General features: G+C 40.6%; 11 protein-coding genes across 14 annotated transcripts in view; 6 read left to right on the forward strand and 5 right to left on the reverse strand.

Moving 5' to 3' along the window:
* ublcp1 (ubiquitin-like domain containing CTD phosphatase 1) overlaps positions 1 to 1,730 on the forward strand; it is a 4,480-nt gene extending 2,750 nt beyond the window's left edge. Inside the window, exons 9-11 of the mRNA XM_030747293.1 lie at positions 965 to 1,081; positions 1,193 to 1,320; positions 1,471 to 1,730. Of these exons, the coding sequence (XP_030603153.1) occupies positions 965 to 1,081; positions 1,193 to 1,320; positions 1,471 to 1,498 (273 nt within the window). The 3' untranslated portion in view covers positions 1,499 to 1,730. The remainder of the gene's footprint in view (positions 1 to 964; positions 1,082 to 1,192; positions 1,321 to 1,470) is intronic.
* A 2,016-nt stretch (positions 1,731 to 3,746) lies between these two features.
* Positions 3,747 to 7,082, reverse strand: il12bb (interleukin 12B, b). Its single transcript, XM_030747294.1, has 9 exons — positions 7,031 to 7,082; positions 6,495 to 6,588; positions 6,280 to 6,381; positions 5,918 to 6,094; positions 4,976 to 5,081; positions 4,615 to 4,784; positions 4,244 to 4,404; positions 4,022 to 4,140; positions 3,747 to 3,887 (listed from the first exon to the last, which is right to left on the reverse strand). Exons 2-9 carry the CDS (start codon positions 6,586 to 6,588, stop codon positions 3,836 to 3,838), a joined length of 981 nt encoding a protein of 326 aa, XP_030603154.1. The 5' UTR covers positions 7,031 to 7,082; the 3' UTR covers positions 3,747 to 3,835.
* A 3,513-nt stretch (positions 7,083 to 10,595) lies between these two features.
* On the reverse strand, positions 10,596 to 22,636 carry ubtd2 (ubiquitin domain containing 2). The gene is given in 7 exon segments (XM_030746594.1): positions 10,596 to 10,791; positions 10,794 to 10,848; positions 10,851 to 10,922; positions 10,925 to 10,957; positions 10,959 to 11,152; positions 16,957 to 17,193; positions 22,492 to 22,636. Coding segments are annotated over 7 exon segments (723 nt in total). The 5' UTR covers positions 22,562 to 22,636; the 3' UTR covers positions 10,596 to 10,729.
* Positions 22,637 to 48,595: 25,959 nt separating this feature from the next.
* adrb2b (adrenoceptor beta 2, surface b) lies at positions 48,596 to 58,982 on the reverse strand. 2 transcript variants are annotated; one of them, XM_030746424.1, is made up of 4 exons: positions 58,767 to 58,982; positions 55,580 to 55,733; positions 55,207 to 55,498; positions 48,596 to 52,113 (listed from the first exon to the last, which is right to left on the reverse strand). In XM_030746424.1, the coding sequence occupies exons 2-4, from the start codon at positions 55,728 to 55,730 to the stop codon at positions 51,072 to 51,074; spliced, it is 1,485 nt and encodes a 494-aa protein (XP_030602284.1). In that variant the 5' UTR covers positions 55,731 to 55,733; positions 58,767 to 58,982; the 3' UTR covers positions 48,596 to 51,071. The 2 variants fall into 2 exon arrangements, with proteins under 2 accessions (XP_030602284.1, XP_030602283.1); XM_030746423.1 differs by having other exon boundaries at positions 55,207 to 55,733.
* Positions 58,983 to 77,514: 18,532 nt separating this feature from the next.
* On the forward strand, positions 77,515 to 139,797 carry LOC115791967 (actin-binding LIM protein 3-like). The gene is made up of 23 exons (XM_030746275.1): positions 77,515 to 77,533; positions 83,388 to 83,555; positions 101,881 to 102,064; positions 102,801 to 102,913; positions 104,346 to 104,472; positions 104,797 to 104,890; positions 105,327 to 105,414; positions 114,956 to 115,014; positions 117,049 to 117,129; positions 117,772 to 117,933; positions 118,072 to 118,101; positions 118,921 to 119,032; positions 119,345 to 119,446; positions 125,345 to 125,395; positions 128,453 to 128,590; positions 128,743 to 128,807; positions 129,132 to 129,273; positions 132,536 to 132,565; positions 134,285 to 134,343; positions 134,817 to 134,883; positions 135,026 to 135,033; positions 137,104 to 137,184; positions 138,602 to 139,797. Exons 1-23 carry the CDS (start codon positions 77,515 to 77,517, stop codon positions 138,713 to 138,715), a joined length of 2,094 nt encoding a protein of 697 aa, XP_030602135.1. The 3' UTR covers positions 138,716 to 139,797.
* A 1,038-nt stretch (positions 139,798 to 140,835) lies between these two features.
* On the forward strand, positions 140,836 to 158,162 carry afap1l1b (actin filament associated protein 1-like 1b). The gene is made up of 19 exons (XM_030745690.1): positions 140,836 to 140,992; positions 148,336 to 148,464; positions 149,699 to 149,779; positions 149,924 to 150,009; positions 150,123 to 150,231; positions 150,314 to 150,403; positions 150,519 to 150,730; positions 151,027 to 151,206; positions 151,297 to 151,389; positions 151,959 to 152,061; positions 153,709 to 153,864; positions 154,303 to 154,517; positions 154,724 to 154,869; positions 155,002 to 155,083; positions 155,572 to 155,680; positions 155,869 to 156,036; positions 156,127 to 156,293; positions 157,093 to 157,218; positions 157,352 to 158,162. Exons 1-19 carry the CDS (start codon positions 140,971 to 140,973, stop codon positions 157,376 to 157,378), a joined length of 2,301 nt encoding a protein of 766 aa, XP_030601550.1. The 5' UTR covers positions 140,836 to 140,970; the 3' UTR covers positions 157,379 to 158,162.
* Positions 158,163 to 161,036: 2,874 nt separating this feature from the next.
* fgf13b (fibroblast growth factor 13b) lies at positions 161,037 to 177,716 on the reverse strand. 2 transcript variants are annotated; one of them, XM_030745692.1, is made up of 5 exons: positions 177,515 to 177,716; positions 167,570 to 167,680; positions 165,600 to 165,703; positions 164,136 to 164,334; positions 161,037 to 161,929 (listed from the first exon to the last, which is right to left on the reverse strand). In XM_030745692.1, exons 1-5 carry the CDS (start codon positions 177,561 to 177,563, stop codon positions 161,790 to 161,792), a joined length of 603 nt encoding a protein of 200 aa, XP_030601552.1. In that variant the 5' UTR covers positions 177,564 to 177,716; the 3' UTR covers positions 161,037 to 161,789. The 2 variants fall into 2 exon arrangements, with proteins under 2 accessions (XP_030601552.1, XP_030601551.1); XM_030745691.1 differs by lacking the exon at positions 177,515 to 177,716 and adding an exon at positions 168,173 to 168,975.
* Positions 177,717 to 185,169: 7,453 nt separating this feature from the next.
* On the forward strand, positions 185,170 to 201,084 carry f9b (coagulation factor IXb). Of its 2 annotated transcripts, none has more exons than XM_030746514.1 (8): positions 185,170 to 185,297; positions 186,253 to 186,419; positions 187,089 to 187,113; positions 187,210 to 187,323; positions 187,432 to 187,560; positions 198,019 to 198,383; positions 199,782 to 199,926; positions 200,211 to 201,084. In XM_030746514.1, exons 1-8 carry the CDS (start codon positions 185,210 to 185,212, stop codon positions 200,768 to 200,770), a joined length of 1,593 nt encoding a protein of 530 aa, XP_030602374.1. In that variant the 5' UTR covers positions 185,170 to 185,209; the 3' UTR covers positions 200,771 to 201,084. The 2 variants fall into 2 exon arrangements, with proteins under 2 accessions (XP_030602374.1, XP_030602373.1); XM_030746513.1 differs by having other exon boundaries at positions 187,429 to 187,560; positions 200,211 to 201,081.
* A 435-nt stretch (positions 201,085 to 201,519) lies between these two features.
* On the reverse strand, positions 201,520 to 223,823 carry mcf2b (MCF.2 cell line derived transforming sequence b). The gene is made up of 26 exons (XM_030747091.1): positions 223,672 to 223,823; positions 221,846 to 221,980; positions 221,619 to 221,735; positions 220,209 to 220,358; positions 219,993 to 220,117; positions 219,757 to 219,871; positions 219,548 to 219,667; positions 216,059 to 216,250; positions 215,697 to 215,888; positions 215,443 to 215,623; positions 215,043 to 215,131; positions 214,473 to 214,573; positions 214,234 to 214,300; positions 213,522 to 213,637; positions 213,326 to 213,395; positions 213,147 to 213,239; positions 212,936 to 213,028; positions 211,906 to 212,031; positions 211,471 to 211,686; positions 211,290 to 211,382; positions 211,122 to 211,197; positions 210,827 to 210,869; positions 205,916 to 206,088; positions 205,115 to 205,233; positions 204,524 to 204,636; positions 201,520 to 204,432 (listed from the first exon to the last, which is right to left on the reverse strand). Exons 1-26 carry the CDS (start codon positions 223,720 to 223,722, stop codon positions 204,351 to 204,353), a joined length of 3,048 nt encoding a protein of 1,015 aa, XP_030602951.1. The 5' UTR covers positions 223,723 to 223,823; the 3' UTR covers positions 201,520 to 204,350.
* A 7,310-nt stretch (positions 223,824 to 231,133) lies between these two features.
* Positions 231,134 to 238,178, forward strand: arr3a (arrestin 3a, retinal (X-arrestin)). Its single transcript, XM_030745890.1, has 18 exons — positions 231,134 to 231,232; positions 232,699 to 232,730; positions 233,495 to 233,525; positions 233,635 to 233,695; positions 233,776 to 233,820; positions 233,923 to 234,113; positions 234,424 to 234,483; positions 234,571 to 234,647; positions 234,746 to 234,881; positions 234,982 to 235,066; positions 235,163 to 235,235; positions 235,338 to 235,475; positions 235,651 to 235,734; positions 235,829 to 235,852; positions 235,947 to 235,996; positions 236,140 to 236,161; positions 236,978 to 237,008; positions 237,660 to 238,178. Exons 2-16 carry the CDS (start codon positions 232,723 to 232,725, stop codon positions 236,145 to 236,147), a joined length of 1,071 nt encoding a protein of 356 aa, XP_030601750.1. The 5' UTR covers positions 231,134 to 231,232; positions 232,699 to 232,722; the 3' UTR covers positions 236,148 to 236,161; positions 236,978 to 237,008; positions 237,660 to 238,178.
* Positions 238,179 to 238,604: 426 nt separating this feature from the next.
* znrd2 (zinc ribbon domain containing 2) lies at positions 238,605 to 243,084 on the forward strand. Its single transcript, XM_030746347.1, has 4 exons — positions 238,605 to 238,694; positions 239,157 to 239,308; positions 241,373 to 241,457; positions 241,582 to 243,084. Exons 1-4 carry the CDS (start codon positions 238,679 to 238,681, stop codon positions 242,016 to 242,018), a joined length of 690 nt encoding a protein of 229 aa, XP_030602207.1. The 5' UTR covers positions 238,605 to 238,678; the 3' UTR covers positions 242,019 to 243,084.
* The last annotated feature ends 709 nt before the right edge of the window (positions 243,085 to 243,793 follow it).

Genomic DNA, 243,793 nt, shown 5'->3' on the forward strand with positions numbered 1-243,793 from the left:
TCTGAGTGTCACGGTCTAAAGCCAGAGTCTCATTTTTGTTCAGCACAATTTTTTCCATAACCACGTTTGAGCATCTGGGAGTGTGATATATCATATGATATGTTATACTGTAATTTCAGAGGGAAAAACTCAACAATTTGGTATCTGTCATACTGAGTAACAGAAACAAGCATTGGTATCGGTATCTAATTTCAGGTAATTCTCAATATTAATGATAATTTGTATTTTGAATCAGCATATGACTATGTGGGACATGTTGTAACTATGATTCCTCCTGGGTCAGGATTATTTTCTAATACAGTCACATCATAATGCTCATCAAATATAAAACTGGAGATTCTGTTTACTCGAGGAAATAAAACCATGATAATGCTGAGCGAGCGAGTGAAACCTGTACACAACATGTACAAAGGTGTGGTTTTCCAAGTTAAACTTCCACCCTTTATTGATGTCATGAGCAACATGCTCTTTCATGATGATCATGAGTTTATGAAAATATGGTTTTCCCAGCTGGTTCATGTGAAGCTTAGCTTGTTCCTTGAAGTCATTGCAGGTGGAAATTTCATTTGATGAGTCAACACCCATTAAGTAATGTGACATGGATTTGGAAACCTGCAATGGTGCTTTCACAAAGGATATGTGTCTCTCTCGTTCTCTAATGTATAATATGAGATTTGTAGTGAGGGTAAATATGGAAAGAAGGGGTAGAATATGACTTTATCTGTCAGCCAACTTGACCTCAGGAATGTTTCCTGCATATGGTGCTAAGTGATGCGTATCATATTGTCGGCCTGTTTGTTTATATTCTGGTAAGTCATCCAGCGGTACACTCCACGCTCCAGATCACTGCATGCTGGGTAATGATGCGGTGACGTGCATGAATAACTCCTTTATGATGTTTTTAGATAACATTTACTGCTTTGTGCTGATGAGATGGGACTTATCTATTTTATGGCTTCCACAGGTGAAGCCCTTGGGTGTGATATGGGGGAAGTACGGCGAGTTTTATAATAGGAAGAACACCATTATGTTTGACGACATCGGAAGAAACTTTCTCATGAACCCACAGAATGGGCTTAAGGTTGGTTCCATCATATAATCATATTATCTTGACCTTTTTTCTCTTTCTTGGTACAATTATCTAAAGATTTTGTTGAAATGTTTTCATTTTTTTGTTGTGACTTTGTGTTAGATCCGACCCTTCATGAAGGCCCACCTTAACAGGGAGAGGGACAGGGAACTGTATAAACTGGCTCAGTACCTCAAAGAAATCGCCAAGCTTGACGACTTCAGCGGACTCAACCACAAACACTGGGAGAGGTCGGCACCCCGTTTTCTGAGCAACATAATTTGTCTGTTTTTACCCAGATTCATCTGTTATGAAGTTGTATGTGGCTAATTATTTAAATGACTGTTCAGTAATATCTCATGATTTGTTTGTGTTGTATGTGTGTGCGTGTGTTTGTGCAGGTACCTATCTAAGAGGCAGCATCACTGAAGAGGGACTATATCATCAACACACGGACTTGGGATGGATGCAACCAATGCATCGTCCACTTCTCAAACACAAAACAAACACAAAGTCCTTCATACCAAACCTCACTAAGAGTCCTACACTAACCCTGCAATTACAGTCAAAACCTCAGGACTGAGACGGTCTTCCCAGTTTATATATCTGCATGTTCTCTGCCTTCCCTTATTCTGCAACACTTCCCCCCCCCCCCCCCCCCCCCCCCCCCCCCCCCCAAATATTGTTTACAGTTATTATCAGCAGTCTCTGTGTGTGTGTGTGTGTGTGTGTGTGTGTGTGTTACCAACTCCAGCTCACCTGTCTACTCATTATGGTCAACTGGGGTTTAACATACATACTGAGGTCCACTATTTCTTAAAAGTATTTGAGATCTACTTGATATTTCAGATGGGTGACAGTTTATTTCACATAATAGTAGCAGATGTGTTAGGTTGATACCACTAAAAATACCCTATCAAGTCTCTCTGCTCTACCAAGCGACAGGAGATGCAGATATAATTTCTTCATGGTTAGGGTCAATATCCTGCCTGCATAGAGACTGACCAGCCAAAAGCTATTAAGTATTCAACAGAAATAAATGGGCAAATGTAAGTTTTATGTGCACCAAAAGTGTTTTCAAGAAGCAAGGATATGCTGATAATTTAACATGTTTTTTATGTAATATTTGGAGTGTCTGTTTTATTTGATTTGTAATAAAGTGAAAAGAACATCTAAGTTTTGTGAGCGTCCAGCAAATGACAGCAGTCTACACATGCAACCATATGCAATAATCATGAAAACTACTGTGAGACCAAAATCTGTTGGTCTTGGAACTGGCTAGCTAAAATACATTCATCAAAACAACTGACTAGTGCATGTTTTGTTGCTTGTATGTAGGGGTCATTACACATGGGCCTGTGGAGGATTTTATTATTTACATACTGTACATGCATAGAGGTTTCTATGTCAGGCTTCCATGGCTGCACATTTGTGTGCATTATGCCCTAAAATATATTTGTATTTTCCTGTGCATGCTGACTCAACACTCATACACGTAAATCATCAGTTTTATTTTACTGATGCTCTTTCAATCTGTTATTATTTTTAGAGCTTTCACTGAATTTTTTATTTTTTTTGGAAAAATCTAAACTACGTCATGTTAACATTGATTTCTAAGTTATGGATAAAGGCGGGGAAGTTTTTGGGGTTGGGCCCCACATCATGAAGGTGAAGCTCTCGAAACATAAGATGTATGTTTTTCAGATTTGTCAAGCAGTCCTAGAAAATTCAGTTCCCCTTCATTTCTTGAGATTTGCCTTTTTTGTGTGTTTTCTTCATTACAATCAAATTGTGGCTGTAAATATGAAAATAAACCTTTTTTTTGTACTTTGCTTGTATTGCTCATTGCTCCTGAGCTTCTTTGAATGAGCTAATCTTTTATAATTAGAAACACTTCATGATGTATTTGAAATCCATTTTGAGATGCCATGTTTTTAAAGGCAAGAAAATGCGGGAAACTGATATGTGTTCATTAATTTATTATAAAATCAGAAACATTCTGGAAGAACAGATATAAATAAGTTACAAAGGGCATGAAGGAAATACTAATTAATTTCAGTCACATTACAAATGATTTTGTTTTTTCTTTGCTTTTGCATTTTTGGCCACAGTGGCTTTTTATCATAGTGGAGAGAGACAGGAAATGGGGGAAAGATACAGGGGAAGACATGCAGGCAAATTGGCGACGGGCCAGGACGCGAACCCGAGCCGCCCGCACCACAACACAGTGTGTGTGTATGTGGTTGCCGGCTTCACCACTAAGCCACCCAGGCGCCCCTACAAATGATTATTTTAACATCGTGGAACTACAGCATAGAGATAACACATGAGGGATGAATAAATACTGTACAGGTATACATTCACTCCTGAAGCACAGCGTCACTTCCATCCATCCATTCACTTCCGCTTATCCTGTTCAAGGTCGCGGGGGGCTGGAGCCTATCCCAGCTGTCATAGGGCGAGAGGCAGGGTACACCCTGAACAGGTCGCCAGGGCTAACACAGAGAGACAAACAACCTTTCACACTCACATTCATGCTCTCATTCACAGCTATGGGCAATTTAGAGTAGCCAATTAACCTAACCCCCAGTAAGTGCATGTCTTTGGAATGAGGGAGGAAACCGGAGTACCCGGAGGAAACCCACGCAAGCATGCAAACTCCACACAGAGAGAGGGAGAGGCCTGGGCTAAGGTGGGATCGAACCCAGGCCTTCCAGATGGTATTCTAACTGTGCATTAATTCTTTTTTCCTAGATTAAAATGTTTTCATTGTTCTTGGCTGCAGTGTCCAGGGACCAACGCATTATGCTTGTTCACTCTGGTGGAAATGAGAGCATAACAGTAAGGATCAGATTAGTCAGACATGGCATAAATTTATTCTTTCATGTATTTCATTTGATGAACAAAATGAGTAAAAATCAGTTCTTACTCCTAGTGGAGTAATATACTTACGTGCACTGACTCCAGTGGCTCCACGGCCCTCTGGTGAACTTGTCCTGAGCTCGCACACAGAAAATATACTTCTTGGGCTGTATGCTGACCGTGTAATTGGCTACATCTGTGGTGACATTCTGCACAAAGAAGAGGCAGCTTAATAAAGACAAAGAAACGCGACTAAACTGGAAGCCAGTAAATAGATTTGAATGTGCTGCACAGCGTGCATGTGCTGATTACCATTATTTGATTTTCACTGTTGCAAGAATGTCCGCTGTGCACCAACTTGATCTCAAACTGTAGGCCAAAGAAGGTGCAGGGCTTCTCCCAAGATTCAGGGTAATCCCACTTGAACACATTCCCATCAATGATGTGCAGGTTAGGGAGTTTTGCCGGTCTTACTTTATGGAGTTGGGAGGGAGAGAATCGAAGTGGGCAAAGGTTAAAAAGAGAGCAAGAGGAGAGAGGAAATTGTGGCACAGTGACTTGATGGGACTGCACCCATATGTGAGATAACAAAGTTAGTCTTCATATACATATACATACATATAATATACTATTCATACACAGTCATAGACTATGCTATGCCATAAACTATACTAATGACTTACCAATCTCTCTCAGGTAGAAAGACTTTGTGTAGACCTCCAGACGAGCATGGCTGCGAATGTAAACGGTGAGGGAAATGCGATGTTGCTCCTCTTTGTATGAGCAGAGGGTATTCTGGCATTCAACCCCTGATCCATTAGCATCGAGCTCACATGGAATATCTTCCATATAACTGGAATTGATATAAATTGAACGATAAAATATTATTTAGAACACCTTTACCTCCCCAGCACCTCACTAAAGTATGCTATACACGCTTTATTTAAATGAGCACAAAACACAAGATAAGATACAAAAGATATATGTTTTTCAGATTTGTCAAGCAGTTCAGGGATAAGGAGTGTTGTGTGGTTTTACCCTCACCGTTCTGCCTTTACCAAGACCACACTGGCATCGGATCTGCGTTGTGTTCTTCTCCACCTGCAGTGAAAGGATCCTTTATAGTTTGGTGCCGAGCAGTGGATGTGACCTGGAGGAGCAGAATTACTGTTAGTCCCTCCCTCGCTTTTGTTTTAATGTTCTTGCGAGCAGTTCAGCTCACGCTTGTAGTGTTTCATAGCACTTCTCGATCCCACTGAGTAAACAAAAATAAATCACTTAGAGCATTGATATAATTCCCGTAAACAACAAAAAAAAACAAAAAAAAAAAAAACTCATGATTTCCAGCTTCGTAGCCGACTCTCTACTTCACCTTTTAACATTTTGTTCCATCACACACACCCACACACACACACACACACACACACACACACACACACACACACACACACACACACACACACACACACACACACACACACAAATTGCCTCAAAGCAAATGTAGGAAAAGAATTTTAGAAAAAAAAATGCATTTTTTTTTTTTTTTTGTGATTTACAAGCTAAAAGCTTCTGGAGCCTTTGAGAAACACAAGCACTAACAATGTGACGATGGCTGTAATACAAAGCCTGCTCACTGTGACAACCTTGGTATAGTTCATTTATACTACACCATTTTTTTTAAACTTTTTTTTTTCTTTTTTTAACAAAGGCAATCCTTTGATCCAGTTTCTGTTTTCTGAGTTTGGACCACAGCTCTGCACCTCTCTCTATTTTTTTCCTCATCCTAAATCCCTCTCTGACCATCATCTCAGCTGTTCGGTGCCATCTTTACCATTCCTTCTCCAGAGGAAGCCTATTGCTAAATCCAGCTAAAGGGAATTTATCTGCTCTTTTGCCTTTTCCCTTCATGCATGCCTTCTTTGTTCTTCCTCCCCTACTTGTTTCACTTCATTTTGTCTTTGTTCCTTTCATTAAAAAAAAAATTACCTCCTTCTCCGTTTTCCAATATGACGGTCCTGTTGTCTGGATTTAGCTGGATTAGGATCATAGTGTGGTTAAGGTATTCTCCACTTGGACTGAGGTGACAAGTGTAGTTTCCTCCTTTCATCTCTTCCACCAGGACCTGGACCTGATTCCCCATCAGAGGCGGATCAAACGCCTGACCTGAGACACCGTGTTCAGTGTTACAAAATGGTCAATAATTTATGCAAAGTCATAAAAACAAAAAGGGAAAATTTGACATCTGGACAAACAAAAGCTTGTTGAGCCATGAAACAAAAGAAAAGTTCTCGTCACTTTTACTTTTTGTTTGTACAAGTAATTATAGTTGCATTAAAAGCTGCTTTTACCATTTTTCTTCCAAAACACAGCCTCATTTTGAAAAGCTCCTCCGCAGGTCAAAGGAACGTGAACCATGCTACCCATAAAAACAGGCACCTTCAGGACCACAACTGGTTACATCACAAAAAAGAAACACACACATCAGGCTCTGTCAATATTTACTGTATGTGAAATGAAGACAAAATGAAAACAAGGAAGAATATTCAAAGAGAGAAGGAGATACCATTATCCATCAGGGTCTCAATATCTGTTTGCTGACTGTCAGAGCTGGCGCCGCTCAGCACAGCACACAGGACCATAAAGAGAAATGTACGCATCTGTGAGGAAAGAAAGCAATTAATTTGACCTTTTTAAAAAGAAAATAAACAGGTGGAAATATATTTGCTTAAACCTTGGAAAAAAAAAGAAAAAAAATACTCAAGTACAGCTTTAACCCCTTAAACCAAAGCAGTGCCTGCCATCAATATTAAACAAAACAGTATAAAAAAAGCATCACTTTTGATATTTGATCTTCTTTAGTTTCCCATTAAAAACCTCTTGACCCCTTAAAAGCCCCCCAGAACTGTGACCCACTGAAATAAAGTATATTAGTACCTCCAAAGTGTATAAAAGTATAGGAGGTTCTAAACATACTGCAAGAAAATGAAATTTGTAATTTTTATATTATCCATAGCGAGTAACTTTCCCAAGATTAATGGGTCCTCCTAAACCCCCCACCCCAACATCCATCACAATGAAATAGAATATAGCAGATCTCACCTTTCAGTACTTGACCCCACAACTTCACAAGTAAATCAGATGTGGCAGCAGTCCCTGTCTGTGTAAAAGCAGCAGCTGCAGCAGTATTTATAGGTCAAGCAGAAGGTTGAAAAATTCCCAGTCAAAAGAGGAACTATTTAATACCTGAGCAATGATGACATCAGATGATGGACTGATATCAATGAAGAAGTATAAAGAGAAATGGATTAATGGGATTCATTTCATTAATAACTTTCCATCTGACTCACCTCTTGTTAAATTTGATTTACTCAGCTGTGCGAAAGATGATGACAATTCATTTAGTACAAAATCCCATGTGTAATTTGATGTGTGATTGCTTGGCCAACTAACCACTTTTGGGGGAAGTAAGAGCAACAAATGAGACAGAAACCTCTGGAAAACAGAACTGCAAATCCTGAAGTGTTAAGCCATGCTTATTTATCACTGAAAGCTGAACAGGTATCTAGAGAGCTGTCATGAGACTTCTAAAGAATGAGAACAAGAAAATGATACTTCCACAGAACGCACAAGAGAACAGAACCATCGGGGACGAATAAAGGAGAAAAACCAAAAACCAAACGGGATGTTGTGTTTGTGAACACAAGTACCGTGCCAAAATTCATATGTATATATATATATATATTTTTTAATTTGGGAAATTACCTGTAAAGAGCATTATGATTACAAAGGAGTTTCCACTAATATTTTACTTTCCAATATAACCACAACTTTTAAGTGCGTCTGTGTGGTTCCATGTGTGATGACAACTAGTAGCTCGTTTCCTATAAACTTAAGCATACAGGTTTCTTTTGATTGACACCTGCAGTACTGTCATTTATTTAAAAAAAAAAAAAGTAACAGATGACTCAAGGGGAGTGTGGTTTGTTACCATTTACTCGCTTGGACCCCAACTTCTATCAAATGAAAGCCCCCCCAAAAAGCCACTATCCTATTTTAGGACTGAAAATGTGATCTCATATTCACCTTATACCACACACCTTTGTGCATTGTGTGTGTGTGTATCAGTGTGTGCATGTGACCTTTCACGTTCAACAACTCTACTTCTACTACTTCCTTTGTAGTTTACATGACTTGTGGACAGGTAACTGGCTGCACAGCAGTCCTTCCTCATACTGCCACTGGCTGACTGACATTTTGTTTGTTGTCAAAGTGGGAATGAAACTTAGCAACACTTCTTTCAAAGAAAAACAATTATAAACTGTTTGCATAATTGGGATTTTCAAGGAAATTTCCAGGTTCTGCCTGAATTGTATGAATAAGCTTAAAAGAAGAGGTTGAAATTACAAAGGAAAGATGACAGAAAAAGGGAAAGTGGATGTAGCGTGCTGTACTTTTGCTACTAGATATACCTCAACCTCTAAAGCAAATATGAAAGATGAATATTAGCTTATCAAGGATATATCAGTTTAAGTTTATGAAATCATGTTTGACTTTTTGGGAAAACTATTTGTTTTTTCAAGATTGTAATCACACTGTAAGAGCAACAGCACTGGGCAGCTCCTCTTAATCTTTGACTTCAGGTGGTTTCAGTCCCATTGCCACAGGTGTATAAAACCACACACCCATGCAGCCTGCCTTACATTTATGAAAGAATGGGCCATTCCAAAGAGCTCACTGAATTTGAGTGTGGTGCTGTAATAGTCGGCCTTGCAAAAAGTCAGTTTGTGAAATTTTCTTCCCTCCCAGATATCCCACAATCAGCTGTAAGTGACATTATTGCAGAGTGGAAATGTTTAGGAACTGCAGCAACTCAGCCACAAAGTGACAGACCATGGGGGTGCAGAGTTCCAAAACAGTCCTCTGGCATTAAAATCAGCACAGAAACTGCACTGGGAACTTTTGGTCATGTAGTGTATGTGACTGGAGTCAAGAGGTGATTAGTGTCATCTAGCATCTAGACTGGAAACGGCTACACTGACCGTCCAAAGGCCCAAGAGAATTACCTTCCTGCACTTTTAAAGCCAAAAGGTTAACACTGCATGAAAACAACATGCTGTTTTAAACTTTCTGGGAGATACAAAGTGATGCCATTTTGGCTACTTGCTTCAGCTTTAAATTTAGTGCACAGACTTGAAAGCGGTATTGATGTCATTCAGCTCTGAACAAGTTAATGTTCCCAAAATGTTCCTTTCAATATTGGCTGCATAGCATGCGAAAATTGTTTTATCTGGTTTGAGACTTAAAAGGACGACTATTATGTGTATGGGAATATACAATATTATGCAATTATAACCACTATACCCAGAAAACAATGAAACCTGTGAATGCGTCATATTTGTAAAGCATTAAGCCGGGTGGGGTGTGTGTTGGGAAATCACTTTCAATAAAACAAGGAGTGGAGGAAAAAAGTGTAAATGTGTCTTAAAATGGGACAAAAAAAAAAAAAAAAAAATACAATAAACAGTAACTTTTTAGCCTTCTTAACCATTACAGACCATAAACTGGGATTAAAAGCCAGCAAGAGAATGTAGTGAGTCCCAGAGTTGTTGAAAGTGAAGACATTGTGACATTGGCATAGTATGTCCCAAATCTACATCAAATATTCACAGCAAAACAATCAGAGCGAGATCCAGAAACACAAACAATGACCAGTTTTCATTAAAAACATTGTCTTTAATCAAAATATGCAACTGTGTTTCTGATGTCCATCCGTTTCGCCACACATGAATAAGTGTGGTTGTGTCCTGATCATATATGAGCACCCACGCACGCGTGCACACTTCACTCACACTCTCACACATAGGCTGACTACTTATAACATGATTAATCTGATTGTTGTGAAGCAGAGTGAAATAAAGAATATGATCCAGCAGCAGCTTGGTAAACATCCAGACATGTCCTCTGACTGCAGCCTCAAGAGGGAAGACACATCAGCTTGATAACCAGCGATACCAAACTTCCTTTATGGCTGTTAGTATGCTGACTTTATCCCCTGGACACAAGTGTTCTTCACTGATTTACTCTCATGTATTTAAATGAAGAATTTCTGAACAAACTGTCATTACTGCTGAGTGTATTGTCTTTTGAAATGTCTGAATTGCAAGTGTATACTATGAAAGTACACATACAACCCTGGAGCCTTATGAGCAGAATTCTCTGTGCTGAATCAGCTTTGCCAAAAGAGCAGAACTTGAATGGAACTGAAACACAGCAACATTCAAACATCAGTGTTGCTAAGAAAAACCCATTTTAGCCATCTGACAAAGTTCTCTTTTTGCTGTTTGTTTCCATAGGAACAGTTAAAAAGGCTTCAAAAAAGGGTCAAAATTTCAATGTGTAAAAACCAAAGGAAGAGTCTTTTCTCAATCACGAGTCCTTATGCTCCGGCAGATGGCTAAACATCAGCCCAAACAAAGCCCTTCTCAGCAAAAATTGTCGAAGATAAAGAGAAGAGAAGAGAAGAGAAGAGAAGAGAAGAGAGCAGAGAAGTAAAGAGAAGAGAAGATAAGAGAAGATGATAGAGCAGAGAAGAGAAGAGAAGAATCAGCTTCTTGTGTGTCCCTTTGTTATCCTCCTACATTTATACCACTGTCACACCGCTGGTATGCCCGGCTCCAGGCTGCATACCTGGAGCCGGGCATTAATTCATGGGAACATTAATTCTCCACTGGCGTGGGCTCTTGTGGAAGTGCAGCTACTTCTTCTGCCGCCACTGGCCCTGACGTTTCTGGTGTTGTTTCAGGCTCTGGTGGTGGTCGCTGGCCTGAGGATGACCTGCACTACATAGTCCCTTGAGATGTGAGTTGGTCCAAGCGCAGTCTGTCCGTCAGTGGACGACCTGAGAAAAACCAGCCGCTGCGTTGCGGCAGGCCACTCCCTCCTGACTTTGCAGACGGCGCTTCATCACGCCTACTGTGTCCGTACAACGGGACTGCTCAACCGGAGGTCGCGACCCGTGGAGAGCCGGGAGACGAAGCTGGCACTCCCCTCCTGAGCCAGGATCACCGGCGCTGCCCAGGGATGGGTCCGCAGCTCCGGAGTCAGGATCTGAACCATCAGGCTCATCGGAGCGTTCTTCAATCATGTTGACGGGAGGAGAGAGGCAGTAGACTGGCAGCTGGTATCGATTTCCCAGTTCATCGTAACATTCAGTCAAAGCTCCTGAAGAATGGAGATAACAAAAATCTAAATATTAGCATGTGGGAAGTTTGGTTGAGAATAATCAGAAAGCTATAAACTAAAACCCTCAGGAGTTACCACTAATAAATAATAATAAAAAAAAACATCATAGTGTAACAGAACTGCAACAACTCAGTAAATGACTGACTGGGAGGTTCCAATGCAGAGCAGTAAACAACTAAACAACAGGATAATTCTAATGCCCCCCAACTCTTCACTGACTAATGGTTTAAACAAAACCAGTTTAAGGTTACTTTTAATAAAACTAAATATACACTGCTACGCAAGAGCTGGAATATTTTGTATTTAAAAACATTTTAGTAGTCATTTGTTATGTCATAAAGCCCAAAGTCAAAATATAATTTTTCCCAATTAAAGCCAACAAACCTGACCTATGCATCATAACATCTGGGAATTAAATGGAGAAATGAGAGTCACACCAAACATAAAATAAAGATTGCGGAGACAGATAGTTAAAGTAGGAGGAAAGGGAAAGACTTGTATTGGCATAAAACAAACATTATGTCACTGGTGTGATTCAGATAGTGATAATAAAGAGCTGGTGGACACAGAGTGAGGAATTAAAGTATAGTGAAGAGGTCATGTTATTCCACATGTAGAAATGTCCATGAGGGGGATCCCTGGGGGTCATCAAGGGGATTTCTGACAGATACATCTCCTGCACAATTATTTAATGCGACTATTTTTCATATCTGAAAAACAAAAGGTCATAGTGGTATTTTTTTTTTTCTAAAACAGGTTTGCCGACTTAGATTTTTTCCCCATCTTCATAACATTTTAAAAGACCGTCGATGGTGTCATCCAAAAAAGACTGAAAAACTCTCCCCACAAAAGCAAGAAGCCTGTCCACCTGTCCACATTTCCTGTAAATGACATTTCAAAAAGTTACTGTGCAGCTCTTGTGCTGTTTTATGACTTAAACTGAAGCACGAGCCACCCGAGAGGTGAAGGGGTTTTGTTGTAACCGACAGCCAAGATGAGTTAGCAGAAGCCCAAAGAAGCTCTCTACTCTCTAGATGACGACTACTTTGGTCATGGTGAGGACATGAAAGTAACTCTTGGCTTCAAGAAATGTGCAGGTTTAATGTAAGTGTGAGGGAATGAGGGGGAGCACAGTGAGGAGAAACCTTGTAACAGCAATCACTAAAAACCACCACATGAAAAACCACATAACAGCATATCATTATATTATACATACTATTACATATTGTGCAAGAGTTTTAATACTATGTAGGCAAATTCCTTTAGCTTGTAACCACATAATCTGCTGGTGAGAGCATGTTTAAAGGCTTTATCGTGCTCTGCTTTTATCAGGAACATAATGGAACTATAAATTTGTGCAAATAAATCTACAGTCGAGCTATCTGCCCTCCAATATTTCGGCACACCTAACTACTTTCAAGGGTGTAAACTGTTGTTTATTTAGTTTTTGATGAAATTCCTTTCATGTGGGATAACTGACAGCCAGTATCATAAAAGATACGAGATTAAACATGGATCAATGAGAATTTATAAGCATGATTTGGAAAAGGATCTCAATGTCTGAATCTCATTTGATTTTTGTCTTCAACAGCCAGCTGTAGCTATTGATTATCTTTCAGCTGCAGAATGCTAATGTATTCCAGGTGGTGATGGTACTAATGCTTTTGGTTGTGGGGATTTCATAAAACAAAAACAAAAAAAAAAAAAAAAAAAAAACTGGGGGCTGGGGTGGCATCCTTACAATTGTGGGATCAGGGATGGGATGTATTACATTTTAAGGATTAAACCTTATGATAAACGCAAGGAAACCTGAGTTGCTGAAGTTCTCTTATGTATATCCACTACAAACATATTTTGAGTTTACAAATCATCAAAATACAAGTCATGTGAATCTTTCCATCCTCTCGAGGATATTCTAGGTTGCGTGGGATTTTGCCCAACCAGTCTGCATGCATTTTATGGACTTTGAGAAGTCAAAGTGTGCACATCACATCCCCTGGGATGCCATTTGACGGGTGCTTTGGGAGTATGTGGTACTGGGCCCACTGCTACGGGCTATTCAGTCTGTCAAGTGTGGTAAGAGCTTGGTTCACATTACTCAAAGCAACTGGACTTATTCCTGCTGGGAGCTGCACTCTTCCCGGGCTGCCTTTGTTACAGATTCTATTCATAACTTTCATAAATGAAATGAAATGATTTACCGGTTGAGCTATGTTTCTGTCCTCACCTATGGTCACAAACTGCTTAGTGACCAAAAGAATGAGTTTGTGGATATAAGTGGCAGAAATTAGCTTCCTCTAAATTGTAGCTGGGCTCTCCCTAGAGATAAGGTGAGGAGCATGGTCATTCAGGAGCTGACCAGAGAACAGCTGCTCCTCCTCCACAACAGGAGCGAACTGAGGTGGTTTGGGCATTTGACTAGGTTGTCTCATAGATGCCGTCCAGGTGAGGTGTTTTTAGGCAAACTCCACTGGCAGGAGACCCGGGGGCAGACCCAGGACATGCTGGAGAGAATTTGGCTTGGGAACATTTCAGTGTGTCCCCATAAGAGCTGGAGGAGATGGCTGGAGAGCTTTAGGACACCTCTGCTTAAACTGCTCCCCTGGCACCTTTAGACGGATAAGCAGCACAAAATGATGGATGGATGGATGGTTGGATGATGCAAATGGATTAAAAAAAAAAAAAGTTCTATATTTTTGTTATCTTGCATAATGACAAAGACTCTTGAATGTCATTTCAGGTTTTACAGAGCAACTTTAGATGACCACAAAATGTATTTCCAGCCTGTTTTTTTTTTTTTTTTAATACAGTATAAAAGACCCATCAGATAATGCATCTAATACAATAAAAAGTCTCCATTATGAACTGAGTAGGGATTTGGAGAAACCATACCATTTCCTGAATGGCACCAACAAGTCTCAGCTAGTAATGGAGGCAATACAATCTTTTAAAACATTTTTGATGATCACTGATTGGTCCCACAGTGAACAAACTTTTTTTAAAACATACTAGTGATATAAATGTGAGTATCTGTCCACCACTGTAGTTGACTGAAATAACACTACTGAAAAGACTTCCATAAAGGGAATCCTTTTAGTTTTACTCTGGTCCCACAAAGATACCTGGCTTTTTCAGCGCTACACAGTGGAGATGTTAGCGTTCAGTTCAAAGCACCACTACATCCAAGTTAGCTTCACAGAGCTGCCGGCATTATGACTGACTCTTGGTTAAACTAAGCAAGCTGAGTAGCATTTCATTGTTTTGGAGACTGACTGTTATCTAATGTAATATTTTTTCAATTATCAGTCTCATTTATTTAAACATATTTCGTTTCATATAATATTCACCACTTTGGCCATATATAAGCACCTCTCTCTGTCTGTAGTCACCACTCTTGTTCTGAAAAGCACGATCTTGTTACTCTTAATTGCCCCATTGGAGCATATGTTGTGCATTAAATGTGAAAATATTGAAGTGTGAGTTTTGATCAGCTAACAAAATGATTCCTGTGTGCTGCTCAGTTGATTCCCTGCTGGCTAAAGTAGAGTAGAGGCCAAAGTGTCCTTTGAACAAGGATGGAACGATGAAAGCAATCTGAAATCAACCCTTAACATGGCTGAATGAGAAAATGTAAACATGTGAGTGTTGAAAATTATATAAGTGTTGTGACTACTCTCCGCACTGCACTGCTGGTTGAGTGAAACAATGATGTCGTCTAGGGAATCCACAGCTGCAGCCCAGCAGGAACTGATCTGTCCTAGCCAAACTACTGAGAGGAATAAAACAGGAAACATAGGAACCATGTTCATGTAAAGCCTCTCACTCCTATCAGCTGTTGTCATTCAGCTAAAGCCGTTTCACATCTTTGAGACATTACGGCTTAGTTGCATCACTGACAGAAAAATTCTGTCCACCTCTAGAGGTCCAGAGAAAATGCCACCTACGCCCTAAGATATCCAATTTACAAAAACGAATTATATTCACTGACTTCAAATGTACCACACCCATGATGACATGTATGGTAAGGCATCACAGGCATAAGTCTCTCGGTATTACGATACTTAAAATGTGTATTATTAAGGTTTTGCAGTCATGTGACTGCTAACCATGTGATTTTAACTTGCCCACCATTTTGGACATGTGACACTGTACGGTCAAGCTAATAAGGCCCCAGTTACAGAAGGCCTAGAGACTGGAAAAAGTGTATTTCCTGACCAGTTGGCGAAACCCTCCTTGTGATTGCTCTGGTCACTTGCAGATTGCTGTAGTTGCCTGGACTTGTTTCGAACTATGTGTTGACTACTCTCCAAATGGTAGTGAAATAGTGGAAAGAAATTTGAGATGAGAGAACATTTGTCTTCAAAGTAAAAAGATGTGCCTTATCGCTGCAGCAAACACATTTAAAAAAAGGCACAGCTTTTACTTTGAAAGCAAACGTTCTCCATTTCCAGTTTGTGTTGCACTTTTTCAGGTTTCACTACTGCTTGACTAGTAGTAAACAAGTGTTTGCAGCCAAATTGGTGTCAACCATGAAAACTACAGGTGACCATGCCAATCTGCTAGTGACCAAAGCAATCACAAGGACATTTCTGGTGTAGCAATAAATTTCATCAAGCAACGGGCAGACTGGAACACTATCAATCATTGTTTGGCCTCCCCAGAGCCCAGACCTCAACATTATTGAAGCAGTGTGGGATCATCTTCACAGAGAACAGAATAAAAGGCAGCCAACATTCAAAAAAGAGCCTCTGAATATCCTTCAAGTCGCCTGCAGAACTATTCCCCAAGGACTACTTAAGAAATTACAATAAAGCTTGGCTAAGAGAGTTCAGGCTGTACTGAAGAATAAAGGTGGACTTTCAAGCTTTTTAAAATTGCACAAACTGTGTGTTTGCCTTATATACTGTATTTCTGTGTGTGTTCTCATGTTTCAGTAACTCGCTGCACCAATTTCCCATTTTCCTAGCAAAATATGAAGAATGAGGGGTGGCTCAAGACTTTTGCAAGAACTGTATTTTTCTTAAGTTTTATGAATTAGGAATATTAAAGAATGACACATCCACAAGTACAGAGTCTGCTCAAGCAGCTTATTATAACTGGTTGGAGTTGTGCTTCTTGAATTTGAGCCATATACATTTATAGATTTGTTCTATGTGCACGCTCTTGTGTGTTTTTGAACTTTTGGCATACTTATGTGAGTGACTACTTCCTCCTTTCAGCAGACCAAGACATGCCTGTTATTTATTATTTATGTGTTATTCCTCCTGCACTTCCTCACTTCTAAATCTAATCTCTAAAATGTGGTTGCAGAGATTCACTAAGAGGTTTTTTATAACAGGCTAATTATATTGATGCTTATCAGTTCCATGTTCCCTTGTCAATTGTAATTTGTGACTTCAACATAACAAGGAACCACTTACACAAACAAAATCTTTCAGTAAATGTGTGGCAAAGTTACTTCCTGTTTATGAAATGTAAACATATGGCACTTGAAATTTAAAGACACTTCCTGGGGAAGTAACCACTCTTTGCTTCTCTATTCTATGCTAATGTAACCTCTTCTTATTTGAGAGCTAATATTTCATAGCCCCCAGTGCTAGTGGATGCTGTCAGGTGGCAAGAAGTAAAGCCTCTCATAATTTTTAGACCCTACATCCTGAGTATTTGCAGGAGAACATTTTGACTTTGACACTGAAGTCTCCCAATACGCCTAGATTACCAAAACTAAAACAAAAACACTATGAGCTGTCAGCTACATCCATCACTGTGGAAATGTGTGTTACCATGTGGCAGTGTGATGCTGGCTCCATCGAGAATCGCCTGAGCCAGCAGGTGGTCATTGCTCTCAAAGGCGCTGGCCGCAGCCCGCAGCGCATCCCAGATCTCCTTCCGGCCTTCGAAAGCTGGCGCCGTGTCCCAGAACTCATCTCTTTTGCTGCGCAGCTGGCCTTCAGTCATCGGGTAGTCACTTTTCCATTTAGGCCGTTCTCTCTTCAGGGGCTGGTTACGCCCTAGAGCCACTGGGAGCAACAAAGAGAGGGAGAGGAAAGGGGGGATTTAGAGAGAAAAGCAAATAATAAAAACAGGAAGACTGATGTATACTGAAGACTGAGGAACCAAAAGAGAAATATTGAAAAGACTCAAAAGTGAGGGAGGGAAGGATGAATCAAAGGTGTGAACAAAAAATGGAATAAATGGAGGAAGCAACAGTGAGAAGTAGTAAGGGGAAATACCAAGAAAAAGAAAGAAGAAAAACAAAAGCAATTTGATGTAGGGAAGAGAAAGTAGAGAGATGTGGAATGGAAGATGAGAAAGGTGGAAAATCCACAGAAGATAAAAATGAGAAGTAGAGATTATGAGTAAGGAGAAAGAAAGCATGACAAGAGTTAGGATTCACTGGAAACACAACAGTCTTTCAGTTTTGCTCATATACACAACTAACTGCCTATGTTAGATTAACTATAGGCCAGTGTGACCTAAGGTATAAAACAGTATATAAGGCATAAACAAAGCATTTATACAGACTAAGCAAAACTGAAGCTAAAAAAGTATTGTTGCAAAAACCCATAAAGGGCTAGGGTTCTAGCATCTAACAGTGCTCCATCTGCAGCAGAAAGGGAGGTAAATAACACCATCTGGATCACCACCGAAGGGGCCGACACACAGGACAGTGTGTACGCGTATGTTTGCATACACAACCCAGAGACGGAGGTGAGAGCAGGCTGATGGATAAAGGTGTTGAGTTACACCTGCTGCTGGTACTCGTGTACCCTGATGATTGCATGGCACGGTCCGATAACCGTAACCTTCAACTGACAGTAGTAAAACAAACCTCGTACTTTGTTACTTTTTTACACTTGCCTGAACTTACACAAGGAGAACTGCTGAAAAGACTATTCATTTCTGAAATGGCTCATAAGACAGATTACGGCAGGCAGTGTATAGTGGATTAAGTGGGACCTAGTTAGAAAGGTTTAGCTTTTAATATTGCTGGGAGGGGGAAAACTATGTTACAGAAGTACATTTAAACAGTCAGCAACACAGATAGACATAAATTAAAGTTCCTCTCCTGGAACTGACCTGCAGCTCTTTTCAAGTACTGTAAAAGCACTTCCCAATGGCAAAGCAATTCAGCCATAGGTGTTTGAACTAGAAAATGATTCTGAAGAAGAGTGAACTGCACAAGGTTTCCTACAAGTTGATGTTTCAGAATGGAAATGTATTTATGGATTGCTCTCTACAATGTCGAAAACTGTACCTCAAATTAACTTTCTGACTCACCAGCCAAGGAGACTGGAGTAATTTAAAAAAAAAAAAAAAAAAGCTGAATTTTATAGACCTAAAAATAATAAATCACATTTTCTGTGGCACATCTGCATTGGTGCACATACTTTGGCACTATGCTGAATACAACTTAAAAAGAAGTTTTTAATAACTAATACAAGGTGAAACAGCTGAAGCCTGACTTCAAGAATATTTATGTCTGAATGTATTTGCAAATTAATTAACTTATGGATCAAACATAAAAATAAGGTCCAGCTTAGACTTCTGCACTAAATCATTGCAGAGCCTACAACATAACCTACGTAAGTCGCCAATGTTGTTGCTGGCATTTATGCTCTGTGTGGTGCATTACATGTTAATTACTGTGTGGTCGTGTCCCAGTGTTTTATACGCGGTGTCAGCCGAAAGAAACAAATAAAATACTGGAACTTTTTTCCCGCCTGGGTCCTTGTTGTGGTCAGTTTTTTCTGGTGCATACATATTTGTCCCTCAAGTTTTTCTACTTCTTTGTTCATTCCCTCACGTCCATTCTGACAGTTTCAGCAGTCTCCCTCCAATTTACTGACATTTGTGAGTCCTTATATTGATGCTGTGCTTATTCTTCCTTATATTGAGACAATGACTGTTATTCTCCCACTGATAAATTCAAAAACTGCGTTAAAAAAGTAGCTGGAAATGCACAGGAGGAATCCATAGTGCTGAACAGGCCAATCAGAATCATTGCGGGCTGCGTCGACCTGTCATGTAGTTACATTTCTCAGAGGTGCACGTCAGGTTATGGCATAGATTTCCTGCTGAAGCACAAACCCCCAGTAATCCCCATGGATGCTTAACTTTTTAATCAACTTAAAACTTCTCATAAGACTTTAGACTGTATCGTTTGCCTGCACAAAGGAGTATGCAACCATCGCAACAGTACGTGCATGAAGTCTTCCAAGGACCCAACAGCACGTAGCTTGATGTGGATGATGGTTTGCATAGAGTAGTGGGTCAGAACAGGGAAAGGAGTGACAGCGGATTTCACCACGAACCTATTCTGGCAGCACAGTGGTACAGGGGTTAGCACTGTTGCCTCAGAGCAGAAGTGTTCTGGGTTTGAATCCACTGGCTGACACTGACCTTTCTGTGTGGAGTTTGTTCTCCCTGTGCCCATGTGGCACTCCAGCTTCCTCCCATAATCCAAAGACATGCTGTGAACGTGATAGTGAATGACTGTGTTTCTCTGTGATAACCCTGCAACAGACTGGCAACCTCTCCACTGTGTACCATAGATCCAGTGCTCCCATGAACACGAACTGGATAAATGGTAAAAGGGTTGGTTCTTATATAGCGCTTTTCTACCCTACTTGAGCACTCAAAGCACTTTATACAATATGTCACAATGATGAATGCACTGGAGGGCAACTTGGACATTCAGTATCTTGCCCAAGGATACTTTGGCACGCAGACTGGAGCAGCCAGGGATCAAACCACCAGCCTTCCGATTAGTATATGACCTGCTCTACCTCCTATAGCTACATCTACTAGCATTTGACATTTACTTGGCAAAGTGAAATTCTAACTACATTTGAAGTTTGTTCATTTTCGACCCTGGTTAGAAAAGTTATGATAAGGGGTAGCATGAGCCTTCAGGGTGACAACAATGGCTAACGCCTCGATTATACTTCATTGCAGATATTGACACTTGGGAGACCCGACAGCCTAGCAGTCATTCCTGCTATAAGTCTGCTGCCTGGGGCGCATGCTTGGTTGATGCATTGTAATGTAAATTCTTTGCAGATAAGCCTGCGCAGTCACAAAAAACAGACAGGCACCCAGACATGCGCGTGGACCCTACGCACTCGCTGTCTGATGACAAAATTTAGGTCACCCAGAGCCGAGCAGACGTGGAAAGTTTAATCAAAGGCTTAACAATGTGTTTCTGCTTGTTAGATATTAAGATTTATCCTAGCTCAGAATGGGTCTTTGGGGATGCCACAGTAAGCATGACCGCCCCGTGTGCAGTAAAGGCAGGAAGACTGGGTTACTTCTATGCAATTTCTGACTAATCGGTAAACACAAAAATACAGCTCTTGAGAAAACAAAGCCACTATTAACAAAGCTTGTTTTGAAAAAAGTCTCTATACTACATATTACAATGGTCATGGTTTTCCTTTGGCTCTAGCTAAAATCTCTTAGCGAGGTGCCACAAATTCCACTATGCAGGAAAGACCCTGCATATGTAACTCTGGCTGTCTGTCTTTGAGACCCAGCACAGCTACAAAGCAGTTCCAAGGCAGAACTGCTAAACTAAGAAGTTGAATTGCTTATTTTGTTCCTGACTTATCTTTCAAGCAAATATAATTGCAGATTTTCATTGGACAGGGTCTGTAAAGAATTTTATGTGATTATACAAAACATTAGCAAAAGTACCAAACAATCAGTAACATCAGAAACATAAAAGGATTTCAGTGCGTCATTTAGCTGTAATCATTTTCCAGCAGTAAGTGCCTGAATTCCTGTGGATATAGTTGCATGTTATGAACTTGCCTGCGTGACTCTGTGTCCATATGTCTTCATTAGCCTACTTTCCATATCGTATGTCAGCCAGTAATTCAGTAATTTCTTTAAACAGTAACCTACTTGGGTGTCTTTCAGTAAGGATTTATGTAGGCCCGTGTGTATAACAATTTACCTTGTAGAAATTGCAGTGTTAAGCCTGGCTATGACATCTGATTTAGTGATAAATGCATTTGCATATGTTTAATTGAACTGTGTTAGCTTCACGTTTATCCGGTAAGAGCTGCTTGTCTGCATCTACTTAACACTGTAGCGTCTTTGGATCTTCCACGTTTTACAGATATCACTACTGTTTAAATGTGACTGTTTAAAGGGATTGGCAAAGGCAGAAGCAAAGAGGAAGACATAAAGGAAACCAGGTTTTATCTCAGCATCTTTAAGTGCTTAATCTCCACCCCCATGACCAACTGTAATTAAAATAACTCAGTGGCTGTGAGCAGAACACATTCTCAGACCTGACAAACCAGGAAACAACACTGAGGAAGTTGTCTACAACACCTCAAATTACAAGAAGTGGCTCTCATTTTTAGATGCATACTATCTAAACACAGTAATTCCTCCTAATGTCCAAACAAAGGCCTTTATGGGTGACAAAACTATGTACTCCACTATGTACCCTGTCCGTATCACCCATGTAAACTATCTCATAAAGGGAACATATACCATAGCATGCATTCATGCACTTGCTTGAGCTGTCATCCAACTAAGCTTTGGGACTACATGCAACTGTATTTATTGCTCAGTAAATACAATTAATCTTCATCTTGCAGTATTCTCTGATATGCCACTTTTGGCTCCTGGGCCACGCTCACACGACAAAATACACTCGCAGTTTCACTTTTAAAAGACACACTAACTTCATCATAACGCTGCAGTTGTGACACCTCCTCCGCCCTTTCTACCCATTTTCAGGTCACAACATGCCCGGACACCTCACTCACAACTAAAGAGTCAATAAAAGAAAAAGAAAAGGAAAAAAAAAAAAAAGATCACAGGATCAGAAATTGCCGGACGTGCATCGCGACTCGAGCTGCCAGTAACTTTTAAGTTGTGCAGAGTCTGGGCATAATTCAAATCTGAAATCACCCTGAATCACGCCTGAGCGCTCTCCTTGCATGCCATTGCTGCCCGTGACCCATATTTGTTATGCAGAAAGCTAGCACGCTAACTAGCTACGTTTTAGCCGGCTAGCTCAGGCAACACCAAAGAACAAAGGGATGCAGCCTCGCACAGTCAATATTTCCCACTTTGTAAAGTAGAGAGCAGACGAGGCGTCATTTGTCATTTCAGGGCCAGCTGCATGGAAGGAGACACCCGGCAGGGCTGCTGTGTCTGTCCGCGCTTCTGTCTGGCTCGGATATAAAGGGAAGGGAAGAAGACCTCCAGTCAGGACAACATGCAGAGAGCCTGGAGGAAGCCCTTTAAAAAGCCAAGCTTGTGGCCACCAAAAGACGTCGATAAGCCCCGTAAGTTACCTCCAGTGCCGTCCGAGTTCTCGTTTAAGCTGCCCGAAGAGTCGTGGTGGCTCCCGACACAGCCACCCATGGATGTTTCAGCAGAGCAGAGCGGGCTAGGTAGCTCACCCCCCGGCCCACAGCTACAGCTACATCCACTACCCCTCTCTCGTTTTTCTCTCTTCCCCCTCCCCTCCTTCCTTCCTTTTCTCCCTTCCTCCCTCCTGTCCTCTCCTTCCTCCTCGTTTCCTCCCGCTTTTCCTTTTCTCCTTGCTTCCTCCTTCCCTCCCCTCCTCTTCTCAGCATTGACTGGGCACAGCAGGCATTGTCTTCATCGTCTTGTTCGGCGGCGCAAGAAGGTCTGAGAGAGGTTCACATCGGTGCAAGGTGACCGAGGAAGGAATGAAGGAGAGAAAGAGAGGGGCCGAAGGAGGAAGAGAGTGAACAAAGGAGAAGTGCACTGTAAAAAAGACAATCTTTGGGGCATGAAATGCTTGCTTTGGACCTTGTACTCTATTGATGTAAATGCATTTTGACACATCTGGTGTCATGTTTTGTGAGAAGCTGTTTGCTGCCCAGATGAAGACACATCAAAATGCTCACCCTTGTATCTGACTGTCAAGGAAGCCCTCCCGCTGTTACTGCTGGCTTTAATGACTAACCAATCGGGAGGCTGTTTTATTCTATTAGAATACGTGTATAGAAGGGTTTCAATGATGAGACTAGTGTGCTGTTTCAAGCAGCCACACAGTTTAGATTTACTTGGTTATTGCAGTCTTTTGCTTTTTTCATTCAGTTGGTAGACTGGAAAAAAAAGCAGTATAGTGTGAAAGTAGTTGTTGTCTAATCTCCACTCTATTCTGGTTAATACAACACATTTAATCGCTTATAACAGCCTTTTAAAGTTTTAATGCACAAAACATTGTAGTTTTATTTTGGTGTGTATTTCCAATTCCTACAGGACAATGATGCCAAACACATCAAAACTGGTTTTGGAATAAAGAAAGCTAACATTAAGCTGCTGGAATGGCCTTCCCAAAATCCCAACCTCAACCCTTTGGGAAATTTGTGGACTACGATTTAAAGCCGGGTCCATGTCAGGAAACCAACCAATATAAATGAACCTTAACAATTCTGCTAAGATGCACAGTCAAATATGCAGCCAGAATTAAGCCAGAAGCTTGTTGATGGCTACCAAAAGCATCTGGTTGAGGTGCAGCTTGCTAAGGGGCATTAAACCAAGTATAAGTGGGGGTGTATGTATATATGTGAGCCTGCATGTATACATTTGACCCTGGGTGGATTCAAGAAAATCCAAATTAAATGTAAATTTGTGCACCCAATTCTTGTTTTTAAAAGTGATTAAAGATGTATGTTGTACAGTCGTTCCACCCTGGAAAAAGGACAGTTCAAAGAAATCATTACAAGCCCCAAATTACCATGACACTCATGCCCATGATGAGTGGATGTAAACATCCAACCACAACTGTGTTGTATTACAATTCTATTCTCTTCTCTTCAGGCAGTCATTAGACTGTTAGCAGTTCTGTTGGGTAAAACAAAAACACTTAAAATTTATTGCAAATAGAAAAACACTGTGATCGGGCATTGTGAAATTTACTTCTGCTTTTTTCTATTCTTGTATACTTCCCTCTTTTCTGCTCGCCAGCGTAAAGTTATATAATCGCAAACATCAGCTGTTTCGAGTTTTAACACACAAAAAATTGCTGGGTGGATTGTTGCGTAGCTTCTCTTCTCTTTCGGATGCTATCTTTGGGACTGTCCTAAAAGGACTTGTGTGTAGTTTGACGCACTAGAACACATACTCACATGCCCACACCCACACGTTCACTCACGTGTTTCGAACAGCAACAGGATAGCGAGGGTAATTTTACAACAAAGCTGTCTGGAATTTCAGTTATTTCCCATTGCTAGGAACTGAAAGAAGACACTCGTGTAGGAGAGAGCTTAGTTGGAAGCCCTTCTCTGACAGCATACATGACCTAAATGACGTAATGTGATGTAACAAGTTCCTGGCGTTGGCATGCTGCTGAATACAAGGTCACAGCAGGAGACTCAGCAGAGTCTTCTGTACCGCCTTCTATATGTAGACTTTTTCATGATGCAAATGATTGAACTTTCAGTTTTATGCTGGCAGGCTTCGTTCAGGGAGTGCTAAAGAGGGCCGAGAAAAAAGATTTTGATGCTTGTATGTTTTAAAAAAAGTTACAGACATTACAAAAACTCATGCACGCTGTGCACACGTCACAGAACCTGAACCCCGCACTGTTACAGGCATGCCCTAAGAAGGTTAAAAGGAAACTCATAAAAGCATGCCGTTGTGTGGTTCCAATTAAAATCTCAGTCTTGGCTCTTGGTCTTCTGTGGCCTTGTTAGAAGCCTCACTAAGCTGTGAAATATTTCACACGGTCATTGCTCAAGGCAAGAATAAGCTGTTGACTAAACACACATGGGAAAGTGTGACCAGCTCACTTTCAGAACTGCAGTGACCTCTAGTGATACTGTTTTATCTCACAGCACGATTAGATTAGTCATAATGGTGTTTCTTTCATTTATATCACAAACACAATGAATAGTTTCAGTATTTTGTAAGAAGAAGGACTTAGAAATAAGATTTTGGCAGTTAGATAGCAGTCAGGGAGACACCGCGATACAATAATGATAACAGTGCAGATATAGCACAGATATGCTGCTTCAAATTAGACATACTGGCTGAAAATAGCACATCCTGCTTATGCACAATGCACTAAACCACAGTGAGTCTTATCTGTAACAAAAGGGAAAGTGACGTTTCACACTGCATGGACTTGTATAACTTTAGTTCAAGTACTACTTATTCTTGTGCTTTCCCCTTTTTCTATCTCTATCTCTTGTGTTTTTTCAGAGACAAAGATAAGACGAGAAGGTCGACACACTTCATCTATTTATGCATTTCTCTGTCAGTAGATGGTGCTGGAGAGGTGGAGCTGCAGACTGGGGTACCTGCTTACACCAAAACAGAGTTTATCTGTATGTGGGACAGAGACACACTGACGTAGCTTTTTGTTTGTGCATGATGGAGGTTAAAAGGTCAGTGAAGACTCCTGTTTGCACCTTTTAATAGACAATAATATGTACCTGCTGATATAGTTCTGGCCCTCTTAGCACCTTGTTTTTTTTTTTTAGGTTGTCTTTTCTGTCAATATATTTGAAAGGACTTTAGCAAAAGAACCAAACAAACAAAAATCAAAACAAAACAAATTAATGTGAGTTGTCTAATGAAACCCTGAAATATTGGCTGAAAAAGTAAGAAAGTGCAAATAGCCATTAAGCTTGTTCATTCTGAGCTCTGAGGTGGTAATTAGTCTGCTGATTGTCTTAAACAAGGCTTCATTTTTCAAGTTGGAAAAATAAAATAGAAGAAAAGCATTGATTTTTTTTTTTCTTTTTTAAAATGACCAGCAGGCTTTGCTTTTCTTTATCTGACAGGTCTCTCTAACCTTTATCTCTGCTGCTTCTCTCACTGTCTTCTGTTCATTTTCTTTAACACCCTCTTTTCCTTCTGCTTCTCTAATGCAGCTAACTGAACAGCTGGCACAGGGGTGAATGGCTTGTCAGTGATTGATTTATTCTTAGCTGCCTAGCTCTTGCAATCACCCAAAGTGTGAATGGCTATTTGAAGATGTTCAGCTTTTCCCATTTGTGTTGAAGATGGGGCTGCTAGTGAACCCATTGATTTGCTGTTATCTGTGAAGCGCTACCCCCTTTTTGGACAAAAAGCCACAGTATATTTGAAAATGACCAGAGAGCGGCTGGCCTGTCTGAAAGCTTTTGAACTCAGTCAAATCCAGCTGTGTGTTTGAAGGAGACTAAGAGACGGCACACAGTTGATTGTCCTTTCATTGATTTACAATTAACTGCTTTGTCTGAGCGGCCTGCAAATCTCCACCACATCACTGAGTCACACATTTTGAAGACAGCCGGAAACACGATTGGGCAAAAGAGGGAATAAAAAGGTGAAATAGTGGGGAATGAGTAGGAGAGCGGCGGATAGCCAGGCTGTGGGAGATTCAGGTCAAGTTGGCCCTCAGGATAAAAGTGGCCTTTAGCATAAGATGCTCAAGCTGTATGGAGGACTGAAACTGCCATAATTAAAAAAAAAGAAGATACATTTAAAGTTTTTGGTAGAAAATTGATCAAATATATTTTATATTTGTTTTAAATTGCTTTTGTATTTATTTACCTTTGTGGTAATTCTTAGATTTATATATTTTTCCTTTTAATGTAAGATTTTATTTATTAATTTAGCTAGATTCCTGTAGTTAAGTGCCACAGTGCTCACTGTAGGCCACCGTTTCTGCTGTGAGTTGATTGGCAGTGTGTCATAAATGCAATCAACCAAAAAGATGAAAAGATGGAATAATAATGATCACTTGATCATTTTGCCATGTTGCTCAGATGTCTGACATTTTGGGACATTTTCCGTTAACATTACATAAATTGCTTAAAGAGTATGCACACACTCACACAAAAAACAAAGAAAAAAGAATTTGCACAAATATGTTAATAAGTGTGGATTTGCTCTTCAGTCCTGACAGAATGTGGAACTGTTTATTTTTTCCACACACAATGTGAATCTTCTTTATTTTAAAATCTATTAAATCAACAACAAAAACAACACGCTCAAGTAGAACTTAATTTTTTCAACTGAATTTGTCAAGCAGCTGACATGTTGACTAGTTGTTTCTTGCACAAGATCCAGATTATTTACTTATTGGGATTACTACTACTACTACTACTAATAATAATAAAAATAATATGGAACTGCTAAATATAAATTAACAAAGCAAAATATAATTTTAGAATTTTGTCAATAAAATGTTAAAATTAGAGATTAGATGACTCTACTATAGACAGATATCTTGATGTCAGATGTTTTATCAAAGATCTCCTGTGTCTGTGTTTGTGGCAGTGGATCTGACTCTGTTAGAGAAGGTGCTTGGGATTGGATTGGACTGATGGATAACAGCTTGTTCAGTGACCTCCTCTCCACCACAGCTTCAAATGTATCCCGTTTGCGGCCAATCACAGAGCGAGCCTTTCTAATCAGTTTATCCAGTCTGTTTGGTAACCAGCTCCAGTGCCGCTCCCTCAGCAGACCACAGGAAAGTACACAGCACTCGCCACAGATGACTAATTTCATTTTGCTGCACACATTAAAGGATCTCAGCTTCCTTAGGAAATAGAACCTGGTATTTATTATATTATTATCAAATTATGGTGAAAGTGCAAAGTGAAAGTGGTAGAATCAATGATGCCAGAATAAATTTTACTCATGCATGGCAGAAATGTTGGTATTCAGGGTCAGAAGAACACTGAGACAAGTGTTTAACAGAACAATGATGTTTTCATCCAGCGACTTTAGCACTGGACTGAAAAAAAAAACCCCATTGACTCCAAGTCCAGGCTTTCTCATTCCCTTTGAAAATCTATGAAGTGTTCAGGGACACGCTCCAGAATTTTGACCCCAATTGCGATAAATCCCAACATGCTAAACTGACACAGACAAGTCAAAGCTGGAGGTTTTTTTGGTGCTGTAATGTAATGAATGGTTTTTTAGGATCCTATGCAATGTTGTTGACATTAATCTCAACAAGGACAGCCGAACTCAGTCATGAGACCATAACATGAGTCTGACTCAGAGAATGCCACTGTTGATCCATCAACACAGCCATAATTAAAACTTAAATTACTATAATTACAACTAAAATGGCCATGTTTGAATGGAAAGAGAAGGAGAGAGAGAGAAAACTGATGGGGGCTGATGGAGCTCTTACTAATTTTGGGCATTGCTGCTGTTGTACTGGTGGCTTTGTACATCTTATCTTTCCACAGCCTGTCTTGCTTTCTTTTGTTGTCTCTATGTGTCTCTCTATGTGTGTGTGTGTGTGTGTGTATGTGTGAGTGAGAGAGAGAGAGAGAGAGAGAGAGAGAGAGAGAGAAAACACATTACACATGGCGTAAAGCCCAACTCAGACTTGACTTGTTTTGGTAAGGCTCAGTTTTGTAGAGATTTATCTGTCCACTGGATGTGTTTGTCACACCACATACTGACATACTCTACGTGCTCCATAAACACAGGAATAAGCTCTCTTGACGAAAGCCTTGACACTTTCTACATTACAGCAGGTATGTGTAACCTCACAAATACAGTATCACTGAATTTCAGCACGAATATTGTTGCGTAACTTCACTGCGAGTGTAATTTAGCACAGTACAGCATTTCAAGAACTCATCAGTAAGCGACTGACTTAAGCTGCTATAAATTAATATGCATTTTAATCCTTCATTCTCTTTCATTGCATTGCACTCCATTGCAGCCAAAACTGATCATCCTGATCTGACTAAAGAGCAAGATTTTTACTTTGATTGCTATTTGGTAACACACCAATTAAAGAAATAGGGGAGTGTGTGAAGTAGAGGAACTTTAACTTTCTTCCAAACAGGCTGCAGATGCCACAGTGTTAACAGCCCCAAGAGGCAAAGGGTAAAGCTGGTTTCACAGGACTAGACTGTTCACAGTCATAAAAATGCATTCTTCAGTCATCTGTCTGTGTAGTTCCTCAGTCTTTACAGCCATTATCCACATGACCAAGAGAGATTTTATCATGCTTAATGGAGCTCCAGGCGCAAATATTGAGGAAATGAAAAGAAGGGTTGTACACACCACGGTGAACACATGGAAAAATATGCTCCAGGTGAAGACTGTTTTTTAAAAAAAAATCACTGGAATGGATTTTTTTTTTTTTTTAAGTTTTCTTTGTACAAAATGCAGTAAACAGAAAAAGACGTGATCATCTGTGTGTTTAAAATGGCATCAAGGATACACTTAACTACAGTCAGGAGCTCCTGTTGCCACTGCTCTGCATCCTTGTTCATGTGTTTTCCAACAGAAGTGAGTCGCTTGGCTTGTCTTACATAAAGACACTTTCTGATAAGCTGCTACACAGACAGTAGATTTATGCACTTGGTTATTGACTGGTTTCTGTCATAAAGTCTGAGAAGCTGTTAGAAGATTTACCTGATGTAATGTTCACCTCCTGATCAATCATCAGAAACTTGGACAGCACATCTGGAACCAACTGCTTGTGTCTTTGAGAGAACTCAGTGTCTTACTTGTATTTTGCAACTCTTAATATGTTTTATCTGAAACTTGTAAGTAATACAATCAAACCAGTTACAAGTGTCTTTGTAATGATTTGGAAACTATATGTTTATACACTATATTGCCAAAAGAATTTGCTCATCTGCCTTCACACAGATGTGAACTTGAGTGACATCTCATTCTTAATCAATAGTGTTTAACATGATGTCTGGCCACCCCTTGCAGCTGAAACAGCTTCAACTCTTCAGGGAAGGTTTCCACAAGATTTAGGAGTGTTTATGGGAATTTTTGAAGTGCATTTGTGAGGTCAGACAGTGATGTTGGATGAGAATACCTGGCTCACAGTCTGGGCTCTAATTCATCTCAAAGGTGTTCTATCAGGTTGAGGTCAGGACTCTGTGCAGGCCAGTCAAGTTATTCCACACCAAACTTGCTCATCCATGTGAACCCACGTGCGTTTGTGTCATGTTTATTGATACACTGCCAAGCATGAATCTGGGTGACAATCAGCAGCGTAACCGGCAAAACAAACCAAACGAGCGAGCGCTTGTACATGCTCAACAAAAATTACGGCCACCCAGCTAACCTCTCTCCTCCGTCAAGAGAGCAGGTGAGTGTGCACTGTTGCCAATTCTTCAGTAAGGAAAGTAGCTATTGGCTGTCCTAAAAGTCGCTAGAAGTCGCTATATGACGTCATCACCTAATTCGCATAATTGATTATTTGCATGTAGTTGCAATCGAGGCTGTAGTTGAGAGGAATAACATCTTTGGAGACTAAAAGGCCAGTGAAACACATAGAAAGTAGTGGACAGAGTTTTCTACTTGCATTTTTCAGATGCTCAGTACAAATGTTATCCATACCACATGCCATGTCATGTCTTTAAATGTCATGATTGCATTATGTATTTCTTGAGGGGAAAGAATCACATTCTCATTACTATGTATGTCACCCACCACAAAAGCGCTACTTTTGACACAATTACACAGCTCAGTGTAGTGCTCCTGCCAAAACTTAGTAATTTACATCACTGACACCATCAATAGTAGTTGGAAGTGATGTTTTGAAATTATTTATTTTCTTAATTTCTTTCCAAAAGTCCTTGACATTATTATTATTTTTTTTAACTTTCTTGCAAGAGAGTCAGATCTCATACTGTTTTTGTTTGTCTTTATAAATCTTAAAGCATATTTAAAATTTGCATTTGCCTGTTTTTTATACTCAAACAAAGGGCCATGTCTATGCTTACCCAAATCATCCCATGCTTTAAGAGCACTTCTGGCCTCTCCATGAAGCTCTCCTACATAGTCATTCCAGCCTAGCTTGATACCATGTGAGCTGGTTTTATACAGAGGCTTACTTGGCTTACATAACTCAGCGCAATGTTGAGAGTTCTTACAGTTCACATCATGGCATGAGATGGCTTCTTTTGGTAAACCCGCTGTCAAAAAGTAAAGAAAAAACACCCTAAATATGTTTAGAACTACTAGGGCTGGGGAATATGGTCCAAAATAATATCTCAATATTTTCTTTTACCTGAATTGTGATATTCGAAATATATCTTGATATTTTTTCTTCCCAAAGGTATAAAGAAAAAGGCACTTCTGAGTCAAAGCTACATGTCCCAAATGTCACACGGCCCAGAGGTGTCAGGTCAAATACAAAAGCTGCAACACAAATACAAAAGCCGAAACACAAATACAAAAGCGGCAACACAAATACAAAAGCCACAACACAAATACAAAAGCCACAACACAAATACAAAAGCCGCAACACAAATACAAAAGCCACAACACAAATACAAAAGCCACAACACAAATACAAAAGCGGCAACACAAATACAAAAGCCACAACACAAATACAAAAGCGGCAACACAAATACAAAAGCCACAACACAAATACAAAAGCCGCAACACAAATACAAAAGCCGCAACACAAATACAAAAGCCACAACACAAATACAAAACCCGCAACACAAATACAAAAGCCACAACACAAATACAAAAGCGGCAACACAAATACAAAAGCCACAACACAAATACAAAAGCCGCAACACAAATACAAAAGCCGAAACACAAATACAAAAGCCGCAACACAAATACAAAACCCGCAACACAAATACAAAAGCCGCAACACAAATACAAAAGCCGCAACACAAATACAAAAGCCGAAACACAAATAGAAAAGCGGCAACACAAATACAAAAGCTACAACACAAATACAAAAGCCCCAACACAAATACAAAAGCCGCAACACAAATACAAAAGCTACAACACAAATACAAATGCTGCAATGGATATAGAAAACCACAACGGAAGTGACGCAACATAAGTTCTTTTTTGTTTTTTTTCAGAACTTTCAATAAAGACGGTAATTGTAATGAACAACTCAAGGAGTCTGTGGAGACGATTTAATAGAATATAGTTGAAGTTATAGCTTCCAATTCGGGAGTTTCTGAGCGATCAAGTATCCGTTTTTTGCACCGTACTGTCGCTAAGGCTAGCTTAAATGTCACTGTAAAACGTGATGATTGTTGTTTTTATCAGCTGATAACTGATCATTGTGTCATTGGCAACGGAAAATGAGTTTGTGCACAGGTCTTGGCCTGCGCGGCAGCTGTTCAGTGCATTGTGGGATTTGTAGTATACGGTGGGAGCGCAAGTTACCGGCTAGCCATTAATAATAGCGATATGAAATCATCTTGCGGACTGTATAAAATTATATCACGACCCAGATGTGGCCCGTGGACACTGAGCCTGACACATGTGCTCTAGCTGCTGCGTCTCTCGACTATCGTCTCTGTCAGCAAGCAAAGCTTCTCTTCGTGTTGTTTCATTCAACAGGCACTGTTACTTATGTTGCAGGTTGCGTCACTTCCGTTGTGGTTTTCTATTTCTGTTATGGATTTTGTATTTGTGTTGTGGCTTTTGTATTTGTGTTGCGGGTTTTGTATTTGTGTTGCGGGTTTTGTATTTGTGTTGTGGATTTTGTATTTGTGTTGTGGGTTTTGTATTTGTGTTGCGGGTTTTGTATTTGTGTTGTGGCTTTTGTACTTGTGTTGCAGCTTTTGTATTTGTGTTGCGGGTTTTGTATTTGTGTTGTGAATTTTGTATTTGTGTTGTGGCTTTTGTATTTGTGTTGCGGGTTTTGTATTTGTGTTGTGGGTTTTGTATTTGTGTTGTGGGTTTTGTATTTGTGTTGTGGCTTTTGTATTTGTGTTGTGGGTTTTGTATTTGTGTTGTGGCTTTTGTATTTGTGTTGCGGCTTTTGTATTTGTGTTGCGGGTTTTGTATTTGTGTTGTGGATTTTGTATTTGTGTTGCGGGTTTTGTATTTGTGTTGCGGGTTTTGTATTTGTGTTGTGGATTTTGTATTTGTGTTGTGGGTTTTGTATTTGTGTTGTGGGTTTTGTATTTGTGTTGTGGCTTTTGTATTTGTGTTGCAAAATAATAACAATGCTGTTGTTGCCGGCATTGCTCACGAGAGAAACAATGACCACGGTGAGCGGAATAGACAAAATAATGATAATATTGCTGTTGTTGCCGGCATTGCCGATGAGAGTAACAATGGCCGTGGTGACACTGATAGACAAAACGATGATAACATTGCTGTTGCTGGTGGAATCGACAATGATATTGCTCATGAGGCAGTTGAAGAAACTGCAGATGTCCACCAGGACATCCCAGAAGAGGATCCTTTGCCTGGTGTATCCAGTGGATCCACCAAAGGATCCAGAGAGGAGGATGTGGAGGGTGAAGCACACACGAGCAAAAGAATCAGGCTTGCAAATCCTGATCCAGGGACTGAGCCTGATATTGCTCATGAGGCAACTGAAGAAGCTGTTGATGTCCACCAGAACATCCCAGAAGAGGACCCTTTGCCTGGTGTATCCAGAAAGAGGTTGAGAGAGTTGGATGATGAAGGACCTGAAGAAAATAAAAGATTCAGATGATGTGAGTTTGCTGATAGTGACACTGACGACACAGACTCTCTTCATGTTGATGATCCTGAGGACATCAACCAACAGGTTACAGATGAAATGTTGCCTAGTGGATCCACCAAAAGATCCAGAGAGGAGGATGTGGAGGGTGATGCACACACGAGCAAAAGAATCAGGCTTGCAAACCCTGATCCAGGGACTGGCCCAAACGTCTGCAGTCACAAAGAGAGAAGCAGTAATGAACCTTTTGAGGATGCACCTCCAGAACTTGATAACCATCAAGCTGGAGGATCCGGGAAGCAGTCCCGAGAAGATTGTGAGGAAGAAGAAGATTTGAGCCCTTGCAAATTTCGCAAATCTTCAAATGAGTAGCAGCAATGAAGGCAATGAAGGCAATGAAGGCAATATATATATTAGGGCATTAAAGTCCCACCCCTAATTAATATACTTGGGCAAGATTATTGAACTCCAAGTTGCTCCTAATGTATTCGAGTGTGAATGTGTGTGCGACTGTTGGAGAGCAATGCAAACGTGTTGCATAAAGCGCTTTGAGTGTTTGAATAGAAAAGCAAAAATGGAGATTTTCATACTCTTGAATAAGGCTGCTTATTCAAAGTTGCATTAGAACAGCCAGACTCAGTAACTGCAGAGCTCCAAACCTCCTCTTCTGGCATTAATATCAGCACAACAGCTCCACTGGGAGCTTGATGGCATGGGTTTCCACAGCCAAGCAGCTGCTGTAGGTGTAATGTGTAGGTGGCCTAGTATTTGTGTCTATATAGTGTAGTCTCTGCACAGGTGCACCAACACAGGTGCACCAACAGGCACGTGTAACCAGAAGCCATCTGCGCATGCCAGTCACTGAGCTGGATTTCTCAGCAGTGTTTGGGCCATGTTATAGTATTTTTAATGGGATCACAGATACAGCCACTTAATATTGCCACTCCCAGCTGGCTGCTAGCCGGCTGGAAGTCCCCCCTCCTTCTTCTGGGTGTATCTACTTCCCAGCATGAACACACCCCTTTCCCTCAATTGCATAGTGTCACCAAGAGAATGCGCTTTCTTCGCAAAAACTTTGACTTCTGTGATTCACAAATGTTTTGTTAACATTGCAACACTAACTCTCTCCTACCTGTCAGCATACTTGGTTTTTGCACCTATAAATAAAAACTGCAGTATTTGGCTGGAAACTGTTGCGGAACATTCAATTCAATTCAATTTTATTTATATAGCGCCAAATCACAACAAACTGTCGCCTCAAGGCGCTTTGTATTGTGGGTAAAAACCCTACAATAATACAGAGAAAACCCAACAGTCAAAACGACCCCCTATGAGCAAGAACTTGGCGACAGTGGAAAGGAAAAACTCCCTTTTAACAGGAAGAAACCTCCAGCAGAACCAGGCTCAGGGAGGGGCAGTCATCTGCCGCGACCGGTTGGGCTGAGGGGAGAGAAAGACATGCTGTGGAAGAGAGCCAGAGATTAATATCAATTAATTATGTGAACCCCCACCAGACTAGGCCTATAGCAGCATAACTAAGGGATGGTTCAGGGTCACCTGATCCAGCCCTAACTATAAGCTTGATCATAAAGGAAAGTTTTAAGCCTAATCTTAAAAATAGAGAGGGTGTCTGTCTCCCGAATCCAAGCTGGAAGCTAGTTCCACAGAAGAGGGGCCTGAAAGCTGAAGGCTCTGCCTCCCATTCTACTCTTAAGTATCCTAGGAACCACAAGTAAGCCAGCAGTCTGAGAGCAAAGTGCTCTATTGGGGTGATATGGTACTATGAGGTCTTTAAGATAAGATGGTGCCTGATTATTCAAGACCTTGTATGTGAGGAGAAGAATTTTAAATTCTATTATAGATTTAACAGGGAGCCAATGAAGAGAAGCCAATATGGGAGAAATATGCTCTCTCTTTCTAGTCCCTGTCAGTACTCTAGCTGCAGCATTTTGGATCAGCTGAAGGCTTTTCAGGGAGCTTTTAGGACAGCCTGATAATAATGAATTACAAATGTCCAGCCTAGAAGCAATAAATGCATGAATTAGCTTTTCAGCATCACTCTGAGAAAGGATGTTTCTAATTTTAGAAATATTGCGCAAATGCAAAAAAGCGGTCCTACATATTTGTTTAATATGTGCATTGAAGGACATATCCTGGTCAAAAATGACTCCAAGATTTCTCACAGTGTTACTGGAGGCCAAAGTAATGCCATCCAGAGTAAGTATCTGGTTAGACACCATGTTTCTAAGATTTGTGGGGCCGAGAACAAGAATTTCAGTTTTATCTGAATTTAGAAGCAGGAAATTAGAGGTCATCCAGGCCTTAATATCTTTAAGACAGTGACGTGCAGTCAGGGGAGGCAGGTGAGGCACGGCCTCACCTGTCATCGTGGAAATATAAAATTAAAAAATAAATTAAATGGTTATATTCATTCAGTGATTTGTATTTTAAAGTTCTTTTCCATTTAACTACACCATTTTTAGATTAGTTTTTTCAAAATCGCTGAATTTTCGCATTTGCCGGTCAAATACTAAGAGACGAACGGTGAGGCACCAGCCCGGCGAGCCGCACCACGGATTGCGCAATCCGTGGTGCGGCTCAGTATAGTCATTGCCAATGACTACTAACTGTGCTGGCATGCTATGCAGTGAGACCGGATTACTTTCCCTTTGCATGTGGCTATTAAAATGTTCTAACACTTTTACTATATGAACTAAATTTCTATATTTTAGCTGGTGTATATAATGCACAGTTTTTTTTTTTGTTTTTTTTCATTAACAACTGTATGTGTGTGTAATGCATTCTTGTGTTGAGCGATCATGAAACTGCTGCGAAGAGACACTAGGTGAGGCACGCAGTTCTCGTGCCTCATGGTAGGGGGCGCTGGTGATCCCAGGGACTCTACGACTCCTCGGCGGCAAGCTACCATAAACAGTTAGCAAGGCCAGTTAGTTTTTCCTGTTGCTTGGCCTTATGTTCAACATGGAAGATTACATAACTCAACTGAAAGAATTTTCTAAACTGGACTTTCAATCGAAGCAGAAGATAATAATTAAAGGAAGACCAACACCGGAGCTAAAAGGTTTGCTTCAGACTATGTTAATGTTAAACAAAACAACTGTTGCCAATCAAATGGTGAATAAGCTATTTGTTTGTAAATCTGATGTGATGACGTCAGTGCCTCACCAGTCACGACCCTCACCGCACGTCACTGCTTTAAGACATTCCTGCAGTTTAACTAATTGTTGTGTGTCATCTGGCTTCATTGATAGGTAAAGCTGAGTATCATCTGCATAACAATGAAAATTGATGCAATGCTTTCTAATAATACTGCCTAAGGGAAGCATGTATAATGTAAATAAAATTGGTCCTAGCACAGAACCCTGTGGAACTCCATAATTAACCTTACTGTCTGAAGAAGACTCCCCATTTACATGAACAAATTGGAGTCTATGAGATAAATATGATTCAAACCACTGCAGTGCAATACCTTTAATACCTATAGCAAGCTCTAATCTCTGTAATAAAATGTTATGGTCAACAGTATCAAAAGCTGCACTGAGGTCCAACAGGACAAGTACAGAGATGAGTCCACTGTCAGAGGCTGTAAGAAGATCATTGGTAACCTTCACTAATGCTGTTTCTGTACTGTGATGAATTCTGAAACCTGACTGAAATTCTTCAAATAAACCGTTCCTCTGCAGATGATCAGTTAGCTGTTTTACAACTACTCTTTCAAGAATCTTTGAGAGAAAAGGAAGGTTGGAGATTGGTCTATAATTAGCTAAGACAGCTGGGTCAGTGATGGCTTTTTAAGTAGAGGTTTAATTACAGCCACCTTGAAGGTCTGTGGTACATAGCCAACTAATAAAGACTGATTGATCATTTTTAAGATTGAAGCATCAATAATTGGAAAGACTTCTTTGAACAGTCTAGTAGGAATGGGATCTAATAAACATGTTGCTGGTTTGGAGGAAGTAACTATTGAAGTCCACCTGGTGATTAATAAAACCGCCACCCCCTCTCCCACGTAACAGTTGCACAGGTAGTCCAAATCTTGCAGGATGTCGCATCAATACTTAGGGTTGCCACCCGTCCCATAAAATACGGAATCGTCCTTTATTTGGAAATTAAATACGGGACGCGATTTGTTCCGTATTTTCAAAAATGTCCAATACTCATTTCTGTCACACACACATCAACACAAAATTTAACAATTAAAGGAGAGATATCATGCAAAATCCACTTTTTTAGCCCTTAAATACATTTTGTTGTGTACCGTATTTTCCGGAGTATAAGTCGCACTTTTTTTCATAGTTTGGCTGGGGGTGCGACCTATACTCCGGAGCGACTTATATGTGAAATTTATAACACATGAACCAAAATACTCCAGCCACTTGACATCTCCGTGAACTGCAGCTTTAAGGCAGTCTTGCTTAACCTGTGGGCGCAGTGGATGATGGACGGAGAGCACAGCTTAACGGCAACTGGGAGAATGCGCCACCCAACTTTCCTGGAAGTCATTGGATGGATCAAGAAAACACGGGCTTCAGTGACAACCAAACCATCCTGTTGGGATTCAGAAAGGCTGGAATAATTGGAACTGCAGCTGACGACGAGTCTGACGAAAGAGGAAGCGGCACTTCGTCTACGTACGGAGTGTGCGGAGTTGTTTAGAAGTGACACCGAGGATGAAGAATTCAATGGATTGATGGTTTGGTTAACTTGTTAGCATGTTCTTTATGCTATGGTTATCTGAATAACTGTTAATGTTACGTTAACATACCAGACACGTACTCTGTTCATTGTGCGTCATGTAGCTGAATGTGTTACGTTAGCATAACGTAGGTGTAACCGTGTTCGTCCTGTTCTTTAATCCATTATTATTTTAAATTGCCTTTCAAGATGGAATTTCTGCTCTGAGTCTCGGATTCTATCAAATCTAAATCACCCTTAAGCAAACAAAGATGAACTGAAGACCCAACTTCCACCACTATTTACACTTTACACCACTGCATCCGACACTTTGTGTTGTGCTTGGTGATGTAAGGCTCGGATGCAGCTCAGCTATGGAAACCCATTCCATGAAGCTCTCTACACACTGTTCTTGAGCTAATCTGAAGGCCACACAAGTTTGGAGGTCTGTAGCGAGTGACTCTGTAGAAAGTCAATGACCTCTGTGCACAAGTGAGGGAGGAGGGGACTGACAGATTGACAGATGGATTGAGGCTGTGGGTACAGTGATGCTGGTGCTGCACTGGTCCATCATGGTAAAGAGAGAGCCGAGTATAAAAGTGAATCTGGCAATTTACTGATCGATCTTTGTCATCTATGGGTATGAGCTTTGAGTAGTGACTGAAAGAACGAGATCACTGATACAACGTGTGGAAATGAACTTTCTCTGAAGGGTGGCTGGGCTCTCTGTTAGAAATAGGGTGAAGAATCCAGTCATTTGAGAGGGGCTCAGTTGGTACTCCTCCGCATCAAAAGGAGAAAGCTGAGGTGGTTCAGGCATTTGATTAGGATGCCTCCTGGGTGAGGTGTTCCGTCATGTCCTACCAGGAGGAGGCCTCAGGGTAGACCCGCTGGAAAGATTATCTCAGCTGGCATGGGAATGCCTCTGTGTTACCCCAGAAAAGCTGGAGGAGGTGGTTGGGGAGTGGGGGGACTGGGTTTCTCTGCTTAGGCTGCTGCCCCCACAACCCAGCCCTGGAGAGGCAGAAGAAAATGGATGGATGGATGGAAACTTTGCAAATAACGTATCAAAACCTTACCAGATGTACCTGTGAACTAATGGAAGTTCTGACCACATGTTGATGTGCTCTCGGGAAAGACACCAAACCTCAAATTGCCAGGGCTGGATGAGTAAAACCACTGTGTAATAACAAACAAACAAACTCCGTGAACCATCTATTTACAATACATCCCAGTTAAAAATAAACAAATAAATACAAAATAAATAAAAAATAAACAAGCAAAAAAACCCAAACAGTTTTTCTGAACAGTGTTCACACATTGGAAAAGCCAACCAGTGTTCCAGTTTGGTTCTGGCCCACAGCTATATATTTTCACCATAAATGTCAAGTGCAATTACAATTTTCTTTTTCCCTCCTAGTGTACAGTGCAACCTTTCCTTTACCTTGTTTGTTCTCATCTCCTCAAGTGTCCTCTGTAATAAGCAATGCAGTTTGGTTATGGAAAAATCCAGCAGGCTTTGGCAGAGCTTAAAGAGGTCATTAGCAACAATGAAATAAACCAGCAGAGTCTTCAGTTTGACAAGAGGCGGATTAAAAAGATATTTTCCTAACTGGTAGCTTTGTACAAAAGCTCTAATAATGTAGCTCTTGCCCTTTGAGTTCAGTGACTACGGTGCATGTATACATGTACAACATTCTCTTCTTCTAGATTGCCATAAAGTGTGTCACAGCTGGATTGTCTCCAGGCAACATAGAAATGTGATCACAAAATGAGCCGCAGACACCTTCGTATCGTGTTTCCCTTATGCAATAGCAGTTCAAGTCAAATTAGGTTTTTGTGTCAGAGTTTTCTCATAATGTGGCCTGTCATAATTGGATAATTAATGTCACAATAAAGCAAGATGATCAATGGCAGCTTCAAATAGCTGTCACAGATTAAAGCAGCTGCATCTCTTTTTTCTGTCAGTCTGGCTAAGAAGCTGTCTAAGTGACTTTCTAATCCTAATCTAATTAAATCTAATAGGGCCTGATGTAATCCATTTATGTGCTCTGATTGGATTTCTTTGGCTGGCGAATGGAAACGTTTGAGTTGCACGCACTAGTGGTATTTCTTATTGTACAATACAAGTAACAGTTTGATGGTTATTATTTAGAGTAAGAAAACATTAGGGGCCATGATTTGAGTAGCTCTTATTTCTATATCAAAGAAAGCCTTCCTTCAGAATAGAGTTCAGCATGACATGAATTTGAAATGAGACAGACACACTGGAAACAGCGCTTGCCAAACAGCCGACAGCGGGACAGTAAGGAATATTTAACTTCCTGTGCTGCTCTGGAACTTCACCATGGACACACACTAACTTTCGTTTAAGGTAACTGGGTATAAATATACACACACACAGAAAGATTGCTCGCAGACATGAATGTGGAAAAATACGTACATGACTCGCACGTCCACAAATGCAGCCTATTGGCAAGGCAGATCAGCTGGTGTGACACCATATGTTGCAGCATTGGCAGCAAATGTCCATACAAACTGGTTAGAAGCTATAAACACAGTCAGGAAATTCCTACACAAAGAAGAAGACACACATGCAGTCACTGAAATGTGAATTTAATGCTGTAAGAGTTGTGTCTTTTATATAGGGTGGAGTGAATGAATGCGCACGCTGCACACATGCACTTGTGTTTTTGTGTGTTCAAAAATGTATGACACAAAATCTAAAAAGAAACTACACAAGGAATATACAATATAAAAGTGAAACACTGTAACAAGACTGTTTCAGTATTTCCTCACTGATGAGCTGAAAGTGTCTGATTGCTGCCTCAGTAGCATATGGATCTGACATGCAATGTAAATCTATACAGAGGGAATTTGATCTCAACATGCTAAGCTGAAGACTGTGTGACTTTCAGCTCCCAGAATACCACCCAGGCCCCAAAGACCACCCACAAGTTAAGTGGGGCTCCTCTAAGCTTGATGTTCTAGCAAGAAGTAAACGATGATCTTGGGGATCGACATCAACAACACATTATATTTTGGGAATCCCTGCATATAACCAGTACTTGTGACAATGGCATTTGCGAGCCAGTGCCTGTGCACGGTGCACACTTTAATTCCTGCAGCTCTGCACTCTTTGAAATGACTGTGTGTATGTGTGTATTCATTTTATTTTTAAAATGGCAGTCAGTGTGAACATGCATTTGCAGAGATGCCGGTTTGTAATCTTTTCTGAACTTTTTGTTTCGCCTCTGAAGAAAGACTACACTACACAGGCAGGTAGCATCACTTAATATCGCTTTAGCTGTACAGTTGATATTTGTCCACTCCTGCCTCCTGGTGTAGTCTACATTCATTATTATCGTGCTGGAAGCAGGGAAATAAGCTCTCTGGTTTCTTTTTCTGTCACAGCAGCAGCAGCAGTGTCACTGTTGTGTCTGGGCCACACAGTGTGCCCAAACACAAGCCTTAAGGCAACTAATTTAAAGACAAGGATCACCTAATACTATGCAGATCTGCTGGCAACTGAAGTGCTTCGTGGCCTGCTTTCTCACAACCTAAAGAGATACCAGGTACTTACAGGTTAAGTAACATATACCCTTTTCCATGGCTGGAGTGGCAGTGCTGGTGTGTAGCCAGTGCTACACACCAGTCTTTTTAAAAATCAACTACTTTTTAAGGAACCAACTGTTACATAGCATTTGGTCCTAAAAGTTGGGGTAATTTCAGTGGGAAAACATTCAGGGCCAACACAATCTTCTGGCACAATCTTCCACCCTTCCCATAGCAACCAGCCAAGTGGTTTCAACATTAGGGCCAGGAATCCTGTGGTTCTTTGCTGTGCCAGCTTTGCAAGGAGCTAAAAAGACCAAACAAATAAGCAAACAAACAAAGAGAAATGTGTGTTGCCTGTCATCTAAACGATATCAGTAACAGGGGACCTGCATCTGAAACCAGATGACACATCTTACTGACAGTCGCAAAATGATGGTGAAGCAAAATAAAGAGCTCCTTATTCATAGACCAGTTGGCCCAGTTACATTTTGGTTGTTTGTTAGTTTATTCCCATACATAAATAACACTTGTACTTCCAGGAACCAGCACCTCTGAGTCACAGGACTCTTAAAAAAACTTGATGTAATCTAATATGATGGTAGGTAAAGTTGTAATAGGAAAAGATAACCTTACCTGAATGCGTTCATACTCCATAAACATATTGAGAACTTCCCCTGATGGTATCCAGTACTGTGCAAAAGTCTCAAGCCACCCCCATTTATTTAAATTTTGCTTCCAAGCAGTCACACTTTCTTGTAATTTTTTTTAAAGTGGTCTGGATAACTATTGCTCCAGACCACTGAAGGTCTTTCAAAAATTTTAACTGAATTTATATAAAAAATGCCAAAAACAACACAGTGACAGGCATAAAATACTATTTTTGCTCATCTATCATATTGTCAGACATAGAAGCGTGATTTGTCACTCCAGAGAACACCTCTCCACTGTTTTAGAGTGCAGTGGTGGTGTGCTTTACACCACTGCACCCAACACTTTGCATCAAGCTTCGTGATGTAAGACTTGGATGCAGCTGCTCGGCCATGGAAACCCATTCCGTGAAGCTCTCTATGTGCTGTTCCTGAGCTAATCTGAAGGCCACATGAAGTTTGGAGGTCTGTAGAGATTGACTCTGCAGAAAGTGGGTGACCTCTGTGCACTATGTACCTCAGCATCCACTGACCCCACTCTGTCATTTTACATGGCCTACCACTTAATGGTTGAGTTGCTGTCATTGCACAGGGATCCTATCACGGTACCACGCTGGAATTCACTAAGCTCCTGAGAGCGACCCATTCTTTCACAAATGTTTGTAGAAGCATTCTGTATGCCTAGGTGCTTGGTTTATACACCTGTGGCCATGGAAGTGATTGAACACCTGAATTCAATGATTTGGATGGGTGAGTGAATACTTTTGGCAGAATAGTGTATCTCTTGCTCATCTTTCTCTTTATTCCCTAAGTTCAAAGAGGACACTTGTGTTGAGTGACTCGCAGATGCCTCCACCCGAGGTCTCAAGGACAGGCAAACATTATGTAATGTCTCTGAACAAACAGCACTCTACTGTAAAAGAGCAGTCACCCGCACTGCACATACACAGACGTGCACATTTACACAGATTCAGTCAGGCAACTATGCACATGCTCCTTTTAAATGTCACCTAAAACCCCAGTCTGGCTATACTTATGTCAGTGAATTTCCCCTGTTGTGCTTGTCACATGAGCCCAAACTTTACATTATCTTTGTCCCGTTTGTTTCCCTTTGTCAGTATCTAATCTCCGTGACTACCCACCCATTAAAAAAAATGAAAGAAACAGTTTAGACACTCGTTTGTTTCTGCTAAAGATACTCTGCAGGTTGTTGACATTTAAGAGGATGGATCACAGCACCTTTTAGATAAAGGCCTACATTACAACCTTGCATCAGGTCACATTTAAAAAATGTGGGTGTTTGTAAACGTGTGACATGAACAGACAGGTAGACACACAGACAGCCTGTCTGCCTGTTCTCACAGTCCTGTTTTTTATTTTTTTGGCAGGAGATGTTGGGTCAGTATCAGCTCAGACAGCAAAACAAGCTCACCATCTATAAACTCTCTGTGATCATAAGATACACTTGGCACAACTCTCTGTGTAACACATACTCTCTCAGGACATTGTGTATCTGTGCATGCACATTCTGGATATTCTGCATAGCCAGTCTGTGTTAATGTGTAGTTGCATGTCTACTTGCACACAGGAGCACATGTGTGCAGGCATATGTATGTCCGTGCACAATCAGTGTTAGTGCCCGTCTGTGCTTTTTTTTTAGATATACTAACCTTTCATTTGAGGCATATAGAGTGTGTGTGTGTGTGTGTGTGTGTGTGTGTGTGTGTGTGTGTGTGTGTGTGTGTGTGTGTGTGTGTGTGTGAGAACATACCTTATCCTGTCTGCTATTAGCAAAAGTCTGAGACACAGCCCGTGGGGGCCTCTGCTCTGAGAAGAAACTGCTTCCATCCATCAACACACACACATCATGTATGCATGCATGTTAGCCCAACTGAAGTTGTGCATCATGATCATGTAGGACATGTGTGATTGCCTATTGTCAGTTGTGTTAACGGTTAAAAGCTTATATCTTATAACAGGGCAAAACACAGACATGCCCAGACAAAACCTTTGACAGGGAAGTGAAAGCTGATACTTACAAGTAGAGAAACAAGGTGTACAAGATGCAAAACATTTAAATCATGTCTCCTACCACTGACTCTTTTCTCAGTTTCATAATTCAAAGAATTATATATGACACCAAAACCTTAAAATAGGCCAAAGGTCAGGGGTAATAAACACACACATGGAGAGAAAACATGGCAGAATGAAAACAGTATATAATATTGTATTAGCTAAATATACACGTGTTCAAATCTGCCACATCATTCTTGCAAAAGTCCAATAAAACTCATTCAATTTTAAGCTGAATCACATGATTTTCTCTCAAGGCAAGTCAAAGCAATGTGACATGAATTGTGTTGTACTTGTTTTAACTAAATCCTTCTAATTAAATATTTAAGTAATTTGACAATCCAAAGCAACAAGCCATTAGAGGATTGGGGTGCACTGAATGCGTCTCTACTCAAAGTGAAGCACAAAATCATTAAGTACAAACCAATAATTCTAGTGGCACACAACAAACTTAGTGTTTGGCGCGCCTCAGCTAAAGAAATTTGATTTCTCATTTAACTGTTATTAATGGAATATTAAATACAGTTGCAGACAGTAATTTAAAAAAAAGTAATTTCTACAGCAGCTGCCATTTCAACACAATTATATAGTAGACGCCTACATAAGAAGTTACATTATGAAGTGATTAAAATCAGATGTTATTTCTACTGAGATGTTTAACAGGCTGCTAAACCTGCAACAAAACAGGATAATGCAGATAGCATGTGACTGCAGTGTAGTCTTCTGATGCTAAGTTTTATAAATCAGACAGCATTTGGTGCACCAGCCTGTAATGTTGTTCACAATTTTCAGAGCTGATGAACCAACCAAGAGTGAAAGGGAAGGTTTATAAGATGGTAGTGATGCCTGCTATGGTGTATGATTTGGAAACAGTGGCACTGACAAAACGTCAGGAGGCCGAGCTGGAGGTGGTAGAGTTAAAGATGTTACGATTTTCACTGGGAGTGGCCAGGATGGACAGGATTAGAAATAAATATATCAGAGGGACAGATCATGTTGAGCAATTTGGAGACAAAGTTAGAGAGGCAAGGGTGAGATCTACATGGTTTGGACATGTGCAGAAGAGGGATAGTGGATATATTGGACAAAGGATGTTGAATATGGAGCTGCCAGGCAGAAGGGAAATTCAGTGCAGATGTAGTGAAGGAGGACATGCAGAGGGTTGGTGTGAAAGAGAAGGATGCTAGGGACAGGGTGAGATAGAGGCAGGTGATCCACTGTGGTGACTCCTAAAGGGAGCAGCTGAAAGAAGAAGGAGAAGATTCAGTGTGTTGCATTTTACTGCTGTAGAACTAATTTTAAAAACGTAATATTAACTTGTACTTTCATCTACAGCTTGCACATATTTTTTTCTTATATGTGCCAATCTCAAAGTGCTTGGTAGAGCCTACGCATCAAACCCAGCATGGTAAGAGTTGATAGTCTTCTCCCATCATCTCAGTCTTTTCTGTGTAAAAAAAAAAGGGAGTGTTAAGAATGATTAAAAGTTACTTCACACTGCATATTAACTTTTCATAATCATACATTTTGGTGAAGTTGATTAGCAAGAGACATCTGTTGAGATAATAAATAGCAGTGCAATTTGCTTGTTTATTTGCTACTGCTGCCTCATAATGTTTAGAGTATAAAAACTGTAATTGATGTCAGAACAGTGAAAGCAGAGCTAAATGCAGCTTGACAAGCAAAACTGTCTCTAGCTATTCTGCCACTGGTCTCCTGTCAAAGAGCACAGGATTATCCACATGGTGAATGTGCCAGCTGCCAAAAAATGCTAGTCCCCTGAGCTTGCCAAGCTCCAGTTTTTGTCACAGAGACACAGGCATGCCCATGAAAAGCTGTAAATGACAGATTCAGTGGGTCAAGCTAGCTTCTAGAGACAACAACCAATGGTGGCTAAAAGATGACGGTCGGTTACAAATAAAATTCACTCCTGAAATGTAAAGAGAGAGAGATTTAGCTGGTAAAGTATATGGTAGAGTCAACCTGTTTTTACTGACCAGGAATCTCTGTGTGATGCAACCACTGGTTGCTAGGTAAACACACGTATTCCCTGGCTGGTTGCTTGTGGTTCCTGGAGGTTGTTGGTTTTCACTGGGTGAAATCGGTTGCAAAAACATGCTGCACCAAAGCCTTCAAGTGGTTGATTTATTTGCTAGCAGACTGCCATGATTGCCTGTAGTTTTTTTTATGTTTGTCTGCAAATACTCACCAACTACTATCTGAGCTGTACAACTTGATAAAATGCGACACAAACCAGAAATGGAGAAGGCTCTCCTTCAAAATAAAAGTTCTGCCTCAGGGCTGCAGCCAACATGTTTCAAAGGTTGCAACTTCTACTTCGAAGGTAAACAGTCTCCATATCCGGTTTGTGTTACACGTTTCACAGTTTCACTACAGCCTTTAGAGAAGCTGGACAGTGTTTGTAGACAACCCTGTCACTAACATTCAACCTATGTCTGCAGCAATATGCTAGCAACCAAAGCAATAATGAGGTTTTTGCCAATTGATTGGCGATTACACATTTTCCCCTATTAACAGGGGGTCCCGGACTGGTCTGTAGACCTGCGTGACTGGGTTGTTATTGACTCGATCCTATGTGGTTACAATGATTGTCATGCATCCAAAATGGTGCACAAATTAACATTAGCAGTCATGTGTCTGCACAATCTCAATTGAGGTTTTACTGCCACTCAGTTAGTAGTGAGGGTCTCCAGAAAAGTTTGTTTCTTTCATGCAACTGACTGACCTTTTGATTGATAAGTTGTACCTGTATGTGCATGCAGTGTCCCTCTGTTTTGCAATCAGACCCAATCCTCATTCAAGATGGTGAAAACACTTAATACGTAATATGTCACATTGGGATTTACAGATGGCTGCATTCATTGTTTTATATGCCATCTATGGTGGGTGGCTAGATACCTGTAAGCAAAGGTCTGTAAAACTGCTAGCTGTTAACTAAAACATAACCCACACTTAAAATATTAAGAGCTCGATCACAGTCCATGTAAAAAAACACAACTAAGGTAATCATTACACCAGCAGTGAAGACAACATTTAGGACACGTATCATTAAAGGATGCCTACCTACGTCAATCTTCCCATACTTAAATTGGAAACAGGTCAAACTTCTCAAACACACAATCCCACATCCACAGTGTATTTTCATGTGGGAGAGTAAAGACTTGTGCATGAGCGTGAGTGAGTGTATTGAGGCAGCAAAGCTGATTGTATTTCCTCTACAGCAGCTGATACTGTAGCTGCTGTGACCAGCTGCAGCTGTCACTGTATGTCACATGCACCCGCGTACGCACACACACGCATGCACGTACGCACTCACGCACTCACGCACTCACAGCACACCACCCACCCCACCAGCATGTACCCTTTAACTTGAATGCATATGTGCCAGCTGAGTCTTCATGAATAACCTGAACGACTGAATAAGCACAAAAAGCCTCCGGCTCTCTCTGCTTAGTTAGAAAGGATAAAGGTGCAGTGCAGTAAGAATCATATTTCCCCAGTGTCATCTTATTGGTTGATCTAAGAGGCTTTGGAGGGAATATTTTCCTCAAATATTCCAGAGTTATGGAAATTTATTTATAACACCCCCACCCCACCCCCCGCTACCTTACAAATATTGTTTCAGTGAGTGCTAAGGCTGCAAAAAATGAGGAAGGACTGGATTATTAGTGCCTGCATTTCTTTTATCTATAGAAACACTCAGATTTCCCAGTAACCTGAAACTGAAGAAATAACTATGTTTATGACATATCATTTATCAACTTGTCTAATTAATTTCACGCATGCACCCGCACATATACACACACACAAAACAACAGGTTTAGACTGTACAATTTTGAACTTCATTCCTTTACTCATAATTTATTTTGTGTATAAATATATACAGTAATGAGATGACATTCATGGACTTTGATGGAGGTAGAAAGTAAAAATCTTTCCTCTGGTTAACTTTCAGTTTTGATACGTTAAGTTTCAGATGTGTCTCAGTATACCATTAGATACACTAATGTAATATATTACAAATTCTTTCTTTCTTTCTTTCTTTCTTTCTTTCTTTCTTTCTTTCTTTCTTTCTTTCTTTCTTTCTTTGTGTGTAGTCTCATGTTTTGGTGCTCTGTTCTAAGGTTCATATGTATGAATCAGATATGTGAAATCTGTTACTTTGGGGGACTCATATACACTGTAAAAGAAAAGTTCCTTCAAAAAAACAGAAAATGTAAGGTAATTTTCTGCCTGTGCATTGTCCTTTTTTTGTTTTTGTTTGTTTTTAAATGAAGTTTCTGTAAATGGCAAATAGCAAAATTCAATATGTGTTTAAAAAAAAAAAAAACAGGAAAAAAAAATCCATTAAAAAAAGAATTCCAAAAATTTTAAAACTGCACATTGTACTGTATTTTTAGTTTTTTTTTTTACAGTGTAATTTAAGATTTATCACACAGTCAGTTCCAGTAAGGTCAGCTATCACCACAAAGTTATTGTACCTGTCTTATTTACCATAACTTATGAATTTGAACCCCAGTGCAGACACCCATCAGACACCCATCTGGAAACTGCAGTAATTCAGATCTCACACACGTAACAGTACATTAAGAAGATTCTGTGGTGTGTTTCAAGCTTTACATTGTAAAAATAATGATTATCACATACTGTAAACAGACTGTACATTCAGACAGATGCATGCAGGTTATATTTACAGTACTTAACCCTCAATAACTTGTTCAAGTCATTTTTTTTCATCACAAATTACATGATTACTTGTGCACATAAAAGATGGACAGGGGAGGTCATTTTCAAACTTTAAGTAGCAGATCTTTGCACATATACTGCTTTGAATTTGGGCAGATTCTTCATCATCATCACTTAGAATTTGGGAAATGGTAAAAGGAAGACTAATCCAAACAAATTTTTATTTCAGTAAAACTTCTGCTGAGTGCAGCGTATAAAGTAAGCACTTGAAATATGTGTAACATGATTGGTATGCTTTTACAGGGCGTATAACAGACACTGTTATGGAAACAGATCCAACTACATAAAAAAGATCTCCCAGCTCTTCTGACAGATTGCACTATTCATACTATAACAGAGCCAAAGCAGACAGCTTAAAGGGAAAGCGTGGGCTCGTGGTGTTCTTGGTGGCGGGACAGAGCGGGAAAATAGTTTAAGGGAATACGTGGTGAAAGAAAGCCAACACATGGAGAGAACACTCATGACAGTCACAAGTTTGAGCCTCAGATGTTTATCTGATACACAAATACACACCACTAAATAACTATAGACCAGTTGTGAGTTTTGTTAGCAGGAATGAAAAACAGGCAAACTGTGAGCCTTAAAAGATACCCCCACCCCCCTTTCAAATAAGACTTTTGTAGTTTCTTATCTCAGTTTTGTTCAGCTCCTGGTTTATCTGCACGTGTTGCCTAAATTTTGGTTTCTGACATTAAAAAAAAAGTTATTTTAGCTGCAAATGTAGTGTTAAATTCCCATTTCATGTTTAATGCTTTGTGGAATACTGGTGAAACCACTGTGTATTTGACTTAAAAGGCTCAATTTATGGCAGTCCTTTTCTTTACTTTTTAATTTTATGAGTGATGGAATCTTGCAAGAACATGTTATGTTCCATCAAAACACTTGCAGTTATTTTCTGTGCTCGTCTCACTGATTTAAAGCTGCAGGTTGGCTCTGGGAGGTGTTCAAACTGTAGAGGAATACTGGAATCTTTTTCATTCCACCTGATAAATCCGGACTGATAATAATCAATAGTTGGAACCCCAAACATTTAAGTCTTTTATGTTCCGACTGTTCCTCTTTCTGCTAAACATTTACAACTCTTATTACACCTACAGAGCATTCAATGCTCTCCGGTACATTCTGCTGATGTATGATACTGTAATTGTGAGAATAATGATCTTGACAATGTGCAGTTATTTGAAGCAGCAACCTTGTTGCCAGCGGCTCGCTCCTCGTCACTTTTTAAGCAACAGGTAATTTCATGACTTCAATTCCTTGGAATGAATTAGCATGCTCTTAAATTATTTAGTACTCTTAAAACATTTTTTTATTTGCTTCCAATAGTATCCCTGTAGTAATACCAGTTTGGTGTTTTGTGAGTTGTATTTCAAGGTGCTGCTTTTCACACTTTTCCCGTGTTTATGGCTCCTGAACCAAAAAAAGAAAGAAAAAAAAAAAGTCTTTTTGTTGCTAAATAAGCTGCAGTGTGATGCCTTAGTGATGAATACAAACTTCAGACCCATTTGAAAGCAGACACTGCTAACTATGGTTTGCCCATGTAGCTGCCTTATTGAGTCACGCTGAGGAAAAATGTCATTAGAAAGACTCCAGCAAGAAGAAGATTCTTGATCATAAATAAAATCTCAGCAACGCTGACAACACAGTCTCATAAAAGACCAAAAGGTTGAGTTACTGCAGTCTCAAACACAAACATTATTAGCTTCAACAAACTGGTGCTTCCTGCACACTCACTGTAAAGTCCTAATCCTCTAATTGGTCAAGCAACTGAAGTCAGACTTTCATCACAGCTCCAACTGGCAGAACGGTTAGCCTGCCCGTTGGTCAGGGATCCTGGAGCTACATCTAAAACTTGCTCGGAGCAAGAAGGTGGAGGAGCCAGATTTAGTGAGCTGCCTTGAATTGAACTCTCCACACTGCCCTTCCATCTAGAATGCTGCATGTCCAGCTGCATAACACCAGTCAAGTCTGCCTGCCCATTCAGTCTTTGTGGGACCTTGGGATAACCATTGTTCTCTCTGCATAATCCCAATAGTCTTCTTATGCTCCACCTTCTTCCCTTGCTCCTCAAACAGAGTATCTCCTGGAAGGCGTGTCTGAAATCGGGGCTGCGGCAGTAGATGAGAGGGTTGAAGGCTGAGTTGGAATATCCAAGCCAGTTGAGAAGTCTAAAGGGTACCTGGATGTCTTGCGGGTTGAGGCTGTTTCTGAGGATGTTGAGGATGAAGAAGGGTAGCCAACACAGTGTGAAAGTTCCCATGATGATACCCAGAGTTTTTACAGCCTTATGCTCTTTAAGACTAAACTTAAGACGCTTTGTGGCAGAATGTTTTCCTTCCCCTTTTTCTGTCCGCAGTCTGCTCTCTTTCCCCTTTTCTTCTTTATCAGTGACTACACTCGGATTCTGCATGTTTAGTCTGCCCTCACCTGCTTGTTCTCCCACCTCAGTTCCTGTCCTGAGTTGATTTAATGCAGGGCTATCGTCGGGATAAGCAAGCTGGGAATTGTAATGCAAGTTATACATATGCCTTTCCCTTCCTCTGATTTTCTCCAGCTGTTTCTGAGCCTCCTGGAATACGCGGGTGTACAAGAAAATCATCACCACCAGTGGCAGGTAGAACGACACAATTGAAGAAGTCACTGCGTATGCCGTATTGGTGTTGAACTCACAGCAGTCCTCAGCTTCCAAGCATTGGAGAGCACTGGCATCATGTGACACCCACACCTTCAGATATATGGGTAGGAAGGAGATGAGGGAGGCCACTGCCCAAACTGCAAGCACCACTGCAAAAGCTCGACCCCTGGTTATCAGAGAAGTGAAGAACGTTGGGAAAAGCTTGTGAGTGACAATACAGATAATCTGTTAATTCAATATAATGCAACATAATAGCCATGACTACATTCTTGATTTAGTTGAGGCAGGCAACTTGAGCCACACTGTGTCATGCAGACATAACATGTCTCATTCTCCTCATGTCATATACCAAATACACTCTTTCAGTTTGGTGGTCTACTTAAGCTTTCATTCTTTTTTCTGTTTTGACCCCTGCACCATCCCAGCAGCCACCTGTAGGCTTCAGGGGGTATTTATATTGTGGGTAATGATGAGTTTGGAGCCCGGATGCCACACTTGGTTAACTATATTATGCTAAATCTATCATTTTAAACATGAGTTGTCTGATTCAGATTGGAATGGTGAATGGATATCAGGATATAACAAACAACCTCTGGTTCTTATCAGGTCTTAAAGTTATGTAAATACAACCTGAGATGAACAACACATGACATGTAACACTGTCATTATTTCGTTATTCATTATTATTCATGCACAGCTCTTTTAAGGTCCCCCCACAGCATTTCAATTATATTGAAGTCTGGACTTTGACTGGGCCATTCTAACACCTTGATTTTTTTTTTTTTTTTCAGCCAGTCAGTTTTAGATTTGCTGCTGTGCTTGGAATCATTGTGCTCAATTTGGGGTAAGCTTCAGCCGTCAGACAGATGGCCTCATATTTGACTTTAGAATATTTTGGTATACAGAGGAGTTCATGCCTGACTCAATGAGTGCAAGGTGCCTAGGTCCTGTGGCTAAAAATAAATGAGCCCAAATCCCCATTCTTCTAAAAGTGTGTGAGTTTGTGCTGATATATATGCTGTAATTATTGTAGGGTCTTTACCTTACAATGTAAAGCACCTTGAGGTGACTGTTTGTTGTGATTTAATGCTATATGGTCTAGTTCTTATATAGTGCTTTTCTACTCTGTCTGAGCACTCATACAACATTTACCCCATTCACACCCATTCATCCAAGCACTTCCATGATTAACTAAGCTAAGTGCTTTTATTATCTAACATTCACTCTCCAACACTCGCATTGGAGAGCAACTTTGGGTTCAGTATCTTGCCCAAGGATACTTTGGCACACAGCCTGGAGCAGCCAGGAATTGAACCGCTGACCTTCCGATCAGTAGGTGACCTGCTCTACCTCCTGAGCTACAGCCACATATATAAATTAAACTGAATTGAATTGAATTGAACTGTGTTTGGTTTTCACCCAGTGTGGTGCTGTGCATTATAGCCAAGCATCTCCACTTCGGTCTTGTCTGTCCAAAGGACATCGAACCTCATTTACTACCAGTGCGTACACATGGATCTCTGCGCAAATTGTGCATATGAACATTCCACATGCAAATTTGTGACTTATCAAAATATATATATATATTTACCAGAATTTGTTTGTACTTTAGGAACAAATTTAGAACAAATGACAGCCTGACTACCTTAGGAATTTAAACACAAGTCTTTAAAATGAATTCTACTACTACTGCTACGAATACAATAATACAATAATACAAAACAATAATAATAATGATTGTTTTATTATTGCTTTTCCTAGTATTCATTTTAAAGACTTGTGTTTAAATTCCTAAGGCAGTCAGGCTGTCATTTGTTCATAGGAATGGTCAGAGGGACTTCTAAATTTGTTCCTAATGTATAAAAAAAAATTCAGGTCCTAAAATATTGAAAAACCCCAGATTTTGTGTGAACCATTCATAGGCACGATTTACGTAGAGATCTGTGCTGTTAGTAAATGAGGACCAGTGTCTCAGAAGTCTTGTGGTTTGTTCAGATGCTACTTTGCAAACTTAAGCTGTGTTGGTCTTTTCAGAGAGAAGAGACTTTTTTCCTGGCAACCCATTAAAACAAGCTAACACGATAACTGAGGCCCGTAGAGTTTGGAATGTAGCTCTTGGGGTTTTTGCAGTTTCTCTGAGCATCGCACTGTTTGACAGGGGGAATTTGCTGGGGCGCCCACTCCTATAAAGATTGGCTACTGTCTCAAATGTTTTCCACTTGTAAATAATCTTTTTCATTGTAGAAAGATTAACTTCAAATTGTTTGAAAATGACCTTATAACCATTCCCACGTTTATGAGCAGCAACAATTTCTTCCCTAAGATCATTACTAATATATTTCCTCCTTAGCATTGTGTTAATGCACACCTAAATGCTGCAGCCCAGCAAACTGCCCAAACCTCTGTTTTTATAGAGGTGCTCACACTTGATGCTGGTCAATGCATTTGATTAGCAGCTCCTGGCTGCCTCTTCCCATCTTTATTCCTATGGAAGCAGTAATGGTGTACTTAGTTTTTCACACATTGCTTCTGTATTTTGACTGTTGTTCATTTAAGGTTTTATTTACCTAATTTTAAGACCTGCTGAGGATTATTTTTACTATGTCCTTAGATGCAAAATGTTAGAATTTTAAACAGGGTGTACTTTTACTATGACTGTATGTGACGGTAGTAACCCCCAAATTTCTAGCCTCAAGTGAAAAGTCTGGGGTATAGAAAGCTCGCGTTTGTTACTTTTTTTTTTTCAATATTCAAAGTAGTTTACGAATTGACTCCAAGGTAAGCTATGCTAGGCATCATGCAACTTTGGTCAAAGGAGTGTAGAAGAACTCCTCAACATCTATAAGCAGATTTTGATGTGTACAAAAAGTAGAATTTCCTTTTAAATTGCGTAAAACTAGAACAGTTTTTTTTTTTTTAGCCAGCATTCTGAATAATATTAAAAAGGAACTTTTATTAAATTTTTCTATAAACAACTCTTCTATAGGCACACTACAAGGAAAACTGTAAGCATCGCCCTGATTAACAGGCTCACATTTTCCAGTATATTGCACCTCTGGTTACACCCCAACAAATGACAGCAGGGTTTGCCTTTGACAGCAGACAGAAAACACCTGAAGTGAGATCACTGGTTGGAGTTTAACAAGTGTGCAACATCCTGGAAAGTTTGAAGAACATTGCAGAGGCAGCTTGATTCATCCTCTTGAAGAAATAAAAAAACTTTCATACTGCATACAGCCAAGCTCAATCTCTTTTATACCTGGTGAGCAGCACTGGGTAGCGGAGTGGTGAGGTGATGGCAAGGTAGCGGTCCAGTGCGATCACGCAAAGAGTTTCGATACTGGCGGTCACGCACAGCACATCGGTTGCTGTCCAGAAATCACACATGAAGTTTCCAAACTGCCAGACTCCCCGCAGGATGTAGGTACAGCCAAAGGGGACCACAACTATGCCCATGATGAGGTCAGCAACAGCCAGTGAGGCAATGAAAAGATTGGTGACAGTCTGGAGCCGTTGGAACCGCAGGATGGCGGTAATCACCAGCACGTTGCCTGTATAGAAGTAAGAAAACTGTACTCGGTTGTAAAAGTACATCTGAAATAAACGACGACCACCGATTGAATCTAACTTACCAAAAACTATGGCCAGAACTAGAATGGCCATCGCGGCACCAAGCAGCACGAGTTCTGCATCACTAAATTGTTTAGAAGAATTGAAGTCCTGGGTGAAGTTACTGTGCTGTGAATGGTTAGTCTGTGCTAACACAGCACTCACACCTCCCATGATCTACAGTTAGAACACACAAAAAAACACAGCTTTGGTCATAAAAGATAAAGACACATAAAAACTGATTATGCATCTCTTGCATGCATGAACCATTCTGTAGGAAAGGCCTTTAAATCAGCATTACATCAGCATTTGTCTGCAACCAGTCTACTTCCTGATCTAATAGGCTGTTACAAGTCAAGTGACTGCCTCTTCCTTATTCTTTCTTTAAAAAAATGCAAATACATTTTTGCAGCAGTAAGAAATTGTGGTAAGAGAGAAAGGGTGGCCCCTGCAACAAGTGTGAATGAAGACACTAAATACCCTTATTATGTAATTGTACTTATATAAATAAGTATAATTGTACTTTTATAAATAAGTACATTTACATAACATTCTGCCAGAATGATCAAAGGATAAAAATATATGTAACCTGAAACGGTATTTTTTTAGCATCTAAAGTCTGTAGATGGGGGTTTGCCTGCTTGCTAGCTTATAGAAACAAATATACTGTATTCTTTGTATCAGTTTACAGAGGAAGTTATATGTTCCTCAACACTACCATGAGTTCATTAGTTTTAAAAGTCTTGTCCTGCCCAGTGATAACATATGTGCTATTACAGCCTTTTCCTGTGCTATGATGTCATATATCAGCATGCAATTTCATGGTTTTCTTGTTATGTGTTGCTGTAAGCTGTCCTTTTCTGTCAGCACGAATGTGTTTATTTATTTATTTTTTACTGATACTGAATACTTGCAGCGACAGAAAACGAGGGAAAAGCAAGCAGGAAGTAAAAGTTCCTGCCCAAACTACTAGACCACGAGGACTTCCTAAACACAGTCATCTTAGTGCCATGGTACAGAGTGTACACTTTGCTTTCAGGCTCTTACTAAGCACAAATGATTGATGCTGTGGAAGAGCTGGGCTTGTGAAATACTATATAACCTCCAGACGTTTATGCAGTGGTGTTTGCAAAAGAGCAGTGCATGGCAGCGCAAGAACAGGCAGCTCAAATAAACAATCGCCTCATTTCTACCTTATTGCAGTAATACATTAAAATACATAAAAATGAACTTTTGATTGCAGATGCATTTATTCCTCAGTAATATTTCTAGTCCTTTGCTCTTTTGGGCTGAACATAAAGGCTCTTCCACTGCAGCGATCTAATTGACAGCAGACACATGGCGATCCTTGTTTGCGCTTCTGATGCCCACCTCAGTCGGGGGATGGTAAGTTGTACAAGTCATCCTGCCTGTCATAAGATGACTGAGTCAGACTAACTGTCTGCTACTTATGGGCTGTTTGCTTCGCAGGTGGCATTTATTTTTATTTCTGCCTTGCTCCAATATGTGCAATTAAGATGAAACCGCATGTATGTTTCAATGCACATCCTCAGCCTGTTTGGTTAACTGGAGCTTCTGTGTGCATTTGCACTTAGATGCATGTCAATGTTGGCTTCATTCCAACACAGTCCAAACACTCACAACATGTTAATGCCAGCAGCAAAGAGGTGCATTGATTCACAAGTGTTTACCCAGTTCTCCCATGGTCAAAGAGCAAAGTGTTGAATTTTGGGATGCTTTATAAATGTTAGGGTGGATCATCGGGCAGTTGTTGTTTTATGACAATCATCCTGCAAGTGGGATAAACATTTAAACATGAAAGTAAAACAGTGTCATTAGTTTGCAAATGCAAGGCACCACACATCCATTTGGAGAGCAGGTATGCTGTCAATCATGCCGTCTGGGCCACAGCAGCACGTTTGTGTGAACATTTGTCATCGTTTGGAAAACCTCTTTAAGTCAACTCATTAACATTTTAGCAAATACAAACTAAAAGCACCAGAGTGCAGGGAAGATGATGGATCTACTGGAAAGGCAACTGCAGACTCCTTTTGAAAATTGCATTTTCATTATTCATGCTTAAAAATGACTTCTATCATACTGTAAGACACAGTCGGCCCTCACAGATGATCACGCACCACATACATTATTAGATTACACCAAAAAACAGGTTTTCATGTACTTATTATTATTGTTTATATGATGTGGTAGTTGCTGCTGTTACTCTCACAAGGTCAGCCACTAACCTTGTTGCCCTTTGCCCTAATGACCTCTTTACTACCCCTACAGAGCCGAGCAGTAATCTAGGAGGTGGTTACAAGCATTAATACCAAGTCAAACTTGCAAAACAGACTCTGATCGCCTCCCGAACTAAACTGTTTAAACAGTCAAGACCAAATCAAACACAAAAGATTTACTGAGACATTAAAATCTCAATGTTTAGGCAGAGGTAGCTTGGAGATAGTAAGTACACTAAGCACCCAACACCCAATAGTGCTTGCACAAGAATAATGTCAAAGCTACAAGTGTGTGGAAAATACACACACACACACACACACACACACACACACACACACACACACACACACACACACACACACACACACACACACACACACACACACACACACACACACAGAGAACACCCAGCTTTTGTTGTCCTTAGTAAAATAAAGAGATGACAGTAGAGCAAACTGTGAAAAGGACAACTTGTCTAATAGCAAGAGATCAAACATTGTCCTGATATCATAAACCAAATATGTTAAAGATGAAAGTCAGTTTGGATTCACTGGAAAAATAATCGGACTCCCTTCTGTTAAATTGTGTTTGGTTAAGAGCTTCTTTTAATGCTGCAAGTTGTTGGAATAAAGGGAAGGGAACCATGTAATGATATCTATAAGTTTTTTGGGGAGAATTGTGCAGTAGATGTATCATATGATAGAAAACCTTCAAATGCGTCAGAATGTCAGGTGTACTTTATTTAAACAATGTTAATGAATTAGTCTTGCAAACAAACTTGCAGATGCTTTAATTGCACTGATTCCTAACCATTTACTTTAAACCTATAATCCTTTCATTGCTTTAATAAGTCCAAAAATTCGTAACATTACACCACACGTGGTGGAGCATGCACCCATGAGAAAACAATGCATGCAAGATTTTGCACATTTGCAAAACAGACTTGTACTTTCAGTTGTTTTTAATTGTTACCTCCAGGCGTTGTCCTCTTCTTCAGTCCAGTGAGTTCATACTCCAGAAGCTTTTAAATCCACAACACAAAGATTCATGATAATGCATTTGACAGCAGCTTTTTCTTCATTTTTTGCTGAGTTACAAATTTGGGAGCTTGTGTGTGTGACTCACACACACCTTCTGCCTCGCTCTCTGTTTCTGCTCTCACACATGTATAAACACTTTCAGTCCTCAAGCACACATGCCCCTTTGAAGCAGCTGAGCCTGTCACCCTTTTTATAAACAAGCCCCGATGACATCACAGCAGGATAGCAGCCTATCAGAGGCCAAGGAATGGCTTTTGGTATATATCATATGTCTGCAGTGCACTGACAGCCGGACAGCACCCAGTGCTCTCTGGGAAACTGTAGGTTCTTAACATTTATTTGTTCAGGGTAGTTTTTCTGAGCTTCTTTTCAGCACCACCCTGCTTCACATTCTCACACAGGAGCTGCCAAACAAAACCACAGACTTCTGTATTTGGCTGCTGTTTAGCTGTACTTCTGCAACAGAGCAGTGTAAAACATAACAGCAGCGGCATTCAATCTGAATACTGTACTCCCATAAGCTGAACAGTTCATCTGTGAGTTCCACCTGCGGCTTTCTGCCATAGTTAGAACATAAGAAGAATCAATTTGCAGGCTTGGACAGGAAGTCGAGAATAAACATCTACCCGACAGCCTCTGGATGTATTACACTTTAAAACTGCAGGCCCACTTTTAATATTGATGATTTTATGTTTTTTGCACAAGGCTGTATTTTTTCACCTCTTCACAAAGTGACTTTGTTGTGATATGTTGCCAGATGATTGGGATAGTTCACATTTATACGGGTCATGACTCTATAAAGTCAAACCAAAACAAATTTACAGGATTCAGGAAACAAAGTATTTTATTATGTAATTTTGAATTTTCTAAAAGACATCAATTCATCAGTTATTTTCATAGTCCTGTGAAAAAGGAAGCTTTCATAAGACTCTGAACACATCAGTACGCACCTTTATTCAGTAGCTTGTAGCACCACCCTTAGCAGCAATAACTTGAAGTCATTATTTAATGTAATTATTTAATGTATGACTTCATCAGTTTCTCACATTGTTGTGGGGGACCTTTGGCCAATATTCTTTGCAATATAGCTTCAGTTCATTAAGGTTTCTTTTATGACTACAAGGTGCCCACATCGTGTGGCTGCAAAGCAAACCCCCACTCATCACCACAATCACAATTGGTTTGAGAGGTTTGTGCTGATATTCTGTGTTTGGTTATTGCCAAACGTGGTGCTGTGCATTATGTCTGAACAGCTCCACTTTGGTCTCATCTGTCAAAAGGACATATATTAAACTGTCATGAACTTTAACATATAACATTCTCACCGAGGCAGATTGTGACATGTAGTTCTTTCCGCTTTTCAGGGTCATAGGGTGAGAGGGAGGCCACACCCTGGACAGGTCGCCAGCCTAACACAGAGAGACAGACAACCATTCACACCTATGAGCAATTTAGAATCACCAGTTAACCTAACCCCTCTGACTACATGTCTTTGGACTGATCAGAGTCGATCCATGAACCTGCTGTAGTGGAGTTTTTAAGCACAAAGCAACAACAACAAAAGGATTGTGCTGTTTTGCTAGTGATGCATAAATTGCTTTGTCTTGCTAAGAAGTAAAGCAAATCCTTTTTTCCCCCTCGCTTTTCTGACTTTACTGTTGGAGCGCACTCAACTCAGGACTGATGTCACTCCAGAATTCCAACATCTGACTTCGGAGGTGTCTGAAACGCGGTATCTGTTATTGACCCAACTGAAGTTGCATATGAAGGTCTATTGTACTTGTAATTTCTCAAACAGGAAAGGCATACAACAGGAAGCAGTCAAAGTTCCCACATACCACAGAATGTACCCAGTGAGGCTTTCGTGTAGCGTTTCTCATACTTGATCACCATGTTCTTTCATTTATATGCTGATGATGATCTACATGTTCTGAACAGTAGCCTCCCACATATCTGGTGCATTTAAACCACTCAGATGTGAACCAGCGTGTGTGTGTGTGTGTGTCAGGGGGGGGGGTGCTCCAACAGGCTGACTAATCAGTGCCTGCAAAGTGGTTCATTTATATTTTACAGTTTTTTTCTTTTGTTTTACCACAGCAATTCTTAGCTAAAAATATACACGACAAATGTATTATGCTTTGTAATGTTTTGTTTTTTTGTCAATCAAGTCATACTTTGTGCTACCTGTGAGAAACAAGAAACACACAGCAGTGAGAGCTTCACACACGCACTCTCTTTTCTGTTCCTTTATTCTGTCCTCCGCTTTCAGTCAGTTCTTCCCCTTTTTATGACCTCTTTTGCAGCATGTTTGTCAGTGAGCCCAGAGCAACATTCATGTGTCCAACAGTACTGGTAGATGATGAAGCTCAAATGTGTAACTACATGATCATCATGATTAATCTTCAAAGACTGAGTCAGTTATGCTCTGACCACCTGGTTTATCTGCGGTCTTTACTGTGGATGAGAACAGTCGCCTTGAGCATGCAAATGCGAGCTGGTGTCATAAAGCTGAGCCCGCACTCGGTTCACGTGGAGGTTCAAATGCTTTAAGGAGGAAACCAGCGCTGTTACGTCAAAGCTGAAAGAAGAAGAAGAAAAAAAAAAAGCTGTTTGCTTGACACACACATAAAAAGTCTAATATTTCTATTTTAATGTTTGTGTTTTTCGCTCTTTAATGCTTCCTCCTTTGGGAAAAGAGACGCAGAACAGAGAGTATGGCCACTTCCTCTTGTCACATTCCTCTTGGCGCCTCTTCCGTCTGCTCCTTATCTTTTCCTCTATCTCTCCACATGTTCGCTCGCAGTCACACCTTCAAAAAGTATCCATGCATTACTGTCTGAGATCTGCTCCCTCATTCACGTCACTCTTTTGTTTTTGTCAGTCTCTTCTTTCATCTGTCCTCAGCAATACATCATCTTTGGACACTTCAGCTCGCTGGTTCTTTCAAGGGGAGTCATGTTTAATGAAAGAGTGCTATGACATAGTACAGCAACATTTTTAAACAAGTCTTTTATCACCTATTGCTCTCTATTGCTATTACTGAGTGCCATCAATGCCTAAACATAAACTGTGTCAGTTCTGTAATATATGCCTTTCCAACATTTCTTAATGAGCAGGTTTTACCATTCACACAACTGAAAACACTTTGTGGAGGGATTTCTAAAATGTCACTGAACCAGTCGATTCTTTGTTAAGGTTTAAAGGCACTGACAGCTTGTTGTCACAAACACTTAAATTTGAAGGAATCATAATAACAAACACCAAGTTATGAGCCAGCTTCTCTGAGAAAACAATTAAGATGTTTTTTGTCGTTTATGTAGTGGCGGTCGGTGTTTGTGAGATCTAGGTTTGAATCAGCTGGTTTGCTGGGATCTTTTTCTGTGGAGTTTGCGTGTTCAGTCTGTGGTTGCGTGGGTTTCTTATCATGGGGGATGGGTTAACTGTTAGTGATAAACTGGCTGTAGTTGTGAAGGTGAAAGTATGCTGTTGTATGTCTCTGGGTTACCCCTGGAAACCTGTCCAGCTGCAGCCTGTGTGCACCCCTGGCTCTCGGCTGGGATAGGCTCCGGCGCCCCCGCAACCCTCAGATGGATAAACAGTTTTTGATAAATGAACATGCGTAACACAAACTCCTAACTTGCCAGTTTGTGTGTGCCCATCTTTTTTTTTTTTTTTTTTTGATTTTCTCTTTAAATTTTTGCTCCTCCCTTCATCAAACCATTAACAGTGTCATTGTACTGTACTGAGTTCACTCCCCAAGTCTTGTGAATAATCTGAAGACTGCCCTGAAAGCTTCATGCAAAAATCCCATTGCTGAAACTGATCAGCTGATGTTTATTTCTGAATTACAGCATGCATTTTTCACAGGTCTGATTCACAGATGAGCTCTTTTCATCAACAGAATGTCAGAGAAAAAATAAACTGTCTCTAAAGCCATGTGGTGTCTTGCACAACTGGTGCTGCAGTTCATCTGAGCATGTTCCACACATATTGTGCGCAGATACGCATGTGCAGCAGGATATTACAAAAATAATTAACTCTAGTTGAAGAGAGCATCTGTCCATAATGAAACACGTTTTCAGCTTCCTCTGGTTTCTGTTGTGACCCGTTTGTTTTTCTAAGTGACTCTGTTTCCTGCTGCTGCATCCTACCACCTGTCTGTTTTTTTTTTACACCTTATTTTTCCCATATCATTATTTGACATGGGCTGCATTGATTGCAGTGTTTTTTTCCTCAGTAAATTGGGCATTAAAAGATTGGGAAAATGGTGCATTTACTGATGAATCTCATCTGGTGGTGGTATAATGATGTGGGGTATATTTTCTTGGCATACTTTGAGCCCCTTGGTACCAACTGAGCATCAGCCTCCCTGAGTATTCTAGCTGACCATGTCCATCTCTCAGTGACCACAGTGTACCCATGTCTCAAAGCTTAAATCATCTCAAACTGGTTTCTTACTGTACTCAAACGGCCTCCACAGTCACCCGATCTCGATCCAATAGAGCACCTTTGGGATGTGGTAGAATGGCAGAGTCGCATTATGGATGTGCAGCCAAACAAATCTGCAGCAACTGTGGGATGCTATCATGTCAGCATGGACCAGAATGTCTGAGGAATGTTTTCAGTGCCTTGTTGAATCTGTGCATTGAAGAATTAATACAGCTGTGAAGGCACAAGGGGGTTCAACCTGGTGCTTGCAAGGTGTACCTAATAAAGTGTCCGCTAAGTGTATGTGTATACAGTTAATTAAGAATTATAAAAAAGGTTATAAAATGAGAATTTTGTTACAGATTAAACTACTCATAAGTATTCACAATTATAAATGAAATGATTTATTGCTTAATTGCTTAAAGTGACAGCTCATTGCAAAGTTTAATTTATTTCCTCTGGCCTGTTATTGCTATTCATCCATCTAGATTTCTAATTAGTTTCCCAGATTTCGAGAGAAACCCCCTTTTTTAAAACAGTGGAACCAGTTAGCACTCTGGTGCTTAACCACCAAAAAGTCCACGTGGAAAAGCTCAGGAGCAATTTCTCTTTCCAGAAATCATGACTTGAGGCTTTTCTCATTTCTCTTATTTGCACCTCCTTATTTGCACCTGTGTCCTCTGCCCTCCTGCCCATGACCCAGAAATCAATCTCAGTACGCCATGTCTTCACTGTATAAAAGAGGCATGGCACACATCAGGGAACTTTAAAAGAATCCACTCTTTTATTATTCTGTTGTTTCCGTTGTTCAGTTGCCCTCATTGTTTGAGTGTCTGTGTGCGCTGAAAAACTGGTGTGATAGTCACATCACACCATATGAATTTAATTAAAAGTACTCCAAATTATAAAACTGATCCCTGTAATAATCTGATATCATTAATTATAGCTGCCGTTGAGCTAAAAAAAAAAAGAAAAGAAAAAAAGAGGTGCAGATGTGTCAAAAATCACGTTTAACTGACACAGATGATTGAAATAATCCCTGCAGTGAGGTGAGGGTTACACAAGCTGGTAAGAAAAATGCGGGGTCACAAACACAGGATACATTTGAGAAAATTCATTTTGGTTTTCTTTCTGACCTATCACACACGAAGTTTGTTCATGCAAAGCTCCACCTGTATGTGTGTTTGGAAAATGTGTCTCTTTATGTGCTGACAGTTATCAAGAACAAGAATGAAGCACACAAGCAGAAAGAAAAACACTCTTTCTGCCCGTCAGCACATTTCTTTTCCCTTCCTCATCTATCCTCTCATCATGTTGCTGTTGTTCTTTCTCTTCCTTTCTTTTTTCCATCACTCACCTTCTTTCATACTGTCTGCTCTGTCACTCTTTCTGCTCTCCCTCATCATTCTCTCCACTTTCCCTATCCTCTCCCTTTTCACTCAGAGCTCCTCAGCGTCCTCCTTTTCTCCCCATGTGTAACTTTTACACTCTGCTGTTCATCATCCTGTCCTTTCTTCCCACTTGTGTCATTTGTCTTCCGTTTTCAAGCACCATTTGCAAACAGTCGTCAGCGGCTTTACCTCTTTGGGACAGCCATCAAGTTTTCTCTGATATTTTTTCATGAATTAAAAAAAATAAGCATCCTTGAGCTACAGTTGGTGTAGCCATGCTTATATCCATTTCATTTACTCGTCATTCCTCATGTTCATTTCCTGTGGAAAGTGCAAAAATCTTGAGCCACACCTCATTTCCTCATATTTTGCTAGGAAAATGGAAAAGGGGTGCAGTGATTTATTGAAACATGTGTAACAATTCAATTCAACAACTTTCAAAGTCAACATTAGTCAGTGGTATTTAATAAAGTTGTGTTCTGGGCTCTGGGGGGGCCAGCACACGACTGATAATGTTCCATTGTGTGTTTTTTTCCATCCAGAGATGCTTTTACTGTATTGTCAGTGTGTTTGGGATTGCTGTCATGATGAAAAAACAGAGCTGCTGTCGATCAGATATTTTACAGAGAGTTTTGCTTGGTGAACACGAGACACTTGCAGGGTGCAAACCTCTGCCAAGGCAGCTCGCTCTCTGGGCAGTATTTACTTTTAAGGGAACAGCACTGTATAGTATACATTCATTTTGGGTTTTTTTTTGTTCTTTTTAAACATACTTAAACATACATAAATTTGTAGTGCAATAAAAATCATGTAAGGGCATTATGACAGATGTTTGCTTTAATTACACTTTAATTATGGAGTAGATAATGGATAATAGGTACTGATTTGTACTGATTTGTAAATAACTGGACATAAATTACTTGAGCTTATAATATAATAATATACTACAGCATATTTTTAACCAACTAGGCAGCTGATAATCTTTCTTTTGACGATACTTTCTTACCCAAAACAGAATGCCTTGGTGAAGGTAATCCAAATTTAATTGCACTTGCATTTATAATTCTATCAATTCTGACAAGATCTCCAGCACCACTGGCTGAAATACAGACCCAAACCATGACAGAGCCTCCACCGTGTTTCACAGATGGCTGCAGACACTCACTGTTGACCCTCTTTCCATACGTATTGATGATGAATTGAATCAGAAATTTAAAATTTGGATTCATCACTCCATCGGACCTGCTGCCACTGATTTTCAGTCCAGTTCTTGTGTAATGTGGCATACCTCAGCTTTTTCTCCCTGTTTCCCTTCCTTAAGAATGGCTTTTTGACAGACACCCGTCCACTGAGACCATTTCTAATGAGGCTTCAGTGAACAATAGATGCATCAGCTGAAGGGCCAGATGCATCCCTCAGTCCTGTGTCAGGTCTTTGCTGGATTTTTCATATTTCTTATGACATGAATGTCGGATACTGTTCATCTGATGTGTGGCTGCTCTTTGTGGACTTCAGCTCGGCGTTTAACACCATCCTTCCTGGCAGACTGGTGACTAAACTGTCAGATCTGGGGATACCACGCTCCACCTGTCTTTGGATCAAGGACTTCCTGACAGACCGTTCCCAGAGGGTAAGAGTAGGTCCCCACCTCTCTTCAGCCATCAGCCTCAGCACCGGCTCTCCACAGGGCTGTGTGCTGAGTCCCCTACTCTTCACCCTCTACACACATGACTGCACCTCCATACATGCCAGTAACTGCATCATTAAGTTTGCGGATGACACCACTGTGGTGGGGCTCATATCAGGCGGGGATGAGTCAGCATACCGGGACGAGGTGCAGCGGCTGTCAAGGTGGTGCAGTGAGAATAACTTGATCCTGAACACCACTAAGACAAAGGAGATGGTAGTAGACTTTAGGAGGACAACACATGTCACTCAACCTCTGTTCATCGAGGGGGATGAAGTGGAGCTGGTTTCAGATTTTAGGTTCCTGGGAGTACATCTGCAGGATGATTTGACCTGGAGTATCAATACGACCAGCATTTACAGGAAGGCCCAACAGAGACTGCATTTCCTGAGGGTTCTTAGGAGCAACTATCTGACCCAGAATCTGCTGGTGTCCTTCTACCGTTGCTGTGTAGAGAGCATCCTGACCTACTGTCTGTGCGTGTGGTTCAACAGCTGCACAGCAGCAGACAGGAAAACACTCCAGCGAATCATCAACACGGCTCAAAAGATCATAGGCTGTCCCCTGCCCTCCCTCCAGGAACTGTTCAATGCCCGCTGCCAGAGGAGGGCACAGAACATCCTCCAGGACCCCTCACACCCTGGACACTCCTTGTTTCAGCTACTGCCATCAGGCAGACGTTTCAGGACAATGAAGGCCAGAACAAACAGACTGAGGAACAGCTTTTATGCCAGGGCTATCATTGAACTGAACTCTGTGTGGTTTGGACAGTGATGTGGGGTGGTAGTGCTGACTGTGTGCGTGCGTTGGTGTGTGTATTGGGGCTAGATTCATCTTAATTTACTATTGTGCACTGTATTTTAGTAATCATTTTTATCACTCATATTTTTATTATTTTATTATTTATTGTCTGAGGCACCTAGAAAAGGAATGCATTTTAAATTTCGTTGTGCAACTTCTGTGTACAATGACAATAAAGATTCTGATTCTGATTCTGATTCTGATTCTGAAATCTTTTAGGCTTCCAACTTCTTCTTTTGTCCTCCTCTTGTCCAGTTTTCCCATTTTTTTAAGGACTCACTGCACAGCATTCTGAGATTTGGGGGTTACTCCTCCTGCTGCTCCCCACTGGTCATTGGTGCCTCCCTGGGGATGTGGTTAATTGGTGGTTCTGGGGCGCATGGCCTCTTTGGTGGGGTGGTGGGGGGATTCTGCCAGATGCCTGTCCTGCTGGAATGGCTGGGCTCTGCAGGAGCTGGTTGCTAGTTTCCTCTGGTCCTCTGGGGCTCTTGCCCTTTGGCCATGTGGGCTCCATCTGGAGTCTCCCTTTTCCTTCTGCTGGGGTGGGCACATGGTTATCATTGGGACATGTGATCTTGAGACTTCAGTGCTCTTGGGGGGCTGCAGACAACCCAGGTCTCCTGACCCTTTCTCTGTCTGCCTCTGCCTCCTAATTATCAAGTATGTTTTGTGACAAATTTATGGAGCTCCTCTTAGTAAAGCAAATCTATTTGGTACAGAAGTGCATTCAGCTTGCTAAAACTTGTAACGTCTGGGTTGTGTTCGGTGGTGAAGAGGAGGCGGCGAGCAGCCAAAAAAAACGCACAAGCACACTGGCACTGAGAATTTCAGTATTGCCCTTTTAATAAATGTAATCTTCACAACCTTATGAAGCCCGGTTGAACGGCTGCTACATAAACACACATGAAAACGAGCAGTGTTCATACAACCTGTAACGGTACAAAAAATAAGGAAAAAGGAAAAGGTCCGCCTCAATCCAAAATGTCCGTCTGCAAAACACATCTCCCGCGCTCTCTACTGAGGGGCGGTGGGTGCACACTGGTGACATCATCAACACAAAAAGACCAGACTGTCGTAAAGAGACATCACAATTACGACTGTTACAAACTGCTGGACTGAACACAACCAACCAACCAAATAAACAAACAGACAAACACATGTAGGGCCAGGTGCATCACTCATGTCCTGTGTCAGGTCTTTGCTGGATTTTTTCTATTTTTTAAGGCATAACTTTCATATACTGTTCATCTGATGTACATAGTTGTTCGACCTCCGACTTCTTCTATTGTCTTCCACTTGTCCAGTTTCCACAGATTTTTCAAAGATACGCTGTACACCATGCTAAGATAAGGTAAGGAATCCCATTAGTGTTTCAAAAATACTATTTTATGCCTCTCAAACTATGTTATCATTGGCATTTTTCATAGATTCAGCTCAAGAAATGATAGTGAATATGTTTTTTTATGACTGGCTGCTAGTAAAAATGTGCCTAGATACACAAGTTAAAATTGATGCTTTGCTAGGTTTTCTGTTACCCGTAGACACAACAGACATAAAAAAAAATATCCTCTGAAAATGATTACGTGCATGGACTGAACTGAGTGAGTGAAAAAGCGGTCAAAGAAAAAACTTTGAAAGACCTTCACAAAGCCTGCAGATCTATTGCTCAAGAGAAATTTAAAAAATTATGAGAAAGTCTGGAAGGAAAGAAAATATAAAGGAATAAGGGCTGGTTCAAGACTTTTGCGCAGTACTATATTTAAGTCCAAAGTGAAAGCAAACAAGACTTCTTTTCATTTCATAGTCCATAATGGCGTTTTACATATTAGACATTTGTCACATGATCTGCTAATGTAAGGTTGTCACAACAGTCCAAAATCCACACAACACTACATTTACCGTCATATATAACAATGAATAACAACTGTTTACAATAAATCCTCACACGGGAGAAGCTGGAGCTTTTGGAATATTTGGTATTTTTGCTCGGCTCAGTCAGATTAAAACTTGGGCAGCAGCTACTTTCATGTTTCAGTGAGATGTAAAACTGAATCTCAAAGTAATCACTGTTTGTCACTTTCTGGGTTTGCATATTTCACCTTCTCATTTGGCACAGAGTGGGCAAAGACATCACTACTTACATCACTCGCCTGCTATTCCTCTGTAGACCAAAGGCTGAGAGAATTCCTATCTATCCAAACACAGCTGCTAGAACGACTACGGATAAGAGCCAGAAACTGGCTCCGCATCCAGGTTTGAACAATGTGGGAAAAGAAAGTGGCAGCCGGCCAAGGAGGACGGTTCTCCTCCACTACATGAGCAAATTTTGGTGCCGCAAGCTTTTCAACAAAATAATCTAAGCTGTGCGAAATACAGCTTCCAGCTGTCCTGAGCTAAATTATTTGTTGCATTTTAATCTACACATTACAGACTAGAATAACACAAGAAACGGTTATGACTGAGATAAAACTGCAGGGGATGTCTTCATGTTATATAATTAGTATCGCATTTTGACTTCTCAGGTGTATTTTAATTTCTTACATCTACAAATCTGAAGCTGTTAGGGTGTATGCTGCAACCTTTGACCTCTGGTCTGGTTCATGTCATACATCTTTCTATAAAGTCCAGTCATGAGTCTTTAATGATAGGAAGCAGAGGCGGATCAGTTAATAAACTGAAACACACAATGGCTGTGACCTCACCTTGAACTTGTTTCATTTCCTGACTGATAAACCCACAAACACACACATATGTACCAAGGCCTTGTTGCTTTAAGTCAAGATTAAAATTTCTGTCTTTGAATGGGAAGAGGGGTCTGCACAGTGTGACTGTATGTACAGACTTGTGTCTCCTTTCTGCTATTAATACACACACACACACACACACACACACACACACACACACACACACACACACACACACACACACACACACACACACACACACAATGCCCAGTCTTTCTGAATGCAAATTTATCAAGAATCAAGAATGCCTTTATTAGTCCCACAAATGGGGAAATTGCAGTTAACAGAACATCCATCCAAAACAAAAACATAACACAGACAGGGGGGGACAGATGTCTGAGGTCATGCAACCGTTTCACAACGGCGCTACCTTTAGCAGAGAGACAGAAAGAGATACATTGGGATAGTTAGGTTCAAAAAAATCATCTCATACTGTGTTCATAAAGAACACCTTACGAGGTTCCAAAAAACACCTCAGCAAAAAGCATATTGCACATATAAAGCCGGGATAGCAGTATGGTGGGTAGGGTCAGGGTCAGGAGGGGACGCAGACGGAGACGAGAGGGTGGGGGCATTGTGGAGCCCAGATGCCAGCTCCCAGGCAAACAGTTTGCTGATAGTGATGGAAGTTCATCAGCAGCCTTGGTACACCAGATCCAGCTTCACAAATCACAGAGAGGGCTGAGGGGGATAGCGGCCTTCACACATAGTTCTGGAGAGATATGATTGCCAGCCAAGGCCGGCTAGGGAGCCGAATTCTGATAATGCAGGTATTGTTTTGGAACAGGCTGCTTGTTTTTTCAACAGCCTTCAGTCTCACTGGGAAACCATTCAATAAATCCAATAATCCAAATTCATTAGTTACCGTCCTCACTGAGCAGAACCGTACCTTATCTCCAGATCGAACCCCTCACACCTGCTACTCCCCAAGTCTACGGCTCAGGTTCATCAGGCTTTGAGTCTGAGTCTGTACCATTCTGGTCAGCCCATCCACCTGGGTCGGCAGCCTCTGCAGATGTCGAACTGCCATCCAGGTTTTCTTGATTTCACGGTAAATCAGGTATCCTCCAAGCCCAAACAGAAAAGATACCGCTACCAGATAGCCAAATATGTAAGCGTCTTCCACGTCTTCCACCTCGAGGGCCGAGAAGCACACAGGTCTCCACGAGCTCCAAGAGTCGATGACGTATCCAACCGGGTCTGTTCCACTCGGACACGCAGGCTCCCCTTTCCCAGATCTCATAGTGGAAAAAATTCGATCCATGGTCTTGAAGGCCCAGTTTGCCAAATCCATATTGCTCTCAATCTTATTCTTATTCGAACAGTGTGCAAGAGACGCTCTCACAGCAAGCAGCAAGCAGGAAAGATAGGGAGGGCAGGGAGAGAGATAGAATGCGACCGTCCCCGTCAGAGGCTGGAGCAAGAAGCGTATGAGTTCCAGGTAAAAATAGTTGCAAAACCTAAAAGTGTGCAACAATGCAAAGAGTGCATAATCTCACTTTTCTGTGTGCATATTTCTATACATAAAAAAAATGATTATGAAATAGTTTTTACACCGCAAAATGTAAGATAGAAGCTCGACAGGATTGCAAGTCTGCATTTCTGACTGAAAAGAGGTCTGTGCCTCAAGCAGCACCCCTCTCTGTGTGGGGTTATCCATTACACGGGACATTTGGCTGATTTTGTTGATGCCAGGGGGTTAAATGTTTTATTTCATCCTCACTGTTCTCATCAGGAAGCAACAAAGCTGTAAACGCCCACTGTAAGCTCTGTGTCAAACGCAAACAGCGTTAGGTCACATCAAAACAGAGCAAAGCATTCAGCAGATAATTCATAAATCCTTCAACTGGTAGAGACCAAAAACAGAGCAAGTAGAATTTACTGAAATTATATTCTTCATGTAGCTGGAAGCACAAAAAGAATTATCACTATTTTTCACTAATAATAATGTAATCATGTTATAAACATTGCAAATATATAAAACCATAGTAAGGACGAACGTTAAAGTCCCTGCAGTGCTATTTAAAGGCAGGTGTTATGTCACATTTCCTACAAAGCCAGCTACTTCCTGTCTAAGAGGATGTGGCTACTTGTTGCTAAGGCACAACACAATCTGTATCTGTCTGTCTCTTATTTGCTCCCTCCTGTAAGCTCCTCTATTGTAAATGCAGGCAAAGGGATTTAACTGTTTGTAATTAAAAAAAAAAAAAGCAGCACCCTCTTTATGACATCGCAGATCCTGCTGATTTTCTGTTGTCTGTGTGTGATACAAAATGTGATAAAGAGACAGCTGGAAGCTCCTACACTGATATTGCACAGAGATCCAAATCTGCATCCCCAATTCCAGAAAAGTTGGGATGCTGTGTCAACTGTAAATAAAAACAGAATGCAACAGTTTCCAAATCTCATAAATACATATTTTATTCACAGTAGAACACAGACAGCATATCAAATATTTAAACTGAAAAAATGGACCAATTTAAGAAAAAAGTGAAGTCATGCTTTAGCATCGCGTTGCTGAAAAAAGATGTCATCCGGATGGGAGCATGTGTTGCTCTAGAATCTGTATATATATATCTTTCAGCAATGATGGTGCCTTTCTAGATGTGCAAGCTGCCAGTCACATAGGCAATAATGTGCCCGGATACTATCAGAGATGCAGGCTTTTGAACTGAGTGATGATAACAAGCCTCTCCTCTTTAGTCCAGAGGACACAGTGTCCATGTAGCATTGCACCATCCCTTAGTTATGCTGCTATAGGCCTAGGCTGCTGGGGGGTTCCCATAATGCACTGTTTCTTTTTATTCACCTCTTTTTATTCTGTTTATACCCCACTCTGCATTTAATATTAGTTATTATTAATGTCTGTCTCTCTCTCTCTTTTGTCCTGTCTCTCTCCCCTCAGCCCCAAATCCGAATTTTTTTGCGTGGTAGTTCACATTTCCAAATATATGCGACTTGGATGTGATCTGTGTGTGAACAGCAGACGAACCTGAAAGTGTCCCGCATGCGCAGTAGAGGACGCGATAACGTCACATGTAGCGAGCGCGCTCAATGTTTGCGGAAGTCACACATTTTTCCTTCCGCGACCGCGTAACGGGACGCAGAATAGTGACGTTTGTCGAGTATCAATGACGTCTTGGTCGGATAAATGCGACCTGGCCATACACACACAGGTCTAGTGATGGGAATTCCGGCTCTTTTCAGAGAGCCGGCTCTTTAGCTTCGGCTCCCAAAGAAGAGCCGGCTCTTTCGGCTCCCAAATGGCTTCTTAGATTTTAATTATTTTAAAAAAAAAGTGTCAAATGAATTACTAATGTAAAAACATACATTGGGCCTATATCAAACGTTTCTTTATATACTCAACATATAATAGAGTGCTCCAAATACAAATTATAAAACAAAAGATTGGAAATCAGAAAAAACAAGGGCCTTTGAGGAGTTGATCCTGTTTCTTCTGCCTGATGACCTGCCCTGTTTTGTTCTTCTAATTACACTGAGGGATGAACAGTTCGTATACAGTATACCTATGTAGGTTGTTTGTGCAGCCTGCTCAATATTAAATTTTAAATTTGCAGTCTGCTCTCTATCAGAATAATCCTTTATCGCCAGGCGATCGCTGCTGAATCGCAGGTTTCCTGACCTTACAAGCCACGAACAGCTGATTAAGACTAGCCTCTCACCGCAGAGTCAGCTGATCAAGGAACTTGATCAAGGAATTTGATCAGCTGGCTTTGCACCTTAACTCTGCGACATTCATGCTATCGAAAAAATTCAAATGGTTCCTGAAAGCTCAGAAATTACACTTCACAGTCATGTAGTGGTATTACGGTATTTGTGACTGGAAGTCCACAAATGCCGGCACTTTTGAAGTACGCTGTTTCTCATTCGACATGTTTGGAGGTATAAGGTTAAAATGTGTCCAGTCTTTGCTGCGCTTTCCGTCACTCATTTTCCTTACCGTTCCTGCGTGTAGCCTCTATGTAACGTGCAACTTTCTCAGAGAGCATTTTGCAGGAGCCCCTCCCTCTCTGGTGTTTGTTTACTCACTGCGCAGTGTGGACCCTCCCCTCCCGCTCAGTGTAGATTATCATATGCTACCAATCATCTTAACCAATCACGTGGGGCTTACACACACACAAAAAAAAAAGGAAACGAACGAAAAGAAAAAAGAAACGGCTCACTATCGGGAACCGGCTCCCGTCGTTCACTTCAAAGAGCTGGCTCTTAGAGCCGGATCGTTCGCGACCGACCCATCACTACTCAGGTCGCATTTTAAAAGATCGGATCTGTGTTGTTCAGACTGGCATGAAAAGATCGGATACTGGTCGCATAATCGGATTTGGGTCACTTCAGGCTGCGGTGTGAACGCAGCCTAAGATGCTCTTTTTTTGGGAAACAGTCATGTTATTGACCTGTTGCCAGTTAACTCAACCTCCAGCTGTTTCTTTTTAGTATCACTTACTTTTCCTACCTTTGTTGCTGCAGTCCCAGCTTTGTTGAAATGTGTCGCTGCCATCAAATTCAAAATGAACTAATATTTGTTTTGAATGTCTCAGTTTAAACATCTGATTTTTTTTTCTATATTCTATCGTGAATAAATTATGGGTTTATGGGATTTGCAAAAACTTGCATTCTGTTTTGGTTACATTTTCACAGTGTCCCAGTTTTTTTGTTGTTGTTTTTTTTGGAATTGGGGCTGTAAATGTAAAAACAATTCACTGATATTGGTCAGTTCCATTCTTCAAACAGGATCACCACATTGCTCTTGTCTTCCAAACCAATAAATGTTGTTTATATGATCTTTTGTGCTATCTTATTATTTCAACTTCCTCTCAATTATGTCTAATCTGACCAGAAACAGTGTCACTTCAAATTTAACAAAAATAAAACCAGACGCATCGTCTTTTGGAATATAATACAACTGTAGAAAAATCAATGAACTAGAAAAACACACATGCAGTGCACATGTCAGACAGTGGTCCTCAGTGTTCTTCAACATCCCAACAGCTTTTAAACTGGCAGACAGACTTGACAATAGGTCATAAATCAAACCTGAACATCTCCAGAGACGCACCAACTGCATGTGTGAGTTATTGTTTTTCTGACCCCGGTGGACTTAGGATTGAAGGCGTGAGCACTCAAAGTACTTTGATTTGGAAAGCAGCCCTCGCAGACACGGCAGAAATCGTCCTGGAGTATTCAAACCTCCATTTAAAAAAAGAGATAAAAAAACTAAACTGAGTTTAATATACCGAGGATTGTTAGATTTTGAGCTTAGGCGTTCCCTGACTTTATGTTTTACTTTATCTTTGCAGAAGATGTTAGATGAGTTTCCGTATTTGCAGGAAATATCCTGTGCATTGTTTTTCTATTACAGGGAAATGAGCCAGGCCAGACTGAAAGTTAACTGTATAAACATGTTTTGGTTGGAAGGCTGCTGCCTGCAAGTGAGAACAATCACATGTCAGAGTTTTCAAAAGAAATCTATATAACACCTGTTTGGTGATTCATGTCTTTAACTATTTATCAAAACATACCAAATAGATTTAGATATCCCTGTGGTTTCGTTCGGCAGCATCAAAAATGCACATAATTTTTCTTCTGTGGACAAGTAACGCATCTCAGTCGTGTTCACTTTTTCTTCTCATTTTTTCACATTTTATTTTAATACTTCCAAACTGCAGCGAGTCACAGTGTTTCTTTTTTTCCGGCCGTACACCGCCACCTCTTGGTGTTTCTCTATAGCTGCAGATAATATGTTTTGTCTTTGGTCTGTCGTGTCAGTTTCTAGCTATTTATTTCAGCCATTTATTTGCCATTACAGTATAAACCAGATTAAAATGCATTCAATATCAATTTATGCAATAATTTGCAGCAAGGTGGCGTGGTGGTTAGCATTATACTGCCTCACAGCTAGAATGACACCTAGGTCTGGGTTCGATTCCACCTTGGCCCGGACCTCTCTCTGTGGGGAGTTTGCATATTCTCCCCGTGTCTGCGTGGGTTTTCTCCGGGTTCCTCCCACAGTCCAAAGACATGTAGTTACTGGGGTTAGGTTAATTGGTTACTCTAAATTCCCCATAGGTGTGAATGCGAATGTGATTGTCTATCTCTCTGTGTTGGCCCTGCGACAGGCTGGCGACCTGTACAGGGTGTACCCTGTCTCTCGCCCTATGTCAGCTGGGATAGGCTCCAGACCCCCCCCCCCCCCCCCCCCCCCCCCCCCCCCCCCTACCCCCACGACCCTGAACAGGATAAGCGGAAAAGAATGGATGGTTGGATGGTAAAGACCCTACAATATTAGAAAGAAATCCCAACAATCACACGAGCAAGCACTTGCCGACAGTGGGAAGGAAAAACTCCCTTTTAAAAGGAAGAAACCTCCGCAGAACCAGGCTCAGGGAGGGGCAGCCATCTGCCACCGGTGAGGGGCGAGAGAAGAGAGCAGAGAGAGGCAGAGCAAAAGACACACTATGGGAGACAGCAGAGTTTAATCATTTTAATAATACATATAAAAAATGCCCAGAAAATCAAAGCACAGAATTGAATACAATCACAACAATTTTGTGATGCCATCCAGGGATGCTTCAGCAGATTAATCCAGCAAGGAACAAATAAAACAACTGCTAAATGACTCCTTGGCTCCTTCACTATGTGTGGTGATTTACACGTAATGCTTTATAACACAGGTTGACGCACAGTGCATCTTTTTTTTCTGAAAAAAAAAAGAAAAAAAAAGACGGATGTGACACTTAAGTTCCATTTTAAACCTTCACAATCTGATCTTCAGGACGCATATGCTCGATAGAATCACCTGTACCTACAAAATTAATCTAAATTAAATGCATTTCCCTGGAATTTCCTTTCTCTGCCCCCGCGTGGGGTTACTGTAGAAGATTAAACTTTTAATATAGGATTTTAAAAAGATACTCAGTATGAGATGCACATTTCCTGACTGGGATATTACAGGACAAAAGCGAAGAAACGCCAAACTTCACTGAAATTTTCTCAAAAATCCCATCAGAGCCATGAATAACTCCCGTGTGGAAGCGCATGTTCTGCCCCCCCCCCCCCTCTTTTTTTTTTTTTGTTTTTTACTTTAGGCACTTTGAAGTTCAGACGCTGTTCGGCGCTCTCGTACCATGAGAAAAGCCCCCGCCTTGCCCGGCCAAAGATGCTCCTGCATCTTTGGAGTCTGTGAACACCCCCAGAAACTCACGGTCCAGCATTTCAGCCCTGACACCGGAGCGCACCGGTTTGCGGGCGTCCTCAGAAGCGCTGTGACAGAACAGGTTGCAATGGACGGAGAACCGCTGGGGTTAGTGAGGTAGGCAGAAGCTGGAAGCTTGAGGAGGAGTAGTAAACCGTCAGTTCCCATTTAATTCCTGCCTTTACGCAGGGTGGAGAGGTAGAGCGATCCGCCGCCTGACAGTAATCCTCGGAGCCGGGAGGAGCAGGGAAAGCCCTTTCAAGACTGAGGCAGGGAGGGAGGGAGAGTTTTAAGTCGGACAGGGAACGAGAGAGTTGTCATATTCGGAGCTTTTGCCCTGCCACTCGAGGTTTAACTGATCTGCTACAGAGCCTGAGGCGACTCTCATTCAAGCTGCTGGAATTTAACTTAGCACCATGAGTGGACCGACGAATGGTAAGCAGTGTGTGTGAGTGTGTGGGAATCTACGGAATCAATACCATAGTATCCTGGGAAGCAGACTTAAACAGCCCCTCATCAAGGTTATTGATCACTTATCGACAGGTTATTAACTAGCTTTTTGGCAGTGACAATTTGAAGTAGAGCGTGATATTGGTTATAGACTGCTGACCAGGATCCATCAGTATTTTTGTCAATGTCATTGCGTGCTACCAGTTCTGAGGATTGTCAGCGGTGTGTACAGATCGATGTGGTTCTGAAATTAACCAGAGATTCCTCCAGTGGAAAAATTCCTAAACTCAGACTCGTCCTGACAGTTGACGTTTTCTTTTATTGACCCAGACTTTACAATTACAACCCAAACGTTTTTTGGGGTTTTTTTTTTGAGGCAGATTTTATTGTTTTTATTTATTAATTTTTTTTTTGTGAAAAATTTGTAGTCAATAGAAGTAAGACAGTCAGAAGACTGTGACAGCTTGTCAGATATATTTTGGAGAGAAGAAGCCTGCTGTTCTTTGATAGCTGGAAGACAAAAGAGCTCATCTGCGGCTGACACTGTGCTGGGCACACATATTAAAATGCATCAGTGACTAAACATAGCACCAAATAAAGTAGGTTTTTTATTAACATGAAACCACCTAATCCCAGAGTTGTATTTCCAAAGAAATGTAGAACAAAGTGACTCTGCTGGTGTGACACAGTGTTTTCCAGTAAGAGCTATCAAGCAGCTGCCTTCTCCTCTTAGCAGCCATTCAGTTTTATACCTCCCACCACAGGCAATAGTTAACCTTATAAGGGATTTGGTGGTGCTACACTGGTACAAGTGCAACCGTGACAGTATAGCATAGGGACCCCTGGCTGAGCAACTGTAACCCCCACAAACTCTGCCACAGAAAAGAAGAGGATTATCTTTTGACTGACTGGGTTGGTTCACACTGTGGAAGAGCTTTATTGGTATATGCATGCTTTTAACCAGTAAAGTCAGGCCAGAGTAAATATGGGATGCTTTCAAACAGAGCGGGATAACTGGGACCACTTATGATGTCACAAGATAAATCTGAGGGATCCCCAGACAGTTTAAAGATTCATGCTTTAGATGTTCTTCATAGTTTTTGCATGTTTTGTGGGAATTGCTGGGTATCACAACCTGACTACAACTCGACTATTCAAAAAAATCACCTTGGTTGAACAGTGGTTTCCAGCTTTGGGGTTGGGACTCATCATGGGGTCACAATAAAACAAATCTAAAAACTTAAATAATTATAATTATGAATTACTGGATTACTGGGAACTCAATCATCACAATATAAAACAAAGCCAGTTAAACTACAGGGATATCAATCCGTCCAGTTAGGAAACATAAACCATTGTGAATCCATTTCACCTGCTGTGGTGCAAATGAAAGTGACAGCAGGTGCAGTGGAGAGGCATCAACAAGACAACCCCCCCAAAAGGGACTGGAATTGTATCCCTCCTGACTGATTTCTCTCTAGTTTTGCTTTTTGCTAGTGTCCTTGTCACTTCTGGTAGCATGAGACGATGGCTGCAGCCCATTCAGGTTGCACAGATGTCACAAGAAGGTTTGTGTCTCCCAGCACAGTCTGAAGAGTGTGGAGGAGATACCAAGAGTACTGGACAGAGCTGTAGAAGGGCTTCAACCCAACAGCAGGAACAGCATATGATTGTTGTTTAAGGAGGAACAGGAGGAGCACTGCCAGAGCCCTACAAAATGACCTCCAGCAACTACTCTTGTCCACGTTTCTGACCAAACTGTTAGAAACAGACTCCACGAGCATGCGGTCCTGATGTCCTTTAGTGAGACTTGTGCTCACAGCTCAGCAACTTGCAGCTCACTTGGCATTCAGCAAGGATATGCTGATATCTGTGACGAGAACAGGGCACCAGTGGTGGACCTGACAGTTCTGGTGTTCTCTGGCAAATGCGTGACTGGTAATTCCAGAGTTACTCTTAATATTATACCAGCATGATGCATTGATAACGATAATGATAAACTCACTGGCCACTTTATAAGGTAGACCTGTTACTGGTTTGGACCACCTTTGTGTTCAAAGCTACCTTAATTCTTCATGGCACGGATTGAACAAGGTGCTGGAAACGTTCCTCAGAGATTTTGGTCCATGATAGCATCACACAGTTTCTGCAGATTTGTCTGCTGCACATCCATAATGATCATCTCCTGTTCCACACACGCTCTGCTGGATTAATATCTGGTGACTGTGGAGACCATTTGACTCACTGTCATATTTAAAACCAGTACGAGATGATTTGAGCTTTGTGTCATGGTGTGTTATCCCACTAGAAGCCATCAGAAGATGAGTGCACTGTGGTCATAAAGGGAGCAACGATGTTCAGTTGGTACTAAGAGGCCCAAGAAACGATCCTCCACATGTTACACCACCACCATCAGACCAGGCAACATTTTTCCAATCTTTTCCAATTTTGTTGAGCCTGCGGGAATTGTTGTCTCAATTTCCTGTTCTTACTGTAGCTGACTGGAGTGTCACCCATCTTCTGCTGCTGTAGCCCATCTGCTTCTAGGTTTAATGTGTTCTATGTGCAGAGATTCTCTCTTGCACACACAAGTGGTCATTTGAGTTACTGTTGCCATCAGTGAAGCATTTCCTGCCATGCTGCTATGTGATTGGCTGATTAGATATTTGTGTTAATGAGCAGTTGCACAGGTGTACCTAATGAGAGTGTATATATATATATATATATATATATATATATATATATATATATATATATATATATATATATATATATATATATATATATATAATGACACAATGATTCTTTGATATGTAACTGTGATATGTATCTGTGTAACTGGAAATAAATACCCATCAAAATGTATTTATTCACTGCACTGTGGTGTTGGTGTGAGTATTATCATTTGATGAAATTAGCTCTATAATTTGATTTCCTCCACTTTTCATCACAAGTTAGCAAACTAATCAATGTCAAAGTCAGAGTAATGTCAAGGTAATCTGTTGGCGCCAGTGTTGATAATGTACGGCAATAAGAAGCAATAGAATATATTCCGTATTGATATTTCGTCCCTTCCTGAATAACGAAGGCTGAGAGCCGCTGTTATAGACAGCAGTTGTAGGTTGTGTGTGCACACAACTTTACGTAGCTGCTTTATCAAGAAAACACACAGTACACAAGCAAAACACACGTACATTCACCCCGAAGCACACACACACTGTATATACAGTACAAGCACCCAGCACGAGTTCACATTCCAGAATTTAGATCATTTAAACCCGCTAATAATAACACACACACACACACACACACACACACACACACACACACACACACACAAGTAACACATTTAATTTCTCAGCCACACACAGGTGGCTCAAATCTTTCTATGTCTGTTGTTCCAGTTCTTGTGCTGCCATCTGGCTACAAAATCAATGCCAGCTTTTGTGATGCACATGCACGCACGCACGCACACACACACACACACACACACAAACACGCATGTACTTTATGATACAATTTGTTGGGAAACATTTTTTTTTGTCCCAGTTTTACCTTTTCTTTCTCATGGAAGCATTTATAGATTCACAACCCTCTTTTTCTGTGTTTCGCCTGCTTGTCACCAGCTTAACCTGCCAGCGTGTTGTGTTTGCTGTGATTGCATAATACTCTGGGATGCAGCAGTATTAACTGTAATGTAATTGAGCTGAACGGAATACAGTAGAATTGTTGCTCAGAGTGTTGTTGAGTACAATTTACTTTTATGGCAAAACAAAATTTAATGAATCAGTCAGCCAGTGAAATTTAATCATCCTACTGCTCTTGTGTTCTGTGATGACACAGATGCTTTACATGCACCTGTGTTTTTGGGTGAAATTAAAGAACTCAAACCAGTCAAATCCATTTTCATTAAAATGGATTTGACTGGTTTCATAAGGATGATGGAGGTGAAATCTCAGAGAGACCCTGGAGTGCACTGCTCTCTCTTCAGTAGTGTGCATGTCTTTCGTGCATTTATGTTGAGATTTTACATCATTCAGAGCTTTATTGACATATACATATGAATGGGTGAATATGTCCAGTCTATCTATCTATCTGTCTGTCTGTCTGTCTGTCTGTTCTTCCGTCCGTCCATCTGTCTATCCCACTTGCCCTGCAGCCTGTCTTTGTCCTTCATGTTTGGGTCCTCCAGTTGAGGCCTGGGTGCTTGAAGGTCCTGCACAGTACTCTCCCTCTCGGAGCACCGAGTGTTCTGATTACCACGGTGACCACTGTTACCTTCAGCTTCCACATCCTCTCTAGCTCTTCTCTCAGCCCTTGGTATTTCTCCAGCTTCTTGTATTCTTTCTTCCTGATGCTGCTATCTCTTGGTGTTCCTACATCTGTCACTACAGCTTTCTACTTCTAGTTGTCCACCACTATTATGTCCTGTTGGTTAGCTGTCACCAGTTTGTCTGCCTGTATCTGGAAGTCCCACAGGATCTTAGCTTGGTCATTCTCAACCATCTTTGGGGACGTATCCCATTTTGACCTCGGGACTTCCAGGTCATACTCGGCAGAGATGTTCCTGTATACTATGCCGGCCACTTGGTTGGTGTTGTTGGTATGAGTTTCTTTTTATGAAATACTGTGTTCAGTTTATGCAGATGTAACGGGATTCAAACCTTCCAAAAAGTTCAACTTCTGTCTCATCAGTGGGGATCATCAAGATGTTTTTTGGAAATGTGAAACAAGCCTTTGTGTTGTTTTTGGTCAGCAGTGGTTTTCTCCTTGGAACTCTCCCATGGATGCCATTTTTGCCCAGTCTCTTTCTTATTTATGAATCATGAACTCTGACCTTAACGGAGGCGATTGAGGCCTGCAGTTCTTTAGATGTTGTTCTGGGTTCTGTCCTGGATGAGTTGTTGATGCGCTCTTGAAGTAATTTTGGTAGATTGTTTTATCTTTCAGTCTGCTTCACTTTGTCACACAGGTTCTATTTAAGTGATTTTTGATTCAACAGGTCAGGCAGTAATCAGATTGTGGCTAGTGAAATTAACCTCAGCTTTCCAAAACATGTGGTTAATCACAGTTAATTCATGATTTAACAGGGGGGCAATTACTTTTTCACACAGGGCCAGGTAGGTTTGGATAGCTGTTTTCCCTTAATCATTGAAATTATCATTTAAAAGCTGCATTCTGTGTTTACTCAAGTTACCTTTGTCTAATATTATTTTTCACAGCACTGTATATATGTGTGTGTGTTACATGCATGCAAATGTGTAATCCTCACAATTTATATTCTAATAACAAATAAAAGATGCTGAAATCCTAATCCTCTACCTTGTAATTGCCATTTTCATATTTTGTGAACTTCCATTCAAGTGAGCATGGGATTATGTCTGTGTGGGCTTGTGTGCCTGTTTTGTTAGTGTAAATGTTTTTATTCATTTTTTCTGCCTTACCCATCCACCAGTTTTGGCTGTCATAGTGTTTGTGAAACATTTAACAGAAGTGTCATCTGAAGGCCACAATGAATGGTTTTTGGTTTGAGCAGCTAATGTTGGAAAGTAACTTTTAACTTGTAGAACTGATTGGTTTCAACTTAATCTATAAGGCAAAATTGAACAGTTTTCAAATTCATTAAAGATTCATTGTTTAGCTACTCCTGCAAGGAGACACTTGCCTGAAAAATGCTTCAGACACCTTATCTTTTTGAGGCAGTTGCTCCACATTTTTTAAAATCACAGTTTGATCAGGAAAGGAATCAGTTGAAAGAAAGGGAAAAAAAAAAACATCTTCAAAATGACAACAAGTGACATGTCTTTTTTATCTTCCCTTCTCTTCTTTCCTCTGCCAGCAGTTCAGTACCAGTCAGGCCTCTATGGAGAAAACAGCAACAGCAGCTCTCCTGTCTCCAGCCGTGGAAATTCGCCCATTGTGTGTGAGCGCTGTGGGGAGGTTTGTCGCGGAGAGGTGGTGCGTGTGAAGAACACACACTTTCATGTTAACTGCTTCACTTGCAAAGGTAAAAAATAAATGAATCACAAATACATACAAACACGCTTTTATACATTACACAAACTTAAAGAAGACCTCTTCAATTTTGCACCACAGTTATGTCTGCTTCCGTTCTCCACTCTTACACTCACGTACAAGCTTCTAAATTCATTTGTTTTTCAGTCTTGGACTAATGCATTTCATCCACATCAATTTACATAGTTAAATATTAAATAATTACTCAGACAAGAAGGAACCAAGACAATTGAGTAACTGCCTCACTGCTTCTGTCCTCATTGAAAACAGAGGCTAAACTACAACCACACCGAGGCATCAGTATCTGGAAAACGTTTCTGTCACCGGAGACTAAAATTGATGTAGGCTCTCATCATTTAGTGCAGTGGAAAGATTTTTCGTCATTTCAACATAAGAGGCATCATAGTTTTGTCCAATTTTTCCAGCAGCACAACTGTGAAAGTCCACACAACATGTAGTTTCCTCAATTTTGTTTTAATTTCAACTACTCAATCACCAAGACTCACATGTAAAGAGAGAGACAGCTATGCATAATTTTTCAACATACCTTATATGAGTTAACATTTATATTTTATATTTTTTTATATGATTTTTTTTTTTCATTTACTATTACAATGTTGGATGCACACGAAACCCCTCAAAAAACCCCAAACAAACAGAAAAAGGACAATATGGGCCTTGAAACAAAGATGTTTTTTTTTTAAAATGCTCATTTAGAATTTGATTGTAGGAAAAATGTTTCAGAAAAGGGGAAAGAAAAGACTGCAAAATCTGTCTGATGGCAATTTCTTGAAATTAATGAGGTTAATTAGTAACACGATTGCATGTCACAGGCAGCACAGTGGCATGGTGGTTAGCACTGCTGCCTCACAGTTAGAATACCATCTGGAAGGCCTGGGTTTGATTCCACCTTGGCCCAGGCCCTTCCCTCTCTCTCTGTGTGGAGTTTGCATGTTCTCCCTTTGTAAAGACATGCACTTACTGGGGTTAACTGGAAACTCTAAATTGCCCACCCCTGTGACCCTGAACAGGATAAGTGGGATGCTTTTTTTGAGCATCCCAGTAAGAAAAAAAAAAAGATTGAATGGCTGATTGAATGACTGTGGTCTCTTGGGCCCCCAGGAGACACTGAAATAAAAACAGACACGATGTGTAGAGGAAAGCACTGGTTTGGCTCAGGAACATTTCTGAAAACCACTAGCTGTGACCACAGGTTGTAGCTGCATCCACTAATGGAAAAGTCTACCATACAAAGAAGACAATCATATATAAACAAGTTTGAGAAGCACTGCCATCTCCTCTGTGCTGTGCTCATTTAAGATGGACTGAAATGAAGTGACCATCTGGCTTGTTATCAGCATCAACATATTCTGCCATTCTGACTTTTTTCAGAGAAAACCTTGCTTATTTCAGCAAGACAATGTCAAACTACAGTCCAATAGCACTGAGTAAAAGCATCTGGGTGCTAAACTGGCATGCATACCTGTCACCTGTTACAACATTTGGAGCACAATGAAATGAAAAGTACGACAAAGGAGGCACTGAAATGTTAATCAGCTAAAATCTCATATCACGCAGGAATGGAGACATTGTGCTTTGAATGGTTACTAAACACCTCGGCACAGTTTTACTTATATGGTGAGAGGCCTTATAAGCTCTGGGCTCTATATAGGGAAGCAGGTGAAGGGCAGCCAATGAGAAGAAAGTAGACTTTCAGGGATGCAAGCCTTAGAGAAACAGGAGCTGTGAGTGGCTTATTTTACACTGAAAATGAACTGCAGGGCTCCATCAATGCCATGAATAAAATAAAATAAAATAAAATAAAATAAAATAAAATAAAATAAAATGCCCCCCCCCCAAAAAAAAAAAAAAAAATTCCAAGATGTAAGCAGTGGATGCAGGTGTAAAGAAGCAGAGGAAGGCTTTGATTGTTTGATGAGGTATAAGGCCCTCTTTTGGTATCACAGCTATTCACAGCTGCCTTTTTGTCTGACATATTTCTACATGTCAGTGTGTCTTTGTTGTGTAGTTGCGTGTGCATATATGTCAGCATCTGTTCAAGTGTGTCTTTATGGTTGAGCTCCACCAGCGAGCAGGTGGGACAGAATGCGCTAATAGAGTTTTGGAGTCAGCAGCTAGCTTAGCAGTGCAGTCAGCAGGTTTTCAGCCCCTAGTCAGTCTACAACCAGCTAACCTCCTTTCACGTGCCTACATAGTCCCAAAGCGTGCTGCAAGACAACACAGTTTTCTCTGTTTGATCTGCCAGCAGCATTGCTTCAGTGCACTCAGTCACAAAGCACCAAAGAAGAGGATTTTCTTTTTTTTTTTTTTCTTATATAGAACGCTACGTTTTATCTCATGCACCATTACTTACAGATGTGGATCTTAAAATAGCCTGAGGTGAAATTACTCTTTTGGTTGTTCGGATGAATAATTGATTATTTGCTCGATTGAAGTCACTCCTTCTGACAGAACATTGACCCAGATGTATTGACATTAGTGTCCTGTTTGATATTAAAGTTTATATTATTATGGATAGTTGATCTTGCAGAGTAAGCTTAATGACCTTTAGCTGGCACGGTTCATTAGTACTTCATCAGCAGAGTAGACGTCAGCTGATGGAGTGGACACAAATCAAAACGTCAGCTTTTAGTACACAGATGTCTGTTTTTGTCCCTCTTCTGCTTTTCCTCTCCCTCACTGTCGCTCTCTTGTCTCACATTCTTTGTTTTTAGATATGAATGTCAGTGATTTACAATGCATCTTTGGTAAACAGCTTGCCTGTTAGCATGGCTATTCAGGATAGAAAAGGAGTATTTTTCTGGAACAAAGACAGTAGAGTGAGACAGATAAGGCAGCTACACTTTGTGTTTTAGAGTGATTCAAATTGTTTTTTAATGTGTTGTGAAATGACTAGTGGTGATGGTGTGCCCTGAAATTACAATCCTGGGCCTTTCTAATGGCATATAGATTAAATGTACTGAAAACCTGGAACTATTTAATGACTATTTAATTTTATGGTTTCATTGAGCCAGACTGTAGAAACCTAGATCGGACTGGTGGTGTAAGAAATCTATGCATGAAAAAAATACCTTTTATGGTTTCTCTGACATTTGTGGTCCTGAAAAGATGAAGTTTTTTTAAAGTAGATTTTCATGTAATTTGGTCATGTTCGCCTTAGAGTGAATTGAATCAGCTTTAACCCCTAAGGGGTAGGGGTTAAAGTCCTTGGTGGGGAAGTCGCAGCACAACGGCTCTATGTACACAGCGGACGGTGATGGTGGAGATTTTTGCTAATCGCTGTGCTAACGTACCTGCTAATGTGATTTCCTTCTTCCTTGTGAAAATTAATCCAATGTTCAACATTTATTCCACATGACTTTTCTTCCAGGTTGTTTGCACCCCACCTATCATGACCCTGCACCCTACCAGTAGGGCGTGCCCCACATTTAGAAACACTGCCCTATAGACAGATTCCTATTCATATGAACATGTAATGGACAAGATGCGCTGGAAATGGTCTTTTTGCAGTTTGGGTACAGCTCATCAGTCGTCTTGGAGCAGGTTTTGGTTGCATGCAGGTAAACAGAACATGTGGAGAGACAAAGACAGAAAGATTTTGCTGAAACACAATCTTGAACTAGACCCAGAGATGTGTTGACTGTTAACCTTGCTACAATGGAAGCCGTGAAATATTGCCACTATTCCCAGAATTCAGCAGACAACCCGATGGGTTTCAAGATTGTGTTTCCAGTGACCAGACAAAAATGTGTATTTGTGGTTAATCCAGTCAAGTGAAGTAGAAAGTTTTCATAGTAGTCTGTGCAATCGTGAAAAGTAAATACATCCCATGATTCAATAGCTTGTAGAACCACCTTTAGCAGCAACAACTTCAAATAATAGTTTTCTGTAGGAGTTTATCACTCTCACATCATTGTGGAGGAATTTTTGCCCACTCTTCTTTACAGTGTTGCTTCAGTTCATTGAGACTTGGGTTAAGTCTCAATTGGGTTAAGGTCTGAACTTTGACTGGGCCATTGCAATGCCTTGGTTCTTTTTGTTTTCAGCCGTTCTGTTGTAGATTTGCTGGTGTTTTTGGGATCATTCTCATGTTGCATGTCCCAATGTGGGCCAAGCTTTAGTTGTTGGACAGATGGCCTCACATTTGACTTTAGAATACTTTTGTCTACAGAGTTCATGCTCAACTCAATGATTGCAAGTTGAAATTTTGAAGGTAAACAGTGCATTAAACTTTTTTTGCTAAATTTGCTACTCCACAGTTATTTATATTGAAAATCTTCTGAAATATTTGGCGAAAGATCTACAAAATAGGGAGATAGATTTTCAATTTTTGACTTTTTTAATTAATTTTAAAAGATTTTCAAGAAATACTGAAGAATTATGTTTAACTTCAGTCGCTACTCCTCCCTTATTTATTGTCTTATTCTTCTGAAACTTGTCATGAATATTTTTGGGCAATGGTCAACAAAATATTTCAGATAGATGTTTGATTTTTTTTTTCTTAATTTTCAAAATTTTCAAGAAATACTGTACATTATGTTGACCTTTAATCCCTACTCCTCTCTTATTCCCTGGCTGACTCTTTTAAAACTTGGTGTGAGTATTCAATGTGCAAAGCTCTACTTCTCCCTTATTTATTCGTTGAATCTTTTGCTACAAGTATTCGTTGGGCAAATCTATACAACATGCTGCAGATGAATTTCTGATTTTTTTAATTTTTGATTTCTTATGAATTACTCAAGAAACACTGTAGATTGATGTTCAGCTTCAATCGCTACCTATCCTTTATTTATTAAAATAATTCTTCTGTAATTTAGTATAAGTTTTTCATTTTTTCATGAAAGTCACTGCCTCCCACTATCCAACATGTTCTTAGTATTACAAGTATCCCGCAAGACGTTTAGACTTTTAACTAGACCAAAAAAATGACCTCATATTCATTCTAATGTAATTTTCATCAATGTAATAACTCTTAAGACAGAGAAAAGGGGCTGCACGTAATTATTTCTCTGAAAATCACTCATAAAACATCACACACCTTTTATACATTGTTATGTCCTACACTTATGACATAACTATTTAGACACCATGGAACCTTCAGTGGAGCGTGACTTCCTTTTTATTAGCCATTTGCAGAAGAACACAGCAGATCAATGCGCACATACGCCACACTTGGTGCTGTTCTACTTAAACACAAAATAGTGCCACTGAACCATGTATTTCTAATGCTAAATACATAACAGTTCCTCCCATCCAGCTTTGATGAACCACAATTAACATCAAGCACCAAAATATATTCCAGGAAATGCTGTAACCCAATAAATTTGCTCCAGAGAGTGTAACAGAAACATAATAACTACTCTGAGATCTACAACATAGTGGCAGATTGTTCACTCTAAACATTTTAACTGTTTCCTTATAAAATGAACTGGAAATCTATAAATTCAGTCTCTGAGGTGCTCTGCGATTTCTCTCAGGGTAACGTCTGCCAGAATGGCCAGAGTCCATAGTACTCTGTGTGGAAGGTTCGGCTGTTTGGGCATCAGTGGTTTCACCTAAACCCTGAACCTCAGGAGGTGTTGCGAAGATAAACTCTTCTGAATCCTGAGATGTGGATGTGCTCTCAGGTTGCCTTGGAACCATGTGGGTTTCTGCATCTGCAATCTGATCAACATGTCGCCGCCAGATTAAGTTGTCTCCAACATTAATGTTGTATGTCAGAGGTCCAGTCTGTGACAGAATCATGCCAGACTGCCATTTCTGATTTGGGCCTCTATAGTCTCTGGCAAGAACTTTTTGTCCAATGTCAAATGATCTGGTTCGGTTCTTTGTTGTTTCCACCAAAGAAGATTGTTTGCCCTGGACATTCTTGCGGATGTCTGGTTTTAACAGATCCAAACGTGATCTCAGATTTCGTCCCATGAAAAGCATTGCAGGTGTGTGTCCAGTAGTTGCATGAGTGGTGTTTCTGTAAGCCAATAAGAAGCTGTCGATTTTGTGTTGCATTGGCTTTCCCTCCAATCGGCTGGCTTTCATTGACCGCTTGAAGGACTGAATGAACCGTTCAGCTTGTCCATTTGTTGCTGGATGATGGGGAGCTGAAGTCATATGTCGTACACCGTTGTTCTTGAGGAAACTCTGAAACTCCTCTCCAGTAAACTGACGGCCATTGTCACTTACAAGCTGTTGTGGCAAACCTGTGCGTGCAAAGAGTGATCGAAGGATGCTGACTGTGCTGGCAGCTGTTGCTTGCTTCACAGGAAAAATTTCTGGCCACTTTGAGTGAGCATCAACCACAATCAGGAACATTTGGTCCATAAATGGTCCAGCATAGTCTATATGAATGCGTTGCCATGGAGTGGATGGCCACTCCCATGTGTGTACAGGTGCTGGTTGAGGCTGGCGCAGTGTCTGCTGGCAACCAGTGCAGGATTTAGCCACGTTCTCTATTTCACAGTCTATGCCTGGCCACCAAACATAGCTCCTAGCAAGACTCTTCATCTTAACAACACCCAGATGTCCATCGTGTAGTGAGTCTAGTACCCTTGTACGTAGTTTGGGTGGAAGGATGACACGGGTTCCCCACAAGACACATCCTTGGCAAACAGATAGCTGGTCTTTGCGGGTAGAATACACAGATAATTGAGTGTCACTGGAGGATGGCCAGCCATTCACAGTAAAATCATACACTTTGGATAAGATTGTGTCTCGGCTTGTTTCTCTTTTCACCTGAGCACTGGTGACAGGTAGAGGTTCCATCTGTGCCACGTGAAACACAGTTGCTGGGTCAGTGGTTTCTTCAGTGGTTTGCCTTTGTGGAAGGCGTGACAGTCCATCTGCATTCCCATGCAGTTTTGTCCCTTTAAATTCAATGGTGTAAGTGTGTGCACCAAGGAATAAGGCCCACCGCTGCAACCGTGCTGCAGCCATGGTTGGAATGCTTTTCTGAGGGTTAAAAATGGACACCAGCGGTCGGTGGTCTGTAATCAGGGTGAAGTGTCTTCCATATAGATACTGATTAAACTTCTTCACTCCCCACACTAGACTGAGCGCTTCTCTGTCGATCTGTGCATAGTTTCGCTCTGCTGCATTTAGGGACCTTGAGGCAAAAGCAATTGGTCGTTCCAATCCATCAGGCATTTTATGAGATAGCACAGCACCGATGCCATATGGGGAGGCATCACAGGCAAGGCGAAGGGGTAGGTTTGGGTCAAAATGCGTCAGCACCTCCTCTGACGTAATGAGCTGCTTGGCACCATTAAATGCCTCTTCACATTCTTTTGTCCATTTCCATTTGACATTTTGTTGCAGCAGCAAGTGCAGGGGGTGCAGAACTGTCGACAGGTTCGGTAGAAACTTGTGATAATAATTAATTAAGCCCAAGAATGAGCGTAGTTGGCTCACATTTTTAGGTTCCGGTGCCTTCAAGACTGCGTCAACCTTGTCTTTGGTTTTGTGGAGTCCATGCCTGTCGATCTTATGGCCACAATATTCAATGGCATCCTGGAAGAACTCACATTTGTTTTTGTTTGCTCTCAGTCCATATTTTTCTAACCTGGCCAGGACTGCTGCTAGGTTAGCCAAATGAGTCTCCTCATCGACACCTGTGACGATTATGTCATCCAGAAAACATTGCGTTCCTGGAATGCCCTGCAGAACCTGATCCATAGCGCGTTGCCATACTGCTGGGGCACTGGCGATACCAAAGACCAGTCTGTTGTACTGATATAGGCCTTTATGAGTGTTTATCACTAGATATTTCTTGGATGTCTCTTCTACTTCCATCTGAAGATAAGCTTGAGCAAGGTCGATTTTTGAAAAGTGTTTGCCACCTGCCACTGCTGTGAATATGTCTTCTATTCGTGGGAGTGGGTACTGATCGATGCGGAGGACTGGGTTCACTGAAACCTTAAAATCACCACAGATTCGCACACTATCACTTGCCTTCTTGCTCACTGATACTATTGGTGTGGCCCAGTCTGACCATTCCACCTTGGTGAGTATTCCTTGCTCTTCCAGGTGTTGGAGCTCTGCTTCGACTTTGGGCCGTACAGCATATGGTACAGGACGTGCTTTGTGAAATCTGGGTTTTGCATTGTCCTCCAGTATGATCTGTGCTTTAATATTTTTCAGAGTGCCAATACCTTCCTTGAACACCTGAGCATGCTTCTCGAGTGTCTGTTTCAGTCTTTCATCCACAGGATGTGCACTCAGACCATGTGCTAGTCTCATGGACTTTATTCCTTTCCAGTTGAGGTGGATGTGTTTCAACCAGTCACGCCCAAATAATGGCACACCTCCATTTTTCAGAACATAAAGTTCCAGGTTGCACTTATCCTTCTCATATTCCACTTTCACTTTCAGTTTTCCCAAGGGAGTTATTCTTTCACCTGTGTATGTTTTTAACTTCACTGAGGTGTGTTTTAGTTTCAGATTGGGAAATTTATCTCTGTAATCTTCATATGAGATTAGTGAGAGGGCTGACCCAGTATCCAGCTCCATCTTTAACTTAACTCCTTGTATTTTTGGTGTGAGCCATATTGCATCATTATCTTTCCCCTGTATTGTGTTCAGCTCAAGACATGCCAAATCCTCTTGAGAATCATTTGAGTCTGTTTCATTTAAGTCATGCAGCTTCCTTTCTCTTTTCCACATTTTGTTTTTCTTTTTATCATACTGCTTTGATTTGCACATTTTCTGTATATGCCCCTTTTTGTTACATTGCAGGCATTCTTTATCCTTAAACCAGCAATTTGCAGCGTCATGTGACTTCTTTCCGCATCTGTAGCAGGTCTGTGACTTATCATTACGCTGCATGCGCATTTTATTTACAGAACGCGGTTCTGTGTATTTTCCCTGTAGCTCTCCTGCATCTTTTGCTGCTGTCTCCATAGATATGGCGATCTCTAATGCACGGTTCAACGTGAGATTATCTTCTGTGAGGAGTCGTTTCTGTATGCTTTCGTTGTGCAGCCCGCAGACGAAACGGTCTCTCAGTGCATCTGAAAGCCCCTCCCCAAACTGACAGTGCTCCGACAGCCGCCGGAGATCCGCGATGTACTCTGACGTGGACTCCGTTTTTAGCTGATGTCGTTTATGGAATCGAAATCGCTCGGCTATGACCAGTGGTTTCGGTTGGAAATGTTTTTGAAGCACCTCCGTGATCTCCTTGAAACTTTTGGCTGCTGGTTTGGCCGGTGTGATGAGGCTGCGCAACAAGTTATACGTTTTTGCTCCCATCACACTCAGTAACACAGCAACTTTCCTCTCATTCTCTACTTTATTAGCCACACAGTATTGTTCCACTCGCTCTACATATGTTGTCCAATCCTCTGTGCAGTTATCAAATATGTCCATTTGTCCAACACCGCCCGACATTTTCTGTGTCTTTATCAGTGTCCTTCACTTAAGAAGAGATGTTACTCACGCTGTCTATGCAGTTCGCTAGCAGGGGTATTAGCATCCACACGAAGGGTTAGCTTTTTCTCTTTTTTTTTTTTTTTTGTCTTGTCCGTCACTTCCACAAGGATTTCCCCCTCTCTGTCGTCTCATGCACATCAGGGATCCGTTTTAATCTCGTCGCCAATTTGTTATGTCCTACACTTATGACATAACTATTTAGACACCATGGAACCTTCAGTGGAGCGTGACTTCCTTTTTATTAGCCATTTGCAGAAGAACACAGCAGATCAATGCGCACATACGCCACACTTGGTGCTGTTCTACTTAAACACAAAATAGTGCCACTGAACCATGTATTTCTAATGCTAAATACATAACATACATTTTAAAATATTTAAAATCTGACTGACAAATTTTGATAATTATCAACCTCAACAGTTGTTTGACACAAACAATGCTGCCCAAATCCATGCTGTAGCACATAATTCTGCCTTTGTACAGTTAGACCACAGACTGATTAGACTCACGCTTCCCCCTTCCCCCTCATCAGTTTCTCTTTGATCCATCCATCCCATCACACACTCATGCAAATGCAGACAAGCTACAGAAAAGGAAATCCATCTCATGTTGATGATGCAAATAGATGAGGGAAGACAGTGACGGGACAGCAGATGTGTGCTGGATGGACAGATCAATAGCCTCATTGATACCTCCCTAGAGTCCCCCTGTGTCTTTCTCCTCATCCTCATCCCTTCACTTTGCTGTCTGCTTCCCTTTCTCCTCACATATGATGCTCTTTCTCTATTCAGCTTCCTCTAAGCTCTCCCTCGACTCCCATCTCGCCCTTCTTCATCTTCCTCTATCTTGTCTGAGCCTTGTGTCTAAAATAATCCTCTCTTCTTGTCATCTCTGCTTTTTTTATACAAGAAAACTTACCCATCTACATCATCTAAAACCTTCCAGTATCGCTTTCCTGGCAGATTTATTCAAACACTGGAAAAAGGAAAAATACTCTGAATTTTCCTGTGTATTAAAACATTTTACAAGGCAAGTCTTGTAAAGTCTTTCCTCAAAGGCAGTGTAATACTGGCACACACTAATTTATTTTGATAGATCATCCAGCTGCAGGTGCTTTACCTTCTCAAATGAATTTAAAGCAGACTCCTATGATTCTAGTAAAGCCTGACCCACTTTGAGATGAAACAAATTTGTGTTTTAGGACTGAAGCATACCAGGAGCAAGAGTCTGTGTATTTTATCACCATTAGTGTATGCTCAGCCATACACAGTCACGGCTGGCCTGGCTGTTTCTCCAGAAGAGACTTCAAGGGCAAACTGTAAAGCATTAAAAGCTGTATCAGCTCTGCTTTGCAGCACTCTTTTTTGTGATTTTTGTATGAACACTTTCACAGTGGATCAGGATGCGGATGTCCTTGTGTGTTTCCATGCATGCTTGTATTCTGTATTCTTATGTGTAACTGGAGGCTAAAAGCTGGGACAGTCAACACCAGGTCCCAAAAAGTTCCTTTTTGTTGAGTACATCTTCATTATGTCCATTCTACTTAAATCAATTTTTTTTTCTTTGATGCTTTCTTTCCTTCAGGGATTAAACAAAGAAATCATTATCTGCTGTCTCTCTGCCAATACATGTTTGCGGAGAACTGCATCCACACCTGAAGCATTTCAGTCTAATAGGCTTTAAATCACTATTAACTGATGTAAAAAGAAAAGTACTTGGATACTTCGGTGCCTCTGATGATGTGCAGCTAAACCTGTCCCCTAAAGGGAGAATAAATAGGAGGCTGGGGAAGAATGAAACTGATGAAGCAGTGAGTGAAGTTTAGGATAAGACAGAGGCAAATGCATTTATTAGTTGATATTTAATTTATTCATCTGTGCCCTGAAAATATGTTTTGGTTGTTTTCTCTACAAAAGTGCTGTTAATTTTCCCCTCACACAGCCCAGTGTCACAGCAGTTTGTGAAATAGTCATAAAGAATTCATCTATTTTTTTCATGTTCATGGACACGAATTATTACATTTTTTTCATGCCACTAAGCAAGAATTTGTAATTAATGCATTTCAAGGGGAAATTTATTTCGTGTCAGGACTATGTATTGTTTGTAGAGAAAGTGGGGAGGTTTGACCCTGGCAACCAGGAAAACAAAGTTTTAAAAGACGTGGCAGCCGTTGTATTTTAGATTCAAAAAAGATTCAAAGAGCTTTATTGGCATTCTTCTCATGTAAAACATGACAGGAATGAATATCAGAGTCTGAGGTCCCTCCAGTGCAAGTTGCCAAAGAAACTATGTACACTGTACATTTTCAAATGGAATAATTTAAGAAAAATAGAATAACCCAAGCCATCATATTTTTCTTAACCTAACCAAGTGCTTTTAATGCCTAAGCTTAACCAAGTGACATATTTGTAATTAATAATGGTGAAAAACTGTAATGTGTATGAGTTGAATGTGGGTGTTGCTGAAAGTCAGGGCGACCTACACCTCTACCAACCCTCCAACCTCCAAATGTGGATTCTTTTATCTCTCAGCTTTCAATAAGTACATATGAGAGTGGACTGATGAAAAATCATGTTAACACAAATCAATAGATTAAAGGTTGTGACTATGACCCGTGAGGCCATGCTGAGAGAGAGAGAGAGAGAGAGAGAGAGAGAGAGAGATAGATAGATTTCTGCTTCTTCTATTTAATGATAGAAACTAACAGTACAACAGTACAAGGCTTTAAAAAAACCTTATGTAACTCAAAGCCCCTCTGAATTACATAATAACCCTGTAGCTTCCAAACCGTTTCTGTTATGCCATTATTCAAAAGCAAAGATTATCCTGAAAGTTAAATGTCACCCAGACTGGTTTGGTACAATAACAGTAAGCTGTTAAGGTGTCTTCATGTTTCATGCTGAGCTTCAGCTGTGGAACACTTGTCCATCTTTACTTGTCATTTTGCTTTCTAAATGAACCCCCCCCCCCCCCCCCCCCCCCCCCCCCCCCCCATGCTAGTTGAACACATCACTGTTATTTCTTGTTCATGATATTTATGGACTGTTTTACAGACCTTGCGATTACGGGAGAATTTTCTAACCTCAACAGTTTCTAAATTTTATTGCATTGCACATTACAAATTAGTATTATTAGTAGTATTAGACATATTAGGGTTCTATTGATTGTTACTTCAAGTGAGAAGTCATGCAAGTAAAAGTGGTTTCAAAAGCTGTTCTTTACACAACACTGTATGGATTATGATTGATTGATTGATGTTTTTCTTTTTAGTAAACCTAGTTTTTATTAGAAGTTCAGTCATTTGCACCATTACTATACTGCAATCATTCAAAGAACAGACACAGTTTGATATCTTCAAGTTGAAAAATTAAAAATAATGAACAAAGATAGCTCAATTAAATCTGCTTCTGCATATTTTATGTTTTGAAAAATAAGAGTTAACATGAAAAGGTGAAACAAAGAAAATAAAATGCTGCACCAAATGCTGAGCCACAAATGTTTTAATTTCCTACCTGGAATTCATGGGTTCAGTAACAGTGGTGGTTAAACTCAGACTCTGTGCAAAGATGGATGTAGCCTTCTGATCTGAAAAGTGAAGCTAAAGAAGTGCCTGAAACCTTCATGCTGTCAAATGGCCAGTAGGATATCACTCCTGCGGCAGCAGAGAGATGTCTGATTGTATAGAAGTTTCTAGGAAAGCTGCCTGATGGAGCTGCAGACACTTTCTTAATGAGTTTATGGTCTCAAACACTACTTTCAAGTTACTGAATGTGTTTATGATAACTCAATACAAGCATGCAGTATCACTAATTTTCTCCATCACATCCACCCCTCGCTCGTTATTTCCATTTTCAAAACACCAAGATCACAGTGGTGAAAACACTCAGCTTGAGCTGAATCGGGCTTCGGTGACACTTGCCCATTCATATTGAATGGATGTCCAGCCTTCTGACTGGTACTGTGTATTCTGCACAGTGTGTCAAAGTGACACTTTGGATGATCCTCCAGATGGTTGTCGGTAGTCGTAGCACCGCTGTTACTGGTTGCAGCCTACATTTGCCACTGGAAAGTTTGTTCACTTAAATCTGTAATGCCAGTTTTGCATCACTAATCAGAAACTTATGTAAGCTGAAAAAAAAAAAATCTTATTTTATTTATTTTTTCTAAGCAGATTCAGTCATTTTCCACTGTGCACAATGGAACTACATCACTGCCTGTAAGGCTCTGTCATCTCTGAACTGACAGGTTTTATTTAGCTCCTGGAGGAACTAGTTAATGCTGATTCAGCACACAGACCAGAGGCTAAATGTAGAAAACCTTCAGTTTGGGACAGCAGGTGGGGGTCACGGAGTGTCAGGGGTAGGGAAGTATCTGACAAGTCTCTGACCTATATGAACATTAAGCCTCTGTCAGCAAGTTCAAGTGGCAGGGGGACTATTGGCTCCGACTGTCCATGAAAGAGTAAAATGTCATGTGACAGAGAGAAAATAATGCATGCTAGCAGGCCGGCACATGCTCATTTATATTCTGGGAGTTCGCTGCTGTGGCATTTTCTTCTTCTATTATAATTACACTGTAAATGTGTCAAATGAAATTTTTAGATTAATGGAATTATTTGTGGTCAGACGTGCCCTTGTATACTGCAAGACTGCATGATAGGAACGGGCGTTTTGTGGTAGTGTCTGTGTAGACACCGACGAATGGCTCCAACGGAAAAAACAAAAGTTTTTTTTTTTTCCCAGGTTATGGTGAGCTTCTTAGCTAATAGCTTGTTTTCACTGGAGCTACTGTATGCTTCACGTTTTAGAGCTGAAATGGGTTTGTGTCAATTTAATAAAAATGCATTGATAGAAAAGCAGTGTGCAAAGATATTTTAGCAGCTGATATGCTCATAATATGCAAATATTAAACGAGATTAGCATATTTACTTCCTTAGTTCATTTTGTTATCAAGTTAGCATTGAACACAAAGCTGAAACTGTAACATCGAGATTTTGACCTCCACCAAGGAGGTTATGTTTTTGATAGCATTTGCATGTGTGCGCGTCATTCTGTTTGTAACTTTGTAGGGGTGCAGGGTGGGGTCATGTTAATCCATTTAAATTTGCCTTACACCCACCCGGGTCCAAACGTGACAAAAAGCCTTATAACTACAAGTGTGATATGTATTGTCAACATATAGAAAGTACTGTATAAAGCTTTAAAATATCATGTCACATTTGACCTCTGACCTCTCAACATAAATGTACTCAGAATTACACCAAGTATGTTAAAATGGGTTTCAGCAGGGCAAATAACAAAAGCCCGCAGTTTACACTTGTTTTTACTGCAATACAAACTTCTTAAAGTACGTTTAAAAAGAACAAAGAAAACAAAATTAATGTATACAAGACACAACACTATAAAAGTAAATGGTGCTCAGAGAGGTTTGCGCTCCCTGAGTGCTTCTTGTTTTAGGTGTTTTAGTCATAAACCAAAGCAGCAGCCGAACGCGAACGTCACGGTCCCACCAAAGGAGAATCAGACTGCCAACATCAAGAGCCTGGACCATAAATGTCTGTACAACACTCAATGGGATATTTCTGCCTGTAATTTTTTCTAGTAGCATTAGACCCACAAACCAACTGACACTGCCACCCCTAACAAGACAAGACTAATAAAAAGGCTAGCAAATAAGTTCAAATTCACCAGGGAGAAACAAAATAGAATAAACATTTGTTTGAATGTATTTTTGGTGATCTTGCTTATTAAAAAATGAAGAAATAAAGGATGTCAGTATGAGCAACCCATATAAAATTCTTGCACTGATCTCAGCTTTTGGAATCTGGGCTGTGAGTTGAAATGCAGAAATAACAGAAAGGCCTCCAGAGGGGCCAGGTCTCAACAGCTCCCAATCTTCCCCGTTTTCTCTACATCTTAATCCATTCCATTTAGACAGTGATGAATGTGTGAATGTTATCAGCAGGGTGAGAAATGATGAGATGGACTCTGCTAGTGTCCTCAAGTGTTTATTTATTTGCGTTTGTGGACAGGACAGGGAAGAGCATCTATATGTGTCTACGTTTGTTTAGGTCAGCTCTGGTAAATCCTCAATCACATCAACGTAGTATTTACAGTATCTGTATATTATTTGAATCCCTGTGTGTAATATCAAACTGATGGTTGACTTATTGGGTATGACAATATTTACTTTACCAACAGATACAGTATATGTCACATAAACATGGCTTTTTGTGTTGATATGCAGTATGTGTGAACTGCTTTAGTCTCAGACCGACTGATAAAGGTCAGGCTGGCATTTCAAAGTTGTACAACAGCAGCTTTGCTAGAGGAGGAAACAAAAAGAACAAAGAACATGTAATACAATATTGTGTTCTTTTTCCTACACACCAAAAACTTACTTCAGAATCTTCGTTGATCGGATGGCTGCAGCTGTTTATGTTCACATGGTCAACCTAGACGAAGAGGTAGATGACATCACCCCAATCTCGTGTCTTTACTCCGGCATCCTGTTTGTCAAACATTTATTTTAAAATATAAAACATTCATTCATTCATAAAGCACTGAAAGATTTAGTGGCATAGCACTGCTAAGAGTCAGAACTAAATATAGAGTAACTTGCTCCCACTGCCACCTCCTTTAGTGTCAAATCTTAAAACCTTTTAGTTCACTAAATTAAATTCATTCATGTCTCACACTGCGCTCTAGTTTTAGTTTCTTGTCTGGGTGTTTTAGCCTTTATTGAGACAGAACAGTGGAGAGAAGACAGGAAAGCTGGGAGAGAAAGCGGCAGATGTAAATGGCCTCGGGATGGATTGCTCAGGCCGGTGAGCTGTCCTGGGATCCTGTAGTTTTATTTATATTTAATTTTGTATAGATTTTGCTCATTTTTATGTTGTATTGAACTTTAAAACTTATTTATATGTCTGTTTATATGCTTCTTATTTGTCTTGTTAATGTTAATGACTTTTGCTTATGAAAGAAATTTACCAATCCAGTGAAAGCTTGCATCATCTGCCTCTAGTGTCTACTAAAATCCTGCTTTTTTATGGTTAGCAGTTCAAGAATGATGATGGGCATTATTGTAATAAAATGTGCATTGAACAGCAATGCCATGCAAATCTAACTTTTAAGGTGATATAAGGTGATTTTTAAAAGGAGCTGGAGCCTTTTCAAACACTTTAAATATATTTAAATTAAAACTCCTGAGTTTGGTCTTAGGCTTATATTGTGTTGCCATATTCAGCTTTCCTATACAGTGCTATACATCTCTCTTGCCCCTTCTCTCTATCCGTCTGAGCCTCTTAACACACTGGCTCAGATCAGATTAGATCCACTCACTGCTGGGTTTAGAGCCATTAGCTTAATTAGAGGCCAGACATTCAATTCACTGTCAGATATCTTGATCCGTTGGCTGCCTTTCAGACGTCTAACTTAAAGTGCACACAGGTTGTATCATACCGCCTCTGTGTGTAGTGCAGCGTGCACTGGGTGAGTCCATTACGAATGATCTGACAGTGACAGAAACGCCGAGGTGAAAGCATAGCTGTGATTTGATTCTTTTGGGGGTCTTGCATGAAAAATATCTTTACACTGAGTGCACTACATAAGGATTTTTGGTCAGTAAAAGCCACTGATTGACACATATTGTAATAAATACCTTGAAGCACCACTGATGGTAGATGAGGGACTCGGCTCCGTCCAGCTGGAGCAAATAGCTGTTCAACTCCTTTTTAAAAGGCCTAATCAACCAGCTGAGCAGAGGCCGCCTAACCTTCACACGCAGTCGGACCAGGAGCAGTCATTTGGCTGAAGGACTTTGCATTTGCTAAATGAAAGCCATAGATCATGCTGGCAGTATATCTTGCAAACACTGTGCCCATCTGTGTGCACTGACGTACCTCTTTTTTTTTTTTTGCTGGATATGCACTTCTCACACAGCTCTGCCTCCCTGTAAATGTATTTAAAGTTGTAATCTGTAATTGGACACATGCAGATGTAGACACAAATAAATACTGTGTACAACACAACAAATGCAAGCTGAAAGCCGTAAAATTAAAATGAGGGCACTTTCAATGGTAATGCCATGAAGCTCTTTGTTACTTGTGAGTTAACTTTGTGTCAGTAGTTGATGTGATTATTTTCTTCAGATTAGGATGTTAGAGCATCAGAAGTTCTCCAATAGTTCTTCTGTGGATTCAGACCTTCTGTTCAGACTGACTCCATGATGTTAAGATCAGGGCTCTGTAGGGGCCATACCATCTGTTGTAGGACTCCGTGTTCTTCTTGTCCCTGGAGATAGCACTGTATGTCGCTTGCTTAATGTTTGGAGTCATCATCATCCTTCAGATCGTGAGGCTAATCAGATACTACTATATGAATTAAGATTTGATGGTCGCTGGTCTAATTCCTAAAAGCAGATTAGAGTATTAACCCTTCTGAGCTCAGAAAGGGCAGCAGCTTGTACTTTACAAATCTACACACACACACACACAAACACACACACACACACACACACACACACACACACACACACACACACAAACACACACACACACACAGAATACTAATCATGCCTTTAAACCAGAAGGTGAAATGTTTAGATAAGTGGATTAATACTGTTCTTTGTGTCACAGAAGGCTGTCAATTAAAGTTTCTTAATTACTTCAGCAGCTTGTGGAACATCATACATACTGATCATATACATATTTGACCACCTCTAGACCCTATTCTTATAGTAAACGTGACAGTTTGTCCTCAATAATATGATCAATGGTGAGCATCCTTGCCACATTGTGACTATGCATCCTTTTTTAGTCTTTTTTTTTTTTTTATTAGAAATGGAGTGAGCCACTCAAGTTGTGTCTCTCTGTTTAGTGTGTGGTTGTGACTTGGTCCACTCGGGTTTCTTCCACCACTCTGGTGAGTACATCTGTACAAAGGACTACCAGCGGCTTTACGGGACCCAGTGTGACAGCTGTAACCAGTACATCACCGGTGAGGTGGTGTCTGCCCTGGGGAGGACATACCACCCAGACTGCTTTGTCTGCAGCATTTGCAGGTGAGGAATAAGTGTCTGTTGTGTGGTGATAGGCAGACAGATAAAGTTGGTTATTTGATATAAGTCAAAAAATATCCAAATGAACCCACAGTCATCCTGCAAATCCACATTTTCTAGAAATACTAAAAGTACAGATTCACAGTTTAATTCACAGCAGGGATTGACAGATCGGGACAGGTTGTCCGATGACTTACTTTAGTGGCAAGACTCAGTGTTTCAGAGCTTCTAGTGTCTAGTTCTACAGAGGAAGAACCTGAAATATTATCCTATACCTCACTGCATATGAAGCCTCATTCACTGCAACTATTATGCACTGAGAATCTGACAAAGACTGTCAGTATTAGCATAATTTCCACAGTTCTGAGTAACAATTACTCCTTGTAACTTTGACATCGGTGGGAGATCTTGTTTCATTTTCCCTGTACATTCAAACTGCAGAAATACTCTTCTGACACTGCTGGCAGCAGTGTTATTTAAAAAAAAAAAAAATGTTAGTTTTCAGTACTGGGAAAGGCATATTTTCACCCGTGATCTTAGAGTAGCAGAAATAATATCAAAACCTGCAAAACCTCTGCTAAAGCAACTTGGAATTAACTACACCAATACTGCTCACCTACCATCAATACTGTTCCACTTGAGACTACAATTTCATGTGTTTTGTGATTTGGGTTAACCGTGAGTTTCTGTATTGCCCATCTGCACTGCACTGCTCAAATGGTTTTTTGTGTTTTCTCAGAAGCCCGTTTCCAATTGGAGACAGAGTGACCTTCTGTGGGAAAAAGTGTGTGTGTCAGCAGTGTTCACTTTCTCTCAACAGCGACAAGCCCGTCAAGGTCCATGGACCAAGCTGTAAGAAACAAGCAAACACACACACACACACACACACACACACACACACACACACACACACACACACACACACACACACACACACACACACACACACACACACAGAGTCCAGTTGTCCAGAAGCAATCCAGGCTTTATTTCATAGCAATTACTGTATATTTTTTATTTTTGTTAATATTTTAAGGAAATGCACAGCATTTTCTGTTTAGCTCCGCTGTCAACAACAGATCATTTATTGATCGTGTATATGTGAAACTTGGCACAGATACTCTTTGGGTAATGCTAAACTAAACAGGGAAGACAGATTTTCCATTTTTGACTTTATTGATTTTATATGAACTTTTGAAATTTTCCAGAAATACTTTACATTGATGTTAATTGTACTCCTCCTTCATTCCTAGGGTGAGTCTTTTGAAACTTGGTATGAATACTGGGTGTGCAAAGCTCTAGGAAATTATTCAGACAATTTTGTTTTCAATTTTTTACCAACTACATTCAACGTTTTGCTAAATTTGCTACTCTTCTACCATTTATATTTCAAATCTTCTGAAACTTGGCACAAATACTCTTTGGGTAAAGCTCTACAAAACAAAACTTTTGACTGGTACTGTATAAGTACAGTATTTGACAGTGGAGCTCTGTAGACCAACAGGTCTCTTGTTAATAGAATAAACTCAACTCAGAGGTCCATTTACTACCCTCTTCAGTGGCATCCCTAATGGTGTTCATTAGTGAATTCAAAGTGTAATTTTTTAAATGAGAGAAACTGAAGAAATTTTGAGCATTTAAGTTTGTGTGTGTGGCACCAAATTGCACAAAATGACCAAAATCAACCAGCTTGTTGTTCCTGGCTTCATGGCCAAAAATTAAGGTTTCTTACAAAAACATCCCAGAATAAGTTTGATCAAACCTAACAACCAGAAGAGATTATTATTATAGCACCGAGCTGGTTCTTATTTTTTTATACCTTAACCGTGTGTTTATCCTGCCTAACGATGTTATTTAACTGACTCATATCTTTGTGATTCATCCAGAATTTAAGACTGTTTGTTCTCCTGCAGATGAACACCTAGAGTTGTACTGTCCACCTACTGAACACTGCAAAAACATACCATCTTTGTAGGTGTGTAGCCACAGCAAGATACTTACAAACACACCCACAGCCACAGAGGGTGGCCTGCTGCTTCAGGTAGTCTTGTAGCCTGGTTCTGGTAGCTCCATCTGGCAGAGACAGTGGGACTGTCACGACAGGAACGAGGGATGAGGAAGAGAGGAGAAGGAGGTAGAGAAGTGATGAGAGGTTGGCAGAGCAGAGAGGGAAGGACATAGAGGGGGAATGATAAATGCATAAATGCTCAAAGTGTTCCTGCCTGTTCCTATCGTTCTCATTACTGTGCTTCCTGCTTTTCCTGTCCCCTCTCTTCCCCTCCAGACTGTGCCGGCTGTGGCGAGGAGATCAAACAGGGTCAGTCTCTGCTGGCTCTGGAGAGGCAGTGGCACGTCAGTTGTTTTAAATGCCGAACGTGCGGCTGCACGCTCACTGGGGAGTACATCAGCAAGTAGGTGGCTTGATCATAGGTGTGCAAATATCAAACATTTCTTCGAGCAAACCACATCAAAAGATACTTTACTGAAACGGTATCCAGATTTCTATACCTGAAACTACTAATAAATTTGAATAAACATGTTTAAAACATTTGTTAGCAAGTTGTGGAAAAATTGCACTATTTACTCATTTTTTTAAATTTAGAATAGAACTTATATTAATGCACTTGCAATCTTAATCATGATCACTGATGACCTGGGGATTAACCATTTTTTACAGGATAAATAGTAATGGAGTAGTTGCACAGAGCTATGAGCTTTTTTTTCTCGCTGCTCAGAGACGGGATACCTTACTGTGAGAGTGACTACCACAGTCAGTTTGGGATCAGGTGTGAGAGCTGTAACAGGTACATCAGTGGCAAAGTACTTGAGGTGAGTATTTTTTCTGTTGTGTGTATGTTTTTGGGAATATGTGTGTATGCTAAAAGACAGACAGTGGGAATGTGCATGTTTTTCTGTCTGTGCTTGTCAGTGTGAACTGGTTTATAAAAAGCTGCAAAAAAATGCAGCTGTCCCTCTTTAAATGGAGTGTTGACTGATGACAAAGCAGCTTTGGAAACCCGACAAAGCAACACTTCCCCATCTCCTCTACACTATTCATCCTTTTTTTTCTATTTCTTATCATGCCTCTCCTCCTTCTTCGCTCTGCATTGTTTTTCTCTGTTTCTTATCACCACTCTGTTCTCATTTATGCCATTTGATTTTGCCACTTTGTGTCAGATTTTTTCCTTTCCTTTCCTTTCCTTTCCTTTCCTTTCCTTTCCTTTCCTTTCCTTTCCTTTCCTTTCCTTTCCTTTCTCTCCTGCAGGCTGGAGGAAAACACTACCACCCCAGCTGTGCGAGATGTGCCCGCTGTCACATGATGTTCCTAGAAGGAGAGGAAATGTACCTCACAGGTAATCAAAATGAGGATGTATTTAGGGATAATTACTATGTGTGGTAACCAGTAAAATAAGTTTACCCTATATAAAGTAGAAGATAAATCCAATTCTGGATAAAATCTATTCAAACTAAAAACAATTGTGACTTCTGAATATAAAATTCTGAATATAATTGTTAGGAAATCAGTTTAGTCTAAATTTATGTCTCTGTAAATAAAAATGTGCTTCTGCATTTGTACAGTTAACAGGCATAAAAATAGACTTCTAGCATCAATTGAATTAGTACCCTTCAAGTATCCAGATGGCCTCTGTGTGATTCTGCATCTGTGGAAGTGTGTGTGTGTGTGTGTGTGTGTGTGTATGTGTGTTTGTATTACTTGTGTTGTGGGGACATAAATCTGTTTACATAGCCATGTTGTGGGGACTAGATTCCTTTTTGGGGACAAAAGGAAATTCCCACATGTAAATCATTAAAATTTAAGATTAGGGTTAGAGGAGTAGCATTTATGATTCAGGTTAGGGTGAGTCTCTGGGACATGTAAATAAGTGTCTTTGTCTGTGTCTGTGTTTGTGTCTACCAATTTGAGTTTTAGACCTTGGGCATTGGGACATTAATGGAAACTGAAGAAAAGTATGGTGACCTAAAAAAAAGGCTGCATTTAACAGTCATTTCAAAAAGGAGAGCTCATTAGGAGGAATTGAATATGATTTATTGATATACAGAATTCAATGAAGCTATTTGGCGATTAGACTTTGATGGCTCATCACGGCAGAATGGAATCCCAGTGGTGATAGGGATTATTTTTGTTGTATTTTTATTGATTTTTTTTTTATCAAGTACTGATGGATACTTCTGTGGGGAGAAGAGTTTAGTCAAGAGAAGATCTTTTTTCATTGAAATTGAGCAAATCTTGAAGATACCACCTATTCCAGCTGAGATAAAGAGTGCAAAGGTGAAGGCTTGGAAGTGGAGCTATAAGGCCTTTCTGGCAGCAGTCATTATGGGAAATATCAATTCTCTGCCCAACAAAAGTGATGAGCTGAAGATATTGGTGAAGACTCGGAAAACATACGGTGAGAGCAGTCTTATCTGTTTTACTGAAAAATGGCTGAATCAAAACATCTTAGTCTCTAATGTGGATCTACCCGGCTTCACCCTCATAACGGTCAGACAGAGATGCTAAAGCCAGTGGCAAGAAAAAAGGCCGGGGTCTGGCTTTGTGAACCAGAGATGGTGCAATCCTGCACATATCACTGTCAAGGAGGGGATGTGTTGAATTATTGGCAGCTGGTATGCGACCATATTGTGTACCAGGAGAATTCAGTCATATCATAACAATACAATAAAGGCCGCAAACAAAGAACCATCAGTACTGGAAGACTCTTCTCGCTCTGTTTTACAACAGAGAGATACAGAAAATCATTTGTACCCACAATTCTCAAGCAAGTAGCAGATGAGATATGTCAGACATATGAATTTTCCTCTGGGATCAATAAAGTTCTTCTTCTTCTTAGGCTTCATTATATAGGTTATTGATCTCACATGTAACACTTGTTATTAGACTCAGTGGTAAATACACAGAAATGCACAGGCACACACCTCCCCCTCCTCAGTCACACACAGAGGTTGGAGTCAGTTACCCATCAACCTTCATGTCTGCCTCTGTGTCCATTATTCTCAGCTATCACTGACAGAATTATTTTAAATGATGCCACCATCATCCATCATCCAGGAACTTCTCTTTCACAAATTAGATAACAATGATTAAAGTTAATAAGTTTAATCATGGAGAAATATGAGCACACAGAAGAATCTATTGAGTGTATGTGTGCTTTTTTTGGACACACTCACTCATTCATATGAATGGGAGAGTGTATACAAGCTGGTACTGTATATGGTTGATATTTGGTCTTTACCTCTGTTGAAGCACATTTGTGAATAAACGTCCTTTGCATTTTTTGATAACATAAAAAAAAACTTAATCATAACAAAGGTATCAGTAGAAAGAAAACATGTTGAACAAGTTTAAATGAAGGAAGGTTTCTCTGTTGAAATGTGTTATGTTCCTCATAGAAAATGAGCCAAGGCCAAGGTGCCTGAGGTTGAAAATAATAATAGGTCACATCATTTTGCTTTTGGTAAACACTGAAAACGGGCACCACAGACTAAGATCACACAAGGGTTAAATCATAATAATATTGCGAATTAGCCACATATGTTAAAACTGTGAGATTGAGAAAGAACTCAAAACACACACAGATTGTAAATAAAAGATGGATGTAGCCACCATGAATTCACCCACTGGTTTATGAAGTTCTCTAAAGCCTTCACTTTAGCTTTATTGGCAAGCTTTCTGGGGGGAGACATGACAGTATTTTCATGAGAGGGAGATTATGCTACTAGTTAACAGAAAGCTTTGCTAGCAAGCCACATCATTGGTATCTCCCAATTTACACATTTACAGCTTTCCAAGGTCACAGCCTTCCTGGTCTATGTAGGCCATGTCTTATGAAGATGGGGAAAGCTGCAAGTGAGCAGCTGGCCTTGAAGGTCTAGCCTTCATATCTGCATCACCAGCTATTCCCACCCTTACTTCAGCATAGCTCTTGTCACCTAGTAACCATGACAGTGCGAAGCACAACTGCGGAGAAAAAAAAATTAGTTAAAATAGAGCCCGAACTTTTACTATTTGTTTTTTTTTATTTTTTTATTTAATCCTTGAGAAACTCACAGCCACAGTCAGTATATCAGGTAATAAAGTGAATGATTCATTTCCAAATATACTGACAGTCCTTCAGTAAGACATTAAAGTTAAATAGAACTATAAAGTTATGAAACTTAACTTTAATCTCAGCCAAACTGATTTGCTCAGGAACAAATGAAAAACTGAAATAAACCAAACATCAACCATTAGAGATCATCTGAGTGAATTATATCTGCGCTTAACATGTGCTGGGAATCAGGCGTTATCTCTGGGTATGGTAAACCTCGACCGCCCGGTCAGCTGTCAGCTGGTGAGATTAACTGGTTATTAGCAGGAACGGACATCTTTAAATGTGTGAATACTTTCCAATTAAGCAATATCTTGATAAATCAAGCAGATATTTAAGATTTACCCAGCTGCATCCTCGCCTGAAAACATCGTAAGTTTATTTTGTGTCACAAAAACAGTAGTATTTCAAACTTTTCAGCCATTCTCCTCCATTATTCCCACAATAGGATTGAACCTGCAATGAATCATGGGATAGAAGGCCGAATTTGTGGACTGCATTTAAAATGCAGCCTCAGAAGGATGCGGGCCTTGAATTGGGACACATCCCATGGGTACATCAAACACATAGCTCTGAATTAGTGCTAGGTAACATACAAATTAAATACTAGAACTTCACACAAGAGATTAAAGCACATGTAATCATAGTTATAATTGCATTAAATGGTCCAAAAGGCACTAACACCACAAATAGTCAAGGTTGTAGTTTAGTGACTTGAATTAGCTGAGTTAAAACTAGATAAAACTAGCAGCTACAGCCGCCTCTGTCGGCATTTACCTATCAGTCAAAGCGCCAAATCTCCTTGTAATGGATGTGTTTAATGACAGTTCAGTGGTTATTAAAAAAAAAAAAAATAACAGTTGAGACTAAACCAGTTTTTTTTCTACCAGGCTATAAATGTGTTTATTTCTGCTCTAAAGTCAGACATTTTAACATGGGAGTCTATGGGACTGGTTTATTTTTGGAGCAAGACTCAAACAGAGTCTAAATACACAAGTGGAAGCTAATTGGGGAATATAATAAGGAATGTGCAGGCAATCACAGAGGTAAGGAAAAATAGTAAGCAAACCAACTGGACACATGAGAAAGCGATTGCTAAATAAAACAGAAAGTGACCAAACAAGCAGGCCCAGAGCAGGAGTGGGTGGCTGGAACACAGAGAGAAAATGGAAGAGGTAAATAGATATGATAAAATAATACAACTGATAACAGGATACAAATAATTCTGTGGAAACTTGGCCTTATGGCATTAAATTCAAATGAACTATAAAGTTACTGTACTGTAACGGCACCCAGGTTGGCACCTCCTGTTTCACCTCATTGACATTCTACTGCTCTACCTCTTGAAGCTACCAGTAAAACTAAGCATTTGCATATTGTATTTCACGTATGCATATATGTGCTTTTGAATCTATGCCTGTACTGTAAATGTGTACATCATTCTCTGTATAGGTGTGTTTGCGACTAATATGTGTGTCTGTGTGCTGAGCTCCTGTGAGCTGCCCCAAGGTTACATTCACTGCTTTTGATGACTTTAGACATGTAGAAGGCCTGAGCAATCACTCTCGTGAGACACACTCAATTAGAAAACACACATACACACACACGCACACACACACACACACACACCTACTCGTACAGACACACACAAACTTGCAATCAATCTCATGATACATGTGTAGAATAGGAAGTGGTTTGTGTGTGCAAGTGCATGCAAAAACTGGCGCATGTGGTTGTAGGGATGGAGAAATATTTTCTGAACTAATAATGGATGCTTTATGTCAGCATCTGCTCTTCAAAATGATTAAATGGACTGATCTGTTTTTATGTTTCCCTTTTCCCCTTGTTTTCAATATTGTTGAAAAGGCTGAAAACCTATCTATAATGTTTATTAATTTTCCCTTTCTTTAAAAAACAGGAACACCTCATTTTCTTCTTAATTTAACCTTAATTTTAGCAGCAGGTCATGGTGGGTTTTTCTCATTCTTGTACCCATTACATTAATATAATGGTCATAAAAGAAGGCATCTTCCCATCTTAGAAGCTGCTGTTAATTCGGTTAATTTTATTACATTTAACTGAAATTCAAAGAATTGTTATTCACAGAACAAACCACTGATGTTAACATTTATTCATCCCATCAAAGTAGAATGACTTTCCATTTTGGATTTAAAAAGAAGGCCTAATGGGGGCACCAGCGTATCTCAGTGGATGAGCATCCATTATTAGGCCCGGGTTAGTGTCCGACCTGTGGCCCTTTCCTTCATGTCTTCCCCTATACAGTACCAGTCAAAAGTTTGGACACACTTACTTTTGACTGGTACTGTATCTCTCTTCACTCTCCACTAACTAAAAAAGGCCAAAACTATCTTTTTTAACGAAAGAAGACCTAATAGTGAAAAGAATTAGTTTGATGCTCACACTAATTTTGCAGTTTTGTTTGACTACACAAGAGGAAGTATGTCTGATTACAGCTGATTGATGCCAAAGAGGATATTTTTGTTTGGCTGAGTCTGTTTTGTTTGAAAGAAATGTCCCTTTCCAAGTAGAAACTGATGATTAACCACATTTATTTACTCTTTACTCCTCCGTGTAGTCTCAGTTTCAAAAAGACACACAGTATGCATTTCATGAGTCCAATATGTACAGTTTGTCTTGCTCAGCAATAAGGAAAATTGCCTTAGGTATTTAAATATTTTTTATAGAGTACAATTAGAATTTCAAATGACATAAATATATAAATGCCAGTACTGCTTCCCTGGGTTTTACACTGGTTGCCTTCATCCCATATTTTTTGAATATCACCAGTTAAGATCAGATGGCCTATTTGGTCTACTGATTACCCTTATTTTGCATAAAGGCTGTACAAAGACAACAGAGGCTTCATTCCTACATGGCACATCTGCATGTAAGAAAAAAAACCCAGATGTCTCAGGTTACATTGTAATGGTAACAGGCATCCAGCAAATTTTCTCAGGACTTATTTTGCACTGTTTGAGATTGAATTCTTTTTCTCAGCACAATTTAAATTCTCCTCATCCAGCAGATAAAGGATCTCAAGTCCAAGGCCACACATCTGTTTGACAGCAGAGTTGAAGACTGTGGGTGGGAAGGGGGTGCACTGAATCACCACGCATGGTTTCTGTCTACAGTATTGATTTTGTGTGGGCGTTTGTGTGAGAGTGGTGTGTCTACTTGTTGGGCGTGTGTGTGTGTGTGTGTGTGTGTGTGCAAGTGCGTGTGGGTGGGTGGGTGGGGGTGGTGTTGTATATTAGAGTCATGATCAGCTCACTGAGTTCTTCTGCAGGCCTGCACTGCCCCAGGGCTCAGGAAAAATGATACATAGTCAACACGCGTGTAAACAGTGGCGCAAAAAGTGGGTATGCACTATATGCAATGCATAGGGGCACCGCACGGGGGGGCAAAGCGATGCGGGGAAATTGTTTCTCTAGATGTAAAAATGATGAGGACCTGAACAAAGAACTAAAACAACACTGAGACTTAAATACACAGAGGGAACAAGGGGTGAGTGGAAACAGCGGGGCAAAACAGGTGAAATGAATGAACTAAATACCGGAAGCAAAACTGAGCACAACACACAAGGAGCAGGAGACTACCATAATAAAACAGGAAGTGACTAACATAACACACACAGACCTAACACAGAAAACTTGACAAAGGGGATCAGGCATTCACAAAGAAACAACAGGAAGGGAAACTAAACAGAACATCCAAACAACAAACTGAGAAAACTAACTATAAGAAACACTAAAAAGCACAACCCAAGAGAAACAAAACAGAGCTATACAAAAGAAACACAAAACACTGGGCCACCGGCCCAGGACCATGGCAACCTGTCCAAATGGTTATTCAAGACTGTGATGAAGTCTCCGCCTAAAAATATTAAAGAATTTGGCAATTTAGAGCTCTAGTATAAAAGGCGTTCTTCCAGTTTGCTGAATAAGTAGTTGTTTTCTGTTTGCCTGTTAAATCCATAAATATTAACTTTAATGTAATTCACGTTAGCAGTCTCCAGTATTAAAAGTATATAATGCCCTTTTTTGTCACAGTCGGAAGCTAAGATGCTTCGGTTAAAACGTTTTTTTAAAATGCAGACACCAGCTGAGTCCCCCCCCCCGCAACCTCCAAAAGTTTACATCTGGTTTAGTTGAGTGTGATTCCTGTACAAAACAAAAATCAGTGTTAAGTTGTTTGCAGTAAAGAAATATACATTTACGTTTGAGATGATTTTTCAGTCCTCTTGTGTTTAATCAAATAATAGATAGTGACATAAGGTAAAGGGAGTTAAAAGAAAAAAGGAAAGCCTAGACCAGTTGAATGGTAAGGTGAACGCTATTGAAATAAGTGTTTAAGGTCACTACAAATCTGTGACATGTGCCAAGAACAGCAAACCTATTAAAAAGAACTTGAACGTTCAGTATTGAAGCAAATCAGACAACTTGTATTTTGCTTGTCCTTATATTTAATTTATTAAATACTGTGCGTATCTTACAGAGGAGGTAAGGTAAGGGAAAGGCTTTTTACAGACAAAAAAAGTCACAAAGCGCTGTACAAAATCAATTTAAAAAACGAATTACACCTTTGCATCAAAAGCAATAAAACAACAGATTAAAAGAGAATAAAATGAGAATAATTAACAAAAAGCTTGGTTGAACAAAACAGTTTTCAACTGTTTTTTAAAAGAAACAGGGGAGATGGGTGTCAGTAAAACCACTTTAAAATGAGGATTGTAAGGTTGTGAAAGTCTTAAAATAACTAAACAGGAATGATTTTCAACAACTAAGGCAATATGTATGTACTGACAGGCCCTCTGCTAAAGTAACATTTGTTGTTATAAAATAAGTATAAACAACAACCAAGTTAAACTGTACAGAAGGGAGGAACTCGCCATTAGTAACAAATAAAAAGGTATAGCCTTTCCACGTCTGTATGATAAATTTAAATTATTGTCATGACAGTTTCAGGGTGAGAAAATATCTTTTCCACTAATGAAGGCTCGACCGCCAACAAAGAAGTCCAGTTTACCGTCCTAACGTGTCTGTTCCAAGATGGACCACAGTCTCTCTCGATCCTCTGCTGACAAGTCTTCCACCAGTTTCAGGTGTTTACTTTTCTAGAAGTCAGAATTTTTCCAGCGCGCCACGCCACGTCACGACAGAATCTGGAGGTGAATCTCACGATGATTCCTCTGGGTTGGTTACTGTGGGGTTTCTTGTGGCCGAGGCCTAAAAATGTGTCCGCATACACCTCAGAAAGTATATAGCTGTGCCCCTGCATATATACATGCATTTCTGTATGTGTGTGTGTTCTCGGGGTGAATATATTACAGTCATTATCAGATCCACGCGCATGTAACATCTTGACAGTACAGTAGGTATTTTGTTATTAATTCCCTCTGTAGCTCACCCTCCTCTTCTTTATTTGCTTTTCACTCATTCTTCTCTTTTGTCCTTTCATTCCAGTTTCTCTCTTTCTGTTTTTCTCACTCACTTCAGTTCATTTTTATTCAAAAATTATATTAAATATTTGTTAAAGTACAATTATTGCTTTTATATGTATCTGTCTTTACAACTTTAAAAGGGATGGCCTCCGTAATGGAACAATCTTGAAAGTGAATTTTTATTTTGTTTTTTTGTCTACAATGTGTGCAGCATGTTCAAAAACAAGATGAGCATTGAGAAGTGGTTACAAGAACATTATAGCAAGATAATTTGAGAAAAAAAAAAGTACTGGATATGAAGTATCGTATTTGTTAATATCTGTTGCATTTTAATGAAAAGTTCATAGACTAAAATGCAGGACACCAAGGATGTAGAAAGGCAGGTTGCAATAAGTAACTTTATTAACCCTAAAGTTCTTAACAAAAAGCTCTGCAGGGAGTTAGCAGAAACATCCAATTAAGTCCAACTATAAGAAAAGTTTATAACAGGTGAGAGGAAAACACAAATTAGAAGACTTGAGGAAAGACAGGACAGAAGCTTGACAAAATGATACAGTCTGGCAGAAGTCATACAGGGTAAAGACCCACAAGGTGGAAAAGGCTAATAAGGTGTGGGTAAACTCAATTAGACAATAAGTATGGTGGGAAATGAACAAAAGCAGAAAATAGAGCTACATGAGGAAAATACTTTCAAAATAAAATAGGAAGTCACTGAAAGAGAAACATGGAGCAAATAGAGGGTGCACAGTCCATATAAAGAATATCGGGGGGAGGGTGAAACAATGAGGAAAAACAAAGAAAAACTAGTGACAGTGAAAACATGCAGTCACAACATTGAATGCTGGGATGTGTTATAGCACAGCAAAATGCTAACATCGCATGTCTTAAATTATTTTTAGCAAGTCAGCACTTACCGATTGTCTCTAAACACAAAGAGACGTGTTGTCACGAATGAAAGTTAGCAAAACCAAAAAAAGAGTCATTGTGAGAGAAACATAAATGTCCTAAAAAAATATTAAGATATTTCAGTTTGGACAAATTGGTGGACAAAATGTGTGTTTTTCCTTTCTTTTTTTTATCTGTGTAGGAGACCAGTAGAGCTACATCCTCTGTTATCAGTCCAGACAAACTGCCTCCGTAGACGCACACAGTGCCTCCTGTGTGTGTGTTTGTGTGTCTGTGTGCGTGCATGCCTGTGATTGATGTTGATGCACTTGAGAAAGGCTGATCTGCTCTTCATAGGATCCCATAAAACTGTATGGCTGCTGCCCACACGCAATAAACAAAGTAAACTGAGATCAAATCATATGTGTGTGTGCGCAGGTTCAGAGGTTTGGCACCCCATGTGTAAAGAAGCAGCTCGGCTGGAGAGAAAACTGAGGGTGAGTGTTACTCAAAATACCTGCAAGCCCCTGCTCTTCCTCTCTGTTTCTGTTTTTGTCTTCTCTGTGGTTCTTTCTTTCATGCTGTGTCTGAAATGTCTCACTGTGGTTTTAAAAGCAGGTATGTCACTCTTAGGAAATATACTAAAGTCTGCTCTCAGTAAATGTAGTTTTATATATAAAAAACTTGACAAATTCACTTCATTTTGCTGTTAATTCATAAAAGATTTCATTGTAATGTATAGTTCTTCATCATATTTTTTAGAAACCTTACCACATGCAAGAGTTTCCATACTGGTGTTTGCAGCTTTACAGTATTTAGCTTTACAGGTGCAGAAGTGTTGTTTAGGTAGTTATGATGTTCGGCACATAGTGGATCTCTATCCTGAACCACGAATACTGAAAAGGAAATCAGGTATCTACCTCAGGCTTCAGATTTTTTTTCTAGTCTTGACTTTGTGTGAGGTCAGAGAGAGTGGATATCGCTAATGTGGTCATCTCATAGTTCTGGCTGTGATCAGAGAAGGTCCATCTACCTCTGTACAGTATTACCAAAACACACTTTGACTGAAGTGAGAGTCTGGCTCTGTTTATCTCAATTAATTTCTTTTATTTTACTTCATATTTATTTTTAACAACTTGTAATCTTTGTTTAAACCGATAACTATATAGCAGATTGCCATTTCTACAGGATGACAGCTTAACATAGTAAGAGTGACAAAGTCTTAATAAGAAATAGCAGCATCTAAGAGGTGTGTATGCAGGATTTTATGTAGGTGAGACCCACCCTAGAAGTACTTAAAGCATTACTGTAGATATGAAGTCAAAATCACAAGCTGAATCAACTCAACTCTCAAATTCAATCTTTATTATTATTATTTGTATTAAATCTTTATTATATGCACTCACTGTACACCTTATTAGGTACACCTTGTTACTGTTGCTTTGGACCCCCATTTGGCTTCATAACGGCCTTAATTCTTTCTCAAGGTGCTGGAAAGATTCCTCAGAGATTTTGGTGTATACTGACACGACGGCATCACACAGTTGACTGCACATTGTCATGTTCAAGAAACCAGTTTGAGATGATGTTGTCACATTGTTCATTATCCTGCTGGAAGCAGCCTTCAGAAGATTGGCACCCTGATAGGTACACTGAGATGATAAAGGGATGGACATGGTCAGCAACAATACCCAGGTTGGCTGTGGCATTTAAATGATGCTCAGTTGGTACCAAGGTGTCCAGAGGGTGCTGAGAAATTATCCTATACACCATTACACTACCAGCACCAGCCTGAACTTTTGATACAAGGATGGATCCATGCTTTCACGTTATTTACACCAAATTGACCCGACCATCCCAATGTTGCAGCAGAAATTAAGGCTCCGACCAGGCAACATGTTTCCAATCTTCTATTGTCCAATTTTGGTGAGCCCGTGTGAATTGTGGCTCATTTTCTTGTTCTTAGCTGTCACCGTGTGGCATCTGGTGTGGTCTTCTGCTGCTGTAGCCCTTCTGCTTCAAGGTTTGAGGTGTTGTTCTTTCAGAAATGCTCTTCTGCATAGCTGGAGTTGTTATTTGCATTACTGTTGCCTTCTTAACAGCTTGAAGTGGACTAGTCATTCTCCTCTGACCTCTGGCAACATATTTTCTTTTTTTTAGACCATTCTCTGTAAACCCTAGAAACGGCTGTGTGGGAAAATCCCAGCAGATCAGCAGTTTCTGAAATACTCAGACCAGCTAGTTTGGCACCAACCCTACCACATTCAAAGTAAATCACCTGATCATTCTGATGCTCGGTTTGAACTTTAGCAGGTCATCTTGACCATATCTACATGCTTAAATGCACTGTCCTGTCCTGTGATTGACTGATTAAATATTGGCATTAACAAGCAGTTGAACACCTGTACCCAATAAAGTGTCTGGTGAGTGTATATTTTAATGAATTAAATGTAACTACTTTTCAGTGCTCACTGTTGTATTTAAGCCAACTTTACTCACCTTCTTGCTCTCACTGACATTTGTTCTACCAGCTGAGACGCACCTCTGAGACAGCATCCATTTCTCCTCCAGGCTCCTCTCCTCTCCTTGGCTCTCCTCATCGGCTCATCTGTGTGAGTAACTGTCACCATGGTTACACCAGCACCGCTATGGTTACGCCCTCAGCTGTCACTGTCACATCTGTCACTCAAATATAACCAGCATAGACAGAAGCACAAAACAGTCCCTGAAAGCTCACGCAGTCTATCAGTCTTGGAGCAGACTTCTTGTCTGTCTGCTGCCTCTCCCTGCCTTATTGTATGTCTGCTAATAGCAAGGTGCTAGAGTACTAAAGCCTTTATAAGGCTTTTATAATAAACAGGCTTTAATCTTAAGCCATTTAGTTTTTCTGGAGGATTAGTTTCGAATCTAGAGTTACTTTCTTACGCTGCACACTGTTAGGTTACCTCTGTCTTAGAATGTATTGATTGTTTTTTGTCATGTTAACATTTTAATTGGGCAATCGAAAATTTCAATTTAACCCACTCACCTGTCAGTCTGATGGATGTTTACCATCACCCCACTATGTTATTGTGTTTTTCAGTCGTGCTTCCTTCCTGCATGCCTCCAAACTTGTGTTTTTCTTTGCACAAATTTGTGTCTCCATGGTCGCTTATTCTGTTGCTGATCTAGTTTAAACTGTTTAAACCCATTTTCTATTTATGGTTTAGTCTTCATTTTATGTCTGTCTCTGTCTACCTGTGTCTCTTCAACAGTCTAAGGGTGACAGTGATGTTTTGGTCTATAAGCAGCTGGCAGCACTTCCCAGGGTCAAAGCCATATACGACATCCAGCGGCCTGACATCATTCCTTATCAGGCTGATCATGCACAGACACAACTCTCAGATGACACTTTGGAGAGATACAACCGTAGGCAGGTAATCACACACACACACACACACACACACACATACACACACAGATTTTTATTTGAATTTTTATGATAAAAATAAATTGAACATAACTCATCTACAATAATGAACAGTAACAAATATGTTATTTCTCATTTTACCCAGTCACTGGGCTCCTTATCACCATACTCTCATGTAAGTACTACAAAAAAACAAAAAACAAAAGCTATAACTGTACAGATAATATGTTGGAGTTAAAAAAAAACCTTCTTAATTTCAGATTTCCAAAACAGTAAAGTTTAGTGATATGGAACACCAGCAACACTTGAATAGATCAAGTTGATAACAGGTTGACTACTTCAGTGTGTTCAGCTGTGTATATACACATTAAAATCTTGATAGAAAAAGGTACTGATGTCTTGCTATTGCCAGGTGATCTGAGGTATTGTAGTTTTTAATCAAGAGAGAAAAGTTCAGATTGATGTGTCCCAAATCAGCAGCAGCTATAAAATCTCTGGAAGCTGATTTTACCAACAACAGCAGAAAGGACAAAAAAGGCTACAAAAGGAATAGTTTCATATTTTGGGAAATAATTTTACACCCTTGAGATATACTGTCTTAATTAGTAAGCTTTAGAAGTGCTGGTAGATGGATTTCGTTCCCATCAGGCTGCGTGTCTCCCCTGTTTCCACTCTTCACACTATGCTAAGCTAACCAGTTGCATGTTTAACATGCAGCCATTTGAATATTAATCTTATTCTCTAAGTCTTGGTACAAAGGGAAGTAAACAACAAAGTATTCCTTTAATGTGTTCCATCATACTGCATGTATTTAGACTGCATCTGCACATGCTTGTGCACTAGGACTTCTAAACACATTCACCATGTAGGTTAATAAACTGCTGTTGGCATCATTAAAACTATGTTGTGAAAGTAGCCTTGTGGTCTGCTTTACTGTCTTTAGAAAATTAAAGCACATTACTCAGACAGCCTCTAAGGCAGCCTTTCCTTTCAGGATCTCTTGGATGGCATGGAGTTAAGAACACGACGTTCCTCCAGCTCCCCCTATACAGACTCTCCTGCACACAGTCGCCACGGAGGCTCCCCACTGCATTATTATGCCCCTGGTAATTCTCCCACTCACTCACACACACACACACACACACACACACACACACACACACACACACACACACACACACGCACACACACACACACACACACACACACACACACACACACACACACACACTGAAAAATACAGGGCCCATAACTGGATAGAAGGTCTTTGTTTGTGTGCAACTCACATTTACATACACGTGTAATCCATCAGGTTATTTGTCAGTGTATCTTTCAATAGCCTGTCTGTCTTTCTGTTTGTGGATGTGGGTCATTCATGCTTTGGTTTCTCTCACTGTGATTGGCTGGGCTGACTGCAGGCAGTGAAAGTGGCAGGAGTTCACCTTATTATAGTCAGCCAGAACCCAGGTGTGCTACACCCACCAACACCTTCAAAGCCCCCAGGCATTTCCATGTGCCAGGTAGGCCATTACTGTATGTGTAAGCCTGACCCTAAGCTGTTTATTAACCCAAATTTCCCTACATCAGTCCAAAACCAATCAACAGCTCAAATATTTACAGTACACACCAGGTCTGTCGCTGATGCACCTGGTTTGTCATTACCCTTGAACTATACCAGCTGTTCTCCTGCATCCAGGTACACAAAGGGTTTTAATTGGATTGTGGTCATTTGATATTTTGTTGTCATTCTTGCAATAAAAAAAATCCTTTATAGTCATGGCAAAAAGAAAGTCCACCTTCTCAGTTGTAAGGTTTTACATATCAGGGCATAATAAAAATAATCTGGTCCTTAGCAGGTCTTCAGATTAGGTAAATACAACTTCAGATGAACAACAAGCAACAAATTACACTTTCATTATTAACAAAAACTAAGCAGACATGTAGAACCCATGTGTGACAAACTAAGTACACCCCATGATTCAGTAACTTGTAGAACCACCTTTAGCAGCAGTAACTTGAAGTGATTATTTTCTGTGTGATTTTATCAATCTCACATCATTGTGGAAGAATTTCGGCCCACCCTTCTTTACAACATTGCTTCATTTAAAGGAGTTTGCAGGCGTTTTAAGATCCCACTTTGATTGGGTTGAGATCTGGACATTGACTGGGCCATTGCAACACTTTGAGCCTTTTCTTTTTCAGCCACTCTGTTGTAGATTTGCTGCTGTACTTTGGATCATTGTCCTGTTGCATGACCAAATTTCGGTCAAGTTTTAGCTGTTAGACAGATGGCCTCACATCTGACTCAAGAATACTTTGGTATTAAGAGGAGTTCATGACTCAGTGACTGCCCAGGTCCTGTGGCAGCAGACTGTGACGTGGACAGTTTTGCTAGTCGCTGTGCTAACGTACCTGCTAACATTTCCTTGTTCTGCCCTGACAATTAATCCAGTGTTCAACATTTGACCCTGCGCCCCACCAGTGGGGCCCACCCCCCAGTTTGAAAAAGACTGAACTTGTTGATGATCAATCAATTAAGTGTACTTGATTAGCAGCACCTGGCTGCTACTTACCATCTTAATTCCTATGGAAGCAGTAAAAGAGTGCTTAGTTTTTTCACAAACTGCTTTTTGCATTTTTATATAGTTTTTGTTTTTGTTAAGGTCATGCTTTGCAGTTCATTGCTGGTTAATTTACCTGGTAAGGACCAAATATTTTTTTATTATGCCATGATAGTAAAATCCTAAAAATAAAAAAAGGTGTATTTTCTTTTTACTATGACAGAAATTGAAGAGTAAATTTGAATATTGAGTAATACTTTTTAAGGAAAAACATCTACTTGCTGGTTCCAGTTTATGAAATATGCAAATTTGTTTTGTTCATTTAAAAAAAAAAATCTAACCAAAAATTGAGTCACCAAAGAGGAAAAAAACAAAAACTTGGGAGATTAATTACTAATGAGCATGGTCAATACGTACATCCACTATATTGCCAAAAGCATTCGCTCATCTGCTTGCACACACATGTGCATGTGAATAACATCCCATTCTTAATCCATAGAGTTTGATATGGCGTGCTTTACACCACTGCACTTGGTGCACACTTAGTGATGTAAGGTTTGGATGCAGCTGCTCGGCCTTGGAAACCCATTCCATGAAGCTGTCTATGTGCTGTTCTTGAGTTAAACTGAAGGCCACATGAAGTTTGGAGGTCTGTAGAGATTGATTCTGCACAAAGTTGTTGACCTCTGCACACTTTGAATGTGCCTCAGCATCCACTGATCCACTGAAGTGATTGAAACAGCTGAATTCAATGATTTCGATGGGTGAGTGAATACGTTTGGCAATACAGTGCATCTAACTAGAGGAACAAATGAAAAACACAATTTACTATAATTCATTCATTGTTGTCATCATGTCTCTTAGCTTTTTTGCCTTTGAACTTATTTTAATGAGGTTTTAAACAACCATAAAAATGCCATTATCCTCCTCTCTCTGTCCAGTGGGCTCTCTTTGTCTACTTTGCCATAGTGTTTTGAAGCCTTTGTAAACCATATGAGTGCTTTCATCTTACAAATACTGGTTCATTTTATTTTAAGAGCCCATTAACTTTCCACTTTATCAAGTTAATGCCTGTCTCCTCCCTGAATGTGTCACTTTGTCTTTGCTCCCTTCACTGTAAAAGGCCTCTTCTTCTCACTGTGAGCTGCGTGTTTGATTTCCCTCCATCATTCACTCTTTCTGTCCCCACTCCATTTCTCATTTTGTGCTTCCTCTTGCTGTTTTTCCTTGCCAGCCCTGAAACACCACTTCCTGCTTGCTTTCAACATAGTGCAAAATGTATCTGCTGGATGCTTTTATCCAAAGTGCCTCAGAGTATCACAAGTGCATACAAATTTAACCCAACGGGAGTCAAATCTCAAACTTAGTCATATTGGTGGAACACTGTGAGAGTGGAAATATTTTCTTCTTTTTTTCTTTATTTTTATTTTACAGATTTGAACTCTTTTCTAGTTCACTGTGGCATATTGTTGTGGTGCTTTCAATTTCCTGTTTCTTCTTCCCTTTATGTTTTCATTTGCTTCTCCCTTAATTGCTCTCCGCCCTCGTCTTTATTCCTGTGCCATCTGTTTTTCCCCCCTTGTATTAAGCCCGGGAAGCTGTATTAATCAACCTCGGCATGTTAGTCAGGTTGTATGGATGCAAGGCAACACCTCTGCAGTACCAGTTTGTCACCTGTTCTGTCAGATTATGTCATGCTTAAGACTGTAAATGTATACAACTAATTTGGTAGGTGTAGTTAAACAAGGAAAGCCAGATTATTTAGCTACTCTGATCTCCTTTCAGAACTGCATGCTGGGAGTTTGGGAGTGAGTACATGAAGGCAGTTGGTGTTGTTTCACCTTTAACTACTCTTTGCACAGTAACGTTTAATTCATGAATTGTTGTTAATTGTTGATGTGAAAATAGGGGGTGATGTACTACACCCATGGTGCCCCTCTCTGGGGAGAAAAACACCCACCACAGTTGATGCTCAATATTGTGGTACTGAGCATCTCAGACTGTTTAACAAATTAAATGATAAATTCTAACAGTGGAACACTAGCTCACCTGCATCGTGAAGGTTGCAATAGACAGCAAGATGAACAAAACCCACCGTCTGCTTCACATTTGTTGTGTGATGGTAGAAAATAACCTCACTGCTGTGAGAGGAAGATTTAGTTCAGTCAGATAGTATACATTGGTTAAAATTATCGCAGGTTAGATAGGATCTTGCCATTGTTCCACGGATTTGTGTTGATTTGGGGTCTACTTTGAGTTTTGGTTTCTGTTATGAAAGCATCGAGGCATTAAACAGGATGATGGTCTCCATCCCACACTGAGGCACCAAACTTTGACCAAACCCCCTGAGTACGCTTTCAGAGCATTGTAGTCCTTAATGAGAAACAAGCTGATTGTCGCTCTGACAGATTCTTTAGATGAGGATGGTGATGTAGGCTTCCATCATTGTCTCTGGATGGCCATGACAGACACCCAAAGGTTCTAGTGTTTGAAGTTCATGATTATTGTTAGGTCGAGATTTTGCTTCCTGCTTTGATTTCATTATCATTGGAGTAACTCTGAGGATTAGTTCTTGCTGTATTATTTGCTCTGGTTCTTGTTTAGTTTCTGTTGAGTTGTTGCTGCCTGGTTAGATCGCCTTCCTGTCCTTCATCCTCAGTGTTCCCTTGTCTGTGTCTTCATGGTCAATGTGAGTCTCCTTCTCTGAGTTTAGCATGCGTCTTTTGGGTTGCTTCCTGTTTTACTTTGAAGGGTAGCGTTCTTTTGTGTCTTGTGTTAGTTTTACTTCCTGTCTAAGTCGACCCCTGATTGCGCTCACCTGTGCCTCGTTCCTCACCTGTCTCTAGCTGCCCGTCAGCCAACAGTGTGTATAGTGCCATATTCCTTTTCTTTTCTTCTTATGTGTACCTTCTTTGATCTCTTTTTTGTTATTGTTGTTATTTACTATTGTTTTAGTTTGCATTTCTGTTTGTGCCACATCTTGGATTGTTTTTTCTTGAATTTTTTAAAATTTTGGATTTTGATTTCAGCTTGAATAAAAGGCTCTCTTTGTTACTCAAGTCTGCCTCCTACATTTGGATTCACACCTTTGCACTTCACGCACCCATCTGACTGATTCAAATGACATTATTGATAATAGATTGATTAGAGCCACAATATCACCCTCAGCAGTGAATTTAATATTCACATACAGAGAACCTCTGTCAGTCTTTTTTTTTCTAAAGTCAGTGGAGATTAAGAAAAAAATCACTTCAGATCATTAGTTCAATGGTGGGAGCTGGCAAAAACAAATTAGAACCTCTTCTCAGTAGCACTCCAAATGCACATGAACTACAGAAATAAACAGTATTTAGGAGTTCTACAGAGAGATTTAGTTGCTCATTGACAGGATCGTCATCAGCAAAAGCTGGGAAAAAAGTAAGAGAACCAGAAATCTTGTGAATCTTTGTTAATGATATAGATGGCCCAATCAAATTTGACAGATTTGAAAAATCCTGATGGAGGAACCAATCAAGCACAGATGAGGGCTTTACAGTGAACTTTTCAGTGCAGGGAACTGTGAATGCTAGTTGTGTGGATGGAGGGATTACCTAGGCTGAAGAGAAACTTTCCTTTGAGCAGATCTTTACTGCCATTCAGTAGCCCAGTTGTGGCTGTGCTTCAGGAATTGAATGACTCCCTGCAGAGCTCAGACCACAGGCAATTGTGGAGTTTTTAAAGACCGTTTAACCCCGGGGACAATACCAACAGAGAAAAAGCTGCACAGGAGCAGTTCTAAAGTTGCTTAAAAAAAAAAAAAATTGGAGACCAGCTTAACTTCACTGTACAGACTATAAAATAATAGCTAAATGTGGAATAAAGGATTATCTGGATGCATTTATTCCTAATGTTCAGTTTTATGATATCAGAGAACTCAAACTACTGGACAATTTAATTCATGAGTTACAATTTCAAGAGCTAAATGTGGGTATTTTGTCTCTAGAGCAAGAAAACCTGGATCGTCTTTGTCTGAAGCTTTTGGTTTATTTCATGGGTTAAGCTGTTGTACTCAAATGCTACTATATTGTTGAAGATAAGAGGACTTAGCAAACCAGCCACTGTACAGAGAGGCATTAGGCAGGTTTGTCCTTTATGTGGCATGCCATATGCTGTTGTCACTGAGCCCCTTTTAAATCAGCTTAGATGGGGTCTCACAGGCTTGACCTTTTCTGCAGATTCACATACATCACTCAGCTTGTCTGCTGATGCCGATGATGCGACTGTTTGTTACGAGTCATAGCAGTTTCACATGTTGTAGCATCAAATGTCACTGAAAGAGCACTCCCTTTGCAAGAGTTAACTGGTTAAAGTGTGAAGGCTTACTTTTTAGGAGGGTGGAGATGTAAATGGCAGCTGGCACTTCCAGCTGGGATGCAGTGGAGGAGAAGTCACAGTTCTCCTATAAGGGAAGGTGTTTGGTTGTGAATTATCTGGTTGCCACTTTACTCTTGTTGAACAAGAGTAAAGGAAATAGAGATGGAGCATTTTCTGGGGAGGATATCACTGCATCACATCTGCAGTTCTGTTTTTACCTCTCTGTGAAGGTGGGCAGAGTCTAGTGGCTGCTTTTCTCTGAACAGAGTTCACATGGATCATCTTATTGATTTGGGGGGATAGAAATGTCTTCTGTGCAGTAACTTATGCATCACTTGTTCTCAGTTTCTGAAAATATTTGTATGTTGTAGACACTCTGGGGTGGGTTTGGAGTACAGTAACTTTGTGTAATTGCACAAAAGAAATTTGTTAAAGAACTAGTTAAAGGTCTCACTTCTCCTCTTATTTGAATGTTTGTCTTTTTTTTTTTTTTCCTGTTCTCAGCTTCTGAGGAAACCAACATCTATAGAAAACCACCCATCTACAAGAGACAAGGTTGGTTAATTGCTCAAAATGTGCTGTTCAAAGCCTTTTTTGTACCTGTCCAGTCACATGATCCCCATGTTCATCAGAATAAGTGAGAGCGTTTCTTCTAGAACCTTACACAGGCTTGATGCAGCTGCAGTTTGGCAGTTTGTGTGAGGAGTGCATGTTCAAAATACAATCTCAAAGCCATCAGCTGTACTCTGGCAACAGTTTAAATTTTAAACTTGTTTAAAATTTAAACAAGTGTAACAAAATGCCAAACAAGGACTTGTTATTGGTCAAGAAGAAAGGCAGATGGCTTGGCAGCCATAATAAGAGCTGTTCAAGTTCTCTAAATAGTAAGTGCTTCCCTTATGACCTGCCTTTATGAAAGGAAAAGAGATAATGCTGTTCCACTATTCATAGTAACACCGACCGTCCATGAAAATGATCAACAAAACTGACAGTGACTTATAGTTAACATTTGTGTGTTGTCCATTTTAATTCCACCTCATTTCAACCACTGTTTCACTCTAATAAAAGCCTACTCATGCCATGACTTGCTGTACGGGTGATCTGTCAACATTACACTGCTGCAGGTGTTGCCTTGTGTGAAGAGCATAGATTTATATTAGCGGTCTAAATCAACATTTTATCTTATATGAACTATATCAGTGTGTTTAAGATTTGTATTAGTTATGTCTTGTATTGCCAACCTTAAGGATTATCAATTAACTTTTCCTGGGATAGGCTCCAGTGAAGTGAAGGATGGAGGGAATTTTACTTTGCTCACAGAAAGCCTTAAACCGGAGGAAAGGAGTTACTGGATCATCTCTGTGGCAGGAAAAAAAAAAGAAAAGAAGATTTATTTAATTTTAGAATTCCAGCTTTTTTGATGAAGATATATATATAAATATATTTTTAGCAGTTGTTCTTGTTTAAATGCCCTTCATGAAATAATACATTGGGTGAAGTAATTTAGTCCAGCTCTGCGGCACTGTAGTTTCAACAGGTAAGACATCCGTCATCACATTCTTAATGAATCCCAGTGTAAGTATAGTCAGATTCTGAGTGCTAAGATTCTCTTTTCCTAGTTCCTCATAAATTCCTCATAAATTCTTCTACACACTTTTCCTTGACATTTTCCATCAAAGTCAAAGAAAAGGAGGCAGGGGTCAATTTTTGGACTATTTGACTGTTTTCCATAAGAAGAGACATGAAAAACTAACCTTCAAGTCAAAACAGGGATCTGGGACCATGACACCACTGCAGCCATTGTCTGTGCTTCTCATATTCACTGTCAGGTATTTGCAGGAGGAAGACCCAAATGCAGACTTTTAAGGCAACAGAATAAAGTGAAAACACACCTTTATTTAAACTGGTAGAAGTCCATACAGGAATCCAATAATTCAGGCATGGAAGACACAAGTGCAAAAACAGACACTGTGACAAGGACTGAGGGGAAATTAGGCACAGGTGAATAATGATAATGATACAAGGAGGAAATAAAACTAAATACAAAGGAGTACCAAAATAAAGCAAGAAGTAACAAATGGGAGCCAGGCGAAGATTTAACGATAAGCAAAAGGACACCTGCGAGGCTGTACTAAACTGAAACACCAAGAAGTAAATACAAACCAATACTGAAGATGTAAACAGAAACCAGAATACAAAAGTAACCAGAACTGAAGACACCAGACCAGCCGATGAGCTCCCAGATTGACCTAAACATGGCCGAATCACGTTTCACCCAGTCACACTGGCTACCCTACTTAGCTTTTAGCATTCTAGCCATATGCTACCTCGTGAGACTTTGGGGAAAATGCACATACTAAATCAGAGTCAGCGCTGATGGATTGGTGCATTCCTAATTATGACAGTAGCATTCCCCACACACCACACTGATAAAGTTACTTTAAGGTTACGTGGCTGTAAAGATATGCAGACTTGAGGTGGATGTAAAGTTTGATACCATTTCTGATGCAGCCACATCAAATCTTTGATTACAGGTTCAGCTGGTGATTCAAAAGGTGAGACTGAGAGAAGCAGTGCCAAAATACTTAGTGTGTAGGTGATCTATCTGTGCTCACATGGCAGGGCCAACAGAGTTACAGTTCTTCTGAAAGACCTCTGCATGATTTACACTGCGCTACAAAGTGCTGACAAGCCTTTCCCTCCTGTTGAGCAGTCTGTGTGCTGGGCTGTGTGGATTTACATTCAAACCATTAATCATGTACAGAGCAGTTTTCATATTAAGGCAAAATACCATTATCAAATATATTTTATATTGGTACTATAATATAAAGTGTGGCTGCTCATCAAAAACACAAGCTTTTTCCTGATGGAGCATTTTGGCTGTGTTACCAGAAGGGATAACTTCTGGTAACTGAGAGCCAGTTTTTGAAATTGGCAGATATACCACAGAAAGAATCACTGATATGACTGATGATCTCAACATCTCATTTGAATCACTTTTTTTTTTCTTCACACTGTCAAATAAAAGTCAAAATTTCAGCTAATCTGCTTCTGAGATTTCAGCTTTAACACACATTTTAAACATTTGTATAATGCCTTGAAGTCTTTTGTATATTTTTCACACCAGTATTTTTTATTCGCAGTCAGCATCATTGCATTATACCCCTGACAAGTTTTATATCACACCCCCTCCCATTGTCTCTGACCTCTTTTTGATTTTCTGTTTCCCTGCTTTTGATACGTTTCCTCTCTTCTCCTACTTTCCTCTCCCATACCGTGCACTCTCCTCTCTCTGTAAATATATGCACTACTTCATCTCTCTTGTTTCTCTAGCATTCACACATGAGCAAACACACTGGCTTTGGTCAGAAAATCATTTTAAAGCCAACATTTTGGGGGGTAGAAAAGACATTTTCATTAAACAAGAACACGTTTAAGTCTTTTCATTCTTGTAGACTTTTCCCTTCTGTTTGCTTTGTTGTTATTTCAAGCATGAAATTCGGCCTCAGATCCTCGGACAAAAATATTTTTCTATCAATCAAAAGCTCAATGTGTGTCTTTAATAAAAAAAATCTTTGACAGTTTCTCTTTCTCTGATTATCTTTCTGTCAGAAATATCAACCTCTCCATCAGCCAATAAGAGTAGGACCAATGAGAACCTCACCAATTCCAATCGCCTTTCCACCCCAAACTGTAACAGCATTTATCACCCAAACTCCAACTACTACCCATATACTGGCTCTCCAAAAGGTAAAACACCATATATTTACAGTGACAGCATGTTTTACTACAATGCACAAACTGTACGCTCAGCTGTAAAGACTACCCAGAGAGCCAAATGACTTTTTCTGTCTTCCTTCTTGCTCTCGTTTACCTTTCATTTCCTCCATCTCTCTGTCTAGTCTCCAGGGTGAGGAGGTTTTCATCTGGAGGAGAGGAGGATGGACTCAATCATAATATAAACAGGGTAAGAAAAGCATCTCCTGCTTCTTCCTCTTATATTTTAAGCAAGGGTTAATATTTAATGAGACACTTAATTAAATGCTTCTTTCCAACCTCACCCACTTGACATGATATAAAATGATGCCCATGTACTCCTCTCTTGTTCTTTGTCCTCACATCCCTCCTTGTGTTTTATCCTGTATTATTCCATCACCATCTATCAACTCATGCACCCATTCCACTCAATCAACTCTTAATTCTCCATCTATCTGTCCTTTTGTTCCACCTTCTTTTCCCATCTCTCTCTCTCTGTGTTCTCCTCTGCTCTTCTCGCCTTCACTCCATGCAGGGAATTGGCAGGTTGATCCTGAAGGAGGAGATGAAGGCACGAGCAGGTTGTCACGACAATGACCCGTGGGGTAGCAGACGCAGCTCCCGCTGTAGCAGCAAGGAGGCGCTGAGCAATCTGGGATACGGCTCCCTTAATGGCTGTAAGTGTGTGTGTGTGTGTATGCAATGTGTTTACAAGAAGAAGATGATTCATTGTGTTGTAAGTTCCTGGTTGGGGTTCTCTTGAAAAACAGATTTCTCAATGAGATTCAAATGGTTGACTTTTTATTTATGGCAAAGCCACGAGCATTCCTCATATCGATGACAGTGTTGGTCGATAAGTCAGTCTGTCTGTTGGTTGTTCCCCCACTTGTTCTAGCCTGAAATATCTCACTGATGAACTATTCTATTTATGGTCTCCGGAGGATAAATCATGATTTCTTGATTAAAGAGCAGGAGGAGGTCAACTTTCTAGGTTATTCAGAAAATATCTCGACTCCATCATTTTATCTATGTGCATGGTAACTTGATTGATCCCCTGGCTTTCACCGCTGTATGGCTAGTGGATGGTTTGTTTGTTTGTTTTTTTGTATTAAAAACTGCAGGTTTGAGGCTTCAGGAGCTACAAATTAGGTTTTGCTTAGGATGATTCTGATTAGGCTGTGGTGACTGAAGGTTTGATGTTAGAAAATAAATATAGTTACTTTTATAGCTGGAACAATACAGATGTGGGTGTTGTTGCTGTCTGAGTCTGTGGGTGGGGTTTTACACTTATGTGTTAACTCTTTAATTGATCCCATATCTCATTGTGTTCAGAGAGACAAAGATGGAGAGACTCAGAAACAGGAAAAAAAAAGAGTGTGTGCGTGCGTGTGCGTGCGTTCGTGTCTTTTGTGGTGGGGGTGGAATAGGAATAAAGAAAAGAAGGAAAGGGTGTTGTAGCAGAAGAGATGGGGGGGCGTGAACACTAAAGAAACTGACTCGATATAAGGGTGAGAGAGAATCAGAAGCTAAAGCAATTTGGAGCTGTTCAGAGAAGATGTACGACATGAAGCTTTAGAAGTAAATCAGGGTCAGAGAGCGGTGGAGAAAGAGGGAAATGAGCTCTGTCCACAGGGAGGTCACAGAGAGAGAGAGAGAGAGAGAGGGAGGGAGGTATGAATAATGTGAGTGCTCAGTGCTGCGTAATCACTATGGGTTTATGGTGTCTGCTGTTATTATACTGATTAGAAAATCCTGACAGGCGTACCCTCATCTGTTCTTCAGAGGAGGCTAATTCCAAAATGGGATGTCCACCATTTTTTAGAAGTGACACGAACCGCTACAAACTAACAGACACGTTTCATTTCACTGAATTGATTCAGTCCATTTTTATCCACACCAGCAGCATGACCCTAAGGAGGGCAGTGTCTGTCCATCAGTTAGTTACTCAGTCACTTTGGTCCAGTATATCGCAGCATCAGTTGGTGGTATGGCCATGACATTATGACATTTCATGGTCACCAGAGGATGACAGTTGGTAAACACATTCATATCTTTCTCAGTGATGACTTTAAGTCATCAGGCGAAAACCTCACTTTGTGCTGATCATAAGTTGATGAGCAAGTACTAGAAAACAACAGAGCTTCGCAATTGGTTTTTGTTTTATCCTGATTAAACCTCCAAATTCATCAGTTCACTTTCAGCAGTGATGCAAACTGTCTTAAGTTTATGTTAAACGCCATTCTGTCTGATACTAGCTCAAGCAGCTGCATACAGATTAGTACAAAAGTAGCTACAGTATATAAATACAAAGTTAACAGCTCAGTGCTTTTGATTTGAATCAAGCATTGTTTATACAGTTTAAAAACTTGCTCACATCTTCCTCTGCTTTACTTACAGTTTCTAATTTAGCAGTTGCTAGCGTGCTATCATGCTAAACTAAGCACATTATGCCTGCTAAACATGCTAGTGTTTTCAAAGCAACTATTTTACCATGCTGATAGAAGCATTTTGCACCCATAGTCACTAGTAAGCTCTGTCAGTCAATCCATCATTATGATAAAATCAAATATAAAAAGGGAAAGACGTATTTCCTGTCTTATTTGTCTACCTATATTTGAATAAAATAACTGCAAAAAATCTCATGATGCAGTGAACTCCATTAAAATTATAAAGTGCAGTGGATATGTGCTGTAAGCATATACATTTTTATCACGAATGTGTTATGCTGCATGCCTGTGCACATGGTGATTCATTTTTTATGTGATGCATAGGTCTTCGTGGTGATTATTCCTTTATGCCGATGCTGTTCGGGACATATTCTCACACAGCTGATGTTTTATAGATATCTCCCACAACAGCTGGCGTTCCTACATCCTCTCCACTGAAAAGTAATACTTTTACCATGTGGTAGCTTTATTAATTCCACTTAACACAGTGTTGCATCTATTCATGTTGTCCCAGCAACTAATATGCATGTACTTGCTCAGACAAAAAGGGATCAGAAAACCGCAAGATCAGTGTGGACCAAAAATGACAGCAGTCGGTTTTATGGAACAGGAAGAAGAGCATCTCCTGATTGCCAGTGTTTTTTTTTTGTTTTTTTTAAACAGGTTATGTCCCAGTATTAACCTCAGCTACGCGTTTGTTTTCGTACACTCTGCACATTATGTCTTTTTCGTGGCTTATTGTAAAAGTTTTTGTCCGATTTGTATTTTGCCAAATGTTAATATCTTTGCATTACTTTTAATATGGAGTCTTCTTCATTTGATAAATATTTTAATCAGCATTACAACTTCTGTATTTGAAGTTATATACAATAGAAGGTCTGAATTCTTAAGTATATACTTAAGAATCCTACTTATCATATGATAAGTAGGATGTTGGACATGCGCAGAGGAGGGATGGTGGATTTATTGGGCAAAGGACTGAAGATGGAAATGTGAGGAAGGAGGAGAAGGGAAAGACCATGGAGAAGGTTCATGGAAGGACATGCAGATGTTGGTGTGAAGATGAGGCTATGGATAAAGTGAGATGGAGACAGCTGATCCACTGTGGTGACCCCTAAAGGGAGCAGCTGAAAAAAGAAGTAGTAGTAGTTTGATGTATTCCTGTTTCTGTTCCATTGCATTTAAAACTTGTCCTCATTAGATCCCACAGATCATCTTAAGATTTGTCCCCCAGTGTTTCCAGTGAATGGTAGATGGGTAGCTTGGTGTTTTTCTTGAACAGTATTTTATTCTGTTCTTTCCTATCATTTCTTTTCTGGGAAACAAGTCCCTCCACTAAAGTATTTATTAAGGCAAGTTCTCATTGTAAATCATTAAAAGAAATGCATTTTGGGGGGGGGGGGGGGCTTAAACCAAACATTTCCAGGGCGTGAAACTTATGAAATTAAAATATTTTCTCATGACCCCTCTGCTTTGTTGCTCTGTCTTTCAGCTCCCAGGTCCCTCTACAGTGCTGACAGCGGTGAGTGGTTCATCAATGTGTTTTGATCTGCTTGTTCATCCCAAGGTGGGGCAGCGACACAGAGAGACGGCTTTCCCCTCATCTTCTTCATCCTGTTAGTTCTGCTGTGACAGCAGCAGAGCTTTAAGTAGGAGATTTTTATCAGCTCGCATTGACACACTCACAGATAGCTCTGTCTTTTAGGTTATGGGTAGGAAGATGAATGACACTGCAGCTTAGGTCTGTATTTATTATTTTTTTGGGAAGCTGCATCATCCAGGATGATCTATTCTATAACCTGTTGTTGCACATAATGTGTCTGTGTGTGTGTTTTCTTTATTATTATTCTAGCTCTACTTTCCCTCCTTTATTGGCTGTAAGAGTTTTAGGGCACTGACATCCCAACTTGACCTCCATATTTGTTTTTGAACACTGTGAATTTGTGCCATTAAACGCTGCACTAATTGCACCAAACCTTACCTATAAAGAGCTGCAGTTATTATGGGGAAGAATCTGTACAAAAAAATGTGATATATAAGAAGCTTAGGCTGGTAGTTTTCACGCTGGCAACAGAGGAGTGCATATCTGAGGCGAACACCAACTATATCTCATTTCTTGTCGAGAAAGAGAGTAGTAGATGACAAAGTCATTATAGTTCAGCATCTCACACACACTGTGCATTGCCAATACACAGTGGCCTGTATTCTGCTGCATCACGGTGTTTTGCCAGGGCTTTTTGACATTACTGGGTAATTTAATTCCTTTCAACACCAGAGTAAAAGAGAGAGGGAGGGAGGTGGGATAAACAGAATAAAGAGAAGGAGGGGTGGGAAAAGGAGGGAAAAAGCAAGTGACAGGAAGAACAGGAACAGGAATTAATGATAGTGAAGTAAAGGCAAGTGAAAGTTGACGAGCTTAATGAATTGAGAGGAACAATGTGATTGCGCTGCCCTCTGCTGCTCCCGCTGCAACAGTGCACGCAGCAAATGCAGGGATACCTGAAGATGCTTGGTGGATACCACTGGTTACGAGAAAGTGGAGATGATGTGTTGGCAGCAAAATCCCAGTAATAATCTTGCAACACTCTAGTTTGTAAATGCATGTTTTTTGTTGTTGTTTTTAACACAAAATATAAAACAGGTTCAAAGTCAATTCAGGCCACAGTTTAGGTGTTTGAAACACTGTGTGGTAGCCTTATGAGATTTAAGAAGCAGTTCAAATATGAGAAAGGAGCACTGCTTTGAATTCTTGTGTGAAATTGTTCATCAGTGTGATATTTTCAGAAAGCGGTTGACAGAAATGTCAATAAGATGCCGCTGAGCTGCTGTAAGCTAATGAGTTGAAGGGTTTCCAGATTAGAGCTGGGCTGAAAACATTAGATATACACAACCAAGGTTTCCTAAAAGAGCACAAGACAGAAAAACTGTGAGCAACATGTCATTAGACGATAACTTTTCAGACATGAAAACATTTCTTCTGCAACAGTTCGGCAGAAAAAAGTAGAATAGCTCTCATAAAATTTGATTCTATGCAGAAATTAGTTTTTAGGGTTTCCTGCTTGTCGTACTTTGTGAAATTGTATTCAAAATTTTGAAGCTGTAAAGCACAATCTTTTCTCCAAATAAATAATACAAAGCACCACAAACAGCAGAGGCAGCATACTCTTGATACGTGTATCGATATTAGTTTTCATATTTCATGTGTTTGTTTATGGTTATGTGTTTTTGTTTGTTCTGCCAGACTCATACATTGCCAAATCGGCCTCGTTGCCAGGCTACGGTAGAAATGCGCTAAACAGGGTAAGCAATCAGTGGTTTTTGGCTCTGGCTCTCTGTTTGTGTATACTTGCATCACTTATGTTGTGAGGAATTGCCTCATATTTGGAGACAAAAAAGCACATCCCCATATTTGAAGGCATTGCATTTTAGGGGCTTAGGCTTGGTTTAAGGTAAGGGTAGGTTTAGATTAGTGTGGGGTTAGTAAGTAATGACCACAGTGTAGTCCACAGATAGTGAATCTAAGTTTCCTCTGAAGAGTCAGAGAGAGAGAATAAGACAAACATGGCCATTCACTAAACTGTAATATACTGACCCACTGACCTGAAACTCATTTGTTATCAGTTACTTCATCAGGCAAAGTGAGACAAGTGGTGTGATGTTGTCATTACCTTAGTGTGTTAAATAACTGAATAAAAACACTTTGCTTTGTAAAATATTAAATACATACTCTCTTTCCATGCTTTCCTAAATATGCACTTTTCCTGTTTTGGCAGCCTGGGAGTGCAGGTGGAGATTATTACCAGTATGACAGCACTAATGCAGTTAATTGGCAAATAAGAGGTAAGCCTACCGCACAGCTGAAATCTGCTGATGCCTCACTTTTTAGAGGTTTTTATTCTTGATCCGTCTCCCATCTTGATGCACGTTAGTCAGCACTGACACAGCGATGTGAGTGATTCTTTTTTTCTTTCTTTTCTTTCAGAATACAAGGTAAGATGCAGTTGCTGAAAGTGGAAAACTGTTGCTGAGCCAAAAGTGAAAGGTCTGGATCGGTGGATAAGAATGATGGTGTTGCCTGTTCATACTGAATAAAGAATTCATCTCACTCAGTAACACCCACTTCAGCCAGAGAAATTGTGAAGCTGACCGACTTATTTTATTGACAGACACTAACAAATGGCAACAGTATGAATCTTTTCAACCTTGTCTTTTTATGGCAAGATAAATATGTGTATACTCATGACTATGAGTGAACACAGGCTGATTATCACAGTACTCCATAACATCAAGCTGCCTCATTTGAACCTAAATAGTAAATGGTAGTCTCACAAGCATGTATCATGTATGCTAGTGCATGGCCATTCCACAGTGCTGTTTGGTTTGTGGTCTTAGTCCTCCTCAGATGATTGCTAGACAACATGACATCATAATATATCATGCCTAATTCAAGTTTTGTGGATGTAAATGACACGCTCTTATCATGAAATTAAAATGATACAACACTTTTAAGGCATTACAGGCGTATAAACTACAAAAGCACATTATTTCATTTCAAATTTGAGTAAATTCAGATTTAAACTATTAACACCACGTATCTCTCAGTGTAGTTCAGTGCATGCGAGGAAGAGGGAGACTGCTGGCTTGATGGTTGTTCAGATGATGCCCATCGACACCCTGGGTAAACCACAGAATGTCACTGCTGAAAAGGTTGGCTGTTTGCAGAGTGCTGCATCAAAGCATGTTAAAGGAAAGTTGACTGGAAGAGCAAACTGTGGTAGGAAAATGTGCACAAGCAACGTGGATGACTGCAGCCTTGAGAGGATTGTCAAAAAAGTTGATTTAAGAAGTTTGGAGAGCTTCACAAAGAGTAGACTGAGGCTGGTGTGAGTGCATCAAGAGCAAGCGCACAGATGTCTTCCTGAAAGGGGCGACAACTGTTGCATTCTTGATATCAACCCACTCCTGAACCAGAGACTGTGTCAGAAGAATCTTACCTGGGCTAAGGAGAAGAAGAACTAGACTTTTTCTCAGTGGTCCAAAGTCCTCGTTCACATTAAAGTAAATTTTGCATTTCATAAATCAAAGCAAGCTGAGCTTCAGTAACACCTTGGCTCTGCCACAAGCTGATCGCCTCCAGTCCACATTGCCCTGATCCTTAGGTCCTAATTAATAGCACAAAAGGAAGCGACTTCACTTTGTGGGAGCCAGTATATGCTGGTTTCCTTCCAAGATGGTTCTCTCTCTGTCCCCCTGAAGGCAGCGCCCAACTTGGTTTTCATGTAGCCCATAGGTCAGCACCTAGTTTTCCTTTGCTCACCTTTCCTTGAATTATGATTAATAAATTGACTTAGTGAAAATTGTTATGTGTGGCTCTCCCTCCTTTGATATGTCCTCAATGAGCCGGGTATAACAGTGCTTTTCAGAAGTTGGATATTCTGTATTGTAAATACTTTTTTGATTGATCTTAGGAAATATTCAAATAATTTAAGATAATGAATTTCAGATTTATGATAATCATTGAAATCAAATTTCACTTTACATGTGTAATGACTGTATAATATTTGAAAGGTCAGACAGCAGACATCCACAGACTTGATTCTGCTGTGTAATTAATTGGAAAAAAACATTTCCAACTCCATTAACGAGAACTCCATTAACACCAGACAAAAACTGTTTTTCTTAACATTTTCTTTTGTAAAAGCACATACTTGCAGAAATAAACTTTTTCTTCATATCCAGCTTTTATGATTGTGGTCATTGTAACTGCATGTGACCACTAGAGGGTGAAACAAATACAACATGATTCTGCCTCTTCTGGTGCTGATGTGTTAAAATATAAACTGGATTTCCAAGACTTTTTATGATGTTTTTGAATCCTGCTCAAGCAAACAAACCTGTTCATTAAACAGTTTAGAATCAAGTCAGCAGTTAAAGTCCTTTTAGCATTTCAAACTTTTTTCAGCTAATGCCCCCGTGGTGCATTTTGGTGAGGAAGCTTACAGGAATATTAATAATAACACCTTTGACACGTGTTAATAATATGTTCTCTTTCTCCACCAGATCTACCCGTACGAAGCCCTTGTGGTGTCAGTCAGAGGGCAGCAGCGCCTCCCCAGTGATGTGGACCGAGCCAGACTAGAGGTGAACTGTTACAGAGTGTGATGAAAGCCCTCAACACTAAAGAACAAGAAAAATGCCAAGTGTCTCTCATGCTGGACACAGTGAGCACTGCAGATGTGTTACGAGTCATAGTGCAGCAGGGAAACTGGAGCACGCGACCTTCCTCTAAGCACTTAACTGCAGATATTGTTGCCAGTAGCATCAAATAACCTGCAATATAGTGCTGAATTGACAAATTGATCATTAGCAAAGGAAACCATTTAAAGCATGGAGCTCCCTGTGTAGCTGCTGTAATACAGTACTGTGTAAAAGTCTTGAGTCATCCTTCATTTCGCTGAATTTTGCTAGGAAAATGGGAAATAGGTGCAGTGATTTATTGAAACATGCAAACATACATGGAAGTACAGTATATAAGGAAAAAACAAAGTTGGTACAATCCTAATGAGCTTGAAAGTCAATATTTGGTGTGACCACCTTTATTCTTCATCACAGCCTGAACTCTCTGAGGAAGCTTTATTGTAATTTCTTTAAGTCGTCTTCAGGGAGAGTTCTCCAGGCTCCTTCAAAGCTCTTCTTTGGATGTTGGCTGCCTTTTGCTCCATTCTCTGTTAAGATGATCCCACACTGCTTCAGTAATGTTGAGGTCCGGGCTCTGGAGAGGCCAATCCATGACTCAGAGTATTCTATTGTGTGTTTTTCTATCCAGGTGTGCTTTTACTGCATTGGTAGTGTGTTTGGGATCATTGTTATACAGAAAAAATCAGATACTTTCCAGATGCTATTGCATGATGGATCAAAATCTGATGGTACTTTTCTGCATTCAGAATTCCATCAATTTTAACACGTTACCACTGGCTGAAGATACAGCCCCAAACCATGACTGAGCCTCCACCGCATTTGACAGGTGGCTGTAGACACTCACTGTGGTACCTCCCTCCTGACCTCCTCCATACATACTGACGGTGATTCACTCCATAAGACCTGCTGTCACTGATTTTCAGTCCAGTTCTTGTGTAATGTGGCATACCTCATCCTTTTCTCCATTTTTCTTCCTTGAGACTGGCTTCTTGAATATCTAAAAAAGGCCAAAAAATAGGTTCTTTGCCAAGCTGTTTGTTGTGTCTAGACAACACTGGTTCATGCCTTGAATTAGGTGCCCTTTTTGTCCTATCATAGGTCAGTGTTAAGTGGCACAACAAAAAAGAATCCACTGAAAATGTTCAGGTACAAGGACTGGACTAAAAATGGATGAAAAAGCAGTCAGTGTCCAAAGAAACTGAAAGACCTTCATAAAGCCTGGAGAACTATTGCTAGAGACAGTTTTAAAAATTACAAGAAAGTCTGGCACAGGTAGGGTCATATTATTAATATTTTTTTTTTTTTAAAAACATAACACATAGACTCTGTTCTAAGCTGCTCTTTCTCTTTTTGCTCACAGCGTCATCTCTCACCAGAGGAGTTTTACAGAGTCTTTGGCATGTCCATGTCTGCCTTTGATCGTCTCGCTCAGTGGAAACAGAATGAACTGAAGAAACAGGTCAGACTCTTCTGAGAAAAGTCAACAGCTCCTTTCACTGAACCCAGCGGGAGTCTGTGGCTCAGTGGAAGAAGAACCGAACAAAGCGGGAGGGCAGAAGAGAGCTGTTCTTGGCTTGCTGTAGCTGCTGTGTGCTAGGACTTCTTAAGCAATATTTATGAAGTCAGCCAAGTGGACAAAACTGGGGGAAAATGTCTGCCAAGTAGGCCAAACAAAGTGGAAGAAAACTGCAAAAGGGAGAACACCACTGGAGCTACAACAGGTTGCTTCTGCCTCTCCTACCAGCAGATGGCAGTGTTTTTACACAAGCGTTAGGGTTTTCTGTCTGAACTACTGAGGTGCTTCTAAGAAACTTCAGGTCTGCCAAAAACGTGCATTCCTGTGAAGCATATCAGCAGTTTGGAAGATGGTAGAAAGAATATAGTCTTAGGCACTGGCAGCTGCTGTCTCCAGAATCTCATAAACTGGCACGACAAGCAAATGAGCACTGTGCGATTCTCAACATTAGGGTTGCTGAACATAAGTATTGTGTTTTTATAACGTGCACATCCTGAAAACCAAAGGTTTTCTTCTGCATTTTTCAAACTACATGTTTGATTTTGATGTCAGTATTTCTGAAGCCATATTACAGACTTCTTTTCTGTTAATACAAGCAGACTGTACACTTCATCGATGTGTTTTGAAATGAGATGTGACGTGAATGAGCTGTGTCGTGGCTAAGAGCTCGGAGCTGTTAGTTGAGAAGCGGAGGTTTAGTACCCCCCACGTCAAAAGAAGATATTTGTGTTTCACTTGTTTAAAGAAATCAAGGTTTTTGTCATATTTGCACCTGTGTTCAAGAAACAGCCCTGAATTTCAGATAGTGTGTATGCGTGCAATGTGTGCGTGTGCGTGATAGCAAACAACTAATCATGGAATTTTTTTTGATGAATATTTAAAAGCCATCTGAATAAAGTGAAGAACTCTGAATTAAAGGAATACCAAGAAAGGAAGGAAAGATGAAGGAAAGATGTGTAAAGGTATGAAGTAAAGGTTTATGTTTGTGATTAACAAAGCCAGTGGGTACTGTCTGAGCTTAAATGACTAATTCAAACAAAAGGCACTGGATCGTCAAAGAATGAGTCAAGTTTGTTGTAACTGACTGTAAAAAGAGAAATGATCCTTTTTTTTTTTTTTTTTTTTAAGGACTGAAGCCATGTGCAGGAGTTTTTGTGTTTACAGGCTGCACCAATTAATCACATATACAACATTTAGCTTTTAGGTTTATTGAAGTTATGGTTTACAGCCCAATGTCTTTCACTGCAGCTTTGAAATAAATGATGCACTGATTTATTTAGTGTGCAGTAAGTATTTTTTCTGAACCTCAAATGCACAAAAAAAGTGGTTATGATGATATCTGTTATAGGTTTGGTACTTTTAGACTTCACTGCCATTCAAGGGCTCCTCTTTAAATTGCTTTCCCCTGCACCGCTCTCTCAGCATGTTCGATATTCCTATGCAGAGTTACATCCTTGTCTGGAAAATATAGGAATTTGATAAATCCTTCAGGAAAGCGAAGGGGTTTTGATTAATTTAATCTCTTGGCAGGTCCATATTTTTTGTTTCCGAGTGCCTCATTTCTGTTTAAAATAATTTATTCAAGTCATGACTTGTAGGATTTTATTCTATAAACTTTCACATAGTATTGTAGACTCAAGCATATGCGTGTCACATCAGCGTCCCACTCAGTGGCCTTTTTTTAACCTTAAAAGCAATTCTGTCCCCAATAATTGTGGCTTTTGATCTCTTAAAATAAGTCTGTGTCTAATTGTGGCCCCAACTGTATGTATCCTGGCGTCTTACCCTGCTCTACACGTTTTAGTCTAATATTACCAGATATACTTGGTAATAAAAAGCTGTTTGTCTGGTTATTACTAATTGTGGGAATTACAAGATTAGTTCCAAACCATTCCCCCAATATTCTGATGTTACTACCAAGTCGTAGTGCTGTAATAAATATTTTCACTATAAGCGGAAGAAAATGGATGGAATCTTTAACGGAACTCCACTAGCACTAGGACCCTGTGCGACCCTGGATGACGAACAAGCAGCCCCCAGTCAAAAAGTGTAGCGGCCACTCTGACTCACTTGGCCGGCCGCACAGAGGCCGACAGAGCTACACTGTGTGTGTGTGTGTGGGTACAACTCGTTTTATATGACTACAACCTTTAACTAAAACTGAGGGATTATTGCTTTAAAAAGTAAGTCGGGTGGCACAGACATCTGAAGACATGGACTCCAAACGCCAGAGTGGTGAGTAAGGTCTCTTTATGTGTCTCACCGTAACTATTATGACTTTAGAATAAAGCCTCCATACATTGGGGGAGACACCACCGTAAACGTAAGCGCTCTTCTAAAGGGTGGCCACATACATAAAGCCAAACAGAAGCAACTGGCCACAGTAAAACATTACCCATCACATAACATGTGTTATACAGTCCTTGTTCCAAACAAATGCGATATTATAGGTAGTTTTAATGCCTCTGGATTCATGTTAAACAAATATGAACGCGAGCAGCATCTGTCTCAAGTTTCTCGCCTCGCGCCTTGCTGCCGGTTGACTCCTGGAGAGTGATGTCATACAGCCACGCGCCGGGTGGTGCGCTGTGTGAGTGGATGGAGGAGGTATCCTCAGGTAGAGTGATGCAATCTGATACCAACAGAAAAGTGCCCTGTTGGAAGCAGCGCTGCTGGTGGGAAGCAGCGGCTGAATGGCTGCTCTGTTTTAAACCCTTCAGGCCACAGAGCTGCAAGCAGGAAGCTGCATCACAGGAGACCAGGTGATGAAGAAGAGGCTTAATTTGAAAGATAATAAGGAAAGAGGTTCATTTATCATGGAGATAACTGGTTTAATAGGCGATTTTCTTTAAAGTGCAAATGACAGGGCTCAGTGCAGCTGCAGAATTAAATTCGAAGTATGTTATCTTGGAAATTGGGACACTTATCTTATCTTATCTTATCTTATCTTATCTTATCTTATCTTATCTTATGACACATAGCTTTCCCAGATCAGCTTATTTTGAGAGTAGGTCACCTCTTAGTTATTTTTAAATAACTAGGATCCTCATAATGAAGCAGCTAAATGTAATTCAGTCATTCCTCTTGCCTTACAGACAGGTGACAAATAAAAGGGAAAAATTGACAACAAGTGTCTAAGTAAGTTTATGGGTCACCTCGTGCCACCACCACAGAATGGCGCTCAACTTAATGGATCTCTAATGGAGGTCTCTCTTCCAAATGATACTCACTCGTTTGGTGTTTGGATGATGGTGGTGTTGACGCTGTCTAAGAAGCCAATGCAAAATCACAGATAGGTGTTCAGTAAGTTTGAGGTCAGGTGATTGTGAAGGCCACAGCATGTGATTCACATCATTTTTATATCAATTAAGCTATTTAGTGACCACCTGTGTCTAATGGATGGGGGTGTTGATATCTAGTAGAGGACACTACTATCAAGACAGAAAGGATTCTTCATACAATAAAAGCTTTGTGTTGATTTGCAGTTACTCTTCCCTGTAAGCAGGAGACAACTGGACACAAAATATCTCAGCCCCAACAGTGAAACAGCCACCAGATCCCCTCACTACAGTTTGTTTTTTCCTTTAATTTGTCCCTTTCTGTTTGTTGGTCTGGATCACTTTCTTTTCTGCCTTTAAAATTTGGAAAATATTGCATTGGCTCTGGCACAAGGTGGGCTCGCTGCCCTTTCAGTTATTTTATTTACACCTCGCTTTTTCCAATGTGAAAATGTTGGGGGGGGGGGGGGGGGCACTCAGACACAAGCAGCACATCCCAACTGTTTGAGCAGCTGTGCACTGTAGAAGAAAATATTCTCACAGTAAATGTGTGAATAATTGATATTGGAGATCTGGCAAAATATTGCATGTGCTTTAATAACTGGGAAAAAAATTGTAGATGCTGAGCTGTGGATAAAGCAGAGATTAAACAGTGGCAAAGTTTTCTCACAATCTTAGGTAGAGGATCAAAGGTAGACTCACAGTTGCACTCACAGAATTTTTACACTACATCTACATGTATTCTGCCTATAAGTGGTTTATTGTATTTGTGCATATGGTTTCTTTCAGTTTAATAAGTGTCACAAGCCTTGACCTCTGCCATAGTTTCCTTACAGTCCCCTTTCCCTCCACACACCCTCGTTGCCTTTTGAGCACGGCGAAAGTGCAGAAATCCCTTTTGATTTAATTTCAAGTTATATTTCACACGGCAATAAACTAAAGTGTGCCTGTAGCTCAAAGTGAGAATTAGCTGTGCTTCAAATCAGCTGTGGTTACATTTTCTGTAACAGAAATGCAAAAAAGCAGCAGGTCTGTACATGTGGTCCATGTGGGTCTGGTGTAGGTGGAAGCCTAAGCTGATGTGGTGATGATAGCAGTCTCCCCCACCCCCCACCCCACCCCCCTGCCGCCACCACCACCAAAGTGGAAAAACACAGGATCATCATGTTTTATCCTCATCATCACTGTGTCACTCCCTGTAAAAACAATAAAAAAATAATTAAATAAATACAACCTTTGAGTGTGTGTGTGTGTGTGTGTGTGTGTGTGTGTGTGTGTGTGTGTGTGTGTGCATACGTACGCATTACTGTTTGCATTTGTGACAGAGAGTGATGACAGTTTACAACGACAAAGTGCGGTCTGGTCCAGTAATTTGAAATTGTGTGTACTTGATAGGATTAGTTAAATTCCCATTTCATACCTTCATACTAGCTCATGCTAACTGTGTTCTGGCTGCAGCTTTATCTTTACAAAGCATTCTCATTCCACACTGGGTAAATACAGAATCTCAGTATTTATAAAATCAGTTTGTGCCCCTCTGTTTCCTGTGTTTCCACACCATTTACTATCTGCAGAAAATGATAAGATACTAAAAGAATGCGAAAAGAATTCCTCCACTGTTTCCCTCCAGCTGTTTCTTTTTAAATATCTCGCTATCTTTGTTGTGGACTTTTTAAAGTGTCTGGCTGAACGCTAACCCCAGGCAAGCACTGACACCATCTTTTGTTGTCACGAAAATATGAATTACTGGATGCTGTGTCTCTGAATTAGACTTTTGTCTTAAAGAGGGCTGCTGGGCCTGCCAAGCCTTGAACTTTGACCTCTGTCTGAAGAGGATGGGTGTCTGGGGAAGGGACAGAGGGAGATAGGCAAGGGAGAGGAGTTTAAAGGAAAGGATCTCTGAGGAAGGGAAAGAAAGGAGTGGCAGAGAGAATATGTAATCTGGAGGGATCTCAGCCTCTAGAAGTGTGGGGGAGGCATGAAGAGGACAGCTTTATACAGTTTTTGCTTGAAGAATATATCTTAAAATACCCCGTTACACATAATAATGTCAAACAGGTAACGGAATCTGTGGAAACACGGAGTAACACATTTCAGTGCATTCATATAGTGTAGTTCTGAGTCATGAAGTGTTGGTAAAATTATAACTTGGAGGGATATTTTGAATGGGAGAGGCAAGTGCAGAAGGTTAGCCTTGGATTTCTGTTAATTGATGTGTTAGACTTGTAATGGATGGGAGTGAAAGCCTCAGTTTAGGAGATCCAAAGTATCTTTCCTGTTTTGACCTGCCGCCCATAAGTATCATGTGGCGAGAAAAACAGCAGCAGCAGTAAGCAGCAATTGTTTTGTTCTGAGCTGCAACCAAACACACTAAATCAGTCCAAATGAGAGTCGCATGGCCCAAGTCTCATGACTGATCCTCGTCAGGAAGTCTGTCTGTGGAAACACACAAAAACCTACGCGAATACGCACAAACAAACACATTCCGCTTTGTACTCTCATGACTGTATGTTTACCCAGACAAGGAAGAGAGAGACGAATTAACAGTGAGTGTTCGTGCTTCCTCTTAGTTGAGTGAATGATTGTGTTCATCAGTGGGGAAAAAATAAAAGGATCTGAAGAGGAAAATTAGTCCTGCGTGTGTGTGTGTGTGTGTGTGTGTGTGTGTGTGTGTGTGTGTGTGTGTGTGTGTGTGTGTGTGTGTGTGTGTGTGCGCGCTTGTATGTGTGCACTTGTATGTGTGTGGTTCTGCGTGGAGTGGGGTGGGGTGGGGTGGGGGATTACAAAGATCCCTCTGTGGGTGAGACAGACCACAATCCTGCAGAACAGCTGATTCTCAGCTTATGAACCCTCAGGTCTCTTGAGAGAGAGGGGGAAATAGAAGGAGAGAGAAAGAAAGATATAGACTCAGAGATGAGAGAGAGAGAGCACATGCACTCATGTCCTTGACTGTGTAAAGTCAGTCTTTGAGAAGCAGAAAACAGAGCAGAACACCAGTCTGAAACTCCACCAGCACACTACTGGATTTGTTGGCGTTATGACTGATTACTCAAAATCTTTGTTGTTTGCTTTTTGGAGTTTTCTCAAGTAAAGCATAATATGTCTGCAAATTGAGTATTCAGTTCAATTTTATTTATATAGCGCCAGATCACAGCAGTCGCCTCAAGGCGCTTTGTATTGTAAGGTAAATTCAATAATTACAATCAAGTATCATACCATCAGCTAAGAAGCTTTCTATTCAGTTGATTTGAAAAAAGCATGAGTGTGGACAAGAGATGGAAGGAGAGTTTGCAGTGACAGAAGATGGTGGGGCTGAAGGAGAAACAGCAGGACAGAAAATAGGAAAGTGGGAAGACGTGAAGGAGGAGGTGAGGTGAGGTTCACAATGGAATGGAGAGTCAAGATCAGGAAGGACGGGAGAGAAGGTCCTGTCGACAGCTAGGACAGGAAACCACAGCTGCACTCACGTACACTCACACACACACACACACACACACACACACACACACACACACACACACACACACACACACACACACACACACACACACACACACACACACACACAGCTGCTGGAGATACAACCCCGCATGCCCATGGATTGAGACCATGCAGCTGCGTTGCACCACGCCCCTCTTACACTGTGTGTTAGTTCCTGTTTTGTTTTCTGTTGGAGTCTCTGACTCCGACAATACAATTGTTTGCTCTGGTCTTGCCGAGTATTGTGGTCATCTAATTTTGGCCCTTGTGGAGACAATAGAGTATTGTCCAAGTTGGAGGGGTTGGGGGTTGTGGGAGAGCTAGGGTTTTTTTCTCACTCGCTCTGCTTTCACGTTGTGTGAGAGGAAAAGAGATTGTTTTGATCTTTTTTTTACTCAACCCTTGTTCCATGTCTTTTCTGGGAATGGTGGATTTTTTTTTAAGTGTTAGGCATTTTTTAGGGATTTTTTAAAGCTTTTGTGCCTTTTAAATTAATTATAATATCTGACTAGTCCTTGTGAAACATCAGCTGAAATTAGGTTGTAAATGGGATATTCCTGAAAAATTGTGTTGATTTTCCAGCATCCAGCTTTCCAGCTATCCAGCTTTGTACTTCCTTTTTTGTATCATGGGTGAAATTACTCTGTGAATTTGACAATTTTTAATGCCAAAAAATACAAAATTTAAATGGTTCCACAAACTATAATCATGCCAGTGTGGAAAAAGCCACATAAAGAGCACAGGCTATTAAGAGACCATAAACCCTCCCACTGGAACCCAAAGTGACATGAAACTATTTTAGAGTTGGCTGCACTTAAACTGAGAATTATTGACTCAACCTGTTGAAGGATATAAATAATACTTTAACAAATAACAGTGGATAGTATCAAAGTCCTTCTAGAAGCAGTGCTAATGTCTGTGATAATATTCAGTACTTAATTAAAAGTCAATATCAGAAGAAAAGCTGTTTGCTTCGGGTTCAGACTAATCCTAAGATATGGTCTTTCAAGCTTCTTATATGAAGAAGTAAACAAGTAAATGAATTAACTCAAGGCTTCAAGCAGTTTGGTAACCATCTCCTAGCCCCTCTGCGGTGAAACTATACATTTTCATCTTTACTTTGGCTCAGTTTCCTTTAGGAAACAAAGCTTCCTCCTCACCGTCTTTTTTCTCCGGCTCTCTCCCCCTTCCTCCTCCTCTTTGTCGGCTGTGAGCAGGCAGGATGTGTGAGAGTGTGTCAGGGCATTTGGAACAATGTCAAGGTCAACAAAACACACACATGGACACACACAGGATGTGGGAGTGAAAACAGTAAAAAAAAAAAATTAAAAGAAAGCACAAAATATCACTGCTGAAAGTTGGATTTAATCTATACTAGTGTAGTGACTGGGGACACACAGAAAATGTGCAGTGTTCCTAAAAGGCTCTCTCTGAGGGGGACAAAATTAACAGGGAGATATGAAGGGATGTTAAAAATCTTTTCCCTGTCAGCTGTTGCAGCAGCTGACAGCTGAGTTCCAAACTGACTTCATGCCACTTGTGAACTGACAGTTTTAGTCGTATTTATGTATGGCCTTGCATCTATGTAACGAACTGGTATTTGATGCACGTGGTGTAACAGCATGAATTGTTTGGCCATGCTGAGCGCACAGGATTTTACTTTGTTACTTTTTACCTTATACATTCTTCCCCTAGGCAATATTATTGCCTAAAATACTGCATACGTTTTCATTGCTATGCAGATGATACCCAGTTATATTTATCTGTGAAACACAAACTACAGACATAAAGGCCTAGATGACCTGTAATTTTCTGTTTCTAAATTCAGACAAATCTGAAGATATTATCCTGATTATTATTAGTAGTAGTAGCAGTAGCAGTAGTAGTATCATTATTGTTTACTCCTGATGGCATTTCCTTGGCCTCCAGTAATGCTGGACTTATTTTTCACCAGGATATGTCCTTCAGCACACATATTAAACAAAAATGTAAGACTGCTTTCTTGCATGTGCACAATCTCGCTAAAATGAAAAACATCCTGTCTCTGTGTGGTGCTAAAAAACATAGTTCACACATTTGTTACTTTGAGACTGGACTATTGTAATTCATTATTATCAGGCAGTTATAAAAAGATCCCCTGAAAAGCCTTCAGTTGATTCAAAGCACTGCACCGAGTGTACTAACAGTGATTGGAAAGAAAGAGCATATTTCGCCCAGATTAGCTTCTCTTCACTGGCTCCCTGTTAAATCCAGAACTGAATTTAAAATTCTTCTCATATACAAGGTCTTGAATCATCAGGCCCTGTTGTATCTTAATGACCTCATAGTGACCTTATATTATTATTAATAGAGCACTTTGCTCTCAGACTGATGGCTTACTTGTGGTTCCTAGAGTTTCTAAAAGTAGAATGGGAGCCAGAGCCTTCAGCTGTCAGGTCTCTCTACCATAGAGCCAGCTCCCAGTTTGGATTCGGGAGACAGACACCCTTTCTATTTTTAAGATTAGGCTTAAAACCTTCCTTTTTGACAAAGCTTTTATAGTTAGGGCTGGATCAGGTGAACCTGAACCCTTCCTGTTAAAAGGGAGTTTTTCCTCCCCACTGTCAGCAAGTGCTTGCTCATAGGGTGCTGTCTGATTGTTGAGATTTTCTCTCTAAAATTCTAGGATATTTACCTTACAATATTAAATATCTTGAGGTGACTGATGTTGATGCTTTAATATAAATAAAATTGAAGTGAATAACCTGGTGGTTCTTGGCATCACGAGTATGTTTTTTATTAATCAACGCATCCATGATGTCTGTTTTTTGTGGTTTCCAGTGGTGATAGAACGGCTTGTAAATGAGCTAGGCTCTCTGCTGAAGATGCTGGACCACGAGACGGTCAGTCCTGCCACCGCTGACAAAATGGCATCCATACGCAACATCCTGGACTCACTGCAGCTGTCAGGTACAGAATCTCCAATGGTAAAAGGGCAGTGTAAATGACATAGGTCAATATTTCTTACTGTGCTAGTCTTATGAGGTACAAACAGAAATAACCAGTCCTGGCTGCTCCTTCTCTAAGCAGCTCAGGGTGCTTCCATCTGGCTGCAGATACACTATGCCAATGGGGAGGACTAATACTGTAGACTCAAAAATTAATTTGTCTCTGTTGCCATTGTTTGTTTTTTTAATAACACACTGATGTTACATTTCTATGGGTTTGTGGGAAAGTTGTGGTTTAGGTTAAATTATGACCATTCACAACATCAATGCACTATATAAAATGCTGTTTACTCAGTGCATTTAAAATGTGAGAAAAAGTGCTCATCTTTAAGCATCCATTTTTCACATTTTATTGTCAGACTTGTTTATGTCTTGGCATAAACAAGTAATGAAAAGCAGCACTTTATTTGAATATAACAAATTAGAATATTTAATGTAGGAGTGGTTTTCATTTATTCAGTTGAGCACAATGGCAGCAATTTAGCCAAAGAATTGTGGAAGTTTCACAGTGTCACATCAGCTGTAGTACAGCATTGCCTTTCTTTTTTGTCTGTTTGCCATGCTGTGACCTTACTGCCATCAGGCAGCCAGATTGAAACTGCTCAACTTGAGACAGAGTGCAGCAGTTGTTGTGCTATAAAATGCAGCCGCTGTGACATGAAATCTTGCTGCGGTCTTTACAGACAAATCCCTTTTTATCTGGAAGAATACAGGATGTCGGGGAGGATAAAAGGATCCATGTAAGAGGATAATGAAATGCAAAGAGGATAATGAGAACAGCAAAACATCCTGATGGTTTCAGAACACAAATATTAGGCTGGACCCAGCCTGTCATGTCCATACAAATTTTTTTAAGAGTTGCTTTCACATCATTTTATATTAGTTTTTTTTTTTTTTTTTTTTTTTTTAATTTGGCTCTGTCAAAGCTTTCTGTGAGACTGTGAACTTTCATACATGTTTTCTGCCTTCAGCTATCTTTGTTCTTCCTGTACAAAGATCTCAAGTCTGTACTTCCTGTACACAAGTCTTTGTTTTTTATTATTCTATTTTTTTGCAGATAAATTACTATTTATACTTTGTGACACTATCTTTTTATTCACTCTCTATACTCTATGGTAATCCTGAGCTAAAAGCTATAGGCTATGTAAACCCTAACTCTGACCCTGTTTTTAATCCATAATTTGTCTTTTCCACAGTGAACAGATCTGAGGTCTACATGAACAGCTGTCTCTATGGCAATGGCACGAGCTTTGTAGAGTCTCTGTTTGAGGATTTTGGTTAGTAGGCCTTCAGATTCCTTCTGTTTCTATGTTTGTGTTCAATTTTAAAAGTCCATCAATAGTGTATATTTACAATCACTATACCTCAGTTTCTATAAAATGATAAAGTTAATCCGGATTAATCCTGTGTCGTTCCGTCAGGCTGTGATTTGCACATGCTCAGTGCATCTCCAGTGGAGCAGAAAGAGCACAAAGATGAAGAGGCGAAGACTCATCCCAATAAATCTGTAAGCCTTTCACAGAAACTACGTACCTACATCAGCCTTTCTTCTATCCCCAATTCTTTTTTTTTTTTTTTTCTATCCCCAATTCTGGTTCAAGCTCTACCTTCTTTTTTCAGACCCCAACTGACACGCCCCCTCCTCTGCCAACTACCCCCCTTCCTGATGACTACTATGAAGAGGCCGTTCCGCTAGATCCTGGATCTACCCCTCAATACTTTACCACCAGTATGAACATGTACACACACAAACACAAATACACAGATCATTACCTTGGGTTCTGCTTTCTCACATATCTTTTCCCCTCTAGCTTCCAGGAACTCTGTGGAGGATGCCTATTATGAAGATGCTGACAACAACTACCCCACCACCAGGATTAATGGACCTCCCAAAAGCTCTTGTCAGTTCCTCACTTGTATTCATGCCAGTTTATGACTAGAAGTAAAGCTAGGAGTTTGTGAATCATAATTTGTTTTGTGGATCTTTTGTAAAATAATAATTGTTTTGGTATGCAGACAATGACTCAGATGCTCTGAGCAGCTCCTATGAGTCTTATGAAGAAGAGGAAGAGGAGCCAAAGGGGCGGGACCCACCTCAGAGATGGACAAATGAGGAGAGCCCCGATGGACCAGTTAGAGACTGCCGCATCTGCGCCTTCCTGCTGCGAAAGAAACGCTTTGGCCAGTGGGCTAAGCAGCTTGTTGTTGTCCGAGACAATAAATTGCAGGTAAATAGATACAGCTGTTTATTGATGTTTATTTAAGCATTTAAACCAAAGGATCTGTTCTTTTTCTGGTGTTACTCAAGGCAAACACTCATTTCTTTATGGTGAATCAGACCTTTGAATACACTTGTCAGCCACAGTTTACACAGTTATTTTACAACTCATCACTTGTCTTTGTAAGAGTAAGAGGCCAGTGCTGTTACATTTTTATGTCTTTAATTAAGGTGCATTTCTGTTTTGGGGTTACATGGTTTGTCTTTTACACAAATAATACATATCCTTGACTTCTTCCTCTACAGTGCTTTAAAAGCATCAAAGAGAGCTCTCCCAACACAGAGCTCCCACTGAATCTTTGCAACGTCATCTACGTCCCCAAGGAAGGACGGAAAAAGCGACATGAGTTGCGCTTCTCGTTGCCTGGTGGCGAAGCTCTAGTGTTAGCAGTTCAGAGTAAAGAACAGGCCCAGCGATGGCTCAAGGTACCTTTTCTCACCTCATTAGAGGCCAGGTGCTGAGAGAGACAAGGCTGTGTCTGTAAATGAATGGGTTTTTTTTCTCCCTATGTCCAGGTGGTCCATGATGTTGGCAGCCAGTGCAGCAACACTGAAGGACTGGATGGATCAACTTCTCCAATTATACAGAGGAAGCTGGAGCTCGACAAGGTGTTTGCTTCTCTGCATATGTCCTTGAATGTCAGCATGTCTATCTGCAGTATTGTCTTTGTGGTTTTGCCTGTTAAAATTCCCATAAAAAAGTCTTAATGAGGAGTCCCTGTGCAGTCTAACAGTGCCATCTTACTATTCTTACTATGGCAAATGTAATTAGTGGCATACTAAATATATACCCTAGTTTTAACATTTCAGTGTCGCTGACATCACCTCTTTCAGCCCACGCATGACACAACTATTCCTCTGGCTTCTCATTTTCAAGCAGTAAGTGAGGTGATTATTGCGGTTGCTTAGTTTCCTTGGTTTCAAAGAGCTTCAAGTCCTGAACAAACTGAATGCATGCTGACATGGCAGTTACACCCCATGTTGGCAGAAAAAAAAAAGAATCATACTCCCCCGGGAATACACCATTGATTTTTTTTTTGTTTTTTTTACATGATTTTGCACATTTTAAATGCTTTCTTAAAAAAGGAAAGACAAATATGCCAGTTTCTGTTCTTGTCTCTTCTCTTTAGACGTAATAAAAGCGAGAATTAAAAGTGATTTCTTCATTTTGTTGCCAGGTGCTGCAGTCTGACAGACAGGCATCAGACTCAGACAGTGGGCCAACAGCAGACAATCAGGCCACTGCACACGGATCAGGACGGGACACTACTGACTCACTCAGTAGGTGAAACTTTACCGGCAGTTCTTGTGTTGTTTTTGTTGCAACCAACTCTTCTCTATTGCGGTCGCTTCATTGAAATAAGCTTCCTATGTGTACGCTGTCAGTAATTATAGCATAAGACATGTTATTGCAGTTTAAATCAGTGGTTATAGTGAGATTTAACATTAGATTAGTGTCTGTGTGTGATTTCTCCAAACCATTATAAGTGTTGCCACAGAGCTATTGAGACAATTCTGCATGATTTAGACACAGCAAAGCATCTTTCTGGCCTAGCTGACATATTTCACAGGGAAACCATATATTTAGGTGGTTGTTAAGGGCTATTTAGGCACAGTTTTGCAAATGCAGCACAATACTGAGTTGTTGGGAGAGGCATAGCTGGAGGACTGTTCACCTCCTCATACACCTTCCTCTCCCATGTTGTTAGATTAAGAAGCATTCATTTCATTATATGTGTAACACACAGCTAGCTCTGCAGCTTCCCATAAGCTTAATTTATGTTACTTTTTTTTAATGAAAACAGAGGTGCACTGGATGAGTAATGCTAATCTGACTCATTCATTGGCACATTGTAACAAATAAGAAAAGGTAAACTAATAACTGGCACAGAGACAAAATTGATTTTTGTTCACTATTCTGCATTTTTGACCCTGACAAATAAACATAGCTACATTTTTAGATAAAAATGTTAATACAACAGCTCTGTAATAAATCCTAACTATACATCTGTTATAAAGCTTAATTGTTGATAGTGTTGTACAGAGATGTTTATGGCACTGGTTTACAGTTACTGGTGTTTGATGATGTGTAGCAATTTTTGAACCATAAATATATAAATAAGGGTTCTTGGTGTTGACTTCCTGAGGGATGGATGGATGGATACAAATTGTTGTTCACAAACTGAACTTCAAACTTAAACTAAACCTTAAAATTTGTCTTATTCTTCAAATGGGTTTTGTCCTCAGTTTCTAAAAGAGTCCCCACTTTCAGGGTCTGGAACTCAGGTCCCCACAAGGCTACTAGAGCAAACACACACATACACTGATCAAAAACACACACATTATTTTTGTATTTCTATCTACAAAATCAGGAAGAATAAATGAGGGAGATTCTTGGTTGTGGGCCAGAAAATAGGCCAAACACAGTGAAATTATAAAACTCTTCTTTCGTTCACCGATGACATAGCACTGATACTCATGAGAGAGAGGGAGAGACAGGAAGTGAGGCTTGAGCAGATATGGCATCCTTCCTGTCCTCTTCCTGCAATTGTCTCCCACTGACATCATAGGAAGTATTATGAACAGAGCACTGCAGCACCTGGTACATTCAGAGGTAACTTGCAAACATGCTCTAGGATTTGGTTAAATAAAGACATCTCTGAAGTAATAAGGTATTATTTCTTCAAACGCTTCATGAATCCTGATTGGGTGGATTTTTTCAGATTTCAAACCCTTTATTTTATTCCAGTTTTCATCATGTTTTTGTTTCACTGTAACTGATAACGTAATTTCAGAAAGTATCTTTGATTTTTTATTTTTATTTTTATGTAAGGCAAACACAGCAAGAGTCTTTAGTGATGAGACAACATTGTCTCTTTCACTGGCTGGACATTATAAGGTTCCACTTCCGGGTATGTTTGGTTTCAGACAGGGGGAAGCGCGGAGCCTTTTCAGAGCTGACCGGGTCGATGAGCCGAGCAGCTGGGAAGAAAATCAATCGGATCATCACCTTTTCCAAACGGAAACCTCCTTTACCAGGAGAGCCTCCTTTGTCTTCCGGCCAGAATGACAACCCCCGCTCTGGTGAGAAGACCTGATCAATACTTGATTGACTGGCTTTAAGCGCCTGATTGATGATTAGATTGTTTTCCATTCGCATTTGTAAGACATCAGTATTAAAAAGAAAAGGAGGACTTTGGTTAACAACAACAAATTAATGCTGATGATGCACAATTAAAAAACAATAACAATATATACAACAACAACCATTTGTAGCGCACCTATTACACCTTTTAAAAGCATCATACTTTAATTTCATGACAGCATCATCTAATTTAGATCCACAAAACTTTAATATCAACAATTTTTAAAAAAATGTTTTAATGAAGATTACAAACAGTGTTTGATTTGATATATTGATCTGGATTGGTCTGCCAATGATTACATGATTTCTGCACAAAATCATGTAATCGTGACACTAAACACGTCTGCGCTTCACATTCTTTCTAACTCCTTTCACAGGCTATCTGAGCGTGTGTCTGAGCGGCGCTTGGAGGGAGCGTTGGTGCGTGCTGCGGGGTGGAAGTTTGTACCTGCAGAAGGACCCTGGGGATCAGCGACCCCCAGTCATTGTGGTGCCACTCAAGGGGGCAGAGGTGGTGCCAGGCGGGCTCGGACCTAAGCATCCCTTTTCCTTCCGCATCCTACAGGGAGGCAATGAATTGGCAGCTCTAGAGGTACAGCAAGAGATCTTGAACCATTTTATCTAGCACACAAGATTCAATGTGTATGTAGGCTGATTTTATTTTTGTGACTTTTCACGTCAGTGTGGATCCAGATGAGATAGAAGACCAGTATGAGTACAGGGATGCCACACCTTACATTTTTCTGGTCGCTGAGTAACAAAAATGTGCATGTGCGTATCTGTTTGTGTGTCACTCAGGCCAGCTGCTCTGAGGATCTTGGCCGCTGGCTGGGAGTTTTGTTTGCAGAGACCGGCAGCAGCACTCTCCCTGAGGAGCTGCACTATGATTACATCGATGTGGACACACTTACTGATATACGACATGCAGCCAGACACTCCTTCTTGTGAGTCAACAGTATGCGTTTTGTGTGCATATATTTACCCAACTTTACTGTCTCTTATTACAACTTATTACAACAGAAATTCAGAAATACAAGCCTCGTTTTTTTTAATATCTGCCTGTCCTTTCCCCTCAGGTGGGCTACTACAACTGCTAACTCCTCCAGTAGTGCTTCAATAGACTCCAGAACTTATGATGAGGTCTATGAAAGTGTTGCGGTGAGGGAACTTCATTTTTAAACCAGTGATAAGATACAAAAGCCTCTGAATTACACCCAGCAAACATAGAGATGTTTAAAGCTTTAAGCCTTAATCTTCTTCTACTCTCTTTCTCTCCTCACTGATTCTCTCTACTCTCTTACATTCATTCATTGAAATTCACTGCAGATTCAAAGAGTACAAATGCACTCCTCCTTTGTTAAACTCCAATTTTCTATTTAAAATTTTCAGTACATGAAGCTAAAAATTGGATTTGGGATATTAGATTAACAAAATATGTATTTAATTTTAAAAAATTAGATGTTTAAAAAGCTTTATCAACCATAAAAATGTACAAACTTATCTACATGCATTATTTAATGTTTTTCCCCATTGCACACTTTAATTTGTAGATGCATATACCATAAATCTCCTTCTATATCTCTTGTCACGCACCTTGAAGTAGAGCCATTTTGTAAATTCAAATTATTTAAATTATAATGTTGCAGGAAGCAGATGTGGAGAGCAGAGCAGGCCAGGTGAGACGTCACGCTTCTTTCTCCAGCAGGGACTCTGAAAAAACTGAACAGCAGGCCACCATTAAGAGACATGCCTCCAGTGAGTCTCCTTTCATTTCATAATTCATTAGACTGGCTGCAGGAAAATAATATGGGTTAAAATGTAGCCAAACCTGGCTGATTGCTTTAGATAATGATCGTGCTGTCAAGCTAGATGGTTTGGGTCCTTATCATTTATAAGCTGCTCTACTACCTGCTATATTTACATCCTTCTTTTTCATGTCATAGATGTAAATCAGTATGGGCGGTATGGGAAGACACGTGCAGAGGAGGATGCCAGGCGGTACCTGAGACAGAAAGAGGAGCTGGAGAAGCAAAAGGAGGACCTCAGAAATGCGCTGATTTCACTTCGCAAAGAGAAGAAGCAGCTGAAGGAGGAGGTGAAGAGTGGCACAGGTCAGAAACAAATCACACACACGGCACGGTTTAGTCTTAGGCTTCATAGCAATCCTAATTATGAGTGTGTGCATGTGTGTGTGTGTGCAGGTCATAGTGTGGAAAAGCGGTTAGCTGAGCTGGAGACACTGTGTAAACAGAAGGAGGAGGAACGGGTGGAGTTGGAGCTAAGACTGACAGAAGTCAAGGAAAACCTTAAAAAGTCACTGGCTAGAGGTGCACTGGGTCCACCTACTGACACCAAGATCAGCATCAAGGCAGGCAGCAAACACACACAAACTGAAACTCTCCTGTATACATCTTAGAAAACTCTGAACTGTGATCTGTCTGTCTATGAATGTAATTTAAAATATATACATAGATTCCTATATGTGCGTTATAAGTGTTCTTAATGTGTGCCTATGAAGTCCATGAATACATTTAAAGGTAGTCCTGAATTACAGTGTTTTTTAGGATGGTAGTAATGTGGTACTAAAAATACATCAATATCAAAGAATGCTAAAAGTTCATATGAGCTTCAGCTCGTTCATTTTTGTCCAGAACATGAGCTGAGGGATTTCTTTGCAGCATGCGGGCAGCTGGGACTGAATTAAGACAAACCCTTTTAATCAGTTTGCAGTGCCTGTTATGTGACCAATCACTTATTTGATTGCTAAATCTCAGTACAGTATCTTAATTCATATTGTTTTAAATGGTCACTGCTCTCCATTAAAGGAATTCGACTTATTGACCTATTTCCTGAGGGCTTTTGTTTGCATGTAGACAGTGACCACATGGTCTTTAATTATTTCATTTTTATTGCTTTATATGTTGTGTTTGTTTGTTTTAGTTTTGCTCTTGCTTTTTAATATATATTTCTCACTTTAACCATTTATAGCTCACCTTTACGTGTTTACTGGGTTTGGTGTTTTTCTCTTCTTTTCCCAGTTGCTGTGTTCTTGTATACTTATATTGGTAATCCATCTGCCTTTGACTGGAAGAACTTAAGGTCATGTCAAACGAGTGAAAGCAAACTTTTACTGTGTTGTTTGGTTTGGTTTTTTTTTGGACATGTAGGCGCAGGGAACTAAGGTTGAAAAGGTTTACATGGAGACTGTGCCTGTCAACGCGGCATCTGAGCTTCGAAAACGGCCTCCGTCTATGTACGCCTCCTCCAAGGGGAATGTGATGCAGAAGGCAAAGGTAGAGTGTGTGCGCGTGTCTGTGAAAAATTGGGATAACACTATTTATGATAACTCTACTGCAGTAGTGTGAGTTTCTGTGTGCAAGGACCAAGAAATGCTTGACTCACATGGTCCTGTTTTATGGCTTCCAGGAATGGGAGTCAAAGAAGGGGACATAGACTGAACATAAACAGATAGACGGATGGACAGAAGCACGTTTGAAAGGAAAATGCAAGAAGAGCAAGATAACTGGCACTGAAGAGAGAAAGGACGGACTCTGAGGCATTGTTCTCTCATTTTATCTAAAGGAAAAGTACTGAAAAGTGCTGCACCAGCCACTGTAAATATGACATGCTCGACTGATACACCAGTACCATATTAATGTGGATCACTATGAACCTGATGTATACATGTCTGTGTGAGTTTGCATGCATGTTTACATTTGCACAGGGCTGCAGAAAGTGAAAAGAAAAAAATGCATAGCAAAGGGAGAGTGTAGTTCTTCAACACTGTGAGTTCAGAGTTACAGGCGAGACGTTTTAGCTACACCCACTGGTTTGTAATATTTTTATACTTGATACTTGGAAGTGAAAAATGAAAAGCCCAGTTAAACTAAAATCATTTAGTAATTTTCTTAAATTATCATTATTAGCGAGAGAAGTGCAGCATCTCATATCTTGTTTGTGTATTTGTACATTTAATAAAGAATATCAGGTAGACACTGTTCCTAAAAACAATGAATAAATGTTTGTTGTTACAATGTGAAACATTTGGTTTTTACCATTATATGACTATTATTTTTCCTATTTGACTTTTGCACTTTATCTTGTCGTATTTTGTGATCGTATTTTGCATAAACGTCTTGGCCCCTTTTTTTCAACATAAATGCCCGTGTCTGCTTTACCCGCCCTTCACTGAGAAATGAACACACACAAATGTTGGAGTAAAGAATTTTATAAAGAATATTTGTGTATTGGACTGTTTATTTGTATTCCTTTCTTTAGACTTTTAAGATTCTTCAGATCCCTACACCGTGGTATCTTTTATTTCTGGATCATACTGCCTCCCACCCACCCACAAGATGAGTTACCAATAATAGAAACAGAGAACTGAATCTAGTGCCATCTAGTGGTGAAAGAAAAACCACTTGTTTAAGTTCTTGTTTTGCTTATATTCCATAAGTTATTTTTGAAGTTAGCGTGCAAGTGCACAGAAAATATTTATATTATTTTTTTTTAATTTGGAGTCCACAGTGGCTCCTTGATGTGAATTTGTCAGTGAGATCAATGATAAAGGGCACATGTTCTACTGCATTGCTCTATATAGACTGTAGCAGAAAGCTACATTCAGCACTAACTGGAAAGTAAGTGGTTCCATCCCCATGGACCATGTACTGTACCCAATACTGTAACTGATCCAAATGCAACTGTGTGTGTGATAGAAAGTGTTTAAAAACAAAGACTAGAGTCAAGTCAATGAAGGGGTGAATGTGGCTTGTAAAAGTTAAAAAGATCTTTGAATGCTAAATTGCCATATAAGTTCTCTCTCGCTCGCAACACAAATAAAGAAATAAATAAAATTTTAGTTCATGGTACAACTCATAAAAAACAAAAACAGAAAATTACATGAAAAACATAAATTCAGTTTGTTCAGAATCCTGAACTATTAGGTCCCACCACAGTATTTCAGTCAGGTTGAGGTCACCGTGCCTGACGGCTGGTATGAGGTGTTTGTGCTGATATGCTGTATTTGGTTTTCACCATAATGGCACTGTGCATTCTGGCTAAACATCTCCACTTTGGTCTCGTCTGAATGTTTGTTCAGATGCAACCTGGCAAAGCTAAGCCGTGCTGCCATGTTCTCTTTAGAGAGAAGAGGATTTCTCCTGGCAACCCTTCCAAACAAGCCATACTCGTTCAGTCTAATTTTCTAATTGTGCTGTCATGAACTTTAACATTTAATATGCTAACTGAAGCATGTAGAGTCTGTGATGTAGCTCTTTTTTTCCAGTTTCTCTGAGCACCTTGAGATAAATTTGCTGGGGTCAGGACTCCTGGTAAGACTGGCCTCTGGTCGAATGTTTTCTTTCACAAAGTAAAATGATGGATTTCAAATAGTTTGGAAATAGCCTGATGGCCCTTCCCAGACTGATGGGCAGCAACAACTGCTTTTCTATGATCACTGTGGATGTCTTTCCTCCTTGTGCTTCTGCTTTGGCTGCTTCTGTTAAATAAATAATGACAGTGTTATATGTCATGTTTTGTAGCTCATCTGAGATTGTATTTGTCTAGTTTTAATCTCTGCTAAGAACCAGATGATTTTTATTATGATTTTCATACATGTAAATCCTTAGAAGTGAAAGAGAGTGTACGCTTTCTTTTTAACCATGACTGTATTATCAGTTCTCTGTTACTACAAAGTAAAGTTAATCAAAATAATTTACTTTTTTCAAAGATATTTCTCTACATTGATATGTCAAACTAAAATATGTTATGCTTCTTTAATGTGTTTTGTGTGAGTTCTGTGTGTGTAGTATTGCCACCCTTTTCGATAAGTGAGTACATTTAATTTTCTGCCATTATTCATCATTCAATATTTATCAGCGTTAACAAAGGAGCAGGTCACCACTTTATTCTAACAAGCAACAAACACGAAGAGCCATGCTCAATTTATCGTGATTACAACATTTGGAATTAACCATAATGCACATCTGCAATTTTTTTATTTTATTTTATTTTTTTGGAGTCCATCCCATAAACTGCAGACGACTATGGAAGAAGGCCTGAACGTGGTTAATATAGCCAAAGTAATGATGAATGAAATACACATTGCAATTAATTAATGTACTGCTTCATGCAAGAGTTGTTTTATTTATGTACTCCTGATAATTCATGAGGGTTTGCTTAATTATTTAATGAGCTTTTACAATGATTAGTTTGTGAGGTTTCACATTAATTATTATTTTTTCATGCATGAAGTCTTACATTAATGCATGAAGTTGTATTCATAAACCCTCACTATAAAGTGTTACCAAATCAGCACTGTTACACTCAGTAATCCACACAAGTCACTATCGACACATTTTCAGAGGAACTAATTCATCTTCCTCCTTCGGCGGTGGTAAAACCGTCAGAGCTGGGCATGAAACCAAAATTATCAGCAGCCCGCTGGAGCAAAGCATAAAAATATGTCTTATGTAATACAAAAAATATGAGCGACGCCTTAACTGTTAATAAAATTGAAATATCATACTTAAAACATTTGAAATAGACATGAGCCAGGTGCAAAATGTATAAATAAATACACAAGGGAGACAATTCACTTCCTTAGAAAGAGTTTATTTAGTGCATTTCTAGTTTGTCCACAGCAGGAACCAAAATATTAAGTTAATCTGTGCTCCTATTGGCTCGCCAAAGTTCTGGTCCAACACCATTGGTCCACTCATGTTCTGGTGCAATACTATTGGTCCAGTAGTGTTCTAACACCCTCACATTGGTTCACTAGTGTTCTGGTATCACACTATTGGCTCACTAGTGTTCTCTTTAGGTCAGGAACACATAAGACCGGGGGAAAAAAAAAGGACCTTCAGCATGCTGCTACTGAGCAGAGGTCCACAAGCTTCCATGCAACAACAAACAAACAAACAAACAGCAAGGGACAACAACAAGGAACAGAAAGAGAAACGACAGCATTGCTTGTAAGAAGTAAGCATGGAAGCATATACAGTAAACCTTATAGTAACCTGCTCAAGCCCTCAGGGGGTTTGTCCCATATACAACAGATCTTAAAAAGGTAAATTACCATTACCCACCCACCCACCCACCCCTACCCCAAACCCCAAGACACATGCGTGCACGCACACTTTCTCTCCCACGCACACAGCACGCCTACTGCAAGCACAGCATGTACTCACTCTCTCTCTCGCTCACTCTCTCTCTCTCTCTCACACACACAAACACACACACACTCAGGCACACCTGCATGCAAACACATGGTAAGTCCTTATAAGTGTACAAGGAATATGTTTGTCAATTTTAAAAATATGACTTAAACCCATGAGCTCTGTGTAAACATAGCGTACGGTAGATTAGATAAAGACTTCCTTCCTTTGTAACTCCATGTAACTTTCCAGCCACGTGCCTTTTCATAGTAATAACCTAATGGGTTAATACTTGTACTCTTTGGTTCTCTGTAACAGTCTGTTTGTCTGACTGTGTGACTGACTGTCTGAATTTCTCTGTCCTCTCCTCTGTCACTCCCCCCTCTTGTTCTGTCTGTTTACGATACAGCAGGAGGACCAGTCAAGGGAAGAGAGTCACAGGTCCTGTTCCTCTGCAGACCAGGGCAGCAGAGCCAAACGGATTGATTGTCCTTGATTTATTTACATCACAGTCAGTCACAGTGGGCTCCGTTTAGTGGAAGAACACGTTCCCGTTCTCCTTCATTTTATCCTCAATTCATCCCACCCCTCACCAGTCTGATGTGTGGGCATGTCGGCCTGAGATCTGTGGGTGTGTACATGTCTGCATGTGAGTGTGTCTGAGTGAGCATGTGTATGTGCATGTGTGTGAGGTGTGAGGGGTCGGGGGGCTAGGATAAGTCGTTGTTGCTGGGTGTCTTCCCGCCGCCATTAAGCAGGGCCGAAGCGCTGCGACTCTTGGTCGGCGTGCCGCTGCCTGAACGGGAGAGTTCTGTCAAGTCATGGAGGGAGGGCTCCCTGTACATGGCCACTACACACACACACACACACACACACACACACACACACACACACACACACACACACACACACACACACACACACACACACACAAGACAAGACAATAATCATTAATTCATTTATTGCCACTGGTGTAAGTCACATGGGTTTAGTCTGCACAGCTTTGTTCAGTCAGTTCCTCTGCACCTGGGAGGTTTACTGTGTGCAGACTAATTAATTCTGATTTTAAGATGCTATTTTATTACCATAGCGGAATTTCAACAGTTTAAGCTGCACAATAATACTCCATAAATGTGAGTAAATTCTAATCTTAATTCAATAACTAGCACAAAAATAAACAGTTAACTAAGAAACTTCAGTTCATTTTCAATTTGTTTTCTTTCCTTGAGCTTCCAGTGCCTGATTAGTTCTGATCATTCACATATTACCTTTTAAATTGGAAGCCTTTTACCAAACAGTTGCCGCACACTGGGCAGATCCATTAGCTGCATTAGCAACATTATATGGAGCCGTATTTGTGTCCGTCTGATGAATGTAAGTCCAATATTCATTCTCTTTTCAGTTTTGTTTTGTTCTCTACCAAGTCTCCAGGGAAATACGTGGCTCTTCAGCTAACTTTGTGTGCCTGCTCTTTGGTGCTGGTCAGATGGTGTATGGTACATTTTTAGTGCTCTTTCACTAGAAACAGCCATCTAATGCATCTAGAAATGCTGATACTAAAGAGTCAGAAATGCTGTAGTGGAGTCAGATAATTAATCTCTATGGATTCATTTCAATAAGCATGGCTTTAATATGTGATAAGTCATGTGATCTATTAATACAGAAATATTGATTATTCTCCCTTTTCCTATTTTCCTGGTATTTTTTTTTTCTGATAAGCACTTGTGACCCAAACCTGGGAATAGGGTCACCTAACACCATCATGTCTAGTGGTCAGGTATTTATATGGGTAGGTATTTTTGGGCTCCTGGATCCTTTGCAAGGGATATATCTTTCCAGGGAGTGGTTCATAATCCTAACAAATGAAGCCTTTTTTAATTACCGTTTGCAATCTTAGATGCCATAACAACTATATGCATTCAAAAACTTTCTAACCTAAGATGCTCCACACACACGTGATATATCACAGCTACAGTTTCTATGGCCCAAAAATAAAAGGTACCTGCACTTTTAAACACAGTTTTACACAGTATGGCTGACTTTGATAATGAGTGCTATAAGTTCCCTGAGATTCTGTTTTTGTTTTCACCAAGTAGCCAAACTCACCCCGAGGTGTTCAGAACCATTTTCACAATTAGCTGTTTATTTTGTTCACCGCGGTTCTACATGAACACACGAGGGTTATGAGCTCATCTATAGCTTTTCCTAATGTTAACACTGATTGCTGCATATTTAGCCATGAATATTTAAACACCCCCTCCGGGCATGTTTTAAGACTTAAAAAAAAAAATCCTCAGTTTTTTCTTAAAAAAGACTTTTCAACAGTAAAGTTCATTTCTTTCCTCCCTCACTGACACATTCAGAATCTATGAATATATAAATACTGTATGTTTCATCTTAAAGGGGGCCCTATTCTGCTCATTTCCAGCACCGTGTTTTTTTTTATTCTTGGATTTTACTTGAGCAGCTTTGCATGATTCACAGTTTAAAGAAGTTCTTGTTTATGATACGCCTTTGTGCAACCCCTGAGTGAACAAGCCTTTCCTCACCCATTAAGACCACCATCACCCCCCCCCCCCCCCCCCCCCCCCCCCCTTTAAGCCAACTTTCTTCTGATTGGTTGCCCCTCCAAAACAGAGCTGAGCTGTGTTCCTGTCTGAGTGTTTAGCTCAGTTTGAAACCTAAGCCTTGGGCTCATACCTCTGAATACATTGAGCTTATTATTTGAAATTTTGGCCATATAAAGATATGTATATATTTTTTCAATATATTGTTAGGTTGTGACTGACTTTCAAACTGAGAGAAATGCAAAGATGAATGCAAAGACACCCTTTTCATCTCAAATCCCGCACACACCCTTCATCATTTTGTACAGTAAAACACAAAAATCCAAGTGAAGCAACAACAAGCGACACAGCCTTTGAAGTTCTGTGTTTTTTAAGCAAGCATCAGAAATATCAACTTTTTTTCCATAGCAAATAAACTTCATTTCAGCTTTAATGTGTTCCAGCATGTGAAATGTGACGACACTAAGTTAGTAAGACCATTAGTCTTACCTTTGAGTGGTTTCGGTATGAAGTGTGCAGCAGGCTTGTTCTTCTTGACATGATTCCCCTTCATGATTCCACCCTCCTTGTTAAGCCCCAGGTACCAAGCTCGGCCCGACGCCTGCTGCCGGTACAGCATGGAGGAGTAGGTGACATAGTAGTTCTCGAACACTGACTCCTTGAATTTACACTCTGGGGTAAAATGTTCCTGGAAGAAAAGTGTGATAGAAATGTGAACAAATCATAAAAAGAAAGAAGACAAGAAGGTGATAAAGTAGACGCGGCGAGGTGGGGTGTTAGCTGCAGGCGTCAACTCCGTTAAAAAGTGTTCAGTCATTCCACCATGTAGTCATCAGTGTATTCATCCATCAGCTGGTCTGCTCTTTGAATCATTATCTCGGCCAGGCTGTAGTCTCCGAGAACAAAATGCACCAACTTAGGACAGCTGACATTTGCATTTCCTTATTCCTGCGTCTCCATAGCAACCGGCTACTCCCTTGAATACCAACCAGACCAGTGAGAGAACGGTGGTGCCCAGAGAGAAAGCTATTTCTCTCTGGTATCCATTAATCTTAAGTAAATTCTGATTAAGTTTGAGTATGCATGATCTTTAAATAGATTAAGCAGGAAAACATAAAGAAATATGACCTAGGAGTAGAAATTTCTTGTGGCTGTATTCTGTATTTAATATGAGGTGAGAAGATGGAACGAGCGATATCAGTGCTGTGACTGAACCCAGCAGCCTCACAATAACAACACGATGGACCAGATATTGTGTTGGTATACATGTCTGCACAGGCGTAGCAGCGTGGCTGTTATTACATCGGGGTTTGTGCCATTCTTCTGTTTCCTCTTTGTTAGTTTTCATCTGTTGGTCTCGCAGTTTTGTTCAGATTGCTGTTATTTTTGTTGATTCTGTTTTGTTATTGCTTCCACACCACCCACCATCAGAGCTGTGCAGCTAAAGTGAGGCGCTTAATGCACTCCACTGCAGCCAGCACTACCTTCTGACCCGTCTGAGAAAATGAAGACACAGTGGAGACAGGGGGAATGCATGTGTGTTTCAAGTGGGAAAAGATGTGAAAACAAATTTTGGGAGCTGTGTCTGTAAATGGATACAAAGTAATCTTCCTATCACGGAATCACTGAAGGAGGATAAACAAAAGGAGGCTGGGGGATGATCTGAAATCAATCCTGAGAAACCACAATATCAGGAGACAGATAAGGGAGGCTCAGACACTGGATTATAACACCCCGTGGTAGCTGACTCACAAAGCAACACTATAGTTAAAGTATTGATGTGATGATGTTATGACAGTGAGACTGCTCACAGTGAAAGCTTCTGCTTCATTACTCACCCTGACCCAAAGAGCAGGTTTTAGTCTATAGTGATAATGATGCTGATGGTTATGATGGTGTATGCGCACGCACGTGCGTGTGTGTGCATGTGTGTGTGTGTGTGTGGTGACCTACAGAGGTGTAGAGAAAGCCTTCGTTGTTCATTGCCAGGTAAAGTTTGGTCTGGACACCCTGGATGGCCACCACACGAAGCCCCACGGGGATCAGGTTAAACACAGCTGCATATGCACACGTGAAGCCACGCACACAATAAGCACACATGCGCCCAAAACAATCAAATGAGCATTCACACAGTGAACACAGAGGGGAAAGAGAAAAATACTCATCAATATCAATGGCATGATGACACCTCCATTTTACCACAGAGAAGCTATTTTGAAGGTCAGTCAGCCACTGAGGAGGCTGAATTACGCTAACAATTTAGCTCCCGCTATTAAGCGTGGGATAGAATTATCAAAAGGCATGCAGCAGAGCAAGGTTTGGTAAACATTTGATAGTGCAAGGACATGCTTCAACAGAAACGCCGGCGAGTCAGGGATCAGCGCTATTTCATCTATTACAAAAATGAAAATGTTCCTGCTAGAGCTGCACTTAATGATCACTTTCAGCTATTTTTTCTACTCAATCAGTCATTTAGTCTATAAAATGTCAGACGGTAGTTAAAAGTGCCCATTACAGTTTCCCACACAGAAGATGAATTTATGTTTGATTAACACTCCAAAACCCTCAAAATGTATTTACTTTACACTGATGCGAGTCAGAGAAAAGGGGCAAGTTAAGAAACTGCAATCAGAGAATGTTTGACGATTTGCTCGAGAAGTGGGCCGCTGTTGCCAACTGTTTTGAGCATGTGGTGTAAGCAGTGCATTCCCGAGCTTTTTAACACTGCAAATTCAATGAGCTTCAGCTGTTTGTGAATTTTTACAGCATGATTTATGAGCATAAGCTACCCGAGCAAAACTAAGCTGTCTGGGCTCTCCGACACATTACAGTGAATATGACATTAAATCAAAGGCTGTCAGTTTTAATCTAAATGCATTTTCCGGCAAAATGAATCAACACATAAAGCTTCAATGGCAACAACATATCAACTTAAAGATTAGACTCAGCCATAGAAACATAATTATTTCTAGAAGTTCTATGAGTCATGCCCTTGTTTAATTATAATCATGCAGTCAATCCTGTTCTTTACAATAACCGTGTATAATATATGAAGTCATGGATTACAGGGATTATCCATTCAAACGCATTTACGGGTGACTGATTTCATGTGGGTACGTGTTTACATGATGTATACACCATGTAATCATCTCATTAAAGAACACGCTTCCTCTGTAGTCATTCTGTATGCAGACAACAGTTGGTGGCCTGAGAAGTAACAGAGACTAATGTGAGATGCTGGCAACACCAACTGTGCATAAGGAGAGCGATTGCAGTCTGAGCCACAACAACAGAATTGAATTAGCCGTATCAATCACACGCTGTAGTGTCTGTGTGTGTGAAAGAGAGAATGAAATGGAGTGGGTAAAAATGAATCCGCTCTCTGATTCAGCGTAGTATCTTTCATCATTTTAGGGATTTGAACATTGCGCTGTATGTTCTGTAGACATTTTATTCATTTCTTTAACCAGGGAGCATTTCGTACAGAAAGAGTTGCAGTGTCACCACTTGACATTTGCTTATTAAATTAACACTTGACATGTTGTTGAGTGACTGACTGAATTAAAATCCCCACATCAAACAGATTTCCACAGGGTGAAACTTATCATTAAATTGAATTCGACTGGGACTGGATGCAGCTCAACAACAGGGATGTTGAGGGACTTAAATTAAATCAAGCCTTAAAGCCTTAATATGTTGCAATATTCTGTCGTAGCAAGAAGAAATATGAACCTGCACTAACAATGTAAGAAGGTCAGTTTCAGGCTTTTCTTTGTGCTTATCATATTTTATGTGTATTTATAGATTGTATTAAAGCATAAAGTCTTATAATAATTTAATGTTATAGTCAAAATGATTGAGTCAAGAAAATAACAGATTTTTGAAAACACACACACACAAAATCCAAACAAAGCCAGACTCACCATAGGTGCTGTCTTCATCCTTGGTTCCATCAATGGTGCCGTCGGGCTGCATCTGCAGCTGGAAGCCTTGGCGACTGGAAAGCCTGGTTACAATGCCCTTTAACTGGGGCTCTAAGACAAAAAGAGAAATAATAAGTGCATTCATTTCTTATTGCTGTCATGTGATCGCATGTATCAAATCCAGCAGCCTCTAGGATGCCGGAAGTATCAGAAGAGGAGAAGCTGTTTATATTTCTAATCACTGGTGCCTGAGGGCCGTGACCACCAGTATCGATCCCTGACCACTGAACATTGTGGAAAAAAATCAGATAATAACTGACAGATATAACATGAGTGAACCAGTGAGGTCCTGTTTTTCAACACTTTGCTGTGGGACAATATAAAGTTATTCATGTGAGATGTTTGTGGTATCATGCAACAGGGTTATGACATTATCCACAGGGTGATAAATGATGAAGTGATGAAGAACCTGCCTTAGTGATGAGAAAAAAATAATGCTGAATGGTTGGAGTGATGAGGATGGTGATGATGCTGGAGGTGATGGTGAAGATGGTTGAGGTGGTGGTGGCGGCTATGCGACTAGTCTCTCCCCCACCCCCAAACCTGGTGGTCGCCTTCTCTTCCGTTTCTTCCTTGATCCAAACAATTTGACACGCGAAAACACGTTCAGCTTGCTCGGTTTCTCGTTTGCGCCTTTGCTGTTGCTCGGGCTGCCGCTCCCGCGGCATGCGTTTGCCTTCTCCCGCTCCCTTGCCTGTCTCTTCTGGCGGATCAGGGAGCTGGCGATAGCCGCTGCCCGGGACATGTTCCCACGGTGTAGTGAAGCAAGGCTGCGCGTCCCGGTTGGAGAGGGTGATCGCGGACAAGGCGGTCGGGGTGTGTGGAGCACGGGGAGGGGGTCTACACCACCCACGGCTCAGTTCGCATCACACACCGACCGATGCAGTCTCGCAGATATCCGTGATTTTAAAAAGCGTCCAGAATCCTCCATCGGTGCGTCCCGGCGCTTCATGGAAGTCGTTAAACAAATCCAGCACTGTGCCAGTAACTGAGCGTTAACGACGCCGCCTCACATCCCCACAAGGGGTCTGAGTGGCAAAAGCTGTCTGATTTCCCCTCTGATGATTCTTCTGAGTGTCCCGAGAGAGCGTGGATGAAGAACGACGGTGCACGAGAATCCCAGGTCCAAGTGGCAAATCAACAGCTTTTGAGCTGGTGTGAACGACACCGGGGGTTGTTGACGGTCGTTGCAGCTGCTGCCTCCTCTGCTGCTGCTGCTGCTCTGCACCGTTCCCCCGGTGATGCTCCGCTTCTCGACGCTGTCCGTGACAGAACTGCAGCAACTGGAATGTTTGTCAATGAAACAGCTCGGGGTTGGTTCAGTGGGAAAGGGATCATGGTGCAGCCGTGCCGTTCATAAAACTGCTGCAGCCCTGCCCGCTGCGAGGAAGAAGAGTGAGGAGGGGGGGTGGAGTGGGTGTGTGTGTGTATGCGTGTCCATGTTATGTGTTTTGTGTGTGAGGAGAGGAGTGGTGGGAGCGGGGGAGGGACAGTGATTTCTCACCTGTAGCCCCTGTACCCCACGTGGCATGATATTTACATGATACACTGGATATGCTGATGTGTGATAGACAGCAGCGAGGCAGCGGGAGAGGATAATAGAGGTGGTGGGAAAATAAACAATGAAATAAGAGAGGAGACAAACAGGTGAATGAATGAGAGGAGGAATAATGAAAGAGGGGTGGGCAGAAGAGAGAAAATTAGATATTGAGTGTGCCTGTGTGTGTTAGAGAGAGAGAGAGAGAGAGAGAGAGAGAGAGAGAGAGAGAGAGAGAGAGGGAGAAGCTTGTAGAAAATAACCTAAATATGGATTGGAAAAGAGAATGATGAATGAAAGAGGAGGGAAAAATAAACCCAGGAGAAGGAGCAAGAGACACTGAGTGTGTCAGTGGGTGAAAGAGAAAGGGCTGGAGAATAAAGTATAAGATTATTGAATATATCAAGAAAAATGACATATGTGAGAAGGCACAGCATGATAATGAAATATGAGAAATAAAGTGAAGAGACAAAGAAGGAAGAGAGAGAGAGAAAGACCTGGTGATTGTGCATGAGAGGGAGAAATTGAAAAATGAGAGGGAGGGAGAAAGGAGGGGCTCTAATTTTTGGTGCAGAGGTTCACCACTGCTGAAAAGGCTGCAGCATGCAAGAAGGAGGTGAATAAGACGACACTTCTGTCTGGGCAAGCTGTATTGCTTTCTAGAGGTTCCCTTTTGCATTAGCACCAGAGCAGAGGCACACACACACACACGCAGCAGCAGCAGCAGCAGCAGCAATCAGCCACTCAATGCAGGTCGGCTGGCCACAGGCAGCCCCCACAGGAAAACAGATGCATAGTTGTCAGAGCCAGAAACAGCTGCAATGGCGGATGGCAACTGTAATTCCAACTGGTACAGAGGAAGAGGAGGCAGTGGATAAAGAGCCGGCAAACGAAAGTTGACCTGAATGTGGCATCTGGCGCCGAACAGCGGGCAGAGTCAGTGCCACTGTTCTCCAGCGGGAGAGATTGATGGCTGGAGGAGCAAGAGGATGTGGTGAGCTGCAAACTACATGAATGAAGGGGAGCCAAACCCGGTAAGCTGTAACCCACTGTTCGGATAAGACAGTAGGTGGAGGAAGTGATGGACTGTGGACAGAAACTGAGGTCAGGAAGTGGCCACTGAAGTGGAACATGGAGCCTGCCGTTGACTGAGAAAGCTGAAGTACCACCGATGGCCTTCTGGTTAGGTAAGACTCTTGTAAATGTACAGATAAATATAGTTTTAGCTGTGACTTTACAGTTCAACCCACACTCCCTCAGACAGCACTCAAATGATTTCATAACTAACCAGTAATGTCAACTAAAACATCAATCATGTGAAAGAAAACAACCAAAGTAAAGAAGTGACTGAAAGCTTAATCTAGTTCTTCATGTTTCTTTTATGAGATTGCTGCATTAAAACCAACTACAGGCCCCTAAAAGCTTAAGCCACACAAACTAAAAACATCAGATATGAAGTAATTCTGAGGAACATTAACACCACCAATGCTGCCTTCAGCCATCACGATAAGAAAATTTAATCTTTACAGAAAACAAGCAAACCAATAAATTAATCAATAGAAACACAGTCAAGAAACAGATAAGCTACAAAGATTAAAAGATATGTAGCTGAATAAACGGATAGCCATAATTAACATTTACTTAAGGTGTACATAGAATCAGAAAAGTAGCCTGAAATGACATACTGATGCCTTAATGGAGACAAATGTAAACAGTCTGAAGAACTTAAATTAATTTAAATCGCAGCATGTTAATTAGCGCCACCAGCTGGCAGTTTAAGAATTGAACAAAAAAAAAAAAGTTTGAAAGGAGAGCGTAATTATCTAAAAATAAAGCAGCCTAAACATAAAACAGATAGAAATGAACCATAAACCAGTCTAACCATAAAAAGAGGGAAAGTGTAAACAGCTACGCACAACAGAAAGCCGCAGCTTGCGACATAAAGACTTTAGAAAACCATCGCCGATCACTTTAGAAAACCAAAGCTTCAGTGTCTACTCAGACCTAGAATTTGTTTACACATTGAAGGCCATGATTTATTTGAACAGCGATGGGTGTATTTTATTTAAGGTTAAACTTAAAATGCAAAGTGATTTTGGTAGAGAAGAAGGTGTAAGAAACTGCAAGTCGACATGGACTTTACACTGAAGGGATTATTTAATATAAATAACTGGGTTGTAAAATCAACTCATCCTACCACATTACGAGACGATTCATTATGAATGTGTTTATGTAAGTGTTTAAAGGAGCCAGCGTGTTGCTAAGTGAAGTGTGCTCAGAGTCCAGCTGTCATCCAAACAGAAGGGCGCGTCCTGCCCTGTTTTCAGCACCACGGACAGCGCTGCAACTGTTTAACTGTTTAACTGGATGTATAGCAAATTATCACCATTAAGTTAAACACAAAAATTTAAGATCCACAATTTACATTCAATCATTAAACGGCAACAACTCAGAAGCCCTTCAAATACTACCAGCACCTCTGTCGCGTTATTGTAGCTTAGTTTAGTGCGTACCTTAAACTTCTTACCAAAACATAAACTGCCACGAAGTGATGATATTTACACATAAATGTGTCCCTTTTAACTTTTACTAGCTAACTTTGGTCTTTCTGGTCTTACCTGAAGTGGATCGACGGAGAGGGAAAGTCATGCTGCGCCCGTGGAGCTCTGGAGCCTTTTGCTCGCGACTTTTTGCACTTCCTGTTGTGCGCTGCTCGTCGAAAACAGGGCGAATTATTGAAGTTCAAACCAGACAATTCTCCACGGCATTGGATCCATTAAGGCCGCGCACATGGCGTTGACGGGAGATCATTACAGAACATTAGAGGCCATTAAGCCGTTGGAACCGGTCATTAATGATTCATCTCGAGGCCCCGCTGATCTCGCACAATAAGAGAGGGAGAAAGCCAGCAGGCCCTTTCCAAATCCAAGGACCTAACGCTGTCTGTGTTTGTTTTTCCTTAATACACATTCATCCAAATCTATGTTACTGTAGCCTACATATAAGTACTCTCTATTGACCTCTTTGAACACTTAAACATAGTTATTGACTATCCAAAAACGATAGCTTTATTTTTCCTTTCAGTACAAGTCACAGGGGCCTCTTGTGACTTCTCTAGTGGGTATCCAAGTCCTCTTTAAAAGGCTTTTTGTCACCTAAACAATTAATTTACCAGTGAAACACATGCTTATCTAAACAATTGTTCAATAAGGTGTGAACAAACAAACAAAAACGATCAGGTTTTAATCCCCAAATTCCTGCAATCAGATTCATGTTTTCCACTCATTCAAAAAGCAGTAAATATTACAATAGAGAATCTGGTACTTGCTGCCTAAACTGGAGCCTGAGTCAAAGAAAAATGCAAATGATTTAAAATGCCATGCTAAACCAGGCTAAACACTTTTAACAAAGAGAAGCAGGACTTGGTGAAATAAATCTGATTAATAAGAAACAAGGCTTACATCAGATATTTGTCACAGTTTAAACCACACCAACAAGCTCCAAGCTAAATTCTTATTTATTTTTGCTTCTAATTAAACTCTGATTACAAGTTCACCCTGTGGAGCCAAGCATTGCTTAAACCCACATTTCTCTCTCTCTCACACACACACACACACACACACACACACACACACACACACACACACACACACACACACACACACACACGCACTTATGTTAAGGCAATCATATATAAGTGAAACCAGTAAAAAAAAACAAACGCCTTGATTTCCATTCAGAGGCGACTCACACAGCATGCACACAAATCCACAAAAAACACACAACTAGTGGCTCTCTTTCACACTGGGTCTGTGTACTATCCTCACTACATACAGTACCATCATAGCACATTAAATAGCAACCTCACTCAGAGACATGCCCATGGATTATACACAGACTCTACATAACCATCTAGAACCCTATATTATCAGCCCATTACATTGTTGTCCTCTTAGGGCACTTCCTGTGAAGCAGCCTGTTAAAACACAGCAGCATCCATATCACTGACATGATACACCAAGAATAACACACTGCAGCGTCTGCTGCTGCATGCACTGCAGTACAGGGGAACACAAAATTTGTTGAATGCTTTGAAGCAGGATGTTCTCAGAGAACATGCAAGCTCAGCAAGTTGAGCAGTAAAACTAATAGAAGAAGTTATTGAAAAAAATCTTTGAAGTAACTCTGTGGATTCTGGTTTTACATAATCAATATTTCCAGAGATCCAGTATTATTGTTGTTTTGCCCACCTAATTGTATCATTATAGTCTGGCTTCCTGTGATCAGGAAATAACTCTATTAGTCAGACAAATGAGGTGGGTCAGGTTTTTTCTTTCTTTCTTTCTTTCTTTCTTTCTTTCTTTCTTTCTTTCTTTCTTTCTTTCTTTCTTTCTTCTTTCTTTCTCTTCTTTTTTTCTTTCTTTCTTTCTTCTTTCTTTCAATTCTTCTTCTTTCTTTCTTTCTTCTTTCTTCTTCTTCTTTCTTTCTTTCTTTCTTCTTTCAATTCTTTCTTTCTTTCTTTCTTTCTTTCTTTCTTTCTTTCTTTCTTTCTTTCTTTCTTTCTTTCTTTCTTTCTTTCTTTCTTTCTTTCTTTCTTTCTTTCTTTCTTTCTTTCTTTCTTTCTTTCTTTCTTTTCAATTCTTGCTTCTTCCCAAAATAGCTTTGTAACCTTGGTGTAGAATAGCAAATTGCAAAGATGGCAGCTGGCATGTTTTGGCACAGATTTCAAAGATAGTGGCCTGGGCAGGTAGCCAATATTCAATTAATTCAGTGTAATTGAAAAAGAGAAAAAGAAAGAAAAAGAAAAACATCTGCAAATGTTATGCTTCCCTTTGGATTTTTTAAACTATGCGTCATCACTAGTTTTGTAAGTGATCAGCCACTGGATGGCACCACATAATCAGATAACATTATATGGTGCCAAAGCTGTGGGAATGGTGAGTGCCTTTAAAAGGCTGAGTGATACTGTTGGAGCCTATAGAAGACCTGCAATGGGAATCTGTTTACCTAATAGAACTTTTAGTGCTTTTCTACCCAATTTACATCATGATAACATGGTGTGTATGTTTTTGTCAAAAAGTAGAAAATCCTTGACAAATGTAAGCGATTGTGAGAGCAGTAATGCTGGCTTTGTATCTCACTTACTTTATGCTGTGTGGCCTCAGTCAGTGTGATGGGGCCATGTCTCTTTATTTTGTTAATGTATACAGAACCAGTCAAATGTTCGGACACACTTGAATGTGTGAGTGTGTCCAAACTTTTGACTAGTATTGTATATTCAAATCCTAAGTTTTTAAACATCACAAATGATAAGCTATCCTCAAAAAGCAATATTTCAGAGTGATTTTTTTGTAGACATTATAATGTACAAGTCTTCTCCCTACTCTGGTCTCTCACTGGATCTACCATCTTATAAATCACCCACATTTTTATTGGCTTGGTTTAAATGCATTTTCTGTGTACTGATATGTTTGCTTTGTTCCCTATTAGTGCTTTATGAGTAAAGGTTACCATAAACCTGATTTATTACAATACCTACAGTGATATGATACAAAGAAGCTGAAGTTTAACTGGCTCTGTTATGCATATTTCCAGCTCTATATTTTTATTATTGGACTCTATAATAATAGCTTTGCATGAATCACAATTTTTTTAAAAAAATCCTTTTTTATCTTACACTGAGCCTTGACACAGATCTTCAATTCACCCTCTCTGAATCCAGCATTTTTAGCTTCTCATCATTTTAGGATATCTTCCCTTTAAGCCAATTTTCCTCTGACAGGTAAACAGAAGATTTGAACAGCAGCTGGGTGGAGCTGTTGTGCTTATAGCCAGAGCTTTGTGCCTAAGATGGCCATGTTAAGGATATGCTCTCACATTGACCTTATACAGAGTAGAAGAAATGACCTGGAGCGTTTAGAGCAGTCTGAAGCCTGAGCTTTTGAATGGGATTACTTACATAGTTAGGTTTACCTAATCATGACGGTTGACCTGCTTGGGTAGGTTTACCATAGGAGAGAGCCTCAATCATCAAGTTCTTTTGTTACTGTTTGTATAATAGAGGTATCAGTCTAAGGGATACTGAAGTAGCCTCTGTGATGATGAGCAACTGAAATCTAAGGTGCTGACTCTATAGATCTGAAATCTTCACAGGTTGTCCAGTAAGAACAAGAATTGTGATGACAATTCAGAAAAAAAATTATTTGAAATAGGATGCTCCTCCTTTAATTATAAATATTGTGTGTGTGTGTGTGTGTGTGTGTGTGTGTGTGTGTGTGTGTGTGTGTGTGTGTGTGTGTGTGTGTGTGTGTGTGTGTGGGAGAGAGAGAGAGAGAGACAGAGAGAAGGTTCTGTAACTGAATATTCACGACCATTCATTCGAATATTAAATATTCTTGGCTATTACTAAGCACTAACTGGTATTTGTGTCAGTGTAGTCCACCCAAATAGTTAATGGCTGCACCTTGCTCACTGGGCTTTGCAATATTGGCTGGTAACTTCATCCAAAGTCTACGACTGGGACCAACTGCAGGGTGGTGGGTACAGAGACCTTCTGGAATCATTTCTGCTTTCAATCAGGAGAGTAGGATGGATGGATGGATTTTGAAACTTATTTAAGCTGCCCATCAACAGCAAAGCAGCTTCAAGAATCAAAAAATAAAACAAGCAAAAAAGCAAACAGGGAACTTAGCCAAGTCTTTCCATCAGTGGTGACATGAAGCACGCATTGGTGATGTCATGGCAGATGACACAGCAGTGATCAATTTGTCTTCCTAATGACCAACAAAAGCAAGATGCTTCTTCCTCCCACCACGGCATGAGCCTTTTGTCTGCATTTGAACAGACAAAGGCTTTTATTCATCATGTCTCCAGAAACATTTGAGTCCAAAAATAAACAGTGAAGTTGTCTTCCTTTTATTTAGATCGAGTTAAAGTGTTTTGGAGAGTTTCCAGAGATGGTGAGTCTCTCTGGCCACCTCTGATTTACATTAAGCAGCCGAGTTCTCAATGTTATTCAGCTGAGGAGCAGCTAATATGAAACCTGAGTTGGTGAGTGCAGTGTTTATGCAAACAGGAAATAAATGAGACAAACTAATCAGAATAAATAGTTTAGGTGAACAGAATTAAACAAACTGTATCTAAAGATTAGTCTTTTTTTCCTTCAGAAATGCTCAAATTATCATTGGCTGCCTAACAGCTGAACAACCAATCACTGGCACATAGTAAAACAATAAATTACAGCAGAGTCCCTGGCTGATGTGTTGCTAATTCATCATTCCAACAGCAGCTTGCTGACTCAGTGCTTATTGTTTTTATTGGTGCACTCTGTGTATGTTTAGAATAGATTGTGATAGTATCTCTGCCTGGCATTAAGCACAAGTGTGACTAACTTGTGTTGCCGGCCTACATTTAAGGTTTCAGCTCTTCAGTGTCATTGAATTTCTTGTCCTCATGCTTCACATTTTAAAACTTTTGATTGATTGATTTTTTTCTTGATAAACTATATTAAACTCCCCCATATTTACTAAATTGCTTTTTGTTAAATTATGAGAACGATTTTTTGTTTATTTAGCATTACTTAAATTCTTGGCACTAAATCATCACACTTTGTGGATTCTGTTCTGCTCTGATTCACAGCGGATTTTCCACTGAATTTATTCTAAATTGGCTAAAATCATTTTGTCGTACTATAATTTAAAAAGGAGGGGGGAAAAAAATCCGCTCTTTCATGAATGACCAAGGGTTTCATACACAGCTTATTATTCATGACAGAGCGCAGTTTGCAGGCAACTCCCTTTTTTGTCTCCATGGCAATCATAGTTTCCCAGTTTCCATTGCGGTGTACCCCACGTCGATTTTTACTGCTGTCCAGGGGGGAGGAATGAATGAATTTGTGTGTGACAAAACCCTTTCACGGGAGAAGACATTCAGTGATTTAACAATCTCGTCACACGAGAAATTCAATCTTAAGAAAAATGCCACAAACATCACGGGTTGATGGTTTTCCTCCTATATTTGAAATATCCCAAAGCTGGTAAATGCAGGATCCATAGAGAGAAAACATCCAAGAAATAAGAAACCACGTTTCATTATTTCATTATGTCTAAATACATATTTTTTTTCAAGAGCTTTAGTCTATATTTTGAATCTTCTACACAATGCCCTCTATGCCCTGTATTGTGGGGATAATGGGATTAACTGTCCATGCAGCGTGCTGGACTCAGCATCATTGCAAAGCTTTTGGGTTAAAATCTTTCTTCTTCTTCTTTTATTTTTTCTTCTTCCCTCTTTAAAGTAAAAAACGAGTAAAAAATTCTCGTTCCTGACTCAGGTTCATCGTTACTCACCTTTGGAAGCATGGTCTTTATCCTCTTTGACTTTCGTTATCACGTTCATGGAGCTCCGCCGCTTCTACCGGTTGCTGAAACTTCAGGTGAGAGACGCAGAAATACGGCTTCACTTTTTCATCCTACTCGGATGTGTCAGTCCATTCACGCACGACGCTGAGGGAGCCAGCTCTCGCCCTCTTTCCTTACTGCACAGCTCCACTCTATTTGTGCTTCTAGATGTCACCATGGAGCGCGTCCCCCCCACCCCTCCCCAAATCCTGCACGCGCTAAAACTGCACTTGCACGCGCGCAGCAAGCGACGGAAACGAACGAGAGGCAGAGGATAAAGAGTGCTCACTGTGGGTTGTCATATTCTGATAGCCTATCGTTTTCAATCAGATCTATATTGACGCAATCACTGGCTTTATCTCTAACTGTGTTGTTGGCAATTTGAAAAAAAAAATTATACAGACTTAATTGACCATTCGTTCATCTTCTGCTATAATTTCAAGTAAGTTGCTTATGATTGCTGATGGCTATTAGACCACTGACCTCATGGCCTTTTGTTGAGTCTTGGGGGGGCAAAACCACTCCTTCATGTCTGACCAAAATTTATATCTTTGCATTTGATGATTTTTATTATGTTTGTTGGGCGTGGCCGGAATGGACGGGATTAGTACATCAGAGGGGCAGCTCAGGTTAAGTGGTTTGGAGGCAAGGCAGGGGGAAAGGAGGAGGAAGACCACAGAGAAGATTCATGGATGTAGTGAAGGAGGACATGCAGTGGGCTGGTGTGGGAGAGGAGGATGTTAGGGGTGATCCACTCTGGTGACCCCTAAAGGCAACAGCCAAAAGAAGAAGAAAAAGATTTGATGATTTATTAGAAAGCTGGCTTTTACAAGTACAGTCATCTGTACTTGTAAAAGTTAAGTTGATAAACTGCAGATGTTCTGCAGCCCTTTCCCAGAGTAGTCAAGGCGTCTTTGTAATGACTTTAACGGCTATAAAGACAAAACAAGTGAGGAAGACATCACACCACCTGACAAAACAAAAAGGTCTTCTTATAATCTCTTATAATGGATCTACAGCATCAAACATTAGAAGAATGAGCAATGATAAAGCCATTCATTACAGAAGACACACAGAAATCGAAAGATGCACATTTTTAGCTCTTACTGAGGAAAAAGGTCACTATAATCACAAGGTTGTCTTCTATCCAATAAATGCAAATCCACCAGCACACTCAGCAGTCTAGCACTATGCAAATGAATCCATTTATTGATTCATTTAATCAATTTGTGCTGAAAAGTGGGGTTTTTTACTCAGGTAGAAAGTAGCATGCACTTACCTTTTTATCCCATGTCAGTCTTAGATTATCTAAACTTCCTGCTTACTGTCAGATAGTGTATTTATCTTTTCATACCATATTATTCCTGCACTTTTCTCTTCTGCCTGCAGCCCCTTTGACGGACCAATGCTAAAGGCTTCGGTTTGCTAGTGTGAGGTTTTTCATAGAAAAGAAGATGGGTCGGAGATAAGTTTAGTTTTTTCTGTTAACTTACATCACAGCATCTATATGGCACAACAGGACTGGGATGTTGGAAGTAGCCCGGCTTTTATTTGTTTCTGTCTCAGACTGTCAAGAATTCATTACAGAGCATCTTTCAATCTCTGAAATCATCCAAAACAGAGGCAACCTGTGTGTGTCCTGATTTTCACTGTTTTTAAATTTTTTGAACATCACATCATAACATTTATTTTCCATTATATTTTAAGGTGTAGCCATCAAACAACCAAAAATGCCCCTCTGCAGACTTCAGCTGAAAAAGAACTGGTTCACACTAAGACAAAAAAAAAATGTTTTCGTCCTTTTTAAAGACACAACAACCGTAACCAACCATATAAAAAAATGTATAAAAGGTAAATTCATTTGACAATAAAGGAAAATTAATTACCCAACACTTAAAGTCATGATGCAATGAAAAAAAACATGAAAATTAATTATTTTTTATATGAAAAAAGGGCAGCACGGTGGTGTGGCGATTAACACTATCACCTCACTGCAAGTAGGTTCTGGGTTTGAATCCATTCTGGGGCCTTTCTGTGTGGATTTCATGTTCTCCCTGTGTCTGTGTGGGTTCTTTCTGGGCACTCTGGCTTCCTCCCATTAAATTGGCTGTAAGTGTGAATGTGAGCATGAATGGCTGTCTGTCTCTCTATGTCAGCCCTGCAACAGATTGGCGACCTGTCCAGAGTGTACCCTGCCTCTGGGATACGCTCCAGCCTATCCAGAAAATAAAACCTGCATCCTTGGGCCATAATGATTCAAGTCTGTATATTCAGGGAGTCTTTTTTTTTTTTGAGCCATTTCTTTCCCAAATTCCCTTCAACTCATTGCATTCACTGAATGTCATGAATAGAAGGATTTGCTTCAGTGAAATGTCCTGCAATCGGAGAAATAATGGCACTGCGTCTTATTGAAGCTTTTTATCCCAGCATGACCTCTCACTGTACTATGTCCATGCTGTTAGTACTTCTCACAGCGTTTCTGACATGGTCTCCTATGACGAGTTTGTATAATGGGGATGTAACATCGTCATGGTGGCTTTTTGACTCTAAGCCAACAGACCAAAGCACAGCTGTCCCTCTGTAAGATCCTGCCCTTGGAGGATTACTGATCTGGGACCAGCTGCTCTATTAGAACAGAAAAGTGGCACATAAGTCTACTCCTTTTCCCATCAGTCAAATCCACTTTCATAAAATGCTCCCAGAAATGGAGATTTCACACACAGAAAGGTAACGCGTGCATATGTGCATACATAACACAGCAACAAGTTATAATGTGTGATTTATGGTGTAATTTGTATGGTTCATAAGTGCTGGTACTTCGAAGCAAACATATGGAAATGAGAAATGACTGATACCCATTAGTGTTTTAAATACCAGGTTTCTACAAGGCGCTTGAATTAAGTAACCTCTGAAAAATGTTGATGTCATTAGCTTCAGTGTGTTTACATGTAGGACAAACATCTGGCTGCAGCGTGAAGACTGTACCTGGAGACAGGTATATTAGTCAATATATTCTCACTACCTCTCAGTCATAATTCCTGTGCACTGTGCACATGTCTGGGATCAGCTGTACACCACTCAGTGTTGTTGAGGGAACGGCAATGACCTCATGACTCACTAATGGCAACACAGCTGAATGATTTTAATGGGAAGCAGAGGGGGCACTTCTGTACTGACCGGAGAAAGGGTGACGTGAATAAAGGAGGGAAATGATTGGAGCTCATGCCTGCATCCGGAGCATGGAAACCAAACCTAGAAACCTCCAAGATGAAATTACAGAAAGAAGCTCTGTTAACCAGAAACACTGATTTCACAAATGTCCCATAACTGTTTTCCCTGTCCCTTAATCTCACTTCTCTATGTATAAAATAACTAGTTACCTATGCTGAAAATAGTTTAATTCAAATTTTGCAGTTAACTGTTCAGTCAAGATCTCAGCTCATGTATCAACTTGCAAAAAACAATGTGAGATATTTGAATAAGGTGATGTCCTGTGATGTAACAAAACAGATCCCAGATAAGATTAGAAACACTGTCAGTAATATGATTTTCCTGCTTTCAACCCACTTTTTCTCTCACTGCTCATCTGAAATGCTTGATGCTAGTAACCCCCTCCTCATCTGCTGAGCTATAAAATCTGTTCCCAGGACACCAATCAGCAGGCGGCGATCTAATCATAATTGCTTCCAAAGGGGTAGTGAACCTGCTAATTGTGAAATCCTCCTTCACATTTTATGCTCTAATATCTCGTTTGTGAGTGAGATTAATGTATGACTGACAGCAAAAAGAGGGTTGCAACCCTCGCTCACTTAATTTAAGCCATCTTCAGTGCTGTTGCTGAGGAGCTGCTGGTTCAAGGCCAGCTGACCTAGCTGTCAGTCACTGTGATTTATCAGCAGTCAAACTCTGTGCAACTCAGAATCTAATCAAACAGCCTTCGATACTTAATACTGAGCTCAAAGATCTCACATTATTTAGTGCAGTGAGCGAGTTCCAGCACAAGCTGACGAGTTTCTGTTAACACTTCTTCCTCTTCTGCTGTATCTGAATGGCTTTCAGGGGATTTCCCTGCTTACATGTACAATATTATATGCCAGTGACTGTTTTTAAGAAATTAAAGTATAATGCTATTGTTATCCCTGCCAGTCAGTTACTGAGAAAAGTATGTAATTAAATGACAATTACTAATCGAATGTTGGCATTGGATGTTCTTTTTTTGTATTCATTCAACATTTATTCTGTATATTTACATCTTTATGTTGTGCAGGAATGTCTTCTTTTGCAATTTTTCCAGACAGCACACACACAAAAAAGTTCTGGGTTCATGTGTTGGCCATTCTGTGGGGCATTTGCATGTTATCCCTACACTTGTGGGGAATGGATGGATGGATGGATGGATGGATTTCAGTGGAGCTAGTTTACATCCTTAGTGCAATGCACTCCTGATGAATTCTAATAAACAAAGAATTAAACAAACATTTGTTTTCTTGAACAAACAACCTTTGTTATACCAATACAAAAAAACTAAAAACGAAGAAAAAAAACGAAACATACACACCTGTTATTGGCTTCCATAGAAAAGGGCTCTAACATTAGACTGGAAACTTCAGGTCAAACCTGAGGAAACATCTACAGCCTGTAGAGGACTCTGTTTTATTTTCAAACTTATAATTACTATCATCATCGCACTAATTACTATTGGTTTGAGGAAGTACTTAAAATAGCTGCATCCCAAGACGACTACAATCTACAACCTGTTACATTTTGATTAACTTTTCCAACGCAGAAAATTTGTCAGCTCCAGTGGCGATAAGGATTGAAATATGCTTGCATAAGCAATGCACGCGCGCGCGCGCGTGTGTGTGTGTGTGTGTGTGTGTGTGTGTGTGTGTGTGTGTGTGTGTGTGTGTGTGTGTGTGTGTCTGTGTGTGTGTGTGTCTGTGTGTGTGTCTGTGTGTGTGTGTGCGCGCGCGCATTTCTAAACATTTCTAAACAACTGCAGATTCCAAGATCATTAGTTCAAACAATTGTACATAAGTACAAGTTATTCAGATGTGTCACCACATCTGTGGACTATGCTTAAAACCAATTCAAATTAACTCTTCCAGTTCCGCCAAGAAGAGTGGTTGAGGTGCAGCTTGTTTAGTCAGCGTGTATATACTGCATTTGAGCCTGTATGTATACTTTTGACACTGTGTGGATTAGAGAAAATCCAAAATAAATTCATATTTGTTCACCCAATTCTTGTTTTTTTAAAGTCATTAAAGATGCATGCTGAACAATCATTCCACCCTGGAAAAAGATCAGTTCAAAGGAATCATTAAAAGCTCAAAATTACCATGATGATTATGCCCATTATGAGGGGATGTAAACTTCTCACGACAACTGTAGTTATAATGGTTATGGTCAAAAGCTAGAGGCTATAATACAGGAAATTTATATTCACTACAGTATATTGCCTAAAGTATTCGTTCATCTGCCCTCACACACATATGAACTTGAGTGACATCTCATTCTTATTCAATAGGGTTTAATATGATGTCGGCCCAACCTTTGCAGCTATAACAGCTTCAGCTCTTCTGGGAAGGCTTTCCACAGGGTGTAGGAGTGTGTTTATGGGAATTTATGACCATTCTTCCAGAAGCGCATTTGTGAGGTCAGACACTGATGTTGGACAACAAGGCCTGGCTCACAGTCACAGTCTCTCTAATTCATCCCAAAGGTGTTCTTTTGGGTTGACGTCAGGACTCTGTGCAGGCCAGGAAGGGGACATCCCCAAACTGTTCCCACAAAGTTGGGAGCGTGAAATTGTCCAAAATGTCTTGATATGCTGAAGCATTAAGAGTTCCTTTCACTGGAACTAAGGAGCTGAGCCCATCCATCCATCCATTCGCTTCCACTTATCCTGTTCAGAGTCGCGGGGGGGCTGGAGCCTATCCCAGCTGTCATAGGGCGAGAGGCAGGGTATACCCTGAACAGGTCGCCAGCCTGTCACAGGGCCAACACAGAGAGATGAACAACCTTTCACACGCACATTCACACCTATGGGCAATTTAGTGTAGCCAATGAACCTAACCCCAGTAAGTGCATGTCTTTGGAATGTGGGAGGAAACCAGAGTACCCGGAGGAAACCCACGCAAGCACGGGGAGAACATGCAAACTCCACACAGAGAGAGGTGGAATCGAACCCAGGTAACCCATGGTATTCTATCTGTGAGGCAGCAGTGCTAACCACTGCGCCACCGTGCTGCCCGGAGCTGAGCACAACTGAGCCCAACTCCTGAAAAACAGCCCCACATCATAATCCCCCATCCACCAAACTTTACACTTGGCACAGTGCAGTCAAATATCTTTCTCCTGGCAACCACCAAACCCACACTCATCCATCAGATTGCCAGATGGAGAAGCGTGATTCGTCACTCCAAAGAACACGTCTGCACTGCTCTAAAGTCCAGTGGTGGCGTGTTTTACACTACTGCATCTGACACTTTGCATTGCACTTGGTGATGTAAGGCTTGGATGCAGCTGTTGGAAACCCATTCCATGAAGCTCTCTACATACTGTTCTTGAGCTAATCTGAAGGCCACATGAAGTTTGGAGGTCTTTAGTGAGGAATTATGACTGCAGAAAGTTGGCGACTTCTTTGCTCTATGCTTCTCAGCATCCATTGACCCCACTCATTTTACATTTACATTTTACACGGCCTACTAATTTGTGGCTGAGTAGCTGTCATTCCCAATTGCTTCTACTTTGTTATAATACCATAATACCACAATAGTTGACTGCAGAATATTTAATAGTGAGTAAATTTCACGACTGAGTGAGTGATTTCACCCATCAATAATTTGGATAGGTGAGTGAATACTTTTGGCAATATAGTGTAGCATCTTTTAGCCTTATCAGTTCTAAAAATGTCTCTAATGCGCACTCACACACCAATGGGGGCAGTGCTGAAATGCAAGGTGCTCACTTGCCTTTGAGAGCAACTTTGGGTTCAGTTACTTGACCAACAGCACCAACTCGTTGCTCAGTGACCTGAACCCTCATTACAAACCTACACCGAAATGTAGAAGTACAAACTTGTGGGTGTATGTTTTTGTACATGTGCGTGTGTGTCTGCATTCACCCCATTTGGAACCTCACATAAGCCTTGCTGCAAAAGCTGCTTATCAGAAAAGACTCATCATGATAAACAACAGCTGGTAATGTCCACACACACAAACACACACACACACACACACACACACACACACACACACACACACACACACACACACACACACACACACACACACACACACACACACACACACACACACACACTAATGTCCAAACTGTACTGTCCCATCAGCAGTCAATATTTGATGTTGCTCAATTTCAGTCTGACGTGTCAAATAAAATCGCCTTAGTTTATTCTTTTATGTGATACTTATCTTTTCTTGCATTATACATTAAGCATTTCTCCACTTCCTTCCCTCAAACATAACTCATACACACACAAATGTGAAAAAACGACCACAAACAGGCACATACACATGCACCACGAACAAACAGGTGAGTAAACAGTGTGTTGCTGTACTTTGGAGCAGTGGATAAGGCTTTGGGACTAGTGTCAAAGTCAGACAGTCAACTGACTACGACAAGATGGCCAGAGTCTGTGTACTGGTTTGCTTTGCTGGTTTGTTGTTGGAGATCTATGGAGTGGTTTCTGAGATCACAGAAGAAAACACAGGTAAAACAACCACAGAGCAGGTATTGACTAAGGTGGCTGGAGGCAGAGTTCAGCAAAGTTCAGAGCTAGACAAAATATAGGAAAAGGCCGGTGGCTAAGCTGCTGAACATCGAATTTCTTTTTACCGCCTGGTTACTAACCTCAAATCCTAAAGTTATATTCTGCTCAATAATCTTTTTATTCCCCTGCATCTGTAAAGATTTGTAAGTGCCTGTGCTATCGATCAATTTTAAAATGTTTGCGATTACTCAGACCAGTCCTTATCATAACCCAGTTTGTTTCTGTCCATCCACAGGCTTAGGATATAGATCTGGCATATTCTGTTGATGTCAGTATCTTGTGCTGGAAAGGCAGAGATGATAGCTGGACCACTGAGTGAGGTCTAGCTGCCAGTGTAGGTTAGCAGATGTGGATGTAAAGCTGCAGAGAATATTAGTTCTTTGGTTGACTTAATTAAATGATTAACTCAGGTCAAAGTTAAGATTTATGATGATGGCATCACAGCAGGGTCTCTTGAGAGGTCAGAACATCAATAATATTTTCAGAGGAATACCATGGACTGTACATAAAAGATGGACAGGGCATAGTTAACTTGTCAATTTTTGAGCCTCTAGCTGAGTATTTTGTCACCATTTTGGTGTTTTGGAACCAAACGTGATGAGTTAAAAGTGGATCTGACTGAAATCTGACTCAGCATGCTTGTAACAAATCACTCCCCATCAGCTGTTAGAAAGAAAGCAGATTTAAGGCGTTCTGTATGGGTTTCACTTTTAGTCCTGGTAGCTGTCCATCTTTTATATACAGTCTATGAAGAATATTAGTTTTACTGTTTGCTGCTAAATTGTATATTAAGTTTTTATAGGCTTTATACATAGCCTTGAAAGCAGACTTTATAAATAGTTCTGAAGAATTATGTTAAAAGACATTTCTCCATTGCATTTTATTACCATTTCAGGAGCTGTGTTTGTGTCTCAGCAGACGGCACATAAGGTTCTGCATCGTAAGCGCAGATTCAACACTCCTTTTGAAGAACTTAAACAAGGTAACCTGGAGCGGGAATGTATAGAAGAAATTTGCTCCATGGAGGAGGCCAGAGAGGTGTTCGAGAATGATGAGAAAACTGTAAGTCACACACACACACACACACACACACACACACACACACACACACACACACACACACACACACACACACACACACAGCCCACTTCCCTGCTTGAATGAAGTGTGCATGATTGCAAAACTTGGTTTGTACCTGAAGTGTTTGTTTCTAATGAATTATAAACTCACCAATCATACGCATCTACCAGTGTTAAGAGGCCGGCACTTGTGGCACCATGACAGGATGTAAACATTCTCATTCAAGAGCAGGCCAACATCTTGACTGCTGATATCTCCATAAGTGGGCAACTACAGGGGTTGTCTGCTTATTGGAAGGTTGGTGGATCGATCTCCCAGCTCCCCATGTTGAAGTATCCTTAGGCAAGATACTGAACACAAATTTGCCCCGATATGTCCATTTATATATGTTTGTTTATTTATACTCTTTTTTAAAGCATCCTTGGGTTTTCTAAAAGCACTATCCAAATCTGAGTTATTATTCACTGAAGCGTGTGCACGTGGATGTTAGAAAATGTGCTTAAGCATAGATAAAAGTGATGTATGAGTGTGTGTTTGATTGGGAGATTTGTAATAGTAAGTGTTCAGCTTGAGTAGACAGCTGCTGCATTAAACACCAGTCCCATTGATTTTGGGTGAACGGCCCCTGTAATGTTTATGTTTATTTTTCAGATGGAGTTCTGGGCGGGCTATATTGGTAAGACAAAGGACGAGTTCACATGATTACTCAGAATTTATAGCATACAGTCATCTCTAAACCTGCAGTGTGTGCATGTTTTGTGTTCATGTGTAGATGGTGACCAGTGTAGCCCCCCCCCCTGCCAGAATGGAGGGGTGTGTGAAGATGGAATCAGCAGTTATGTTTGCTGGTGCAAACCAAACTTCAGTGGCAAAAACTGTGAGATTGGTGAGGCTCTGAATAACTTACATTGGCTACATGAACATCTGTGATTACGCCATAAACGTTTATATATATAAAGAAAGCTCATTTCATTTTCCTGTGTTTTTCCAGAAGTGACCAAGCAGTGTTTAGTCAACAATGGTGGATGTTCTCATTTCTGTGTAATGAAGGCTGATCAGGCTATGTGCCGGTGCGCAGGTGGTTACAGACTTGGGTCAGACAAGAAGAGCTGTGAACCAACAGGTAAAATAAAATGACAACCCACACACTGCATACAGCACAGTGGTTACAGCAGAGCCTTTGTTCCCGAAAAGGTGCTTTCTGAAAAAGTAACTGCAGTCTGCACAAAAGGAGGAAATCCAGTTTCAGCATAATTTTAATTAGAAAATTGTACCTTTTCCATCACCATTTCAGATCCTAATAACTTTTTGTATTTTCCTATATTTCATTCTGACTTCAAAATACAGTCATGGTAAAATTCTAAGGTTTTATGTATGAGGATATAATAAAAATAATCTTGTCCTTAGCGCATCTTAATATTAGGTAAATACAACTGGAAATAGACAACAAATGACATGTTACACTGTCATTTTTTCGTTGACAAAAATTAAGCCAAAATACAGAGGCAGTGTGTGAAAAATAATGACACGCTTACTGTGTCCACAGGCAATAAGATAAGATAAGATAAAACTTTAATGATCCCACGACGGGGAATAAAATAAAATAAAATAAAATAGAAAAACACTATACACATATACATAAGCACTATATGTAACACAATGCTAACGAGGAAAGATATCAGCAATAATCTTAGAGAAGAGATTGCTGCTGTCCCTCTGTGAAGGCTCATGAGGTAATTTCCTAACAATTTGAAGTCCATCATTCTACAGTAAGAAAGATTATTCACAAGTGGAAAATATGCAAGACAGTTGCAAATCTTTCCAAGAGTGGATGTCCCAGCAAAATCTTCCAGATGTCAGACTCTACAGGCCTCAATTAGCATTTTTTTTTTTTTTTTTTTTTTTTTAAGCCTGTCATGTCTGGTAGATCTTGCAAGCAGAACTGTGATCTGAATGCGTTGTTGTGCCAAACATATTTGCTATTTCAAGATGAGCTCTATAGGTTCTCAATAGGCTCTTCTTGTTGATGTTTTAACCCTTTATTTTATTTATCTGAGTTATTTTTCCACATACTATGTAACAGCCAGAGCTGACAGGCTGAAGAAGAGGAAAATAAAGAGAAGAAAAAGGGAGAGAGAAAGGGAGCAAAAAAAAAGGGGGAAAGAGCACAAGTCTATTAATCAGATAGTTCATCACTTTAACATATAAAAAAAATACTATCAATACTTGCAAAAATAAATTTGTGTGTGAAAAACAAAACTAACAAAGCATGTTACGCACACCAACAATTTTGTTGAGTTGTGATTGAGTGGGCGTTTGTGTCTGTGTCATGTTTGTGTCTGTGTCATGGAACGTACTTACCAATGAGGGCAAAACGCTGCAGCTCCACCCATCAGAAGCCAGAGGCAGGTATGGAAAGCCCCCGGAAACCCAGGCCACCAGCAGCCCACCAAGAGCCAGGAAGACCCCCGGCCCCTCAGTCCAAAGACAACCGCACACCTACCCCAGCAGACGGGGGAGGGTGGTCTCAGACGGAGCCCCCCCAGTCGAGGAGCGAGGGCTCCAGGGAACCCAAGGCGATGAGAAGCCAGCCCCCCCCCAGCGGCCAGCCCCCTGCACTGGCCGGCGGCAGGGCCCCCGGGCCCACGGCACCCAAGGACCGCCCGACCCTCCACAGAGCCCCCCCCCCACGCCGAAGAAGCCAATGCAGCCCCGCACCGCACCCCCAAGGGGGAAAGGCCAGCACCCACGCCAGAACATCCAGCCCCACCCAGGAACCCCGAGGCACCCCCAGCCCAGGGGGGTAGGGGGGAGGAGGCAACCAGCAAGGAGCGGCCAGGAGGCAAGGCACAAGGCCCAGACCCAGGTCCAGCCATACATACAAACACACCCAGACACCCGTGTACACATTTATACACAGATACTCATACATGCCCATACATACTTACCCACACACAGATATGCCATACATACACATTCACTCACCCACCCATACTCACGGAGACGGTGACAAATACACAAAGACACACATTCATCCATAGCTACCCACCCTCTGAAGGCGGGGCATATGACCAGGAAGAATCCTGGAAGAAGAGAGCCAGCTGTCCGCTGGCTCAATAGGCACTCCGACCTCCCACACCCCAGCACAGGGCAGGGGGAGGTGAGCCCGGGGCCGCGGTGACAGCATCCCGGAGCACTGCAGCACCCGAGGTTGGCGCCCTCGCCCCCACTGCAGAGGGCGGCCCGCTCCCCCTAGATGCCCATTCACTCAACAATAGACACAAACAGGCGACAGGACATACTGGCCTGGGCATGGAAATGCAGTGCCCAGTCCCCCCCAACCACCCCACCGCGGCCCCATATCCCCCCCCACCCCCCTGCAATGCAGGCACCCCAGGGCCCCAAACGCGTAGACCGGACATCCCGACGTCAGGCCAACCCACCCCACCCGGCGGCGCGGCCGGGACAGCAGAGGCCCCCCCCCGCGCCAGGGGGGGCCCACCGGGAGCCGGCGCATCCCCCGTGCCGGGGCCCCAGACCCCAGCCCCCAAGCCATACAGGGAAGACCAGCCAACCGACCGAGGGCCGGCACCACCCCCCCAAGCACCCCTCCCACACCCCAGGACCGAAGGCAGCACCATCCAAGCCCCCACCACCATCAACCAGGACAGGCACACAGACATCACCAGAAGGTCGCCCCAGGACCCCAGCCTCAGGAGGCTACCAGCTACCTAGGCCCCCGGAGTCCTCACCCACCCCCCCACAAAGCACATCAGGAGCAGAGCCCGCAGCCCACCACCCCCACTAAGTAATGGAGCTGAGCAGTGGGAACCAAAGAGAGTCAAATTCCTCCAATTTGTTTTTAGAAGAAGCAGACATTCTCTCTAAACTAACATGATCTACTAATAAATTTCTGTACTGAGTAATACATAGTTTATTTTTTGTCTTCCAGTTCATGAGGATCATCTTCTTAGCGATGCACAAGGCAGTAAGAACTATGTGTGATATATTTAACTCCATAATTAATTCACTGACATCACCTAAGATGCATAGTCTGGGGGAAGTTGGGATACGACAGCTAAACCATGTGGATAGATCTTCACAAATCCTCTGCCAAAATCTCTGAACTGGTACACAAGACCACAGAGCGTGTAGATCAGGGATACTCAACTTGATCTAGCCGAGGGCCACATTTGGAAAATGAGAAGTGGCCGAGGGCCAGCCATTAAACTACATTCATATAAAATGAGCAAACTTTAAAAAAGACTGATAGCTTGTGCTCATATTTTGATGCATTTTATTAGCTCCACTGCAATTCAGCAAGATATATTTTGAACCATCTTGAACAGCATAGCTGGAACGTTTCCTATTATGCAGGCAAATATTGGACAAATTCAAAAATGAAAATGATTATTAACAGTTCTTAGGCATAGAATGAACATATTTCAGCTCTTTTGGTGTGAAAGCTGTTTATAAAATATATTAAACACATAACTGCACAGTGCAAGCCACCAAATGTTGGAATAGTTCAGAAATACAATTAAAAAAAAAACTGCTTTACTATATTTCAGTTATTTTAAAGTTTGGAACAGACAGCACAGGTATGTAATCAGATGTTTATGTTTTAACCTCTTCATGCATCACATACTATTAGTTACTGACTACATGCTTAATGTGAGGTAACACATCTCATTTCCTTTGAGAGCTTACTGAAGTTTGGTTTCTGAGAGGTCAAGGCAATATGCAAGCACTGGTTGAGATGTGAGTCGGTGAGTCTATTGCGCTTTTTGTCCTTAATTAGATTCATCACTGAAAACCCCGACTCGCATATGTAAGTGGATCCGAACATTGTCAAAATGTATATAGCGAGTCTTTTAGAGTTCGGATACTGATGAACAGAGTGTGCCCAAAATTCACACAGTCTCTCCTCTCTGAACTTGGCTTTTAGGACATCATTAGCCTGCATCTGGACCAGTTCCAGCTGGAAAGCGCCCTCACTGATAGCAGGCACAGCGTTTTTTGCCTCTGCTGGGCAGCTCCCGGTGACAGCAACGGCGAACGGGTTGCGCACAAACAGTAGCAGTTGCTGTGGGATTTTGAAGTTGTGAAACCGCGATCTGAAGTTCTCTGACAGATTTTTCAACAGTGCTACCATTCGTGACAGCACAATCCCATTTGTAGGAACATCACGCAGGGTAGGGAAGTGAAGTTTTTTCCCCTCTATGTCCGTCACGAATACGCCCAAGGTTGTCTGAAAAGCGCTCACTTTTTCAAAGAGCTCTCCCACATTCGAATCCCCACCTTGGAGCTGCAGGTTAAGATGGTTCAAGTGATTAGTGATATCACACAGAAATGCAACCAGAGCCACAGATTCCTGATCTTGCATAAACTGAGAGAACTCATCTGCTTTCTTTGTTTTTTGACCGGAAAGAAATTCTGTGATTTCTTTGCGCAGTGCAAAGAAGCGCTGTAGGACTCGCCCCCTGCTCAGCCATCTGACATCATTGTGCTGTAGTAGGTCTGAATATTGAGCTTCTTGCTCCTGTAGTAGCATTTTGAAAAGCCGGTGCTGTAAACTTGAAGTTGAGCGAATGTGATTTACAATTTTGATCACTGTGTCCATCACTCCTTTCATTTCACCAGACAGTTTGGCACACAACACCGTCTGGTGAATGATGCAGTGTAGTGAACTAACTGTGGGGTGGTCCGCTATGAGACGTGATGCTAAGCCCCTCTCTCGTCCTATCATAGATGGCCCACCGTCAGTTACAAGGAGGTTGATTTTATCCAGCTCCAGAGAATTCTTATCAAAGAAACTTTTCATAGAATTGTACATGGCCTCACCTGTTGCATTGCTCTTGATGGGCAAAAGGCACAGCAGCTCCTCTTTGAAAAGCTCCCCGTTAAAATATCTCACAAACACGGACAGCTGTGCAGTGTCTGTTGCATCTGTAGACTCGTCCATAGCTATTGACATGTAATCCACACACTTCAGTTCAGCAAGTAAAGTAGAAAAACTGTCCTCATACAAAGTTTCTAGTCTCCGTGCCGCCGTTGAATCCGAAAGCTGAACCTGCTTCACGCGGTTAACGATGTCATCTTTGTGTTTGTCACCGGCAAACAACTCCTCCACGATTCCCAAAGTGCACACTTTCACAAGCTCAGCGTCCACAAATGGCTTGCCCTTTTTAGCCAGCTCCCAGGTTACACGCAGTGAAGCAGCGGTGGCTTTTTCAGCAGCAGTAGTGGAAGTCGTCAAGATTGTTGATGTGGTAGCATAAGACAACTTTAAGGCCTCAGTCTTGTCTTTTCGTGCAATGCTACCAACCGGGAAAGCTGCACTGAAGCTAGCATGTTTTGACTCGTAATGCCGCTTAATGTTAGCAACTTTGCATACAGCAACTGTCTTTTGGCAAATTAAACACAACGGTTTTGCGTTGGCATGAGGTGGCAAAATGAATGCAAAATCATCTGTCCATTTGTTATTAAACTGTCTGTTTTCGACGTCAACTTTTCTCCGCTTACTAACCTCACTCATTTTTTGCCAAGATATTCATTTAAGGACACGTCTTTTCCTCGCAGATCAGCAGTGATTCTTGACCTGCGCAAACTGTTCACTACCTTAAAGGCCCAAATCATTAGGACCTAAAGGGCCGTGTACAAACTAATGATTCTGTCTTACAGACAGTTCACTTTGTGAACACAAGGGGGAATTATTCAGCATTTGTTACACAATAAAAGGGAAAATTATTTTAATTTTGAGCAATTACAAGAAATGGCCGCGGGCCGGTCACCAGCCAATCACGGGCCGGATTTGGCCCGCGGGCCGTGAGATGAGTATGACTGGTGTAGATGATTATCCTCTGAATTGCTTGTACAGTGGGTGCATATGTTTGAGTGTGTAAGGCCCATTTGGAACATACTTTGTCCAGTGTAGTATGTTCTATGGAGAATCTTATATTGTACAAGTTGTATTTGGGGTCTTTTAGTCATTTTGAAGATATTTAAACATATTTCTGTCCATAAATTTTGATCCAGGTTGACAGAAAGATCACGCTCCCATTTTGCAATTGGGAGGGAAACTGAATCATCAGTTTTTATTAATAATTTATATAATTTTGATAACAATTTTGGGGTACAGAGGTTAAGAAATTCTGTTACCCAAGTAGGCATTTCTAGATTCAATTGATTAAGGTTAAATCTTCCCTGTAGGACGGACTTAACTTGTTGATATTCCAGAAATCTACCGTTGCCAATTCTATATTTTGATATAAGTTCTTGGAACGTGATAAAATTTCCATCTTGGATAATATGTTCTAAGTTATTTATACCCTTATCACGCCATAACGGAAAATTCAGCATTTTCTTTTTCTGACAAATATCTGGATTGTTCCAAATGGGTGTTAGTTTACAGGGGATGAGTGAAGACTTAGTTATTTTTAAAAATTCCCACCAGGCTGTCAGAGAGGTATTTATACTAAGGACTTTATAGCAGTTATGATGTTTAATACTGGAACTAATGAAAGGTAAATCTGAGATTTTTATTTTTTCACAAAACGCCTGTTCTAGATCCAGCCATGGGTTGTCTAATGAATTGGATTTGATCCACTTTGAAATATACTGCAATCTACTGCTTAAGAAATAGTAATAAAAGTTTGGTAATTCTAGACCTCCACTGTGTTTTGGCGTTTGTAAAGTTTTTAAGCTTATTCTTGACGGTTTGTTTTTCCATAAAAATTTTGAGATGTTTGAATCTAGTGACTTAAACCAAGGAAGAGTAGGTTTATTAGGGATCAATGAAAATAGATAATTAATTTTTGGTAAAACTATCATTTTAATGGCAGCAACTCTCCCCATGAGTGATATAGGTAAACTGTTCCAACGTGTGAGATCATCCTCTATTGTTTTTAATAAGGGGATATGATTTAATCGTACCAAGTCTGAGAGCCTGGCGGAAAAATTTATGCCTAAATATCTAATATTTCCTGACTTTAGTGGGGTCCTAGAGGTTCTCTGGAAATTACAATTCAGAGGCAAAACTGTTGATTTACTCCAATTGATAGAGTAATCAGATATAGATGAGAACTTATCTATCAGTGTGATAGTCTTCAAAAGAGAGCCTTGTGAATTCCCAAGGAAAAGTAATACATCATCAGCATAAAGGCTAAGTTTATGGTCCATATTTTCAGTTTGAATCCCTTTAATATTTACATTTTGACGGATTGCTGCTGCTAGCGGCTCAATGAAAATTACAAAAAGAGAGGGAGAGAGTGGGCAGCCCTGCCTAGTGCCCCTCTGCAGACTGAAACTTTGTGAAATGAGATCATTTGTCCTAACACGCGCATTCGGAGAGCTGTGTAGTGTTCTGATCCAGTTTATAAAGGATGAACCGAATCCAAATTTTTGCAGAACTGCTAGTAAGAATTTCCAATTTACCCGATCAAATGCCTTCTCTGCATCTAAAGACACGATTGTCGTCTCTAATTTGTTAATAGAACAATAGTCTATTATATTTATCAGTCAACGTGTATTATTGGCTGAGTGCCGACCCTTGATAAAGCCTGTTTGATCTGGATGTACAATAAATGGAGTAATACTTTCTAATCTTTTGGCAAGGGCTTTGCAAATTATTTTAAGATCTACATTAATGAGAGAGATTGGCCTGTAGCTGGATGGGAATGTGGGGTCTTTGCCTGGTTTAAGAAGCAGGCTAATGTTAGCAGAGTTTAAGGTTGGAGATAAGCGCATTTTAAATGTTTGCGTTTGTGACAGTATAATTAGAAAAAGACTGTGATAAGTGTTAAAAAAAAAAAAGAAGAAGAAATATAAGTGCGGCTTATTTGGAAGCCTCTAAAAAGAACATGACAGCATGGCGTAAGTTTGCAAAGCTGCATCTGAACAAACCACAAGACTTTTGGACAAATGTCCTTTTTGAACAGACAAGAGCATAATGGAGATGTTTGGCCTTTGGGGCTTCTGTACGCAACCTATGTAATTGGCCGATGTCATTGCTGGTGTCAAGCCAAAAAGTGATCTTCTGCCAAAAAGGGATTTCCTGTATTTGCCAAAAAATTACTGGCTGTATTTAAACTGCTGTAAATGATTTTTTTTTTTGGCCTATAATCTGTGAAACATGTGTCAAACATATCTCTCATTAATAATATTAAGTCATTTTGAGCCAGAAACAACATTCCTGTCACAAGGTAGAAGCTGCATTCACTTTTTGGCAAAATTACTTTTATATATTCTTTATTTATCAGGGTAAAAACTTTTTAAAGAGTGGTCTGGCTAAGAGGGCAGCAGAAAATGCAACAAATATCACAACTCTATAAAGACATTTTAAGTGGCCAAAAAGACTGGATTGATTATAATGCATCCATCCATTCACTTCCACTTATCCTGTTCAGGGTCATGGAGGGGGGGGGGGCTGGATCCTATCCCAGCTGACATAGGGTGAGAGGCAGGGTACACCCTGTACATTTTGCTAACCTGAGACAGACAACATCCACACCTATGGGCAATTTAGAGTAACCAGTAGGCCAATTAACCTAACCTCAGTAAGTGCATGTCTTTGGACTGCGGGAGGAAACTGGAGTACCCAGAGGGGCCAAAGTGGAATCGAACCCAGGCCTTTTAGATGGTATTCTAACTGTGAGTGCTAACCACCGCGCCACCGTGCTACCCTGATTGTTCTCACAGTAAACTTTGTACACTTGAAAGAAGTAATTTGTTGCTTTTTGTCTGAGTTGTATACTTGAGCCAGGTGTGAGAACAGCCCTGCTGTTGATTATAATGTAGATACAATAATGCAGCAAACAGGTCATTTTTTCATTTATATATATATATATATATATATATATATATATATATATATATATATATATATATAAGCATTTCATAAATCTTGTTGACAACAGTCTATTTACACATATAGGCAAAGACACCACACATAAAAAACACAGAAACATCAGAAATCACTTTTTGACCACTTTTTGGCACGACACCAGCATTTATTCTTGTGCAGCTGAATTCTGTGTGTTAATCACCCTGTGGTCCTGAGGCGACTGTTTGTTGTGATTTTGTGTGATATAAATAAAATAGAATTGAATTAGCCGTGTGCCGCTGGTTTATCTGCGGTGCCAACTGACAGAAACAAAAAATGCTGGGACTTTTTCCCCCTCCTTGGTCCTCGCCTGTTTCATCCTTCTTTATTTTTTGGCTGCAAACATATTTGTCTCTCTAGTTTTTTTTCCCACTTTGTTCATTCCCTCATGTCCATTCCATTAGTTTCAGCAGTATCCCTTTGATTATTATTCCTGATTGTTATTTTCTCACTGATAAATTAAAAAACTGCAGCGTAAAGTAGCAGGAAATTCAGAGGATTCGACTGTGCTGAACAGGCCAATCAGAAGTGTTCTGAGCTGTGTGGACCCGACTTGTAGTTGCATTTCTCGAGAGGTGCATGTTAGGCTATGTAGTAGGCACTGCGCAGGGTTCAGAGGAGTTTCTGTAGGCCCCTGTGCGCGCTTCTCATGTGGACTTTGAGGTTGATGTGGTTTTTTCCCCTTGAGAAGTGTTCCACACATTTTGCCATCATCCACAACAAGACACTCGCTTCTATCTGTCACTGTCACACTCAAAGAAATCCCATATGGGACTTTCCCACTTTACCCAACTGTTACTGCTGCCATTATTTTGCAGACTGACGTGGTGAGCACGCACACACACACAAACACACACACACACACACACACACACACACACACACACACACACACACACACACACACACACACACACACACACACACAGTGAGGTGCCGTATGGTGCTCCCAGCTAAAACTGCCAGAGTCGAAAAAAATTATCAATCCATAATAAAGCTTTTAAATAAACTGACAAACATGAAAACGAAGGTCATTTTATTTATATTTCAGTCCGTTTTAGTTAGTTTTGTAAACCAAAATAAATTTTCAGTTAGTTATTGTTGTTTCCTTTTAATTATTGTTTTTATTTATTTCAATTAAACAAACTGTTTTTTCAATTTCAGTTTTCATTAGCCATCATAACCTTGGCCCTCATGTGAATATTTGTGATGATTGTTCTTCCTGTAATCATTCCTCTTCATATTTATCCTGAAGTTGCCCTTTCCAAATGTGCTTCCAGTGGAAGTGATGGGGTGCAACATTTAGAGCTCTCATTTTTTATGAACAAACTTCAGCAGCCTCAGTAATAAAATTTTGTGTAAGTAAAAGTTGTTTTTTTTCTATCACCACTCTGCTGAAAAACACTGCACTAGGTAAAAAAAGCACAAAAAACATTCAGTGATGAATGTGCTCACCAGTGAGCACATTCATCTATGACATGCTGCTTAAATATAGTCTAACCAGTCTGTCTAACCAGTCTAACATCGTCTTTGCTAAAGATGAACAGATATGAAATAGGCATCCAGTAAATCTGTGTAAAAAATTTTTTTTTGCTTACCAACCTCAGCATTTGAGAAAAAAATCTGAAAGAATTTAGTTCCATAAAAAGAGCAAAAATTAAATCTCCTCCTCATTGTTTCACCTTTGTTTCCCTCCAGAGCCGTTCAGCTGTGGTCGTATGAACCTGTCCTCCAGTTCTCTCACCAGGTCCATCTTAGAGCCAAGATCATCAAACTTCTCCTCATACAACAATAACCCACAGGATGATTATGAAGACATATCAGACTATGATTATCACGACCATCCCACAAACAATTCAAACCTATTCAATGACTCTCTGGACTCTGCAGCGGAGGCTGTCATTGGCAGTCGACATGTGAGAAGTGTCAATGAAACTGCAACAACGAAGGAGGAGATGTCCTCCTGGGGTTTCTCCATGCTCCCCAACATCACAGCTAATAAGAACAATGACCAGAGGATTGTGGGAGGTGACACGGCCATTCCTGGAGAGATACCTTGGCAGGTACTGTGGTATGGGATGGAGAGTGAAGAGCTGGGGATGCAGTGAAGGCAAACTGATAACAGATGTGAAATGGGACAAAAATCCCAGCAGTGCAAGTACGTTTGACACTGCATGAACCCTGCAGTCTCTCTTCACAGCATTTTCAGGCCACTGAGGCAGGAAAAGAGAAGGAATGGAGAGAGACTGAAGAATAATGAATGTTTCAGTTGACTGAAGTTGTTCTCAAGGGTTTTACAGATAGCTGTAAAGTGAGTGCAGATAAGCTCTAATCTGCAAATAGCCAGCAAATGTTTGTCGATCTGTGCAATGGTTTAAATAGAAAGACTTTTGTATTTCAAGTCTGGAGGTGCTCAGATTTGAAAGTAGGCCGATTGTTTGTTTGTTTTTTACATTAAAGTAATGAACATTTGCTAGAAAAAAATTTTAAGGCAGCAGGTGCCTGTTGAACTGTTGGATAATAAACAGATGTCTAGTTTGTTATCCTTGATTTATAATTTTGTGACTCTAGCTGCTTTTCCACCGACGGGGTTCCGGTGCCGGTGCCAGTATATGAACCGTTCAGCATTTTTTTCCACCATGAACATACTCGGTGCTCGGCCGAAAAATGGGTTCAAACTCGGGCCCCACAAGCTAGCTGGTCTGGAACCAAGAACGCGTGACGAAAGCAGCAGAAGGGCGTGACTTTGCCGTCTCAACATAAATTTTTCTACCATATTACATGTGTATTACATGAGAAAAGTGAAGCGATTTTCACGGCTGTGTATTAGGTTGGGTCTTAAGGCTGAACTTGCTGCATTGCATCAGTTCATCTCACAGATAAAAGGACGCAAAGTGATAATTGTCGCCTTGCTCGTATTTTCTGTCTGTGTTTACCTCTGTGCTGCACACAGATGCTGCAGTAGTTTGGTTTGGACCGTAAAATGTGTTCGCAGCACAAGAAAGGGGAGCGTGTTCTCCCACGTTTGCGCTCCGCGGTTTCTGTGTCCAGACGAGGACCTGCCACACTCATACGTAAAGGAGCGGTTCGCAAGCGCAGTGGAAATGCGGGCCCGTTCCTAAGCTTTTTGCCGGTTCTTTTGGGGACGGCACGGGCACCGACACCGGCACCGAGACACCGGCACCGGAACACCGGCGGTGGAAAAGGGGCTTCTCCTGTAAGTCTGGAGAGAGCTTTAGGAAGCCAGAGAAAATTAGTGTTCAGCTTGAGCACCGTGTCTAATAAAGTTGCATTTGATGCATTAGAAGTGTACACGCAGAGCAAAGTTTGAAGCCTGCACCATACAAGGAGAGCATGTGCTGCCATTGAGTGTTCATTTTTAAGTCGGTTGCTTGCAGGTTCCTGTGAGAAAACATGAACATTCAGAAACATTGGGTTTGTCTTCCTTCCTGTGTTTGCAGGTGGCCTTGATGTCCCACTCAGCCAGCCTACCCAGAGCGCTGCCCTTCTGTGGAGGATCTCTGCTCACTAACTTATGGGTCATCACTGCTGCTCATTGTCTGTGGAACACTGATGGCACTGAACGAACGTTCTTCATCAGAGTTGGTAGGAAGAGCAAAAGCTGCTTGCATACTATACCATTGAATCTTTCTATTAGAGTAAAGATAATAATCTTTAGTCTCAATTCTCAGTGAAGTATTAGAGATCAAGTTTTTTTTTTTTTGAGCTCATGATTAATTAACTGCTCTGCTGAATATATTTCATAAATGATGTTTGTTTACTATTTTTTCACAAGTTATACTTCAGATGTCACTAGACTCACCCGCAGGTCCTGGTGCAGAAATTTACACTGTCTTAGAAAACATGTTAATCTTAACTCATGCTTTCAGGTGAACATGATGTGAACAGCGATGAAGGTCCAGAGCGAGACCATAACGTGGCTGAGCGGCATCCACACCACAAATACAATTTTAAGAATTCACCATATAACCATGACATTGCACTACTGAAGCTTGCCAGTCCAGTGGAACTGTCCAACGAGCGGCGTCCCATCTGCCTGGGCCCCAAAGAGTTTATACAGAACATTGTGAGGGCCTCCGCCAGCTCCCTTGTGAGTGGATGGGGGCGGATAAGATTCCGTGGCCCTGAGGCCACCAAGCTCCAGAAGTTGGAAATCCCCTACGTGGACCGCACCAGATGTAAACAGAGCAGCCGAGACCATATCACCCGATTTATGTTCTGTGCAGGCTTTGAAAATGAGCAGAAGGACTCGTGCCAGGGGGACAGCGGTGGGCCACATGCCACCAATTACAAAGGAACTTGGTTCCTGACAGGCATTGTCAGCTGGGGGGAGGAGTGCGCCAAAGATGGGAAGTATGGCGTCTACACCCGAGTCTCAGAATACTACCGATGGATCAGTAACACGACAGGGATCAATCCAAGCATTTAATGAGTATTCGTGACTCAGCTGTCAAAGAAATAACACACTGTAGCATTTGTTAAGTTTGGCCCTCGAGGAGGTGAATATTTTTCTTCTGCTGAATCAAGTGAGAAATCATCCATGTTCTTTTATTAGTACCTCAATAAAACATGTCAACATATGTTTGCATGTCATATGTTGAGGTTCTTTATCCAACACGTAACTGAAATCTTAGATAAGAAGAAACATTCAGTGCTTGTTTTTTTTTCTCTCTCTTTAGTGTAACTCGAATGACGACATAAATTCATCATTCATTGCTTCTTATACAATTTCACTATTCAGTTATATAAAAATAAATAAATAAATGATTTATTGGGTCAAGTTTACTGGGCACTGGTAGAGTCCATGATTTCACGGCTATAAGCGTACCATTTACAAAGCGCTAACCTTTGTGCAAGAAAAAGCACAAATATGATTTAAACAGATCTGCAGCTAAAAGAAGCTCTGATTCATCACACTTTTCTTGCTAGAGCATGCCACACTTCCTGGTGTAAAACGGGCCTATCAGGTTCACCCTGACACAGTAATCACAAATATGACCCCCCACCACCGCCGCCACCCCTCTGCATCACTGAAATGAACTGGTACTGAATTTTGCTGGTACCAGACTCGAAGAGGTGCCATCAAACTAAACACAGAGTTATGGAGAAACCAATCAAGCTGAGACTGTACATAAGGCAATGATCAGGGGACAAATCAAAACAAATAAAATAGTCCAGTGTTTATATTTTCAGAAAATAATAATATACATAATTCATCATCATACAAGTTTTTACTATGAGTGTTTTTTTAAAGTGGAAAATAAGCAAAAGCAGCAAACACCAAGTTAAAGTATGAAATACGCTGAAGCCAAACTGAACTAATCCATTAATAACTTCTGATGCTACAGTGCAGTCAGCGGTGGGTGGATTTCAAATCAATTTAAAGTGAAGAAATTTTATTTAGTATTATGGATCAGTGAACACACTTCGTTTGGATGGCCGAGCACTCACTATCAAGTAACTTTAATGCTCCCACTGTGGGTGTTAAATACTGTGAAAATGAATCTTTACTTTGTGTTCAAGCTAATCTTGGATTTACTGCTACTGGAAGGATTAAATTGAAATATTCTGGAAATAATTTCATTTCTTCACTTGATAGCAGAGTATCAGCATCTGTCTGTCCAAAGAAGTGCTGCCATTTAGAGGACTGAATGATGTTAAAAAGCCAAAATTTAGATTGTTAACATTTACACAGTCACAGTTTGCTGTAGATGTCTAAATAAGCTGCCAGCAACTCAGGTAATTACACCACATCAGTGAGCGATGAACTCTCAGCTCATTTACAGTTAAGTGGCAGTGTTTTTGTGACCACTCTGCACACTTCACACACCTCTCTGGCTTCTTTTTTACAATGTAGACAAGGTTGGACTGGGCAGTTTTAAAACAAGGCAGTTACAATACTTGAAAGGCATTTCCAAAATGATTTCCCTCAAATTACATTTTAACAATATGCTGTAAATGATTAGTTGACAGCTCTACATTATGCATTTTACAGTTAGTACCGAACACTGAGGATAGTTTCTCTGTGCAGGTGGAAATCAAGCAACAGACATATGCAGGAAGTGAGTTACCCGTGCACAGCGGCAAGCAAACAATCATAATGCTTCTCAGTAGTAATGGTGATAAGACTAGTTTGATGGACAAGTTACTGAATTATCATCAATTCAAAATAAGCATATCACAGAATATAACTTTCATTGAAAAATATATCATCACCATAAATAAAAGCATAACAGCAACCCAGTAGTTTTCAGGCAACTCCTGCTCTTAGAGAGTGACTCACACCGCAACCAAGACTTTTACCACGGCTTTTATTTTCAATACAGAAAATTTTGTCATAGCAGGAGAACATCTGTCCGTCTCAGTGTTTCAGTATGCCACAGTGTACAGAAGCAAGGATGAGGAATTTAGACAAAACCTAATTAAATCTGTTCTTTAAAGTGCACTGAGGGGGCTTCTAGTAAGCAAAGTTTTTATAATCTTCTGTATTAATCACAAAAATTGCACGTCCTCAGAGACACTCCGGGAAAAAGACTTCAACAAGGCCTTTGGTTTCCTTCAGCTCTATCAAACAGGAATTTAGTCACTTGATCATAGACTATTTGCACAACATAGTTTGCATCAACAATAACAACTAACAAGTTGCCATTTTGTTTCCACTTGCAGTCACACTGAATGATATAAAAGGATGGACAGAACTGCGATTTGCACATGGGTGTGTTACCGCACATGTGCGAGAGACAGGACTGCTCCACTAGAAGTTAAAACTCCCAAACTAGCTTTTAATAATGTTTTTATGCCTCTGCCTTTCCTGCTATGACACGTCTCAAAGGGGACCGATTATGCTCATTTCCAGCTCCATATTTTTTATTCTTGGACTCTACTAAAGCAGCTTTGCACGATTCACAGTTCAAAATAATCATTTATCTTACACTAGGCTGTGCTTTGGTCCAATCCCCTTCTCCATTACTTTAAGCTGGCTCTTTACGAGTCGCCCCTCATAAACAGAGAGGTGGGTGGGGCTTCTGCACTCACAGCCAGAGTTATGTGCATATCAGAGCTCTCCATTCTCACTGAGGTCACATAGAGCCAAGAGCAGAATGAACTGTGTGAAACTGAGCATTCAGAGCCATCTGAAGCCAGAGCTTTTAGCTCACATGGATTACTTGCACATATGCTGACATCTTTATTTGAAACTCTGGCCATGCTTACTATGAATGTGCACCACTGTAACAGCTAACTAATTAAGCAGAAAGTAAGGAGAAGCATAATGGGTCCCCTTTAATTAAGCCAACTGTTAACAAGGGTATGCAGTAATTTTTTTTCTTCTACACCATGAACACTGAATGTCAAGATTCTCTACAACTAAATTTTGTATGAAAGTTGAGACCTGCAAAACTAAAACACCCTATTTTCACCTTTTTTTTTTTCTTCAATGTTCTTTTTGTATTTTTGTCTTTTTGTATCACATGAACCCCACTGGCAGACATTGAGTGTTCACGTTGGCTACTAAGAGGTGGCCTAACCAGGGCATTTCTGCATGACAGTTAGCTTAGCTATTTGGCACATGAACAGTAATGATATGTTGGTAGGCATACCCATGAGTTCTGTGATATTTCATAAGAAAATAGAAATTAAGAAGTCCACTCTGAACATATAAATAAAAGCCCCTGTTTAAAGTCGTCAGTCCAAATAATCTGCTGTATTACTGCGAGAGAAGGCAGAGGAAAGGATGGCTTTTATGTGCTTCCCATTGTTCCAGTCTTCTGAGGTGCTTTCTGTAGTTTACAGTCTTCTGAGGAAAAACTCTCACAACAGTCTGAGGAGGAAAGTATGTGGCTGATGTTGTGCTTCATTCTGACTGACAAACAATCAGATATCAGATGCCCACTTTTTTCAGAAGGTCGATGGAATACATGAGTCCGTATGGATGGAAGGATATTCAGGCAAAGGGTGAGTGACAAACACACACACACACTTGTTTATTCATCTTCTGTGCTGACTGGCTCTCAGCATGTCTCTCCCAGAATCCTGTGCAGGTCCTCAGGTAGAACGCGGCCTTCTTCACCACGACTTATATTCTTTACCATCCTGTAATTACACACAACACAGACATGCAAAGATTTTTTTCACCTTTAAAAAGCTTGAAATCAAAATTTCTGAAATATGTGGCCTGTCTTACCACATTCCTGATGAATCCTCATGCAGCAGCTGGATGACGTCACCACAGTTAAAGATGATGTCATCAGAGCTGGCCATGGTGCTCTCTACCATTACCCTGTACCTGCCTGCCACCTGAACAGAGTAAAGACAATTAAAACTGAGGGGAAACGTGCATTACAGCAAGATAGACAAACACATACCTATTCACTCTTTTAGGAACTGATAAACCACCACAGGCAGCAAAGCATCAGTGTACAATAAATGTTATGTCAGTCACATTGTGTCCTTTAGTCCTGCTGGATGGATGACAAATGAAGTTGGGTCTCATCTAATATGAGTCTCCCAAAGGAGGTGACAAAAAGAGGAAGAGGAGGAAAGTAATGCCAAAAAAAGAAAGTTGGTACATTGCAGGTTATTGAGGACCTTTGGGGTTCAGGTAGGACCTTTCACCTAGTCTAACCTAGTCAGTAGCTGGAGTGTAGCGGCACGGCTTAAATTTTCATAAATTTTCCTTAAAGAAGCAGGACCCAAAAAAGACCAAACAAACAAAAAATAATATTGTGCTAGAATTTGAAAATATACAGCTGCTGTGAAAGCAACAAAATCTCACCAGCGGGGCAGGCAGATCCTCATCCTCCTCCTCTGAGTCTGATAAAGCAGACAGGTCTGTAGCACCCCAGTCCTCTAGGCCCTCGCAGATTGCCACTGAGTGAGCATTCACAGGCCAACCTGCAGATGACAGACAGGCTAAAAGAAGTGAAAACTGTGGAATCACATTTTACTCTTTAATATTCATCACTGTTTATCTTCTGTGAGATATTCGTGTGAAAATTCTGCTTATTGTTCTTTTAGTTTTGTTCCTTAAATGAGAACATTGAACAGGCTGAGTCTTGCTAATGTAATAGTTATGTTAAAAAGAAAGTACACCTTCTTCAGTTCTAAAGTTTTACATATCGGGACATAATGAAAAAAATGTGGTCATCACCAGGTATCAAAATTAGGTAAATACAAACTCAGACAAGTAGACAACACATGACATATTACACTGTGTCATTATCTATTGAACAAACACTAGCAGCACACTGTTTCCACATTTTTCTTTGTTTCCATTAAATAAATCCATCCATCCATTCTCTTCTGCTTATCCTGTTCGGGAAGGGGGCATGGGGCAAGAGGCAGGGTACACCTTGTACAGCTCACCTGTCGCAGGAGTACCCAGAGAGAATCCACGCAGACATGGGGAGAACATACAAACTCTACACAGAAAGGCCCCGGCCAAATGGCAGATATGAACCCAGGACCTTCTTGCTGCGAGGCAAAGGTGCTAAACACTGTGCTGCCCAATCCAATTACACATTAATTAAATGGTAAAGTGTGTGAGTGAGTGTTCCATTTTGACTGTCAAACTCACTGCGTCGAGGTGAATGAACCACAGGATCAGAGTGGGCGGGGCTAGTGTGTATCGACTCCTCTCCTCTGGCCTTGTGGGAGTGGCTTGTTGCAGAGGAGCTGTGAGGAACAAGGAGACACGCTGAGCAGCCTCCCACCGACGCGTCGCCCCACGACACACACATCTCTGATGCACTAAACCATATCACAATGGGAACAAGACACGAGCAAAACAAACAAAACGAACAACAACAACAACAACATCCACGGTGTCACAAAACGAGCTCGTACCTCAGCCACAGTAAATTAATACAGCATTCCACTCAGTTTACAGTCACATATATTTCAGCGCCTGATTTCAAAAGAGTTTGAGGTTTTCATATAAGAATCAATTATATCAGAGATCGCTGCAATATATGAAAATATTAGGACTTGATTAAACAGCATTTGCAAATAATTCCCCGCGTGGTTCAACCTGCTTTATGTAGTAGATGGGTGAAATTTGTCCCATTTAATCCAATAACTAGGAAGAACATTAACACAATGGAATAACAGCTGTCTGAATGCCCTAACCCTTCCCATCTGCTAAATAAAGCAAACACTGTAATTACTTGCAAATACTATGAGGCCTATAACAGTATTAGATACATAAATCATTCAAAAAGTGACAATCATTGCAGTATTTCATCATCCATACTGTGTATTAGTAAGAATCAAAAAGTGCTTCAAGACAATGTCTGATCAGGGTTTTTACCATGCTCAAATACTTACAAGAAATCGCTGCTATCCCTCAATGTATGTCAACAATTCCAGTGATCAGACCAACACTAACACTGTGTTGTGGTCCTAGGATTGTGTAGATTTGAGTTTTGTATTCTTAATAAATAGATTTTTGTTTGAGTTTAGTGCTTGAATTTTGATGTATTTTTTGAAACTCTGTTTTGATTTCTTATTACTCTGGTATGATGACTTTTAGTCTTCTGTGTTTACTTATGAGTTTGATTTCATTGTTATTCCAACTTACGTTTCCACCCTCGGTCTTAATGCATGCTCAATAATCCAGGTAAGGAAATCCCAAAAAGTTCATCCAGTTCATCTGGATGCATCGTTTTCAGTGGGAGTTTCATGATTGTTAATACACAAATTGTCATGAGCATTGATCATTGGCCATGAGTACATTCACAGAAAGTTGGGGAATGGCTGTAATCACAGCATGGTAAGATGGTGAAAGATGTAAGATTAGGTCCACTCTTCATTTCAGTAATGTTGGTTCCCTTTTCACATAAATAAATGATGTGCTTGACACATGCACACTCATTCAAACCATCCCTGCCCAGGATGTGCACAACTTCATCACTGACAGAGGGACCACTGGCCTACAGGTGTAGATAGACTGCAGAGTCCTGGGCTGACAAGTTATCTCTTCTGTGTTGTGCCATCTGCTTAGGTCATTTATTTTCCCAGATGTATAATTCACAGCAATCCTCCTGGAACTTAACAAAGCACACTATATATCTCTGTTTGTGCCAGGGGACCTGATCCTTGGTGTGGACCAATTTTTGGCATAGTGCATTTTGGGGTTGGAAAGCCGCAGAGATGCGGTGTTGTGAAAAAATGCATCAGCTGAGACTGAAAAAGTCCCTCTGGTGAATGATGAAATGTTTCTCCCACTGAAAACAGTGCATCCAAATGAACTGAATCAATTTTTTGGGATTTCACCCTCAGTGTTTCCCTCTGTTTTGTTTCAGTGTGAGTTCCTTTGCCCTCCTGTGCTCACTTTTTTCAGATTTCTTGTTTACTCTTCTTCCCCCTGTGTTTAGTATTTGTCTTTTGGTTCCATCCAGTTTTAGCCAGGATGTATTTCCATTATCTGGAGCTTGCTTCATAGTACAGGGTGCAGGTTTGCTTTCTGATTCTTCCTATTTCCTCCCTGGAAATCAGCTATTAAAGATTGTGTGTTAAATTATTTTTGCACAGTGCATTTGGGCACTTAAATCCATTAATTATCTCTGGCAATACCTTGTAGCACCCTTAATGATCACAAATATTTATTTTACCAAATGGCCCTGTCCCAGTGCCTGTGATCTTGGTAAACACTGCAACAGTATGTCATTGACATGTTTGGATTGACACTGACATGCTGGATGTGAATATAAATAATATTAGTTTTGATCTTTTCATGGAAGCTGCTGACAAAAAGAAAATGTGCCAGTGTGGATAAATTTCCTCTAAAATGTATCTGCATGAACTTGCGTATTGTGACACTCACGGGACTCAGGACCCTTAATCGAGTTTACAACATGCTGGCATGCTAACTGTAAACAAATCACTGTCTTCTCTAGAATAGAATAACTCCACAAACACACACATCTGCAAACACCAACACCCTGTGAAGCTCCATCACTGACACTGTCAGTGATGGAGAACCAGCACTTTCAATTATTTAGAATCATCAGATCAGCAACTGTAAGATGTTAAAAAAAAACCTCTAAGTTGGCCTAATAGCTATCACAGACTTACAGTTCTCTCTTTCGAGCAAATTTCTAGCATGGCCTGTGACTTTTGTCCTCACCCCGGGATCAAGAACACATCTAACAAAGTTGCTTTAAAACAATGTTATTACAGTGCTTCCCTATCACAGTCAATAACACTTTAAACCATCTAATCAGGGACAGTTACGAGTGGATATACATGAATACTGTATCAAGAGAAGCCCAGCAGCACTCAAAGAAACTGTGGCAGTGAACAGCACTGCCCATGGTGCTGAAATCCAGCAGCTTGAAATATCAGAGCTGAAGACAATGTTGTGCCATCTGCAGGATTTGGCAGTTCAGCCACGGACGCCAGATCTCAGGGGGAATGACAAAGATGCTGATGCATACACATACGGAGCCACTGCGCACATGCACACTCACTCAGTAACAGCAATAAACTGCAAAAAGATTATTACGAGAATTATGATTATGATCATGGCGGATATCCTGAAATGTAGGTGGGTGTTATTTGATCATGAAATCATTCCAGAAATTGGATTTGAGGATCAAATAACAGTCTCTTTTTTTTTTCAAGTTTTAAATGAATACCTGAATTGAGTCATCAAAAGTGAGTTGGCCTGCTCTCATCGCACATGAAGCATCATAAACAGCTTCTCTGATGCAACATTAACAACAGTTTTCTATCCATGATGCTGTCTGAGGTGAGGAAGTTTTGAAATTCTATCCACTGAGTTACTTGTACAACCCTGATTGCAAAAACAGTTGAGATGCTGTCTAAAATGTAAATAAAAATAGAATCTAATGATTTGCAAATATCACAAATCCATATTTCATTCGCAGTTGAACATAGAAAAAATATCACATATTTAAACTGAGAAAATGCAGCATTTTAAGAAAATTAAGTTTTGAATTTTTTTGAGACATGTTGCTGCAACATGTCTCAAAAAAGTTGGGACAGGGCCATGTTGTAGCATCCCCTCTTCTTTTAACAGTCTGTAACTGGAGGAACTGAGGAGAGCAGCTGCTGGACTTTTGGGTGAGGAATGTTGTCTCATTCATGCCTGATACAGGATTCGAGCTGCTCAACGGTCTTTGTCATATTTTTCATTTCATGATGCTCCAAATGTTTTCAGTTGGTGAAAGGACTGGACTGCAGGCAGGCCAGTTCAGCACCCTGACTCTTCAACCATGCTGATGTAATAGATGCAGTATGCAGTTTAACATTGTCTTGCTGAACTATGCAAGGTCTTCCCTGATAAAGACATTATCTGGATGGTAGCATATGTTGCTCTAAAACCTGCATATACCTTTAAGCATTGATGGTGTATAAACACTGCGTGCAAGACAGAAGGTCAAAAATCAGTATTGGATACCCATGATCTTCCAGATGTGCAACCGGCCAATTCCATAGGCACTAATGCACCCCCATACTATCAGAAATGCAGGCTTTTGAACTGTGCTCATATCAAGCCAGATGGTCCCTCTATGCTAGCCCAGAGGAAGTGGTATCCATGTTTTCCAAAAACATTTTCAATTTCAATGTATCTGACCACAGAACAGTTTTCCACTTTGCCTCCATCCATTTTAAAAGGAGCTTTGGCCCAGAGAAGAGGCCAGTGTTTCTGGATCATGTTCACATGTGGTTTCTTCTTTGCGTGATGCAGCTTTAACCTGCATTTGTGGATGAGAAGGTGAACTGTGACCACAGACTGTGATTTCTGGAAGTGTTCCTGAGCCCATGCAGTGACTTCTATGACAGAATCATGTCTGTTTTTAATGCAGAGCTGCCTGAAGACACAAAGATCATGGGCGCCCAACACTGATTTTAGACCTTGTTTCTTTCTCCAGATTTTCTAAATCTGTTGATGATATTATGTACTGTAGACAATAAGATATTCACAATAGTAACAATTTTACTCTGAGGAACACTGATGAAAGTCTTCCGCAATTTGTAGATGCAGTTTTTTGCAGATTGGTGAACCTCTGCCCTCTAAGAAACTGCCTCTCTAAGAGGCTCTTTTAATACCCATTCATGTTACTGACCTGCTGCTAAATTAACCTCATTAGTTCCTCCAGCTGTTTCTTTTTAGTACCACAGACTTTTCCAGCCTTTTGTTGCCCCCATCCCAGCTTTGTTGAGACATGCTGCCCATCAAATTCAAAATGAGCTCATATTTTTAATGAAACAGTAAAATGTCTCAGTTTAAACATTTGATATTTTTTCCATGTTCTACTGTGAATAAAATATGGGTTTATGAGACTTGCAAATCATTGCATTCTGATGTCATTTACATTTTGCACAGCATCCCAACTTTTTCATAGGATTGTGGTAAAACAGCTTTTTGGTATGTGACTTGATTAAAAATTGTATTTCAAGGTTCTTATGTGAATATTTTTGCCCACCCCTCGATCATGTGAGGTCTTGCAGAGAGAATCACCTGTCAGAGAGAGGGTTGTCTGAAAGTGGAAGAGAAGCTTCATCTACGAAAATGAGATGACACAAGAAGAATGAGTTAAATTTAGAAGGAATAAAATCCACAAACAGACTAAAGGAAATGACAATGCTAGAAATCCCGAACAGCAAAGAGCTTAAGGTGACAACAAAACCCACAAAACACTTTATATATAAAAAAAATTTTAAATCACAGCTGAATCCAATTCATAGAAAATGAAACTGGGCTTTCAAAAAAGGAAAAAGAATAGTAACAAAGGAACCACAGCAATAATCGAAACCTTGTAGTTTCTGCTGGTTGTTGAGAATTTTTCGAATCTCCATCAGCCAGGCAACTTTGACCTCCTGCGTAGGAGCCTAAACACACAGAGCATACCACTGACTATAACACTGAAACACTGAAAGCCTTTGAAAGTATACATAAAACAGAAAAAAAAAAAGTCAAATACCTGAACTATGTACACCACTTCTCTGCCACTATACCAGATTTCAAATTTCTTCACATCTCCTTTCACATTTTCGGTGATACCCACTGCACTCATCTATAGACAGAGAGAAAAACTGTAAATTGAATACAGTGTTTGGATGCAGCTTGGGTTGATAATGTGAGAACATTATTAGTGTCATCACTCTGAGGCAGGATTTGAAGCTGTAGAAGGGCGTCCTGTCGTGGTTGTCTTCATCTCTGCGCTTGCAGAAGAGCAGGGCGTGCTCGTAGAGGAAGAGGTGTCTCTGCATGGGTTTAAATCTGGCCAGCTCTTTCATTCGCACTGCTGCCCTTTTATGGCTGATCCACACGCTAAAGCTGCCCTGCATCACGACACGGCCCAGCTGGCTGAGATCACCCTGTGTCAAAGAGATAGACAGATGGATACACAAGACTCAGATGAATCTGCAGCTGCCAGCAAATTAATATACTGAAGGTTTCTTCACATGGGTGATCTATTTTTATCACAGTCAGCAAGAAAAATTTTGTGATTCACACTAATAAGATAAAGTGTGAAAATATGGTCACCAGTAATGTGACTGTCCGCTGTTTTATTTGTTGATTAGACTGGCTGATACCTGATATCCGGTGATGGCGATTTGATGCATGGAGTCATTGACAGACTTCAACAGCTCCAGCATGGAGCCCAGAGCGTCCTGGAGTTCACAGCGGCATCGCTCCTCTGTGCAGTGCCTTAAAAGCTCCTAGGCGAGAACAGGCACACAGCGTGACATGTCAGTGGCTCTTACGTTATCTGATCTAGACTGCCTTGATGCCTGTCCATTTTAAATGGCTGTGTGCACATTCAAATAATTGGCATCCTGTCTCCTGTCTTAGTGTCTGCACCTTTTAAAATCCTCTGTGTCCACATGAAACATGTTTTGTTTCTTGAGCTGCTTTGCTGTAGCCAATAAAATTAGCAGCTCTTTTTTCTGGTACTGAGATGATACGGTTTGCTGTCTATGTAGGTGCAGTCGGTTAACATGCAAATGTTAAATAGGCTGGTTTTTATATAGTGCTTTTCTACTCTACTCAAGCACTCAAAGCATTTAATACAACATGCCTCATTCAGCCATTCACACCCAATCATCATTTTTTCTACCCCTAAGTGCTTTCTAACATCACACAAATTCACACTCAGACAAACACATCGGAGAGCAACTCAGGTTCAGTATCTTGCCCAAGGATACTTTAGCATGCAGACTGGAGGAAACAAGGATCAAACCACCAACCTTCCAATTAGTAGATGACCTGCTCTACCTCCTGAGCTCCAGCCACCCCCCAAATAAATATTATGTTCAAGATGATGAATGTAAGAATGTCTGAGAAGATTCTGGTGTATGACTTATCTAGTTATCCACAATAACATGGTGGATGAGAGCAAATGTTAACACTTTTCAAAAGATTTTAAGTTTGTTTCCAACAGGGAAGTTGCAGAGTGCCCTCTGGTGACAAACTATGCAACGTCAATGCTCATAACATGGCTGAAGTGTATTTCTTCTGTCTATTCTTTCTTCTTCTTCTCTCACTCATTATAAATGTTGATACAACAAACAGTTTTATTAGTTATGATTATTAATGAATTTTTATAGCTCAGATGTACAAAACCTTAAGCAGCAGCTGGTACTTAGTGAGGCGCTGAACTGGTTTCAAGAGGTAAGAGTCCAGACCTAACTTGTGGTCAAGCTTCTTCTGGCACTCCTGCAGAAAGAGAGCACAGGACACAGAGATGGAGAGCTCAAAAGCCATTCTTTACAAATACCGCTCCATAAATACAATATGAGAAATCAAGTGCATCGTGTTAAATGTGTGTAACTACCTGAAAGAAGGGCGAATCGGCACACTGTCTCCAGAGCAACTCGGAGCGAGGCTTGTTTTGGCAGTAACGCTCATACACCTGGAACTTCTCTTTCTGCTCACACATAAATGTACACTTAAATATGTTATGTTATATCACATCGTATAGCATCCATGTGCTTTTCATCACGTCATCCTCACCCTTTTCAGAAAGCAAGCCCCCACGCTCTCTGGTGTCTCCAGGCAACTCTGCAGATCTTGGAGGAAGATCCTGTAAGAAGAAACCAAGAGGAACATCAAAGAAAATTGGATCAGCATGAAAAGACAGAGAGGGACAGGAACAGCTTGTGACTTCAGTGTGTGTGTGTGTGTGTGTGTGTGTGTGTGTGTGAGTCACCTGCTGTGGAACTGGTAAATCTCTGGCATGTTGCCAAACAGAACGTCCTTCTGGCTGCGCAGAGCTACAGGTAGAAGATTGGCCATAGAGGGGTCCTCCATTTCTGCCCTGTAGCCCTGATAAGTGCAGAGGCAAGACAACGAGCAGTGAAGGGAGAGGAGGGAAGGTGAGGCAAGCCAAAGAAACAGAGAAAGTAAAAAAAAAAATATATATATATATATATATATATATATATATATATATATATATATATGAATTACAAAACAATTTTACAATGTGGGTTCTCAGTCTCTCAATATGCTGTTGTTTTTCATTTTAAACTCTCAAATCTGGTCACCCTATCATCTGATGACCAGCCAGTGGACACGCTGGCCAACACTTGTTCTTCTGTGCACTGGTTAATGTTGACGAATGCAGACAAACTACAAAAGCTAATAAACAGCTAAATCATCAGGTGATGGCCAGTGGTTTCAAAATTGCATCTTAGCAGATGTGTTTCCTCTTCATGCTGACTGTTTTACCTGCATGCAACCAAAGCCTGTTAAAGTGAGACTGGTCAAGGTTACTCAGACTACAAATTAACTCCAGAACCCCCCAGTACTTAAAACAGTGTCCATTACCATGAGATTCTGCAACTGATATGCATATCTATAAAGATTATTAAGTAGCCAACAAAGCAAAGATACCATCAAATGATCTAAACTAAACTCACCAGAAGGACGGAGAGCAGTTCGTCCACATAGATCCTCTCTGTAGATATCAGTTCCTTCATAATACAGCTAAACAGAGTGATAGTAAACATAAACAGACAAAAAACAACAACAATGTAATACTACTGTGTAAGCTCTGACATTAACATAAGAAGACGTTGAAAGGTTCTTATATGGATCACATATAACCTAAAAAAATAGAACAAGATTAGAGTCACAATTAACACTGAGGACTGCGTACCGTGTGACCTGCTCTGGGTTGTCTTCTGCCTCTGAATCAGTTTCAAAGTTGGAACCATATAGACAGCTGCGGTTGCCTTGGTAATCATGCATCACCTCAATCTGACAAAACACAAACAAAACTCAGCTTAAACTTTCTTCTGTAGAAATATGAGCAGAAATGCTCTTTTTCAAGTAGGACAACAATTAAGCACATGTAATGAACACAGAATTCAAAGATCTGTTGCTGCAGTTGCCTTTTCTCACATAGTACACAACAGTCAGACACACTTTTGCTACTGGAAATATCGTGTTTAGTGTCATTTACCTGCACGCCCACTGGGTAATGTCTATAAAGTTTCAGGGCTGCAGAGCATGCATAAAAATCTATTTAAAAAGCCAATGAAAACAAACACATCAAATCCAAAATTATTTGGTGCAGCAGAATAGAAAACACACCCACTCCACCCACACACGCACACACACGCACACACATACACACACACACACACACACACACACACACACACACACACACACACACACACACACACACACACACACACACACACACACACACACACACACCTACCTTACGCTGGCTATTGTTCCTCCTTGCAGCTCTCTTTCCAGGAAGCAGATCAAAGGAGAACTTGGAGTTCAGGACATTAAAGTCTACACCTGTGGAGGGTATCGCAAATATAAGAAAAGCAAAAAGGAGATGTTTGCAAAAGAGCAACAAAGCAACTTTACAACTGAGACCAAAGCATGATTAAACTGGTCAAATGCAAGAGGGAAATAGAGGTAGCATACAGCGATAACTGCGCCCAAATAAAACCCTACTCAACAGCAGAAATGGACCTCTTCAATAGCTCAAAATATCCCATACTTTATCATACTTTCTACTGGAAGTATACTTAAACAAGAGAAATTGAATTAGAAATAGATTGTTGAGGATGTGTTGACAGGAGTACAATGAAAGAGGGTTGTACCATGTTTAGGGGAAAAGAGAGGTGACTTGCAACGCTGTAAAGTCTGGTCCGGTTCTGGCCGAGGGGCCACCAGCTGTATGGGTCGAATCTGCACATCTGCCAGCTTCCTCAGACACTGCTCTCTGTTTCTGATCATGGACTGCATTGAGTTCAGCTTCTCTGTCACCATCAAAATCTGGGTCTGGACAGACACAGAGTCTAAACAGAAGTAGTGTGGTCAAATACATGCGTTTGTGTCAGCAGCTTTGGGTTACCTGCAGCTGCGGGGTGAGTATGGCTTGAAACTCAAAGCTCAGAGTGTCCTGGCTGTTTTTCAGTGCAGATGGCGCCCTCTCCTGGTGGCAGCACAGATACTGCAACGCCTCCTGAGCTCCTTCTCTGGTTTGGAACTTGTCCACCATCTGACTGGCCAGCAGATATGCTCCCTCGTCACACCAGCGAAGAGCCTGCTCACAAAAGACTGCTAAGCACATGTCCAAGACTGATTCCGAGGTGACACTTCATGTTTTAAGGAATCGAATACAGATGAATGATGCTAACAAAGAAAGAATTTGCTACATTCAACAACTCACTTGCAGCTTCTGCACGTGTAAGAGTGTCCTGTGAGCACTTTTACCTCCTCAAGGTGGATCAGCAGGTCTTGTGTTCGAGTGAGCGAGGCCCGCTTGGTGCGTATGGCAGTGGTGATGATATCACAGTGATGTCGCAGTTCATTGCAACGCTGGATGATGAGTGCCAGGGCGTAGTGGTGGTTGGCAGCCAACTGGTGACCGTGCAGAATCAACACCTGGGCACGACCCATCTCCTCCTGATTCATACAGAGACAAGTTTTCAGGGGTTTTAAGTGCAAACATACCAAATTTACTAGCAATGACAAAAATGCCAGACAAGCACAGATTTTAGCAAATGCCTGCCAAGAACCATAAGGGTGTCATGGTTGGCTTTGTTATGTTTTGGCTGCTTTTGTTGTGCATGTAGTCTCTCCTGCCTCCTGTGTTCCCCTGTCTTTGTCATGTTTAGTGTTAGTTTTCATGTCTCAGTGTTATTTAATCATTTAGTTTTTAGCACCTTCTTCTTTAACTCTGAAGGTTGGTTTCCTCATATAAGTGTCTTCCCCACCCTCACTGTTTTTATCTATGTAGTATTTGGAACAGGAAAATAAAAGGCTTGCATTTGTTGATTTGTCTCTGGGTCCTCTCTGCACCTCATCACATGACAAAGGATAATTAAGGGAAATAAAGGAAAGTAAGTTTTTGCTTAACGTGCCAACTAATGATTTTGAGAACTAGTAATGGGACAAGAATGGGTCAGTTAAACTATGTTATGCTGCATTATGATGTCACAGTTAATATTTCTATTACTATACTGCTGTTTCCACTGGTGCTAAATTATTTTTTGTTTGTTTGTTTTCTTTCAGTGATGTTACAGTGCTTAAAACATGAAACAGAATGCTGTTGACCATAGTTAACAGCATGGTCTGGCAGGCCAAACTACATCAGCTGGTGGTGCCACTTTTGCATATTGGCAAATCTTGTGCTATTTAAGCTGTTTCGGCCTGCATACAGTTGCAACAATTTTCCTGAAGAAACCAGCAGTGCAACAGTCGCATATGTATGATGCCACAGATCTAATATCTGTTTTGTTAGCTATTGTTAAATAAAAAGTGAGTTTGCTCAGGGGTTAAAGCAGGCCGGAACGATCCAGAATGGTGTTCTGGCTCCTTCAGATAATTAGCAAATAAAGCTGATAGGCATGTTAATTAATTTTTCACGTGCTGCAGCCTGGAGTTGCTTTTAGTGGCAACATGGAGATCTTGGCTCAGTAATATGAAAATAATGGCATCCCACAGCCCGCTCACACCCTCATTATATCTTTTTTTTCTGTTTCATTCCTGTGATCTGTTCGTGGTGCAGATGTAAAGCTGCGGTTGCAGCACTTGAGCATCTAACTGGCTATAGAAGAGGAGCGAGCATAAACGGGGTAATGTTTTGTAAGTGGCAGGTCATTTCAAATGCAGCTTTTCAAGCAGCTCAACAAATATCACACAAATTGTTACAAAATGTGTCTGCTAGCTAAATGTACAGCTGCTGTATTTCACAGGGAGAGAAAAACATTAATGTGCAACTCTGAGAGATGAAGAAATATGTAAGAAAAGGGAGGAAAAGAAAAGAGAATGAAAGATTATTTTCAAAAATCAGGACTATCAAGAAGGGGCCTTTGCTAAATTGGAAATTTAAATCTTACTGCCCTAACTCATTTTAAAGTTTTGAAATCAGATATCAGATCCATACATAATGTGTTTGCTGAAGTTAGATTTTTTGTGCAACATCTTGCAAAACAAGTTGAAGCATTTAAACTTTGCATGACAATATTGCAAGCCTACTAAGCAGTTTGTTAGAGTTCAGCAGAGGCTAAACTGGTTAGTTGACAGTAATGCACCACATGTTGGACCAGTACAGAGTAGACATGGTTTTTATGGTCAATTTGAGGTCAGATCAAGGGTAGCAGAAGGTGACGATGCAGATTAGATTCACTTTTTTTTTGTTTTTGCATTTTTGATCACAGCAGCTTTTAATGGCAGTGGAGAGAGACAGGAAATGGGGGAAAGATATAGGGGAAGACACGCAGACAAATTGGCAACGGGCCGGGACTTGAACCCGCACCGCCCGCACTGCAGCATATGTATGTGGTCGCCGGTTTCACCACTAAGCCACCCAGACGCCCGCAGATTAGATTCACTTGCTGAATTCAGCTGACTAAACCTGCAAAGAGCAGTAAATAGCAGATTAGTTATATGTAATATTATGTGACTTACTTCTAATTCATTCTTTTCCCCACACTGCACCATTACACATGATCTTGGGGTTCCCCCACCTGCCAAATCCTACTTTAACCTCTGAGTGTCCTCCATATTCTGTGTGTGGAGGTCGTTTGTTTCTAGCTTTATGCTAGCAGACTGCCTTTGCAGCTGCGTGGAAAGATATGATATCATGCTTGCTGGAGTTCATAGTTGTTTCTGGCCTGAACACAAATTGCACTTTACTACCATATTCTTGTCTGTTCTCACAATGATTTGAAGTAAGTGCATGCATCTGAAGTTTGGATGAATCGGAAGCATGCTAGGTTGTGCACCAAAGCCAACTGGTTTTGGTAGCTGGTAGACTTCATGGGTATAAAAACACAGAGTACAGATACCACTGAAATGACTTGGTCTGCTGCTTTCCTATGTGTGCACATGGAAGGGAAGGAAGGTTTGCCTAGTACTGTATTTTTTGGGAGGCTGACTGCTGCTGCTTGCCCGGCCTGCAGGCTTTTCATATACACTATGCTGCCAAAAGTATTTGCTCATCTCCCTTCACATGCATATGAACTTGAGTAACATCCCATTTTGAATCCATAGAGTTTAATATGACCTGGCTCACAGGTCAGGTATTTATTCATCCCAAAGGTGTTCTATTGGGTTGAGGTCAGGACACAGGCCAGTCAAGTTCTTCCACACCAATCATGCTCATCCATGTCTTTATGGACCTGCTTTGGGCACTGGTGCACAGTCATGTTGGATCTGAAGCCATATGAAGTTTGGAAGTCTGCAGAAAGTTAGTGACCTCTTCACACTGTGCACCTCAGCATCCACTGACCCCCCACTCTGTCATTTTACATGGCCTACCACTTCTTGGCTGAGTTGCTGTCATTCCCAATCACTTCCACTTTGTTATAATACCCCTAACAGCTGACTGTGAAATATTAAGTAACAAGGAAATTTCATGACTGGACTTGTTCCATAGCTGTCATCCTATCACAGTATTACGCTGGAAATCACTGAACTCCTGAGAGCGATCCATTCTTTCACCAGTGTTTGCAGAAGCAGTCTATGCCTATGTGCTTGGTTTCTTACACCTGTGGCCGTGGAAGTGATTAGAACACCGGAATTCAATGATTTGATGGACAAGTGGATACTTTTGGCAGCACAGTGCATGAGCATGGAAGAGCAGGGAGGTGTGCTATCTGACTTTAGGCTTGATAAACAGGTATACATTTTGGCCTGCTTGGTCATTTTCATCAAACCACATGTGAGACTTTAATCGTGTGTGTGTCTGTTTGTTACCTGAGCATGTTTGTCCAGTGTATCCAGGTCTCTAAGTAGCTGTTCTGTCTGAACCACTGTGGTTCCCAAAGAGGCAATCTCCTTCTCCTGGGCAGAAATCCGCTCCAGGACCTCCTCCATCTACACACACAATATCAAATACAAGACTATGTAACTCAGATCATGAACTACTACAACTCATGGAAATATGCCAACACCATTTATCACACCTGCTGGAAGCTATTTTCATAGTGTAGCAGCTGAAGATACTGCTGCAGCTTCAAGTGGTGTTTCTCAAAGAAGCCATCAAATGCCTCCTCCATATCACCAAGCTGTGCCAGGAGCCTAAAACATACATGCATGCATGAAACCAACTAGCTACTAAAAAGACTCAATAAGATGGAAAAGGTAGTATCAACAGAGTATATTTTGCATCTCTCATACTCCATATTCACAGACGCTGTACCTCTGAACAGTGTGCATATCTGCTTGTATTTCCCTCTCATCCTCTGCGTCTCTTTTCGAAGCCTTAACAGTTTCCAGGTTTGACAGAAGGAGACGTCCTTCTTTCAGCACACTCCTGATATCATCCTAGATGCATGCAATTTAAAAGAAAAAAAGAGAACACAGTCTTGAGGAGCAGGGAGGAGAGGCTTGGAATTGATTGAGAGTTAAACAGCACCTTCATCTGGCGGTATCGGTGTGTGTGTGAATGCAGCAAGAATTCGATGGCATTAGCTTCATCTGGAAGTTCAGTGTCAGACAGCTCTGATCCAAAGCTCTGCAGCAGCTGGGCAATCTCTTTCACTGTCACTGCAAAGGTTTCAATGGCCTACGGGAACACATACAGATTTTCACCCCCACAAAAAAAAAGACAAAAGATAAGGAAAAAAACATAAATAATGAGCATTTCAGTTTTTTGCAGGTTCTCAAAATTAGGTGTAAAATCAAGTGAAAAAGAAAGATTTCAGCTTGCAGAACCACTTTTAGCAGCAATAACTTCAAGCAGCTGTTTTCTGAATGACTTTCTCAGTCTCTCACATTGTTTTTGCCTACTCGTCTTTACAGTGTTGCTTCAGTTCATTGAGGTTTGCAGCATTTGTTTATGCACAGCTCTCTTAAGGTCCCACCACAGCATTTCAGTCAGGTTGAGGTCTGAACTTTGGACCATTGCAACATCTTGATTCTTTTCTTTTTCAGCCATTCTGTTGTAGATTTGCTGCTGTGCTTGGGATCATTTTCCTGTTGCATGACCCAGTTTCAGTCAAGCTTTAGCTGATGGCCTCACATTTGACTCCAGAACACTTTGGTATACAGAGGAGTTTATGGTCAATTCATTGACTGCATGGTTCCCAGGTCCTGTGGCTGCAAAACAAGCCACAGGACCTGTGTTTGGTTTCTGCTAAGCGTGGTGCTAACCTTTGGTCTCATCTCCCCGAACAACATTGTTCTTTTGTTCTGTTCAGATGCAACTTTGCAAAACTAAGCCATGCTGCCACATTCTATTAAGAGAGAAGGGGCCTTCCAATCAACTTGTTCGGTCTTTTTCTAATTGTGCTGTCATGAACTTAATTAACATATTAACATAACGCAATTAACATATTAACTGAGGCCTGTAGAGTCTGAGATGTGGCTCTTGGGTTATATGCAGCTTCTCTGAGGATTGCACAGTCTGACCTAAGCGATCCACTCCTGGGAAAAATGTGGCATTGTGTTAACAAACACTTGAATGCTCCAGACCAGCAAACTGCCAAACCCTCTCCTTTTATAGAGGTGCTCTTAGTGGCTGATGATCAATTAATCAAGTGTGTTTGATTAGTGGCACCTGGCTGCTGCTTACCCTCTTAATTCCTACGGAAGCAGTAAGGATATACTTAGTTTTTCACAGACTGGTAAAGAAGGCTCAGCATATATCTCCTTTTATAAAGACAAATTCATCCACACAATAAGATATCATGGCCTGATAAATTTAGCAGCAGAGACACTTGTCCTTATGTCAGGAAGTGTGCGTCTTGTGCTAACAGAGTGGTGAGCTAGCATAACAGAAAACATGCCTAGATGTGTTGGATTATCTAATATCGGAAGTGCGTACTGTGCGGAGGACGACCCAGTCGCTTTGGCAGAACTGCACTTTTGCAGTGAAGTCTGTTGTCAAGTGATTTTCATCGATGTAGCGCAGCAGGTCACCAACTGAACGCAGCATCACCACCTGGAAAGCACAAACACAAGGCATTTCGCAGTTAGCTGGCCGGCGTTAAATATGCATGCACATGAGTGTGCCTCTCCCAGAATTCTCTGTTTTTAACCCCCTTCTCTCACCGGCATCTTCAACAGAAAGTCATCCTGGCTGAAGCGGAAGCCCAGGTCAGTGCTTGATGATGGACTGGGGGCAGAGCTTAATAAACTGCTGGGGTTGAGCACCAGGATCAAATGCAGATTGCCTGGAAATGAGGTCTGGAAAAACAAACTGTATCATTCCCTTATTTCAGTAGAGTTGAGTAGTGGATCTGAAAGTTTTCTGACATTTCCCCCTCTTAAGATGAAAAAAACAAAACTTCACACCTACCTCATCCCCTTTATTATCAATCTTTTAAAAAATGACTTGTATGTCACATGTTTGCAAAATAATGATCAGCATCATAAACCTCTGCATTTTCCCTGCATAAATCAGCCATTCAGTGTATTTGCACTCCATATTTCTCCCTTGTTGTTCATATTCTCTCTGTGCTGTGGTTCTATGCCTTGCTAAGGGGGCTCACCTCACAGATTGACAACCCCACAATTAAAGAAAAAACTTCCTGCAACATGTTCCAAATCTAATATCCTGCAAAAAAGACCCTCTTCACGTACAAGGACAGCAGTTTATTTCTTGAAAGTACCTGATTTGGGCCAGTGCAATTAGCTACCACTAGGTGGACTGTAATAGGTTTTAAATGAGCCCTGTCAGAAGACTACAGTGTGAGAGGGATGAGAAAAGTCAGAGGAGTCTTTCAGAGTTACTGACAGCTGAATGCTGAATGCTGTTTGCCGCGGAGCCCAGCAAAGCTCAACACAGCCTCAGCACCCTTCTGTGTCAATCTGCAAAGTCTTTCGGCCTCTGCAGCACTTCAGCAGGTCTGATGGTCAGCTCCTCTGACTTACTCTGCTCTTTTGTCACATCACCTGTCATCCATCTGCATGCGCTCGCATTTCTCTCCACACACCACAGACTGTAAACTTCATGCTCTGGATAAATGCAAAGATGTCACAAGAATTAGTACTTTTTTCCCATATGTTACAGGGTTAGTAATCAAGCGTGTTGACCTTTTTCTTCACAGGTCTTCAATCTTGTCCAGTTATCGAGTTCTGCTCCCCTCTCCTGTGTGCTGGCTCAGACAATATGAGGCTGAGGAGTTAATAATTATGGGGAAGACTTCTATATCTAATGTAAGTCTCTTTCGGGGAAATGCCTTATCCATGACTTATGATAGACTGTTTTCACATGCCCATCTACTGATGTGTACAGTATGATCTAATACACAAGCAAACCTCAAGGAGGTCTCATTACGCTTGTACTCACTAAAAGCCAGTAAGCTTGTTATCAACTATAGCTGTGGGGCTTTTTTAGACACAAAGACAATTCTTCTCCACACATTAGAAATGTTCCAGCTGTATGTCCCATCCAAGTGTACAAGATCTCTCTTGATATTTACTAATTCAGCAGACATGATGGAGGTAACTTGATAACTGCAGACTTGTAGGCATATCTGCACTGAACAACTGCACTAAGACTTATGTGAGCATTTGAAATACATAGATACCAAATTTTGTTACATAAAGCTGCACAACTTGATCACACTATATTTGCAGACTGCAGTGCCGGAGCTGATACAGCCCCTTGTTGTTCCGCACCTGCAGCTGCAGCCCAAACATTTGTCATTGGCCTGTCCTGGTCCCCGACACAGACTCTTAATATTGAACTACCATCCGAGTGCGACCCTTTTCTTAACCGGGAGGCATGTTAAATACCTAATGCAATGAGAACACATCCCAGCCTCTGTGTCGCAGCACCTAACAGTCTTTAGAAAAGCTCGTTTATCTCTCCGCTGCAGCATCCTCCTTCTCGCCACCCCGTTTAAAGCCTCCCACCTCCCGGCAGATCTTACCGCGGCCCGGCGCAGACGGGGGAACCCCCGTAGCGGGTTGGACTCGGCCATGGCTTTTAGCGCTCCCTTGTTCTGCTCTTTAAAGTCTGCAGCGGGACGTGGTGTCGGGAACGAGCAGCCGCAGCGATGGCACCGTAACCTCCACTGCAGTGTCCGGGTAGGCAGAGCGGCGCGCTGAGTGCGCACCTCAGCAGATGCACTTGCTCGGGACCAGGATGGTGGGGTGTGTTTTACCTGACGTCAAAGCCAAATGAAGTTGGCCGCTTTGCGGTTGCGCTGCACACAGTATCCACATTATAATCATTCCTGTAACCAGACTAAACAGTGATTAATCAGTTCAGCTTATTGTTTTCAAGGAACAATTGACCAGGCTGAAACTACCGAACCCCGCGAAAAATTATTATATTTAATTTATATCGATCATATATTAATTATAATTCTCACATCTTCTGAACCTGAATGTTAATTATAACACACCGGATTATTATCTATGAAACAACTTTAAAAAAAAAATAAAATAATGGAGCGCTATATTCCACTGGAGCCGCTAGATGGCGCTTAGAACTCAGGATACAGTGAGTCACCTGCGGTTCACCTTTTGACAGCAGAAGCACGTGAACACGGGGGGCGTGGAGACATTGCTGTGAAATCTACGTGTAGTACAGATGAAGATGGAAGCGTAACCTTGAGGGTCAAGAGCTTTTAAAACCTTATTTTGGTGCAAAGTCAATCATCTTCATCAGTTTTTAGTGCTTTTGACTGCAATTATATGTCTCAGTGAGCATTAAAATTAAATTCATTTTAGATAATGACTCTAAATAACTACCCAAATAAGTGTCTTTCATGCTGCCTTGTGCGTATGCGTAATATGAATATGGAAGCTTGTTTCCACCACAGATAAATAAATAAATACATAAAAGCGAAAGTAACTTGTAAATAATTCGCACTATGGCGGACATTTCGGAAACAAGATTGTTCGTGAAATTTCTTCCCTCCTAGATAGCATTTAGGAACCACCGTAATTCAGCCAGGAAGTAGCAGACCATGTAAAGTTACAGAGTCGGGGGCGGGGGGTTATTGAGGTGCATAGTGCGTAAAAAACGCCAACACTCTGCTGACTGCAGTAACTGCAGACCTCCAAACCTCCTCGGACACTCACATCTGTACATTAGCTGGGTACCGGGAGCTTCAGGGCATGGGTTTCAATGGCCAAGCAGGTGTAATGTGTAGGTGGCCGAGTACATTTGTCTATATAGTGTATAGACCTGCAGACCAGCATGAGTACGAGGTAAGACTGTTAAGGTCTTGACCCTTTCTTGCATGATGGTCACTACAGTACAATATTTTTGCATATTACCTCCATAAATTGAGTAAATATTAGTGCCTTTGTAATTTGTAGAGCTCAAGTTCATCTTGTGATAGGAAGGCCTGCAAAGTAGTGGAGCATAAACCATCTGAGTCAAGTGAGGATGATGCCTGTCACAGTGATGATGAGTGGCTGCCAGAAAAACATGGAGAAGGATCAGGATTAGCCGATGCTAGCAGAAGTGACAGTGGATTGAAGATGCTAGAGGAGCTGTAAGTGGTGAGTTAGCTGATGATGCTGAGGGATCTGAGGCTGTACCACCAGACAGAGCTCAGGTCCACATGAGCACAGATGAGAACATCAGTTTAGCAGCAATTATAATGTTTTTACATCATTTTCTATTATTGTTTGGTTAAATATATTTATTTGCTTCAAAAGTCAATGTTTGTAACTCCATGAAAAATAGGTTCAAGAACCATCCATCCATCCATTCTCGTCCGCTTATCCGGGGCAGGGTCACGGGGGCAGGAGCCTAAGCAGAGAAGCCCAGGCTTCCCTCTCCCCAGCCACCTCCTCCAGCTCATCCAGAGGGACCCCAAGGCGTTCCCAGGCCAGCCGAGAGATATAATCTCTCCAGCGTGTCCTGGGTGTGAAAAGAAACAACAATTGGAGACAGAGGTGAAATATATGTTAGAAAATGGTATAGCTGAACCCAGTTCTTCCAATTGGGCATCGCCATGTCTTCTAGTTAGGAAGCCCGATTCAACATTTAGACCTTGTACTGATTATCGGAAAGTCAATAGTGTTACTAAAGCAGATCTTTTCCCACTTCCTAGGATGGAAGATTGCATTGATCAAGTCGGGCCCACGCAGTATGTTAGCAAATTTGATCTGCTCAAGGGGTATTGGCAAGTGCCTCTGACCGAAAGAGCTCGTGAAATAGCTGCTTTCATAACTCCATCTGGCTTGTACTCGTATACAGTGATGCCTTTCGGCTTGAAGAATGCTGCCACTTTCCAGCGGCTGATGAATTTGGTTGTGTCAGGCCTGGAAGGGTGTGCTGTGTATCTTGATGATGTTGTCATTTACTCAGATTCTTGGGAGGAGCATGTCCAGCAAATAAAGGCTTTGAAAAGTTGGTGTGGGCCAGGTTGACCATTAATTTGGCAAAGTGTGAGTTTGCTAAAGCAACTGTAACTTACCTGGGAAAAATTGTTGGTCAAGGTTTTGTTCGGCTGGTGGAAGCAAAAGTGGTGGCAGTGAAGCAGTTCCCCCAGCCAACCACTAAAAAGGAACTCATGCGTTTCTTGGGAATGGCAGGGTATTACCGTGCTTTTTGTAAAAACTTTTCGGTAGTAGTGTCTCCATTGACCAACCAGTTAAAAGCCCAGGCTGAGTTTGTCTGGTCTACTCAGTGTCAGGAAGCCTTTGAGGCAGTCAAGGCTCTCTTGTGTTCAGCTCCTGTGTTGAAGGCACCATGTTTGGGTAAATCCTTCAAATTACAGGTAGATGCCAGTCAGATAGGGGCAGGGGCTGTCTTATTGCAGGACAACGATGAGGGAGTTAAGTGTCCAGTCAGTTTCTTCTCCCGGACATTTAATAAGTATCAGCAAAACTATTCAGTCATAGAAAAAGAGGCATTAGATCTCATCTGGGCTTTACAGCATTTTGAGATTCATGTCGGCTCTGGTTTGACTCCTCTGACGGTCTTTACAGACCATAACCCGCTTACTTTTCTGAAGTCTTTGCAGAACCCCAACCAACACCTTATGCGTTGGGCTCTATTCTTACAACCTTTCAACCTGGATATTAGGCACATTAGTGGTAAAAATCATGTAATTGCAGATGCTTTGTCCCGTGCTCCTGTAGTTAATCTGTCTTTTGCTCTCCTCTCCCGGCTGTCTGCTCCTCATGTTGAGCTGCTCCCCAGGTACCAGGGCCGTTACAAGGGAGGAATGGACAGCTGGACAGGGCAGCCTTTAGGGAGCCAGGATTGGACTCCATTTTGGATTTTGAGAGCCTTTGGAATTGTTTTTATTTTGGCCAAAGCTGTGGGATGAGGGTGGGTCCCTCATTTTAAGGGGGGAGGTGTCACGGCCCCTCCTCTGCCTGCAGGAGCGGTGCTTCCTGCAGGCAGAGGTGGGCCTTGAGTAATTGGAGCCACCTGGGCTCACTAATACACTACTCACAAAAAGTTAGGGATATTTGGCTTTTGGGTGAAATTTCAGGACGAGCCTAAAATGCATTCAAACCTTTATGGGTGAACTTAATGTGACCTTCTCTAAGCTTTTGAATGCACATGTCCAACTGTTAAATGTTTCAGAACGTTTTGCACAAGTTGCTGTTCTCTAACGAGGAGCTTAACGGCAAAATTCACAACAGGTGTTTGATCCTCGAATCGACCGATAAATGTCCTGGTTCAGTTAGAGCTGGTGTTTAAACAGTCGTCCTCATCACCAACCAGGACATTTATTGGTCGATTCGAGGATCAAACACTTGTTGTGAATTTTGCCGTTAAGCTCCTCGTTAGAGAACAGCAACTTGTGCAAAACGTTCTGAAACATTTAACAGTTGGACATGTGCATTCAAAAGCTTAGAGAAGGTCACATTAAGTTCACCCATAAAGGTTTGAATGCATTTTAGGCTCGTCCTGAAATTTCACCCAAAAGCCAAATATCCCTAACTTTTTGTGAGTAGTGTATAAGCAGGGCTCCACTAACTATTCTCCCCTCTCTGCTCCTTCAGGTAATCTTGGTTTGTCTTTTGTTCTGGTTTGGTTTTGGGTTGCAATATTCATTCAGATTTCCACATACATGTCCACGCATTCATACATTGCATACACTGGACATAATGACATACTCACATCTCATGTTTATCTTTCTTTTTGTTTTGCTTAAGTTTCAATAAAACTAATCTCTTGGCCTATACCTTTGTCTCCCCTCATTTTTTGTTACGGGCCGTGAGTCAGACTGTGACAAGTGGCTCACCTCAGATACTCTATAAAATCTTTGTTTAATGGGTTTAGCCTCTCCAATATCTATGTCATGCTCTATCAGATGGGTCCGTGGGGGAGCGTCAGAAAATAAACCAGGATAACTTTTTATGAGTGCCACCAGCTCATCACGTTTGTCACACTCTAAGTGGTCAACCAATACGTCAAGATTTTGCAAAGTCTGAGAGTTTTTCAAACGACCTCCTAAAACCTCATCTGAACCAACACCTATCTCCTCTTCTCCCACCTCCAAAAAGTCCAGGCCACCATGGACAGGCACGGGCGACGATGCCAACGCTGACGCTGTAGGTTCAAGAACAAAATTTCAATTGCATAGTTTTTTTTGTGTCTAATAAAAACTCAGGAATAAAAAATCCTGACTGAGGTTCTCATAATTCATGCATGAAAGGGGTAAAAAATTAAATTTTGACTTGTTTCCTTCCAAATCCAACAGGTTAGTCAGTTGAGCAGAACCCACCTTAGTTGATGGACTTTGATAATTTATTTATTTTAACTATTTATTTTGATAATTATATTTCTTGTATTTGCAAAAAAAAAAAAAAAGCCTTTGGTATATAAAACAATCAAAAACCATTTGGCATGCAGTGAAATTGTCCTTTTGGGTCCCTGGAGGGTGCCAAGCCCCTGGCAGCTGCTGTTTTGTTGCTTCACTGGTAATCCAGCATGTAAAAGATGTGCCTCCATCACATGACTCACATTTACTGCAGGAAAGACACACAAATAGAAAAATAGATCTTTAAAAAAAAAAAAAAAAAGATTATGGGCTTGTTTCATCTGTGTAATGTTTTATCTGAGCTCATGTAATTTTGTCTTGTTTATTCATAGTCCTCTAACTTTGTACCTTAGCTCGGGTTATTTAATTTTGTCCTAGCCCATAAATAATTGATTAATCTGGTTTTGACCTTTGGCTGAGTCCCCTCCCCCATCAGACACTCCTCATAATTACTAGTCTGTTTAGGCTGGAGTGTTTGCGTTAAAAAGATTCAGCCACCTCCGTCAGTGCCTTCAGTCAGCTGCTCCTAAATAAAACCTCTCAGGAGCAGGAGCAGTGCCAACTCGATCTATATTGATCAGGTGCTAAAAATGAGCACACTTGTTTTAGCACCTGTTACACTACTTCTTGCTTTTTTGGGGCATGTTATTTATGTCTATCAACCCATAGTACTGTTTTCTAAAATAGGATAGAGCTCCTTGTATTAGGAATGTGTAGATGTGGTTAAAATGTTCATATTCATAAAATGAATGTAGGCCACAGGAGCACACATTATTTTAGAGCAATCTTGTAGGTATGTAATTATATTGCATCCTAATGTGTTTGTCCCATTTTCTCCTTCGATATCAGTTTCCAACTAATCAGAAACAAGTCAGACTAATGGTGGTTTTGAGACTATTTCGAATCTATTCTGGGAATTTGCGTCAAATATTTTGAAGATCTAAATACTTCCTGATATTTTGTATATTTTGCTGTCAGTATTTATCTGTGTATTATGTCTAATTAACTGCTGCTGATCAAATTGCTGCCCAATTAGTCCAGGACACTTTTGCAAATGAGATTTTTAATCTAAAGAGTATCACGATCTTGATTAAATTAAGGTTAAATGGAAATAAAAACAATATTTTCAGTTACTCTAACACTGAATATATACTATTATATCCCACATGTACACCCCCCCCCCCCCCCCCCCCCCCACACACACACACACACACATGCACACACTTTATTTGGATACAAATGTATGTTTTTCCTACAGGGAGATCCTCCTTAGAACCAATCAATCTGTCACATTGTGTTTAGGTTGATGATTAAAAGGGCAGAGGCCAGAGACACAGCTTCCAAGAAGCATGGCAGCACAAACAGTGATTAGACCGGTGCCAACGTGACCTGCTCTAATAAAGCCTGAATCTACTATTTCTGTTTTATTTCATGGCACCCAGATCATAAACATGTGTGGTTAAATTGCAACGTGGTGAATGGAAGCAAGCTGGTACAACCGTGGAAGTATTTTTTGCATGCCTCAAATAACCTTCTGGCACCATATCTTCCCCCTGTGTCAGACAAATAAAATAAAAACTGGAAAATGCTATAGCTCATAAAGCCTGTGCTGAACACCTTACAGCGCTTTTGTCAGTGAGATCTCAGATAAGCCAAGTTTGGTACGACACAGTAACCCCTGACTTGACTCTATCAAAGGTCCTGTCATCCTTTGAATGCAACAAATGCACTACATTTACTGCACCCATTGGTTTTCCACATTTTTAAAGGTTTATGTCTAATAATAAAGGATCTTTTTTTTATTCTCTTGTATGCCCATCAAGCCTAAAATTTTTTAATTTATGCCCCGACCTCTTCATTCTTTAACACAAGCTAGTTATAACAGACCTGTTGGGGGATTAACAGGTTTCTAAAGGTCAAAGGGGATTCTGGTGATTCTCCTTAATCTTTGGCACGTTACTTAAACACTGTTGAATAAGAAAGCTTATTCTGACCTCACCGTTGATACTCCCGTCATCCGTACCATATTGGGATAGGGAGCTGCTAATCTGCTGAGAGCAGACAGACTACTAAGAATCTCCAGAAGAATTGTTCCACAGAGGCTTAAAATTTGCAAATATCTGAATTATTTATCAGATAGGTTTGTTTATTGGTGTGTCTTTCTCTCAATGACATAAAAATTGTCTTGACTTTGCAAATTTTTTTTAAATATTTGTTTTTTATGAGCATCACTGTAAAAAACAAACAAACTAATAATCAGTAAACGATATAGAGAAATCCAGCATAACGGTTATTTAAAAGGGTTTCTAATACAAGCTAAAAAGATGTTTAACACAAATTATAACTTTATGCGAAAGTTTTTGACAAGAGAAAGAATCATAAAATCTCCCTCAGAGACATGAACCTTGATTTTAAAAGGCCTGAGTTACTCTGCTTTCTGAATCAAAGGAGACTTGATTAGTTGACTTGTGGAGGTGCAGAGGGGGATTATCGCCTACTACAGTCATGTGGCGACTGCGAGGTTGTATTTCTGTCCCTGTGATTTAGACGGCTGCACCCTTTGTGGTCAAAAAAAGCTATCCTCTGATTGCTTAACTGGATTATCAAGCAGGCAACAACAGCAATAAAGAACTGGCTAAGCCTGAATGATGCACAGAGGGTGGCAGGTATATAATGGGAGCTGAGCTGTAGACTGCACTCTCAACTTACCCAGACACCCTCTGCCACGGTCCCAGACAACTAAGAAGAGGTAAGAAGCCTTCATATTCATAGATGAATGGGTGAAAGATGGTTGGATGTATAGTGGTGAAACTAATAATGAAATACAGTTCTTGCCTGACAGCCCCCCTGTGACCCTGAATATGATAAGCAGTTATGAAAATGGATGAAGCCTAATGAGTTATGTTACACTGTGGGGTTACTGCATTGTTTGATAGGCCATTGAACTTAACTTACAGGTTCTCTCTGAGTCCTCAGCCACAATAGATGAATGTATAAGAGAAAGAAATGCCATGCACACGTTAGGTTAATGTTTGTGTGTGAGGGTTGGTTATAAAAAGATAAAATAATGTAGCCAAGAATGTTATTTAATCACAATAAAAGAATGAAACATAAGCATTAAATATTAAATATAGTGCTTTCTGATTTGAGGCATAGTTGATTTTTTTTTTTTTTTTTTTGAAGAGGTGTTATACAGTGATACATGCTGATATTCACAGCAATTAGCCAATCAGAAGCAAGGCAAGCAGCTGTACCGTACCTCTCCATGGTGCTGAAATAAGTAACTGCAGCCCACGGCAGCTTTAGACTGAAGAGTCCCACTGAATTAAACAAGCTTTTATTCCTGTGAGTTGTTTTTATTATCCACACGAGAAATCTTTGTATATGATGGTGGAACTTTTTAAGCTTAACACAGGTAAGCAACCGGGGTAAATCGAATTCACTCTTGTAGTGCATAAAAACTAAAAAACTAACAATGGTTTTGAGAAGTGACTGTCAATACAAGCACCTGCATCCTTACTGATGATTTTGATAGTGCACTCAGTGCCAGCAGCTTTTGAAGATTTTTACTTTGCCTTTTTAATGTGTTTAGCTCGCCTCCATTCCTCTTTGAGGTGAGGAAGCTGGTGACAATAGAAAGAAAACAACACTTTTATAAAGAGAAATATGATGATTAAAAATGAACATTATCAAACAACCCCAGGACTGTATATTATGTTGGAAGGTAAAATGAAACTGAGAAATGAGCAAACTGATTTGAAAATACTTAATTAAATGCTTATAGCTCTCTTAACCCTTCAAGACTTCAGGACTCTTTATTTAGAGGCTGTAGAGGGCTAATGTCAACACCTACAGTTTCTTAAGTCCTGGACTGCCATCAAAGGTAATGAATGGGTTTTATCCATGTACCTTTCCTTGAATAGTCCTTTGGCGCATTTAGGAGAAACAAATTGGGACATAACTGTGTGTGCAATGTAAATCTTTGATTGTTTGTTGTGAGGTCATGGAGGTTAGTTAGCAGATAGAGAATCACATCTTTGGAGGATGAGTCCTAACACCAGTGGTGTAATCTTATTGGAGAGGATTAACCCTCTGTACCTTCAAAAGAAAACATCACTACAGCTGCCAGAGAGCTGACAGGAAGGTCAATTATGGATCTGTGACCTCCTGATAACCCTTTGATAATCTTTTTTTTTTCCCCCTTTCTTCCAACAGAACACTTCCAAAAATCTTCTAGAGATGGCAAAGTAAGTGTTTTAGTTTTAATGTTTATGTCCCTCAAATGCAGCTACTGGTTCTAATCAAACTCTATCTAAAAAATGCTCATGCTCAACCCACCAAATATAACAATTCAAATTTATTGTTAGTGGAAAGATGGGTCCCTTTTAACCAAAGAAGATCAAAATTACAATCACTTTGAAATCTGTAAACATTGGGAGCCATAGGTCAGATGGTCAGCCAACTCCTTAAAGGGATGAGTAGTTTTAACGTATTTATTTCAGGTTTGTAAAAGGCTTAGTCTCTTGATTTGCTGTTTCAATTGTGGTAACACAGTAACACAATGTTGAGCTTTATTTGAAGACACTGGTAATCAATTGCATGGGGAACCCTCTTACACCATTTGTAGTTCCCTCACCTGAGCCAGCCTCGCAATCCAGGCTTGCTGAAGTAAAGCAGCTCCACACTTAGCTTTTACTAACTGGATAACGAGGAATAAGGGATTATTGGCCCTTCTGTTGTTTGCCAAGAAACCGAATTTACCCACAGGATCCAAATTTAATCTTTATTTCATCTTGTTAAGCCTGACAGTAACTCCATCAGTGGATGTGCTCTTCTTTTAAAAACACATATTATACAGTCTTATTCAACATTTTACACATTTATTTGGCCCCTGGTTGTCAGAATAGGGTGTTGATACTGTAACTGTAATATATAAAAAAAGGGAAATTTAATGGCTGAATTTTCAGGTGACAGTGGGAATAAAGGGGCATTTCTCCTTTTTGTTTCACAGGGTTTTCAAGAAAACCAGTGGAAACGGAGGGGTATGTTTTATTTTTGTTTCTTATAACGTTAACATATATATATATATATATATGGGTTAAAACTTAAAAGGTTCTGAAACGCTGTGTTTTCCCTTCTTCTGTGTGACAGCTCACCCTCTACCTGGGGAAGAGAGACTATGTGGATGATGTGCAGAAAGTGGACAGAGTTGGTACGTGCGTGCCGCTGCACGTGTGCGCAGCTTCGTGCTCATTATGATGATAATAAGTTGTAATGCTGCTTCTTTTTCAGACGGCATTGTAAAGCTGGATCCAGCAGATTTTGGAGACAGAAAAGGTAACGTCACATTAAGCTGAGCTTTAAATAGATTTCAGCCCCATAAATACGAGCCTTCGCTGATCAACGTGAAGCAACTGACGTAATAACGCATGTCTACAGTGTTTGTGCAGCTGGCATGTGCCTTCCGTTATGGTAGTGAGGACCTGGATGTGATGGGCCTGTGCTTCAGGAAGGACATCTGGATAAAGCAAGTCGAAATCTACCCAAATGGCGAGAAGCCTGCCTTGAGCGCCATGCACGAAACCCTGCTGAAGAAAGCCGGAGACAACGCACATCCTTTCTCTTTTGAGGTGTGTGATTGGCGTCTGTAAATTAAGCGCAACCAGTTTATGACCTCAGCCATGTTTTGTGGGGGTTTTTGTTTTTATTTATTTATTTTTGAAATTGTGCATGGATGTAACGTTGTTTAATAGTGAGTATTTTATAGACATTTATATGTTTTTCTAAAAGGGAAAAAGGTTAAATTAACAAATTGGAAAGAAGAAATTAAGTCGCTTCATTTTTTATTCACAAATATATGAAATTACGCTTCATCTTGTGAATTAACAGGTAGAAATAAGTCTTCTGTTTTGTTATAAAACTTCCTCATTGTCTCCATAGATTCCCAACAATCTACCCTGCTCAGTCTCTCTGCAGCCTGGACCTGATGACAAAGGAAAGGTAACATATCCCTTTCATTTAATGTAGACAGACAAGCATGACACTTGGCTGAATGTCAGCTGCTTACACTTTCACTTTGCTTTGCAGGCTTGTGGTGTTGACTTTGAGGTCAAAACATACCTTGCCAAGGAAAAGAACAACCCTGATGAAAAGGTTGAAAAGAAGTGAGTTTACTTGCGTTTTCGCCTTATTAACCCGCCTCTCTTTGTTTCGTTTTTCTTCACCTCATCTCTTCTTCCTTCTCTCGCCTTCTGCCTGACAGGGACACCGCCCGTCTTATCATTCGTAAAATCCAATACGCCCCATCTCAGGTGGGCGCTGGGCCCAAAGCTGAAATCTGCAAAAGCTTCATGATGTCTGACAAGCCTGTTCATCTAGAAGCTTCGATGGCAAAAGATGTACAGCGCCAACACTCGACATCTCTAATTTTCAGTTTCACCTGTAGAAATGTTAACTGTGCAGTGAACCAATTAGAATTTCTCTCCTGTTTTGCCACAGCTCTACCTTCATGGTGAAGCCATCCCGATCAACATCAAAATCAAAAACGAGAGCAACAAAACAGTGAAGAAAATCAAAATCACCGGTGAGTACCTCAATTCACAGCGACAAGTTTTAACCAGAGCCTGTAACTGTTATAAAGAACATAACACATTTATCTATACCTTCCTCTCTGTCACAGTGGACCAAACCACCGACATTGTGCTCTACTCGGCAGACAAATACACCAAATGTGTTCTTAGCCAAGAGTTCGCGTACGTGGGCTGAAAACTGAAAACACAGCAAATGTCACAGAAGCAGAGTGCCAGCATAAAACTGGATCATCCTGCTTAACAGTTTCTTTTCACCCTCTGCAGTGAGACGGTGGAGCCTAACGGCACCTACGACAATAGCCTGTCCATCACGCCTCTGCTGAATGAGAACAAGGAGAAAAGGGGTTTGGCGCTGGACGGACGACTGAAGGACGAGGACACCAACTTGGCCTCCACCACCATGTGAGTGTGTGGCGGTGAAAAGTTCAGATGAATGGCTCTTCCCCCCCTTGCCTTTGTTTCACATTTCCAGCAGCTTTTCTTGCACGCCATTCAGTGTCTGCAATGTCTTGTGGTAGTACACTCGGCTAAATTAAACCCTCTAATCCTTCAAATCCCTGCATTTTGTTTTCCGTAGGCTGCGGCAGGGGATAGAAAAAGAAGTGCTGGGTATCCTGGTTTCCTACAAGATTAAAATTAACCTCATGGTGGCTGGAGGAGGGTGAGTATTTATTGACACAAGAAAACCGACATAAAGATTTTATTGAATGAAATGACAAAAGCGGACTTATAATTTACGTTCTTTCTCCATGTAGCCTGCTGGGTGGCCTCACCTCCAGGTGAGTAGCATTTATTATCGATAATACCACTGTCCATATAGAAGTGCGTTCATTCTGCATGCATTCTGATTGGTCGGTTCATTTTTCTCCACAGTGACGTCACAGTGGAACTCCCACTGAATCTCATGCACCCCAAGCCTCAAGGTATTTTTTTTTTTTAACCTGCCTGTTAAGTATATCAGAGTTGCCAGTACTCCTCACAAGTTATACACACAGCTTTAAAATGATGTTACTCTCACATCTTATTATTTTCTTCCCTTTTATGCTTATCTGTTCTCCAAATGAAGAAGAATAAGGAGAATCATTTGTGTAAGTTGTGCTTAATAGTCTTTATTATTTTCTGTTTTGGTGCTGTTATCTAGAAATGTCATTAATAAGACTTGATCTGGAAGCTAACAAGTAAAACCTCTATTCTGAAATAAATAATAAAAAATCTGTGACAGTGTGTAAAATGTATTATGTTGAAAATTGTACACAAACATATCAAATGTTAAAATATTTAGAATTTGAACTCAGCAACAGGTATAAGTGTGAGGAGAGGAGCAACAAAAGTTGTGTTACTTAAAAAAAAAAACCTGGTGGAATATGTAAGACATTGTTTGGTCAAATAGTTAAAAAAAATTTAAGAATGATATCAAGAATAATTTAAGAATAACGTTCTTTGAATCTTAAGAGTGAAGATTCAGGGGACCCAGAGAAAAATCTTCCACAGGGAAAAAGTTCCATGTATCAAAGCCAGATATCTGTGCAGTAAAACTGGCCTGCCCACAGTCACAGTCAGAACTGTCACCTGCTGAAGATATTTGGCCTATTTTGGGAATGGGAGAATATCTGCCTTTCAGAACTACAGCGACTGGTCCTTTAATAGAAGCAGCGATGCAGCTGTAATCCCAAATGAGAACAGAAAATTGTCAAAAAAGATCCAATTTCTTGTCCTTGTACTATTTTCAATTAAAAATTGTGTTTCGATTCATTAACCATTATTGCATTCGTCTTTAATTTACAATACACAGAGTCCCAGCTTAAAGACAATGGATTGTATATGTGATCTGCTTTTGTATTTCTTATTATTATCTGATTATCAAACTGATCCATTATATTAATTTATATGTTCATTTCTTACAGTGTCTTGAATGAAAAGTCCCCCATAGTCAAGGTGAGATTCAGCAAAGACTATTGTAACCTGCTCTCTGTAGCATTTATGATTTTTTTTTACGGGATTAAAAAAAATGAGATGTTTTGAGAGGATATGCACTTTGCTTTACCCCAAATCCACAACACTTTAGGAGCAAATGTTTACCAGCTGCAGTACACTGAGTTGATAACTGCTTTGCTTTGAATTATGTAAAATATAATCAGCAAATACATTATGAGGAACTATTGTGGCATCTTTTACTCATAAGGGGAAATTTGGATGATACCCAGAATTTCATACAGTAGCTAAAATCAACTCCAACAGCTGTTACATCAAAACAATGCACTAAAATCTATGATATGGACTGCTGTTACTTGTGGTAAAAGTAGTTTACGTCATAGATTCCAAAGTCTTTGCATTTTGACATTATAAACACCCCTCTGTAAATAAAAGCTCTGACAAATGATTAAATTAAAGATCCTATTCATTATTAAAAATCTCACACACACACAAATTTCGCATTATTTTTTGTTATTTAACTCTTAGCATTTTTGTGACTTCATATATTATGTTCAGTGAGATTCTGTGATTAATTTTATGTGCATTTTACAGGCTGTGCAGTCTACGGTGTAACTGCTGTGGTGTAACTTCTCCTTCTGTTTCCTTCTCTAGAGAGAATGTTACCCTGGACACTGAAGAGAAATCCACAGAAAGACAGGAACGCAACAAAAGTCACAACAACAAAGAAGAAAGAGCACGACTGGTGCCCTGACACCAACTCATAACAGAGCAACTGAAGACATCAACTTTTCAAACACACCACCAACATGCATACAAATGTAACATCAGTCCTCTTGCAGATTTTGTTGTCATGTTGTTGAATTAATGTAATATAGCTGTAGAGAGAATGCTTGGATTGCACATTAGTATCCAACAATTAGACACCCGAGACTTCTGTAGCAGCATAATCTGATTCTCCTCCACCTATTTGCAGGATGTTACTGGGATGCAATAAAAAAAAAAAAAAAATCAGAGTGAAATCCATAAAAGTTGATGTTCTTCTCACTATTTGTGACGCGTTCACTCATTGTTTTGAATGATGTGTTTTTTTCATGTGAAATGTACTGGAATATGGTTTAGGCTGTACTCATGAAACATCCCAAAACACAATAAAATCATTTATAAGGTTTATAATGTTTTCTTTCTTCAGTCAGTTGTTTTGTTGTTGTTCACTGGTAGCTTTTTTCTATAGTTATTTCTTTGATTCCTATCATAAGAGTAGATATTGCAAGTCACTTTACTTTTGGCCAGAGGACTATTCTAGATAGACATTCAAGATAACACTAGCAAACCTCCTCTGTATATGGGAAAGGAAGGACTGGATTCCTAACAGGAGCTCTCAAAGGCATTCTTTCACTCTCCAAGACTGTGTGTAAATTAATTAAATAGTAATGTAAAAAGAAGTCCACGGAGTCCACTGCCATTTCGTTTCCCTCAGCTAAAACTCCTTGCACTATTTGTTCACTTTTACTTATCACCATACGGTGGCGGTATTGCTACCACATAAGTGCGGGAAAAGCCGTCCGCTAGAGGGAGGCGGCTCTGCACAAATAGTTGTCGAACGAAGAAGAAGCGTAGCGTCACTGTATGACTCTGACGTCATCGCGTACAACGTGTAGCACTGAAGAAACATGGCTTTGAATGGAGGTTTGTGAACTTGTTATTTAAAAAAAACAAAGCTGACTTTGACATTTCTGTTATCGCCTGTATTTTATTTTTTTTTTAAAAAGAAAGTAGTTTTGTTGAAGATGTTTCTATGTGTTACTTTATTTTTGTTAAATTTGTCGCTGCCAGCGTAAACGTGTTGTTAGCCAGATGGTAGCCCGGCTGGTTTGCTAGCTCGCTTGTCATAATTTCCTAGCAGAACAGTTCTGCTCTGATATTCACACTTTAAAAACAGCACAACAGTGGCAAAGGGACTTCGTAATGATCCCGCCGAAAAGGCTAACTAAAAGCAGAGGTAGATAACATGTATACACAGGTTACAGCAGTGTTTAGGACCGTTTATAACGCTAAAGCGTTGGAAAAACGTAAAAAAAAAAAAGAGAGTAGAGAAGGCTTCGACATCTGACAATCAAATTAAAGCTTCCCGCTGTCACTGACCTGCAGATGAAGAGGATTTTGAGTGGGAGCCTCCAACAGAAGCAGAGATGAAGGTGATCCAGGCTCGCAGGGAACGACAAGACAAAATCAGCAAGCTGATGGGAGACTACCTGCTGAAAGGGTACAAGATGCTGGGAGAGTGCTGCGAAGTGTGTGGGGTGAGTAAAGCAGGACGCTATGCTGTGTTTGTCAGGGTTAGCCATAGCCCCCAAATTATATCACGCCATTTCAAGGAAATATACAGTAATTATTTTTATGACAATGCAGAGTATAAGTGCAAACAAAATGAGGGCCATTCTTTCATCCACACTATCTACACTATATTAATAAAAGTATTCACTAGTCTCCCTTCTCACACACATATAAACTTGAGTGACATCCCATTCTTAATCCATAGGGTGTAATAGGATGGCGGCCCACCCTTTGCGGCTATAATGGCAACTAGGGCTGCAACTATTGATTATTCCATCGGGTAATCTGATAAGAAATACTTTTGTTTTATTAATGAGCAGTAATGTCAAATATAATAAGCTATACATACAACCTAAACTAAGGCATTTAGACCCTTCAGACTTGCCCTTGCTAGCTGCGGTTATCACTGCCATATAAAGCAGGATGACTGCCATCAGCCTTCAACCTGATTTAAACATTTCAGATTAAGTTAACACTAAATCTGCATATTTAGTGATCGGGGAACTTTAATGGTGCTAATGCAGGTGAAATGCTCGTGCTTACATGTAGACACCTGAGCACTGCAGAGTTAAAACGAAGCATCGAACCAATACATTTGTGTCGAGGATTTTTTTATAATCTAATTATCTGAGCTTCTCGAGGAATCGTTGCAGCACTAACAGCAACTGTTCTGGGAAGGCTTTCTTCCAGAAGCTACTCCTCTTTATCTGCCTCATTCATGACTGCTCTCTCTTTCTTCATCTCCAACTCATCCTCTTCCTACTCCACCTGTAGCCTCTTCTGCTGAACTGAAGTCAGGGCTTTAACATAAGAAAAACAGGCTTACTTATTTCTGATATTCGCAAAGTTGTTGTCAGCAAATTACACATACAGCCTTCCCGTGTTTGAACAACTGACAAGGAGGTGGCTAAACAGCAACGGCTAGTTGCGTTAGGCTGGAGTCTCCTAAAAATCCCACTTTCCCTCTGATAAACAGTTTGATTATATTCTCACATCATATAAGAGTTTATTCACATGGTTGGATCCACTTCAAAGAAAGCTTTACCGACGCCTGCTAACAGCAGCAAAAACAGAAGCGTTTACCAACAGAAAAATTAAGGATATCCTCAACAGCTCACCTCAGTATTGCTGTCATTAGTTATAAGGCAGTTTCACTGACTCATCAACCCATAGCAGACTCCTTTCACAAATTTTTACAGCCTCCTCCAGCGTAAATAGACAAGGATATTTCTCACCCTGCATATGGACAGCTGAGGTAAACGGTGATCTGATAGCCCACACACTCTACACATGAACACCGGCCAGAGCATTTGAGGTGACTTGGGAGTAAAAAAAAACAGACCACAAAATATTTGAAATGTTTTTTGTTCCTTATTTATTGCTAAGTGTCACTATTATTCAAATATGTTAAAATATGTTATGTATAAATGTGTTTTATACACAAACAGTAGTAGAAACACGCTGGCTGTCTGCACCGATTATGGCGTGCAAAGGGTTAAAGCCCTCCTTTTCCACCATGTAACTGCATCAGCAATTTCCATCCACCGTGTGCATCAGCGACGCTCAACAAAGTCAAAGCTGTCACATCATCAGCTGCTAATGTCTCCTCCTGGTGCGACTTCATAGTGTGGTTGTGCTAAATGATGCATTTTTACCTCAGGTTTTGAAACAAGTTTGTTTGTTACACCTGCAGTGGGAACAGTTTTCTTGCCTATTTTGCAAAGCATTGTGCTGCTTTGGAGGCTGTTGAAGTAGCTCCCTTTTTGGGTACTGAACCACCATCATCATCATCAAAGACTGACGCACGGCTCTTGCTTTCAGACATGTCTGGGCTTGTGTCGTTTGTGTGTGTACCAGGGAATGTAAACACATGGTGTCGATATATCTGTGATATTTTATTTTTTATTTTTTTTATCATGTCAAAATTTATACTGGTATTATCATGAACAGTATGATATGCCATAGTTAGCAGTGCCTACATAATGTAGAAAGTGAGAAGTGGTGTAATTTATGTTGGTGTTTTTTTCCAGACTATTCTTCTTCAGGACAGACAGCAGAAAAACTACTGCGTCTCTTGCCAGGAGCTGGACTCTGATATTGACAAAGACAACCCTGGTATGCAGAAATCACATAATTTTATGTTTTCCATGAAAATAATCTCTTATTTTTTTTTTGATTTTTATTTATTTGTTTATTTTTAACTCACTTGTTGTTAAATTGCCGCCCTTCATTTTCTCAGCCCTGAATCCACAGGCCGCCTTGTCCCAGGTGAGGGAAAGGCAGCTCGCATCCCAGTCCCCTGCACCGGCCCATACTCCTGAACTCAATGAAAGTCCCAGCAGTAGTCAGGGAAATATGTCCGTTCCTCAGCCCAGACCAGAGCACTGTGAGGGGGCTGCCGCAGGTGGAAGGACTCCTCTGCCTCCACCTGCTGTCCCCTCTCCTTCACCTCCTGCCTCCACTGCAGTCCTGGCACCAACTCGTCCCTCAGTTACTCCACAGAGCTCTGCTCAGCGGCTTGTTTTGCAAGAAGCCGAGGAAGCTGTTCTCACCAAACTTCGCTGGGCCACTAACCAGTTACAAAGTTCAGCCTCACTGGAGGCTAGTATCCAGCTCTGCAGCCTCATCACCAGCTGTGCCAACTCGCTGCGCAGCCTCAAGGAGGTCAGCCAGTAGCCATGGCTGACTGGCTGAAACCCTGGAGTAAAAGGAGCGCTGTTTCTACTTGCCTCTGTCTTGGAATAATGACTCTGGTTCAGCTTTTCCCTTTTTGGCTGAATCTTTGTTTAGAGAGAATTCAGAATTGGTCAGAAAATATTCTGAAAATAGGATTATAAAGTCAAAAGTCCACCAGTTTCTCTTGGATTAATGTAGTTATATAGCTGGCAGAAATGTTACATGTTCATTTGACTTTTTTGCCCTTTTGGAAGTTACAAATTAGATTCATCAAATTGCATAATTAATTTAACCCATTCAGCAGTTAAGTTCTTCTAATATGCATTAGTCTATCCAAAACAAAAATGAATGCCAGTTAATCTAAAACGGCTACCATCTATGCATGCTTCCATGCATTTCCATTGAAAGACAGCCAGCGTTTTGGTACAGCACCACAAAAATACTGGACCTTGAGTTGAAACTACTGATGTCAGTGTCTGCTGGAGGGGCTATCGACAGATATGCACCAATTTTGCTGATGCAGCCAGCACTCTGTCCTTTGTGGTTAATTACCCTTTCTTCCTCCATTTAACCTCACATAACATTCAATTCTCAAACCTGTGGAAATGTGGGCTCCACACTAGTCACATTTTGGTGGAAAAGAGGCACACAGGATCTGTTACTACATTCAGATTTATAGCATGTCAGTATTTTGCCACTTGCATCATTCCTCTAATGTGGCCCTGTTTCAGCACTTAAATCCAGCTGCGTTTTTCTGTGCGCTGCTCGGTCTGACTCAGTTTCTGTGGTCTCTGATCCGCTGGCAATGCAAAGATGGTGACTGGAAAGTTTTTGTTGTATATGTATTTGATGCTTAATGGTGATGGTCAGGTGGTTCACTGCGATGAGAGTGCACAGCATTCAGGAGTCAGACATAATACTTTGAAAAACAAACTGAGAGCAAATATACTCTGTATTGTATGTTGATAAACTGCAAGATAAATGGAGGAAATGCCAGCTTCAGTGTTGATCAAAGTAGCAAAAGATTTCTAATAATGTATCACAATAAAGCTTTTCTTGTTCAGGAGCTCTGCACCTTGTTTCTTTTCATAAGAGGGCGTCAGATGTAAAGAGAAAAAACCATATGCGGCATCATTCAGACACAAGGTAATTTAAAGTGATTCACAGGGGCATAAAAATACATCAGAACATAGTTTGTTAATTTGAGAATGATTTGTTGACGCAAGTACAAAGTAAACATCTTGATGTCTTTTCTGTTTTCACTTTGAAATTACATCTGCGGTCCATTTGCATCCTCTCAACAGAAGTTTCAATTATTGTGCCGCAGGCTGGTCAGGGCTTTAATTGGCACAATAAAAGAACCATGTGTTTATAGTTCCCATAATGCAATAGGCTTTCTAATTGTGGCCTTGTTGTTGGTGTCGGACAGCGAGAGCTGTTGCTCAACTGAACTAGAGTAGTATTTAAAGAAACCAGTGTCATGCTCTGGCCTGAAACTCGAGGCAATCGTGTCCGCGGTTGCAGCGGGTGAAGCAGGAGGCTGTCTCGAGACTCCAACTGAAAGGAGAAGATGCAAAATAAACAACAACAAAGACCGACCTTACATTACTTACTAGTGTGGTTTGGACGGTGCCGTTATGTTCAGTGATGATAAAACAGAAACCTATTGGTGCATACCTACTGTATGTTCTACACTGTCCAGTCCTCTTTGGCCACTGAAAAGATCTTTATAGAACTGTTATGTTCCATCTCTTGAAAAAGACATTTTTAACCTC

The sequence above is a fragment of the Archocentrus centrarchus genome, chromosome 14, assembly GCF_007364275.1.
Source record: "Archocentrus centrarchus isolate MPI-CPG fArcCen1 chromosome 14, fArcCen1, whole genome shotgun sequence".
Lineage (NCBI taxonomy): Eukaryota > Metazoa > Chordata > Actinopteri > Cichliformes > Cichlidae > Archocentrus > Archocentrus centrarchus.

Excerpts from the sequence above, each read along its gene's own strand:
- il12bb (XM_030747294.1), bottom strand. The coding sequence starts at position 6,588 with ATGCGTACATTTCTCTTTATGGTCCTGTGTGCTGTGCTGAGCGGCGCC. Across the intron at positions 6,095-6,279 it reads TGTGTTTTGGAAGAAAAATG|GTCAGGCGTTTGATCCGCCT; the intron begins GTAAAAGCAGCT and ends ACGGTGTCTCAG. Across the intron at positions 4,405-4,614 it reads TTTCTACCTGAGAGAGATTG|TAAGACCGGCAAAACTCCCT; the intron begins GTAAGTCATTAG and ends AACTCCATAAAG.
- adrb2b (XM_030746423.1), bottom strand. The coding sequence starts at position 55,730 with ATGGGAGGTGTGAGTGCTGTGTTAGCACAGACTAACCATTCACAGCAC. Across the intron at positions 52,114-55,206 it reads TACCCAGTGCTGCTCACCAG|GGGTCGAGCTTTTGCAGTGG; the intron begins GTATAAAAGAGA and ends TCTGATAACCAG.
- LOC115791967 (XM_030746275.1), top strand. Across the intron at positions 117,130-117,771 it reads CTCCTCATCGGCTCATCTGT|TCTAAGGGTGACAGTGATGT; the intron begins GTGAGTAACTGT and ends TCTCTTCAACAG. Across the intron at positions 128,591-128,742 it reads ATATACTGGCTCTCCAAAAG|TCTCCAGGGTGAGGAGGTTT; the intron begins GTAAAACACCAT and ends CTCTCTGTCTAG.
- afap1l1b (XM_030745690.1), top strand. The coding sequence starts at position 140,971 with ATGGACTCCAAACGCCAGAGTG. Across the intron at positions 150,232-150,313 it reads CCCTCAATACTTTACCACCA|CTTCCAGGAACTCTGTGGAG; the intron begins GTATGAACATGT and ends TTTCCCCTCTAG. Across the intron at positions 150,731-151,026 it reads TCCGAGACAATAAATTGCAG|TGCTTTAAAAGCATCAAAGA; the intron begins GTAAATAGATAC and ends CTTCCTCTACAG.
- fgf13b (XM_030745691.1), bottom strand. The coding sequence starts at position 168,374 with ATGTCCCGGGCAGCGGCTATCGCCAGCTCCCTGATCCGCCAGAAGAGA. Across the intron at positions 167,681-168,172 it reads GAAGAGAAGGCGACCACCAG|AGCCCCAGTTAAAGGGCATT; the intron begins GTTTGGGGGTGG and ends TTTTTGTCTTAG. Across the intron at positions 165,704-167,569 it reads GGATGAAGACAGCACCTATG|CTGTGTTTAACCTGATCCCC; the intron begins GTGAGTCTGGCT and ends GTGCATATGCAG.
- f9b (XM_030746513.1), top strand. The coding sequence starts at position 185,210 with ATGGCCAGAGTCTGTGTACTGGTTTGCTTTGCTGGTTTGTTGTTGGAG. Across the intron at positions 185,298-186,252 it reads GATCACAGAAGAAAACACAG|GAGCTGTGTTTGTGTCTCAG; the intron begins GTAAAACAACCA and ends TTACCATTTCAG. Across the intron at positions 198,384-199,781 it reads CTGGAGAGATACCTTGGCAG|GTGGCCTTGATGTCCCACTC; the intron begins GTACTGTGGTAT and ends CTGTGTTTGCAG.
- mcf2b (XM_030747091.1), bottom strand. The coding sequence starts at position 223,722 with ATGGCCGAGTCCAACCCGCTACGGGGGTTCCCCCGTCTGCGCCGGGCC. Across the intron at positions 219,668-219,756 it reads ATGAAAATAGCTTCCAGCAG|ATGGAGGAGGTCCTGGAGCG; the intron begins GTGTGATAAATG and ends TTGTGTGTGTAG. Across the intron at positions 214,301-214,472 it reads AACCCAGAGCAGGTCACACG|CTGTATTATGAAGGAACTGA; the intron begins GTACGCAGTCCT and ends CACTCTGTTTAG.
- arr3a (XM_030745890.1), top strand. Across the intron at positions 233,526-233,634 it reads AAACCAGTGGAAACGGAGGG|CTCACCCTCTACCTGGGGAA; the intron begins GTATGTTTTATT and ends TCTGTGTGACAG. Across the intron at positions 235,476-235,650 it reads AACTTGGCCTCCACCACCAT|GCTGCGGCAGGGGATAGAAA; the intron begins GTGAGTGTGTGG and ends TGTTTTCCGTAG.
- znrd2 (XM_030746347.1), top strand. Across the intron at positions 239,309-241,372 it reads AGTGCTGCGAAGTGTGTGGG|ACTATTCTTCTTCAGGACAG; the intron begins GTGAGTAAAGCA and ends GTTTTTTTCCAG. Across the intron at positions 241,458-241,581 it reads TATTGACAAAGACAACCCTG|CCCTGAATCCACAGGCCGCC; the intron begins GTATGCAGAAAT and ends TCATTTTCTCAG.